Source organism: Citrus sinensis, chromosome 3, assembly GCF_022201045.2.
Source record: "Citrus sinensis cultivar Valencia sweet orange chromosome 3, DVS_A1.0, whole genome shotgun sequence".
NCBI classification, from domain to species: Eukaryota; Viridiplantae; Streptophyta; class Magnoliopsida; order Sapindales; family Rutaceae; genus Citrus; species Citrus sinensis.
The window spans coordinates 11,749,990-12,030,838 of NC_068558.1; the positions used below are offsets into that span (position 1 = coordinate 11,749,990).

The 280,849-nt window shown below is 33.8% G+C and overlaps 14 protein-coding genes, 4 long non-coding RNA genes and 4 pseudogenes across 49 annotated transcripts; 8 read left to right on the forward strand and 14 right to left on the reverse strand.

Moving 5' to 3' along the window:
* Positions 1-5,969: 5,969 nt before the first annotated feature.
* LOC102625352 (protein SHOOT GRAVITROPISM 6) lies at positions 5,970-37,051 on the forward strand. 8 transcript variants are annotated; one of them, XM_025099309.2, is made up of 52 exons: positions 5,970-6,100; positions 6,225-6,250; positions 6,342-6,432; positions 6,516-6,570; positions 6,666-6,797; positions 7,333-7,404; positions 8,095-8,185; positions 8,307-8,402; positions 9,125-9,203; positions 9,302-9,365; positions 10,033-10,136; positions 10,354-10,459; positions 16,051-16,140; positions 16,280-16,357; positions 16,462-16,529; positions 16,610-16,709; positions 16,809-16,931; positions 17,248-17,337; positions 17,484-17,549; positions 18,009-18,107; positions 18,202-18,276; positions 19,577-19,636; positions 20,029-20,118; positions 20,412-20,533; positions 21,659-21,788; positions 21,893-21,972; positions 22,294-22,429; positions 23,089-23,170; positions 24,800-24,945; positions 25,048-25,128; positions 25,222-25,322; positions 26,658-26,896; positions 27,029-27,138; positions 27,279-27,407; positions 27,536-27,610; positions 27,693-27,826; positions 27,928-28,000; positions 28,156-28,287; positions 28,939-29,120; positions 29,195-29,317; positions 29,428-29,488; positions 29,590-29,685; positions 32,136-32,236; positions 33,033-33,138; positions 33,434-33,547; positions 33,766-33,840; positions 34,549-34,647; positions 35,610-35,681; positions 35,767-35,849; positions 35,937-36,030; positions 36,292-36,399; positions 36,479-37,051. In XM_025099309.2, exons 3-52 carry the CDS (start codon positions 6,404-6,406, stop codon positions 36,656-36,658), a joined length of 5,031 nt encoding a protein of 1,676 aa, XP_024955077.2. In that variant the 5' UTR covers positions 5,970-6,100; positions 6,225-6,250; positions 6,342-6,403; the 3' UTR covers positions 36,659-37,051. The 8 variants fall into 8 exon arrangements, with proteins under 8 accessions (XP_024955077.2, XP_024955078.2, XP_024955080.2 ...); XM_025099310.2 differs by having other exon boundaries at positions 6,558-6,570; XM_006477694.4 differs by having other exon boundaries at positions 5,989-6,250.
* A 10,094-nt stretch (positions 37,052-47,145) lies between these two features.
* Positions 47,146-49,090, reverse strand: LOC102628240 (protein DOG1-like 4). Of its 2 annotated transcripts, none has more exons than XM_025099275.2 (2): positions 48,496-49,090; positions 47,146-48,319 (listed from the first exon to the last, which is right to left on the reverse strand). In XM_025099275.2, the coding sequence occupies exons 1-2, from the start codon at positions 48,882-48,884 to the stop codon at positions 48,010-48,012; spliced, it is 699 nt and encodes a 232-aa protein (XP_024955043.2). In that variant the 5' UTR covers positions 48,885-49,090; the 3' UTR covers positions 47,146-48,009. The 2 variants fall into 2 exon arrangements, with proteins under 2 accessions (XP_024955043.2, XP_024955044.2); XM_025099276.2 differs by having other exon boundaries at positions 47,664-48,316; positions 48,496-49,075.
* Positions 49,091-66,963: 17,873 nt separating this feature from the next.
* Positions 66,964-67,452, reverse strand: LOC102626014 (hypothetical protein). Its single transcript, XR_001508125.3, has 2 exons — positions 67,288-67,452; positions 66,964-67,162 (listed from the first exon to the last, which is right to left on the reverse strand). It is a non-coding gene; the product is annotated as a hypothetical protein (long non-coding RNA).
* Positions 67,453-67,589: 137 nt separating this feature from the next.
* On the forward strand, positions 67,590-71,547 carry LOC102626306 (uncharacterized). 2 transcript variants are annotated; one of them, XM_006477698.4, is made up of 8 exons: positions 67,590-67,791; positions 68,073-68,189; positions 68,878-69,071; positions 69,149-69,254; positions 69,370-69,517; positions 69,650-69,789; positions 70,631-70,797; positions 70,888-71,547. In XM_006477698.4, the coding sequence occupies exons 1-8, from the start codon at positions 67,731-67,733 to the stop codon at positions 71,179-71,181; spliced, it is 1,227 nt and encodes a 408-aa protein (XP_006477761.2). In that variant the 5' UTR covers positions 67,590-67,730; the 3' UTR covers positions 71,182-71,547. The 2 variants fall into 2 exon arrangements, with proteins under 2 accessions (XP_006477761.2, XP_052294125.1); XM_052438165.1 differs by lacking the exons at positions 68,878-69,071; positions 69,149-69,254.
* Positions 71,548-72,377: 830 nt separating this feature from the next.
* Positions 72,378-74,705, forward strand: LOC102628534 (pathogen-related protein-like). Of its 2 annotated transcripts, none has more exons than XM_006477705.4 (4): positions 72,378-72,579; positions 72,699-72,831; positions 73,118-73,416; positions 73,732-74,681. In XM_006477705.4, the coding sequence occupies exons 1-4, from the start codon at positions 72,433-72,435 to the stop codon at positions 73,888-73,890; spliced, it is 738 nt and encodes a 245-aa protein (XP_006477768.3). In that variant the 5' UTR covers positions 72,378-72,432; the 3' UTR covers positions 73,891-74,681. The 2 variants fall into 2 exon arrangements, with proteins under 2 accessions (XP_006477768.3, XP_024954725.2); XM_025098957.2 differs by having other exon boundaries at positions 72,441-72,579; positions 72,675-72,831; positions 73,732-74,705.
* Positions 74,706-78,750: 4,045 nt separating this feature from the next.
* On the forward strand, positions 78,751-122,746 carry LOC102626600 (pathogen-related protein-like). 5 transcript variants are annotated; one of them, XM_052436860.1, is made up of 5 exons: positions 78,751-79,006; positions 79,134-79,266; positions 79,559-79,857; positions 80,805-80,956; positions 122,633-122,746. In XM_052436860.1, exons 1-4 carry the CDS (start codon positions 78,851-78,853, stop codon positions 80,937-80,939), a joined length of 723 nt encoding a protein of 240 aa, XP_052292820.1. In that variant the 5' UTR covers positions 78,751-78,850; the 3' UTR covers positions 80,940-80,956; positions 122,633-122,746. The 5 variants fall into 5 exon arrangements, with proteins under 5 accessions (XP_052292820.1, XP_052292823.1, XP_052292819.1 ...); XM_052436863.1 differs by having other exon boundaries at positions 80,805-80,941; XM_052436859.1 differs by lacking the exon at positions 122,633-122,746 and adding an exon at positions 81,160-81,528.
* Positions 81,919-127,646, reverse strand: LOC102627266 (ankyrin repeat-containing protein BDA1-like). 3 transcript variants are annotated; one of them, XR_008053007.1, is made up of 5 exons: positions 126,833-127,646; positions 125,455-125,645; positions 124,733-125,309; positions 123,711-124,647; positions 81,919-82,238 (listed from the first exon to the last, which is right to left on the reverse strand). XR_008053007.1 is itself a non-coding variant. In XM_052436853.1 (5 exons), exons 1-5 carry the CDS (start codon positions 127,421-127,423, stop codon positions 82,369-82,371), a joined length of 2,151 nt encoding a protein of 716 aa, XP_052292813.1. In that variant the 5' UTR covers positions 127,424-127,646; the 3' UTR covers positions 81,924-82,368. The 3 variants fall into 3 exon arrangements, 2 of the variants coding, with proteins under 2 accessions (XP_052292813.1, XP_052292814.1); XM_052436853.1 differs by lacking the exon at positions 123,711-124,647 and adding an exon at positions 83,246-83,419 and having other exon boundaries at positions 81,924-83,160; positions 124,907-125,309; XM_052436854.1 differs by lacking the exon at positions 81,919-82,238 and having other exon boundaries at positions 123,529-124,647.
* Positions 84,044-86,143, reverse strand: LOC102620893 (ankyrin repeat-containing protein BDA1-like). The gene has a single exon (XM_052436864.1). The coding sequence runs from the start codon at positions 85,933-85,935 to the stop codon at positions 85,330-85,332; it is 606 nt and encodes a 201-aa protein (XP_052292824.1). The 5' UTR covers positions 85,936-86,143; the 3' UTR covers positions 84,044-85,329.
* Positions 90,584-93,056, reverse strand: LOC112495931 (uncharacterized). The gene is made up of 2 exons (XR_003062345.2): positions 92,712-93,056; positions 90,584-90,975 (listed from the first exon to the last, which is right to left on the reverse strand). It is a non-coding gene; the product is annotated as an uncharacterized LOC112495931 (long non-coding RNA).
* Positions 94,338-98,294, forward strand: LOC127901189 (uncharacterized; annotated as a pseudogene).
* On the forward strand, positions 120,222-122,746 carry LOC112498313 (pathogen-related protein-like). Of its 3 annotated transcripts, none has more exons than XM_052436856.1 (5): positions 120,222-120,472; positions 120,600-120,732; positions 121,020-121,318; positions 122,278-122,414; positions 122,519-122,606. In XM_052436856.1, the coding sequence occupies exons 1-4, from the start codon at positions 120,317-120,319 to the stop codon at positions 122,410-122,412; spliced, it is 723 nt and encodes a 240-aa protein (XP_052292816.1). In that variant the 5' UTR covers positions 120,222-120,316; the 3' UTR covers positions 122,413-122,414; positions 122,519-122,606. The 3 variants fall into 3 exon arrangements, with proteins under 3 accessions (XP_052292816.1, XP_052292815.1, XP_052292817.1); XM_052436857.1 differs by lacking the exon at positions 122,519-122,606 and adding an exon at positions 122,633-122,746 and having other exon boundaries at positions 120,279-120,472; XM_052436855.1 differs by having other exon boundaries at positions 120,224-120,472; positions 122,278-122,606.
* A 5,674-nt stretch (positions 127,647-133,320) lies between the features above and the next one.
* On the reverse strand, positions 133,321-135,563 carry LOC127900564 (ankyrin repeat-containing protein BDA1-like). Its single transcript, XM_052435716.1, has 3 exons — positions 135,318-135,563; positions 133,812-134,002; positions 133,321-133,666 (listed from the first exon to the last, which is right to left on the reverse strand). The coding sequence occupies exons 1-3, from the start codon at positions 135,561-135,563 to the stop codon at positions 133,321-133,323; spliced, it is 783 nt and encodes a 260-aa protein (XP_052291676.1).
* Positions 135,564-148,992: 13,429 nt separating this feature from the next.
* On the forward strand, positions 148,993-149,793 carry LOC127901033 (uncharacterized). The gene is made up of 2 exons (XR_008053009.1): positions 148,993-149,378; positions 149,529-149,793. It is a non-coding gene; the product is annotated as an uncharacterized LOC127901033 (long non-coding RNA).
* A 78-nt stretch (positions 149,794-149,871) lies between these two features.
* On the reverse strand, positions 149,872-198,419 carry LOC102622244 (uncharacterized). Of its 3 annotated transcripts, none has more exons than XM_052436852.1 (4): positions 197,808-198,419; positions 151,851-152,041; positions 151,156-151,735; positions 149,872-151,068 (listed from the first exon to the last, which is right to left on the reverse strand). In XM_052436852.1, exons 1-4 carry the CDS (start codon positions 198,396-198,398, stop codon positions 150,172-150,174), a joined length of 2,259 nt encoding a protein of 752 aa, XP_052292812.1. In that variant the 5' UTR covers positions 198,399-198,419; the 3' UTR covers positions 149,872-150,171. The 3 variants fall into 3 exon arrangements, with proteins under 3 accessions (XP_052292812.1, XP_024949880.2, XP_006494671.2); XM_025094112.2 differs by lacking the exon at positions 197,808-198,419 and adding an exon at positions 152,488-153,322 and having other exon boundaries at positions 151,156-151,732; XM_006494608.4 differs by lacking the exon at positions 197,808-198,419 and adding an exon at positions 152,488-153,322.
* Positions 169,484-182,047, reverse strand: LOC102623327 (anaphase-promoting complex subunit 6-like). 12 transcript variants are annotated; one of them, XM_052436874.1, is made up of 8 exons: positions 181,630-182,044; positions 181,191-181,254; positions 180,945-181,018; positions 179,991-180,109; positions 179,743-179,782; positions 179,320-179,365; positions 178,960-179,039; positions 178,468-178,807 (listed from the first exon to the last, which is right to left on the reverse strand). In XM_052436874.1, exons 4-8 carry the CDS (start codon positions 180,047-180,049, stop codon positions 178,556-178,558), a joined length of 477 nt encoding a protein of 158 aa, XP_052292834.1. In that variant the 5' UTR covers positions 180,050-180,109; positions 180,945-181,018; positions 181,191-181,254; positions 181,630-182,044; the 3' UTR covers positions 178,468-178,555. The 12 variants fall into 12 exon arrangements, with proteins under 12 accessions (XP_052292836.1, XP_052292835.1, XP_052292834.1 ...); XM_052436873.1 differs by having other exon boundaries at positions 181,120-181,254; XM_052436870.1 differs by having other exon boundaries at positions 179,991-180,182; positions 181,630-182,043.
* Positions 198,420-204,960: 6,541 nt separating the features above from the next.
* LOC127898716 (anaphase-promoting complex subunit 6-like) lies at positions 204,961-210,997 on the reverse strand (annotated as a pseudogene).
* Positions 210,998-219,392: 8,395 nt separating this feature from the next.
* Positions 219,393-220,140, forward strand: LOC127901032 (uncharacterized). Its single transcript, XR_008053008.1, has 2 exons — positions 219,393-219,725; positions 219,876-220,140. It is a non-coding gene; the product is annotated as an uncharacterized LOC127901032 (long non-coding RNA).
* A 2,647-nt stretch (positions 220,141-222,787) lies between these two features.
* LOC127900565 (ankyrin repeat-containing protein BDA1-like) lies at positions 222,788-223,500 on the reverse strand. The gene is made up of 2 exons (XM_052435717.1): positions 222,910-223,500; positions 222,788-222,799 (listed from the first exon to the last, which is right to left on the reverse strand). The coding sequence occupies exons 1-2, from the start codon at positions 223,498-223,500 to the stop codon at positions 222,788-222,790; spliced, it is 603 nt and encodes a 200-aa protein (XP_052291677.1).
* Positions 223,501-228,209: 4,709 nt separating this feature from the next.
* LOC127898650 (anaphase-promoting complex subunit 6-like) lies at positions 228,210-236,782 on the reverse strand (annotated as a pseudogene).
* Positions 236,783-244,433: 7,651 nt separating this feature from the next.
* LOC102622838 (uncharacterized) lies at positions 244,434-247,963 on the reverse strand. Its single transcript, XM_006494610.4, has 4 exons — positions 247,130-247,963; positions 246,447-246,637; positions 245,710-246,331; positions 244,434-245,622 (listed from the first exon to the last, which is right to left on the reverse strand). Exons 1-4 carry the CDS (start codon positions 247,718-247,720, stop codon positions 244,732-244,734), a joined length of 2,295 nt encoding a protein of 764 aa, XP_006494673.2. The 5' UTR covers positions 247,721-247,963; the 3' UTR covers positions 244,434-244,731.
* A 5,634-nt stretch (positions 247,964-253,597) lies between these two features.
* On the reverse strand, positions 253,598-264,866 carry LOC102622544 (anaphase-promoting complex subunit 6-like; annotated as a pseudogene).
* A 7,981-nt stretch (positions 264,867-272,847) lies between these two features.
* Positions 272,848-273,895, reverse strand: LOC112498371 (probable disease resistance protein At5g66910). Its single transcript, XM_052438534.1, has 2 exons — positions 273,704-273,895; positions 272,848-273,376 (listed from the first exon to the last, which is right to left on the reverse strand). Exons 1-2 carry the CDS (start codon positions 273,811-273,813, stop codon positions 272,953-272,955), a joined length of 534 nt encoding a protein of 177 aa, XP_052294494.1. The 5' UTR covers positions 273,814-273,895; the 3' UTR covers positions 272,848-272,952.
* Between the last annotated feature and the right edge of the window lie 6,954 nt (positions 273,896-280,849).

Sequence of the window (280,849 nt, forward strand, 5' to 3'; positions counted from 1 at the left end):
GGCTTTAACACAAAAGTATATTGTGGATTAAAAAAACTACTAAAATTTAATCTAAAGGATGAAGACAAGGACTGTTTTGTATAAATTTATTCTTCTTTGGGAGGCGACCATTATTACCATTTAGATTATTTTAATTTTTTTTTAATTTCAAGTGGGAGATTTTTAATATGGGTGGCCACAACCTCTTCTAATTTTTCTGTATAACCACCCTATTTTTTATTTTTATTTTTATTTGTAATTACCATGTTATCTTTTGGTTAAATATGTGTTCTTATATCTAATACTTTAGGTACTTAATTTTATAACTTATAAATAACTTATAATCTAACTTTCTAAATGAAGTCTAACAATTTTCAATATTTTACATATAAATGACATAAATTTGACAGATTAATAATTTATATAAGTATTGGCTCATAAAAACTTTGTGTTAGTCTAAATAAAGGTTAATAATCATATAAATAAAGTTGAATTGACTATTTAGAAATAATAAATTTTGTATAAAATAAAAAAAAATTGAAGTTAAAGTAAATTTTTGGTGCTTTTACATTTTAAGGATCAAAAAGTCAATTTAAATTTAGGCTAAAGCAATCTTGGTTCTTAAATATAATTAAAAAAACTAAGTTATAAAAAATAAATTAAGATATTACAAAAAAATAAATTAAGAATTTAAGAAAGATTAATTGATTAATTCTTCATATTTCTTCTTTATTTCAAATTTTTAAAAATAATATGAAATTTTTATCATTATTTTTTACAAGTGGGGTGGATTTACAGATTTTGTGGGATAGAAATATTGCCACCCAATCTCTAAATATTTTATTTTTATTTTTTTAAAGAATAATTATTGTAATTACTTGTTAAAATTGCTGTGGGTTTAAAAAATATATAGGGTGGAATATATCCCCTAACCCTTTAATTCCTTTTGGTGAAAATCTAATTGCCTAATTGGGTGTGCGTAATTTACTTCAAAGTCCATGACATTTAATAATAATTCTAAATATACCATAAATATTTTAAATTTTTCAAAAGGATCCTTCGTGAATAGAGATGGCAAAATCCGGGTCTGGATCCGGGTTTAGCCTTCCCGGTTCTGGACCCGGACGTCATTTTCTTTTTCCCAGACCCGGATTAAAACCCGATTTTTTTCATCCGGGTCCGGGTCCGGGTTCAACCCGGAAAAATCCGGGTTCCTGGATTCCGGGTTTTGAACCCGGATCAATAATGAAATTTCAAATTTCACTTTCATTATTAGTGATAGAACCAAAACACAAACTAATGTAACTAAAGGAAATATTAACAGAAACAAAAAGATGAGATTTACACACACTGGACAGCCCCTGCAACATAGAGTAAAAGATTGGAGAATGTCCCCAAGCTTTTCTCTACCACATACCAACATCATCAAGATAACCATACAGTCCATACTTTGCACGATATTTCAACATCATCTCTACCACATGAAGTTTCTAAACCTATCTCAAATTCTCAATGTTTCAAATGCCATCCTAGCACTTAATAATTAAGACTTAAACAACAAATCACAATTAATGGCATAATAATCCAGTGCTCACAAATCACAATTAATCAACTCTCTGCAAACTCTACAATTCAAACAGCTAGTGTGCAAACTCTACAATTCAAACGGCCGTTTCAAGTAATAAAATTCAAACAGCCACAAATATAAATCCATAACACAATTACACAAGTCTACAATTCAAAGTTCAAATTAAAAACCACAAATCCAAAGTTTAAACTTTTCTCCATCATTTTATATTCTTCTTCACTTGATTCATTGTTGTTCACAACTCACTCATCAAACTTTCATCAATAAGTTGTTCTGTAGAAAGTATTGCTTCCTCTGGAATTCCATCTAAAAAACATGAATAAATCATAAAAATAAGAAACAAAACAGCTAGTTAGTAATAAATTGATACTATAACAAATTAATTTATTTTATGTAATAAATAAAATTTCCATACCTTTTAGGTTGTGGTCAAGCCAAAACCAATTTTGAGTACACACCAACGCTTCCACTGTAGATAGCCGAAGTCTACTGCAATGAGGACTCAAATGTCTACCTTCAGTGCTAAAGGCGGACTCGGAAGCAACTGTTGATACAGGAATGGCCAAAAAGTCTCTCGTAATCTTTGCAAGTATAGGATATTTGCCTTGATTATTCTTCCACCATGACAAAATATCAAATTGACTAGTTTAAGGCAAAGTACTTTCCTCAAGATAAAGCTCAAATTCTGTTTTGAAATGATTATATTGTGAGTTCTGATTTCTAAATGATTCCCACTCATCAGCCATCTCATCTAAGTCTAAGTCCACCATAATAGAATCATCTGCTGCAGCACCTTCAGAACTAGCCGAACCATTAACCCCCCAATTTGCATTTGATGAATATTTGACTTCATACTCATGCACTAAATCAACAAATAATTTGTGCACCCTTTCAATTTCAAATTCAGCTCTTTCTCCATAGATTTTGGGAAATAGAAAGTTAATTAACAACATTTTACGCCTAGGATCTAACAAAGTACCCACAGCAAGAACTCCATGAATAACATCCCAATATTTGTCATACTTCGCAATCATCTTAGTGGCCATATTTTTTACGCCCTCAATTGGTGATTGTAACCATGCATTCATTGACAATCTAATTTCACAAATCTTGCTAAAAAATAAATTAGATGTCGGATATCGTGTCCCCGAAAAAAGTTCTGTTAACTTATAAAAACTCTTCAAATAATCACAGATAAGTTTTGAAAAATTCCACTCCAACTTACTAGGCAAAGATGTATAATTTTTATCACGTTTAAACGAATAAATACATCTTTATACAACAAAGCTGTACTAAGCATCAAATAAGTGGAATTCCACCTAGTTTTACAATCAAGTGCTAAGTTTTTAGTTTCTTTAACACCTAATTGTTTTTTGGCAGCCTCAAATTTTTCAAATCTAGAAGGTGTTGCTGTCCAGTAATTGACACTCTCTCTAATCTTTTCAACTTCTTTTTGGATCACAGATAAACCATCCTTAACTACCAAATTTTAATATATGTGCACAACAGCGCATGTGAAGGAATTTCCCACCCATAATCATTGAACTAGCTGAAAATGTAAAAAAATAATCAAAATATTAAGTAATGCAAACATTCATTTATGTTGAAATGAAAAAAAAAAGTCTCGAGAATATTACCTCATAATACGACTTCGCAACACCCACGAGTTATCAATATAATGTGCCGTAACAATCATATACCCTTTCTTTTGGTTACCAGCAGTCCACATATCCGTAGTCACTGCAATTCTACTGTCACAAGCTTCCAAAACACTCATTGCCTTCATCTTCTCAATATCGTAAAGTTTCAAAATTTCAGCCTTGATAGTGTTTCTACTAATAGCCTCAATTGAAGGTTGGAGAAGCTTTAACAGTTCGTAAAACCCAATATACTCAACAAATGATAGCGGAAGCTCATGCATTACAATCATTCTAGCTATAAAAACCCTCACTGTTGCCATATCCCACTTTGGTTCAGTACTATAATTACTAAGAACAGTAGTTTCATCTGCTTTAGAAGAAAAAGAAAGGTGCATTTGCTGCACATTCTTGATTGACTTTCTAGGACAACGTTTCGCATGATTAATCAAGTGATTAGTGCCCTGAGAATAATGCCCTTGCATAATTAACCCACAATAATTACAAATCGCTTGAACTTCCTTGCCTAATTTAACTTTTTAAAATGATTCCAAGCATCAGAAACTAATCTACCTGAACTACTCCCTTCGCTGCCAGCGCCTCATTTTTTTGAAGCGCCAGCAGTAGTATCACCCCTACCCCTACGGCCACGGCCACTCCCACTCCCACTCCCACCCCCTTGCTCTACTGTTGTTGAATCAGGTTCTAATTCAACAGTTGTATCATTATTTTCTGCTGTCATATCCATGCCAACCCTCACACCCACACTTTCATCAGTCTCGGAAACGTCTAAATCAACTCTTTGTTCATTTTCCATTACGAATTTAACACCCTACAAGAATTATGTCAAAACAAATTAAACTAACCCATCATTCCTCCAATTTCTTCCATTTTATATTTATTTTTTTACTGTAACAATGTTCTAAGTTCTAACATTTCAAAAATACATTTTCGAATCTATTAACGGCAACAAATCCATTAACAACAACAATTTATTTTTAACTGTAACAGCTTTCTAACATTTGAAATATACAATTTCGAATCTATTAACACCAACAATCAACAACATTTCAAGCATAAATCAGTGGTATAACAGCACAACATTTCAAGCACAATCAACAATTTATTTTTAACTGTAACAGCAACAACAACATTTCAAACATTTCAAACATAAAACAAAGTATAACAGCAACTCACGCTGGTGAATCAAACGAATTGAGGAACTGCACTGCTGCAAGCATGCGACGGTGGTGATCAAAGTGCTATCCTTGTAGGACTCCTCACCCAGGATATCCAACTTAGCAATTGCCTCGTCAAAAGCCTGGTAAATGGAACAACAGAACACAACAAAGCAAGCAAACTTATTAATTTGAAAACAGTAAATCATACACTATTTAATTGCTTTGTAGAGAATGCTAGAACTTATTAAACAAAGGCTATATCTGGTAAGAATTTTAATATCCGCAAACAGTACGAAGATCAGAATTCAATAACTAAAAGAGTATTAACCGAATACAATAAAATCAACTTGCCATTCTTCTTACACTTATAACTATTTTTTAGTGGTGTTCATAGGAATCACAACAGTATAACACAAGTACACAACACAAATCAATGGTGTTCACAGCAGTATAACACAAGTACACAACACAAATCACATAGCACAAATCACACAACACAAATCACATATCAATTCTGTTAATTAATTCATATTCAACATGCGAATTCGAGCTTGGAGAGTCTGATTTGATGGCAATAATCTCTCTTGTCAGTAAAAATGCAAAGGAAACAGGCTTAGTTACAAAAGCAAGACTCGAATAAATTAAATATAATTAGTTTAATTAATTCATATTCATCATGCAAATTCGAGCTTGGAGAGTCAGATCTGATGGCAATAATCTCTCTCGTCAGTAAAAATGCAAAGGAAATATGCTCAGTTACAAAACCAAGACGCTTAGCTAGAGGAATGATCCCCAACATTCTTAGAAGAAAACCCAACCCAGAAAATTCACACAAGGAAATCAAAATCAACAGTAAAAGGAAATGTAATTTTCACAAGTTTCTTGAACCCAACCTTGCGACGACGGTGAACCCAACCTTGCGACGGTGGCGAACCCAACCGAGAGTTGTTTGACTTGCTTGCAAGACAGCGGAAGGCTTGGCAGCAGCAGCAGCGACGGCACAACTAGGGTTTGTCTTGTTTGGGTAAATCGCAATTTGTGTGTTTGAGTTGTGAAATAGAATTAGGTTTTTTTTTTATGTTTGTATTTATATTTACTAATAAATATAATTAAAAATAATATAAAAAATGAATCCGGGTTCGGGTTCCGGATACACGGGTTATCCCAAACCCGGACCCAGACCCGGATTCATCTGGGTTATTAAAATCCATTCCGGATCTCGATTTTTTTCGTCTCCAGTACGAGTTCAACCCGGTCCGAATTATCCAGGTTTGTCCGAATCCAGACCGAATCCGGGTTATTTTGACATCCCTATTTGTGAATGGTGATTCAATTACGTGACATACGTGCTTTGACCAATTTTGACTCTACGCAAAACGTTAACAAAAATTCACATATGCACTATATTTGATTTTTTTAATATTATTATATAAGATTATTATCGATATTACATCAAATATTATAATTAATATTTATAAATATATTATATAATTAGAACCTTCGTCGTGACACGTAATTCCATAAAACACGGCCCAAATTCTTAAAATTCTTCCAAAGAGAAGTGTCCACTCCATCTATATTTCATAAAAAAATAAATTAATTCTACTCAATTATTTGGAGGCTCGAAAGTGCAAGGTTCTTCCCGGTGACCAAAGGCCATTGGTCACTATACTTGATTCTTGAAGCCCCAGCGCGTCACTCAATAACTCCAGCCTGTCTGTGTCTCTTTCCTTCGCGATCATCTTCGTCTTCCTCTCTTTCTTTTCATTTTTTTTCCCTTCTCTTATTTATTTATTTATTTATTTTTTTAAATTAATCGATGCATATGGCTTCTTCAAGTTCTGGAATCTCAATCCCCGCTCCAGGTATCGCCAATTTCACCATTCAATTTGATTGTGTACTAAATATTTAATTAATTTTTTATACTCAATTTTTGTATACGTGTCATTGTTGCAGAAGCGGTTCAGTTCTTGGTCTCGTCGCTCGCAGATGAATCTCCTATCGTCAGAGAAGCATCAATGGCCTCTCTCAAAGACATCGCCGCTCTGTATTCTCTTTATCTTTTTTTCTTTCTTTCTTTATTTTTAAATTGGTGATTCTTTAATTTTTTCAAATGAATTTGAATTGTAGGAATCCACTTTTAGTTCTTGATTGTTGTTTGGCTGTTTCAAGAGGAGGACGTCGGGTAATTATTTTACCATTATTGTTCTTTCTTGATCTTGAATTAAGGAGAGAGATTTTTATTTTAATTTTTCTAATGAAATGGATGAAATGTTTCAGCGGTTTGGTAACATGGCTGGGATTTTCCAAGTGATGGCATTTGCAGTTCGTGCACTTGATGAAAAAGATATTGATCCAGCTTTCATGTCTAAGCTCTCGAGGATTGCGACTGCAGAAATGATCTCCTCCAAGGTTCTCTACATCATCCATGCATTTTTAGTTACTTTTCCATCCTCAACTTAGTTTAGATTGCTTTTAGTTGATCTTGGACTCCAATACGTAAGTTTAGTTATAGAGGGTTTCTTGGATTGTAAGTCTTGATTATAGTGTCTGTTTGGGACTGAGATGCCGGCTGTTGCTGCGGAATAAAATTACTAGCTGTCAAGTTTAAGTGGTTGGTTAGTAAATGCTATTTGTTAGCTCAACTACTTTCAAAATTAAGCAGAAGCATGGTGGTTCCAATCGTAACCTGAGGCAAGTTTATCAGCCAAACTTCATGATTATTAGTGATTAAGACATTTTAGCTTTATTGTTATTTCATCTTTTTGGCAATGAGAAGAATTTTATAAGCGATTTCATATTATTGATTTAGTTTCTGTCATCTGAATTTCAGTTGGGATTTCTGTTTCATGGATTTATCTGAGTCATGCATCTTCTGTTGTCTAGTCTCTTCCTGGATGACCTCTTTGAATCCAACTTTTTATTTTTTCGGTTCATTTTCATGTAGGAGCTTAACACAGATTGGCAAAGAGCTGCATCAGCGCTACTTGTTTCGATTGGCTCACATTTGCCTGACCTTGTATGTCTTTTGCCATTTTTGCTTATTTATAATAGCTTAAGTAGTAGGAACAAATGCATACATACATCTACATGTGTGCATGTATGCCTTCATATGTGCATGCATGTATACGTACTTCTCTTTTCCAAGGTTCTATGCACATAATGACAACTTTGAGGTTGCTCTACTTGCTTTGACCTGATTAGGAAGCATTGGTTTCGGTCTCTTATTATCCTAATACTAAGGAATAAGAATTTCTTTTGTTAGGCTACATTGGATGACAGGATCTTTTTTATTTTTTAATGATTTTCTATTGGTTGAGAGGTTCCCTGGACTTGTTGAAAATTGAAAAAAGCCTATGAGGTGCTTTTAAACGGTCCAAATTTGCCAGTGTTGGACTTCTTGTTCTCCACAATTCTTACTGTATTCCCATGAGAAATTAGTGTAACCTGACTCATTCTTTATTGGACAATCTGATGAAGCACCAAAGTAAAATTTGTTGCAACCTGGCGGATAGAATGGTCTGCTTAGTGTTTAGTAGTTCTGTTAGCGGTTGATGATGTATATCATTGCTAAATTATGAGTAACATTCATGAATCATTAATAGCAGGTCTTGACTCGGTTTCTCGCTCTCTCTCTCTCCCTCTCTCTTCTACTTATGGTGAATCGCTCTTTCTTCGGCTTAATTACTCCTGCTTATTGCTTTGACAGATGATGGAAGAAATATTTCTTTATCTGTCTGGAACAAATTCTGCTTTACCAGCTATGGTTCAAATACTTGCAGACTTTGCTTCTGCTGATGGTTAATCATTTATTTCCTTTTATTTATTTATTTATTTAAGTAGTTTGGGGTGCTTAAGGGTGAACTTTATTTGCTAAAACTAAAGTGTCCATTGTCCTTTTCTTTTTCAATTCAATCAAAGCATTGCAGTTCACTCCACGACTAAAGGGTGTACTTGTACGTGTTCTACCTATACTCGGAAACATACGAGATGTCCACCGGCCAATATTTGCAAATGGTATGGTTGATGATCTTTCGGCTTTTTGCGAGAAAAGATATAATTTGAATTTAGGTGTATGAAATGACCTTGTATAACTATTCTGTAATCTTGTTAAGTTGTTCAGGTCCAGTTAATTTTCTTGTATTCTGAATTGTTATGCACAGAGCCTAACTTTGAGGAGATTTTACTCTGGTTTTGTTTACGTGGTTTATACTGCCCACATTTAAAGAACTGTTGCGGTGTGGCTAATATGTGTTGGCCAACTTGTTTGAATTACCTTGAATTTGGTGTTCAATTTTCATTTTATCTTTTCCTAGAAAAGATGATGTAAGACTAACCTCTATATCTGTTTGGTCATTTCCTCAAGATAATCATTTATAGCGGTTGGTTGTAGCTTTTCTTGAAGAAATGAGGTGATTGCTTTGGAGTCATAATGTTTGATAAAACTGATCATATGTGAAACAAAGTAATCTGCATTGATTTGTTTTTTCTGTTACGTTGGTGTAGCTACTGACTTGTTTTGAGGTTATAGAGGCTGCTTCGAATTTGTGGTTCTTGTTATTTTGGATTTTATTTAGTTTTTTTGACCTCCAAATATATATTCTGCATTTGATAATGATTTCAGTTTAATATTCTGCAAAGCTTTCAATTGTAGTGATTTTCTCACATGTATTAACTATTTATTCTGTTAAATATTCAGCCAACTTATGAAATAATGACAAATTGTTATGGTTTTCTAGCATTTAAATGTTGGTGTCAGGCTGCATGGCAATATAGTGTGGATTTCCCCTCTCACTCTGTTCTCGATGGTGATATCATGTGAGCTTAATATTTTAATTTCTTTTACTTCTCAAGTACCACATTCTATATCCGCATAACACCATGCCTGAAAAAAAGAAAATGTCTAATGAGCGCAGGTCATTTTTAAATTCTGCTTTTGAGCTTCTATTAAGAGTTTGGGCAACATCACGGGACCTTAAGGTTTGTGAGAAAACTATATTATTCCTTTTCTCTATGCCCTTTCTCTTGAACATAAAGTTTTTGTTCTTATTTTATTTTATTTTTTAATAAAAATTTTTCTTGCTTTTGGCCTTTTTTCCTGTATGTTTTAATTCATTTGTCTTTCTTGGCAGTTTCCTTAAACTAAATATATGGTGTTGTTAATATCTTAGGATAGGTTAGGTGTGTCCACGTGATTAATGAAGATGTGAATCCAGGTTATTGGAAGAACATAATTTATGTAACACATCTTGGTTCTCAAAATCTGTGTACTTGGATGGGTTTGTGTAGTTTATGCCATGGTATTGATCTTTGTATGTATATTTGGATGAATGGCTTATATTGACACGAATATAAACGTGACTATGAAAAACGGAGAATTTCACTTATATGCATATAACATTGCCTAAGAATAGAAAGGTAAAATCTCTTACATAGAATATCAATGAAAATTCTCTGTCTATGTTGCTGATAATTAGTTTTGAATATCAATGAAAATTTTATATCTATGTTGCTGATAATTAGATTTGAATTTGTCAATAATATCATGTTTAGTATGTTTATCTGCTGAGTGTATGTTTGTGCAAAAGTTTTTGGCATTTGAAGTAAATTTCTCTTTGTTGTTAAAATGGAATCATATTTGTGATAGGTTCGCGTATCAACTGTGGATGCGCTGGGACAGATGGTTGGACTTATCACACGGTCACAGTTAAAGGGTGCTTTACCAAAACTTGTTCCCTCTATATTGGAATTGTAAGATCTTTTGTGCTTCAAGCTTATAATCCGCCACTGATATGGATGTTTTGTTTGTTTAATTTATTTTTCAGAGCTTGAACCGTAATGGTATTCTAGACTTGCTGTTACACCATATATTTTCTACTACAACTTGCACTCGTCATATCTTTTGTTACATTTTTAGGCATCAACTAGAAATCACACTGCTTTTTCTTTTCTCTTTTCTGTTAATTAGGTATAAAAAAGATCAAGATACTGCACTTGTTGCGACATGCAGTCTCCACAACTTGTTGAATGCCTCATTACTTTCAGAAACAGGTCCCCCGTTGCTTGATGTTGAGGTACTGCTCCTATTTTTTTTTTTTAATTCTCCTCAAATATCCATACATTTCTTTTCCCGTTTTAGTTTTGACGTTTTGGTTTTAATTTTAGTTGTTTTTAATCAATTGCAAATTTGTTAAACTGAAGTCAGTTTTTATTGCAATCTAGTCTAACATAAACTCCTCTTTTTCCCCACCCCCACCCCTCAAGGGGAGGACACTGGAGCTTATTTTCTTATTTGTGCCATTTTGGTTTATGATCAAATTAGGTTTTCTTTTCAATAACATCAATGATATTGTTTGATTCAGTCATTTGGAAGTTCCATGGACCAAAGATTACGAATGAATTGACACAGTTATATTAAAATAACGAAATTGCTTATTCTTATTTCTTGTCCGACTAAGTACCAATTTATAAGCATATCTTGCGATAGGGAGCATCAATATTCTTATTCATTAGTGAAGATGAAAACCTATCTCACAAGGGTATGTTCTTTTCTCCCTCATGTGGAGTTGGAAACGAGTAGTGAAGATGAAAACCTATCTCACAAGGGTATGTTCTTTTCTCCCTCATGTGGAGTTGGAAACGAGTAGTGAAGAAAGAATTCATTTTTGGGAGGATGTGTGAATTTGGATTTCCTCATGTTCTTCATTCCTCGCCTTTACAGATTTGCCCTCTGATAAGGTTTCTATCAAAAGCATGCTTGCTCTTCTCCATTGGGTTGGAATTGGAAATTCAACTTCTTGGAGAACTAAATGAGAACATCAGGAAGCTTCAGCTCTTTTGGCATTGTTAGAAAGTGTTTTTAATTAATGATCTGGTTGATGTGAGTAGAATTTAGAGGCTTCGCCGTTAAGGAATTTTTCTTGAAATCTTTTCTCAATTGGTTGATTGATGATCAATTCCCCTTCAATTTTCAGCTTGCTTTTGATCTGGAAAGTCAAATCCCATAGTAACTTGAATATATTGCTTATTTTTTCACTTTAAGAGAAGTATATACTGGTGATTTTATCCAAAAATGTAATCCTAACGTGTGTTTGTCTCTTGATCTGTTATGTCTAAGCTAAACAGGGAAAATGTGGATCATTTTCTTTCCATTCTAGCATTGTTGTTTACTTGTGGAATAGATTGTTCGAAGGAACTAAATTTTCATGTGTAATTCCAACATCTAGCACTTGCTTTCAAAGGATCTTCATGCTTTTAAGATAGGTGAAATAGCTAAAGCACTGTGGAATTGTGCAGTTCTGGCCGTTCTATGATTTTTTGTAATGAAAGAAATAGACAGATCTTCGAAGATTATGAGGAAGACATCAACTTTTTGTGGGATAGAGCGTGATTACTAGTCCGTATAGAACCTTTAAGGTTTCTTTTACGTTTGACTGCTAGTTAACATTTTTGTACCATCTTTTCTAATATATATATATTTGCCGCTTACAATACCAAAGGGTTTTCTTTTATAGGCTCTAATGGAATCTCTTAATGGTTACGTATCATTATCACATTACTATTATAGGATGCTTCCTTATCTTTAAAGAATCTCTTTTACAACTCACAATATTATTTACACTATGACTCATCACACATTATTCTTTATGTCAGATCATATACTCAACACTCTATTGTTAAAATATGTTTTACACAATAACTGTAATTCACTATTGCTATTGCTGCGGGTCCAATGTTGCTTTCGTTTTAATTTGCACTAATACCATCACTTTGCTACACCTTATTCTGTTCATGTGTTTGATTTCTTCTCTTAAGCTGACATCTCTCACGCGGATAGAGAGGTGTCATTTCTTTGGGAAAAGAAACAGTACCAAATATTAAATCTTCACCAATTTGGTCAAAAGCAAAAAATGTATGTTGTTTTCCAAAAGGTAAGATTTCATTAGGCTTGGTACATTTGTGATTGTAAAAGTAATCACCACTGGTTGAGGGAAAAGCTACCGCTGTAGGAATATGGTAACTCTTCGGCAAACATCTACCATGGATGATAGATGAAATTGCTCTAGTATTAATTAGTGCAATAAGTGGAATTTGTTAAGCATCTCCAAGACTGAAATTTACCTTAATATAAGGTTGAAATGATGATCCAAATTCATTGTGAGATTTACACGATAAGTATCTGCAATATTTAGAACAATTTCATGTGTAGAAGTGTTGGATTCATCATATTCGTCTGGTCGGAAATCCAATGCTATAAAAGCATTCTCTGGATTATCAGACCAGGTTTAATAGTAGTTATCAAATTGTAGATCTTCAATCATTCATAATAACTTAGGATGGAATTTTCTTCTTGGACTTGCGCTGTTTGCAAAGTGTCAGGCAAGCTATGGATTTGCCAAAATCATATCTATTTTTTGTAAAAGAGATCTGGAGTAGCTACTATGTTTAGAGATAATGGGCTATAGGTGTTGTACATAGGTTTCATTTGATAAACTTCTGCAAATATTTTTTTTGTGTGAAGCCATCCCACATAGCCATATTTGATCATGCATGTGGTCATTGTTTATCACTCTAATAAGAGATTGCCTTGGTTGATCATATATTCTCTTTCCCATATATCTCGTAATTGGATAATGGCAACAGTAATATGAAAAATCTAGTATCATCCTTTTTAGAGTGAGAGTAAGGATATCGTTTAATATTGGAGTGAAGAGTCGGTCAATCACCATCCTTTACCATATCTTCTGCCTCTGTGAATGAGGGCTGGTTTAGATAGGATTGTAACTTATAGGCCGAGCAGCCTAATTTAGGTAATGACTTTAATTTGTTTCTTCATGCATGACATGAAAGAAACTTGGATGAACTCTAACGACATATTCATCTATTATGGATATAGGAATGGATTGAAAAGCTGGTAAGTGCCTTGAGCTTGCGTTAGAGTCATTTTGAGCAAACTCGGAGTTGACCATAGGTGTCTTCTGACATATTGAGATAGTGACAATCCTATTAAGATATCAGTCTTGATTTCTAGGGGAAGTGCAACACAAAAATCTGTAAAATCTGGAATTGGTTTTGTGATTTTTTTCCCATCTTTCCCATTAATGTATGTAAGAGCTAGAAGCTGTTGCTATAACTTTTATTGGTCTTGAGAGGAAATCAACAACCATATTGGACTCCTTTTATATGCTTGACAGAAAATAAAAATTTTGAAAAGAGACTCAGATGACATTGCATGTTGAAGATCTGGAATTTCTCCTTTGCATCTTAATAATTCTTGGAGATATTTGTCGTGTGTTTTTCAAAGTGTAAATAGTATTATGAGTTGTGTAGAATATTCCTTAAAGACAAGGAAGTATCTTGTAATAATCATGTGATAATGATATGTAACTATTGAGGGATTCCCTTGAAGCCTATAAAAAGGAATCGTCTAGTATTGTAAAAGGCAAAACGAAATAAGCAATAAAATTCCCTTTGTTCGTTATGAAAGAAATATTAGGAGAACTTCTTGCTGGTAAATGGTTTGTCCATAAGACCAACCTTATAGATTCGGTCCAAATATATCCTCCTAGATACTAAGACCTGGTTAAGAACAATTTAGGACCATGTATAGCCAAGATATACCATGATTTGGGATACAAACATTTGATTTAGAAGCTTTATCCTCAAACTCTTCCTCTATCATTAACTTTCACTTTTAAACTCAAGATAACCAAGACCAAAAATCCATACAGCCCTTCTATTTTGATCCTTTAGATCCATACAAATTCTACAGGGTAAATACTGTCTTATCATCTCTAAAAGTCATAGTCCTTACTAAACAACCTAAATTAAATTCTGTATATAAGTCTTAAGAAGTACTTGTACAAACTTGTTTAGTCTATGTCTTTAAGCTCTAAGGAAATATATCTTTCTCTGGACGAGATATACGAAGATGTAGGAGTGAAGGATATAGAGGAGTCCATCTCATTGCAATCACTCTAAGTTTGATATGAAGAAAGGATTTTGGCAGATAGGGTACGAGATGGGGATAGACATAAGACAACTTTAGTAATGCCACATGGCCACTATGAGGAATGTCATGCCATTTAGTTTAAAGATTGCCCCGTCAATGTTTCAGCATAGGATGGATGAAGAATATAGGCCCATTTTAGATTTTTGCCTAGTATCATGATGCCTTAGTCTTTTGTTAGAATGATGAAGATCATGCTAAGAATCCTTAATAATTCAAAGATTTGTCATACAATCATGGTCCGACGTTATCTGAATCAAAGATGAAAATTAGTCTTGAAGAAGTTAATTTCTTAGGCCTATACTTTACATATAGGCACATCATTCTTCAACCATACACTGCTGGGAAAAAAGTCCGAATTCCCTGATGAGTTGTCAAGCAGAAAGCAAATTCATCTATTGTCGAGAATCATCAATTATGGATTGGACCGCATTTAGACTATCATAAAGCTAACAAGTCTTATCTCAAAGCACTTGAAAAAGATATCAACTGTGCCACGATCGGCATAAGCAACCAAAGTTGTGAAAGAATTAACAAAGAAGTGTAAATCACTCCCTTTTTTAAAGATTCATGACAAAGGACAGCTTATCCCTTAAATAGATGCAAGTGATAATTGCTTGGGGTGCCATATTGATTGAAGAAGTAAGTGATAACAGAAAAATCTGTGGCTATAAATTAAGGCACTTCAGTAGTGCTTAGCAACACTACCCATCATCAAAGAAAAAGGTCCTTACAGTAGTTGAAGGGATAAAAATGCTTTAATGTTTTTCCATCTTTCCCATGGAGGTATCCAAGAGCTAGAAGCCATTGCTATAACTTGTATTGGCCTTGAGGCTGTATGGATTTTTGCTTTTGGTTATATTGAGTTTTGAAGTGAAAGTTAATGATAAAGGAAGATTTTGATGTTTGTATCTAAATCAGATGTTTGCATCCTAGGTCGTGTTATCTTTTTGCTATCCATGGTCCTAAATTGCCCTGAATTGGGTCTTAGTATCTAGGAGCATATATATAAAAAAGATACATTTTTGACTTCTTTCTAACTCAAGGGGACTTATTATAATTTTTGATGTGCAAGATCCATCCACAACCATAGAGCAATACTCAATCATAAACAAGAAAGAAGAGAAGATGGGGGATATTGCTTTTGGGAGTATGGCTTTGATACCAAAAACGAGATAATGAACAAAACAAGGGAAAATGGACCATGACACATCAGAACAAGCAAGAGATCCAAGATTATTGGATCTTAAGCTTATCAGGCCCTCTATGTCTAGTTAGGCCATCTAGCATTTTATGTGAACAAGCATTCAGACAAGTTTTTGGAAAAAAGAGATTGGTAATAGAGTGCTGAGACATAGTATGCAATGTGGCATAAAGAATGTGTGTGATAAGTCATAGTGTAAAGAGTATTGTGAGCTTTAAAGGAGATTCCTTAGAAATAACACACACACACACAATTAACATCCTACAAATTCCAATATTTCTTTTTCTTTGATCACTTGCTTCTAATTTTAATTAATTTTATCTTTACTCTTCAAAGTTAAAATTTTCATTTTACAGTTGTTTTTTGATTATGGAAATATATAAGCATAATCAATTGCTAAGATACATTCTTCGGATTATGCAACTTTCTTTTTTGTTTATTTTCTCTTGAAGGACCTCACGGTTATTTTATCAACACTTCTTCCTGTGGTCTGCATTTATAATGACAGTAAAGAGCATTCGTCTTTTTCAGTGAGACTAAAGGTAAATATCATTATTGTTATTTATTATTATTATTTTTTATTTTATTCGTTAGTTGGATATTAAAATTCTGTTTTGTTATTTGTGCAAGAAGCCCTTTTTTCTAACTCTTTTATTATTTTTGTTTTTGTGTGTGATGCAGACCTACAATGAAGTTCAGCGCTGTTTTCTGACTGTAGGCTTGGTATACCCTGATGATTTATTTATGTTCCTTCTGAATGTGAGTATGGTTTCCTTCCTTGCAAACTTGATATCGATGGACTAAAGTTACTCATTGTTTCTATTTCTTTGTCATAATTGTGGATTTGTATATGTTTCTACCAGAAATGCAGGCTAAAGGAAGAACACTTGAGTGTTGGTGCGCTCTATGTTCTAAAGCACCTACTGCCCAGGTTTCTTCCTCATTCCTTCACTTTATAATCTCACTTTTGATTTGCTTGCATGACCTGATTTGCTTGCATTTTCATTGGAGGTCGTCTGAAGCTTGGCACAGCAAACGGCCTTTGCTTCTTGAGGCAGTTAAGTCCTTGCTAGATGAGCAAAATTTAGCTGTCCAAAAGGCTATTTCTGAGGTATATTATTATTAAATGATTTGCCCGTAGTCTCTGCACTCTTAATAGGGTACTACTGATTTTTTCTCCTCAATTTGACATTTATTGCTTTGGTGGCAGTTGATTGTGGTCATGGCTTCACACTGCTACTTGATTGGTCCTTCTGGAGAGTTGTTTGTTGAGTATCTTGTACGCCATTGTGCTCTGTCAGATCAGAAGAAATATGTTAATGAGAGCTCCAAGGTAGGCTTTGATACAGTTCTGTCCTGTACAAAGAATCCATCTTATCATCCTTAGGGTAAAAGAAATAGTATGTTGAACATTGATTCTTAGGGTGAGTTGTCAGAAGAAATTCAGGTTGTCCAAACGATGGAATCATATTTGCTGAAAGAAAATGAAAAGACTTCGATTTTAGGTTTAATAATCTGTCAATTGGCATACATCAACATTCAAGGATTGAATTTGGTGCTGACCTGTATTACCTTGAAATATATAATCATCTATTAAATTTATTCATTTCAGAGTGATTAAGCAATTTAATACCAAGCTGTGTTTCCAGGTGAAGATAGGGGCATTTTGTCCAACAGAGCTAAGAGCAATATGTGAAAAAGGCCTTCTTTTGCTAACTATTACAATTCCTGAAATGCAGGTATACCTTATTGTTATATGTGCATTCAATCTCTAATGACGATTTTAGTCTTTTGGGTTTAGAGCTCACCTCAGTCTCATCCACGTTAATTTTTTAAATTGATTACTCATAAAATCACATTTTATTGATATCTTAATCTTTCGCAGCATATTCTTTGGCCTTTTCTGTTAAAGATGATTATTCCACGGGCTTATACCAGTGCAGCAGCCACTGTAAGACCTTCATATATTACATCTTTTATCTTTTAACTTTTAGGCAAATGAATTATATGATAATTTGTACCTGGGTCTTTGTTGTTTATTGAAAAGTAATTAAAATCCAGGGTTTAATAATTTCATTGGTTATCACCTTGATTTTCAAAATCAATCTGTCAGGTGCATTGAGTGAGTTGACTGTTAACTCATTTTGACAGTGCAAGGTAGTTATCCTCATTTAATGTATAAATGTTTTAGGGAGTCTGCCTTTGGACTTGTTTCCCATATTTTTTTTTCTCCCGGTGCATGCCTATTGTTGTTATCTGTGTTTTTCTCGGATCTAATGCTGCTGCCATAATTCGTTTGGGTGGTTATTGGTGCACAACTTTCCTGAATTTTTTTTTTTTTTTTTAATGTGAAAGGCTGTGGTTCTTACAATTACTGAAACTTCCTTTACATTTATGCTGTCTTTTTTAGGTTTGCAGATGCATCTCAGAATTATGCAGACATAGATCTTCGAGTAGTAATGTCATGCTTAGTGAGTGTAAAGCTCGTGATGATATTCCAAATCCTGAGGTAGAATTTCTTTTGATATGTAGGATGTGTTTTAACTTATTTCCTTGCCTATCACATGAACAACTATCGGTAATCTAATCTGATATGAATTCAGGAGCTGTTTGCCCGCTTAGTAGTGCTTTTGCATGATCCTCTTGCAAGGGAGCAACAGGCAACTCAGATTTTGATGGTAGGTATCTCTTGTCTCCTTGATTAGGTTGGTATTTGTTTATACAATGCTAAATTGCAAAACATCATTACCAAAAATTGATTTTGGAAAATGAAAAAGTGCATTATCATCTTGTTTGACTAGTGATATCAGAGCTATTGGCTATGGACTGGATGACTTTACTTTGAAAGATAAAAGATTGTTTAGTCCTTATATTTTGAGGTTAGTGTCCATTTAGTCCCTATATTTTAAAGAGTACCTCAAAATATCCTTGTCGTTAAATTATTGACATGCCTACGATTATTTTTGTTCCTTTTGGCTTGCTTTTATAGTATTACCCACTTACAATAATATTTCTTTTTTTGGAACATCAATAAAAAGAAAAAAATTAAATTACCAATTTAATCCCAAAAAATAAAATAGAAACAAAGAATATATATTAATTTTTGTAGAACAATCTGCTAAGTAGTTAATATATTAATTTTTTATCAATGTCCAAAAAGAATTGGTAATTTAATTTTTTTTACAAAATTAATTTTTTGGGTATATGTGAACTTCCACAAAAATTAATATAGATATACTTATTTTATTTTATTTTTTAGGGTTAAATTGGTAATTTAATTTTTTTATTATTGTCTTGCCTAAAAAAAAAGAAACATTATTGTAAGAAGGTAATATTGTAAAAGCAAGCCAAAAGGAACAAAAAAAATGGCAGGGGTGTTAATAGCTTAACGGCAGGAATGTTTTGAGATATTTTTAAAAATACAGAGATTAAACTGGCGTACTCATGAAATAGGGACTAAACTTGTTTTTACCCTTTGAATATCTCCTTGATTTTATATTTGTTTATTAGATTGGGCCTATTTCTTCCCCTTCAATTATCCTTAAGAGTAATATTAAAAAAAAAATTACCCTTAGAGTAGTGCCTCTTTTTCACATTAGAGGTATACTTCTGTTACTTATTTTTTTCATTTAAAATTGTGACCATTAATAAAAAGAATTCTGTGTTGTTATTGCATCTGACATTGCATGAATAAAGTAGAGACTGCAGAGTAAAATAGTCTTTGCATGAATTAAATAGAGATTACAGGGTTGATTTTTCTTCCCTAAATTCTTTAATATGATCCTCTTCCTTTTGATTTTTCTACTTTTTATCTCTCTAGGTTTTCTGTTTATATCGTTTCCTGTTTCTCGAAACAAAAATTTGATGAGCAATCGTTCAAGTTATTGGTTAAATTCCTTATTGCTTAGGTTGTAGCAGTTTCATTTCTATAGAAGTATAATTTTTTTAATAAAAAACTGGATGTCATTTTTGGTGCAGGTGCTTTATTATTTGTCACCTCTCTTTCCAACGAATATCGACTTATTTTGGCAAGATGAGGTATGCCATTGTTTATGTATCAGGTGAACATGAACAGATTGTGAGAAATGGAGATTCATGTTTGAGTCGGTGTTTCTGTTGAAAACTAATAGTTATGGTCATTGGTCATTTATGGATTACCGTTGAGCAACCATGAAAGTAGTTTGTAATTGTTGTATGCCTAATTTCATTGTAAGTTCCTATGGACACCGGTTGGAAGTAGGAATAACTCAGTTAATTTAGTTGCCAGATTGATGTCTTCAAGAATATTATAACAATTATTTTTTTACTTCTACCATTAATGCTGAAGCTGCTATTTCAGTTTCTATTCGTATCTCCTGATCATGATTTACATATGAAGAAAATGATTGTACTTTTGAATTTAATTGGTTGTCATCTTTGGTAAGCTCTAGATTCCAAAAATGAAGGCGTATGTTAGTGACACAGAAGACCTAAAGCTGGATCCTTCGTACCAGGAGACTTGGGATGACATGATCATCAATGTAAGACACTATTTAAAGCATTGTTGGACTCCTGTTTTGAGTTTCTGGTGGAGATCATATAATCTGTATTTAAACTCCTATGATTTTGTTCATTACTTCGTTTATTAATTATTAGTAATTTCAACATTTGAATGGGGAGCGGGTTGGGGAATTTGCAGAAGTCTTCATTAAATTCCATTTATCGCCTATTAATAAATTCTCTCCTTTTGTAAAATATAAGCAAGCAAAATTAAATCAATGGCCCTCTGCTATGGTAATTATTGCTGATTTGTCTCATTGATGTTTGTTCACAGTTTCTTGCAGAATCTTTAGACGTGGTTCAAGAAACTGATTGGTTGATTTCTCTTGGAAATGCTTTCACTGAACAATATGTACTTTATACGCCTGACGATGATCATTCAGCTCTTCTTCATCGGTATAAGTTCCTTGAATTTGCCTTCTTAAATTATTCAAAAGCAGTATAGTATATAGAGCTGCTTGTTCCAGAAAGAAATTATTTCTTCTTTCCATTAAAGTTGCAGTTGTGTTTTGAATGATGTGATATCTTGTGTATTTTTGATTCATGAAAGATCAGGTTTATACAAATTTGCTAAAATTGTGTGTTAAATAATTCCTGAAAAAAATTTGGCTGTTATCATAATTATCGTTATACTAAATAAGCAGGAATTGTGATTTTTCATATATGTGTGTGTGTTTTTGTATACCAAGGGTACAGTTGGCTTGGCTTCTTGTACTGGAAGCAAGAGGTCAATGGTTCAATCCCTTATGCATCAATCTTGGAGGGGGGTAAATTTAACTTGGGGTGAGTGGGTATGGGTGCCTGTTCTGTCAACCTGTTTCTGTCTCCTCTAAAATCATTGGAATACACTATTGAGCATTTCATTTTCATGCTCTTCTGGGAATAGGCTGGAATAGCTGTTTGACTTTTAATGATTCTTTATGTCATTGCCGTTAAGATTCCTTCATTTTTTGCTCCTGTTTGGATGTTGCTTGAAATCTGACTGTAAAGGGCTTGTAGACATGCTAACTTGTCATGTACATACAGAAATTAAGAATTTGGAAATAATATTCTAGATTAACAAAATTATCCCGTATTCTTTTATGCACCTTTAAACATATCGAAGACACCTTTAAGGATTGGATACAAACCTCTTTGCTATATAGGATCGAGGTAGAAATGTGACACAAAAAATTAGGATGTCATGAAGATTTCGTCTCTTCTAGTATGCATGGTGCCCTTCAATTTAATGAACCAATTAGGGATGCTTGCTTCTTATAGCGTCACCTATTACAGTTGTTCTGGTATGTGTCTGTTTATGATATATTGATATGTACCCTTAGTTATATGTGTGTGTAGTTAGTATTCAACTGGAAGTGTAAACTTATGTTACCGCAGGCACGTTGGTTTCCTGTTCCTATTTTCTTTGCTGTTGTAACTCTGTCTATCTGCAAATATCTATATACTTCCCTTGCTGTTGTCAATCCAAATTCATAGAATAGAATGCTCATATCGTATTGCCATTTATATTTTCTGTTTCAGATGCTTGGGTATTCTTCTTCAGAAAGTAGCTGACAGGAATTATGTCTGTGATAAGATTGATTGGATGTACAAACAAGCCAATATTTCTATTCCAGCAAACAGGCTGGGTTTGGCAAAAGCTATGGGATTGGTAAGTTTGAATTTCAATAACTACACTGTATCTTTTTCCTCACACACCCCCCCCCGCCCCAAACACACTTCCACGTTTATGATTAGTTCTTGGGTTCCTTCCAGGTTGCAGCATCCCACTTGGATGCTGTGTTGGAAATGCTCAAAGGCATTCTGGATAACATTGGGCAAAGTCTTTTCCAGAGGTGGGTGTGGCAGATTTCTTTGATATTGTATGCATGGACTGATCTGGCTCCTCCCTTCCCCTGCAATTTGCTTTTGGGTTTAGAAAGATTCTTTCTATCTGAGCTCTCGCTTCTCTTTTAGGTTCAATCTTGATATTGGAACCTCTTAAGCTCATAATATATAGTCTATGTTTATTGGATGCCATACAGTGTCTGGTAAAGAACCTGCTTATAATGCATATTTTTTATATGTTTGCTGGATGCCATACAGTTATTCTACATTTTGCAATTCATTGCACATATGACATCATTTTGAAAACTTTGGTTCTTCACATATTGCAGATTGTTATCTTTCTTCTCCGACAGTTATAGAATGGAAGAATCTGATGATATACATGCTGCTTTGGCTCTAATGTATGGATATGCTGCAAAATATGCTCCATCAACGGTTATTGAAGCCAGAATTGATGCCCTTGTTGTACGTCACTTTTCATTTCAGTTCTTTATGAGTTGACCAAGATATTCATATGAATTAATGTGTTGAGGAGTCCCACGGTGATTGGAGATAGGGATCAACACAACCTTAGTTAATTAAGTTTCCTTACCTGAGCACCATCTTTCAGTTTGCTCAACTTACTGTTATCTGAGGTGTTCTTTTGTCTCCATTATCAATTGAGACAAGAAATAGAGATATGTTAATTGGACACATTTTGGTTAAATTATTTTGGAGCTCCTGCTATCTCTGATTATTAGTAGTTCGTGCATTTTTTTTTTCTGATTGTCATTGCTGGAAAGGTCTTATTGCTCTTTTCTTGGGTGAAACATACTCAAGAGGTCTATTCACAACCTGTAATTGATTCTGTTATGCAAAGGTTTTTTCACGGCCATATAAAATAATTTGAAGAAAAGTATGAGAAGTTTTTTGACAGCTATATAAAATATTTTGGGAAAAAAAAAATATGCGTAATGAAGAAAGTTATTTTAGTCAGTTGGATTCTTCATGCCTTAAATATCTAAGAACTGAATGCCATCCATGTAGCTTATGGTTTAACATCCTGCACTGCTGTTTCCACTTGACTAGTTGTGCGGCCGCTTCATATGATAGATGGAACAGTTATGTATTTCTCTTGCTTACAGGGCACAAACATGCTTTCAAGGCTTCTTCACGTACGCCACCATACAGCAAAGCAGGCTGTTATCACTGCCATTGATCTTCTAGGTTTGTGTTCTGTTTGCTACTGTCTTTTATTTGCATTTGGTGTGATAGAGTAAGAATTTTCATATATTTGTCTTCTAACTCATACTGCAATGCCCCATTATTTGACAATTGACTTTTCAGTGCTATTATTTTCTCGAATGCTTGATATTTTCTCTTAAGAGTCATCACTTTACAAGCACACTAATGGTATTATGGAGCAGTTAAAAATGTTGTATGTGGTCACTCTTAGTTTATGATTTTGAGTAGATTAGATTTCAGCTAGCCTTGAGATTTTATTTTTGGAAGTACCTGGTGACTGAATGGGTGTGTAGTCACGGATTGGGTGCATGTAAATATGAGGAAGTGAAAGAGTAGTTTTGGGCTATACAAGTTTTGCACTAGACACGTATGCAACAAATTGAAAGGCAATTGCCCAGAAGTTGAAGAAAGGTTCTGCGTATGCTGGAGCAATTTTAGTATCAGACTAATACAGTTCAATGTCACATAATTATGTGCCTCCAATGTGGTTGGTGATGGTTAATCTGTTTCATTATCTTCCTTCTCTCATCCGAGTTTAGTTTTTCCTCATTGCTGGTAGGATATCTCAATGCATGAACTAAAAAGTCAACTGCTGAAGATCGGCAGCAACTTTCGTCACAAAACTTAGAATAGTAATAGAGTTGAACAAAGTGCAATCCAAACGTATAAATTAGATATTCTGCCAATAAAACTATGCATTAATGTGCTCTGTGGTGAAGTTAAAGGTTTGCTTTGCATTGCATGTGAAGTACTGTGAAGAAAAGAAGTCTTCTATAGGTTAACTGTAGGGTAAAGTGGAAAAGGAAAACCCCTGAAACTCCTTAATGGTTCTGAGGTGGCGTTTGAAGAAAGGAAAATATACAGGAATGGAAACATAAATGTAATGGGGAATGGAAAGAAAATTTGATTCCACTGTTTGGTTTGTAAAAGGAATTGCAGTGGGAAAAGAATAAACTATAATTTGGTTGGACACAAATACCCTTCATGATTTATTTTTTATCTTTGGTTAACAATACACGATTTAATTAATCTAATCTGAGATTGCTAATATTATGATAATTTTCATGTTTCTTTAGTTGATCAATTGAAGTGAATGTTTCCCATCTTTAACACCTTTTTCATTTATATGTTAATTTTATAACACATATTTTATTATCTGTTAATTTTACCTTTAAATTCGATTTAATTCTTTTTAAAATTTACAATATAGATCATCAACATATTTAATAATTTGATGTTCAATATTAGCAGCTACTGATAAAAATAAAATGTTATTAAAATAAATGGAAAATTAGCAATGAATGAAAAACTGGAAACTGTGAGAAGCTGCTTTTTCGAGGGAGAGACAGAGAGAGAGAGAGATTAGGGACAAGCAGAATGGAACGTTCATTGGAATCCAAATTTCGTTCCTTTTTCCCTGTGGATTCCGTCCAACCAATGATCACCTAGGGGAAAAGCAAGGGAACTGCATTTACGTTGTCTTGGGCAAATGCTTGCTGGCTCAATAATTTTATTTATATTATCATTAATTTTAGTTGTATTATTTGTTGTACTCAATATTGTGAAAATGATACATAAGATATCATACAGTTTGGAATGGTGCTTGTGCAGGCCGTGCTGTTATTAATGCTGCTGAAAATGGTGCGTCATTCCCTCTGAAAAAAAGAGACCAGTTACTGGACTATATATTAACTTTGATGGGTCGAGAAGAAAATGATAGTTTTGCTGATTCAAGTATTGAACTTCTACATACTCAGGTATGTTAAGTTTTGGGAAATTGTTGCATATTGAAGTGGCAATATGCTTTCAAATTAACTGTAATTTTTTTTTTTTTTGGTTTTTTGTGGTTACTCCTTAAGGCCCTTGCTCTCAGTGCCTGTACTACCTTGGTTACCGTGGAGCCAAAACTGACTATTGAAACAAGAAATCATGTGATGAAGGTATATCTTTTGGGTATTTATTGTTTGCATGCTTGATGTACATATATGTATGCATTTACCTTGTTCTGAGTTTTACAATGAAAATTTTGGCAGGCCACCTTAGGGTTCTTTGCTTTACCAAATGATCCAATAGATGTTGTCAATCCTCTAATAGACAACCTTATCACTCTCTTATGTGCGATTCTTCTAACAAGGTATTCTTGAACTGGAAGATATATGTTTTCTGAATTACTTTTTTTGAATTGCTTACTATTTGGGAAAACATCACATATTAGTTTGATTTATATGCGTGATTTAACTACATCCGTTTTTAGAGATATAAGCTGTGTTCTATTTGATAGATTTATGATGTTAAATTTCTAAGATATTACTACCTCAAGCATGCTTTAGTTTCACCATGTGATAATTTAGTATTATTATGATTGGAGAGAGGGCAGTTTTAAGCTTTCTGAAGAAAAGGAGGCTGTATGGTGAATAGATGGAGCAAGATCTTTAAATAGGAATATTTCTATAGAATGCTAGGAATCCCTTAGCCATCCAAGTGTGACCCTCTTTTCTCAATTCAAGACTGACAATATGGCATAGAAGATGGAATAAATGGAAGAGGAAATTGTGGTTCCAGTTTATGTCTTGTCTCACCATACATTCTTCTAAAGGCCCAAAAATAGTATTTATGTGTACATCTTGTCTGGTTTACAGAGGATATGAGCTGTTTTCGGGGCTGTTTAGTGTATAAGAATACTTCCAAATTTTTTTGTGTACTTCTGTACAACTCTACTTACCCTCTTGTGAGGTTGTTTTTTTGCTTTCCTCGCAGACCTTGGTTTGTGATTATACTCTCTTTTCTTTCTATTAATGTTTCTGTTCAAATAAATAAAGGCGGCAGAGCACATGTACAAAACACAAAGACATAATCGCAATTTATTGTATTTGATTAATGTGATAGGGCGATTTGCGAACAAGACTTTTTGGTACAATTGACTTTCATACCATGTTAAGTAACTTGTATGCAAAATCCAGTGATAATATTGAACCCTTAACTGACAAAATGGTAGTTTTGTTCTAAATGAGAGTAAGGGTATTGACTGGATATCTATTTCCTACTTTTCATAATCTCTCTCTGTCTTTGACATGATCTCCACTTTCTTTTTGTTATTTCATTTGACAGCATAATTTCTCTCTTTATTTTATGTGTGGTATAATCTCTCTTGCTTCTCATGGATAGATTTTCTGGGTGTATTTTTATATAGAATTGTTTTTCCTCTGTTTTCTGTTCTGGTGGATTGGTGCACAGATATTCTGTACAATTTTATTTGTTTCCTATCCAAAATAAGTGAGTGAAAACTTTTATTTTAATTTTCCTTAGTTGCTTTTATTCTTTACTTTTCTCAACTTTTCACCTCCATAGAACTAATACATGCATAGCCATAGAAGTGCATCTTTATAGAAATATTTTTGCATAGCTATGTTCATTTATTATATAGGACTATGTGATCCCTCTTCTAACTGGCAAAACATATGACATTTAGTGGAGAGGATGGCAGGAGTCGAGCAGACCAGCTATTACACATTTTGAGACAAATTGACCAGTATGTTTCTTCACCTGTTGAGTATCAGAGGAGGAGGAGTTGTCTTGCGGTTTATGAGATGCTTCTTAAGTTTCGGACACTCTGTGTTATTGGCTATTGTGCGTTGGGTTGCCATGGAAGTTGCACGCACATAAAGCAAATTGACCGTGCTGTACTGGGGAATTTTTCAAACTTACCATGTAATTGTTCTTTGTTTTTTAATAACAACTTACCTCTTTAATGCTTTCTGCCAACTGTCCAACTATACTTCATTTGTTGTTCTTTTACTGACGCCATTCTTTTTATTTATTTATTTATTTTCAATCATTCAGCGGCATATGTATTGCCAAGTCGTGAAGCCCTGTGTCTGGGGAATAGGGTCATAATGTATCTTCCTCGTTGTGCAGACACTGATTCTGAAGTTAGAAAAATTTCTGCTCAGGTATGGAAATTTGTCGGCAGTTATCATGGTCTATGAAGTAAATACTGTATGGCTAAGCATGTGCAATCATTTTTATGTGAAGTTTATGAGCTTTACAAGTATTTTATACAAAACTTAAATTCTTCCTATTCTTTGGACAGATTCTTGATCAACTCTTTAGCATCTCTCTTTCACTCCCAAGGCCTGTTGGTTCCAGTTCTGGTATAGATTTAGAATTGTCCTATGGCGCTTTGTCCTCCCTTGAGGATGTTATTGCTATCTTGAGAAGTGTAAGTACATCACGATCATGTTTGTTTTAACAAAGTCTTGTTTTCTTATATTTGCTGTTTTAAAGTATTGGAGAGTGAAAATGTGACATATTGGTAATTTTTGAGTTCCTTTTTTTCTGTATATTCAGGATGCTTCTATTGATCCATCTGAGGTGTTTAACAGAATTGTTTCCTCTGTCTGTATTTTATTGACGAAGGATGAGGTATGTTTTATTTTTCTTAAACATGGTTTACAAATTTGCAGAAGAATGTGGCATCTTCATGTTGTTTTTTAATTTCTTGAAGCTTGTCGCCACCTTGCATAGTTGTACCACAGCTATATGTGATAGGACCAAACAGTCAGCTGAAGGGGCTATTCAAGCTGTCGTTGAGTTTGTTACAAAGAGAGGAAACGAGCTGAGTGAAACTGATGTTTCAAGGTTTCTAGTTTATAAATTTAGTAGAAATAGTTCTAGACTCAAGCTTTTAACTGTGATCTGTAAGTATTTCTTGGTACGGGTGATTATCTCTGTGTCTTCAGGACGACCCAGTCTTTACTCTCTGCTGCAGTGCATATAACTGACAAACATTTGCGGTTGGAAACTCTTGGGGCTGTATCTTTTTTTGCTTAAAAACTTGAATCTGTTGTACTTCACAAGTGCAAGTTTTAATTTCTGTTTGTTTTTATCTTACTTAGCTTGTTGATTCAGCTGTGGGTCCTTTTGTCTACTGCTGAATCTTTGACATGTATATCCTTAACTGTAAATAGATTTCTTGTCTAGCGGAGAACACCAATTCAAAAATTGTTTTCAATGAAGTATTAGCTACTGCTGGAAAGGATATAGTCACAAAGGACATATCTAGACTACGAGGTGGCTGGCCAATGCAGGATGCCTTCCATGTGAGTCCACTTTGATTTTGGGGTTGAAGATCATTGCTCTATTCTTGAGTAGCTTCTTATTCTTAATCTCATTTTTATTTTAATTCAAGTGTAAAGCAATTGAACAAGTTTTTAATGATACTTGTTCAATTTGCTGCCACCTTAAATCTGAAGATATTACATTGCATGGTAAATCATTATGACTGCTGATCGCTCAAAGTTCTTCTTCTTTGTGGAATGAAAGAAGAATTTAGAGTAGCTGAAGAATTTCACTGTCACACTCAATAGCTTACCATTCTCTCTTTCTGTCTCTCAAGAAAAACCTTTAAATTGTTTGGAAAGATTTTAGGCACTAGAGCACAGATACAGTTTCTTTGGTAACGTTTGACCAACGAGAAAAATTGCATCCAAGAATTGATTTGTTTAAGAAATTGAAAAAAAAATTACTTATTAAAATATTTTTTTTGGCTTCGCTACAAAATTTGTAACGATCTGTTTAATGTCTAAGCAAGCTGGCCTATAGTTTAAAAATACTTAAAAGTCTCTTTTATCTTTTTAATTTCCTCTCTTTGTTATTTTTCCATTTTTTAAGAAAAATCTCAATATCAATTTACACAACCTATACCAACTAATATTAACATTATATTTATTTACATCCTGCTTTTCATATAGGCCTTCTCCCAACATGCTGTTCTTTCTTTTTTGTTCTTGGAGCATCTCATATCTGCCCTTAACCAGACTCCTTTCGTTAAGGGTGATATGGAGAAAGGAGACTATTCAAGTCATTCTGCTGATACTTGGATAGATGATGACATTTTGCAAGCTGCTATTCTAGCTCTCACTGCCTTTTTCAGGTTTCATTTTGCATTCAGTAATTTTACATGATCTGACTTTTTAAAGCATTTTTATTTAAAATTTTAAGTTGTAGGGGCGGTGGTAAAGTCGGTAAGAAAGCTGTTGAAAAAAGTTATGCTCCTGTACTTGCTGCACTCACACTCCAATTGGGAAGTTGTCATGGTCTAGCCAGTTCTGGTCAGCATGAACCATTACGGTTAGTGCTATAACTTCTTTTTGTTTCTAGAAATATCTTCGTTAAATATTCAAATCTTATTCTCAGAAAAAGATTTCCTTCAAATAAATACCTTTGCCCAACCTATGCAGAGCTATATTAACTTCATTTCAGTCTTTTTGTGAATGTGTTGGGGACCTTGAAATGAGAAAGGTACATGACTTATAGATACTGCTTCTATTTGCCTTCAAGTATTTTGTTTATTAAAAAAAAAAAAAACTGACGTTGAAATAAGATTGAACTTTTATCTGCAGATTTTGGCTAGAGATGGGGAGCAAAATGATAAAGAGAAGTGGATTAATCTTATTGGAGATGTAGCTGGCTGCGTCTCCATAAAGAGACCAAAAGAGGTAATGTGAGACAACTCGGATATTGTGCATTTTGTTCAACATCTTTTTTGCTTTCTATTTTTTTGGGTGGTGTCTGCTTGAGAATGACAACTTTTAAATGTTAATGGCCAAGAACTGTACTTGAGCTCCAATTTGTGTTCTCCTTCATGTGCAAGGAACTCATGTCATGTTAAGTCTTGGTTAGCCTGAAAGATCATGCTGACTTGGCCATATGAGCTCTATATCAACAATAGTTGTAAAGCTCAAATAGAAAGAAAATAACGTATGAGCTCACTTGGACCAAGTACGAAGGCTTCCTGCATGCTTTACTAAAAGTTTGTGAATTAGTTTCAATTCAAAGCCAATTTTTGACAAAAATTCATGAAACTCTTTGCTTTTGTGGAGTTTTACAACTTAACATAAGAGCTACTTCCTTTTCAATGTGATTCTGTTTAATACAAATTTAATGTGTAAATGTATAAAGGTTGGTTAGACAAAAGGAAGAATTCAAAAGAGAGAGAAAAGTGGGAGGAGATAGAAAATAGTGAGAAAGGAAAGAACTGTGGTAGAAAGAATGTAGGTCATTGTTGGGTTTTTTTTTTGGTTGGGGGGGTGGGGTGTGAAGAGATAGGAAAATATTAGAGATGAAAGAGAAGGAAAAGGGAACAGAAAAGAGATGGGGAGATAGCAATCATATTCATAAACAAATCATAATTTCAATCCATTTAGATGTGGGTAATGGCAACGTAATGCGCTTTTCTCTGTTGAGCGATTGGTTCTCTTCTATAGGCCATGCTCAACAAGGAATGCCTCAGTTTCTTCTTTCACCCCCGGTCATTTGCAGTTGGAATTTCCACTTTAAAAGGAGAGTGAAATTCAGGAGTTTTCAGATCTTATGGAGATGGTTGACGGCCGTTATAATTGATGAAATGAAGGGAGATAGAAGACCTTGGAAACTTGAGGCTGTCGGGTAGTATTCTTGTAACCCTTTATCTGGAAGTTGTCAGATAAGAATTCAAATGTGATCTTCAACCAATGCAATAATCAATATGTTATGGAGGTAAAATCCTTCGAAGATTCAATTTTTTTCTTGTGCATTAGCTCCTGGAAAATATGAATACAGCTGATTTTTTGCAAAGAAATTTCCCAAGCAGAAGCCTTTTCCATCTTTCCATCCGCTGTGTCCTTTATAGGAGTGATGATAAATGACAGCTCATGTCATTCTGCACTGCGCAATTGCATCTTCTTTGTGGTCAAATCTTTATGGCAAAGCTAAGATTTTCTTGGCTATTCCAAGAACTTGTAAAGATTTTCTAATGGAAATTTGTATGTTTCGGTTAGGGAAAGAAAACCAAATGGTTGGAAATCTGCTGTCTCAGACTCTTAGGCTTATCATGAATGACATGATGATATAGAAACGAACGCATCCTTTAAGATAAGATGGGGGAAGAAGACAGTCCTTAATCGGACAAGATTCAATTTTTTGCTTCCCTTTGGGTCTACACTTGAAAGGACTTTCAAGACATATCCTCATTATATTTTATTATTTCTGTGCAGTTCTTTTAGTTCAGTTCAGTTGGGAGGCTGTTGCAAAATGAAAAAATGCTACATACCCAAAAAAATTTCCCAAAATGCCCATCCCGAATGAGGTTGCATTGATCCTATATATGATGGAATGGTGCGCTATATTACATTGAAATTTATGAAAATTCATCGACAACTTGATGAATGCCACATCACATCACACTTCATTCCAGATGAAACTTATGGAATAACATTTTGGATATGTAGCCTGACTCAAATATTCTTGTTAGGTTTCTTTCAATTCCTTGTCCAGGTTATAGATCTTCTGAGTTCTTGGGAGTTTAAGTTGCAGGAGCTGGAGCTTGTCCATGGCTAGTTTAGACGAGTGTACCCAATTGTCTAGTTTTGTTCCCCTTGTAAAGTTGTTTTTGGCTTCTTCTGGACATTTGGACCACCTTTCTAGTTCCCTTCACATATTCATTTATTCTAATGATTTTAATGAAAAAAGAAATGAAAAACATAAGCTCTGAAAAGAGATCAGGATAGTACAGGCAAAAGAACCAAATCTACTTCAAATAAATAATATAAATCTTACTTAGGTAAGAAAACCAAAGTAGAAAAACTTATCTAAACCCAACAATTGATAATGTGACTGAAATACATAAAACCATGAATTCCTACAATATCATACATTCCAAATAATTATTAAAATTATTGTTTGCTACAAAAGTTTTAGTCTGGAACAATTTTTTCCCCCCAAATTGGAATTGTTTGGTATGAAGCTCATAAAGAAATATTATTGTAACACCGACATCGAACTTCTTTGACATGTTGGTGCAACCATTCCTTAGTTGTGGAATCATCACATAACTACTTAACAATCACGTGATGGTGTTGGAAAACTTTTTGAAATTTCATATTTGTTCTCTTATGGTTGATGCTTCCAGGTTCAAACTATATGCCTAATTTTGACTAAATCCATAAACCGACAACAAAGATTTCAAAGGGAAGCAGCAGCTGCAGCACTATCAGAGTTTGTCCGCTATAGGTTTGTATAGAATGATCTACTCTTGAAATATTTTCTGTCAACTTGCTTCATTTAATTTTATTCTTTTGTACTTGTATAGAATATCTATTTAAATTAACTGGCTCCATATTGCTACCATGTTGTTATTCTACATGAAGTCTTTTTCTCCATTTTCCATCCTCTCCTCATTTGATTTCTATTTTTCTTCTAATCCTTGTCAATCAGTTTCATATTAGTAAGAATCTACTAAATTAGAATGATCTCTATGTTGAGCTGGGGTGTTGAACTTCCTAAGTTGATATTTTATGTCCTTAACAGCAAGGCATCAATGCTCTTCCCTGTTTGGAGATTGATGCTGTTGAGAATATATTTTGTGTTTTGACATTGGGCATGAAATAGCTCAATTTGTTTGTTCAGTTAACTGGGTTTATATCTATTAAGCTTAGGCTTTTAGATTTTGTGTGTGTGTGTTTTCTATTGCAGACTGATGTACTTTTTGAAGATGTAACTTTCTTAACTTGTGGGCATGTAGTTCTTTTTTATTTGAGTTATTCACTCTTTTTCTTTGAGGTAATTTTACTTTGATGTCTCTCTGTGATCTTTGCATTTTCAACTTTTAAACTAGCCATACTAGTTTGGCATTGGAGATGACATCATGTTTTGTTTTCACATGTATGTGAACTCTGCCCAATACCTGCTCATTGGTTGATGGGCAAGCACCGCATGGATGCTTGTCTCTCTAATTTTTCTAGTTTCATGTTCTAGATTTTACCCATGTTTTCAATTACTTATTTGCTTAGCTTTTTTGATGGTCCAGTGGTGGGTTTGATTCCCTATTAGAACAGATGGTTGAAGCATTGTGTCGGCATGTATCAGATGAATCTCCTACTGTCAGAGGCCTTTGTTTAAGAGGACTTGTGCAGGTGCAATATATTGAGAAACTCACTCTTTATATTCGTTTTTGTTTGTAGTGGCTGATGATATTGGGTCTTTTCTGCTAGAAAGTTCATTTGAGGTTTGTAAATATAGACATGCATGCACATACATACTGTCACATCAGAAGCAGGGAAACTGGCAGTTTCTGGGTGAATTTTATGTTTCATTTGGTGCTGTGACTGATAGACATGTTTAATTCTCAATATTAAGTATTAACCTGTCTGTTGTTATGCTGTCTCTATGCCTTACGAAAAATGGATTTCCATTATATGTCTTCTGCAGATACCATCAATCCACATTCATCAGTATGCAACTCAAGTCCTTAGTGTGATATTGGCTTTGCTTGATGATTTAGATGAATCAGTGCAGCTAACTGCAGTTTCATGCTTGCTGACGGTGATTCTCTCTCTCTCTTTCCGTCATTTGCTCTCTCTCTAGTGTGTATGCGCTGCATGCCCTTACATGCAGGCATGCTTAATTTTTTTTTTTTTTAAATAATAGGAGACAAAATATATTATCCGTGTGTTTCTCTTCGTTTTTAAGTTCTTATGTTTCTTATCCTGTTATCTAGATTCATTTGGTTACTGTTCTTTATATTTTTCTTTTGGTCTTAGATTCTCAAGTCATCATCCAAAGATGCCGTGGAACCAATTTTGCTAAACCTTTCTGTGCGGCTCCGCAATCTTCAAGTATGTTTCCTTTGATAATGTTTCTATGAAATATATTGTATTTAGGTTTTTATCATTGTAGTTGGATTTCATTAATAATCTGCTCCTAGATGCATGGATTGAACAGGAAATTATCTCATTAAACTTGTAGTTGTAGTCAATTTGGGGGATCCAGTCTTGACCGAAGCTTAAGCTGTTAGCTCAGGGTCCAAGAGTTGTAATTAAACTGTAGTAATGAAACTTAATTCTCAAGAACATCAAACAATGAATATGGTGTTGACTTAATATCTTGTGCTGAATCACAACATTGTAACTGCACCACCAAATGATTATCACAGAAGAAAATTTCCTCCAACATAAAGACTTAATGGGAAAGTATAGATCATTAATAAGTGTAATAGAAAGTATAAATACCACATTTTGAACATGATCCAATCATATAGCATGCTGAAAGATTGATTTTTGTGCTGTTAATACTTACATTTATTCCAATGATGGTAGAATCCAAATATTATCAGATGAAACTATAGTTGTCTTTTAGCTTTTCATATGCATCCACCTCAGGACCTAAAGTCAGTGTCTGCCTGGGTCAGCTGTCACATGATGTGGATTTATGAAAACATGAGATTGGTTGATTACTTTTCATGAATATAATGCTGCATGTTGTTTTGAATGGTGCTGATTTTATTTATCTAATCAAATGATTAATGGACCTGTTATCTGCAAAAGGTAAGCATGAATGTTAAGATGCGACGAAACGCCTTTGCAGCATTTGGGGCGCTGAGCAACTTTGGAGTTGGGTCGCAGCAGGAGGCATTTCTCGAGCAGGTTTCTTGCGTTTTCCAATATTTTTCTCAAAGAATAATCTAATGCATTACTTCCTCTCTTTGTATTATATAGGTTTCAGATTTAGGAATCCATGGTAGAAGATTATTGCTTATGTAGGATATATATATACATATATATTGAGAATTTTTATATCAGGTATTAGAGTTTAGATACCATTATTCAGGCTTTTTCAGTTTTTCTATAAGGTGAAGTGGACAAGACTGATTGTTATTCAGCATGGTTTGAAAACTTATTTCACCAAGACGTGTTGTTTCGGAATCTTGAAAAAGCCCTCCACTCTATTAACTAAACTGCAATAGAGATTATGATGTCCTGTGTGGGATCCATACAAGCCTGTTGACTAAATTCAGCTATATACAGTATGTGAGGGAGTCTGCCTTTTAGGCTCATTCTAATTTGCTTATAAATTTTAAGAGGTGAGCCGGCCATTATTAGTGCTCTTTTATATATTATTCAAAGAGTATTTTCTGTCAATATTGTCGTTTGAATTAGATGAACAAGTTTAGCAGCACTGGATTGAATGGCTTTTTTTGGAGTGAATAAATTGTTTACATATATAACAATGGCGTTTCAATTGTTGAATTGATAATGCTGGAGGATCATTCTTGATAAATCAAGAATTACATATTCCACGTCTGTTAGAGTTGTTGTTAGTGACGACCAATGAACATAAGACAACTCAACTGCGAAATATACTCTATCAGCACTTATATTTAAAAAAAAATACTCTTATTAGAATAAAATGTTAAAATAATGAATCTATATTTATTTGGTAAACTTTGTTTTTCCTCCCTCTTTATCCTTTTCTTATCACTAGTAGAATATCATAATTTACATGCTTTGATTTCTTTTCTCTAGTTACATATGATAAAGCTAATGTAACTGGATACATGTCTTTTTCTCATTTAACTTTTCAGCTAATCTAACTTAATTATTTGCAGATACATGCTATGCTGCCACGCTTGATTTTGCATATATATGACGATGATCTTAGTGTTAGACAGGCTTGCCGAGTAAGTGACTATCAGCATTTTCTACTTTTTGTACAACACTTATTGGGAAAAGCTTTGACACAATACTTGTTTGTTTAATGAATAGAATACTCTTAAACAAGTTGCTCCCTTTATGGAAATAGGAGTGTATGGTATCTTCAACTCACATTGTTTTAATTCTGATCATAGGTATGTACAATCTTAAATGAGAAGATATGTTCAAAATTTATCTCTTGTGCTCCATTTTAATTATCCTTTTGTTTTTCATTTCTTCAGAAGCGACTATGAAACTTTTGTAAGAGATCTCACCAGGCAGTTTGTGCAGCACTTTCCATCCCGAATTGATAGTTATATGGGATCAACAATACAGGTTTGCATTTTTCTGATAACGGATTTTTTTTTTCTTTTTTTTTTTAACTTACTGATTGCAATGCCTACTTCCTCTATTTTATCTTTACATTATGTTAGACAAAGGAGGATCTGTCTCCTCAATATTTGTTGGATTTTTTGTCTTTGCAATCGCTCCTCAACCACCTCTCTCTCTCTCTCTCTCTCACTCCCTACACTGCTATTATAATAATAATTTCTATTATTTTGCAAGTGTAATGACATAAGAATGACAATGATTCAGGCTTTTGAAGCACCATGGCCCATCATTCAGGCGAATGCAATTTACTTCTCCAGTAGCATTCTCTGTCTTTGTGATGATCAACACATCTTATCTCTTTTCTATACTCAGGTCATTCTCAGATATTTTTACCTTCGATTGTGAGTTATAGTGAAAAGAATCATACTTAATGAAAAATATCTTTATTCAGGTGTTTGGATTGTTGGTGGTGAAGCTGAGTCGGTCAGCAGATGCAATTGTTAGAGCAACGTGCTCTTCATCACTTGGCTGGTTACTTAAATCAATTAACTCCCATTCTTGGAGATCAACTCGACTTGAGCGTGTGGAATCATTTCGGTGGGGTTACGAGTCCGAGTCTACTAAAAAGTAGCTGTGTACAAGATTATAAGTGAAAATGACACTGTTGATATTGACTCTGATCGGAATGGAATGAGAAGACAGTGCCGGCATTGTTGTATCAGGTGAAACTAAAAGCAATGCACTTTGGCAAAGCGTGGGAAGATAATTGCATTGATCTACCCTTGCATAAAATGTTGTAAATCTCTACAGTTGTGGAGTCGTTTGTTGTAAAGCTTTGTAAGTAATGGCTTTGTATATTAATAGTCATTGTTGTAATTGGTTGTTTGCACTTTCAGGGTGTTTGTTGTTATAGTTGAGTGTGTGTATTTATATTGTTGTAGAGTGGAGAGGCTTAACACCTTTGTCTTCACACGATTAAAGTAAGTTTCATGGAGAGCTTATTAGTGAATTACTTATTCATTTATTTGCCTCTTTTTTTGTTTGGAAAAGAAAGTAAGCTTTTCATTCAACTAAAACCAACAGTATCCAATACTATATGTATGTCTGCCGGAATTGTATCTTTCCAGACTGCAGATGTATCATTCTCTAAAGAGAATTTTGCTACAGAATGGGCATGAGCATTACAGTTTCTAGGGACAAAAAGAAATTTAACATTTTGAAATTCCCTTTTGAGATACTGGATACTTGAAACGATCCAGTGAATTGTTGCTTTGCAGTCTTTTGTGTTGTTTACAAGCTCCACCAACTCTCTGCAATCTAATTCAATGATCAAGGAAGATGAGACTACTATTTTGGCCACCTGTAAGCCTCATTCAATAGCTTCAGCTTCTGCAATACTAACACTTTCCTTTAAATGAGACTGATTTATGCCCGCAGCTACTACCTTGCCTTCTAAATCAGTTATAACTGCTGCCAATCGTACCTTCTGATCTGGACTACTACTGGTTGCATCTACGTTGATTTTAAAAACATCTTTTGGGGGAGGAGTACACTTCTACTGTTTTTCCTTTCTAGGATTGTCAATATGAGTTGTTCTTGTTTGTCTCACTCCATGATATGCTTACAAAACCGATTCAGCCTTGGCTGTTGAGATCTTAGGATAAATTCTTTTGTCTTTAAATATAAACTTGTTTCTTGAAAACAAAATCACCCAGCAATAAACCACCATAAGCTGAATGTCAACTTTCCTCCAGTTTTTGCACGTCTTGGATAGAGCTGAAAATGCCTAGATTAGGAGCATTGAGATATTGAAAAGAAAAAGGATCTAGATTCCAGATCTTTTTTGCTGCTTTGCACTCCTGCAGAGCATGGCTTACAAATTCCACAAACTTGTTGCATCTTTGACGTATTGGATCTTGTAAACACTTCCTTTTGCAGAGGTCTTTCAGCTGTTGGCAAAATGTTTTTTTGATGCTTTCCACCTGAATATCTTTATCTTCTCAGCCCTCAGGCAAATCAAGAGCCCAAAGAGATTTCCACTTGCTGGAATTGCTTTCTGAACTACTCGGATCATCTGGAAACTTGAGTTTGAGGGCCAGCTGATATCCACTTTTCACAGTGTACTCTCCTATTTTATTAAATCCCCACATCATCTCATCTTCTTTTTGTCTTCTAGGGAGAGGAATTCTAGAGATTGCCTGTACATCGACAGGCATAAAAATGTTGCTTCAGCTTTTCTAAATCCCATCTATTTTCAGCATCCAGAAGATCAGCTACCACAGCTTCAACTGGCAACGATGGTGGGATATTGGTTTAAAGGTATCTGGTCTTGGAATCCATCTATCCTTATAAAACCATGATGTTTCTACCACTTCCTACTCTCCATCTGATGCCTTTTTTTAGCAGATGCCTTCCCCACAGAATACTTTTCTAGATAAAAGATGGATTGGATCCTGCAGTTGCCTTCAAGAAAATTGAATTTTTGAAGTGTTTTGCTTATAGAACTTTGGACATTAAAGAATTGGAAAATTGGATAATTCTCCATCCCTGCTTGGCCACCAGAGCTTGGTTAGAGCTAGTGAGATCTCTAAGGCTCCGTTTAATATAACTTTTCAAGTATAGTTTTTTCAAGTAGAGTTTTTGTTAGTAGAGCTTTTACCATTAAAATTTTAGTTATTTGATTGTCAATAAGTGTTTATTATTAAAAATTTATGAAATTACTTTAATACGCAAGTTTTTTTAAAGTTATGTTATGAAAAGAATAAAATACGATTGTCAAATAAGTAGAGGATATTTTAAATATTTTAATATTTTAAAAAAATCAACATTTATTCCTAAAAACCCAAAATTTGAGTTTTTTTCTAGTGGAGACAAAATAACTTATTTAAACTTCAAAAGCTCTATTAGAAAAACAATCAAACAACAACAAAAATTATGATAACATCTTATGAGATTAAATAAACATTTATGGTCATTAAATAAGTCATACCAAACAGGCACTAAATCTCATCCCACCCCTACTCTTTGCACAGATAAGCTTATTCCACTTAGACCAATGAATTCCATTCTTGTGTTCTTTCGAACTACACCAGAACTTCACCATAGATCTTTGAATATCATCGCATAATCCATTTGGAAGCCTAAAAACACTTATTGCGTAGGTTGGAACAGGTTAGGCTATTGCTTTGATGAGGATTTCCTTTCCACCACTTGAGAATCATGTGTGCTGCCAACTCGAAATCTTAATATCACCTTGAGCTTGATGTCACTGAAGAAGCTCGATTTCTTTATGATTATCATGGAAGGGAGGCCTAGGTATTTTTCATGCTTGGAAAACCACATTAAGATTGAAAATGCTCTTGATTTCTGAGATGAGGCCAGTTGGAACCTTGCTGCTGAAAAACATTGAGGATTTCTCAAAATAAAAAACCTATCCTGAAGCCCGTGTATAACAGTAAAAAATCCCCTTCAAATGCTTGCAATCTGTCACTGAAGCTCTAGTGAAAACTAGGCTATCATCTGCAAAGAGAATGTGGGAAATTGTGACCTCCTTGGAAAATCTCAGGCCTCTGATTATCTGCTTCCTTTCTGCCTGCTCCAAAAGAATTGCGAAAGCCTCTGAAATATGATGAATAGGTATGGAGACAAGGGGTAGCGTTGTCTAATACCTCTTTCAAGCATAATTAAGTTCTTTGGAACACCATTGATAATTATAGAAAAGGAAATTGTAGACATGCAGTTTATGATTAGCTTGATCCATTTAATTGAGAAGCCAAGCTTTGCCATAGTTTGATCTAAGAAACTCCATTCTAATCTATCATAGGTCTTACTAATGTCTAACTTTAGAGCTACTAAGCCATTTCTTTTCCCTCTACTATGTCTAATCTTATGGAGGCATTCGTAACCAATAATAACATTATCGGTAATGAGTCTATTGGGTATGAATGCATTCTGTGTTGGGTATATGATTTAGGATAGAATTGGTTACAATTTATTGGCTATAGCTTTGGCTATAATTCTGTAAATTACGTTACACAAACTAATCGGCTTGAATTCAGAAACTTTCCTAGGTTTTTCTATCTCATGAATGAGGGCAATATAAGTATGGTTGAGGGGAGCGAGATTACCTTGCTTGTTTAGGACGTGTAAGCAAGTGTTGATCACCCCACCTCGAACTGAAAGCCAATGTTTTTGGAAGAATGCAGCAGGCAAACCATCTTGCCCTGGGGCCTTTGTTAGGCACATATGAGATAGAGCATTCTCTATGTCTTCTAGAGTGAATGGTTCTTCCAACTGAGCATTCATATTTGGAGTTACCTGTGGTAGCAATTTTTTTAAAGCTTCTTCAATTTGGTTCTGACTTGGGCTGGAAGAAGTGAACAAGTTCTGAAAAAATTCACAAAACTCCTTATCTACATCCTCCTGACTACCCATGTATTGCCCTTAAGCATCTTCAATTCCCCAGATCTTATTCTTCCTCTTCCAAGCAAAAGCTTTGGAATGAAAAAATTTTGGTATTTTTACGCCCTCTCTTAGCGAATTAGCTCTCGATCTCTGCTTCCAATACACCTCTTGATCCATCAACATATTATTGATCTGGTTCTCAATTTTCCTGATCTCTTCTCTATTCATGCCATGAGCACAATTTTATTTTATGTTCTACAGATGCTCCATCAATTTATCCAGCTTCCTCTTCCTGCCCCTAAATTCCTCTTTGCTCCAAATTTTTAACTGAACTAGAGATCTTTTAGCCGCTCTTTGGAATTGCTGCATAGGATTCTCCCAATCTCTAGCACCATAAATTTCCCAATCATCCTTTATTATGTTTTTACATGCCTTGCAGCTACTCCACATGTCTTCATAGTGAACTCTAGAAAATGATTTGTTCATGTATTTTTCTTTTTTGTATCTCTCTTTAACCTCTAGCATAATTGGGCAATGATCTGAGGTCTAATTTTCCAAATTTCTTGCTGAGAGCTCCTAAAAATTGTTTCTCCAATCCTTACTACAAAGGAATCTATCTAGTCTTTCTTCTATGAGATGTGGCCTAAATCTCTTATTTGACCACGTGAATTGACTTCCCTTATAACCCATATCGATCAAGTTACATGCTTGAATACTCTTTCTAAACTCAGTCATCATGCTTAGGTTTCTATCGTTCCCCCTAGACTTCTCATGGCAGTGTAAGATTTCATTAAAATCACCAAAATAACACCAAGGATAAGAGGATAAGTCTGCTAACCTTTTCAAGAGGGTCCAAGTATGATGTTTCTTCTTAGCTTCTAGATGACCATAAACACCAGTACATCTCCACAGCATGTCACTTTTATTTTGTATCACTGCATCTATATAATGAGAGCTATAGGATTTTATATTAACATTTACATCTGAATTCCAGAACAAAGCTAACCCTCCTCCCATTCATTCTCTATCAACCACAAAACGATTTACAAAATTAAAATTCCTACATATTAAATTTATCTATTGAGCCATCATCTTCATTTCACAGCAAAAGAAGATTTTAGGCCAGTGCAGCTGGAAATTTTCTTTACTGCTAGGCGCATTCAAGGCTTCCCCAAACCTTGAACGTTCCAAATTAATATTTTCATGCTGCCAATGGGGTTGACATTCAGCTCCCGCCGATGTATCTTCCACCGTTGCTTCAGCTTCCACTCATTCATCTTGTTCTATATCTGTCAGTCTCAGCTGGAGTTTTACTTGAGAGGAAATAAGTTGGTTGCTATTGTTTGATGATTTCAATGGGCTTATTAGTCTTTTTTTTTTCTTGCTTTCAAAACCCGACCACAAAAGCTCACTACTAGGCCTTTTGGAACTAATTAGCCCATTGTTGTTTCTTTTTTCAGTTTTTGATTTCTTGCTTGCAACTTCCACTTTCAAATCTGGGGCTTCACCTTGGCTTTATCAAACCCATTGTCTACTTCTTCCTCGTCTAATTTAGCTAACCCATCATCAAGTTTTTTTTAGTTTCCCTCTCTTGCTTCCATTTCCCTTCAATTATCATTTCCCGCTCCTAAATTTTTGTTTTTAGGATAGCTGCCATTGTCAGCCCTCCTAGTCTGCTCCTTGTTGATCTCTCTATCTACACCTTGATCTTATGGCTATAGATTTTTCGGCTTTTCAGTACTCAGCATTAATGACATATCATCACTCGCCTGTTCATTGCTTGTACCTCATAGTTCATTAGTATTACTCAACTTATTACTTGCTTTGTCTGGGTTTGATCCATTAAGGTCAATCGGGTTGTGTTGAGTTAAGTAAGTTTTGGTTGAATTGGCTACAATAATACTTGTTCTGAATTGGGTATGAGCATGGATTCCTATCTCCTTCCTTCAACTCTATTTCGTCCTTTCAGCATGCATGATTGCTCTCATCCATCCTCCATATGGCAATTGTTCCTTCGGCTGACCTTTCTATTTCAAGCATTCCTTGTACTAATGGCCAATATGCGCACAACAAAAACAAAAGTTTGGCAACTTTTCATATAAGACTGGCATTGGTATTTTGGTTCCCCTTGCTGTAAAAACACCACCTTTTTTAAAGGTCGTGTTATGTTGATGGAGATTCTGACCCGAGCAAATTGGGCCATGCATTCGCCTGGTTCATCTGTTTCAATGTCCTCCACCTTGCCAATCTTCTCTCCTAGCTTTTGAATGACCTCTTTCTCCATACACATTATGGGTATGTTGTGAATCTGCACGCAAAATGATGCATGTGTGAAGGCTTATTTTTTTATGTCTCTGATTAGTGTTAAAAAATGTATATTTATTAACGGATAAAAATATTATTTTGTGCTTATAATGTAATTTACATTTGTAATTATGTAACATATTATGAATACTTTTTTAATAATTGTTTTAATTTTAATAATTTCCTTTATTTCAAATATGTTTAGCTAAATACTAATAGTTAGGGGAAGGTGAAACTCTTAGTAAAAAATATGATTTAATCAAATTTTATTTTTAATTATATAAATTAAATTATTTTCCATCTAATTTTATCCATATTTTATATTTTGAAATTTTGATTTATTGTAGATAAACATGAGGCTTAGCACAATAAATTTTTAATATCTTAGTATAAAATATGGTAAAATAGTATTTTGACTTATTGCAGACAAGTTAAATTTTGACACACTAAGTACTTATTCTATAATAAAATTATTGGGAAAGTAATTGTAATTTATACAATTAATCATTTGGGCAATAGAATAAAATAAAAAGAATTTATTAAATGATAAGTTTTATTAAATAATAATAACGATACTTAATGTCTTGTTGTTCATCAAAATCAAGGCTAAGCCCTCTATCTCAAGTGCAGTACGGACAGAGGGCTTAGCCTCGATTTTGATGAACAACAAGACAGTAAGTATCGTTATTATTATTTAATAAATTCTTAGAGAAAACAAATTTTTTTCGCTACATGATTAGAGAAAACAATTTTACTAAGGACAGACTATTGATTTTGGATGTGGCTTCTTTTACTCGAGTCTCAATAGTCATAAACAGACAACTAATTTTATTTATTAAAAATATATTACAAAGAGAGATGAGAAGAAGAATTTGAGGAGAAAGAAATGTGTAGAGAGGTGTGTTCCCTCTTCTCTATTTATATTAATACATGATTAATCCACATCACACAAATAAATAAAGCTAATTATATCTTAGTCATACATTTGTCCCACTAACAAAATATAAACATAACTTAATCTACTCAAGCACATTCAACACATTCCACTAACAATTACCACATCTAACATAGTAAAAACTTATAATTTCATAATTACCACATTTACCGGGGTAAAAGCTCATAAATTTACAACAAAAGTCACGGATCCTCCTCGACAATGACTTAATTTCTCAGACTTCCAGAATCTAAATTTGACATCTGTACATTTATTTGGAGTCTCAAATTACGTGAAATTATTATTTTTATCTAATAAACACACAAAATCAAATATTTAAAAAATAATTAAAAATTCATAATATATTACATAATTACAAATGTAAATTTTATTATAAACATAAAATAATATTTTACCCCTTAATAAACATATAATTTTTAACACTAATCAATCTCCAATGCCAATCGATTCAGCCAGCACTAGTAAGGATATGTCAAAGTGCCATGGACCCCCCAGAAGGACTCTTTTCTTTTTCCCTTCAGACGCAAACTTGAACAGAAAAATATTGTCCCCATCTTTCAATTTTCACTTCCTTTACCGTTCTCCAAGCCTGCTGCGTTGCTGCTTTTAGTCCCTCTCTGCTAACTCCTCTTGTGAGTAAGACCTTTCCCACCAAGCTGTTTGCTGCAATTTTCTCTCCTGTTATCTTCATTCTTGCCGTAAAAGTTACAATGTCTTCCTCCTCCCCTTTTAGAGCAACTGCTTGGCATTTTCTAATTAACTCCTCCGTATCCATCTTCCACAATATGCTTATTCCCCGTACCGACAGCTACCACTCACTTTTCAGCACTAAATATATATCAAGGACTATTAAGAGAAACTTTTCAGAGCTTTTAATAGAGCCCTGGGTATTAAACTACCCGAAATAAAAAAAGAAAAAGCACCCAACCCTTAGCCGTAGGTGATTGCACTAAGCCATAAAGGCTTCGATCTACTTCCATTCTAATGCTTTTTTCAGAGAAAAAAGCACTGTAGAAGGAAGACGGGGAGAGTTGAGTATTTGAGTGCTTGGAAACCTTCCATTTATTTGCCTCTTGTTGTCGAGGTTTTACTTGGAAAAAAGAAAAATGTTACCGCTATATTTTCATGTTTGCAATGAGAATCTAGTTGTCATATGAGAATCTAGTTTTATATGCAAAGTCTTTTTTTCTCCCGTTTCGTCATTAATAACGAAAAAGCAATTAAATATTGCATTTGACAAAACCTGGGTATACAATATTATTATTCATTGATATTTCTTGTAGTCGTTTATGATTATGGCAAAATTGAGTAGTCATCTCCGCATGAATAACTCGGATTACTATTGTCTGCATATGGAAAATTAACGTTTTCGAGAACCAAACTCCGGCCAAAAAGAAGCTCATTTAAAACGATGTTGCTACGGATGAGTTTCAAAAGAAAAATTAAATTCAACTAAAATATAATTATTGTAGATAAACTTAAAAAAAAAAATTGACCTGAAATTTCATTAAACTGAATTTATAAAAAATATATATATATATCTTAATGATAGATAGTCCATCTACTAATTCGGGCGATAGGTCATCGCCTAAAGATAATTGATGGACGATAATCCATTCACCAATTTCAGTTTAATTTTAATGACAAACATAAATTTTTGATAATTTAGTTGACAAAATTTCGAAACAAATATTATGTTAGTAGATTTTATCTTTGGTACATATATAGGCCCTTCTCCGTACAAAATGCATGCTTAGGCCGGGTTTTCTTTTCAAGCTGATGCCCAAGCTCATTGTAGAGTAAGCATAAAGGCTACGATGGAGCTGAGCTTGAACTTTCACTATTTTTTATTTTTTAAATTATTGTAAACATTAGATAAATTATTATGATTCATAATGAATTAAATAAATGAATATTTTAAAATAAAATAATAAATAAAAAAATGAAACAAGTGGAAGCTTAGAAATTTAATTTTTTAATATATTAGAATCTTTAATTTTAAACAACCTCTTTACTAATTAATTAATATTATAATTTTAAGTTTTTTAAATTATTATTAATTTATAAATTGAGAATATAAGTTTTTATTTTTTAAAATTTTAATTTATTATTTAAATTTATAAATTTATTTTTTAAAAGAATAAAAATTGGGTCAAACTCAAATTTTTTTATTAAGCCTTTGTTTAGGCCCTCGTATAAAAGGATGGGCCAAAAACCCGAAGGTCTAAGCTAGGTCGGGCTAAACTTTTTTGCCCACCGTATCTACAAGTACAAAGAAAATTATGTTATCTTTTTCATAAGAGTTCTGCTATTTATCCCGGGTCAAATCCCGAAAACTAAAACAAAATGACGCCGTTTCCTCTTCTTCATGAAACGCAGCCATTTCACCCTAGCAAAAGCAAACGTTCCTCTCCTCTTCGTTTTCTCTAGGGAACGACATATAACCCACTTCAATCCTCTTCGTCTCCTCTTCATTTTGTTCGTTTTGTTTAAGATCCAAATCGAGGAAATTTGTATACTCAAATATTCTCAGCAGGGGTTAAATTATCTTCTCGATTGAATATAGAGAAGAGAACATTTGTATACTCAAATATCTTCGTAATCGAAAATGAGACAAAAATTCGAAAACAAAGTTTAGTACAAACTTGACAACAAAAATGAGACAGAAATTCGTAATCGAAACTGAAACTTCAAAAATTTGAAGATTCGAAAACAAAATGTTGGCCAACGAAAACAATACCTTAGCTTGTACAAATGCCGAAACTTAGTCTTATGTCAGAAAAATTTAACAGCTACTGCTAATACCGATGAGGTTAGGAATCGAAGAGGAAGAGCTTAAAGATTCTGCGTTTTTCTCAGTTCATAAAGCTTCGTTTTCTCTGCATTTTTTATGCTTGAGTTGGTTTTGTTTTTACTAAGCTGAAATGACTACGTTTCATGGAAGAAAAAATGAAAACAAAAAAAAAACTAAAATAGCGTCGTTTTGGTTGAATTCGGGATTTAACTCGAAAAAAGTAACATTTTCCTTTTCATAAATAAAAATAAAAATAGTCAAAAAAATCATTGTCCAAACCAAAGAGCTGTCATAAATGGCAACCTCTCATGTGTCATGCACGCCGTGTACGGTTCCGAGAAATGGCGGGCATGCAGCTGCATGACCTTCTTATGCTAACACGTATAAAAATATATCTTCTCCCATGACGTATTTTATCTTCACATGTAATCCATCACTGCAACTCCTTTATTTATTTATTTATTTTTTAAACAATCTCTTTATAGGACAAATATGTGGTACCACTGTTGTATGGTACCACAGATGGATCCAACCATTGGATCTAGCCCACAGTTGTCACCAGAGCTAGATCCAATGGTTGGATCCAGCTGTGGTACCATACAACTGTGGCACCATAGCTGGATCCCTCTTTATAACTTAAAATAAAATAAACGAAATCCTCGGGATTATAAAAAATTTAATTGATGGGCAAAAAGTAATTAATAGAAATAAAATCCAAATTTTCTCATGGCAGCAAATGAAATAAACATTCTTCAGATTTGAGAATAGAGAAACAAATAAATATAAACAAAAAAAAAAATTCCTCGATGTCAATATGTCATTACAACCGTTGAATCATCATCATAAATGTTGATTCCGGAAATAGCTGAGCCACGAAAAGAAGAAAACCGTCATGGAAGACATTACATAAGGAATAAACATGCATGCCCATCTAATGTCTACCATAGTTTAGTTAACATTATAATCATCCCTAATTTAGATAGAAATAGCATCATCTCGATTTAGCCAGCGTGTTTAATCGATCCAGTGATTTTTAAGTAACTATTTATTTGGTCACCCAACTCACCCAACTCCTCGCGGGAGAGAAGGATTTGAGGGTGCATTTAGAAGTAAGGTGCTTATAGTTTTTAAATTATAACTGTTGTAGAGTAAAAATTATAATTATAAATAAAATTAAAAAAAATAACTTTTAAGCTACCAAACCCCAACTATAAGACTTCACCAAACACCTCAAGTGCTGAATTTTGACAATCCAACTGCCACACGTCACTCTCAAACGTGCCTAAAAAGAAAACATTTGATACCTTAAAAAAAGAAAACAACATCCGGAATCGCCAACGTTCCTAGATGTCTAAAATAAGTACATAATTCATCCATTTCAATCAAACAAGTCCCAGACCATGACCAGTGACCGCTACTGAATACTGAAAATACCAAATATCGGATACCGATTCGATGAAACAAGTGAACACACTACAATGGTTATCTGAGAAAAGATTTAAAAAACGGTTACGAGGATGTTAATTTACCCAAAACGGCCACGTCGACGGTCCTGATCGAGGCCCCACTTGCGGACCCCAAACTGTAATTCGGCGGCGGCAATCAAGAACTCAACAGCCTGTTGCGTGGTCAGTAAGTCGACAACTCGCCTCACCGTTCGTAGCCTCAAATCGTCGGCCTTCTGCACGATGCTGACGAGAAGCCGTATTTTCTCGTCGACGCTCGCGCTGCAGTCGCCCACCAACTCACTGGCCCCATCTTGCCACTCCGATAACTCGTCCGTGATTGCATTCTCTTCTTTCACCGTTTCGCATTGCAACTCGCTCACTCGTCTGCTGCACACATATGCAAACCCTATTCTTTAAGTAAATGCCGGCAGCTCGTAATTAACCGCACATATCATTTCACAACAAAATGTACTTACGTATTTTTATCAATTATATATATATATAATAAAATATAAATGCTAGCTTCATGGTCAAGAAAGAAAATAGAAAAGAAAATTACTGGCCTGAACTGGCTGGGGGAGAGGTCACCAAGGTCACCGGTTCTGAGGCCACGAAGGATATCAACAATATGAGACTCAAAGAGGGTGCTTGACTCCGTGTACACCAAATGAAACACAGTTGTGGGCCGCCACCCTGCGATCCAATGGAGTGACCGTTCGAGGGAAGAAGCCCAGGGAGCTGCGAACACGTTGAACACGTCGCGTTGGGCCTCGGCGGACTTGACCTTGTAGTACTCGGTGTAGTGGGTCAGGGTCTTGGCGACCAGCTTCTCCAGGTCCTGGTGCTGGTCGTGGGTCGTTGGCGGTCGAGGAGCCGCCGAGAGTTGCTGGACCAGCTGGTTCAGCTGCTCGAACCACGTGCTGTAGAAGCTGCTGAAGCTTGACGACGACATTTTTTAATTATTTGGGTCCCTACTCTCTCCCTTGAGAGTGACAGTGAGAGTGGGAGATAAAAAGAGAAAAAAAAGAGAATGGCTATTTTATAATTAAGTTAAATTTGGGGGGTTTGTTTCTTTTTTCTTTGTTGTGTGGTGTTTGTGTTGACCGTTGAATGCTCATGGAAGTGCAAGACAAGAATTAATAGAAAGGGAAAAAGACAAAATTTGGAAATGTAGGTGGCAGCAACTGGCAAGCGTGTGAAAGGCGCGTGCTAACTACGTGGAGGAAGATGATGAAACATGTCATGGCGGGCCGCTCATTTCATTTGTAATTTTCTCACCTGTTTTTTGTTTAATATATATTTTCTCTTCTTTTGCTTTCATTTTGGGTTTGTTTTTGGATGGGATGATTGATAGTTTGATGTACAAAAACAAATAACAATAATAATAACAACAAGGATTTAAAGATGAGTTAGTGAAATAAAAAGATAAAAATAAAAAATATGTATGAATCATAGATTTAGTAAGTGAAATAATTGATAAGTAAGTGAAATAAAAAGATAAAAATAAAAAGAGTTATGCTATTTGAACTCCACGACGACAGAAAAATTGGCACGTCAATGTCTGTTGCTTCAACTGCACTCACCAGCTTTTGTCTATTACTTTTTTCATTTAAAAAATAAAATAATCAAAAGAAAGAAAGAAAAGTAACGAAAAGATATTACTTTTTTACAGCCATCTTTAGTCTCTCTCTATCTCTCACCTCTCATTTACTCAACGTGAGCTATCTGCATTTAGGAAGGAAAAACCAGTTCCGTCTCTGCATCTCACCAGTGCCGTCTCTGCATCTCGCTTATCACAAGGAAGAAGTTAGATCTAGATCTACAAAAAGAGGTATTGATAAAATTGGTACTGATTAATTGGTAAGTTGGTGACTCTCACTACGTTCAAATAAAATTTTTATTGTGTTCTATATATTTAAATGGTTAGAATATTTAATTTAAATTGTAAAAATTCGTAGATTTTTGCTTTTTATATATTTAAATTGTTATGATTTTTTTAAATTTAAATGGCTGGAAATAATGGAATAAATTATAATAATTTTCTGAATGTGTTTTATATATGTTAGGATTTTTCTTAATTTAAATGGCTGGAAATAATGGAATAAATTATAACAATTTCTAAATGTGTTTTATATATGTTAGGATTTTTTTTTAATTTAAATTGCTGAAAATAATGGAATAAATTACAATTTCCGGATGTGTTTTATATATTTAAGTTGTTAGGATTTTATAATTTAAATTGTTGGAGATAATGGAATAAATTATAAAAATTTGTGGATGTGTTTTATATATTTAAATTGTTAGGAATTTTCGTTACTGGACAAAATGTTATATAAGTTTCTTAATACAAATGTTAATTATTTTGTAGAAATTGAGTATTTGGAAAATGAGCATGCATTTGAAGAGTTGCAAGAAACAAGAGCTAACGATGTAAATGAAATTGTGGAACCGAACAAATGTGAGCGAACTCTTGAAATGTTATTTGATAATCATGAAGAAATGTTTGCATTTTACAAAGCTTATGGTAAACAAGAGGGGTTTCCTGTGAAGGTTCGAAGTACTAAGAAGGGGACCGATGGAATTGTAAAATATGCGACATTTGCATGTGGGCATAGCGGCAAGTCAGAAAGTAAATCTGCTAATGCATTGAAGCCGAAACCGAATGTGAAAAATAGTTGTGATGCAAAAATTGGAGGTTGTCTAAATGAAGATGGAAAATGGGTTCTTCAAACTTTAAATTTTCAACACAACCATGGATTGAGTCCAGACAAAGCTAGGTATTTCCCATGCAATCGCAGAATTAGTGCAAGCGCTAAAATGCGAATTGAAATGAATGATTGTGCAGGAATTAGAATTGCCCAAAATTTCAATTCTATTGTTGTTGAAGCTGGTGGGTATGAAAATGTGTCATTCTTAGAAAAAGATTGTAGAAATTTTGTTGACAAAACAAGGTGATTACAGCTTGAGGAAGGAGATGCTATGGCGCTTTTAAAGTACTTCCAGAAAAAGCAAGCAGAATGTAATGGATTTTTTTTTAGCATTGATTTGGATGAAGAGGATCGATTAAAGAATGTGTTTTGGGCAGATTCGCGGAGTACGGCAGCTTACAAATATTTTGGAGATGTCATCACATTTGACACTACATATCTGACCAACAAGTATGACATGCCATTCGCTCCCTTTGTTGGAGTTAATTACCATAGACAATCTATTTTGTTGGGATGCGGATTGATTTCACGCGAGGATACGGAGACATTTACGTGGTTATTTGAGGCGTGGTTATCATGCATGTCTGATTCTCCTCCCCTTGGTATCATTACAGATCAAGACAGGGATATGCAAAAGGCAATTGAAAACGTTTTTCCTATTACTAGGCATCGATGGTGTTTATGGCACATAATGAAGAAGGTGCCTAAGAAGTTAGGGGCTTTTAAAGAACATGAAGGTATTATATCTTCCCTGCTTTCTGCTGTTTATGATTCACTGAGTTCTAATGCGTTTGAGGAAGCTTGGCATTGCATGATTACAGAATATGATTATGGGATAATGATTGGTTAAATGGTTTGTACGAGGAAAGGCATCGTTGGGTCCCATGCTATTTAAAAGGCTATTTTTGGGCAGAAATGTCAACAACTCAGCGAAGTGAAAGTATGAATGCATTTTTTGATGGATTTGTTAACTCAAAAACAAATCTGAAACAGTTTGTAAAGCAATATGAAAATGCATTGAAGAGGAAAGCTGAATTAGAATGGCAAGCAGATGCCAAGTGTTTCAGTAAAATGACACCATGCGTATCAAGATATGAGATGGAGAGGCAAGTTGAAGAAGTGTACACCATTCCCAAGTTTAAAGAATTTCAAGAAGAATTGATTGCTCTTATGTATTGTGATATCTCGGATTCTGTGGGATCAATATATCAAATAATTGAATCATTTGGGCAAGGTCGGAGAGGCTTCTTTGAGGTTTTTTTTGAAGAAGCTGAGTGTGAAGTTAATTGTATATGTTCAAAATTCCAGTTTAGGGGGATTCTTTGCAGGCATGCCCTTGCAGTGCTGATACGTAACTCAATTGAATTACTTCCAGAAAGATACATTTTATCAAGATGGAGGAAAGATGTGAGGAGACGTTATAGTAAGCTGAAAGTTTGTTATGGTGTGCAGAATTTGACCATCCAACAAGAAAGATATGAAAAAATGTGTAACGCTTTCAATGAGGTTGCAGACATAGCCTCTGATGATGAAAATAGCTATAAAACGGTGTTGGATTGGATTGAGAAAGCAATGAAGGATCTGGCCAAGCAAATTCACTGTGAAAGTGTGGGAAAAACTAATACTGGTGGAGCAAGTTGTAGCAACAACAAACAAATTAACAATGAGAGTGTGGAAAGAACTGTTATTGGCGAAGTAAGTTGTAGCAGCAACAATGTTCAACTTGCACTGAATGATCCAGTAGTGACACGTCGTAAAGGCCGTCCACCTTGCCTAAGGAAAGAATCTTCGATTCGTAAGAAATCCGTTCAAAAGAACAAGTCCGCACAAAAAAAATAAGGTATGATTAAAAACAAAGATCTATTTTCTAATTAATTTGGTCTTAGTTTAATTGTCTTTAATAATCTTGTAGGATTTACAAGAAAATGCCCCATCATCTTATCATGTGCCTAATGAAATCTCCACACAAGGGAGCAACATAGCCACGGTAAATTTTGTGAATTTTTTCTTTTAAAATTTTCTTTTATTTCGAGGATATGTAATTAAGTATAAGATTGCGCATATGTAGACGCTACAAGAAGGAAGCACTATTTACAAAAATCTCAACCAATGCGGCACTTTGGGCTATTATAATATAAGAATTAAATTATTTAAATTTTAGTTTTAAGATTTTTATATGTATTTTACATATATTTTATTATTTGATTAGGTACCTATGTACCAATCCCAATTCGGTGGAAGCAACATTTATCAGCCATTTCCTTATAATTGGCACACAGTAAGTTGTTGTTTACAAGTCGTTAATGAATACATATATTTTAATATTTTTGTAATGTAATATGATGTTTATTTTTATGTATTATAGCAACTAGTCTCATCGTATACTTCGCAGTTGCATTATGGACTTTGTTGATTTCCCTGCCCTGCACTTACATCTCTATTATAACCAAATTTTTATCTAACAATGGCTTCAAACAGTCAATCAAAATAAATGTAATAAGTCACGTAACTTAGGATTGAAATTGAACTGATTATTATGTTCTTCCCAATGTACTCCAATATGATTTTTTTTTTCCAGAAAAAAAAGTGACTACTCTTCAACTCTCAATATATTGTATATTAAGAAAAGAAATTCATAATTCGAATATAACAATAGAAATTTAAGTTGTGCTACAATAGAATTGACCACAAGAATTCCACAGACAAAATAATTTTAATGAGAATGATTTAAAGCATATATTATTCAAAGCTTGTCAGAAGAAACAAGTCTATTCGTAGCAGGAAAAAGAAAAACCAAAGGTAACAACAAATGCAAGAAATACAGCTCCCAGAAGTAGAAAAACAATTTGGGAAATTATTTAAGGCAAAATAAATTATATATGGAAATTCTAGTTGCTAAATTATTCTTGCATCAAATAGTAACAAAAGGTAACAACAATTTAAGGGTTAATTTTATGGGGACAGGAGAATAAAGATTTTCGGGAATAATTACCTTTTCATAGCAAAAATGAAAATTAATTAGAGATAATTTTCTTTTATATCAAAAGTGCAGCTTTTTATTTTTTTAATATATCATCAGTGTGACAAATCACAGTAAAAGATTAATAGAATTCCTCAAAGATTAATTAGAAAAAGGATTATCTGTTCAACACCCATTACTAGTTGATACACAAAGATGATCTCAAACTGTCAATCGGTAGCACTGAGAATTGAAATAAGCTTAAATTGAACATGCTTATGGAAGAAATGCTCAAATTGTCAATCTCAAAATTTCATCATCCACAAGATAAAATTAAAAAAAATAAAAAGAAATGCTTGCGGATGGGTCACTACAACTGCAGCAGCAAGCAACAACTAGAAGTCTCCAAAGTAGCGACGTCGTAGATGAAGAAGAGTCAATCGTGTCTGTTGTAGATCTGGGCTGGGCGAGAACAAGAAGCGGTCGTCATCCGATAACAAGAAGCGGACGTCGTCCGGTAATGAAGCAAGTGGGGCTGGGTGAGAAAAAAAAAAGAAGGGGCTCGGCGAGAACAAGAAGCGGCTGTTGTCCAGGGGGAGTCTGATAACGAAGCAAATGGAGGGGGAGTAAAATGAGTGGCGGACGTCGTCCGGTAACGAAGCAAATGGGGCTGGGCGAGAAAAAAAAAAAGAAGGGGCTCGGTGAGAACAAGAAGCAGCTGTTGTCCAAGGGGAGTCCGGTAACGAAGCAAATGGAGGGGAGTAAAATGAGTGGAGGGGGAGTAAACTAAGGAAAGGAAAAATGAGTGGTTGGGGAGGGGGGAGAAATGACCAGCTTTCCATTTTTTTTTTATTTCTTGTGGGTCCACGCAAGACTAAAAGAAGCAGAACTCAACGCGTGAAACATCAATTGAGCGCTGCGTTTCTGTCGTCCTTTTGTCTTCTTTGAGTTCGTTTATCATTTTCCAAATAAAAAATATGTATGAATCATAGATGTAGTATTTTATAAACCAGAGGTAGTTGTAGATGCCATAACAAAACTTGGTAATTTTTGTTACTAATCACAAGTTTCGTGTTATATGATATTATAATAGATGATTATCTTATCAATTAAGGGAAGTGGTAAAGTGAGCACCGTCACTCACCTTATTAAAGCCCATCAATTATTATTTATATTAGCAATCCCACCCAAAACTTTTTTCAAAAATAAAAAAAATTAGGATCTATCCTAAATTCATTAAATAGTATAGGTATTCGTCGATCAAATTTTGTGGAAGACACCAATTCATATCCCATCCAAAATTTTGCAGATTATAAATTTTTAATCCAACTGAATCTACATATTAGTAAAATTTTATTCAAATTCAATCTATACGTCTACAGATTAAATGCAAATTTGACACAATCCACATCTAATTTGCCATTTTGAGGATTGGTTGCGGATAAAAATTTAAAATTACAATACAAAAAAAAAAAACTCACTTGTTAAGACTAATATATGAAAAATAACTAAAATAATGGAATCAAATCAATATAAAAGTTGAAACTTAAAACCTTGGATGATGTGTTAAAATGTCCATCTCCAATTCGTATTTCATACCTTTAAGTTTTAACTCAAACAAAGATTGACATAATTAAAATAAATAGCAAATAAAAATATTTTGTTCTAATATTACTGTTTAGATAGTTATATTTTTTTTATTTAATCATCTAAATTTTTAATTATTTTTCATTTTATATTATTATAGTAAGGTATAATGTGGTGTTATTGTAATTACTTTTCAATTGATTTATTTACTAATAATGTCATATTTGCAAGTTTTAATATATATATAAAATTCCTTTTCTAGCTCTTCTTCCGGGAAGACTGGTGATTCAAAGCATGTTGTGAGTTCAGAAGAATTCGTTATTGAGAACTTTGATAAAGCAATTGATTGTTGGGAACTTCCAAAAGTTTCTAAAGAAAAGATTTATAAAACAAAAAAGCTTGATTTTTTCAAAAATGATTATGTCATTAAAGACTGAAGAACGTGACATAACTCTTTCAAAGCCATTTGAAACAATCTAATTGTTTTCAGAACATTCATTAAAGAAATTAAAAGAAAAGAATTTTAATTATGTTCATATAGGATTGATCCAAGTAGGCATAAAACCATTAACCAAAGAAGGCTTGGATACTTCTATCCTCGCTGTCCTTCGAGATGGCCGATTCATCTTTTTTGATGATTCTTTACTAAGTAGTATTGAATCGAGTCTCTGTAAAGGTCCCATATCTTTTGATTGTTATCCAAACATAACAATTTCTCTTAAAAATAAAAACATTTTGAAAAGCATGATTTTACAAATCAAAACCCACAATTATAATATGATTGAGGGATCTGTTCCAGTAGCATTAATTTTTAAAATTTCTTATAAAGCCATGATTTCTACTTTTAGTACGCAACACAAATTTCAGTCAAAAAGAGATGAGACTCTTCTCTTGCAGACTGATTTGTCCAAAGCCAACACTATCATTCCAAAACCAATCCAATGGAAAGACGTCAATCTTCCAGAAGAATGGATTCTTGAAGGAGCCGCTCCTCCAGCGATTCCGAAACAACTTGAGCCTAATACAGAGTTGCAAAATGTGACTCAGTATGCAGATGGTAGAGTAAAACTGTCTTTCAGAAGGTCTGCTTCATCCAGATTTTCTGATAAAGAGTCGAGCTCAAGCATTCCTTCATTAGAAAGGAAATTTACAAAAGTCCCTTCTGTTATAAATCTCCCTTACCAAACAGTAAAGAGTCAACCTAGGTTTTCCACCTCGGATGTACCTAGTTCTTCCATACATTCTGTTGACTATACTACTAATGTCCCACACCCAATCTATACTAGCAGTCAACATGAACAAAGGCAGGACGAGAAGGAACCTTTTCCTCCAACTTCTCCAACATTTTCTGCTATCACTGAAAATGTTATTAATGTCATAAAAAAGGATTTTGAATTGGATAAAACCCTCTTACATAATGATTTTTATTCGGAAAATAATAAATAAAAAAGAAATTGGTTTTTCAAACATTTTTTAAATCAAAGAAAAGAAATCCAACAAGTTTACTATGAATTTGTTAACTTGCATCAAGTTCATATATTGTTTTTTGATTGGTTCGAAATATATTCTTCTGAGAACAACATTTCCTATCCTTTTAAAGAGACGAACCCTATTACTATTAGGAAGAAGATTCCTGAGTGGAAACTTTCTGATAGTGATAGAATCACAGAATCTGAGCATCCACCTCTTCGGAGTTTAACCGTTGATCACGGTGAACCTCCCGTCCAAATTAGGGCTTCACCTTATAAAATCCCAAAGCCAAATGATACAGATGCAAATTTAAGTAGTATTATCCAACAGAATAATTTCTGTAATACTAACTTAAATACTATCGGAAAACAATTGACCCGTATAGAAAACCAATTCCAAAAGTCAACCATAGCCATGTCTTCCATTTCTCCTGTTCCATCAAAATCGGATTCTGACAAAAGGATTAAGGAACCTATTTTCAAACCTTTTCAGGTTTCGAAAACTAGTCAAAAGCTCATCCAAGAGTCAAAATCAGATTTTGCTAAAGCCATTAGAGAACAACTAGATAGGATAGAAGCTACTTCTTTCTTATCTAACAAAGTTCAAATAGCCCCTGATACTCCCCAATCTAGCAAGATTGGAGTATTAGAACAAGACCAGATGTCTATAGCCTCTTCTGATATAGAAGCCTTCACAGAAGAACCTGTTCCTAAAGCTAATAAAATCCATTGGGAATTAGCCCTTCCCACTGTCAAGTCTCCACCTGATTTGACCATAGACAACAGGCCTAGTGCATTAAATCAGTCTCGATATAATGCATCCTCTGTCTATGAGTGGAATATAGATGGAATGTCAGAGTACAACATCTTAGGATTGTTGCAACAAATGACTATGGCAGCTAATGCCTATAAAACCCAATCAGGAACTTCTGACAAAGCCATTGCAGAAATCCTCATTGCAGGCTTTACTGGTCAACTTAAAGGTTGGTGGGATCATCTCCTCACTAATCAGCCGCAATCAGATATCTTTAATGCCATCCAAATAGACGAGAATGGAGCCCTCATTCTTGACGAGTTTAATAACCCTATTCAGGATGCCGTAGCTGCCCTGATTCTAACCATATCCCTCCATTTCATAGGTGACCATTCTCACCTTAGAGACAAAAATGCTGAGTTACTACATAATTTAAGATGTAGGAAACTTAGTGAATTCCAAGATTACAAAACCACCTTCTTCACCAGACTCTTTCTAAGAGATGATGCAAATCATATAACTTGGAAAGAAAAATTCATAGCAGGTTTACCTACCCTTTTAGGAGAAAAGGTTAGGAATTCCATAAAGGCCCTTTATGACAATCGCATTCCCTATGACGAACTTACTTATGGTGAGTTAGTCAGTTTTGTCAACAAGGAAGGTTTAAAGATCTGTCAAGATTTGAAATTAAAAAGACGACTTAAATGGGAGCTTAGGAAATCTAAGCAAGAATTAGGAAGTTTCTGTAAACAATTCAATTATAACCCCTTTAAAACTTCCATTTCCAAAGGATGTAATGGTGACTGTTCTTCCAAACCTCACAGGAGACATTACAAATCCAAGAGCTATAGAAAGCCATTCCAGAAGTTTAGAGAATCTTCTTATAAGAAACCCCAGAGGCCCTATAAGAAGCCCAACTTCTCTTAGAAAAAGGAATTTAAACCTAAACACAAAGCCCATTTCAACTACAAAGAAGCCATATGCCATAAGTGCGGAATAAAAGGCCATACTGCAAAGTATTGCAGAATGAACAGAAAGCTCCAGGAGCTTGACCTTGATGAAGAAATCCTTTCCAAAGTTGCCCCTCTTCTTGTAGAGTCCTCTGACTCTTAGTCTTCCATGTCGGGAGATAGTGACCCCCTTCAGGTCGATGAGCTTTTTGACTCAGATACCTCTGCATCTAGCAGTAGTGATTCTGAAATAGATTCTTATTTAAAGAAAATCAATGTTTTGACTAAAGACCAAGAAACTTTTCTTGAACTCGTAAAGCATATTTCTGATCCAAATCTTCAAAAAGAGTATCTTGATAAGTTTTTGAAAACTCTGGATTTTAATAAAACAGAGACTTCCAAAATTCCAATTGTTAAAAAAAGTTCTTATGATCTTACTAAAATTTTGGATAAAAAGAAAACAAAAAAGACAATCCCCAATATCCAAGATCTTCAGAAAGAAATCAAAGACATCAAACTTGAGATAAGAGAGTTAAAGGAAAAGCAAAAGAATGATTCTCAAACCATCCAACTTTTTTTACAAAAGCAATTACAAGACAATTCGGATAATGAATCCAATTATGATAACGAGGATAAAAATGATCAAAATCTAGAAAACATTGAGTCTGTACCTAATGATTTTCTATTTGTTTTAAAACAAATCACTATGAGAAAATATTTTATTAAAGTTACCCTAATTTTTTCAGATGATTTTGCAATTGATGACATTGCCCTTTTCGACACTGGTGCCGATTTGAATTGTATAAGAGAGGACATTGTCCCCAAAAGATTTCATGAAAAGACTAGAGAAAGGCTTTCTGCCGCCAACAATTCAAAACTTAATGTTAATTCTAAAGTCGAAGCTTCAATTTATAATAATGATTTTGATTTTAAAACTTCTTTTGTTCTTACAAATGACATACATCATGCTGTCATTTTAGGAACCCCTTTTATAAATCTTATCACTCCTTATACTGTCAATTACGATAGTATATCTTTCAAAGCAAAAAACAAGAGATTTTTTTTTCCGTTTATTGAAAAACCGAAAACAAGGAATTTGAATATTGTTAAAGCTTGTTCTGTTTATCAGAATCAAATCAACAACCTTATCAGATCAAGACAAAATGATTTAATGTTTTTATAAAAGGACCTAAGTCTACAAAGAATAGAAAGCCAATTACAAAATAATTTCATACAAAAGAAAATTTCTGATTTCAAAGCCCTCATTGAAAAAGAAATCTGTGCTGATTTGCCATATACTTTTTGGAATAGAAAACAACACATGGTAGATCTACCCTATGAAAATTCTTTTGATGAAAAACAGATTCCCACTAAAGCCCGTCCAATCCAGATGAACATGGAATTGGAACAACACTGTAAAGCTGAAATAAGTGACTTAGAATCCAAAGGACTTATTGTTAAATCTCGGTCTCCTTGGTCTTGCGCCGCGTTTTATGTTAATAAGAATTCTGAGATTGAAAGAGGAACACCTCGATTAGTTATAAATTATAAGCCCCTGAATAAAGCATTAAAATGGATTAGGTACCCGATACCTAATAAAAAGGATTTGCTTCAAAAACTGCATTCTGTTTTCATATTTTCAAAATTTGACATGAAGTCGGGTTTTTGGCAAATTCAAATTCATCCTAAAGACCGTTATAAAACCGCTTTTACTGTTCCATTCGGACAATATGAATGGACGGTTATGCCATTTGGTTTAAAAAATGCACCTTCGGAATTTTAAAGAATTATGAATGACATTTATAACCCTTATTCTGAGTTTTGCATTGTTTATATAGATGATGTTTTGATTTTCTCTCAAACCATCGACCAACATTTCAAACATTTAAAGACCTTTTACTTTGCCACTAGGAAAGCTGGTCTAGCAATTTCTAGTACTAAAGTCTCTTTGTTCCAAACAAAGATCAGGTTCCTAGGTCACCATATCTCCAAAGGAACCATTACCCCTATTGAGCGTTCTCTTGTCTTTGCAAACAAATTCCCGGACAAAATCCTAGACAAAACTCAATTACAGAAGTTTCTAGGAAGTTTAAATTATGTTCTTGACTTTTGTCATAATATCAATAGGATGTCTAAACCTTTACATGATCGATTAAAAAAGAATCACGTTGCATGGACTGATGAACATACTAGAACTGTTAAACTCATAAAGCATTCTGTTAAAAGCATTCCATGTTTATATCTTGCTAATCCTACATTACCTAAAGTAGTTGAAACTGATGCATCTGATTTAGGCTATGGAGGTATATTAAAACAGGTTAACAACAATAAAGAACAGATAGTCCAATATGTTTCTACACATTGGAATGAATGCCAGAAAAACTATTCTACTATAAAAAAAGAAATTCTTTCAATTGTTTTATGCATTTCTAAATTTCAAAGCGATTTGTTAAATCAAAAATTTTTACTTAGAATTGATTGCAAAGCTGCAAAACATGTTTTAAAAAAAGATGTTCAAAATATTACATCTAAACAGATTTTTGCACGTTGGCAAACTATTTTAAGTGTTTTTTGTTTTGATATTGAGTTTATTAAAGGAGATACAAATTCTATTCCTGATTTTGTGACCAGAGAATTTCTCTAAAACAGATAATGCCGCCAAGAAAGAAGGATAAAGGTAAAGCAGTTCTTAAAGACACTGAATCTCAAGCAACCTCTAAAGAACCACAACCAACTCCTTCTAAAGAAAAATTACTTTCTTCTGCCATGCCTATCAAATCCTGGATTGAAATGGTTGAAGAACATGAAGCCCAATACAAAACCATTTCCTCTGATGACCAAGTAAAGCAATGGATGAGTTCTATTACAAAATCCCCTGAGCTTATGCTCGCTCTACAAAGCCTCTCTTAAAGCCAAACCTCCACTAAAGATGAGAAACCTATTTCCAAAGAAATTTCAAAACCCTCTTCTCAAAATATTGTTGTTTCTGGTGAAAGCTCATCTTCTCAAATTGTGCTTTCTCAGCCAACACCTTCAAAGAAAACTTCAGATTTGTTTGATAAAACCCATTTTCAAAAAATTTTGTCTATGGAAGATGGATTTTACCATACTGATCTTTTTCAAGCAATTTCAAAGTTTTTTCCTAAAGGCTGGTTTTTCAAACCATGGGATTTAACAAAACCCCAGCCTTACTATCAAAGCATTTTAGAAGCTACTGAGTCAGTTAAATTCAAACATTTCTTTCTCAGTGAAACCCACTCAGAACCAGCCTATTCCACGGCTACCATACTAAAAGTTTTGAGCCCAAACCAGTAGGGTGATCAACTTCACAAGTTTAAACACTTCCCTCCAAATTTCCAAATGCGTTTACCACATTGTTTATCCTATACTTACTGGGATTACCAACAAGCCTGGTATAACACTTTCCTCTTACAAAACCCAAAGAAATCCCATTCATGGTTATTTTTCTTTAATTCAAAAATAACCGTTCAAAGCCTCCCAAATTGGTTTCAACATTGGTGGAACTTCTTTGGCCCAATACCACAAATCCTAACTCCAAACGCCACAAATTGTCTAAACCTCTTCAAAGCTCATTATATACCCTCTGACTCAGAAAAAAGATTTCCCCCCTTTCTATGTTTTTGCACAAATTTCTTCCTTCCTTGGGTATGGATGTGGAACCTCCGTTATCACACCCATGATGCCCAACTTATCCTACAAAGAACCTTTAAAGTAAAATGGTGGTCAAAATTCGATGAACAGTCAAAATTGACTGACACCTTAATCCGAAATTGGCTCTCTGCCAAAGGATTACTCGAACCAACCATTCAGCACTCCAAAGCCCAACAAACTTTTCTAACCCAGAAATCCAAATCCCAATCTCTTTTAGCCAATGCCAAAACTGAAGAAGAGTATTTTAAAGTTATGCAACAGCTTCTCGCCACAAGATCTGAAACATCTGTTGCAAGTTCCTCCTCAAGCACCTCCGGAGATGAAGAGCCTTTTATTTCCCTTGGTGATGAAAATGAAGATGATTGCTTCGGCATATTCTCCCCATTAAAGCATTCCAAATAATTATTGTACATGTGAAAAAAAAAAGTATTTATTTCCCTTGTAATTTTATTTTCTTTGGGTAGTCCTCTGGACACAAGTGAGAGCGCACATGTCTCTTCACCCGTATTGTATTTCTACAAAGTCACTATTTCAACATACGCTCCAAAGATCACTGTTACATACGATCCAAAGCTTACTGTTTGCTTCAAACTCCGCTACAGTGAACAGTGCAGAGTTCCAAAGATTACTGTATGCTACAGCTCCGCTACAGTCTACAGTGTAAAAGCTCATTTTGTATATAAATCTGAAGGAAGACTTAGACTCCTCAGATTTTTTTAGTTTTAAGTTCTCTCCTCTCTCTCTAGAGCTTCTGTCTCCTCTTTCTCTCTCTCTCTCCCTGGGAATAAGGAATCCGAAGGGTTCAAGGAAATTTTTCTGTTTACAAAATAGTTCCTTACCTTCACGATTAATTTCCCTTTTCTTCTCTACAAAGAAAAATCAGTCAATGTAAGCACTTTACTTCCAGTTTTATTTAAAGCATTTGTAAATTTTATTTAAAGCCTTTCATGTACGTTTAAATTTCTGCAATTTAAATTCAAGTATTTAAATTTTATGCATCCTTAGCAGACTGATCTGTATCAGATCTGCCATAAAGCTGTTACGTTCCTCTGAGGCAACGAGACCAGATCTCAATCCTCAGTTGTACTTCTTCTTTTCTTCCCCCATTCCTTCAGAGCACCATTTCTGGGATCCAGATCTGGTACTGTGTATGCACCCTAGCGTTTAGATGTATGTTTGTTGCTAGGCTTGCTTAAAGAACTTAATAAAGATTTGGTAAACAAGTTTGGTATATCGGCTGGAAACTAGAACGTGCGGAATATTGATCTGTTCTAAGTCAGATCTGGTTCCAAAGGCAGACCTGGCTCTGCATCGATCTAGATACAACGCCGCGTACCTTTCATAAAACCTGACCAACCACGTTCCAAAGCAAATCTATTATTTCTAAAGTTGGTACTTTATTTTAAAATTTTGATAAAGCCGACCCAAACCAAGCATTGCATTATTTGAGTTCTAAATTTTGATTTCCTACGAAAACACATCCTTCTGGGATTTAACAAAACCACAGCCTTACTATCAAAGCATTTTAGAAGCTACTGAGTCAGTTAAATTCAAACATTTCTTTCTCAGTGAAACCCACTCAGAACTAGCCTATTCCACGGCTACCATACTAAAAGTTTTGAGTCCAAACCAGTGGGGTGATCAACTTCACAAGTTTAAACATTTCCCTCCTATATATATATATATATATATATATATATATATATATATATTGCAGATTTATGAACTTTTATCTACCGATATTTTAAAAATTTTCAATTCAAAACAATCTACCAATCTATGGATTAAACTTTTATGAATCATATTTTTGCAGATCGAATTGAGCAAATTAAATTGGATTCTAAACACCCGTATTAATTAGGCAAGAAGATTAATTTGTATAAAATAAGAAAGAGCGAATTGATCTTAATAAATTCAAAAAATTCATCAAGTACGAAATATTTATAGAAATCAAAATGTAGGAAGGAGAAAAAAAAATGCAGGTTAGGACTTTAGAGTCCGAGAAATAAGAGAAATTATTACTAATAAAAATTAACACTAATGTAAGGAAAAAATGATCAAACTGCTTTATTGTTTCATTATATTAATCATTTTTCCCTCGTGTTGATTTTCAAAATTTCAGTAACTTTTTTAATTCACATTTGTAGTAGCCTCCAATGCAGCAACGTGACTCACGTCAACTGACCTATCATATAAGAAAAATGATGAAGAAAACAAAGGTATGTCAACACAATCACAAAAATTTGTCATTGAATAAAACCGAAAAGGATTAAAAAAAGGGGAAGTATAAATAAATATTCTACTAAAATACCCTCTCCACCCCCACCACCACTATCTTCACCTCTGTCCTCGCCCCTACCTCCGCCTCCGGGTCCCTTGCCATCATTATGGCAAAATGATGCTCAAAGGCACAAAAAAGCCAAATATCGAAGCAAAACCAATGATTATTTTCATAAATGTATCCATCATCTTCATAAATCTAGCAACTAAAGTACCTCCTACACCTGACTCTACTCTTATGATAATAAGTATTTACTTGTGGCTGAAGCTGATGCATACTGCAGATGCCACATTTCTCAATGAAATTGCTGACAGTTGATCTTGACTTTTAATGTACAAGAATGAAGAGCCCAGCAAACTCGTCCGTTATGGTAGCTATGAAATAAGCACATTTGGAAAATAGGATTTCTGGCCACCTGTCACCTGAGTTCATAATTTTCACTCGGCATCAAATTCTCAAGTATCTATGTATTTCAGAACAGTCATAACCAAGAAACCCAGTTTTTACGAGTTAAGTCCTAACCAAGAAACCCAGTATTTATGAGTAAGGTTTTCTAAGTTTCTGTCTTCACTACTACCAACAAACACCCAGCTACATAAAGAAAGATACTTATCATAACCGACTAAGAAGGTGAGGCGAAAAGACAAATGATCACTTTAAAGAAACTGCAAGTGATATTTGGGACCATGAAGTGCACAAAACCTAGTACTTATAGACAGCTGCATGATCTTGTGGTCCTGAGATTATGCGCCTAACTTTTTGCTTCCAACTTTCATACTTCATACTAAGTTCATGAACATGGGATTTACTTTATTTATGCTGGCTTTTGTAACAGTGAAGTTTTCTTTGACTCACACGAAGAGAGAAATAATGAAATTGTTTAACAATAATATTACATTAGTTTGGCATTGTGGATGGGATGCAGAAACTTGCTATGACACTAAAGTGTTTGGTAAACACTTATTGTTGTGGTTGGAAGCTAAGTTGATTTTATCCCACAATTATACGATGAAAAACTTATAACATCTTTACTATTTTTTTCAACATTATTATCTAAAAAGTCATATTTACCATATACTATCAACTTTTATTTCTTAACTACAGCTCTTTTATACTGCAACTGCAGCTTTTAATCTACAGCACTTCTACATCAGATGAGGCCTTAGTCTATCATAAACATAGCCCCAACCAACCTCAGCCACCAAAAGGGGAAAAAAGGAAGGAAAGAAAAAGAGGGAAAGAGGGAAGAAAAATAAAATAAAAAAGAAAAAGTAAAAACAACCAATTTCAATAAGTTATCTCATAACATTCACTAATAACTCCAACTGATTGACTGTCTTCCATTACAGCAAATGACATAAAAAATGCACCATAAGTACTACTATCAAGATTTTCCTCTTCACTACTGCCAAAAAATGCAATACTAGCTGTCCTCAAATGGGATGACCAAAGCTTAATTAGCATAGCTAAAAGGAAAGATGGTTTACTCAAATGAAGTACGGTTTATTTTCCAGTGCCAGCTGTCATATGATAAGGCCATTTGACTAACACAGTGATATTATTATCATGATTTTTCATGAATTATTCTCACTAACAATTCCATATCTCCACATTTTTTTCTAATTTTACCTTTCTATATGATACAATTTACAAAGACTAGTGTATTTCATGTACCATTACTTATGGAATGTCTTGAATACCAATAAAACAGAACAGTCTGTAAGGTGGCGTTTTAGCTAATAGTATCAATAAATCAATTCAATATTAATAAAACTGTAACATAAGTTTGCTACTTAAACTATAATACTCAATCTACGCATAACAACCTATATAGTCATCACTTGTGTCTCAAAAAGAGGGAAAAAAATAAAAAGTCACTTGCACATCGGTTCACTTCAACTGGTCATTGCACGAACATAGAAACACATAAATATTGGGATGAGACTTCTACTCCAATCCAGAAATTGGAATTAATAAATGACAAAGGAGTCTAGAATGCTGAGGTTGAACAAGTCTGAAATCCTACTTCTTTAGGTTAACGAGACTTCATTTACTAACTTTGGCATTTGGAATCCCAATTTAATTCTTAAATTCTTATTCCTAATATAAAGATAGCACATCTAATTAGTTTTATTTTTACTTTTTTTTTTATAGCGCATCTAGTTAGTTTTATTTTTACTTTTTTTTTTTCTAATAATTGAAAATTAGCAAACCAACCATCATAATTTTTTAAAACTATTTTAGTTCTTATTGGAGTAGCACTCTAGAATTATAGTTAGGAGAAATAACCAAAAAAAAAAAAGCGTCAAAAAAACTGTTCTGAAGCCATGGCACATACATTTATGCAGTGAATTTATCCCTTGAAATTTCGATTCAGTTCTACAAGTAAGCACCCTTATGTTGCCAAACAATAGGGTTGAGATTTGAGGGTCCAATTCCTCCTTTCAGGTTCCAAGAATAAATTAGAATTCCTAGTGCATGCATCCAAACAGACCAAAACAAGAAAAATCTATATCTGCCATAAAAATTCAATAGCTATCTTATCAAACTGAGGAGGGTGTTGTCATAAATTTCTTACATCACAACAATAACATATCAAAGCTAAAATACAAATTCCAAAATCCAATACTAATGACTCAAACAACAGGCCATTGAAATGAAAAATTGAGAGACATTTTTATTAACAAAACTTCTGAAAATCCATCAAAGGCAAGTAAAAAGATCATTTGACAACTTTTTGTACCGCAGTTGCCGAGTTATCATCGGTCAATAGATCGCTCTCTTGCTGTTTCTTCTGCAATGACTTGCGCTCGAGTTCCCGCCACTTGTTGATTGCAGCTGTGCAGATAACTGTATCACCGATGATTCAGTTTTTATTCTTCTTAAAAAATTGGACATTTTTTGTAATTAAAAATATTAAAAGCCACAGAGATGATTAATCGTAAGCTTTGTGTTTAAAATAAAATGTCACTTACATCCGGCGCCGACGAAATAGAGAAATCGAAGGACCTTTGTGCCGGCGGGGCCTGAAGCCATCTCTTCTCCCGTCATCTTTCGCTGCGTTGTGTGTGTTAGTTACTCCTCACTTCGTCATTTTCTTAGAGATTGTTTGGCAGCCGAGAAATGTGATGAGAGAATGAAAAGAGTGATGAGTTTTGCGGGAATTTATACTAGAAATACGAAAAGACAAAATTACCCTTCACCGGTACTTGGCACTTTGGCAGTTGGCCTTTTCCAAATTTTCCAATTTTTCAAAAACAACGTAATGGAAGGGCAAAACAAGTGAACCCGATCAAATTCGGGTTTCAATCCTAAATCGACCCGCCCCGTGAATGAAATAAAAAACGAAAATAACATATGATCTTAGCAATTAGCAATTTCAGAGTTGAAGCTGCAGCCAAAAAAAAAAAGATAAAAAATGGAACAGAGAAGAAGTTCAAAGCTTAACGTAGCCATAATACATCCAGATCTTGGAATAGGTAATTTAATCTGTCTGTTAATTCTCTCAAAATTCTTTTCTTCCAATTTATCAATTTAGGTTTTAATTTCAAATGTTTGTGTGCTAAATTGGATTTAGCCTCTGTTTGGGTGACGATTCAACTGTGCTAAACTGGATTTAGCCTCTGTTTGGGTGCCGATTTAACTGAAAATTCTGTTGAACTGAAGTGAAAATAATGAATTATAGAAACATGCCGTGTATTATTCATTGGATTTTAAAGCTTTTGCGTTGATTATTCGGATACTGTGCAATGATTGATAGGTGGAGCTGAAAGACTAATTGTTGATGCGGCTGTTGAACTCGTGTCCCACGGGCATAATGTTCATGTTTTTACTGCTCACCATGATAAACGCCGCTGTTTTGAGGAAACCGTTAATGGTGAGTTACTTTTTACATAATTTGTAAGTCATCTTTAAGTTGTAGAATTAGAAGTTGGTAGAATTTGGAGAGAGAGAGAGAGAGTGTGTGTGTGTGTGTGTGTATGTATATGTGTGTGTATATATATATGTATGGATGTATATATATTTGTTAGTTTTTATATATGTAGCACTTTCAGATCTTGTTTTACATTGCCAATGCATTTAGAAATGTCATTTGATGTTCTGAGTTTTGGTCCAGATTAAAGGTTCGTGTATTAGCTTTTATAGACTTAGTGAAAGTGATCTGGCTGCTTTTGAACTAAACTTGGAAGGCAGGAGGTGATTGAATACGAATAATTATCAGTTTTTTGAGATGAAGGGTATGTTGCAGCTCTAATCATGCCTGAAATTTGTCTGCTAGGCATCTCTGTTGGCATCTGAGAAGCCAAAGCGGAAATAAGCTATTAATTCAAGGACTGAATGTTAGCTTAGATTTAAGATTCTAACCTTTGGCTTTGGATGAGTGTTGCACACCTCAAGAGAAAGGAAACAAAAGGTTTCCAGTGGAGTCAAGGGCATTCTCTGGAACTTTAGAAGCGCTTGATTGTCATGCTCTCTTTTTTCTGCTCCTATGCATTCATTCTTGTTTTCTAGTGTTCAAATTAAAGTTTTTTGACATACAATGTTCATTTAAATTAATTGACTAGGCACTTTTCCGGTTACGGTTTATGGAGACTTCCTACCTCGTCATTTTTTCTACCGTCTTCATGCACTATGTGCATATCTGCGATGCCTTTTTGTTGCTCTTTGTGTGCTACTTCGGTCGTCATCATATGATGTTATAATAGCAGATCAAGTCTCTGTTGTGATCCCGGTGTTAAAACTTAGAAGCTCAACAAAGGTATTTATGCTGAATATCGCCCGTTACATGCAAATCCTTGAACTATTGTTGTTTGAAGTACTATTCTTCTTGGCCAGGTATTATTCTACTGTCATTTTCCGGATCTGTTACTGGCTCAACACACAACTTTTCTTAGGAGGTTATATAGGAAGCCTATAGACTTTGTCGAAGAATTAACAACTGGTTTGATTCTGGTTATGTTTTGCTTATGCAAAATAAATTGTCATCCTTATTTTTTAATTATTTTTTTTGCAATGCCAAATTGCTATATCAATACTAGTTGCATTTTGGATTGCAGGAATGGCAGATATGATACTTGTTAATAGTAAATTTACAGCTAATACCTTTGCAAATACATTCAAGAAACTTCATGCTCGAGGAATTCGTCCAGCTGTTCTTTATCCAGCAGTCAATGTGGATCAGTTTGATAAACCCCATTCTTATAAGTTATAGACGTGACAATCTTCTAGTACTTCTTTTTATTCAACCCAGAATACTTTGTAAACATTTCTGTGATTATGTATCCTCTACTAGTCAAAGCTCAAAGCCTTAACTTTTAAATATCCGCTTTGATGTAGGTTGAATTTTCTCTCCATCAACCGCTTTGAAAGAAAGAAGAATATTGATCTAGCACTTTCAGCATTTGCCATGCTTCAGAACCTTGAAGAAGATGTCTTTAAGAATCACAATACAGCTGATGTAACCTTGACCATTGCAGGTAAGCCTCTACCTATTTCTGATTTGACAGATAGCTTTTACTGACTCTTAGGCGTGTCAATACACTGAGGTTTTGTCTATGAGTTGAGTTTGTTCATTGATTTTGTATATCTGTCGCAAAAAGAAAAGTACCTTCATCCAGTTAGTTATATTGCTTACTTGTCAGAAGTATGTGCAGATGGTTTGCTGGCAATGAAGTTCCTAGTGGTCTGTATGTGACCCATCATAATGCATTTGATCTGTCATTTAGATGACATCAGATGGAAATCCAGTTTTCGTTTAGCATTCTTTCCTGAAGATAGTTTATCATTAACTTTGACTGTCAGTTGGGTTAGCAGATATTTGATGGTTACCATTTACTTCATTAAACTGGATCCATAAAATCATATGCTACAATGTACCCAAAACAAATCAAGAGGTTGGCTTAATCATGTTATCTGTAAAGAGTGAGAGGCAGTTTAGTTGACCAAATTGGTTAGAGATCAGTGTAAAGTTTTTTTGGATGCAGTCTAACTCACTCTGTTTTTCATTGCCAAAAAATTGGTAAAATACTGAAGCATAGTCAATAATCTAGAACTAGACTAATCATTGCACATACAGCTGAACTTAGTAAAGATATAGCTGATGATAAGAGAATGAAAGAAAGTTGCTTGCTGAAACTCAAAAAACTGGTCTTTAACTCGCAATCAGAGGAACTTACACTATCTGCAGCAGGGAAAGCAAAATTGAGTTTTATATACTATGCCTGCACAAACATGAAAGCTTTATTACTAATATGCAATCTAGAAAGCCTACTTGCTTTTGGATTTATTGAAGGAAAATGTAAATCTCTCTGGCTGCAGGTGGGTATGATAAACGCCTGAGGGAGAATGTTGAGTATTTGGAGGAGCTTAAAAGCCTGGCAGAAAGAAATGGAGTGTCTGATCGGGTCAACTTCATAACATCTTGTTCAACAACTGAAAGAAATGCTCTTCTTTCTGAATGCCTGTGTGTCCTTTATACACCAAAGGTGTGGTTGCTTCTAGTATTATCATTGGAGTTGATTCCTAAAAGAGAAAATGATGAACTATAACTTGAATTGGTTGTACAATTAATGTAGGATGAACACTTTGGTATTGTTCCATTGGAAGCAATGGCAGCTTATAAACCTGTTATTGCATGCGATAGTGGGGGCCCTGTGGAGACAATTAAGAATGAGGTGACAGGATTTCTTTGCAACCCTACCCCCCATGAATTCTCTTTGGCTATGGCTAAATTAATTCAGGAGCCCCAGATGGCCAAAAAAATGGGTGAAAACGCCCGACAGCATGTTATGGAGTCGTTCTCAACAAAGATTTTTGGCCAGCATTTGAATCGACTGCTGGCTTATGTTGCCAGGAGTAAGGAGGACTGAAAATGGTGAACACAACATGATGATTATAGGTCTCTATGCATTGGTCTCAAACAAGATATTTGGAGCTGATAACAAGCTGCGTTGTTGTATATTATGAGCTAAAGAGACTGCCATTTATTTGATCGGTACTAGAATTATCTTGATACTGCTCTGTAACCAAGCCTTATCGTTTCTGTAGAGAGCTCTAGCCCTGTGTATGCTTGAATGCGCACATCAAGTAGTTCAAGAGCTAGAGGTAATATGACACAGAATTCCCTTTCTGTGAGATTTCACTAACCTATTCTGAAACTGAAAAGACTGAAACTGTAATGCGATGTCATTTCTAAGAACTCATTTATTGTGGGAAAAACCCTCCTTTTTTTCTTCCTTCTGAGTTTCAAGATTCTGCGTACTTCCCATATTTACATTTTATTTGTTTCGTTTATTACTTTTTTGTGCTTTGTCCATTAACACTTTTGCCCTGAAGGTCGAATTTCTTAACATCATCAGGTTGCCATCATAGGCATTGCCTTTCGGTTGAGATAATGTTATTTTAGTACGGATGTGACCAAATGACATCTCAACACTCATCTCTAATCAGTGTTGCATAGTGTGCAGTACTTAATAAAGAAGGTGACGTCTTCATTTTCAGAAAAATCTCCTCTGGAAAATCTGAAAACGTCCAATAAACCTATAGATAAACTTTCAGAATAATTTCAAAATAAAACTAGCAGATTCTTTGTCAGCGGCTCAATGCAGACTTTGCGGGTGGCATCAGAATTTATTCATGTGAAATCATACTTGTGTCCTTATTCGGCAGCACAAGATAAGGCTCAGCAAACCATCATTCTCAGCAACCCTTCTACTCCGTTCATCATCATCATTGTTGTTATTGTTATTATTATGTATGGAGTGTTGATCAAGTGTGGACTTGAGCTACGGGTCATGGATCACTTGATTATTGACTGGCATCCCACAGCCCGATCAATGATCAGATGACATGTGGCTCAGCTCACAATAACATATGCAACCGTGTGTACCTGATCAGATTTCTACATACATATACATACATACATATATATATATATATATATATAGAAATGTTTCAGTCCGGAATTTTAAAGTACGGGAAAATGCGAGAAAACTTTAAAACCGCATGGTTTTAACATATATATATATATATATATATATATATATATAGACATATACTGATATACATATACATACGCATACACACACACACACTAGGCTTTGCAACAATAATATTGAAATATGGATAAAGTAAAAGAAGATATGGAAGTGGCAGGGGATAAGTATCGTTCAATCTTGAATGAAGAAGCAAAGAGCACGCAGTGGAGGCACGGTGGCCCTCCGATTTTCGACAAAGTAAACAAGCTCTTCGAGGAAGGCCGGACCAAGGTGGCTATCAAGCTAGCTAGATAAATAACAAGTTAATTTTCATTATTAATTATTCCATTGATATTTCTCTTAATTAGTTCATAACAAGTATTCAGGGTTAATTTTGTATGCAATCGCAGGAGTGGCCTAAAGGATCAATAGAAGAAACAGTTCAGAATGCTGTAAAGTCTTGGGAAATGGAGCTTTCTCAGAAGACTAGCTCAAATGATTTCAAGACCATTAACCCTGAGAAATTCAAGCTCATTGTTAATGGTACGTACTAGAATAAAACCTGAATCCTTTTTGTGTAATTTTAGGATTTTCCAACATGTATTAAATTGTCTTTAAATCATCGAGTAGTGATTTCAGTTTTAATTTTTTACTAACTGATATTATAACTGCATTGGTTAAAACCCTAACGCCGTTGTGGGTGGATGAACGTAGCTCTTACATAGAGAGTTGCCACTACAAACCTGTCTGTCCTACGAAGGATTAGGGGTTGAATCTACAGCAATAAGATCCTGACACATTGATAGACTTTGGATTGTATCTTATGCAGGAAGAAAGGGCCTGTCGGGAGAAGAGACTCTACAGCTTGGAAGCTACAATGCCTTGCTGAAGAATTCACTACCAATGGAGTTTCAGTATTGCAGAGCAGATGAAGAGACTTTTAAATCATCCCATGATGCATTTCGATCAGCTTTTCCCCGCGGATTCGCCTGGGAAGTGATCAGTGTTTATTCAGGACCGCTAGTGGTTGCCTACAAATTCAGGCATTGGGGTTACTTTGAAGGACCTTTCCAGGGCCACGCTCCTACTGGAGAAATGGTGGAGTTTTATGGGATTGGGATTATGAAGGTATGATTTTAATTAGTTAGTCTTTTATTAATTATTCCTCATTTAGTCGGTTAGTAAAATTTTTTTGGTTTAAAAACAAAGGATTTGAGGTTCGAACCTCATTTATATGGGTGGAGAATAGATTTGGTCGTTGTTAAATTAAATTTGTACATACACACACATATACATTGTTGATCTAGTTCAAAATCCCAAACTTGATTAAAGTTTGAGAAAATTATTAAACTGTGCGGTTTAATAACTTTTTTAAATTTTAACAAATACAAGATCCTTGATATAATATAAGATAATAAAAAATTTAAACAAAACCTTTTTTAGGTGGATGAATTCATGAGGGCAGAAGATGTTGAAATATACTATGATCCAGCAGAGTTATTTGCAGGCCTCCTTAAAGGGCCAGTACTCAACGCAATTGCTGAAACCCAACAAAACAAGTCTGCTGATACTTCCTCTTCTCATCACTGCCCATTCACTTAGTAACTAACTAGAAATAAAATTTGTCTTTTTATTAATTTTTTTCATTTGTATATTATTTAGCTTATTAGTCCCCAATAAGATGCTAAGATATGTATCACATGCATGCACTTGAAGTAGGGAATTTCGCTTCTTGTTGAGAGTTTTCTTTGTCTCTTTCTCATGAAATGCATCCGTGGATGAATATATGCCAATTCTCAATCTCATAAGGGTTTGTGAGCGTGTGTGTATATATATGCACACATATTGATGGTATGATGTAGGATGATTTAATTGTTTTATAACTTTTTTGAAATTTTCATTTTAATTAGCGTGATATGTGTTTAGGTCTTTTATTTTTATTTTCATTGTTATTTAGTTTTTTTTTTATTTAACTTAATTTATTGGGGAAGTAGGATTATCTTGTTATAAATAGGAAGGTCTTGTCGTTATTTTTCATAGGCTATTTTGATTAATAAAAGTCCCCTTTAGTTTTATCTTATGTATTCTTTATTCTTTTTTTTTAAAATTATTATAAGAGGTTCTTTATTAGGGATGGCAATGGGGAGGGGAGGGGAGGGGACCGATCTCCCCGTACCCATCCCCGATATTTTACGTATGTCCCCATCCCTTCCCCGTCCCCGTCAGAATTACTTTAGAGAATCCTCATCCCCTCCCCGAATAATAACAGGGGATCCCCGAGGGTCCCCGAGGGTCCCCGATCCCCGAATAACTAATACATTTTTTTTTCGATTTTGAGTTAATCATATTAAAATAAAAAATTCAAATAAAAGTAAAGTTTGAAATATATCTTACATTAATATCTATTACAAAAGTTACATACATTAAATTAGTAAGTAACGCAACATGCAAGGGATACAAACTTATTTTACAAACTATCATGAACAAATTAATAGTCTAATACAAAATTGTTACAAATAAAATCGAATTTAGATTCAAAATTAACTTTTTCAATGGTGGCGTGGACACTTTATAAATGTGGACTATTCCCTTTACAACACAATAGTTAAATCGGAGCAAATCAAAAGTAAATATTAGATTAGATTAGATTAGATATTAAAATTGTGATTCGCTGTGGGCAATTATAACATCTAAAATTAAATAAAAAATAGATTTAAGTTTAAAATATTTAAAGAATATCAAAATTAAAAAAAATGTTTGGCTAATAGAATCTATTCGGTCTTTTTAATGTCCTAAATAAAAATTTAGAACTTTAATTAGCTAATTAGGCCTAAAAGTTTAATAATATAAATATTTTGATATTTTTTATTTTTACCAATATTTATAATTTTATAATTTATTTACTAGTAATTTTAAAAAATTAAAATTAAATTAAAAATTAAAATAGGGAAATGGGTAGGGGATGGGGATTCCACCTCATCCCCGTCCCCTCCCCGAATAAGAAATTAGGTAAAAAATTTCTCCGTCCCCTCCCCGAATAAGAAATTGGGTATGAAATTATCCTCATACCCTCCCCGAATGAGGAAAATCCCCGAGAATACCCGTCCCCGTGGGGATTTTTGCCATCCCTATTCTTTATCCTTAACCTCATGTGTGGAGTGTTTTATTGTAAAAAATCTCATAGTGGCTAGTTGTTTTGAATAATACATGATGACACAATCTATTATGTCACGAAGTTGGAGTACAACCGAGTGATCATAACCACTACATTTAACTTAAAACCATGTCCAGTGAGTGAGTTTTATTTCATATCTTTTTAACTTCTATATCCTGCTACGTCATGGTATATTTAAATTAAGAGAATACTTGAACTTCTCAAATTGTTTTCATTGAGGAAAACAATGTTCAAAATTTCCTTGTTAGTTGCCAAAATTATTCTATTTTTTTATCTTTCAATATTTTATTCTTAGATTTTTTTTAAAATCAATGTGGGGCTTTACCATATATTGTAAAAATAAAAAATTAATAAAGTTAATAAAATATTTTAATTGCATTGAGGTCTGATGACTTTTAAATGACTGGCTTACTGAATTAGAATTGAAATGGGGAAATGGAAATTAGAATCAGTTGTTTACTTGAGCCCTAAAATCAAAATTTGAATCAACAATATTTCCATTGATATTTTTATTTTATCTTATAATTTGAAATTAATTATTGCTGGTTACAAAAATGTTCTTAGTTAAAACTATTATTGCAAGTTATAAAAATGTCCTTAATTAAAATCAAGTAATTTTTCACTAATAAAATCAATAGGTAAAGATTTAAAGAGAAATATATGCATGTTTATATAATATTGAGCATAATTCTATGATTTACTATACCAGTTGGGGGTTTTTGATTGTTTTCCCTTTCAATCAAAAGTTAACTGGAGAGCATAAAAAATGACTTCACGTAAGTTTTGTTGGCAAAATATGGACAACTTATTCTTTTCTTTTCTTTTCTTTTTTCAATAGTGAAAATGGACAACAATTTAATGTTAAAAGATGATGACTAAACTATATACACGTATAACCAATTAGAATGATGGCGTAGGCTTGTAATGCGTTGATTGTAAATGAGGCCTATATTATGCCATTTGCGATCAAGTTCGCTTCACATATTTCATCACCAAATCAAGCGAAAGGGACGGCCATTGAAAGTTTGGGCCAAATAAATGAAATCTCAATTGTGTATTAGGTGAGGTGGCCCTTCAATGATGATAATCAATGTTCTCAGCGAGTAAAGAGGAAGCAATCAAAGCTTGCTTCATTCGAATTTGTTTCATATTTTTCGTGGCCGAAATTTCTTCCTTAATGAATGATTTATACGTTGATAGTGAATTATAAGAAGATATTCTAATTAACTAATCCTTCTTATCCTTTTAACCACTACATCAAGGTTGAATTATTAAAAAATTATACGTTGATAGTGAATTATAAGAAGATATTCTAATTAACTAATCCTTCTTATCCTTTTAACCACTACATCAAGGTTGAATTATTCAAAAAGGTGCGAACAATCATATCATATTATATGATGTTATGGTGCTCTTTGATCGTCTTGCTATTTTAGGGTTTAATTTTGGATTAGTAGTAGTAGTAGTAGTAGTAGTCCCAATCTTGGTGTGAGTAAGAATTGAATCTCAGAGTTTTAGGCCTCTTACAACACCTTCAATTAGTATTACATGCATGCAACATTATAAAACTTAAATGAGCAGAATTGATATTAATGTACATGAGGAAAATTTATTTTTTATATATTTTTTAAAAAAATTTAAAATCTATGACCATAATTATCACTGCACAAATACAAAAATATTAGTTTTCATGTATTTTTATTTTTTTAAAAAAACGATTGGATATTTATATTCAAATATTAAACAAAATAAAACAAAAACATGTTATATTCGCACTGAAACTTTCAATTTCAGTTTTTTAAGAAAGACAAAGAGAAAAAGAAATGCAAACAAACTAACTAACTTAATGCCACCTAAATAGACTGATCAAATGCAGTCGATTGTAAAATTTTACAAGATTTACAATGAAGGATATATACAATTCTAAAACTTCAAAAATGAACAATTAGTATACACATTCATAACGCACTTTTGATTAATAATGCTTTAATTTCCTATGTCATTTTTGTAATGGGTTTTCTGACCTTGATCTATTAGACTATAAATTATAAAAGTCTAGAAAAGCTCTTATAGTGCTTAGAAAAGCTTAAATTGTGCATTTATATTTGCACGAAATCACGGATTTTTTTTTTCATCTTTTTTGGCAAATAATCTTTCATATAAATGAACAAAGTGCGTACCAAATACCAACTATTAAAATTTTCAAATACAATATTGATAAACCATTAGGAAGGGCACATGGTTGGGCAAGACATTGCCACTATAACTTAATAATTTCAAAGGCAATTGGGCAGAAGCTGGTCATTTCATTGATAATTCTTTTTTTTGGTCTTATCCACGAGGTATTCTGGGGAGGGCCCCAACTGTGGGAGACACCTTTAAGCCCGTACCACAACCCAGACTAGAAGTCTCCGCTCGAACCGGGAGGCACAAGTTCTCCCAACAAAGGCGACTTCCCTGCGACTCGAACTGGGGAGCAAACCTATTAAGTGTTTGGCCATTGTTATGACAATTGCATTGTTGACTAGCAATTAATTCTTTTTTTTTTTTGAAATTAAGAGACATGTAATTCCTTGAAGGTACAAAGGTTTGATAAAGTATTAAACGCAAAAAAATTACATGAATGTAGTATTTATATCAGTATCTGTCTGCTCAATAATAAACCCGTGTGTGTGTATTTTAAAGGTAGGGGTGAGTAAAGATTAAATAAATTTTTAACCTCTGATCTTTCTCAAGATTTAAATTTAGGTGATCAATAAAATAAATTTAAATAAATTTGTTTGAAAATCACATGTTATCCATTTACCTAGTGAATAAGCTATGATTTTCCATTAAGAGATTGATACCTCCCCGTACAATTTTTGGATTTCATCACTTACCTCTTACAGTTTCCATATATCTCAATAGCTCTTGATGCCAATTTCATTGAAAATTTTGATGTCGAAAAATAACAGAGCAATATAAAAATTATAAGATAGTAATTGGTATAACCCAAAAATAACAGTAAGAGAGAAATTGAGTGCCATTATATATAGACACACGTACATACATATATCAATTCGAGTTTAATATTAATTAAAAAAATTTAGTTTGATATTTTGAAAAAAGAAAACAATAAAAATAAAAAAACTTATTATTGTATCAACTGTCAGACTTACCATGCATGCATGACAAAATAGTTTTATACTTACCACATATAAGAATCTAAGATAATTAATGAGAAATGCTATATTGGGTCAAAGTCTACAGAACTCACTTTCCAACTATAATCTATCATTAATAAATTTTCTTTTGCATTTAATATCCCCCCTAGAACCTGTTCTTCACACATAATAATAGGAAGCTTTCAATTAACTTTTTGTGAAAAAAAGAAAAGCGCTGTTAAACATGTCAACTGCTGAAGCAGCTGAAGCTTCAATGGCAGCAGCAAGAGATAAGTACAGATCCTTCTTGCACGACGAAGCCGAGAAAATCCAATGGAGACATGGCAAGCCTCCCACTTATGATACTGTCAATCAACTGTTTGAAGAAGGCAGAACTAAGGTGCTTGTGTGCAAGAAAATCGGATCATGAGCTAGCATCTCCTCTTGTATTTTTTTTTTCAATCTCTTTTTTTTTTTTAAATTTTTTTCTCCGTATTAATATTATTTAGTTTTTTTCAATTGTGCAGGAGTGGCCAAAAGGATCCTTAGAAGAAACAGTGCAAAATGCTATTAAATCATGGGAGATGGAGCTCACACACAAGACTCGCTTGCAAGACGTCAAGAGCATCAACCCTGACAAATTTAAGCTCATCGTCAATGGTACATATACATATACACAATAATTACAAATCCAATCTCTCCCGAATCTTGATGTTAGCGAAATTAAAATTTTTGTATGAGATTAGTCAGCAATTTAATTGGTTTAACTAGAGTTAGAGTGAAGAAATTGCAACCTTATTATGCAGGTGAAATTATACAATTTTCCCAACAAAAAAAAAAAGGATAAATCTTAATTTGAGTCTCATTTTTAGGGTCGGGGTCTCCTAGGCCACAACATAGGTCCGCTCCTGTCTGTTATGCTAACCATGGAAACACGCTGTCTATGCAACAGGAAGAGAAGGATTATCAGCGGAGGAGACGCTTAAAGCTGGAAGTTACAATGCTTTGTTGAAAAATTCATTGCCAGAAGAATTTAAATTTTATAAGGCTGAAGAAGAGAGCTTTGAGTCATCGCACGAAGCATTCAGATCAGCTTTTCCCAGAGGGTTTGCATGGGAAGTGCTGAGTGTATATTCAGGACCGCCGTTGATTGCTTTCAAGTTCAGGCATTGGGGTTTCTTTGAAGGACCTTTTAAAGGGCATGCTCCTACTGGAGAGAAAGTTGAATTTTGTGGATTGGGAACCCTCAAGGTATGTTCAAAAATATAATATAACTAATTACTTAATCATAGTGAAATTTGAAGATTTTACCTAAATATAGTTTTGCTTCTATTGGATGAATCTATAGGAAAATGATTAAAATCTCCCTGTTGTCTGTTAAAATTAATCATTTTCTCTTTTCATGTTCTAAAATTTATCATAATCGCTCTTTTGTTAGAGCAGTAAAAGATAAAAAAAGCAAAAAATTGAAAGTCATCAAAATCTTTCTACTAGCAAGGGGTTTTAATGAGTTTTGAAACATGAGGGAGCCAGAAATGATTAGTATATTGAAACAACAAGGAGGTTTGATTATGTTCTCGTGACATAAATATTAAGCCTTTAAAAATTTGGTTGAGTTGCTTTTCGTAGTTTTATTTATCTTGCCATCAAGAAATTTGAATTATGAAAAGATAGGAACTAAACACGAATTGGGGATTTGCTAACAATTAAAAAAAAAAAAGTAAACAAAATTGTCGATTTCTTTTGAAAGATTGAAAATGAAGTAAAATGTATTTTTTTAACAAACACTTTTAAAGAGGAAGAGAATTTTGAAATCATTCGTCCTGATGACATGGATTGGCCAACCTTTTTCTCTATACAATAAATATAAGATTTGATGACTTGAGCTCTTGAAGCTCGGGCTAGGTGAGCTGCATATCATCTGCAAGAGCTTCTTTAATACTATCTTTTCTATGTGATCCATTCAGATTGATTGGCCCAACTTCAACTTTTGCCCATAACATGTGACATTGAAAGTCGAACCAACTAAATAAATATATCTATTTTTCATTCGACTTACTTTTAATGTCAAATTGTTATATTATGTTTTAAATTGCAAATCTGAGTTTCATCAAGAGCTTAATATAATGAAATTCGAGTTTTTATTGTTTAGATCAATTGAAACTCCGTGCTGATGAATGAAAAAAATTGATAAATAGGTTGATGAATCACTTAGAGCAGAGGATGTTGAGATTTATTATGATCCAGCTGAGCTTTTTGGAGGCCTGTTGAAGGGTTCATCAATTGAAGATTCAACAGCAGCTCAAGGCTGTCCCTTCTCCAAGAAAACATAAATGTATATGCTCTATGGGTCAGTTTTTTAATCCCTTTAAAACACAGTCCTTGTCTGTTTTCATTGCTCTGTTTCTGTTTTTGTTGTTTGTTTTTCTTCATCTGTGGGCTTCCGCTCTATTGCTAGAGTCAGCCTCATTATTATATATTGCCAGAGTCAGACTCATTATTATATATTGCCGTGAGTGTTTTGGAATTTTGAATCAGTATTTCTTGTAGCAGACTTATGCCATTGCGAACTTTTAAGCACTGGCCCTCTCCTCAAGCGAAGCAAAGGAAGTTGCATTAGTGATGTTGACAGAATCAAGAACATATAAAAAAGAATATTTTGATCAATATTATTTCTCAGTAAAATAACGATCAATACACACCTTGATGCTTGATGCTTAAGGGCTTAGTTGAGTGGTTTTCAAACAATCTTATTTAGTTGGCAGTTGGCCATCTGAACTCCAAGATAAGGAAAGTAGGGAAGAAATATAGATTTTGACTTTCTCTACCCTCTATTTTTACTTGTATTTTCAATGAATCTTTTTTTCCAAAATGCCTTTTAATCTGTCTAATTATAAGTAATATTCTAAGTTTTTCATTATAGTTTTTTCTGTTTTGTGGATTCTATATTTTCAATCCATGAAAATGGAAGAGCGTTTTGCTCCGGGTTGCAGCATTTTACACATATACAACTGTAGGTTATTATAATAAAATACTGCTTGGAGATCTAGTTGCCTAACATTAATTTTTCTTCCCAACATTTGGAATAATATTGTGAACGGATTAATCATGGCAATGGAGCTATGGTGCAACTTTTTATATGTAGCTGAGTTAGCATGCTTTTGTTTCATTTCAAGCGGGTAAATGGCAATCCCAATACAAAAGGAACAACGATAATGATATTTAGATAGAAAAAATTGGCAGAATGCTGACAGAAATAACGGTACACCTTGTCCGATATACTTTGTTAATTGAAAAATACTCAATAAACACAAATACGTGACCCCAGTCGCGTATTCAGGTTATGTCTGTCGGTGCTCTATGTCGGTATTCAGTTTCTTTATCGTTTTTCCTTTACAAAACAAGACGTCCAAAACTTAGTTAACAGAAAATCTCTAACACAAGATTGTAGCCACTACCCAACGATTTGATTTGACCATACAAGTTAACATCATTCAGAGTCATGAAGATGAACAATACAATTATCAGACACAGCAAGAATAATTAATACTGAACCATGCAAGACCTTTAGAAAACGAAGCAAAAGCAAACGAATATAACTCATAATTAAAATACAGAACAGAGAAACACACCTTGTCACACAAAACGAAGCCAGCAATATATATAACTCAACAGGGAATGTCAAACTAACTAGATACGGCCAGCAGTGAAAATCATCAACAACCCAGTGGATAGATATATTTGATTTGTCCATGGCATTAGCTAGGGATCAGCTGCTTTTATCTCATTGCGAAAGCTTCGGTAATGTTGCAAAACGGGACCCAAAACTTCTGAAATCCAGATGCTGCGTCTGAATCGAATCTTGGAGGAGTCCAGTTGTATATATAAAAGACGCTGAAGTAGGAAAAGACATGTAGATGAGGCAAGTAGCATTACCGGGCTTGTACCCGTCACTAACAAGAAAAAACAGACGGCTAGAGGATACACCAGAGTGATCGCGAAGCCATTCGGGAGGTGATGATTAATCACTTGCATGGCTATAGAAAAGGCTATAATATTTGATATTGAAAAAAGTGCAGAAATCACATTGATGATTCGGTAAGAAAAGTCAAATGATGACACTGGATAGTGCTGGTGGGTTTGATTGTTATTAATGCTGGTGGCAGTGACGTTTGTGGCTGAGTCGATGTCGCTGCTGCTGTTTCCCCACAAATCCTGAGAAGGGGTAAGCGCTGCTTGGAATGTGGCTGTCGCGATTAGTACAGCAACCACAAGCAGTGCATTTCGACTTTCATCCGTAATGGACAGTGATGAGCGATAAAAGAACAAAAGCATCTTTCGACGCCATGTCAAACCTCGTTTTAAGTAATCTGCAATCTCCACAGTAGCAAGGGAGGACCCTTCTCGACCGCCAGCATTGCGCACCATGCTCTTCAGTTCTTGAAATTCAGGTTTCGTTTGCAAATGAAATTTTACCATGTCCATGGCTGTCTTATCTTTTGAGTTTCGGGCATTTATTTGATCACGTGCTCTGTTGACTATTAGCCTCACGATCTGCGTTATGGAAGCAAAAGAATCAAAAATTAAATTCAGGGAATAACTGGACAATTAGCTCAAAATTAAATTAAAATTTTCGTGCCTGGATATGACTTCGGGAGATTGAGATGTGCAACAATGTGTTGCCTTCATCATCCTTCCAGTTAAGGATATCATCCTTGTTGACAAATCGAAGCCATCCTAGCATGACTTCAAGGACTTCCAACTTGTCATTTTTTGCAGCAACATGCAGAGCAGTTTCTTTTCGAATTGTCACCTGCAGGATAGACTCTGGGCAACTGCTAGAAATTTACATAGAAGATCGACATTTCCTTTCTCAGCAACATAGTGTAGAGGCGTCACACCCTCCCTTCCTTGGACACGAACCAGATTTCTATCAACATCTATGAGCCGAAGCACCATTTGAGTATGTGTTTTCTGCAAAGCAAGATGCAAAGGGCAAAATCCATATTGGTTTTGTTTTCTGGCAAATGATGGCTTTAATCTCATAATCTCCAAGGCAAAGTTGATATGCCCCATTGATGCTGCTGTATGTAAAGGAGTATCCACAAACGGTACTTGGTCTATCTGATCTAACAGATATGCGTCCTCCCATATTAATTCATACAAGGCATCAACATTTCCTGCTTGAGCAGCCTCGTTCAACCTCGGATCCGTTCTGAAGGACATTAATTGATTGATTTAAGCAATATTTTTAGCAAGTAATTACGATGTGCATAACATGAAAATGCAAATCAATGAAATATATTATTTAAAATTATTATCTATATATTAACCATACTTTAGCAAAAGAGCTGTTTTACCTCAATAAATTTGTGGAGTTGGCCTTAATAGGAAGTGAAGTTGCTTCTAATGCTCCAGCGCTGCGTAGCATATCCTCAATCTCCTGGTTTCTTGATTGAGTTTGATCAAGTAATGTAATATCTAAAGGTGTCAAGCCATCAGAGTTCAAAGAATTTATTTCAACTTTGCAGTTCAACAAACACCTTACAATCTGCTAGGACATGTGTATACAAATTCGTCAGGTAGTTTTGAAGTTAAAAGAGCAGGTGTTTGATCTTTTGAATAAGTTGTTTGGTGAAATGCTTCAGTTATCGAGTAATGATTGAAGTTAAAAGAGAAGCATTTGATTTGAATTCTACAAGTTATCAAGTAATGATTGAATCTTCGTGTCAAAATCAAGGGCTATGATTTCATCTAGTATATAACTTGCAGAGCAAGAACACTCTCGGTTGATTATAATAATTAAGGTTGCAATGTCATGTGTAAATACTGTAATAAGACAAATATCATGTGATATCTTTTACAATATTTTGTAATGTAAAGTAATTGATTGTGAGCCTTTGATATTAGGTCTAGATGATGAAGGAATGTAACAACATAGTACGAAACTAGAATAACGCAATGAGAAATGTTTAATATATAAAAATGAGTTCTTTATTTGCTTGTGGATTTGTGTCCAAGCTATAATATGTAGTAGGAAATTGACATCAATATCCATGAATTCAGTAAATTGATCATATAGAGATTGATTATTTTCAGAAATGATCCAATATTACCCCTTTTGGGGACATGTAAATCATTTTCACATTTAGAAATAGTCACATAGGGCCTTAAAGTTTGTCAAAAAAAATTGAGTTTATATATTCTAAAAGGTTTCCATATGATTATTTTTAAAAATAATTAGGTTTCATAACTATTTCATTAAACCACAGGAATTTTTTGTCCTTTTTCCTATTGTCACACTCTTAATGTAGCATCACGCCAAAGAAAGAGAGAACAGGGGAACTCAAGGAGCTAATTAATTACAGCTTAGATCGTGTTGTATTATATGCTTACAAAGAGGTCTTTATATTCAAGTTTAAGTAATATTGCTACTATAAGGTATCCTAATCTAATGAGGAGAAACCATGCTTAAAAGGGAAAACATAATAATATGTGCATGATTATCTTTAGAAAACTTACTCCTGATCTAATTAATTAGGAATCATCTACTCCCTAAATACTTAGAAAATTGTCCTAAGTAAGTTAGGTGTGAGTGAGAGCTCTACAACTCACAACAATAAGGGGGCGCGACACTATTTAATATACAAACTCCGAAACTTTAAAACAAAAAACAGGTGGGAATATCAACAATGTAATCGCTCAACCGAATTTTTTAGCATATTAATTCAAGCTTGCCTGGACTTGATTTTTTGATGTTGCAATGTGTAGCAGAGTGCTGCCATCCCTATTTTTCGAGTTGAGGATTCTTTTGTTGTAGCATTGATCAGCTTCTTTAAGGCCAATGACCGACGGAGGGCATCTTGTTAGGACTTGAAAAGCTTCAACCTTATCGTTTTTCAAAGCAATATGAAGAGCAGTATCGCCTTTATTTGTCACATCTTCAAGAGATTTCGGACAAACAGACAAAAACTTCTCCAAGAGATACAGGTCTCCATCTTCAGACGCATGATGCAGAGGAGTGATGCCTTCTCTTCCTCTAACACGAACGAGTTCCGGATCAGTATCTATCAGCTGAAGCACTGTTTGAGTTTGACCATTTTGCAAAGCCAAGTGCATGGGAGAGAAGCCATCTTGGTTGGGCTTCTTGGCAAATGAAGGCTTTAGCCTAATAATCTCCATTGCCAATTCAACATTTCCACTCCTTGCAGCAGCATGTAAGGGAGTTTCAATAAAAGGTATCCTATCGAAGTTGTCCAAAATATAAGGATCTTTTCGAATCAGAGAATACAAAGCATTGGTATCCCTCAGTTGAGCGGCAGCCTCCATCTTCGAAATTAATTAATACAAAGAAAGTTGCAACTCCAAATGTACACTGCAGAGAGGAAAGTTTCAACAACTTAAAGAAGACGATCAGCTTAAAGAAACAGAGAGGAAAGCTCCAACATAAGTTCAACGAACATTTCCCTGTACAGTACAACAAAGGGAACAAAAATTTCTTCGTCAACATGATTGACTTTGACTCTTGGAGATTGATTTTTTTCAAGTTGGAGATAGATTTTTTTCAAGGAGGTGTATATGTTACAGATTCTGTAACACACACCCCCCACTCCACGCACTCCACGTGTCCTTGCATGTGGAAACAAAGCACGCAAATGACACCCTCGGGGGAGCTGGCTAAGCTGGTCTGTAAGGTACAGAAGCTGTACCTTAGCCAGCTCCTTTTTTTTTTTTAAATGAGAAACGAACCTTACTTTTGGGGATTTTGCTACCTTATAATCAAGGTAAGTAGCAGTCACTCACAATTTGAACCGTGAGTTCTACTTAGACCCACAATTATCAGAGACTTCCTGACAATGTCATAGTCAGGACAATGCGCAATGTTTTAGAGTATTTTTAAAAAATTCTTTTATTATTTATTTAAAGAATTACATTAGTATTTAAAATTTTAAAAAATATTTTAATTAAGATTATTTAAATAAAAAATTATTATATCTCTTTAAATTTGGAGAGTTACTTTCTCATTCTTCAATTTATATTTTATTATTTTTTGTTGGAAAAAGAGAGAAAGGTGCTTTAATTACTATTTACTTTTATTTTAAAAAATTAGTTATTTAATTAAAATAATATTAACTCATTTTTATTTAAAGAGTATTTTGAAAAATAATATATTTTTTCACTCTTCTATTTGTCACATAAGTAAGCAAATAAATATTTAAAGAGTAAAATTTATAAAAAATTTTGGAGAGGCTCTTACACCTAACTTTTTTGACTCTTTTTTTTTCCTCTCCCGTTCTCTCTTTAACAATCAGCTCCATTTCTTATTGAATTAACTAATCCACGTGCTATCGAAGATTTTTCGAATGCGATTAAGTTCCAAAAAAAAAATGACATATTTCACTTTATTATTATGGGAATAAATGCTACTACTTGGTTTTCCGCCATCACCAAATCTAAGGCATAAATTTCGGTGAAACCGTGAAACCAATAATATGTGCTTTCTTTTGAAAAATTAAAAATAAAAATCGAATAAGCTGTGCTCAATATCATATACAATCATGTATAGGGTGTTCACATATAATCCTATCCCATTCAATTTGTCATATACATTCAAAATCGATCCATTTTTTTGCAAATCAACAAAATTCCATTTTGAAAAAAGTAATATAATTATATTTTGAAATTTTAAATTAATTTCAAAGAATTAAAAATAAAAAATTTTACATGCGGCACTATATTAGTGATTGTTACATTAAGCTAAAATTAACGTTATGGAATGTAACTAAAACAAAAACCTCTATATAACTATAATGTTGACACCAAATTAATATTATTAATATAAAGAGATTATAGCTTAATGAAAGTGTAGTTATAGAAATCATACATTCATATCTCTAAATGATAAGAGGCACTGAAAATTTTTTCGTTATTAATCCTTCGTTACTCAAATCAGTTTATACATTTCTAAAAGTTAGAAATTATATTCCAAAAGTTATAAAATATATAATTTCTGTTTAAACAACAAAAGCAAAGTGTTTGGGAGATCAAAGGCTGAAAAAAGAAGACCAGGTACCAATTAATGGGTTTGAATCCACGTGCCTTTGACAGAAGCCATTTATTAACTTGGAAAAAGATATAAGAGGAGAGCCATGAGCCACTCTGCCTCCTCATTCCTCATTCCTTCTTCTCATCACCTTTTTTTTTTTATACCCCTTTCACGCATGGCCCCCTCCACTTTCCTTCTGCGTTTTACCCATCAAACATCCTTAGTGCAAAGGATGTAAAGATAAAGCGTACACTGTATTAATAATTAATTAATAGAATATGTACAATTTAATATACAGGTATGAATAAAATAAACAGACATAATTTCAAAAACAGCACTGATATTTCACCTGGAATTCCGTCTAACTACCAAATTAAAATTTGCTGTTAAAATCAAATCAAATTTGAGCAATGGCCCACTGACCACCAACTATTTTTGAGTGAAGGCCCATCTTCAGGAATTGGAGATGGATCATTCCCCAAAATAACAAAAATTCAAAAAAATTCAGAAATTCGATTTATTGGAATCTCGAGCCAACTATCATTTTTTATTTCAGAAAAACTAATAAATTACATATATATTATAACAGTGAGGAAAAGAATATTCTCAGAATCATTAAATGTTAACAACAGATAAGCGAAATTTGATTTTAGGGTCAATGCCAATATGCCATGGCGACCTTCATCAACAAGAGCCAAACTCAACATTTCCTGTTTCTTTGTATCTTTATCAACTTCGTTCTTCTCTTCTTCATTGCTTGCTTATTCTTTTCCTTGTTTAGTCTTTTCTATTGCTCCGCATCTTCAATGTCTTTTGCTATTCACCCCTTTGCATAGATTTTGAACTTTGAAACTCAACATTTCCTATTTCTTTGTATCTTTATCAACTTTGATATATTGACGACACGTACAGCTCTTTGTACCATGTGTATGCCATATTTATTTTAGCCCATACAAGAATACCGAACTTCGAATTCGTTTGTAATTGCTTTTGCATGGTTCATAAGTGATTTAATTAAAAGGTAATTTCGACATTTGATAAATTTTTTAAAATTAATTTTGGTAAAATCACTTCATCGTGCAATATATTTTTTTAAAAAGGAAAGAGTAGCTTTTTTAAAATCTAATTTTGAGAATCAAGTTTTTACTTAATCAAATTTCACATATATCCCATGTACATTATAAAAATCTAAAATTATCCTTATTAATTAGAAAATAGAATCATTAACTTTAAAGAGATTATTTTATTATTATTATTATTATTATTATTATTATTATTATTATTACTACTAATTGTATTGCGATAACAAAATAAAAATAAAATTAATAATATAAAATATTTATTTTAGTTTTAAATTATTAATTATACAAAATAATTTTTTTAAAAAATATATTTATAAATATATGAATAAATTTTATTCAACATTATATTCAATTCAGTCATTTATATTATTACAGAAGTTTAACAGTAAAGTTTTTTAAACACATACGACTGCTTTTAAAATTTATAGCACTTTTAAAAATAAATTTTATCAAACTTTAATTGATTCTCTTTATAAATGATTATTTTTACAGTGTAGTTAACAACAATTATTTTAAAAACTACAATATTACCAAACTAGCCCTTATTTAGAATTGAAGAGAAACAAATGAATGATTCTTAAAAGTTAAATTGCAGTGAGATCGGATTTGCCCTTTTGACAGTGTACCATTGTGACAGATATTGGCCTTGTTTGGGATTGAGAATGGACAGTTGCACAACACTACGTATTTGGTAATTACTAGTTGCTGACTTGCTGTAGCTTGAAAGCCAAATTGATTTGGCTATAAACTTGGATGATGAAAAATTTATTTTATCTTTACTAGTTTTGTCAAAGTTATTATTTAAAAATTATATTTACTATATGCTGTTAACTTTTATTTCTAATTATAGCTTTTTTTTTACAATAACTGTCACTTAAAAGCTACAATAACTTAATGTCAAATAGGGCTGTAAAACTTATTTCACATAAAGGAAACAACATGAATACTTTTAGTTTACCTTGTATTGTGATAATAAACTAGTATTTGCTACCAAATGGCACTTAGGCCATGTATGGTTTGAAGGAAATGGAGGAGAGGAAAAGAGCGGAATGGAGGGGAAAAGAGAATAAAAAAGTGGAGGAGAATAATAAAATTAAATTTCATAAGAGAATAATAAAATTAAATTTCATTATTTGGTTTGATATAAAATTCGATCGGAAGAAAAACTATAACTTTTTCTTTGCATAAATTTATTCTTTGCTTTAAATACTAAATTATTATATTCGTAAGGAAATATAATCGATATTAATACCAAACTTTTTTAATGTCAAAAAGTCCTAAAACAATTCATAATTTATTAGAATTATCTCTCTCTCTCTCTATACACACACACACACGCGCGATTCGGTGGAGTTCCAACGACGGTCCGCGGAGTTCCGGCGATGGTTAATTTATATTTCTATATTTTCATATTAAATAAATTTATTTTGTTAAGTTTCTTAAATCATTCATTAAATTTAATTAATATAAAATTATTTATAATATTAAATTGATAAAATAAAAATTATTAATGACATTAAACAAGTTAAAAAGTTGAAGGATAATTTTTGAGGAATTAATTCCTAACATAAGAGGAATTAAAATTTTTTACTCTTTGGTGTGGAATTCAAATTTCACATCATGATGGATATTAAATTCTAATGGAAATTAAATTCTAATATTTTTTGTCCAACCAAACAATGAAAATAAAAATAGAATTTAAATTAGTTTCCGAGTAATTTTAAGGGACCTCCCCTGAGGTTTAGTCTATTGACAGTCGGATAAAAAATATTCATGTAATTACAGGTACATCCCCTGATGTTAGTATTTCGTTAAGTAGATCATCAGTTGACTGTTGAAATTCTAAAAATACCCTTACCGCCAAAATATATTTTCTTCATATGATAAACTTATGGGTAATAGAATTCACACCAAAATATCCAATGGATAAAAAAAAAATTGCATACCTAAAAAAAATTAATATTGTGCTGCCAATATTTCCGTTGTAAATAAACCGTAACATTTTCAGCAGTAGAGCCTATAAATGGAGCCTTTTGCAGGCTTAATAAATCACCATAACACACTTTCTTCTTCTTCTACATCTTTTTAAAAATTCTTAAAAACTATGGTGCTGTAATTTTTCAAACTTATCACCCATTCACATCCTCCCACAACTTCTTCTATGTGTATTGCTCTGGAATTACGTGTGCAATATTAACCATTTTACCACCCACAACAGCCTCTATGTCCATGTAAATTAAGCTGTAAAGTTAACGCCATTACATATGGTCAGTATAAAATAATAAATGAAAAAGAAAACAATGTGAAATGATTTCATTTAAAATTCATTAATATACTCCATGTTACAGCTTCTTTAATGCTAATACCACAACATAATCGTTTATGAGAGTAAAACTCAACAACCAAAATACATATGCATTCAATACACCAACATGTGGGGCAAGTAACAATTAAAAGCATTTAAACACCTCAACTACCAATCATTTAAACAATCATGCGAGATCAAGAGAATATGACGAAATCAAATTCTTGACATCAATCTATCCTCAATATGCAATTCCATCTTTAATTTAACTACAACTTACATGACAACACATTAATGCTAATCATGAGGTTAAAACAATTTCTATGTCCTAAATCAATCTACTTTTTCACACTCAATAACCATTGCATTATCGTTTCAGAGCATGAACTAGTGAGACGTTTATGTATCTTCTCTGTTGAGGCTTATTTTGCTTGAATTATAATAGATACCCAACTAAAATGAAGCACTCAAGCACACCCCATTGTTTAACTCACTGCTCCAGCAAGAAAGAATGCAGCAAACCATGACAATTTCTTCAACCCAATACATATAAATACCATGATCAAAATAAAAAATAAAATCAAGTATCCTCAACAGATCTAAAGGTAAAAACATCATGAAGGGACTAAATTGTGCATCTGCTGTAGCTGGGATTCTTGATGAGACTGGGCAACATTATGTAAGACTGTAAATTCCATATTTTCAGTTCATTGTATGTTATTTGGTTTAACTATTTTATAAATTTACTGGAACTTCATAATACTTCCCTTATTGCTTGCACTACAAATACTTTTTCTCTTCCATTTTAACTCGCTGTTTATTACAATTTAACTCCCTACTGGCCTGCAACTAGCTTAGTATCCTTGTTGATAAATTTTTGAAAGTGTGAGGAAGAACAATCACATCAGTGCACAGTTGGTTTAGTATAGCATATGAAAAAACTAGGCTAGTGACTGAACACACCTTCTTATCTCAGTTCTATACACCTCTATAGTGCAGAGAAAGACAAGGCCAATGACCCAAACACCTTATCTCAGTTTCTACAGACCTTTTAAAAGTAGCTTATGTCCTCCAATCCATAAATGACTGATCTCAATATTTGGAAGCTACATTACTAGAAGATTTGACTAAAGTATTACTATTTTCCAGGAGTGAGGATAACATTTGATTGACAGATCACACTATTTGAGACCACAATCAGGTTGCATCTACAACCAATTTTCTAAAATCCCATCGATCTCTACCCCAGTACATTGCCTAATCAATATTCCTGACTAATATAGGCAGCAATGACCATATAAGCAATTATCTCCGCCCAAGTAGGCATGCCAGAAGCCAAATCTATTGCGGAGAAGGTTTTGCAAGTCTCCTAAAAAACAATCCCATCTTTAATTTAACAAAAATTAGCAGAATCCACGCTCAATAATCAGTAGAAGTACCTTAAACAAATAAAAAAAATTCAAATTCATTTTCAATCAACCATACGACAATATAAAAAATCATAAGTGAACATGCATTTGCAGCAATCATTCACCTATCACTAATCGATGGAAAAAAGTGGAAGCAACAGAAACATTGTCAAAAAATTTTCGAGACCCATTATTCTTTTTCTACCAAATCTCCTAATTTCAGCTAATCAATTTGACATGCAAGGAAATACTCTGATTCATACCTCATCGCAACTCAAAAACACTGGGATTGTTTGTGGGTCAACGGCGAAAGTCACTAGTCGGTATTCTTCCACATCACCGTCGTGAATCAGTCATCTCTGTTTTTGGCGTGTCCGGATTCAGTGTCATGGTCTCTTGTTCGTGGGCAAGGCTTTTAATCAAAGCATTGGAGAAGATGAAAGGGATGTTGTGCTTCATGCTTCGATTTGAATGGAGGAAAGAGATGACCATTTTTCCTCTTTTTTTGTGGGTGTTAAAGTTTGTGGTTTAATGCTTGTTTTTGTCCTTTAGCCACTGCACATTTACAAAGTCGAGACCAATTACAGAACCCAACGTGAAAATTTAAAGCTAACTTGAATTTTTTTCATAATTGAAGGCAGCTTTTACGATTTTATCCTCACCGCCCTAATTAATACAAAACGGTATACTAACGTTAGGGAAAGTATTTGAGAATACGTCAATACAATCTATCAGACTGAGAATCACCAAATCTCAGGAGAGGTTTTTGATAATTACCTATTACTTTTCTCTCCTCTATTCTCTCTTCCCAACCAAAAACCACCTTAGATTAATTTGCTAACTATTCGTCTCAAGATGTTAAATTTTGAGGATGTATCACAACACGATAGCTGATTATTCATATGTACACAAGTTTTTATTGAAAATGGAAATAATAAATAATGATGATCCAGTCAGGAACAGTTTTATACAAATAACATTGTACAAACCGGTGTGACTTAATATCATTAGACCTGCAAATTGTAACTGAAAGCAAGCCCTGCAAAGGTGCCCAAGCTTCTATTTGACAATGTCATCGCTCGCTTGTGACAGGATATTGCGTATTGCCTTGTGATACTTCCTAAATTATGATAGATTCTAAAATCAGGTTTACCAATTACCAATGTTTAACTTTGGCTTATGAATTGAAGACGCAGTCACATTTTAATTGATTAAATTCGACTTATGAATGTTTATCAAAAGAGGGAACGCATTCATAGTAAATGGGCAGCATATGAAGTACCCAGTACAAAATAGACCAATCTATAATCTAGCATATCCTTATCCAAAAACTATTTTGCCCAATTTTCAGAGCAATTACTACTTTAGCAGATCTGTGTATATATAGAGTATATAAATTTACTCAGGGAGGAAAGTCCAGGCTGTATTTACTCTCCACGTGATGACAGCTGACTTTGCTGCCAAGTAAGCTCCAGCTGGCACTCCAACGTGACTTGATCCAAGATCAGCTTCATCAGTGATTCCAACAAGGGGCTTTAATTATCTCATTATCGGAGAGTCGATAGTGTTGCAAAATGGAGCCCGAAACTTGTGAAATCCAGCGGCCTCTGGTATGAAGGATATCTAGCGGCTTGAGTAAGAAACACTGAACCCCATAAAGAAATTACAGCAACCACAAATATTGCACTGTGACTTTCATTTGTTATGCACTTTGATGAGCGGTAAAGTGATAAAATGCAACTTTCCAGACAAAGACAAATTTTTTCTTAAGGATTCTGCAATGCTCACAGTAGGAAGGGGGAACCAATTACGAGCGCCAGACTTGGGCAGCATAAGCTTTGGTTCTACAGATTGAGGTTTCCTTTGCAATAACATTTTGATGTTCTAAGATGTCCATGGCTGTCTTACTCGCTAAATTACAGGTATTTATTCAAGGTACTCTTTAAACTACTAGCCTCACCATCCGTATTATGTGCTCATGGAATAACAATAATAGCCCTAAGAGAATGAAACAACTAAATAATTTTTAGAATCGGTTCTTAAAATACTAGTGCATGAATCAATACCGAATCTATAACATGAAATTCACTCAACAAGGAAACAAGGAAATCAAAAGCTTGCCTGGATAAGACTTCGGGATATTGCAATGAGAAATAAAATCGTCCATCATGAAAATTGCTCTGTTTCTGTATTTGTTGTTTGTTTTCTTAATCAGTAGCCTCCCACTCCTTTGTTAGACTTCAATGCAAACCTTAGCACTTGGATTTATTTTGACAAATTTTCAAGTCATTATTGTTACGCTTTGTATTGAGTTTAAAGTTGGTGATTAGATAAATCCATGCACATGTTGAATTTAGTTTATGGCACTTTCTTTTTAAGCATGTCCCTAGAATTCCTGTCACTATTAATCTTCAATAATCTGATATAACCCTTCAAAATTTAAAAGCTAATAAAAAAGCAACTTGATATCTCTGTGTTTTGTATTTTCATGTTGAGCTTTAGAGTGGGACTATTGGCATCCCACCTTCGTATTTGACCTGGAACCACTTCACTGCATCTTCCTTGGTGACACATTCCAGAACAACTGGTTCTCTAGGCTGTTTTATTTATTTTTTTTAAATTAATTGTTACATTCTTGTTTAGCTCGTAATTTTGTTGATCTCTTAATTGTGGATTTTGAGACAACTAATCATTCATTAAATGAAAGAGAGAGAGAGAGAGACATAGAGACAGAGAGACAGAGAAGGAAAAGAAATTATTGCTGCACAAAGCTTCTACTTTGAAGTGGTAAATCATTGAAAAAATACGTGGAAAACACTTTGCTCCAATGCATGACAATTCATTCTAATTGACGATGACGCTTAGCAAACACTTAGCTATCATGCATGCAGTTCGAAGGCCAAATGTTATCTAGTTTACCGGTGGATATGTTGAGCACAAACTTATGAAACTTAATTTCCCTCATGGGGTTAGAAAGTTTCTTCTCTGAAGCCATCTGGGTTTGATTGTGATGAAAGTTTGATCTTTTATTCATTCATTCGTTTCATCCGTTTGCATGGTGGTTGTCTCCTAAATTTGAAAATTTTAAATTAGGGTTTGAGAAAGAAAAGAGATTTTATATTAGATGCCGTATAAAGAATTTAAAACTCTTAAAAAAATATTTTGGCTTAAGAGTGGAGGTTTAATTAAAAATTATCCTATTAGGTAATTTTAATAAAAGTTTAAATTATAAAATAATTAAAGGGGTGTTAAGAGATATTTAGAGGATGCCAATAGTCCCACTCCTTTAATCCAAATTCAACATCAGTAATTCCAATCAAAAGTCATTATTGTTATGATTGTGTTGATCTTCCAAATTGACTTTTTAGCACTATCGATTCTAATTGTATAGGTCTTTAAATAATATTATGTCATAAATGCATTTATAATATTATATGGTTAAGATTTAATTACCTATATTGTTTCATTAATATTGTTTATGGGACTGTCTATAACACTGTTTGTTAAACCAGTTCACAAGCACTATTCAACGTTGTTTTAATTTTTATGTTTGCTATTACTAATTTGGCTGATTTGGATTTTTAAAAAGTTGTTTTTGAATAATATTTCTAATAGATTCAGAGTCTGTTTAGAGCAGCTACACTGTAAACCCAATATTTTCTGAGAAATATTGAGTTATTGGCTCAACACACAACTTTTCTTAGGAGGTTATATAAGAAGCCTATAGACTTTGTCGAAGAATTAATAACTGGTTTGATTCTGGTTATTTTCTCCTTATGCAAAATAAATTGTCATCCTTATTTTGTAATTAATTTTTTTGCAATGCCAAATTGCTATATCAATACTGGTTGCACTTTGGATTGCAGGAATGGCAGATGTGATACTTGTTGATAGTAAATTTACAGCTAATACCTTTGCAGATACATTCAAGAAACTTCACGCTCGAGGAATTCGTCTAGTTGTTCTTTATCTAGCAGTCAATGTGTATCAGTTTGATAAACCCCATTCTTGTAAGTTATAGACGTGACAATCTTCTATTACTTCTTTTTATTCAACCCAGAATACTTTGTAAACATTTCTGTGATTATGTTTCCTCCACTAGTCAAAGCTCAAAGCCTTAACTTTTAAATATCCGCTTTGATGTAGGTTGAATTTTCTCTCCATCAACCGCTTTGAAAGAAAAAGAATATTGATCTAGCACTTTCAGCAATTACCATGCTTCGGAACCTTGAAGAAGGTGTCTTTAAGAATCGTGATACAACTGATGTAACCTTGACCATTGCGGCAAGACTCTGCCTATTTCTGATTTGACATATATCTTTTATTGACTCTTAGGCATGTCAATACACTGAGGTTTTGTCTATGAGTTGAGTTTGTTCATTGATTTTGTATATCTGTCGCAAAAAGAAAAGTACCTTCATCCAATTAGTTATTTTGCTTACTTATCATAAGTATGTGCAGATGGTTTGCTGGCAATGAAGTTCCTGGTGGTCTGTATGTGACCCATCATAATGCATTTGATCTGTCATTTAGATGACATCAAATGGAAATCCAATTTTCGTTTAGCATACTTTCCTGAAGATAGTTTATCATTAACTTTGATTGTCGGAACAGATTTTTTATGGTTACCATTTGCTTCATTAAACTGGATCTATAAAATCATATGTTACAATGTACCCAAAATAAATCAAGAGATTGGCTTAATGATGTTATCTGTAAAGAGTAAGAGGCAGTTTAGTTGACCAAATTGGTTAGAGATCAGTGTAAAATTTTGCTGGATGCAGACTAACTCACTCTATTTTTCATAGCCAAAAAATTGGTAGGTTGAATACTAATAATCTAGAACTAGACTAATCATTGCACATACAGCTGAACTTAGTAAAGATATAGCTGATGATAAGAGAATAAAAGAAAGTTGCTTGATGAAACTCAAAAAACTAGTCTTTAACTTGCAAGCGGAGGAACTTACACTATCTGCAGCAGGGAAAGCAAAATTGAGTTTTATATACTATGCTTGCATAAACATCAAAGCGTTATTACTAATATGTAATCTAGAAAGCCTACTTGCTTTTGGATTTACTGAAGGAAAATGTACATCTCTCTGGTTGCAGGTGGGTGTGATAAACTCCTGAGGGAGAATGTTGAGTATTTGGAGGAGCTTAAAAGCCTGGCAGAAAGAAATGGAATGTCTGATCGGGTTAACTTCATAACATCTTGTTCAACAACTGAAAGAAATGCTCTTCTTTTTGAATGCCTGTGTGTCTTTTATACACCAAAGGTGTGGTTGCTTCTAGCATTATTATTGGAGTTGATTCCTAAAAGAGAAAATGATGAAATATAACTCGAATTGGTTGTACAATTAATGTAGGATGAACACTTTGGCATCGTTCCATTGGAAGCAATGGCAGCTTATAAACCTGTTAGTGCATGCGACAGTGGGGGCCCTGTGGAGACAATTAAGAATGAGGTGACAGGATTTCTTTGCAACCCTACCCCCTAGGAATTCTCTTTGTCTATGGCTAAATTAATTCAGGAGCCCCAGATGGCCAAAAATATGGGTGAAAATGCCTGACAGCATGTTATGGAGTCATTCTCGACAAAGAGGTTTTGCCAGCATTTGAATCGATTGCTTCCTTATGTTGCTAGGGGTAAGGAGGACTGAAAATGGTGAACATAACATGATGATTAAGTCTGTATGCATGGGTCCCAATCGAGATATTTGGAGCTGATAACAAGTTGCGTTTTTGCATATTATAAGCTAAAGAGACTGCCATATATTTCATCGGCACTAGAATTATCTTGATACTGCTCTGTAACCAAGCCTTATTGTTTATGTAGATAGCTCTAGCCCTATTTACGCTTGAATGCGCACGTCAAGTAGTTCTAGGGCTAGAGGTACTGTGTAATGTGACACATAATTCCCTTTCTGTGAGAATTCCCTTTCTGTGTAATGTGACACCAATCATCATCCCCAAAGTGGTTGCATCTCTATGACTGCCTACGTACCTAAAATTTGGGATCAAGTTAACCGTAGTTCAAAATTCCCGAAGGACTTAACTTAACATAATCGAAGGATTTAAATTAGTTTCAAGCAATGTTGAAACTTAACTCTAGAAACTACCTTTGTCAACATATCTGATGGATTATCTTTGGTATCGATCTTTCTCAACAACACAACACTGCTCTCGATAATCTCTCTCACATAATGATATTTCACATCTATATGTTTCGTCCGAGTGTGATATGTTTGATTCTTCGCAAGGAATATCACACAATAAGTGGTATCAGAGCCGACGGTTCGTACTTGGGGGGATACGGTACTGTTCACGTATACGGTACTATTTCTGTATACGGTATTGTTTACATACGGTACTGTTCACGAATACGGTGGAGACAGTCATTTGTACTTGGGAGATAGTCTATTGTAAGTAGTGTGTATTTTTGCATGTCTTGGAAAGTTCTGTCAACAAAGGCGATAAGAGTCTAAGGATTTTGGTTTTTAATTGGGACCGAGTTCCCGTCCAGTCTCCTGGGAACTTTCCTGGTGCATTTATTCACGCGAAATTGGGGAGAGATCTGCTGAGACTATTTCAGGAGACACTTTAGGTGGGAGGCGAGATTTGTCAAATCGCTATTTAGCACCTGTTATAAGAGGCTAGAAGATCGATGTTGAAAAGTTTGATGAAAAAATTAACTTCGGCATGTGGAGGCGCGAAGTTATGGATGCCCTTATTCAAATCGATCTCGATGTTGTTCTGAAAAATAAAATACACTTGTATGATGAAGAAATTTGGGATCGTATGAATGAAAAAGCTTGTGGTCAGATTAGATCTTATTTGACCAAGGAGGTGAAATACTTGGTGAAGGATGAGGAGTGTGCGATGACTTTGTGGCGTACATTGGAGGAGAAGTACTTTCTAAAAAGTCTTGAAAATCGCCTTCATGCAATGAGCCAAGTATATGGCTTTCGAATGAAGCATGAGGTATCAATGCACGATTATATCTCAAGATTTGAAAAGTTACTTGTTGATTTGAAGAATCTTGATGAAGATATTAAGGATGAAGTCAAGGCTATGATTATGTTACACTTACTACCAGAGGAATATAGCCATTTTGTGACTACCTTGATATATGGGAAAAACGTGATCATCTTCAAAGATGTTTGCACAACATTGACTAACTTTGAGATTCAGAATAATAATAAAAATTCTGAACGAGCATCGTCTGAAGCTTTGGTGAGCAGAGATTGTGCGATGGAGAAAAAGAAAAAGCGTGGTGGAAAGAATTCTCGATCCAAATCGAGAAGCAGAAATATAGCTCGAGACGAGTGTGCCTTTTGTCATGAAAAGGGCCATTGGAGGAAAGATTGTCCAAAGGCTCAAAAGAGAGATGAGAAGAAGCCAGCATCAGCAAACATGGTATGAAAAGATGAAGACTCTGATTATTCACTAAGTATTACTCCTGCAGCATACGTGGCTAGTTCGAACGAGTATATACTTGATACTGGAGTAACCTATCATTTGTGTCTCATTAAGGAATAGTTTACAGATTTCAACGAATTGGAATCTGGTGCAGTTATGATGGGGAATGATCAACATTGTCGCACAATGGGGATAAAAACAATTCGACTCAAAATGTTTGATGGAATGATCAGAGAACTCAAAAAAGTTAGATTTGTTCCAGCTTTAAAGAAAAATTTAATTTCTGTGGGTGCTTTGGAAGTTAAAGGCTACAAGGTTACCATTGAAGATGTCACAATGAAGTTTACACATAGGGCTATGGTGATTCTGCAAGGGGTTTGGCGTCACAATCTGTACTATTTGAAGGGAGGTACAACTGATGAAGCAACTGTTGTTGAGGCGCACAGTGACACCACCAAGCTATGGCATGTACGACTGGGACATGCTGGAGAGAAGTATTTGCAAACTCTGATGAGGCATGAACTCTTAAAAGGTACAAAAACCTGTAAATTAAATTTCTGTGAGCATTGTGTAGTAGGCAAGAAAACAAGGGTCAAGTTTGGTACAGCTAATTATGATACTCGTGAGATCCTTGAATATGTTCATAGTGATGTATGGGGACCAACCAAGATTGCATCAATTGGTGGAAGCCATTATTTTGTTATATTTGTTGATGATTTCTCTAGACGTGTGTGGGTGTACACTATGCAAGCAAAGGATGAGGTTCTAGAGATTTTCGTGAAATGGAAGAAATTGGTGGAGACTCAAACTAGCAGAAAGATCAAAGTATTACGATTTGATAATGGGGGTGAATATACTTCTAATCTATTCTTGCAAGTATGCCAGAACGAGGGTATTAAAAGATATTTCACGGTGAGACATACTCCGCAATAGAACGGTGTGGCTGAGCGTATGAATCGTACTTTACTAGAGAAGGTACGGTGTATGTTATCTAATGCTGGTTTAGATTAAACCGGTTATCGTCTGCTGCAATTGGAGGTAAAACTCCTATGGAAATGTGGTCTGGAAAGCATGCACAAGACTATGATTCCCTTCGTATATTCGGGTGTCCAGCTTATTATCATGTCAAAGATGGTAAACTAGATCCTCGTGTTAGAAAAGCTATCTTTGTGGGATTCAAAGGTGGAGTAAAGGGCTTCAAGCTTTGGGATCTCGAAGACAAAAAGTTTGTGTGTAGTAGAGATGTCACATTTGATGAAGTTTCAATGATGAAAGCTTCAAGTTCTCAACAGGTGGAGAACAAGACCAAAGAGGTATTGCAGCGGGTGGAATTTGATGCAACTCCATATGTACCAATTAGTTCTACATCAAAGAAGGGTTCAACTATGGAGGTGACAGCTAGAGTTGAAGAAGATGTTGTTTCTTCTGATATCCCACAAAATGAAGAAACAATTGATGATGTAGATAATGATGATTTTATAGCAACAATGAGGCTAAGAAGAGAGATAAAGAAACCCGGATTGCTTACTAAAGATATGGTGGTAGTCTATGCACTTCCAGTTATTGATGATGACATCTCCAACACTTTCGATGAAGCATTACGCAGCAGTGAAAGTGATCAGTGGAAGTTAGCCATGGAGGAAGAGATGAAATCTCTCCATCAAAACCAGACTTGGGACCTTGTAAAGTTACCAAAGGGGAAAAGGACTATTGGCAATAAATGAGTCTACACCAAGAAGCAAGGATCTCTGAATCAATCAACTCCTCGATATAAGGCAAGGCTCGTGGCAAAAGGTTTTGCTCAAAAGGAAGGTATTGACTACAATGATGTTTTTTCTCCAGTCGTAAAACATACTTCCATTCGTATCCTACTTGTCTTAGTAACTGAATATAATTTAGAGTTGACTCAATTGGATGTTAAGACAGCGTTCTTACATGGAGATTTGAAGGAGGAAATTTATATAATTCAGCCTTGTGGTTTCAAAGTTGCTGGAAAGGAGAATCATGTGTGTAAGTTGATTAAATCTTTGTACGGACTGAAGCAATCGCCAAGGCAGTGGTATAAAAGATTTGATCAATTTATACAAGGGCAGAAATTCACCATAAGTGAACACGCTCATTGTGTTTACTTTAGAAGACTACTAGATGAAGCTTTCATCTATTTGTTACTTTATGTTGACGATATGCTTCTAGCTTTGAAGAATAGAGATGAGATCGAAAGATTAAAGAAGCATCTGGCTTCTGAGTTCGAGATGAAAGATTTGAGTGATGCACATAGAATACTTGGGATGGAGATTCGTAGAGACAAGAAGAATGTGAGCGTATGGTTGACTCAAAAGTCTTATTTGAAGAAAGTGCTAGAAAGATTCGGTATGGATGACAAAACTAAATTAGTATGTACACCTCTAGCTCCTCATTTCAAATTAAGCTCTTCTTCATGTCCTAGATCTCAAGAGGAGCGCGATTACATGGCTCGTGTTTCATATGCTAGTGCTGTGGGTAGTCTTATGTATGTTATGGTATGCACAAGGCCCGATATATCTCAAGCAGTGAGCATTGTTAGTAGATACATGCACAATCCGGGTAAAAATCAATAGCTTGCGGTAAAGTGGATTCTCCGATATCTGTATGGGACAGTTGATGTTGGGTTATTGTTCAAGAAGGATTGTGGTCAACAATGTGTTGGGTATTGTGATTCTGATTTCGCCGGAGACCTAGATAAGCGAAGATCAACAACGAGCTATGTATTTACATTAAGTGGACGTCCGATTAGCTGGAGGTCGATTCTACAATCGAAAATTGCTCTGTCCACTACGGAAGCAGAGTACATGGCAGCAATTGAAGCTGTAAAAGAAGCTATCTGGTTGAAAGACTTGTTAGGTGATTTAGGGGTAATCCAGAAGAACATTGCGGTCTTTTGTGATAACCAAAGTGCGATATTCCTTGCAAAGAATCAAACATATCACGCTCGGACGAAGCACATAGATGTGAAATATCATTATGTGAGAGAGATTATCGAGAGCGGTGTTGTGTTGTTGAGAAAGATCGATACCAAAGATAATCCATCAGATATGCTGAAAAAGGTAGTTTCTGGAGTTAAGTTTCAACATTGCTTGAAACTAATTCAAATCCTTCGGGAATTTTGAACTACGGTTGGTTTGATCCCAAATTTTGGGTACGTAGACAGTCATAGAGATACAGCCACTTTAGATAATGATGATTGGTTGGTAGTCGGCTCAGATTTGGATAAATTTTCGCCAAGGTGGAGAATTGTTGAAAAGTTGACAAAACTTGGTGACAAATTGGCCAAAGTTGGCACCGACCTTGGAAATTTGACACATGCATGTGGCTAAGTATGCAAATCTTGAAACGTTGGCAGCCAAATTGTCAAAATTGTTGTGAATTTGTCAAACTGTCACATGCTTCACCAACTCCTTTGGCTTCAATTTCCACGATTCCAACCACATGCTTCATCCAAATTTCTAAGGGTCTGTGCCAACTTTTCAAGTTTTGCATGCTTAGCCACATGCATGTGTCAAATTTGCAAGGTCAGTGCCAACTTTGACAAATTGGCCAATTTTTCACCAAGTTTTGTCAACTTTTCAACAACATGTAGATATACATATGCATGTACACACACATGTACATATATATATATATCCTACGGTCCCTAGGCTTTGCAGCAATAATATTGAAATATGGATAAAATAAAAGAAGATATGGAAGTGGCGGGGGATAAGTACCGTTCAATCTTAAATGATGAAGCAAAAAGCATGCAGTGGAGGCACAGTGGCCCTCTGATTTTCGACAAAGTAAACAAGCTCTTCGAGGAAGGCCGGACCAAGGTGGATATCAAGCTAGCTAGATAAATAACAGGTTAATTTTCATTATTGATTATTCTGTTGATATTTCTCTTAATTAGTCCATAACAAGTTCATCGTTGATTTTGTATGCAATCGCAGGAGTGGCCTGGAGGATCAATAGAAGAAACAATTCATAATGTTGTAAGGTCATGGGAAATGGAGCTTTCTCACAAGACTAGCTTAAATGATTTCAAGACAACTAACCCTGAGAAATTCAAGCTCATTGTTAATGGTACGTACTAGAATAAAACCAGAATCCTTTTTGTATAATTTTAGGATTTTCTGACATGTATTAAATTGTCTTTAAATCATCGAGTAGTGATTGAGTCTTAATTGTTTTACTAACTGATGTGGCATAACTGCATTGTTACACAAAGAGTTACCACTATACACTTGTGTGTCCTACGAAGGATTAGGGGTTGAATCTACAACAATAAGATCCTGACACATTGATAAACTTTGGATTGTGTCTTACGTAGGAAGAAAGGGCTTGTCACTACCAAAGGAGTTTTAGTATTACAAAGCATATGAAGAGACCTTTAAATCATCCCATGATGCATTTATTCAGGACCGCCAATGGTTGCCTACAAATTTAGGCATTGGGGTTACTTTGAAGGACCTTTCCAAGGCCATGCTCCTTCGGGAGAAATGGTGGAGTTTTATGTGATTGGGATTATGAAGGTATGATTTTAATTAGTTAGTACTCTTTTATTAATTATGTCCTCATTTAGTCTGTGAGTAAAATTTTTTTAGTTAAAAACAAAAGATTTGAGGTTGGGACCTCATTTATATGGGTAGAGAGTAGATTTAGTTGCTATTAAATTAAATTTACACACACACACACATCATTAAATTTAAGAGAAGTTATTAAATTGTATGGTTTAATAGCTTTTTCAAACTTTAATAAATACAAGATCCTTGACCGGTATATATATATATATATATATAGCTTTTTCAGGTTGATGAATTCATGAGGGCCGAAGATGTTGAAATATATTATGATCCAGTAGAGTTATTTGCAGGCCTCTTTAAAAGGCCAGTACTTACCCCGATTGCTGAAACCCAACAAAACAAGTCTGCTGATACTTCAACTTCTCATCACTGCCCATGCTACGAGTAACTAGAAAAAAATTTGTCTTTTTATTAATTTTTTCATTTATATATTATTTAGCTTATTAGTCCCCAATAAGCTGGTAGGATATGTATCACATGCACGGACTTGAAGTAGGGAATTTCGCTCCTTGTTGAGAGTTTTCTTTGCCTCTTGCTCATGAAATGCATCCATGGATGAATATATGTCAATTCTCAATCTCATATGGGTTTGTGTGTGTCTACACACACACACATTGATGTTATGATATGGGACGATTTAATTGTTTAAAATTTTTTGATATTTTTATTTTAATTAGCGTGGTATTGTTTAGGTCTTTTATTTCTATTTTTATTGTAATTTTTATTTTATATTTGAGTTAACTTATTAGGAAAGTAGGATTATCTTATTATAAATACGGAGGTGTTGTCATTATTTTTCATTATCTATTTTGATTACTAAAAGTCCCCCTTATTTTTATCTTATGGGTTCTTTTATCTTCTTCTTTTTAATTAATATAAGCAGGTCTTTATCCTTAACCTTATGTTGATGATTGTTTTATTGAAAAAAATCTCATAGTGGTTAGTTGTTTCGAATAATGCACGGCCTATTATGTCATGAAGTTGGAGTAGGATCGAATGATAACAACCACCACATTTAACTTAAAACCATGTCCAGTGAGTGAGTTTTATTCTACAGTTTTTCCACCTCTGTTATCCTGCTACATCATGGTATATTTAAATTAAGAGAATACCTGAACTCCTCAAATTGTTTTCACTGAGGAAAGCAATATTCAAAATTTCCCTGTTGGTTGCCAATTTTTTTTTCTATCTTTTAGTATTTTATTCTTGGAATTTTTTTGAATCAATGTGTGATTTTATCATATTAAAAATTAATAAAGCTAATAAAATCTTTTAACTGCAATGAGGTTTGATGACTTTTAAACGATTGGTTCATTGAATTAGAATTGAAATAGGGAATGAAAATTAGAATTAGTTGTTTAATTGAGTCGTAAAATCAGAATCAGAATCAACATTATTCGTATTGATATGTTTATTTTATCTTGTAATTTGAAATTAATTATTGCAAGTTACAAAGATGTTCTTAGTTAAAACTATTGTTACAAGTTATAAAAATGTCCTTAATTAAAATTAAGTAATTTTTCACTAATAAAATAAATAGGTAAAGATTTAAAAAGAAATATATGCATGTTTATTATAATATTGAGCATCATGCTATGATTTACTAAACCAACTGCGGGTTTTTGATTGTTTTCCCTTTCAATCAGAAGTTAACTGGAAAGCATAAAAAATGGCTTCAAGTAAGTTTTGTTGGCAAAATATGGACAACTTATTCTTTTCTTTTTTATTTTTTTTTATTTTTTCATTCAATAGTGAAAATGGACAACAATTTAATCTTAAAAGATGATGACTAAACTATATACACATATAACCAATTAGAATGATGGCGTAGGCTCGTAATGCTTTGATTGTAAATGAGGCCTATATTATGCCATTTGTGATCAAGTTCGCTTCACATATTTCATCACCTAATCAAGAGACAGGGACGGCCGTTGAAAGTTTGATCCAAATAAATAAAATCTCAATTGTGTATTAGGCGAGGTGGCCCTTCAATGATCATAATCAATGGTTTCAGCGAGTAAAGAGGAAGGAATCAAAGCTTGTTTCATTCGAATTTGTTTATATTTTTCGTGGCCGAAATTTCTTCCTTAATGAATGATTTATTCGTTGATAGTGAATTAGACAACGAATAAATCTCAATTGTCTAATTAACTAATCCTTCTTTATCTTTTCAGCCACTACACCAAGGTTGAATTATTCAAAAAGGTACGTACAACACATATTGTTTAATTGCTTCGATTTTACACAGAGACAGATAAGAATCATTTTGCCCCTTGTTTGATTTTATTGTTTGCTTCTGCTAGTTTAATAAATTCTCTTGCTTTTAATTTGCAGGACTCATTCAAAACGGTAAAATAATAATAATAATAATAATACTATTAGATATGCATAAGTGTAAATTAGGATATGAATTTAACCTAGTATGAGAAAATAGAGTTTGCAGCACCATGAGCTTAATATAACTTATAGATTATGCATCATATTATGTACGATATCTGTTGTAAATAAAATATGAAATTTGGCACACTCTATATGTCCAGCAACTTTTTAAAAAATATTTTTAAATATAAAATGAGTATAAACTAAGCTCCTAATCTTGGCGTGAATAAGAATTGCACCTGAGAGTCTGAGACCTCTTGTAACCCCTTCAAAATAGTATTATATATATGCAACATTATAAAACTTCAACGAGCATAATTGATATTCATGTTACATGAGGAAAAATTATTTTTTATATATTTTTTATGACGTTATAACATTTAAAATCTATTACCATAGTTACCGCGACACAAATATATATAAAAAAAAATTAGTTTTCATATATTTTTATTTAAAAAAACAAATGATTGGATATTTATATTCAAATATTAAAAAAAAGTGAAACAAAAACATGTTATACTCACACTGAAACTTTCAATTTCAGTTATTTAAGAAAAGAAAAGAGAAAAAGAAATCCAAACAAACAAACAAACATAATGCAACTTAAATAGACGGATCAAATGCAATTGGTTGTAAAATTCTACAAGATTTACGATGAAGGATACATACAACTGCAAAATTTTAAAAAAATGAACAATTAATATACATATTCACAACGCACTTTTGATTAATAATGCTTTAATTTTCCTATGTCATTTTTGTAATAGGTTTTCTGACCTTGATCTAGTACACTATAAATTATAAAAGTATAGAAAAGCTCTTATATTGCTTAGAAAAGCTAATTGTGTATTTATATTTGCATGAAATCACTGATATTTTTTTTTTCATCTTTTTTGGGAAATAGTCTTTCATATAAATGAACAAAGTACGTATCAAATACCAATTATTAAAATTTTCAAACACAATATTGATAAACGAGTAGGAAGGGAACATGGTTAACCAGTAGGAAGGGCACATGGTTGGGCATAGACATTGCCTCTATAAATTAATAATTTCAAAGGCAATTGGGCAGGAGTTTGGTCATTTCTTTAATAACTCTTGATGTGAAACAAAGGGAAATTAGGAAGTATTAATAGCATGGGGTAATTTTTAGGGATTTCTCCTTAAGTTTGGCGTATTAACACTCAGAGAGAATGTATCTATGTAATTACAAATACCTTCCCTGCCGTTAGTATCTAAATACGTATGAGATTTGTATATAAGAATAAATGTATAAAAAAATTTAAAATTCAAAAGAATTCAAAAGTGAAGCTTTGTGTTCATTGATATCTGATAAATATATAAGAATTTACTCCATTAACCAGTATTCTGTAATAATCACTGGATAAAAGAAGACAAAATCATTTCAATCTACTATCTCTTTCACGTGAACAACACTCAACACCATCTTCATCTTTATGTACTTAAAATTAATTAACCATACAAAACACAAATAACTCCAATCATGTTGGTCAAAACCTCCCCAAAATCATTCAGTTTTTTCTTCATCGGGGTAACCTCTTCGTTCGGCGAAGCAACATAAATTTGCTTATGCACTTTCCCAATCTCAGTCTCCACTCGAATCTGGGTAACCAAACACACACAGTTCCCATTCACAATAGTGGTCTCAGCAAAAAGCATACATTTTTTTCCCTTGAATATCTGTATCTAAAAGGGATGATCTTGTTTGTTTTGTTAATTGCCTCACTCTCTCCGGTCAATGAGCCTTGTTCCACTCTCAAAGTCGAACTAATCAACTTTGCAACTTGCATATCAGCCGACACTCTTATCACCAACCTTAAGCGCAACGATATCTCCTGGCACAAGCTCCTTCGCAGGCAATTTCGAAACTTTACTCCCGTCGCGAATCTCTGTGGCGTGCTCTGACTAGATCTCTTTCAAAGCTTCTAGAGTCTTCTCGACATTGTTCTCTTGCCAAATGCCGATGATAGCATTGAGGATTAGAATCATGAAAATCACTAACGGCTCCACGAACACCGTTATCTCCTTCTCCCTGCCTTCCTTGTCGTCCTACCATTCTAAGACGAACAAGATAATGGCCACGTTGAGTAAAATCCGAATGAGTGTGTCCTTTCTCACTCCATAATGCTTTTTGCATTCATCAATTGATTTTGCCCAAGTCGGGAAGATCTCGCGATCCTCGTTCGTTTTTGTTTCACTTATAATTTTTCGTACTCGTAATCTTCGCCTCCTTTCCCCATTACAAAATCAAACAAAAATCAAATATGTTTTTTTTGGAGGTCAAGAAAAAAATGAGAGGAAGTGAGAGAAAATTTCAATGGAAATGGAGAATCAGCCTAAAAATAATTTATTATTTTGAGGGGAAGGGTAATTTTGTAATTTTAACAGTTAAACTAACTGAATATTAACGGCAGAGGAAGTGCTTGTAATTACGTGGATACATTATCTCTGAGTGTTAATATGCCAACCTCAAGGGAGGTCCCTAAAAATTACCCAATGGGAGAACTAGGACGTGGCGGTCCAGTAAATGCGTCTGCGATGTTTATGTGAAATCGGAGAAAAAAATATGAAATGAAGTGAATTAAAAAAAAAAAAAGAGGCAACCCCTGTTCTCGTGATGGCCCATGCAAAAATTAAAAAACAAAAATCTTAACAAGAATATGCATGCCATTGATTGACAATGAATTTTTGTGTATAATATTTTATAGGGTGGTGATATTTTCACTACAGAAATTATGTAAATTCATCTCATTTCTAAAAATTAAGTATAGGGTGGTGATATTTTCACCACATAAATTATGTAAATTCATATCACTTTTTAAAATTAAGTATAGGGTGGTGATATTTGTACGACAGAAATTATGTAAATCCATCTCACTTCTAAAAATTAAGTCTAGGGTAGTGATAATTTCACTACAGAAATTATGTAAATCCATTTCTCTTCTAAAAATTAAGTATAGGGTGGTAATATTTTCACCCCAGAAGTTCTGTAAATCCAACTCACTTCTAAAAATTATGTATAAAAGATTCACATTATTTTAAAAAATTTTAAATAAAGAAAAGTTCTAAAGAATTAATCATTTAAATCTATCTTAATATTTTTTGAGATTTTAATTTTTTTTATTACATTTGACTAGTAACATTGCTTTATTCTAAATTTAAATTGATTCTTTTACCCTTAAAGGGTAAACACACCAAAATTAAACTTTAACATTCTTTTTGTTCTATATAAAACTCATTATTTCTAAATGGTCAATTTACTTTATTAGTATGATTATTAACTTTTAATTAAACTAATATAATGTGTTTATTATCAATACTCATGTAAATTATTAGACTATTAAATTTATGTTATATACATGTAAAAAATTGAAAATCATTAGACTTCAATTGAAAAGTTAGAATATATGTCACAAAATTAAGTACCTAAAGTATTAGATGGAAGAACACATATTTCTTTGGACAATTATATCACTTTCTGTCATAGAGTAAAATAATTAAATAGAACTTATATTAAAGCAACTTTAATAGTAAAAAATAATAATAGTAAAAAATAAACCTAAGCAAGAAAAAAAATCAGAATGATTTAATAGATTAATTATAGAAATATTTTTATTGATTTGTATTTATTAGAAATAAAGTGAATTTATTGTAAATATTTTTTATAAGTGGGGTGGATTTACACAAATAATGGGTGAAAATATCCCCAACCTATTTTATAAAAGATTGGGTTGAACACCCCTATACTTAACGCATTTATTTTATATCGTTTATGCAATATCACCATATATATTACAGTGAATCAAGCCTCGCCTAATCTAAATTCATCGGTATATTAGTGAAATTATCAAAACAATTTTTTTTTGAACCCATTCCGTGAAAAAAAAATCAAAAATCAAAAATATAAATTTAATCGTATTAAGGTTCAACTGTTCAATGGCCATTTAATTAATAAATAATATTCATGCCTAACACTAACTAAGAGGTTAACATTTTTATGCCACCTTCAGAACAGTTTCGTTAACATCACTTTAATTTTCTTCATCAAGTTTCACAATACCAACTCCAAGCCTCTTGCATCCGAATCCCACTCTACAATCTCACGCTCCACGTAGTCCAATTTGTTTCTCTCCATTTATTTCAATTCAGCTACCATCCACTAAAAAAAAGTTATATCAGTATAGATTGCGACTTGAAATATATTACTTCAAAAATAGAAAAACAAATATGTTGGAATTTTATCGTTAAATAATTTAGAACCACATAAAAGAGTTGATTCTATTTGCCTTTGCAATGTTATTATACTCATTTGTAAATAACAATATATTTAAGAAAAGATTTGGACTATTGGCACCCCTCTCATCTCCTCATAAAACTCCTTTTTTAGTTATATTCATTTTATTTTCGAAAATACCCTTTTTTTTTAGATACACTTTTCTAAGTCCTCAATTTTCATTTGATTTATTTTATTGTTAAAACTTAAAGTATTATTGTGCTTTTTTTTAATTATTTTCAATTTTATTATTAGTCTGCACACAAATTAAAAAGTTATATGGGTGATAAGGTTTTTAGTGTTAATCATTGGCTGAAATAACACATATTTTAAATTATAATTTCAAAACAATTTTAAGTATAAAAATATTTAATCAATAAGAAATCAAAAGAGAACAATATATTATTCTAAATTTGTACAATTAATTTTAGTTAAATAGAAAGTAACATATATAAGTTTTTTTTGAAAATGAATGATTATGAATTAAGTAATTTGCTGGAAAAAATCTATTTGTGTTTAATTTTCAATTGTTCTTAATTATAATTTTATTTAAAGTGAGATTTTGTAAGAATAATGCAGGGGTGCCAATAGCTCCACTCTTAAGAAAATCATGTTAATACACTATATTCATTTTCAGTTAAATATATATATCAAGTACAAATGTGAGGAACATTTCTTAATAAATTTGTGACTTTATGTTTGGTATTTGAGACAAGAAGAGACCAAAAAAAAGTACCTGTGACATGGAAAATAACACTATGAAACATTAATAAGCAACAGTTTTGACAGAACTTGTGACAGAGTGCAAATAACTTTGAACACTAACACACAAACAAGGACTATTGTGAATTCAACCGGAATAACCGGTTACTTTACAATCATTATGGCATATGTGTAACAATTGAGCTGGTTAGATGTCATGTCAAAATGAACCATACATACACCAGATGCATGGTAGGCAGACCCTAATAGCATGCAAATAAATGTGAAAAATAAAAATAAAAAGAAACTCTATAGAGGAACAGATTATGAGGCTCGATATAACACACACACACACAATGTGCCGGTGTGTATATGAGTGAATAGGCCTGTGTGTCTAGAATTAATGACATATAAGAGAGAATCAAAATGATAATGCTTGTGGTGGGAAGTGTGTAGGAACCCAACTTTTTTGATGGGGAGTGCTCGTCTCTTCCATTCTCATGCCATCAACAATAAAAGACGTGACACTAAGCGCTGTCCTGCTGAATCGCTGGCTGGTGGCTGCCTTTGCCCCCATTTAATTTTACTAAAATCTAATCTCTCTCTCTTTCTCTTTGTCATGTGCGAGCTCTCGTGCTTAGATTCCTGAATTAGACGTACTCGTAAGATAATTTGAGTTAGGAAAATTATAACCGCACCACTTTTTTTTTTGTCTTATACTCATCTAATCATTAAAAAATTTTAATATGTTCTCTGTACCATTTTTTTTTATTTATATCAATTAGTTACTTTTTAACTAACACCGTTAAATAATTTAAATGAAATGAAAATTTTACCCCTAAATAAATTAAAAGATCATTTTATTTTATCAAAACTTTGAAAAATAAAAAAATTATAATTATAAAATACCCCTAAATTTAATAAAAAATAAATCACAAACAAAGGTGCTCAGCTGATTTTTATTTAATTTAGATTTTATAAAATTTTAATAATTATTTTTATTAAAAAATTATAATTTAGCAAAATTTTAATAAAAATGATTGAATTTATTTATTAAAAATTATAATTTTACAAAATTTTATTAAAATAATTGAATTTATTTATTAAAAAATAAATCCCAAAATTTTAATAATTTAGGGGATTTTTATTAAATCCCAAAATTTTGTAATTATTTTTATAATTATAATTTTTATTTAGATTTTTATTAAAAATAAAAATTCTAATTTTGGAATTTATTTTTTATTAAACTCAAGGGTATTTTTATAATTATAATTTTCTTATTTTTTTAAGTTTTTGTAAAATAAAATGATCTTTTAATTAATTTAAGAGTAAAATTATCATTTCATTTAAATTATTTAACGGTGTTAGTTAAAAAGTAACTAATTAATACAAAAGACAAAAAAAAAATAGTGCAGTGATAATTTTCAGTTATTAATAAATATCAAGCACAGCTGTAAAGTCACGAGGCAGGCATTATGCGTGGACCGACTCTGTATGTATGCGTGCATAAAAAGGTCATCAAGTAAAACCAAATCCTATTCTCCACGACATCACGTGATGTCTCATATTTCATTTTTTTTTTAAATCAAAAGCATTAATTGGGGATTCTTACATAATTAAGTAAAATAAATGGTGCCTGATTCGGTGGGTCTCAAATAAATCTTGAATTTTATCATTGCATTTGCATTTTGATATGTTATTTGCAAATGGACATGATTTATAATAACTAATAATGTAAGATTCCATAGTACAATTGTACAAATGCACATAATGTCATAGGTCACACAATCGTGTAATGAGTGGGGATATTGAGCAGGTTAACATATTGTCTAGTCGATAATGGTATATTTAATTTGATTTAGATCTGAATCTGAATAAGCATAAAGGTTCTGTTTTGGTTATGAATTTTTGAGATCCATATATGTTCTGATCCAACACTGTTGAACAAGGGCTGCTGCTGCCAGGCGCCAGCCTCCTCTTAGGTATTTTATTCCTTTTTAAAAGAATTTGTAGATTTTTATTTTTGTTTTTAAAAGGGTGGTTTTGGACTTTAAACCAATGCCAGTATGCTCTTTTAACTATGTCTAATAATGACCTGCCAAGGCGAGTAACCGTTTGGGTCAAATTTCTAGATCCCAAATTTTGGACTTAATCCTATTAGTTATAAATTAACCAGACAGACTCACCCAAATCCTGTCAAGACAAAGCCCCTTTAGATTCCTCAACGCTAATTGGCCAAACAAGGTGCAACTAGCAACACCAATACAGTGCCATTAAGCAAATAATTTAGAGCAATTCCTTTTTGTTTCTTATGTAAAATCCAAGAGAAAACGCAAGAAAAATTTTGAGCAACAAGGCCATATATGTAAAAGAGATAAAAAGGTGGATACTAAAAAAAATACAGACGAAAGTCACTTAACCTGCTCAGACACTCACCTCATCTCTCTGTCTCTCACTCTCTCACTCTCTCACTCTCTTTCCTCTTCTCATTCAAATTTAAAAAACAGTTATACGCTCCTTTCCCCCACCATTCCATAAACAAATAAACAAATGTTAAAAAAGTTAAAAACACCCCATCTAATATTCCATTTCTCCCTCCACAAACATTATGGCCTAGCTCTTTCTTGGATACGGAGATTCTGGGTTTCTTTGGTATTAATTATGTTACATCCATTATTTATAGAGTTGGTATCTTATAGTAATTTTAGTTAAATTATAATTTTATTTATTGCATATTTTGTAATAGAAATTACGTAACACCCCAAAAATTTACCTTGAAAATATAAGGATAAAATTAGAATGAAACCTCACATCGTTTATTCTTATTATTAAACCTCAAGATAAACAATCATTATTCATACTCCAACTGAATTCTTACGTAAAATATCTAAAATAAAGTTTCCAAAGAAAAGTCTCTAATCCAAAATAAAAAGTTTAACCAAATTTAATCTTTAAAGCAACTCCAAAGATCCACAAAAAAAAAAAAAAATCTTCATCTAAGTACCCAAGCCACATCTCTAATCAATCTACAAAATATTGGAGACGAGGGGTGAGCCATCAACTCGGTAAGCAAATCCATGCACAATATTTGAAAACCTTTGTCATTATACCTTTAAACATTTTATATCATCTTATAATAATATATTCATTTAGGATAAGGGATGGATTTATGTAAAATCATTAAAAACATTAAAACATTCATTAAAACATTAAAACATAAACATTTGGTAGTTCATGCCTCGTAGTCATCATCATTCATCATTCGGGGTACTATACCCCACATTGTTCTTTGTTCAGGGTACTATACCCCGCATTGTTCATAACATCATTGTGCACAAGATCAACATCATACCAGCAAGCTGGCTATAACATTACATAACATCATAACATTTGCATCTTATACATTACTACGGATTATGAGCCAAAACATTTTTCAATCCACGTTACATCCTTTCATAAATGGCATTTAAAGTCTTCTAAAACATTTAAGAACCTTTCTTTGATCATTTAATTCTTTTAGAAAATTCTTCAAGAAAACATTTTGTTTAAGAAACTAACTTCTTAAGAAAAAATCATTTTAAAATATATTTATATAAATTCATTTAAAAGTGTTTTTATTTTACAAAATTCATTTAAATATTTTAGAAATCAGTTTTGTAAAAATTTCCATTTAAACATAATTCTTATAATATAAACTGCATTTATTATAAAGCACATCATGCATGAATCTACTTCTCTCGATCCGCAGCAATCAACTCAATACCTCAATAACAAACCAACAAGCTCACCCACTTCCTATAATCATCATAAAATTATTCTTTTCAATATTATCTCTAACCTTAAACATAATCTCAATCATCCTTAAATCATAGGCACTTATACTCGCTTAACACTTATACATATTCTAGACTTAAACATGAGTATCCTACACATGCTGATTTTTTTATAACCTATACACAAGTCGAAAGAACATGAAAATTTACAGAGGTACTTTAAACATGCATAGAATTGCTTACAAAATTTCACAAAAATAAGCACAAGTAAAATTTTTAGTCAGAATATTGACCTTTTACCAAAGTAACAAAATTGTCTAGCATTGACCACAATAGACCTTTACCAATTAGGAAATTCATAACATATTCTCTAGTACTCCAAATAATCCGTTTCTTTTTTCTAATTATCGAAGACACATTCAGAAAACATATAATTAAAATTTATAATTTTTGGACGCCTGAAAATATTTTTAAACCATTTTATTTCCGAGAACATCTAACATGTTCAGAAAATTTCAAGACAGAATTTCAAAAATTCTTATCTTTTTTTCTACATGCATAAAAATAGCGATTCCAGTTTTTAAGGACAGAGAAAAGATTGAAATTTTGTTATAAAATCCTAACACTGTTACATGTTTTCAACTTCTATAATTATGGAAAATAGTTTCCAGATCTGCAGCAGCCGCATGCTATGATTTTTTTATAATTTAACCATAATGAATAAAATCACGAAATTAAATATGCAATCATACCAGACATAGATCTGTTGATAAAAGAATCTCCATAATGTTTAAAGATGTGTAACCTTATGGAAAATTTTCCAGAATTGAGAACCGCTATTGAAAATCAAATTTTCCAGCACCAATAACCCACCTTCGAAAAATCATAACAATTTGCATACTCAGAGGATTTCAACACAAAACCTATCAATGGAAAGCTTAGGATGTCTAGTTTCATGATTTGTAAATGTATTCGGTGGCGGATCTACAGATGGGCTACACTAGGCTGTAGCCCGGTCTGATTAGGGAAAAATCATTATATCCCTTATATTTTCATCAATTTTATATAATAATATAGTTTTTTTTTCATATATGTCCCTAACTCAATTACCCTTATTTTTTCATCAATTGTATAATATAGTAAAGTTTTTATTTTATTTTCAAATATGACCTTAATCCAATTATATTAATTTCCATTTGAAATTGGTTACTAATTTATAAAATGATTAAATTATACATTTATTGAATAAATTGAAAACATTAGGGGGCTGAAATGTTGCTGCTACTTTATTTTAAAAAATTCTAATTGAAAAAAATTATGTCAATCTAACATAAAATTTTCACTAATATTAAAAGTGCTTACAAAAACAACATGTAATAGCAATTATCAACATTTTCATAAACTTTTTATGTGAATTTTGAGATTTCATTTAATAGTAAGTTAGAAAATAAAATTTGAGCATTTGGAGGAGCTTTTCATAAAAGAATCATCAGCATATGATTCTTCAAAGAGAGTCAGAGCGCCTGCCAAAGAAACAACGGCACTCAAATACATTTTTATTGGTCAGTTTAGTTTATTATTGAAACTTTTGACTAACAATATATTCATAATTTTAAAAGATGAATAAATTTTTTAGTTTAATTTATTTAAGCCTAGTAGTTAAGTACTTGACTTCAAACATTAAAGTTTTACTTGTGAGTTTTAATTGATTGTAATTACATGTATTGATTTAATTTTAGCTTAAAATTCTTAATTGATTTATTAATCCTTATATAATTATGTTTTATTAAAGGTTACAATGTCGGATTCCATAATTGAAAAATAAGGTTTTTATATTTGAATTGTCTTTTGTTTTCTACTCTTTTTTATAACTATTTTTATTTCGAGCATGTATTTATAAGGATAAGGTTCTTCATGTCCCTCTTATTTGATGCACTTCTTCCTACTTATGAATTTTTATGATCACTTTAAAATACAAATTTTTTTTTTAGCCCGGGATAATATAAATTCTTGGATCCGCCCCTGAATGTATTCATGTGATTCTAAATAGAGAGAACAATTTGAAGCAAAGAATTGAGATTGTTCATATCATCACAACATTACAAACACACATATACTACCCAAATCATACTACAAGTAATTAAAGGCAATCAATTAAAAAAAATAAATCACATAAATCAAAGAAATACTTAGTACCTTAAGGCAAACACCAAGCAAAGAAGTTATAAAACTTTCTTTTCCTTTTCCAAAGACTTATGTTTCTTTCTTTTTATTTTCCTAGGATTTTGTAACAGTGTAGAAAATAAAAGAAGATTTCCTCTTAAAAAGATGGCTTCCTCTTAAATACTTGTGGTAATTAATAAATACTTTTAAAAAACATAGAAAGCAAGAAAACATGAGTTTTAAGAAAATTCCTTTTTAAAAAAATTAAAGCTAATAACTTACGCAACTTATTCAAAACAAATTGATAAGTTTTACTTACACAGAAACACTCAATATTAACTATTCTAACCAATTTAATAAGGGTAAAAGAGGAAAGCTAATAACGGGTGTTATAGATTAATTCATTAATTTCCTAATTTAGTGAGATTCCAATTTATTAGGAATATTTGTTTCCTAATTTAATTAAATGTCTAATTTAATAAGTCAATTAATGATGAGATTCTATAATTGGCGCATGAGATCTATTTAGATTAAGAAGTTGGTTCAAACACAAAAATTATTAAATGCTCTAGATATTTCTTTGGAGACAAGTAAGGCAAGAAAATCATATTTATTCTTATTCAGATCCATAGGAATTATAAAGGGAAAGAAACTCTTATTTGGAAAGAATCCAAATCTTTCAAGACTTGCTATTTTTGTGAAACCCTATTGCCTATTGAAAGAGAGATATTTCATAATTGAAGGTACATAACACAGAGCATAAAACAAAGAAGTAAAATTTAGCCTCCTCTTTAGAGAATTCGGATTTGGCACATAAGTTTTGTGTTGATTTATTTACTTATCTTCTTTCAGTCTCTCTATAGAGTTTATGTGGATCTTGGATCACTAGACATTGAAGAATTGCTATTGATCACTTTGAGAAGTGTCTTGAGGATCGTGGATCAAGAGAGATAGCAATTATTCAAGAGAAGCATATTCAGTCTAAGGTTGAGTAAACTGTATGGTGATAAATTGTAAGTGAGAGTTTTAAGTTTAGGTTGTAACATCTCAACTTAGTGAATTGTTTTTCATCTGGGCATTGCCTCGTAGATGTAGGATTAATTAATCCGAACCTCGTAAAAATCTCCGTGTCATTTATTTTTTGTAATTTATTGTGTTTTTGAAAAATTAATATTTTTTTATGTTGATAAACAGTGAACAATAAAATATTTCTAAAAATTAATTAAGTTGTTAATTTTAAGTTTTTAATTACCTATATCTATTTACAATAGATCTAAATTCCTTTCAAATTAGTTAATTTTATATACAATTAAAAAGAAAAAGAAAGACATAGCCCTCAAGACATGATTTGGTTTATATTCCTTCAATTGTTATTGTACCTCCTCCCTAGACTGGAACCCTCCCATTATGTTGGTGTTTTGTTGTTTCTCTCATTGGAGTTTGTAGCAGCAGCATAATAGCTGTAATGCCTGTATATTATCCATGGACCCTCTATTCTCTAATACTTTCTTTCGTCGTTTGCAATTATAATCCTCTTCCCTCAATACACCTTACGCCGTTAACCGACAAGGTGAAGCTCTTCTTTCACGGAAGAGAAACTGGAAAGGATCAGATGATGGGTTAAGTAATTGGAGTCCTAGTGATGAGACTCCATGTAAGTGGTTCGGTGTGTCCTGCGACTTAAACAATCAAGTAGTGGGTTTGGACTTGAGGTATGTTGATTTGCTAGGACATGTCCCCACTAATTTCACCTCATTATTGTTCTTAAACAAGCTGGTTCGATCAGGAACCAACCCCGCCGGCTAGATCCCAAAAGAGATTGCCTCTCTCAACCAATTGAACTACCTCGACTTGAGTGAAAATTCCTTAACTGGTGAAATCCCAAGAGAGCTTTGCAGCTTGCTCAGCCTTGAACAACTCCGTCTCAACTCCAATCAGCTCGAGGGCGCCATCCCAATCCAAATTGGGAACCTCTCCAGCTTGACACAGCTAATTTTTACGACAATCAACTCAGCGATGCAATTCCTGCAACGATAGGAAAGAGAATTTGTTAAAAATTAATAATTTCAAAGGTAATTGGTATAACCCAAAAATAACGGTGGGAGAGAGAAATTGAGTGTCATTCTTCCTTTTTATTTTTACTAAATATTTTAGTTTTAATAATTGAAATTGAGTTTACACACAAACACGTAAGAAATCGAGTTTAATATTAATTAAAAAAATTTAGTTTGATATTTTGAAAAAAGAAAACAATAAAAATAAAAAAAACTTATTATTGTATCAACTGTCAGACTTACCATGAATGCACGACAGAATAGTTTTGTAGTTGTCACATAAAAAAATCTAAGATAATTAATGAGAAATACTATATTGGGTCAAAGTCTACAGAACTTTCCAGCTATAATCTATCATTAATCAATTTTGCAATTAATATCCCCACTATAACCTGTTCGCCACCTTATGCTCATTGCTCTTCACACATAATAATAGGAAGCTTTTGATTAACTTCTGTGAAAAAAAAATAAAAAAAAGCTGTTAATCATGTCAACTGCTGAAGCAGCTGAAGCTTCAACGGCAGCAGCAAGAGATAAGTACAGATCCTTCTTGCACGACGAAGCCGAGAAAATCCAATGGAGACATGGCAGGCCTCCCACTTATGATACTGTCAATCAACTCTTTGAAGAAGGCAGGACTAAGGTGCTTGAATGCAAGCAAATCAGATCATGAGCTAGCATCTCCTCTTGTATTTTATTTTTCAATCTCTCTTTTTTAAAAAAAAAAAAATTCTCGGTATTAATATTATTTAGTTTTTTCAATTGTGCAGGAGTGGCCAAAAGGATCCTTAGAAGGAACAGTACAAAATGCTATTAAATCATGGGAGATGGAGCTCACACACAAGACTCGCTTACAAGACTTCAAGAGCATCAACCCTGACAAATTTAAGCTCATCGTCAATGGTACATATACATATACACAATAGTTACAAATCCAATCTCTCCGGAATCTTGATGTGAGCGAAATTAAAATTTTTGTATCAGATGAGTCAGGAATTTAATTGGTTTAACTAGAGTTCGAGTGAAGAAATTGCAAACTTATTATGTAGGTGAAATTATAAAATTTTCCCAAAAAAAAAAGGATAAATCTTAATTTGAGTCTCATTTTTAGGGTCAGGGTCTCCTAGGCCACAACATAGGTCCGCTCCTGTCTGTTATGCTAACCATGGAAACACGCTGTCTTGCAACAGGAAGAGAAGGATTATCAGCGGAGGAGACGCTTAAAGCTGGAAGTTACAATGCTTTGTTGAAAAATTCATTGCCAGAAGAATTTAAATTTTACAAGGCTGAAGAAGAGAGCTTTGAGTCATCGCACGAAGCATTCAGATCAGCTTTTCCCAGAGGGTTTGCATGGGAAGTGTTGAGTGTATATTCGGGACCGCCGTTGATTGCTTTCAAGTTCAGGCATTGGGGTTTCTTTGAAGGACCTTTTAAAGGGCATGCTCCTACTGGAGAGAAAGTTGAATTTTGTGGATTGGGAACCCTCAAGGTATGTTAAAAAATAAAATATAACTAATTACCTAATCATAGTGAAATTTGAAGATTTTACATAAATATAGTTTGGCTTCTATCGGATGAACCTATAGGAAAATGATTAAAATCTACCTGTTGTCTGTTAAAATTAATCATTTTCTCTTTTCATGTTCTAAAATTTATCATAATCTCTCTCTTGTTAGAGCAGTAAAAGATACAAAAAGCAAAAAATTGAAAGTCAACAAAATCTTTCTAATAGCAAGGGGTTTTAATGAGTTTTGAAACATGAGGGAGCCAGAAATGATTAGTATATTGAAACAACAAAGAGGTTTGATTGTGTTCTCATGATATAAATATTAAGCCTTTAAAAATTTAGTCGAGTTACTTTTAGTAGTTTTATTTATCTTGCCATCAAGAAATTTGAATTATGAAAAGATAGGAACTAAACACGAAATGGGGATTTGCTCACAATAAAAAAAAAAAAAAGTAAACAAGAAAATCGATTTCTTTTGAAAGATTGAAAATGAAGTAAAAGGAATTTTTTTAACAAACACTTTTAAAGAGGAAGAGAAATTCGAAATCACTCGTCCTGATGACATGGATTGGCCAACCTTTTTCTCTATACAATAAATATAAGATTTGATGACTTGAGCTCTTGAAGCTCGGGCTAGGTGAGCTGCATATCATCTGCAAGAGCTTCTTTAATACTATCTTTTCTATGTGATCCATTCAGATTGATTGGCCCAACTTCAACTTTTGCCCATAACATGTGACATTGAAAGTCGAACCAACTAAATAAATATATCTATTTTTCATTCGACTTACTTTTAATGTCAAATTGTTATATTATGTTTTAAATTGCAAATCTGAGTTTCATCAAGAGCTTAATATAATGAAATTCGAGTGTCAAAAGCAATTTTTATTTTTTAGATCAATTGAAACTCCGTGCTGATGAATGAAAAAATTGATATATAGGTTGATGAATCACTTAGAGCAGAGGATGTTGAGATTTATTATGATCCAGCTGAGCTTTTTGGAGGCCTGTTGAAGGGTTCATCAATTGAAGATTCAACAGCAGCTCAAGGCTGTCCCTTCCCCAAGAAAACATAAATGTATATGCTCTATGTATCGGTTTTTTAATCCCATTAAAACACAGTCCTTGTCTGTTTTCATTGCTCTGTTTCTGTTTTTGTTGATTGTTTTTCTTCATCTGTAGGCTTCCACTCTATTGCTAGAGTCAGCCTCATTATTATATATTGCCAGAGTCAGACTCATTATTATATATTGCCGTGAGTGTTTTGGAATTTTGAATCAGTATTTCTTGTAGCAGACTTATGCCATTGCCAACTTTTAAGCACTGGCCCTCTCCTCAAGCGAAGCAAAGGAAGTTGCATTAGTGATGTTGACAGAATCAAGAACATATAAAAAAGAATATTTTGATCAATATTATTTCTCAGTAAAATAACGATCAATACACACCTTGATGCTTGATGCTTAAGGGCTTAGATGAGTGGTTTTCAAACAATCTTATTTAGTTGGCAGTTGGCCATCTGAACTCCAAGATAAGGAAAGTAAGGAAGAAATATAGATTTTGTCTACCCTCTATTTTTACTTGTATTTTCAATGAATCATTTTTCCAAAATGCCTTTTAATCTGTCTAATTATAAGTAATATTCTAAGTTTTTCATTATAGTTTTTTCTGTTTTGTGGATTCTATATTTTCAATCCATGAAAATGGAAGAGCGTTTTGCTCCGGGTTGCAGCATTTTATACATATAAAACTGTAGGTTATTATAATAAAATACTGCTTGGAGATCTAGTTGCCTAACATTAATTTTTCTTCCCAACATTTGAAATAATATTGTGAACGGATTAATCATGGCAATGGAGCTTTAGTGCAACTTTTTATGAGTAAATGAGTTAGCATGCTTTTGTTTCATTTCAAGCGGGTAAATGGCAATCCCAACACAAAAGGAACAACGATAATGATTTTTAGATAGAAAAAATTGGCAGAATGCTGACAGAAATACTTTGTTAATTGAAAAATACTCAATAAACACAAATACAGTGACCCCAGTCGGTTATTCAGGTTACGTCTGTCATCGCTCTATGTTGGTATTCAGTTTCTTTATCGTTTTTCATTTACAAGACAAGACGTCCAAAACTTAACTAGCAGAAAATCTCTAGCACAAGATTGTAGCTACTACCCTTAAGTCTGCGTGAGCATAAAAAACCCGACGATTTGATTTGACCATACAAGTTAACATCATTCAGAGTCATGAAGATGAACAATACAATTATCAGATACAGCAAGAATAATTAATACTGAACCATGCAAGACCTTTAGAAAACGAAGCAAAAGCAAACGAATATAACTCATAATTAAAATACGGTACAGAGAAACACACCTTGTCACACAAAACAAAGCCAGCAATATATATAACTCAACAGGGAATGTCAAACTAACTAGATACGGCCAGCAGTGAAAATCATCAACAACCCAGTGGATAGATATATTTGATTTGTCCATGGCATTAGCTAGGGATCAGCTGCTTTTATCTCACTGCGAAAGCTTCGGTAATGTTGCAAAACGGGACCCAAAACTTCTGAAATCCAGATGCTGCGTCTGAATCGAATCTTGTAGAAGGCCAGTTGTATATCTAAAAGACGCGGAGGTAAGAAAATAATTGTAAAAAAGGCCAATAGCAATACCGGGTTTGTACCTGTCACTAACAAGAAAAAACAGACGGCTAGAGGATACACCAGAGTGGTCGCGAAGCCATTCGGGAGGTGATGATTAATCACTTGCATGGCTATAGAAAAGGCTATAATATTTGATAATGAGAAAAGTCCAGAAATCACAAAGATGAATGGTTTATAAAAGTCTCCTGATGAAGACAGTGGATAGCGCTGGCTATCTTGGATGACGGTTCGATTGTTATTAATGCTGGTTGCGGTGACGTTTGTGGCAGAGTCGGTGTCGCTGCTGCTGTTTCCCCACAAATCCTGAGGAGGGGTAAGCGCTGCTTGGAATGTGGCTGTCGCGATTAGTACGGCAACCACAAGCAGTGCATTTCAACTTTCATCCGTAATGGACAGTGATGAGCGATAAAAGAACAAAAGCATCTTTCGACGCCATGTCAAACCTCGTTTTAAGTAATCTGCAATCTCCACAGTAGCAAGGGAGGACCCTTCTCGACCGCCAGCATTGCGCACCATGCTCTTCAGTTCTTGAAATTCAGGTTTCGTTTGCAAATGAAATTTTACCATGTCCATGGCTGTCTTATCTTTTGAGTTTCGGGCATTTATTTGATCACGTGCTCTGTTGACTATTAGCCTCACCATCTGCGTTATGGAAGCAAAAGAATCAAAAATTAAATTCAGGGAATAATTGGACAATTAGCTCAAAATTAAATTAAAATTTTCGTGCCTGGATATGACTTCGGGAGATTGAGATGTGCAACAATGTGTTGCCTTCATCATCCTTCCAGTTAAGGATATCATCTTTGTTGACAAATCGAAGCCATCCTAGCATGACTTCAAGGACTTCCAACTTGCCATTTTTTGCAGCAACATGCAGAGCAGTTTCTTTTCGAATTGTCACCTGCAGGATAGACTCTGGGCAAGCTGCTAGAAATTTACATAGAAGATCGACATTTCCTTTCTCAGCAACATAGTGTAGAGGCGTCACACCCTCCCTTCCTTGGACACGAACCAGATTTCTATCAACATCTATGAGCCGAAGCACCATTTGAGTATGTGTTTTCTGCAAAGCAAGATGCAAAGGGCAAAATCCATATTGGTTTTGTTTTCTGGCAAATGATGGCTTTAATCTCATAATCTCCAAGGCAAAGTTGATATGCCCCATTGATGCTGCTGTATGTAAAGGAGTATCCACAAATGGTACTTGGTCTATATGATCTAACAGATATACGTCCTCCCATATTAATTCATACAAGCCATCAACATTTCCTGCTTGAGCAGCCTCATTCAACCTCTGATCCGTTCTGAAGGACATTAATTGATTGATTTAAGCAATATTTTTAGCAAGTAATTACGATGTGCATAACATGAAAATGCAAATCAATGAAATATATTATTTAAAATTATTATCTATATATTGACCATACTTTAGCAAAAGAGCTGTTTTACCTCAATAAATTTGTGGAGTTGGCCCTAATAGGAAGTGAAGTTGCTTCTAATGCTCCAGCGCTGCGTAGCATATCCTCAATCTCCTGGTTTCTTGATTGCGTTTGATCAAGTAATGTAATATCTAAAGGTGTCAAGCCATCAGAGTTCAAAGAATTTATTTCAACTTTGCAGTTCAACAAACACCTTACAATCTGCTGGGACATGTGAATACAAATTCGTCAGGTAGTTTTGAAGTTAAAAGAGCAGGTGTTTGATCTTTTGAATAAGTTGTTTGATGAAATGCTTCAGTTATCGAGTAATGATTGAAGTTAAAAGAGAAGCATTTGATTTGAATTCTACAAGTTATCAAGTAATGATTGAATCTTCGTGTCAAAATCAAGGGCTATGATTTCATCTAGTGTATAACTTGTAGAGCAAGAACACTCTAGGTTGATTATAATAATTAAGGTTGTAATGTCATGTGTAATACAGTAATAAGACAAATATCATGTGATATCTTCTACAATATTTTGTAATGTAATGTAATTGATTGTGAGCCTTTGAAATTAGGTCTAGATGATGAAGGAATGTAACAACGTAGTACAAAATTAGAATAACGTAATGACGAATGTTTAATATGGAAAAATAAGTTCTTTATTTGCTTGTGAGTTTGTGCCCAAGCTATTATAAATAGTAGGAAAAAGGACATCAACACGCACGAATTCGGTAAATTGATCATATAGAGTTTGATTATTTTCAGAAATGATTCGATATTACCCCTTTTGGGGACATGTAAATCATTTTCACATTCAGAAATAGTCACATAGACCCACAAAGTTTGTCAAAAAATTGGATTTGTGTATCCTGAAAGGTGTCTATATAATTAGTTCTAAAACTAATTAGGTTTCATAACTATTTCACCAAACCACAGGGGTGTTTTTTCCTTTTTTTCCTATTGTCACACTCTTAATGTAGCATCACGCGAAAGAAAGAGAGAATGGGGGAACTCAGGGAGCTAATTAATCACAGCTTAGATCGTGTTGTATTATATGCTTACAAAGAGGTCTTTATATACAAGTTTAAGTAATATTGCTACTATAAGGTATCCTAATCTAATGGGGAGAAACCATGCTTAAACGGGAAAACATAATAATATGTGCATGATTATCTTTAGAAAAACTTACTCTTGATCTAATTAATTAGGAATCATCTACTCCCTAAATACTTAGAAAACTGTCCTAAGTAAGTTAGGTGTGAGTGAGAGCTCTACAGCTCACAACAATAGGGGGCACGACACTATGTAATATACAAACTCCGAAACTTTAAAACAAAAAACAGGTGGGAATATCAACAATGTAATCACTCAACCGAATTTTTTAGCATATTAATTCAAGCTTGCCTGGACTTGATTTTTTGATGTTGCAATGTGTAGTAGAGTGCTGCCATCCCTATTTTGCGAGTTGAGGATTCTTTTGTTGTAGCATTGATCAGCTTCTTTAAGGCCAATGACCGACGGAGGGCATCTTGTTAGGACTTGAAAAGCTTCAACCTTATCGTTTTTCAAAGCAATATGAAGAGCAGTATCGCCTTTATTTGTCACATCTTCAAGAGATTTCGGACAAACAGACAAAAACTTCTCCAAGAGATACAGGTCTCCATCTTCAGACGCATGATGCAGAGGAGTGATGCCTTCTCTTCCTTTAACACGAACGAGTTCCGGATCAGTATCTATCAGCTGAAGCACTGTTTGAGTTTGACCATTTTGCAAAGCCAAGTGCATGGGAGAGAAGCCATCTTGGTTGGGTTTCTTGGCAAATGAAGGCTTTAGCCGAATAATCTCCGTTGCCAATTCAACATTTCCACTCCTTGCAGCATCATGTAAGGGAGTTTCAATAAAAGGTATCGTATCGAATTTGTCCAAAATATACGGATCTTGTCGAACTAGAGAATACAAAGCATTGGTATCCCTCAGTTGAGCGGCAGCCTCCATCCCCGAAATTAATTAACACAAAGAAAGTTGCAACTCCAAATGTACCCTGCAGAGAGGAAAGTTTCAACAACTTAAAGAAGATGATCAGCTTAAAGAAACAGGGAGGAAAGCATCAAGATAAGTTCAACGAACATTCCTTTGTATAGTACGACAAAGGGAACAAAATTTCTTCATCAACATGTCTGCTTTTGATTCTTGGAGATTGATTTTTTCCAAAGGAGAAACAAACCTTACTTTGGTCATACCCAGGACAATGCGCAATATTTGACTAGGTCATACCCAGGACAAACCTTACTTTGGTAAATGATTTTTTACTCTCTTTTTTTTTTCCTTCTCCCGTTCTCTCTTTAACAATCAGCTCCATTTCTTATTGAATTAACCGATCCACGTGCTATCGAAGATTTTTTTGGATGCGATCAAGTTCGAAAAAAAAAAAAAATTGACATCTTTCACTTTATTATTATGAGAATAAATCCTACTACTTGGGTTTCCGCCATCGCCAAATCTAAGGCATAAATTTCGGTGAAACCAATAATATGTGCTTTCTTTTGACAAATTAAAAATAAAAATCGAATAAGTTATGCTCAAGATCATATGCAATCATGTATAGGGTGTTCACACATAATCCTATCCCATTCAATTTGTTATATACATTCAAAATCGATCCATTTTTATGCAAATCAACGAAAATCCATTTTGAAAAAAGTAATATAATTATCTTTTGAAATTTTGAATTAATTTCAAAGAATAAAAACAAAAATTTGTACATGCGGCACTATAATAGTGATTGTTACATTAAGCTAAAATTAACGTTATGGAATGTAACTCAAACAAAAATCCCTCCATAACTATATTGTTGAGACCAAATTAATCTTATTAATATGAGGATATTATAGTGTAATGAAAGTGTAGTTCATCTCTAAATGGTAAGAGGCACTGAAATTTTTTTCGTTATTAACCGCCTGACACTCAAAATCAATTTATACATTTCCAGAAGTTATAAAATATATATTTTCAGTTTAAACAACAAAAGCAAAGTGTTTGGGAGATCAAAGGCTGAAAAAAGAAGAGCAGGTACCAATTAATGGGTTTGACCCATGTGCCTTTTAGTCTTTGACAGAAGCCATTTATGAACTTGGAAAAAGATGTGAGAGGAGAGCCATGTGTCTCTCTGCCTCCTCGTTCCTCTCCCCCTCTTTCTTTTGTAATGCTCCCAGCCGCCCCCGCTTTCCTTCTTCTCACTTTTTTTTTCCCCTTTCATGCATGGCCCCTCCACTTTCCTTCTGCTTTTCACCCAACAAACATCCTTAGTGCAAAGGATGTAAAGATAAAGCGTACATTGTATTAATAATTAATTAATAGAATATGTACAATTTAATATACATGTATTAATAAAATAAACAGACATAATTTCAAAAACAGCACTGATATTTGACCTTAAATTCCATCTTAACTATGATATTAAAATTTGCTGTTAAAATCAAATCAAATTTGAGCAATAGCCCACTGCCCACCAACTAGTTTTGAGTGAAGGCCCATCTTCAGGAATTGGAGATGGACCATTACCCAAAATAACAAAAAAGAAATTCGATTTATAGAAATCTCGAGCCAACTATCATTTTTATTTCAGAAAAGCTAATAAATTACATATATATTATAACAGTGAGGAAAAGAATATTCTCAGAATCATTAAATTTTAAAAACAGATAAGCGAAATTCGATTTTAGGATCAATGCCAATATGCCCTAGCGACCTTCATCAACAAGAGCCAAACTTAACATTTCCTGTTTCTTTGTATCTTTATCAACTTCGTTCTTCTCTTCTTCATTGCTTGCTTATTCTTTTCCTCATTTAGTCTTTTCTATTGCTCTGCATCTTCAATGTCTTTTGCTATTCACCCCTTTACATAGGTTTTAGGATCAATGCCAATATGCCCTAGCGACCTTCATCAACAAGAGCCAAACTTAACATTTCCTGTTTCTTTGTATCTTTATCAACTTCGTTCTTCTCTTCTTCATTGCTTGCTTATTCTTTTCCTCATTTAGTCTTTTCTATTGCTCTGCATCTTCAATGTCTTTTGCTATTCACCCCTTTACATAGGTTTTGAACTTTGAAACTCAACATTTCCAGTTTCTTTGTATCTTTATCAACTTTGATATAAATAATGATGATCCAGTCAGGAACAGTTTTATACAAATACATTGTACAAAATGGTGTGACTTAATATCATTAGACCTGCAAATTGTAACTGAAAGCAAGACCTGCATTGGTGCTCAAGCTTCTATTTGACAATGTCATCGCTCGCTTGTGTCGGGATATTGCCTCGTGATACTTCCTAAATTATGATAGATTCTTAAATCAGGCTTAACAATTACCACTGTTTAACTTTGGCTTATGAATTGAAGACGCAGTCACATTTTAATTGATTAAATTCGACTTGTGAATGTTTCTCAAAAGAGGGAACACATTCATAGTAAATGGGCAGCATATGAAGTACCCAGTACAAAGTAGACCAATCTATAATCTGCCGTATCCTTATCCAAAAACTATTTTGTCCAAATTTTTAGAGCAATTACTACTTTAGCAGATCTCTGTATTTATAGAGTCAGTAAATTTACTCAGGTTGGAAAGTTCAGGCTGTATTTACTCTCCATGTGATGACAGCTAACTTTGCTGCCAAGTAAGCTCCAGCTAGCACTCCGATTTGATCCAAGTTCAGCTTCATCAGTGATTCCAACGGAGGGCATTAATCATCTCATTATGAGAGAGTCGGTAGTGTTGCAAAATGGAGCCCAAAACTTCTGAAATCTAGCGGCCTCTGTAATGAGGGATATCCAGCGACTTGAGTAAGAAACACCGAATCCCATAAACAAATTACAGCAACCACTAGTATTGCATTGTGACTTTCATTTGTTATGCACTTTGATGAGCGGTAAAGTGATAAATGCAACTTTCGAGACAAAGACAAATTATTTCTTGAGGGTTCTACAATGTTCACAGTAGGAAGGGGGAACCACTTACGGGCACGAGACTTGGGTAGCATAATGTTACGGGCCGCCCAAGTTGCTAGCCCAATTTGTCCACCAAGAGCCCAAGACAAGGCCAAGAGTGTTACCTTGGCCCAATTCTAGAAAATTCTAGGGCATTTAGCATTTGAGAAACAAGCTTAGAACAAACAACTCAAACACTTGTAAGCTCTTTTGTAATCTTTCTTGTAAGCAATACAAGTTTCCTTATTCGGCTCCATTGCTCTCTTCTCTCTAACTCTTCGAAAACCGTTAGGCTTAGCTGGTCAAGAAACTCAAGGCTTACTTAGCAACATTCGGCAAAGTTGTCTAAGTGTCGCAACGGTTTGCTAAGCAAAACACTCATCCCGTGACAAGTAGTATCAGAGCAAGGTTTGCACCCACGCAAGTGAGTTCACGAGCAATGACCAACCCTTCAAATCCATCGCAAGAGGGTGTTGTTGGTTTGGATGTTCCACTGGAACCAAGCAGCGGCCGTGAGGGAGAGCGCCCCCAAAGCAAGACTCGCGGCAAGTCCAAGGCCCCATCCATGGATGCATTGGAGCCTCGTGTAACCACTCTCGAAATCGCATTGTCCGCCGCTCAAGACAACCTCGAGGGACTAGAGGAATGAGTGGACGGTCTCGAGGGAGAATACGCCGAGTTCACAGTGGCAACAAAATCCATCATCCAAGAGCAAGCGAACATTCTTCGAGGTGAGTTTCGATCTTTCCATGATGAGTTGCTAAAACTTCGTACCTTTGTTCAAGATGAACTATGAGCTGTCCGTGCGGAAGTGGATGAAGTCCGCTCGGATTGGGCTTGGCATAAGCGCACACTCTCCGCTAGTCCAGCTTCCGCAAGCACGAGTGATGCGCAACGCATTGACGTGCCAAAGCCTGACACCTACGATGGCACACGCAACGCCACAATCATGGACAACTTCCTATTTGGGCTTAATCAATACTTCGATGCCATGGGCGTACGAGATGAGGCATTAAAAGTGGGCACAACACCCACCTATCTTCGAGGCGCTGCACAACTATGGTGGCGTTGCAAGCATGGCGAGATGGGCAAGGGCATTTGCACCATCGACACTTGGGTCGACTTCAAGTAAGAACTCTGAAAGCAGTTCGCCCCAAGCAACACGAAGAAAGAAGCGCGAGCGCGCCTACGCCGCCTCAAGCAATCAGGTAGTATTCGGGACTACATCAACGGGTTCACTACCCTTATGTTGGAGATAAGCGACATGTTTGACAAGGATTCGCTCTTCTACTTCCAAGATGGCCTTAAGGATTGGGCCAAGACCGAGCTTGATAGGTGTGGTGTTCAAACACTTGATGACGCCATCGCTATTGCAGAATCACTCACCGAATACTCCACTCAATCCAAAGACAAAAAGGCCAACCAAGGCAAAGGTGGAGGGGAGAGTCGCAAGGACAAGGGCAACAACCGCAAAGATTAGGGGCAGAAAAAGCCGCCTAGCAACAAAAGCGGGTAAAGAAAGTCGGAGAGCAAGAAGGAGGTAAATAACAATGTCGGGGTTGTACCTGTCGCTAGCAAGAAAAAATAGACAGCTAGAGGATACACCAGAGTGGCTGCAAAGCAATTCGGGAGGTGATGATGAATCACTTGCATGGCTATAGAAAAGACTATAATATTTGAAAATGAGAAAAGTATAGAAATCGCAATGATGAATGGTTTATAAAAGTCTCATGATTAAGACAGTGGATCGTGCTGGCTGTCTTGGATGACGGTTCAATTGTTATTAATGCTAGTTGCGGCTACGTTTGTGGCAAAGTCGGTGTTGTTACTGTTGTTTCCCCACAAATCCTGAGGAGGGGTAAGCGCTGCTTGGAATGTGGCTGTCGTGATTAGTATAGCAACCACAAGCGGTGCATTTCGATTTTCATCTGTAATGCTCAGTGATGAGCGATAAAAGAACAAAAGCACCTTTTGACGCCATATCAAACCTCTTTTTAAGTAATCTGCAATCTCTACGGTAGCAAGGGAGGACCCTTCTCGACCGCCAAAGTTGCGCACCGTGCTCTCCAGTTCTTCAAATTCAAGTTTCGTTTGCAAATGAAATTTTACCATGTCCACGGCTGTCTTTATATTTTGAGTTCCGAGCATTTATTTGATCACGTGCTCTGTTAGCTATTAGCCCCCACCATCTGCGTTATGGAAGCAAAACAATAAAAAATTAAATTCAAGGAATAACTAGACGATTAGCTCAAAATTAAATTAAATTTTTCGTGCCTGGATATGACTTCGGGAGATTGAGATATGCAACAAAATGCTGCCTTCAGATTAGCTCAAAATTAAATTAAATTTTTCGTGCCTGGATATGACTTCGGGAGATTGAGATATGCAACAAAATGCTGCCTTCATCATCCTTCCGGTTAATGATATCATCCTTATTGACATATCGAAGCCATCCTAGCATGACTTTAAGGACTTTCAACTTGTCATTTTTTGCAGCAACATACAGAGCAGTTTCTTTTCGAATTGTCACCTGTAGGATAGACTTTGGGCAAGCTGTTAGAAATTTATATAGAAGATCGACATTTCTCTTCTCAGTGTTAAGGAAGCACATTATGCAGAGCATGAGAAAACAAAGCTTGGGTCAACTCAAGTCAAACTATCAGAAGATGTTAAGCAACGCAGCAGTCCAGACTGCTAGCTCAGCATAATTAGTTAAAGTTTGTTATTACTCACAGTGTGTACTAAAAAAATGATTAGCTGGAGCTGATTCTTAGTTAGTTATTGTTTAGTTAGTATAAATAGAAATGATGTAATCATTCTTTATATGAAAATAAAAGTTCTGGAAAATCAAAAGATTATTTTCTCTGTTATTTTCTTTTAAACCAAACACTTCGTTTCATATTTTCTTCACTCAGCAACATAGTGTAGAGGCGTTACACCCTCCCTTCCTTGGACACGAACAAGATTTCTATCGACATCTATGAGCCGAAGCACCATTTGAGTGTGTGAATTCTGCAAAGCAAGATGCAAAGGGCTACACCCATATTGGTTTTGCTTTCTTGCAAATGATGGCTTCAATCTCATAATCTCCAAGGCAAAGTTGACATGCCCCATCGATGCTGCTATATGTAAATGTGTATCCACAAATGGTACTTGGTCTATCTGATCTATAAGATATGCGTCCTCCCATATTAATTCATACAAGGCATCAACATTTCCTGCTTGAGCAGCCTCGTTTAACCTCTGATCCGTTCTGAAGGACATTAATTAATTGATTTAAGCAATATTCTTAGTAAGTAATTACGATGTGCATAACATGAAAATGCAAATTAATGAAATATATTATTTAAAATTATTATCCATATATGGACCATAGTTTAGCAAAAGAGTTGTTTTACCTCAATACATTTGTGTAGTTGGCCATAATAGGAAGTGAAGTTGCTCCTACTGCTCCAGCGCTGCATAGCATATCCTCAATCTCCTGGTTTCTTGACTGAGTTTGATCAAGTAATGTAATATCTAAAGGTGTCAAGCCATCAGAATTCAGAGAATTTATTTCAACTTTGTAGTTCAATAAACTCGTTACAATCTGCTAGGACATGTGAATACAAAGTCGTCATGTAGTTTTGAAGTTAAAAGAGTGGGTGTTTGATATTTGGAATAAGTTGTTTGATGAAATGTTTCAGATAAGCATTTGATTTGAATTCTACAAGTTATCAAGTAATGTTTGAATCTTCATCAAATGTCAAAATCAAGGGCTATGATTTCACCTAGTGTATAACTTGTAGAGCAAGAAAACTCTAGGTTGATTATATTAATTAAGGTTGCAATGTCATGTGTAATACTGTAATAAGACAAATATCATATGATATCTTCTACATCATTTTGTAATGTAATGTAATTGATTGAAAGCCTTTGATATTAGGTCTAGATGATGAAGGAATGTAACAATATGGTACAAAACTAGAATAACGTAATGAGACATGTTTAATATGGAAAAAATCAATTCTTTATTTGCTTGTGAGTCTGTGTTTAAGCTATAAGATGTAGTAGGAAAAAGGACATCAACACTCATAAATTCAGTAAATTGATCATATAGAGACTGATTGTTTTCAGAAATAGTCCGACATTACCTCTTTTAGGGACATGTAAATCATTTTCACATTTAGAAAAGTCATATAGACCCCTAAAGTTTGTCAAATAAATTGGGTTTGTGTATCCTAAAAGGTGTCTATATGATTATTTCTAAAAATAAGTAGGTTTCATAACCATTTCACTAAACCACGGGGGTCTTTTGTCCTTTTTCCAATTTTCACACTCTTAATGTAGCATCACGCCAAAGAAAGAGAGAATGAGGAAACTCAGAGAGCTAATTAATTACGGCTTAGATCTTGTTGTATTATATGCTTGCAAAAAGGTCTTTATATACAAGTCTTAAGTAATACTGCTACTATAAGGTATCTTAATCGAATGAGAAGAAACCATACTTAAAAGGGAAAACATAATAATATGTGCAGGATTATCTTTAGAAATTCTTACTCCTAATCTAATTAATTAGGAATCATCTACTCCCTAAATACCTAGAAAATTGTCCTAAGTAAGTTAGGTGTGAGTGAGAGCTCTACAGCTCACAACAATAGAGGTGCGACAGTATGTAATATACAAACTCCGAAACTTTCAAACAAAAAACAAGTGGGAATAGCTACAATGTAATCATTCAACTGAATTTTTTAGCATATTAATTCAAGCTTGCCTGGACTTGATTTTTTGATGTTGCAATGTGTAGCAGAGTGCTGCCATCCCTATTTCTTGAGTTGAGGATTCTTTTGTTGTAGCATTGATCAACTTCTTTAAGGCCAATAACTGACGGAGGGCGTCTTGTTAAGACTTGAAAAAGCTTTAACCTTATCGTTTTTGAAAGTAATATGAAGAGCAGTGTCGCTTTTATTTGTCACATCTTCAAGAGATTTCAGGCAAACAGACAAAAATTTCTCCAAGAGATACAGGTCTCCATCTTCAGACGCATGATGCAGAGGAGTGATGCCTTCCCTTCCTTTAACACGAACGAGTTCCGGATCAGTATCTATCAACTGAAGCACTGTTTGAGTTTGACCATTTTTGCAAAGCCAAGTGCATGGGAGAGAAGCCATCTTGGTTGGGCTTCTTGGAAAATGAAGGCTTTAGCCTAATAATCTCCATTGCCAATTCATTATTGTTAAGATTAAATGATGAGTCAGATCATTGTTGCTTAGGTGGAGTGCTTAGTCAAGTGCTGAGCTGGAATTCTGTTGTGTAAAGTTGTTGAATTCCCACTAAGAGTTTGTTATGCTTTAGCTTTGTTTCTAGCTCATGCTTTGCATGCTTTAGAAGATTCTAGGCTTCACTATAAATATCATTGTATCAATTCAGATTAATAAGATTTACAGAACATCTTTTTAGTTTTCCAGAATTCGCTCTCGTTTATACTTTCCTTTATTTTCCTGCTAACCAAATAGAGCTTATACATTTAACATGGTATCAGAGCTTATTTTCATATCAATCTAATGGCCTTAACAAGTTCAAGTTCACAGCTAAATACTTCTTTTACCTTCACCATTCCAATTAAGCTAGATCGCACTAATTACACGATCTGGAAGCAGTAAGTGCTTTCTTCAATTCGTGAAAATGGATTGGAGAGCTATATTGATGGATCTAAACTCTGTCATACTCAATATCTATTTTCTGAGTCTGGAATAGCTAGTTCTTCGAATACTGATGCTCAAGCACAAGAAAATCCAGAATATGGAGAATGGAAGTGTCAAGATCAACTACTGCTGAGCTGGATCATGTCCTCCATAAGTGTCGATATACTAAGCCTTGTGGTAAACTCTCAAACCTCTTTTGAACTTTGGAAAAGTCTAGAAAAGCAATTTGGATCTGAATCCATGGCAAAGAAGGTTCATTTGAAAATGCTTCTTAATAGTTTGAGAAAAGGCTCTCTGTCAATGACTGAGTATTTTATTAAACTCAAAACAGTTACCGATGGTCTTGCATTAGCTGGTAGTCCTGTTAGTGATATTGACTTCATAACTCATCTCATTACTGGATTAGATCATTCTTATTATCCGGTTGTTATTTATGTCGGGTCAATATGTTGAACATGGATCTGAGTGAAGCATATTCTATGTTGCTAACACATGAAGCTAGGCTTGAGAATAATAAACTTAGTGAGAATAAGGAAATGAAAAGCAATTATGCAGCAAATATAGCTCAATCTAGAAATTTTCAGAAGAAAAGGGTTAGTTCTAATAACTCTCACGGGAACTGGAATTCTAATAACTCTCAAGGGAACTGGAATCAAGGCAGGGGTAATAACTGGAATTCTAATGGTGGAAGGAGTGGTTTTACTGGAAATAGAAGAGGAAATAACCAAGGACAAGGCAGGGGTAATAACTGGAATAGTAACTTCAGGGGGTAATTCTGGTGGTTTTAACAATGGATATGGAAGAGGTGGTTTTGGTCCTGCTGGATATGGAAGAGGTAGTTATAGCTCTGCAGCTGTTGTCTGTCAGATTTTCTTTCGATACAATCACATTGCTGCTGAGTGCAGAGATCGATTCAACAAGAACTTCATTCCAAACTATCCACCTCAAAACTTTTTTCTAGGACAGCAGCAGGGACCAAGAGCAGCCTATATGGCCACTTTTGAGGGAGTAGCAGATTAGAGTTGGTACCTTAACAGTGGAGCTACTCATCATCTCACCAACTCAGGGCAGCATCTGAATGATGGTAAACTCTACTCTGGTTCTAATTCCTTACTCATAGGAAATGGTCAGGGCTTACAAATCACACACATTGGCTATACCTGCTTTTACACCTCTTGTGGTTCATATATTCATCTTCAAGACATATTATGTGTTCCTAAAATCACCAAAAATTTAATAAGTGTTTCAAAACTTCTTGCTGATAATAACATCACTATTGAATTCATTTCTGATGCATGTTTTGTTAAGGATAAGGTGAATGGAACACTACTTGCTCAGGGGATTGCTAAAGGTGGCTTATACAAGCTATTGTCATGTGAAGATTCTGTGCTATCTTCCAATATCTCAACTCTCAGTCCAAGTTCTATGATGTCAGTCTTATTTTCCAGTCCAAATAAAGAATGTCTTCCTTCTGTTGCTTTCAATAAAGAGTCTGTTAAAAGTGTAAACTCTGCAAACTTGTTACATAATAGACTTGGTCATCCAAGCAAGCATGTTATTCAAGTCATTTTGAAGAATTCTTGTATGTCTTCCAGTTATAATAATCAACACTCATTTGAATTTTGCAATGCTTGTCAACAAGGAAAGTTGTATAGGTTTCATTTCTCAACCTCTGAAATTAGAACCAAACAAGCATTAGAACTAATCCATACAGACCTTTGGGGACCTGCCTCAGAAATGTTTATGAATGGTTACAAGTACTATGTTTCATTTGTTGATGACTATACTCGGTATAGTTGGATTTTTTCCTCTTGTTCTTAAATCTGATGCTTTAGAAACTTTCAAAACCTTCAAACGATTGGTTAAAAAACAGTTCAATATGCCCATCAAAACCTTGCAGTCAGATATGGGAGGAGAGTTTAGAAATTTTCATTCTTTTCTTCAGCAAGAGGGCATTCAATCTAGGTTCAGCTGTCCTCATTCACATCACCAAAATGGTGTTGTTGAAAGAAAACATAGACATATTATTGAGACTGGTTTAACCCTTCTTGCACAAGCCAACATGCCCTTATCATTCTGGTGGGAAGCTTTCCATACTGCATCCTTTCTTATCAATAGAATGCCCACATCAGTTCTGAATAATGTGTCACCTGTTCAAAAGTTACACCATCAGTTACCAGATTATCAGTTTCTTAAAGTGTTTGGATGTGCCTATTATCACATTCTCAAGCCTTATAATTCACATAAGCTTGATTTCCATTCTAAAAAATGCTTATTTCTAGGGTACAGCCCTCTTCACAAGGGTTATAAGTGTTTAGATAAATCAGGGAGAGTATATATAGCTATTCATGTTCAGTTCAATGAGTCTGAATTTCCTTATTCAGAAATGTTTTCTTCATCCTTTTTTTCTCAGTCCTCTGTTGATCAATCAGTCTTTTCTTCACCACTTTGTACTCTTCATGACAATAGCTCGTATCAGTCCCCTGCTATATCACCTTGTTCAGCTGTGCTACCAACACCAGGTTCTTCAGTTTCAAGTCAGCATCATGAACCTTCCTCTCCATCAACATCAGTCCCTCACCAAACACCTCACATACTTCCTTTGTCTCAACCACCAATTAATCAACATTCCATGACCACAAGAGCCAAATTAGGCATTTTCAAACCAAAATCTTTCCTCACTGTCACACAAAGTTATGAACCAAAGAGTGTTAAAAAGGCTTTAGCTGATCTCAAATGGCACATGGCCATGAAAGAAGAGTTTACTGCCCTGGAGAAGTGTTAGAGTGCAATTTATGCACTAGTTTTGCATTATTTACTTCCCTTAATATCAATGTTTTTCACTTAATAATAGTGATTTACTTGTGTTTTACTTTTGTAGGTGCAATTCTATTGATTGATGATAAAATTGAGCTATAAGATGATGTTTAAGGATGATTGTTCTCTTGAAGAAATTATGAGCGTCAGAAGAACTTTGTTGATAAGGCGTGGGCGCGTGCTGTCAACTGCGGACCTGCAGTTTTTTTTAGTTTAACGTGTTTTGTATTTTTGGTTATTTTTGTAATTACGAATTTAATATTTCAGATATTAGTATTTTATTTTAAATAGAATTTTAAAAGAGAAGAGAGAGAGAGTATTTAAGGGAGGAATCTATTGTGAAAAAGGGGGATTTTGGATTGGAGAAAAAGAAACCCTAGATCTAATTTTTCTCTTCTCTCTATGAAGAGCTAAACCTATTTTTCTGGTTGAAGGATAATGAAGCTTTGATTCATCACTACTGTGAGATCTTTCTTATGCTTTAATTGTTTTATTACTTTTTGGGTATTTGTTTATTCTCTGAATTAGTTTCATGATTATGTTTGTTAATTAGGTAATTGGCCACTATTTAATTATCAACTTAATCTATTGTCAATTAAAGGATTCATCGTATGAAGAATTTAATGTTTGTGACAAATAACATAGCAGAGAGTTGTGTTGTGAGAATAAACAATCTAATTTAAATGAATCATCATATGTGTTGATTAGGATTTGGGTCTCTCTGGTTTTTCAGGCTGTCAATTGATTAAATCCTATGATCGTATCTAGGGTTGTCTATTGATTAGGGAAATATCCAACGGTCGTACCTTGGTTATCGACTAATTAAGGAGAGATTGGCTATTAGAGGGTCTCAGTAGCTATAACCGGTCTATTCATAAGTAATAATAATATATATTTGAATCAATGATCAGTAGTCGAATCAAGCTGAGTTAATTCCTTCAACCAGAGCTTTCTCCAATTTGAATTACAACTTTAATTTGCATTCTTGTTATTTTAATTTGATTTTTATTATTGTCAACAATTCCCCCATTTTACGTTTTACGTTTCAAAAGGATTTAAATAATTACCGATCTCTGTGGACACGACCCTGCTCAATCACTATACACAATTTATTTAGAGTAGGAATTTATTTTTGTTGGCTTCGACACCCATCAAATTTTGGCGCCGTTGCCGGGGATTGGTGTCATTTATTTAATCCTTTTTACGTTTTACTTGGTGTATGGTTCGTTCTTCTCGTACAGGTACACTTTCGTTTGATCCTGAAATTGAGAAGACAGCTCGTCAGCTGAGACAGCAGACAAAGCGAGCTAAGCAACGATCCTCGTCGCCTTTGCTTTCTGAAACAGATACGGTGCCTGATTTAGTTGAATCATCTAGCGATTCAGAAGAACAAGTGATGGATAGACCTGCACCTGTAGAAAGAACTCTTAGAGAGTTAGCTGAACCAGACTTGAATCAACAACCACTCTGCATTCAATATGTAGACTTGGAGGTAAATTTTGAATTAAAGTCTGGTCTTATTCATTTATTACCCAAGTTTCATGGTTTTGCAGGTGAAGATCCTCATAAACATCTTAAGGAGTTTCATGTTGTGTGTTCAAGTATGAGACCACAAGGTGTGACTGAAGAGCAGATTAAGCTGCGTGCTTTTCCGTTCTCTGTAGATGGGCTAGCTAAAGATTGGTTGTACTACTTGCCTCCTGGATCAATTACAACGTGGAATGGTTTGAAGAAGCAGTTCCTTGAGAAGTACTTTCCGGCTTCAAGAGCTGCCAACATCAGAAAAGATATTTGTGGGATCAGACAACTTCCTGGGGAGACTTTATATGAGTATTGGGAGCGATTCAAACAATTGTGTGCCAGCTGTCCTCAGCATCAAATTTCTGATCAACTTCTTATTCAATATTTTTACGAAGGACTGTCATTGATGGATAGGAGTATGATAGATGCTGCTAGTGGAGACGTGTTGGTGAACAAGACCCCTACTCAAGCAAGGGAGTTGATATCAAATATGGCTGCCAATGCACAACAATTTAGCAGCAGGCAAGAGCTCACTTCAAGGAAGGTGAATGAGGTAAATATTTCTTCTGTTGAACAACGTTTAGATAAACTTACTTCTCTTGTGGAAAAGTTTGTTGTAGGTAATGTGCAGCAGGTGAAGACTTGTGGTATATGTTACAATATGGGTCATTCAACTGATATGTGTCTTACACTTCAAGAAGAACCCATTGAACAAGCCAATGCAGTTGGAGGATTTCCAGGCATGCCTCAGAGGAGGTATGATCCTTATGCACAAACATACAATCTGGGATGGAAGGATCATCCCAACTTCAGCTATGGAGTTAGGCCGTCAGGATTCCCACAACAGTATCCACCAAGATATCCAGCACCTCCACAGTCAAACTCCAAGTCAGGTATATCTCTTGAAGAAATTGTTAAATCACTTGCGACTAACACTCAACAATTTCAGCAGGCAACTACAGCAAGCATTCAGAACTTGGAGAACCAAATGAGTCAATTGGCGACTACAGTGAGCCGTCTGGAGTCTCAAGTATTAGGGAGATTGCCTTCACAATCTGAGGTGAATCCAAAGCAAAACGTTAGTGCTGTCATCCTTAGAAGTGGGAAAGAGTTGCAAGAGCCTAGTAAGAAAGTGACAAAGCATGTAGAAGATGAGCTTGAGAAGAATGAATTGATGCCTCAATCTCAAGATACGGAACCCACCAGAGCGAAACCCCTACCTATTGTGATACCTCCTCCTTTTCCAAGCCGGTTTGCAAAATCCAAGAAGGAGGAACAAGAGAAAGACATCCTTGAGACATTTCGCAAGGTTGAGGTAAATATTCCTTTATTAGATGCTATAAAACAAATACCTCGATATGCTAAAGTCCTTAAGGAACTGTGCACCTCTAAGAGAAAATTAAGAGGAGATGAAAAAGTTCACATGGGGGAGAATGTTTCAGCAGTTCTTCAAAAGAAACTACCTCCTAAGTGCAAGGATCCAGGTATGTTTACTATCCCTTGTAAAATTGGTAGTGTTAAAATTGAAAAGGCTTTGTTAGATCTAGGAGCTTCTATTAATGTCATGCCTCGTTCCATTTATTTATCCTTGAATGTTGGTCCATTAAAAGAAACTGGCGTAATAATTCAACTAGCTGATAGGTCTAATGCATATCCTGATGGGGTATTAGAAGATGTCTTAGTACAAGTTAATGAGTTGGTTTTTCCTGCTGATTTTTATGTACTTGATATGGAAGATGATAACTCCTCTAATTCTGTCCCAATTTTGCTAGGAAGACCTTTTCTTAAGACTGCTATGACTAAAATGGATGTACATAAAGGAACTCTCACTATGGAGTTTGATGGAGAGGTTATAGAATTCAATATGAATGATGCCATGAAATATCCTAGTGAGGAACATTCAGTATTTTCTGTGGATGTTATTAACCCTATAGTGCAGGAAATTTTTTACAAGAAAAAGACGAAGACATTTCATGATAGAATGATTTTGAGAAACGAGTTCTCTGTTGGTCAAAAAGTTCTTTTTTTTCATTCTAAACTTAAACTTTTTCCGGGTAAATTACGTTCTTGCTGGGTTGGACCTTTTATTGTTACTAATGTTTTTCCTCATGGTGCAGTTGAGATTCGGAGTCCGACCTCTGACAAAGTTTTTAAGGTTAATGGTCATCGCTTAAAACCTTTTTATGAAGGTTTTTCGGTGAATATTGTGGAGGATGTGGCTCTCGAGAGTCCCAATTATGGAGATTGATGCATAAATGTGTCTAGCCAAAGACATAAAACAAAGGCGCTTTTTTGGGAGGCAACCCAAATGATTTGTTTGTTTTGGTTTTTGTTATATCTTCTTTTAATTTTGATTCAAAAAAAAAAAAAATTTGCTTATTTTGGTCAGAAGAAAATTTTTGATAAGGCGTGCCCACGTCTTAGCTAATAAGTACTTCTGTAATTTTTAAAGTAACATAGTTTTAAGGCGTGCCCACGTACTTAATAGAAAAGTACTTCTGAAATTTAATGTGTTTGCTTATTTTGGTCAGAAGAAAATTTTTTATAAGGCGTGCCCATGTACTTATTAGAAAAGTACTTCTGAAATTTTTAGTGTCTCAAAGTGATTCATCACTATAAAAAAAAAAAATTTATTTATTATTTTTTTTTCTTTTTCTTTTTTCGTTCCTTTCTTTCTTTTTATTTATTTATTTATTAAAAAAAAACCAAAAATCGAAAATCACTGTTCACTATTCACTGTTCACAAAATCCCTAATTTTCCAGAACTTGTTTTCTTCTCCAGCCGCTTGCAGCACACCAGCAGCAAACCAGCCCGCCGAAAAACGCACCATCCCGTGAGCGCAAGCACCAGCATCCCGTGTCTCGCAGCCCAGCAGCGCGCAACGAAGTCCCACCAGCGAAACCAGCCGCGCACAACACAGCAAGCTCCAGCCATCACCATCACGCAGCGCATCAGTCCCGCGCGCGCAACGCAACGCAGCACCAGCGTCAGCCCAGCTCTCGCGCACAACACAGCCCACGCAGCGCGCAGATCCAGCAGCCCCAGCGCGCGCGCGCAACACAATCAGTGCCATCCCGCGTCCATCAAGCAAGCTCCAGCCGAGCAGCAATCGCAACGCAACCAGCCTACGACCTGCATTCCAGGCCCGTGAATCGAAATCCGTGACAAGATGGAGCAGAATTTGGCCGCATACTTCAAGAGTGTGGGATTTATCCCACCATTCCCGCCAAGCCCATAGACGTTATGAGGATCAAAGCTCACAATTCAGGGAAGTTTTTGCCCTTAATCTTTTATCCTTACGCTTTAATTTTATGTGAGCTTTGATTATCTTACATTGGGGACAATGTCAGTTCTTAGTGTGGGGGAGGGATTTTTGCATTATTGATGTCTGGAATTATTGTTTTCACTCTACTCATCCTTAAATGATTTTGGAGTTAGTATGCTTTATATATTATTAGTTTTCTTTTCCTTTATCTCTCACTATTCTTTTCCCATCTATCTCACATTATTTACATCTATTTTTATTCTATCATACTCTTTCATCACTCACATTTTATCTTTCACTTTTCATATTACTACATACGTCTTTCTCACTTCTTATCATTTTTACCTTTTCTTTTATATATCACTCATACCTTCTTCTCATTCTACACCATTATTGATGGTTGATTCATTTGAAGAGTGTACATGATTTGATGGCAAATTTACCAACTTTGTGAGGATTTGAGCCTATAAGCAACCACTTTGCTCTAATATTTTTGTTGTGTGAATATCAATCTTAGTTTGTTTATTCTAGAACTTGCTTTGTTATGCATGTTGAAGCCGCATTACGGGATTTTATGCATTAAAATGATAAGGGCAAACCCTTTTCCATTTTTCTATTCTCGCATTTTTTTTTTCTCTACCCGAATACCTGTATTTGCTATCTTTGTTTGAGCCTTAACCATTACCCATCTAATTTTCTCCGTCTACTTAACCATTTTTCTTCTTTTTGAGCCTTAATTTAAGGAGATTTTTGGACTCATTGTGTGGATATATTTTGTTGCTTTTTCTACCTTGTAATAAAGTTTCTCAATTAGATCAACAAGCATTATGCTTGAATTAAATTGTGCAAGGTTCGTTTCTTTTGTTTGATTCAAAAAAAAAAAAGAAAAAAAAACAACAAAAAAAAAGAAAAAAAAAGAAAAAGAAAAATCGAAAAAAAAAAAGAAAAAAAATGTTTACATTCTTGGTGACTTGAGTAGAAATAAGCATTTTGATATCATAAGTTCATTCAATGAGTTCATTCTTCTCGTTTTGATCTCTTTTTCTTTCGTAAACCTTTCTTTTTCATTTAACCCCATTACAACCCTTTTAAGACCCTTAGATTTTTGCATTTTATTCATGTTTTGTGGATTGAGATGTGATATATAAGCAAGCTTATGGTAATAGCATTCTTTGATTTGATTTGAGTGCATAAATGACACCCTAAACACATTGAGTGCATGGAGTGAAGTTAATGAGAGGGTTATTAAATCTTGTTGCACTTGAATTTTGAATGGATCTTCTTGGTGGTTGAATGTTCTTATTCTATCTTATGAGATTCTATGCTTTAAAAATCCTTGTCTCTCGAATGTTGATCGACTTAATTTCTTGAGGTATGCTTGCTTAAAATTGTTTTTGGATGAGTTGAGATGAGAATTTAGTGGAGATTTGAGATTAGTCTTGAGTTATATGCTTGAGGACAAGCATCAGCTTGGTGTGGGGGAATTTGTTAGAGTGCAATTTATGCACTAGTTTTGCATTATTTACTTCCCTTAATATCAATGTTTTTCACTTAATAATAGTGATTTACTTGTGTTTTACTTTTGTAGGTGCAATTCTATTGATTGATGATAAAATTGAGCTATAAGATGATGTTTAAGGATGATTGTTCTCTTGAAGAAATTATGAGCGTCAGAAGAACTTTGTTGATAAGGCGTGGGCGCGTGCTGTCAACTGCGGACCTGCAGTTTTTTTTAGTTTAACGTGTTTTGTATTTTTGGTTATTTTTGTAATTACGAATTTAATATTTCAGATATTAGTATTTTATTTTAAATAGAATTTTAAAAGAGAAGAGAGAGAGAGTATTTAAGGGAGGAATCTATTGTGAAAAAGGGGGATTTTGGATTGGAGAAAAAGAAACCCTAGATCTAATTTTTCTCTTCTCTCTATGAAGAGCTAAACCTATTTTTCTGGTTGAAGGATAATGAAGCTTTGATTCATCACTACTGTGAGATCTTTCTTATGCTTTAATTGTTTTATTACTTTTTGGGTATTTGTTTATTCTCTGAATTAGTTTCATGATTATGTTTGTTAATTAGGTAATTGGCCACTATTTAATTATCAACTTAATCTATTGTCAATTAAAGGATTCATCGTATGAAGAATTTAATGTTTGTGACAAATAACATAGCAGAGAGTTGTGTTGTGAGAATAAACAATCTAATTTAAATGAATCATCATATGTGTTGATTAGGATTTGGGTCTCTCTGGTTTTTCAGGCTGTCAATTGATTAAATCCTATGATCGTATCTAGGGTTGTCTATTGATTAGGGAAATATCCAACGGTCGTACCTTGGTTATCGACTAATTAAGGAGAGATTGGCTATTAGAGGGTCTCAGTAGCTATAACCGGTCTATTCATAAGTAATAATAATATATATTTGAATCAATGATCAGTAGTCGAATCAAGCTGAGTTAATTCCTTCAACCAGAGCTTTCTCCAATTTGAATTACAACTTTAATTTGCATTCTTGTTATTTTAATTTGATTTTTATTATTGTCAACAATTCCCCCATTTTACGTTTTACGTTTCAAAAGGATTTAAATAATTACCGATCTCTGTGGACACGACCCTGCTCAATCACTATACACAATTTATTTAGAGTAGGAATTTATTTTTGTTGGCTTCGACACCCATCAAGAAGAATCAAACCTGGACATTAGTACTAGCAGACACAGCAACAAAAATTGTTGGTAACAAATGGGTATTTCGGGTGAAGTACAATCCAGATGGGAGTGTTTCAAAGTTTAAAGCCAGGTTAGTTGCAAAAGGATTTCATCAAACTTATGGCATAGACTTCTTTGAAATCTTTAGCCCTATTGTTAAGCCTTGTATTGTCAGAATTATCTTAAGCCTTGCTGTCATGCATCACTGGCCAGTTAGACAATTAGATATCAACAATGCATTTCTAAATGGAGAGCTAACAGAGGATGTATATATGCATCAGCCTGAGGGATTCATTAATTCACAATATCCTTTTCATGTGTGCAAGTTAAACAAAGCCTTATATGGTCTCAAACAAGCTCCAAGAGCCTGGTATGACAGACTCAAAAACTCTCTGTTACAATGGGGTTTTCAAGCTTCAAAGTCTAATACTTCATTATTTTTTCAACACAATGAGAGGGATATAGTAATGGTTCTCATTTATGTAGATGATATACTTGTTACGGGCTCAAATACAGTTTTTATAGAGAATGTTATCAAGCAACTTGGTTCTGAATTTGCACTCAAAGATCTGGGGGATTTCAGCTATTTTCTTGGTCTGGAAGTTACACTATCAGCTGAAGGGTTGCATCTATCTCAGAAAAAATACATTTGTGATATTCTAAGCAAAACTAATATGCTTGGTAGTAAAAGCTGCAATACTCCTATAAGTGTTTCTGAGAAGCTTCAAAAAGACTTAGGCAATCCATTTGAGAATCCATCTCTTTACAGAAGTGTTATTGGTTCACTTCAATATGTAACTTTAACAAGACCTGAGATAACATTTACAGTTAGTAAACTTAGTCAGTTCTTAGCAGCTCCTACTGTTCTGCATTGGCAAGCCTGCAAAAGATTGCTCCGGTATCTTCAAGGCACAACTCATTTTGGCCTCCAGTTTCATCATTCAGGTTCACTTAACTTGACAGCTTACTCAGATGCAGATTGGGGTTCTGATCCAGACGACAGAAGGTCAATGGGAGGTTATTGTATGTTGCTTGGCTCAAACCTTGTAAGCTGGTCATCAAAGAAGCAAACACTTGTTTCTCGATCTACTGCTGAATCAGAGTATCGAGCACTTACTTCAGCCACCTCTGAAATGTTGTGGATAACCTATCTGCTGAGAGAGTTGAAAGTGCAGCTGGACACATCTCCTCTTTTATATTGTGACAATAAGAGTGCCAAGGCTTTAGCTAGTAATCCAAAATACCATACAAGAACTAAGCATATCGAGCTGGATCTCCACTTCATATGAGAGCATGTGGCTAAGAAAGAATTCACAATTCAGCATGTATCAAGCTCAGACCAACTTGCTGATATCTTTACTAAGCCATTGTCATTTGATCATTTTGCTTACATGAGATCTAAGCTCAATGTCTCTCCAAGACCTTGAGCGTAAGGGGGAATGTTAAGATTAAATGATGAGTCAGATCATTGTTGCTTAGGTGGAGTGCTTAGTCAAGTGCTGAGCTGGAATTCTGTTGTGTAAAGTTGTTGAATTCCCGCTAAGAGTTTGTTACGTTTTAGCTTTGTTTCTAGCTCATGCTTTGCATGCTTTAGAAGATTCTAGGCTTTACTATAAATATCATTGTATCAGTTCAAATTAATAAGATTTACAGAGCATCTTTTCAGTTTTCCATAATTCCCTCTCATTTATACTTTCCTTTATTTTCCTGCTAACCAAACAGAGCTTATACATTTAACAATTATTGTCTAAGTATTAATGGCTTTGTAATTAAATTCATACAATACAAATTGTTATAAGATTTTATGAAATATCTTTAAATAAAGTATTGTTGAAATAATATTACTGGTTAATTACATTTATTTTAATGCTATTACATATATTTTTAATGCTAAATGTAAAAGCAAAAAAAAAATGTAAAATTGTAAAGTGATAGAACCAGTACATAACAATTTTAATTCCAAAATTAATTATTTGTATTTATCAGTTGATTAGATAAAAAATAATTTAAAGTATGAAGAAACATCACAACTTGCAAATTATTTGTTACATAATTACTTAACTATTAAAATTAAATTAAGGGTAAAGATTATAATATTAAATCAAATGATCCCACCATCGAATGTGGGGTTTTTATCCAACATAATATAAATTTTCTTAAAAAAAAAATCCACATTTACTTGCAACCTGAAGGTTACCTGTTATTATTTAAATAATTAATTTTTTTTATCCACTATATCAAATGAATGGTAGAGATTAAAACATTAAAATTCAAGAATCTACAACAATTCGACTATTAATACTATAAAAACTCATACAACATTATAAAGAAATCTTCATTATTAATTTGTTAGATGATTTTAGAGAGAAATATTATATTTTAACAGGCTTCTGTTCCAATAGAAAGCTAAAGCCATTTTCATATTAGAACTCCATGACTTCGATAATAAGGTTATCTTTTTACAATTTGTCCTCAATTAAATAATTTAAGGGTTCAGCTACCGCGCTCCTGTATATGCATGGTACCCTCAACTTTTTGTGCATTTACAATAAGATCTCATGGAGAAGTGGTTTCACTGGTGGAAGTTTAATTGGGCTATTATTACTGCAATCTCTTGGAAATCGAAATTTGAAAAAGAAAATTAAAAAATTTTAAATTTTGACGTATAAATCACTAAATCTAAATTGCTTCAAATTTAGAAATAACTAGACAATTATATAGAGAGAGAGAGAGAGGATAGTAATCCGATGCGGGACATCAAAGGTCCACCACGCGCAGCCTGCAAAATTAAAAAAAAAAAAAAGGACGATAAAGGGCGCTCCCACCACGTGCAGCCTGCAAAATAAAAAGAAAAAAAAGAAAAAGGGCACCATGAGCCGCTGGATTTATTATGACCCAGCAGAGCCTTTTGGAGGCCTGTTGAAGGGTTCATCAATGAAGATCCAACAGCGGTTTCCTCTCTCCAAGAAAACGTAAATATATATGCTACATGTGTCAGCTTTTTAATCTCATCAAACATTGCCTTGTCTTCTTTTATTGCTATGTTTGTGTGTTTGCTGTTTGTTGTTTGTTTTTCTTCATAAATTGCCGTAAGTATTTTGAATCATCTTTTCTTCTAACAGACTTTTATAGGTACAATTTTAAGTAGCCTGTGGGTGGGAGCATCAAAAGCCCAATGATATTGATATTTCATATGTTCATAAAAATTTGTTAAGAATAAGTTGAGTCAGCTAATTGATGTCAGATGCCAAGCTGGACAAGCTGCTGGAACCTACTGGAAGATTGTAATGCAAGTTGTTAAAAGTTTTTTATTTCCCACCAAATTGTTATGGTGAATATCAGAGAGTGTGTATATGATTCTGTTACACTTGGAAAGTTCCAGATGCATATAGTTTCAATCTCTGTTTTTCCTCTCTAAGTCAATAAATTTTCCTTCATTTTCTTATCAAACAAACAAGCATATAGTTTTAATTAAATTAACATCATTATATTCACAGTCACGAAGGTGAACAGTACAACTATCAGATACAACAAGAGTAATTAATATTACATTGAAACATGCGAAGACCTTACAAAATGAAGCAAAAGCAAACGAACATAATTCAGAAAATACAGTACACAAAAGCACACCTTCTTACGCAAAATAAAACCAGCAATATTACTTGAGAGGAAGTGTCACACTAAGTAGATAAAGCCAAGCCAGCAGAGAACATCAACAGACCAACGGACATGTGTTTTATCCATGGCAGCATATTGGCATTATAGCTATTTTTCAGCATCTTTCATTATCTTATTGAGGAAGCTTCTATAATGTTTGAAAACGGAGCCCAAAACTTGTGTAATCCAGAAGCTTCGTCTAAATCGAATCTTGGAGAAGTCCAGTTGTACAAATAAACAAATCCGAAAGACGATAAGCATTGAAAGTGAGGCAAGTAGCATCACCGGGGTTCTGCCAACCACTAACAGGCAAAAGCAAATAACTAGAGGATATACCAGAGTAGCTGCGGAGCCATACGGGAGGTGATAATTAATCACCAGCATAGATATAAAAAATGCTGTAATATTTGAAAATGCGAAAAGTATGGAGATCATATCACTGATGGCTTCGCCATATAATTGCCCCGCAGCGAATAGAATCTTGTCACTTCTTGGGATGCTGCTGCTGGTTCCATTGCTCAGAGTAGTGGCGGTTGCATTTGCTGTTCCTGATCGTGTTACTGATGCCCATACTGATGTCCACGTCGATGCCGATGTCGATGGTGAGTGTGATCCATTAGTGGCAATATAGTTGGGGGTTCCAGTTGACTTATTTCCCTCAAGATCGTCAGACGGGGTAAGCGCTGCTTGGAATGTGGCTGTCGCGATTAGTATAGCAACCACAAGTAGTGCGCTTCGATTTTCATCCGTAATGCGCTGTGATGAGCGGTAAAAGAACAAAAGCACCTTTCGACGACATGTCAAACCTTGTTTTAAGTAACCTGCAATATCCCCATCAGGACGGGAGGACCCTTGTCTACCGCCAGCTTTACGCACCATGCGTGTTACTTCTTTAAATTCAGGTTTCCCTCCCAAATGTTCTTCTACCATGTCCATGGGTGTCTTATTGTCTAAGTTCCGGGCATTTATTTGATCACGTGCTCTTTTAACTAGTAGCCTCACCAACTGCAAGTATATATTTATATATGCATGCAATTAATAATCATGAAAATATAGGGACTAACTGAAGTAAAATTTAAAAACTTTTCATGCCTTTATTTGACTTTTGGAGATTGTGATATGCAATAAAGTGTTGCCTTCATCGTCCGTCCAGTTAAGGATATCCTCCATGTCGACATATCGAAGCCATCCTAGCATGCACTCAACGGCCTCCAACTGGTCATTTTTTGCAGCAACATGCAAAGCAGTCTCTTTACGGATTGTCACCTCTGTGATGGACTCAGGGCAAGCCTCTAGAAGTTTGCATAGAAGATCGACATTTCCTTTCTCAGCAACATAGTGTAGAGGCGTTACACCCTCCCTCCCTTGGACACGAACAAGATTTCTGTCCACATCTATGAGCCGACGCACCATTTGGGTATCTTTCTTCTGCAAAGCAAGATGCAGGGGACTAAATCCATATTGGTTTTGCTTTCTTGCAAATGATGGCTTTAACCGCATTATCTCCAGGGCAAAGTTGACATGCCCCATTGATGCTGCTATATGTAAAGGAGTATCCATGAATGGTACTCGGTCTATCTGATCTAAAAGATATGCGTCCTCCCATATTAATTCATACAAGGCATCAACATTTCCTGCTTGAGCAGCCTCGTTCAGCCTCTGATCCTTACTTCTGAAGGACATTAAACATTTTTTGAGATGTACATAATATGAAAATGCCATATTGTTTTTAAAAAGATAATCGATAAATGGACTTTAATTTAGTAAAAGAGCAGTGTTCCTGTTACCTCGATAAATGTCTATCGCTGTTGGTAATAGGAAGTGAAGTTGCCTCTAGTGCTCCAGCTTCGCGCAGCATTGCCGCAACTATATGGTTTTCTGATTTAGTTTGATCAAGTAATGAAATATCTAAAGGTGTCAAACCTTCCGAATTCCGGGCATTTGTATCAACTTTCCAATTCACTAAACACCTTACAACCTGCTTTGGATAAACAAATTCATCAATTTAGACATCATTCAACTGAATTTTATTTGTGACTATATACATATAATCCTTCCCTAACGAGAAACTTTAATAAAGTAAGAATGCAAATTAAAAAAAAAACATATTTTAATATATTGAAAATTGTTTTTTTTTTTTGTTAGTGAAAAAAATACATATTTTACACATACATATTTTATGTTAAAAGGATATATATATATATAGTCATTTTCTAATGTGAATACCCTCAATTTTTTTCCTCATATGGACACGCTATTAATCTATATGCAGGCATGCTATTAAAATACATGGTTTTATAATGAATTAAAAACTAATTCTATTTAACCACATAATTTAATAGCGTGTCTACATTAAAAAAAGAAAAAATGGGATGCCTGCACTCATTGAAAATTTTCTATATATGTGTGTGGATTCGAGCTTGCCTGGACTTGACTTTTGGATGTTGCTATGTGTAACAAAGTGTTGCCATCCCTATCCTTCAGGTTGAGGATTCTTTGATTGTATTGTTGAGCTTCTTCAGGGCCAAGCCACGGTGGTCGTACTGTTGTTAAGGCTTGATCAAAAGCTTCGACCTTATCGTTTTTCAAAGCAATATGAAGAGCAGTCTCGCCTTTATTCGTCACATCTTCAAGAGATTTCGGACAAGCAGACAAAAATTCCCTCAACAGATGGATGTCTCCTTTTTCAGACACGAAATGCAAAGGAGTGATGCCTTCTCTTCCTTGGACACGAACAAGGTCCGGATCAATATCTATCAGCTGAAGCACTAAATGAGTTTGATCATTTTGCAAAGCTAAATGCACCGGAGAGAAGCCATCTTGGTTTAGCTTCCTGGCAAATGATGGCTTTAGTCTGATAATCTCCATGGACCATTCAACATTTCCATCCCTTGCAGCAGCATGCAAAGGAGTATCGACAAAAGGTTTCTCGTCGAAGTTGTCCAAAAAATATCGATCATGTCGAATTAGCTCATACAAAGCATCGACATCCCTCACTTGAGCAGCGGACTCCATCACCGAAATTAACACTACGAAGGTGGCACTTCAATGATCAAATATTCTTTGTACTACAGAGAGGAAACTGGAAAGTTTTAACAACTGAACAAGAAGAGCAATTGAAGAAACCCAGCAAGAAATCATTTGCTCAGGAAGCAATTTTTCAATTTTTTTCAAAAGATTCAATATATATATATATATAGCTTCAACGAAAATTCTCTTTAGATAGTGAGGACTAGGAACAAAATTAATTTTCTTCATGTTCTGTGATTGCCTCTATGAGGTTTGCCTTAAATAAGAGTGAGAGACATCATATTTTGGAGAATTCGTGACGTAGAAATCATGACGTAGACTCCTCGTAAAGAAAATTGATTCAGATGTATGAACATCAATATCAGTGGTCCTTCATATAGAGGTGTTCAGAATCCAAACCGATCCGCTCAATCCGTCTAATCCGTAGAAATCCGATCCGTGGATTGAATTGGATTGAAAATTTGATAATCCGCAATCGATGGATTGGATATGGATCTACTTCTGTAAATTCAAAAAAATCCGCGAATCCGCAAAAAAAATAAAAAGTATTTATTTAATTAAAAAAATAAAACTTGTAAATATGACATTAGTATTTACTAGTAAATAAATAAGTTAAAATATAGTTACATTAACACTATATTATATTTTATCCAATAATAATATAAAATAAAAACAACTAAATAAACAAATATAACTTCTTAAATAGTTAATTTCCATGTACTGATCTAATTGCTAATATCAACTACATGTCTCCCCCTTCCCCCTTCAAAAGCCTTAAACGGCCTTAATGGCCTCTCCGGCCGTCGATGATGGCAACCGGCCATCACCAGTCTACACCCTCTCTGCAAAAGAACAAATTATCAGGAGTTTGAACCCTCCTAAGAAATCATTTAGACGACCCCCAAAATTCACCAATGAACCGCCACCAGACGTCCAGTTGCCATCACCGCGAATCAAACCAAACCACTCTCATGCAGACCCTCCATCTCAAATCCAACCCCATGCAAACCAACCACCATTGTCCACTGCCGCTATCCTCTCGAAACTTCAACAACCTTCAATCACACCTAATGCCATAAGTGAGCAAAAAGAAATGGCAATCAATGGTGGCATTAATGACTATGAATGCTGCCGTGAGGTAGCAAAATCACCCCTCCATTCACTAGAAGAAGGGGAAGAAACCAATACTGGAGACAAGTCGATTCTTATCTCGTCGGTTGACGATAATGGCAGCCAACCACCACCGGCTCCTCCCCTCACTTCCAGAAATGAACCTCCTTTTCTTAGGAGATCCCAAAGGCAAACTCGCTCAAAATATAGGAGTCAAACGCCAGCTCAACCCCAACAGCCCTTAACTTCTGCAAACACACCGCCATCGTCGTCCCTTCAACAACCATCTCCAACCGCCATCGTCACTGTTAGGAAATTGAGTTTCCTCCCAAGATCTCTCCAAGCAATTTATCAAGCAACAAATTAATAAGAAAAATTAAATGGAGAATATACCAATCACACAACACAAGATTTACGTGGAAAACTCCAAATCCGGAGAAAAACCACGGCCGTTGTCAAAAAGACAACCAGAGAAAAAATATTCACTATGTGAAAAATTATTACAACCACACTCTCATAAATTTTCTCTCACCCAAGCCCCAGATACACCCAAAATACTAAAATTTCCTAATACTCACTTAATGCTTAACTTGCATTAGATTTTACAACTTTGAATGTTTCTCTCTGGGATGATTAGAATGAAGGAAGGGCATCTCCTATTTATAGGCAAAAAACTCGCCTAAAAGTCTTCAAGTTTGATCAAATTTGGTGGCTTACCCATCAAATTTGATCAACAAATTTGGTCATGTTCAACCATGGCTTCAACCATGGCTGCTCCCATGGTTCAAGAATGGAGGCTAAAGTCTTTACTTTGACATTCTCCCACTTGGAGATTTGATTGAGAATCAATCAATCTCCACACCACCCTTGTTGTCTTCACCTTTAGTCATAATTCTCAACATAGAGAATTATCATACTCCACCATAAAGAGTATACCACTTAGAATTAATTACCAATTCCAAGAATTTTACATCAGCACATGTCGAAATATCCTGCTGAAATTTATGGTGCAGCTTCCATGTTGGCTTTCTTGGAAATTCATCAGCCATCGACATAAATTCCACCACACACCCTGCATCAATGCCAACCATGCCTTATGTGTAAATCTTGTGGACCCGCTAGTAGTAAAGCATCCCCTTTCATGGTACTAGCGGTATACCATGAGGATGTCATCATCATCTATTTTACAAGGGATCATCGTCTCCCACGATGATGAGAGACTTACTACTAGCAATACTATCAGTATCTAATCTGGAGCCACTTGCCGATCCTGCTCCATTTCTACTATGACAATCTCTTTTTAAGTGCCCTGATTGTCCACAACCCCAGCAGACTCCTTTCTTCTTAGATTTATCTTTCTGCCAATTCCCTACAACTGCCAAAGCTGAGGCATCTGTAGTTTTAGTACTTTCACCACTCAGTCTTCTTTCTTTTGAGAGTAAAGTACTAGTAACTTCTTCAAGATCTACTATCTCCTTCCTGTACATCAAAGTAGGTAACAAGTGTTTGTAGGAAGTTGGAAGTGACCATAGTAACCTAAGCGCCTTGTCCTCATCTTCAATTTTAACTCCAATGGCTTCTAGTTCTGACACAATACCAGCCCCTATACACCATCAAAACCAGCCCGTACTCCATGGCCATTTGTCTCAAGATTCGGTCCAAGATAGAACCACTAGCCAGCCACAATCACCACCTACACAAACAACTCCCACACGACAAAAAACCCCATGCAAATCACAAGCTCACGGCCAGCTGCAGCTGTCAACAGAAAGTCAGCTGCAAGCAACCACCACAAAACCTAGCCAAGGTCAGTAAACATCCACCCAACACCAGCTTAAAAGTCTGCACGCATGTAATTCCCATGCTCATAAGACACTTTCGATAGCACATGAATTGTGTTCCTTATGTGTGTCTCCCACTAGCTCTTCCCATGCCCCATTAACCTTTCCCACTAGTCAAACCCAAGCCCAATCCGTTTTCGAAATAAGCCCCAACACCCAGCCCTCCCGAATGCCCTCTCCATTCTTATTAAATAACCCCCAAAATAATCTGCTAATCTAAAATACCACTCAGCCCACATCCGCACATTCTCATGCATCGGTTTTGAAATCCATCCCCAATCTGAATCAAAATAAACCCACTAAAAAATCTTTGGTGGATATTATGAACGGCCCAACTAGCTTGTCGATTCCAATCAAGATTGTCACTTCGTTCGAGGGAGAGCCTAAAGTGCAATTTTCCACTGCGGAAATTCAAGCGATGGCTATTCCTTTCAAGCTGACATTGGTAGGTAAATTTTCCTACAATAGACCTAGTATGGAATTAATTTGAATTTTTTTAATACTATGAGATTGAAAGGAACTTCCAAGGTGTCCTTTTTAGATAATCGACATGTGTTAATTCAATTGGATGTTGAGGAGGACTACTCCCGCCTACGGGTTAGATAGACATGGTACATCAATGGGAGTGCCATGAGAATTTTTAAATAGACCATCGATTTTCGATGTTCCGAGGAGTCCCCTATAGTCCCAGTATGGATTTTATTTCCTTACTTGCTTGCCCACTTTATGCACTGTAAGGAAGCATTATTTTCTATTACATCAGCTATTGGCAAGCCATTACGAATTGACCAAGCTACTGCCTCTTTAGCTCGCCCTTCTGTAACTAGGGTGTTAGTGGAGTATGATGTCACTCAACCTTCGTTGCCACGAATACGAATCGGTGTGAGAGATTCTGGATTTTGGCAGAGTGTAATTTTTTAGAAAATCCCTCTCTACTGTGCTTCCTGCAAGTTCCTTGGCCATACCATTGAGACGTGTTTCGTGGCCAATCCAGGGGTCCTTCCCCAGCGACCCAGTGGGAATTGGCAGACCAGAGTAAATAATAACAAGTCAGAAGTTCTGCCGTCAGATACTCCACAACCCTTGGATACTCCACGACTTGAGCCTTCCATCACTAAGCAAATTGCAGATGTGGGGTCTCCGATTGTACCTACGGAGAACCGAGTTAACGCTACAAACTCTACTTCCATTCAGGAGCCGACTGGCCAGGATGTCACGACTCATGATTCTAGGATCCGAGAACCAAGTGAGTATAATATATAGCTTCATCGAGCATCCAACACATATTTTAGGCATTACAATTCTCATACTGATAATGATGATAGTTCTGACGAACATTTGGCGAATAATGACTATTTTCTGTCTGCTCCTGAGAATTCTGAGAGAATTGACTCTAGCCCTGATTTTAGCGTTGTCGGTCACTCGAAAAATGACATTAAATTACTTGCCGGCCGCAAGTATCGTAAGAGATATTGTCACCGTCGGCATTACTCTTTTTCTTCTTATGTTAGGCTATGCCTAAGTCATTTCTTTTACTGTTATATTTATTTCTCTAGATTGGAGGTTTTAGTTTATGTCCCCCTCCACATGTATTTTTCATTATCTGTTCTAAATGCCAAGTAGGGGTCCCACCTAACCCCCCACCAATAGAGTGGTATTCGCATAAAAAAAAATGTACCGATCTAAACAAATAAGATTTTTTTCGTTTTAGTGTGTTATATTTTGAAACTTTAAATATATTTTCTAGCTTTATTTAAACAATTAATTTATTGAAATCTTATTTAATTTTAAATTTGATCGGTAGTAAAATTATTTTTATATTAAATTTTTTTTATTTAGTTAGTTTGTGGATTTGACAGAATTAAAAATTTTCAGCCTGCAAACTAATCCGCAAAATGATGGATTGGATATGGATTTGGTCAAATCCGTATCTGATCTGCAAATGTATGGATTGTATTTGGATTTGAATTGAATTTTACCAATCCATGAATTGGATTGAATTAAAAATTTATAATCCGTAAAATCATAGATCGGATATGGATTGATGTCCAATCCATAAAATTCGATCCGCGATCACCCCTATCTTCGTGTGTATTATGCTATTTATTAATAAAACGTAGAAATCATGACGTAGACTCCTCATAAAAGGTAGAAATCAAGATATACATCATATTTTGGAGAATTCGTGACATAGAAATCATGACGTAGACTCCTCATAAAGAAAATTGATTTGGATGTATGAACATCAATATCAGTGGTCTTTCGTGTGTATTATACTATTTATTAATAAAAGGTACTTTAAGAAATAATAAATTGATGGATATTTTAAAATACATTTCACGTACTAATATTTAAATACTTGTAAAAAACTGAGATCCAAGTTCGTATAAAAAAAGAAAAAGGACAATGACATTTCCCAAATTTGAGAAAATAGTTATAAAAACTCTCAAGTTTTAAAAAAAAAGATACAAAAACTCTTTTTTACCCATAATACCCTTTGATTATAGTAATTAAAAAATTGATTTTAAAAGTTTTTAATTAACACAAATTTAATATAAATAATATAAATCTATTTGGTAGACTAATAATAATAATTTTTTTACATTTAAAATAATATTAAAATTTTAAATTATTATATTTATTTTAATAATATAATTGTAATATTAAAAAGATTTTAAATAAATCTTTGGGTTAAATAGATTTTACAATCAAAAAAATCCCCCTATTAATAATATTTAAATTAACTTTTACATAATAGCCAAAATAATTTTAATTTTAATATTTTGTTTCTATTTATTATTAAAAATTGCTTTAATATAATAAAAGAGGTCTAATAGATTAAAAATATTAAAATATTTTTAAATATATATATATATTATTACATTTATTTTAATGCCATATTTCTATTTATTATAAAATTTTAGAGTTATTTTTTTAGAAATTTATAGAGTCAAAGGGTATTATAGTCATAAATGAATTTCGGTGTCCTTTATTAAAAACTCAAGAGTTTTTGTGATTATTTTCCTAAACCTTGTAATGTAAATATCATTTTTCTATATATATATATATATATTGGTTAAAAATTAAACGTTAAGACCGGCTTAGTTTATGCGCTGATTTTTTAAATAAATTTTTGTGGCAGATGGAAAATGAGAAGGTCATTCGCTTTATGTCCTTCCAGTTCAACGGTAAGTCAACTTGAGTCATTTAAAATTAAGAGCGATCGTCTTATGCCGTCTCGTGGAAAACAAGGTAGCAGCTCCCTTTTCATAAAGCTTTGGTGGAGGTAATAAGGGGATTGTCACTTTTCTCCTTAAAGTAATTAAAATATACTATGTATTTTTTTGTTATTTTTATAATTATCGAAAACTCCTCTAACACCATAAATTTATATTTTTTGTTATTTTTTGTTATTTTTTATTTATATTTATTATAAATTACATGAATAAAAATTAAATAAGAAATATATGTTTTGATATGAGCAAAAAAATAATAATAAAATTTTTTTCTTATAATTATTTATTTTGTGAAAATTTTCTTATAATAAACATTTTGTAATATTTTAAAATTAAATGTAAAAAGAATAGGTAAAATATTTTATTATTTATCTTATAATAAATTTTTATTTGTCATTCAAGTTTTCTTATAATAATTTTTTTATCATTTTATAATAATTTTCTTATATATTTATTATAAGAAAATTTTCACAAAATAAATAAGTACAAAAAAAATTTTATTATTAATTTTTTTGCTCATATCAAAACATATATTTCTTATTTTTCATATTTAATTTTTTATTTAGTTTCTATTCATGTGATTTATTTAATTTATAATAAATATAAATAAAGAAATAATTAAAAATAAAGGTAATATTATAAACTTATGCTGTCAGGAGAGTTTTTGACTATTATAAAAATAATAAAAAAAAAATAATATATATTGATTATTATCGGGAGGAAATTAGCAACCTCCCAAAGTAATAATCAATTACTGTCTCATTTAAAAAAAAATAAATAAATAAATAAAACTTCAATTATTGCTGGCTTTAAATAATTTAAACGATCAGTCCCCACTTCACAGCTTCCAAGAATCTGATTCACGTTCACGTAAAAGCAAAAGTTGTGGGTCCGGTATGTTTTCTCACCCAATTATTCACAGCTAATAATTTGATATGATACCATTAAAATGTTGACACGTGGTCAACTAAAGTTCGAGTGGTGTTATCCAAATGGAGAAAATAATCCCAAAAAAATTAAACTTAAGGCTTTTCGCTAAGATAAAGCATCAGTAGTAACTTGTAGCCCGGATCCACTCTTATAATTATTCATATTTACACAAAATAGTTGGGTCATAAATTACTCACCCGGTAATTTAGCACGACTCTAGATTTAATTATAAAATTATATAACTTAAAAGAAAGTTACAATATAACCTATATTTAATATTCAACTCAATTTTTACTGAACAATATATTAATGATAAGAATTTATTTTACAATTTTATCCTTTTATTCTTTTATTTGATAAATATTAATTCAATACTCAATAAAAACTCAACTCAACTCCTAAATTAACAACTACCTCGCGTGCATCTCGTGTTTCCACTGAAAACGAAAAGTCTTAAGGAAAAATATTAAAAGTTGCTAAAAGAATAAATGACAAAAAAATTCATTACTTATCGGGATCTACACTACAAAGTGACCTAAACAAACGACGACCACAATAATAATAATAATAATAATGAAATAGAAAATGATCCAATGAAATAGAATCACATCAATCAATCACCAAAGAAAGCAATTATTTTCATGTTTCATTGTTCTCAAAATTATGAGAACTAGAAGTTGAAAAACAATTCAAATGGTAGCAATTAGGAATCTTGGTATAAACCAATAATTTTTGGATGAGACTCAGAAGCTTAGCCGATGCTTTCTTTAGTCGTTCAACAAAGTTCACATAATAGGAATGGCGGGAGGCCAAAAAAACTTAATAATAATAATAATAATAGCTGTCTTACTCGACTTGCTTATTAGCTGCCTTTCTAACTAATATCATAATAATAATATAAACCTAATTAGACTTGTGAATTTAGAATTCTAAACTGAGTACACGAGGCTCGACGAAATTTAACTCTTTTGATTTCGGCCTTGCTCCTCTTTTATTTATTTATTTTTAAAAAAAAAATCTTTTTTCATTTAATAAAAGATTGCATGTGTTAAATAGGAAACAAAAATACTCAATAAAAGATATTTTACTTTGCTGCTTAACAAAGGATTACAAGGTTGTAAACTAATATAATTAATTCCTAAGAGGAATGTTATCTCTTTATAGCCTAACTACGTCTAATATATCACTTTATTAGTAAATTTTTTTAATAATTATATTTTTACAGTTTCATATTCCAACTATTACATTTTACTTGCTAAAATAACCAAATTTTAATAGAATTTATACTAAAAGTCTGGTTTACCCCTAAATTGTGAAAATAAGTTAAATCTTCCAAATCAATAAAAAAAATAAAGTTAATCATACACAAAGAGATAATACTTTTATCAATTGGTTGTTTTATTTATCCAAATTGATCAATTGATAAAATTGTAAATATTATAATACTTCCAGCTTAATAAACTAAAATTCCTGAGATATCCATGTGACATCATTAATTTCTTAATGGACTTAACTGTTTGGTGGTAAATAATAAAAACTGTGAAGAAAATGGTTCCATGAAAGAAAGCAATATAGTTTGATGATGAAGACAACTTTGAGGTCTAGTAACACAATATATAGTGCATGTTCACTACCTATGGACATATTTAATGATGAAATGGTTAATGTTGTACTGCACATGGCCTCTGATGTGGTCAATTATGGATGTCTCCCTATATTTGTCACCACATATCCTCGAGTTCCGGCCGAAAATCCTAAGCCACTTGTGGAAAGTGAAACTTCGTTTAGAGCAAACTAGTCTGTCCCCGATATTTAGGAAGATGTGTTACCACAACACATGTCGTTCCAGCAACGTTACTCACCAGTCAACGAAAACAATGACACTATTGATGATAATGGCATTATGTTAGCGGATGTTGAAGAAAATGTGTTACCATTAGGGACATCGTTAGGGCAACATTACTCTCCATTTCACAATAATGAGTTCCGCAGTTATGATGATCTTGGTTATCACACCAAAAACACAGAAGCTGATAATGCTTGTTTGGAACCGTTCAATAGTGTGCAAGGCATGAACTCCAATACTGAAGTTGATGATATAGGCATTGGTCATTCCGATATTCCTATCAATGATGAGGATGAGCATCAGTATGATATTCCTATTAACAATAGAGACAACCGACCTATTCCTCTGATGGCCCGTTCGAGGAGGAGGACAACAGTTAATCCCCTGGTGAGTCTTGCTCCAGTTTTGCCTTTAAATTTGGTTGCTCCAGACTTAGTTAGAAGCTGTAATTCTGCTGACATTGGTGTGGGAAAGTTATTCGCTGAGTAGAATGAGTTAATACTGGAATTGCACAAAGTGTCCTTGCGGGAAAAGTTTGATTTCAAGATTGCACGGTCCATAACGACACGCTTTAAGGCTAACTGTTCTTCGGAATCATGTAATTGGCATCTTTGCGCAACGAAAGATTCGAATGAGCAGAATGTTCCTTGGGTAGTGAGAAGAGTTGACAATGTTCATACGTACTCTAATGAGGTTTTGCCTAGTGGCCTCTGTCAAGTTAAGAGTCGGGTTGTTGGCCATCTTATTGCAAATAAATTTATTCAAGCTAAACGGATATACACACCGAATGACATTAGAGCAGACATGCAGTAAGAATACGGGGTCCAGTTAACATATCAGCAAGCATATCGGGCTAAAGAAGTCGGTCTTGAAATAGTACGAGGGAACCCTGCAAAGTCATACAACTTACTTCCCAAATACTCTCACGTTTTGACCAAAGCGAATGAGGGCACAGTGACATACCTCCAGCTGGATGGAGATGATAATTTCTTATATTACTTTGTTGCGCTTGGATCTTCCATCAAGGGCTTCACGCAGTACATTAGGCCTGTGATCGCTGTAGATGACACTCATTTAAAGGGGCTATATCGTGGAAGCATGTTTATAGCAGCATGTCTGGATGGTAATAATCAATTGTATTCGCTAGCTATTGGGGTCATGGATTCAGAAAACAATGATGCTTAGTAATGGTTTATAACGAAGTTACACGGAGTGATTGGCGATAGAACAGAGTTAGTATTTATCTCTGATCGATGCACTGCCATCAAGAGAGCCATTTTAAAAGCATTTCACACTGTTGCTTATGGAGTTTTTTTTTTACCATGTCAAAGGAAACATTAAGTCTAAATTTAGGATGTCCAAAGCTATTTGGGATCAATTCGAGCCAGGCTTTATTAATGCAGCAAATGCATATGGACACGAAGAATTTAAAAGACAACTTGAAGGGTTGTGGATGCTCCACTCGGGCGTGGCTGATTACTTAGAGAATAATATGGGTACGTGTAATTGGCAAGGTTTGAATTTAAAGGTAGGAGATACAATATACTTACCACCAACATTGCGGAAAGCGTGAATTCTTTAATTAGGGAACCACATAAATTCCTTGTAACTCATCTTGTTAATCACTTTAGAAAAATATTACAGCAATGGTTTTATGATAGGAAAATTGTGGCTGAATCGATGAGCACTCGTCTAACGACGTAGGCAGATGAGATAGTCGGGGAAAGGAGAATTTTGGCCGAAAGAATGACCATCCGGCCTGTGTCTCAGCATCGATTTCATGTTTTGGGTGAAGGTACGAAGGAAGGGATAGTTGACATTCATGAAAGAACTAGCTCCTGTAGAGTATTCCAACTCGATCAGCTTGTTTGTGCGCATGCAATTGCTGCTTGTCTGACCGTCCGTGTGGATTACATAAGTCTTTGCTCTGATTATTACTTTAAATATTCATTGGTCATGGCATATGTAGAACCAGTGGAGCTGGTTGGTGACGTGACAGATTGGGACATTCCAGAAGAATCCAGGAAATCAGAGTTAACCCACCGATCGAAGCACCACCACCTGGTCGTCGTCCAGAGTTAAGAATTCCTTCTATTGGTGAGAATGTTAACCGAAGAACTATGAGATGCGGTCGATGCAACCAACCAGGTCATAACCGCAAGAGATGTAAAAATCTCATTGTGTCGAATCCAAACTGACTGTATCATTGTAACTAATTATGAATTCTGAACTCTTATTATAATTTATTTTACAATTATATGTAATGAGGTATATTATTTTATGTTCATTTGCATAATGAGTATTAAAGTAGATCAACAATTACTTATAGCTAAATATATGAATATATCAAAAGTTTATATCTATTAGAAAAATAATCTACATCCATATATCAAGTCTAAACACAATACAATGCCTTACAAGGCAATATCGCCCGTGAATATATCTACAACAATTTTCTTCCTAAAGTAATGCCCGTGGCTACTATCAAAATCAAGTTTTAGCCTGAACATCAAATACATTGTAAACATCAACATAAATACGCCACAATCACCACTTCCAGGTTCTTGTTGGGGCACATCCTTAACGATTCTTATTTTCCAAGGGTTGGCATTCTGCAGCCCAGGTCAGATGTTGTAGAATCCAACATCTTGTAGCCATTGAGGGAAGACGACCTAAAGAGGTTTGAATTTACGCAAATATGTTTTGTCATCGCGAAAGGTAACCAACGAGTCGTAAATCCGCACCCTCTTCGTGTGAAGGTCTGCTTGAGCTAGTACCCAATGATCGCCGCCCAAATTCACAGGGATGAATATCTACATAAAAAAATACTAAATTAGTATATTTTATACACAATTACCATAAGCTTGAGTGACAATTCTTACCATATCAACGTCCGTAAACGGTTTGGACATAATATCTTTCCGTCCATCCATATATCAGTTTAAGTTGCTGCCATATTGTAATGAATGGACATCACAACTACCATTGTTCCATAATTGCTTCAAGAACACCTATTATATGATGAGTAGAAAATTAATAACATTTCGAGATATTTAAAATATCAAAATTATAGTTAATGATTATAGAGTTCGTAAACATGCCCAAAAGTATGTATCTGTATGCGTGACGCGCTGCGGTAGTGCATTTGAAAACCGACGTTGCTTCTCGCTGATCAAGCGGTAATATGTGTGAATATGTTGTGAAGGGATTAAACCAAGTAAATTTAGAATATAATTCATGCTAGCGGAAATATGAACAATATTGTAATGTATTGACCATTAAACACACTTACCTCGTCACCAAGCCACCCCATCAAAGCATTGCCCATGAGTATTTCAAAGAAATTTCGGGACTGTTGGACGGGCTGATCCACGGAAAATTTACCGGCAAACCACTGATCAAACTTCTCACATAGCCTTGAATCTTCTAATCCCCTAAGTGGATTCATATCCACACTCGATCTTTTATCAATTTCATAGTCTGTAATGTTCATCAATTTCATAGGCCTGACATTCCTAACTCTCTTGAAAGGAGGATTGAAGTAAGGATTGCCAATGATATACGACGGTCAGTACGGACGGCCAAATTACTAACGCCGGGAGGTGCCTCCGTGAATATCTGTACACTGTCGCCACTTATGTCCCCATATAAACTGTACAACGACATAGGGGTGTGCTCATCGTCATTACCAGCATCAGTATGCGTACCGTAGCTAGCATCAACATTTGGACCATAGACATCTGGGGCTTGTTGTTTCGAGGAGATGAACATATTAAAATAATTTCGGGTTTGAAATTATAATAACATAACAAAAGCATATGAAACTTGCTCACCGTGTGCGAGGGGCCAAACGGAGAATCAACGTACGCGCCCTTTGAAGAACCCGCGCCAAACGAAGCCATAAACCCATGACCGCTTCTCTGTATTGTTGTGCTTCTCTGCGTTCTGCCAGAAGTTCTGACCTCAGTTCGTTAATGGAACTGTGTCCAGTCTGAAATTCCGACCTCAACTTATGAATGGAAGACTCTATTTTGTCCAGTCGTTGAACGAAATAATCATTGCGGAACTTAGTCCTTACTTATTATTACAAAATAAGAAAGTAATGACAAAGTGCTGAAATTAGGTATATGTGATTAAACAAAATGTTCAAGATGACAAAAGTTATCTCCGGCTCATTTCTATCATCTGAATCATGTGCGGATTCATAATGGTCGTCGGCAGCACAGTCATCCTCAACATGACTCTGCTGTAGTCCTATTTGGCTCGTGGTGTCATGATCCGCCTCGTTGATTGAAGGCTGGTGCTGCACCAAGTAAAACAGAAAACAGTAAATACAAAAAAAAAACATATAAATGACTTTGCATCCGGTTTTCAATGATACTATAAAGGATACCCACATTACGGACCTAACTTGGCAAATATGGCACGTAATCCTCGACGGTCTTCCAATAATTTGTGGCTTTCTCATTTGCATCCGGTTTGAGGGTTTGGAAAATGGTGCCATCCTGTCGTAAAGAATACCAAATTTTCAATTAGTATAACCATCTATTATTTAACAGTTATATACATACATACATATAAATGACTTCAAGACGCTCGTTGAGGTATATATAGACTTCGCCGAAGTTTATATTTGAAGAAGCCACGGGCTTCCATCGCACGATTTGAGGACCCTTCCTCCTAATTTTCACCACCCACTATGATGGTAGTCCTCCAATCGCTTCAAAAATCCATGCCTTCAACAAGGAAAAATATGAAGTAAAAAAACGTGTCATTAAATAATTATTATAACAAAACTAAGTTATAAAAAAAATTCTTCACTCACATGCACTGCAGACGTAAAGTCGTAAAAATTGTATTTCTTAATTCTATGCAAGGGATTTTCTGCGCTTGCTCTCTTAAATTTATTGGCTTTGCCGTTCAATGCATTATTAATGCTTTTATATATTGTTTCCTATGACAAACGACCCCACGAACAACTTCGAAAGTGATTTATGTCATCTACCTCATTAAGCAACTTGAAATTGATTTGACAATGATCTTTTCTTCCGTTTAGTGGTCTATCAGCAAAGTAAAACATAGCAATTTTTAGCGCATCGGTGTCATCCATAGTCTTAAAGTCTAAGTTCATAAATCTTTCCTCGAACTGGCCAAGATTTATATCGATTCCTACCTCCAAAGTACTTCTTAAGTAACCTATGCATTGTTTTATACTTCGTCAGGACGACATTTTTGCCATAGCAAAGTCCCGTTACAAGGCACCACTCTCCAATCGATAGCCATATCAAATGGTCGCCAACTTGAAACCATAACTCATTCTATTCATTTCCAGCGCCATGGGACACTTGCCGAAGCAATATATTGTGCACAATTGCGCCACTGAACGGATATCTTCGGCACTGTAGGAAATGCCCAAATATATTATCTTTGAACAGTTGCAACTGTTGCTTTGTTAATTTTTCCCGGATGACATTAACAACGACATCTAATTTACACATACTCGTGATACGCCCGGGAAAGTGATCAGCATAAGGTATCTTCATCATTCCTCGTTCTTTCGTCGGTCCAGGTGAGTTATGCAATGCTATTTTTTATTTTCCCATTTATCTAGTACAAGTTAAAAGTATTATATGTTAATAAATTATGAACAAAAGCAAAAAAAAAAAAAGGCAGCACCAAACAATGAGCTGTCTTGTGGTGCGACGGGGATGCGACAGGCACCAAGAGCTGCGCCAAGCGCGCAGGCTAGCACGCGTCTCGCGCGCGGCATGCGCATCTCGTGGGCGAGGCCGCGCCTGTCGCCCGCGAGATGCGCGCGGCACGCTCATCCGAAATGCGCGTGGCATACCCATCCGTGCGCGCTGGATGAGCGTGTCGTGTGCATCTCGCTTGCGACAAGCGCGGCCTCACGTGAGGGGGATGCGCATCTCGCGTGCGTCAGGCGCAGCCTCGCGCGCACGAGATGAGCATCTCGAGTGCGCGAGATGAGCATCTCGCGTGCGACAGCCGCGGCCTCGCGCTCCCCTTCACTTCCCTTTCCCTTCCCTTTCTCTTCCCTTCCCTTTCCCACATACATCTCACCCACCACTGCCATTAAACACCAACAACAACAACAACAACCCAAATAACAACAACAACAACAACCCAAATAACAACAACAACAACAACAAGAACAACAACAGCCCAAACAACAACAACAACAACAACATCAACAACAACAACAACAACAACGATAATAACAACTCACCTAGGGTTTCCAATTTTTGTCTTTGATTTTGGAGATCTCCGAAGATTTTCAACGTGATTTAGCTTGTTTCAGCCGCCGACAACTTCCTCCGCTGCCGATCTATGCCGCCGACGATGTATACAGGATTCCGGTGATGAGATTTTGGTGAAAAGGGGAGGAATTTGCTTGAGGGAAACGTGAGAATGCTGAGGGCAATTTCGTCCACAATTTGGTGATTTGACTAATGTTCATAGAAAAAAATTGAGGGGGTTAAAGTTGAAAAATGCTTAATTTTTTTTGCTCTTTTTGTAAATTTCCCTGGACTTAACTGTTTGGTGGTAAATAATAAAAACTATGAAGAAAATGGTTCCATGAAAGAAAGCAATTTAAATCACTTCTAAGCCAAGTAGATTTCAACAAATGAGGAAATAAATTAATAATGTAAAAGGTAGAATATAGATGAAGATGACGCCCCTGAGCTTATACAATAAAAGCCCTTCACCAATACCAAAATAATTAAACTGTTATAGGTATGAATAACAAATTACACTCAAATTCGATTTTGGGGTCAATGCCATGGCGACCTTCATCAACAAGAGCCAAACTTAACATTTCGGTACAAAACAGATCATCTGGCTTCAGCCACAATGCCTGATTTGCAGATTAGAATGAAAAAGCAAATCAATGATCCATATAATGTAGCGAGATTAGAGTTGTCTCTTCAACAGTGGATGACTACGATAGACAGTAAGCTTATTGCACATAAAGGAAACAGCAAGAGCACTTTTTAGTTTACCTTGTGATAATATGTAATGGCCGCAGAGAAGTTATCCTGCACAAGAGACCCAAAAGAAACAAATTCGCCACCATAGACTCTAGCAGTTTTTTTAACGCAACGGTGAAGATCTGACAATAGTTTTTTAAACCCTAAGCTACAAATATTAGATGCATCCAATAAACTAGTATTTGCTAACAAATACTACTTAGATCAATTTGCTAACTACTCCTCACATCAGCAGAATATTCATAGGCACACAAGTTTTCATTGAAAAATGAATTAATAATAAATCCACCATACCTGCAAATGGTAAGTGTAAGCAAGACCTGCATAGGTGCTCAAACTTATATTGTGCTCAAACTTCTATTCGACAACGTCAGCGCTCGCTCGTAACTGGATATTGCCTCGTGATATATCCTGAAACATGATAGATTCTAGAATCAGGTTCAATAAACAATAAGTCAAATGTATGTTTATAGATTAGCAATACTAGAAATAAACCTAAATCCACCGCCTACTAAGAAGGAAAAAAGCAAAAACATGAAAAAAAAAGTACTCTTCCATAAAGAGAAAAATATATAAACGGGTAGCATATGAAGTAGCCAGTAGAGAGTAGACCAATCCATAATCCGGCATATCCTTATTTAAACTATTTGCATCAAGTCCTTTTAGGAAGTGCTACAGACAACTTCTACGGCTCCTAGTAGTCTCTCGAGCTTATTGGGCAAAGCTGATCATAAGCAGCCATGACGGTATAAGGAAGGTTATACTTCTTTCTTATATCTTCATGCTGCTCACAATCTCAGACGATGCAAACTGAAAAATCTTACATTATTACCCTATGCTGGAATCCCTAAAATAAAATGCATTTATCAAGATAAAGATGATCCTCTACTTGAAAATTTAGCCAAAAAAAAAAAAAACAAATCTAGATATCTGAATGATATTTCATGTAAAATTCAACAAAAACACAATAAAATAAAGGATAAATATCTTGAGTAGGCAATAGAACAAGAAAATGCAAGTGAGACAACCTATTCCAATAAATTTAAACATACTTTAACTTTCTGTAAGCATGTGCAAGATTCACCACGGTTGGTTTCCACATTTCACTTAAAGAGGACGGAATGTGCGCCAAGGTCTTTTCAAACCACCACACATTTCAAATAATTGCTGGTCAAACTGATGATTGGGAACTCATACAAAAGCCATAACATATAACAATAAAAAGAGCACAATTCCTGAAAGGCACCGTTTGGGATTGAATTGGACAACTATAGCTTAAAAACTAAAGCACTAAAATATTTGGTAAACACCAGCTGTTGTAGTTTGAAAGTTAACTTGATTTGATTTTACACTTGTATGATGAAAACTTTATTATATCTTTACTAATTTTGTCAAAATTATTATTTAAAAATTATATTTACTACAAGCTATTAACTTTTATTTAATAGTTGCAGCTTTTTTCCACAACACCTGTAGCTTAAAAGCTATAACACCTCAACACCAAACAAGACCTAAGTTTAAATCAACTAGAATTTCATATACTTAAGTAATAATATTATTAAAAATGAAACACTAATAAGGTAAATGGATCAACAGAAAACAGCAACTCAAGTGAACCAAACATCTTTCATGTGGTAAGCAACAACACCAAGTTCATTATATACAAGTGGATCTGATGGGCATATGGTCTTTGCCTGCATGAAAAACTGGAGAAAGGGCAGCTAATCAGAAATTCAACAATATATTCAAAGAATTATGACTAAGAGATTTGGGTAAAGAAGACATTATTTTGACAACAAAGGAAAATGGACGATATGACCAAAATTCTAATTACACAGGTCTCAGAATCATGAATAAAGATTGTGATTAGCATCTATTAGAAGTTGTCACAATTAAACAAAGAGGAAAGAAGTCGTATTCACATTAAATCCAAAGAGGAAAATGAAACCCCCAAGACAACATCAACTAGCAAATCGTATAGACCAACATCTGAATATCCAACAATCAGACTTCATATTGCAAACAAACAACCTCTTAAGAGTTCTCATTGAAATCTAAAGAGAAAAATGAAAGGCAGCCTATATTTAGAAGAAAGTAATACACCTGTTCGGCAAGCTTAAAGCTGTGAGTTCGCATGTACTCCATTCCAATATACAAAGTTGGTAAATGGCACCTGGAATAAGAGACCATCAAGATTCAACCTGTAAAAAGACAATTCATAGTGATAAGAGTACTCCCACAACACAATGCATACCATCACTAAACAATAAACAATGAAATTCATTGATCTTTACGACCATAAAACTACTATGACAGTGTGGTTTATTATCACAATAGAAAGACATTACAACAATGCCTTGGGTTGATTTAAGACTATGTTTAATCAACTTACAACATTTCTCAGGAAGAAATATGGAGATCAAATGCAAAGCATTCATCAAAAGTTTATATTGGTAAAACAGTTTATTAATATTAAATCAAAGGAGAAAAAAAAATCTTGGTTGATAACCCATGAAACCCAATTTTTTTAGTGGTAGCGCACTTGAAACAGATTAAGCTGAAGCAACAGAAATTTCATGGATTACATGAAACCTAATAGAAACTTGAGGGACCAAAAAAATTTTTTACCCACATGATTATACACCCAAAGCACACTGTTCTTCAAATTAAACAAGAATTGAATAATATCAAGATGAGCAAAATCAACCAAACCCTACCCTTAAGATATCTTTCAGAGACCAAGAAAGTAAAAAAAAAAAGCCAAAAATGAAATTCTAAAAGTGTTCTGAAACTTGCTCAAAAGCAAGTTAGTGGCTTTGTCCTTGTCCTCATTGCATGAATATGCTGATCCAAGGAAAAGAAAATCAGGAAGGTATAGAAATGAATAAATAATGCTAAAAATTACCCTGGAAACAAACAAGCAGCAGTGCGATAACCCAACATTGCTTGGTCACCCTCTTCTTGAGCAGCAAAAGCATTTCCATAACCTATCCAAGCGGGGGCGAATGTCCCATCAAGATTTGTAGCCTTGCTGTGGTGAATAGAGCCAACAAGAAATTAAATTTCACTAAATAACATTTCAAACCTCATATGAAATCCACAAAGGATATATTTAACAACAGCGACAAATTAACAATGCGTTTACTTGTTTTGAGTATTGTTAAAAAATGAGTCTTGTCTTTTGACAAGTGTGTGTGTCTTGTCTTTTGACAAGTAAATTCTGGTCTCCTTTTGTTATTTCTCTACTGTCTACGGATTCGATCCTTTTCTTTCTTTAATCCATGGCCAACACAAGTAATACTTCGAAATCTGAGATGAGCAACATCTGTGCGCGCCTGCAACTTGACGAGGAGGAGGAGGGTGGTTTGATTGTGGCTGGAGAGGAGATTGATGATCCTGGGGATATCCGTCTTGATTCCAAATTCTGCCTTGTGGGAAGATTTCTCACGAACAAAGTAGTGAACTTTATTGCCATGAAAAATACTATGGCTTCGTTATGGCGTCCTGGGCGTGGTGTTTGTATTAAGGATTTATCTCCCACGCTTTTTCTCTTCCAGTTCTTTCATGAAATTGATGTGAGGAGGGTTCTTGAATCTGGTCCCTGGACCTTTGATCAGCATATTCTTATAATTCGGAGACTTGGGGTAGACGAACAACCGCAGAATATCCCTCTTTTCCACACATATTTCTGGGTTCAAGTGTATAATCTGCCTCTTGGATTTCAGTCCGAGAAAATATTACAGAGTATTGGCAACTTTATTGGTGAATTTTTGGCATCTGATGAACATAATCTTACAGGAGTATGGCGTAATTACATGAGGCTGAGGGTTTCGATTGATGTTAGGAAACCCCTTAAACGACGAATGCGCCTCAAAAGAGCGGGTGGGGAGTGGTTATGGGTAGACTTCAAGTATGAGCGACTGCACAATTTTTGTTTTATCTGTGGCATTTTAGGACACACTAATAAAAATTGCCCCTCAATATATGAAACTGATGCTACCCCTGTTATTAAACCTTATGGCCCTTGGATGAAGGCTCCCAATCGGAGAAGCTCGATGAACACCGGTGACCGTTGGCTCAGATCAGGAGTGTTAGAGATAGATGAGGTGAAATTTGGTAATCCCTCAACTTACGCTGTTGAAATGGCAGTTGACTTGGAAAATGGCGTGAATCATGGGACAGCTGGTCACGGAGACCTTGGGAAGGAAAGTGCTCAAGTCACAATGAATTCTAATATTCTTGTAACAGGCTGTAAGTCAATGCGTGTAGATGGAATTGACGAGGAACTAATAGCTAATCATTCGATGCTTGTGAAGGAAACTGATGTGGAGTATAATTCTGCATTAATTTTAGTTGATGCAAAACGGAGAAGATCAGGAGGTGGGCCTCCTATCAACTTGAATTTAGAAGAGCATGCTGATACTGAGATAATGGAGATGAGTGAGCACTCAAAAAATAGACCAGCGGTGGGCCCTGTATTCTAGGCCCACCGACACCAATGAGTTGTTTAAGTTGGAACTGTCGTAGGTTGGGCCAACCACGGTCAGTTCAAGCTCTTGTTGAGTTGGTCCAGAATAAAAGACCGGATTTTATTTTCTTGATTGAGACATTGTGTTACAGAGATAAGTTAGAAAGCATCAAAATTAGATTAGGTTTTGAGGGTCTGTTTGTGGTGGATAGAAAGGGCCGTAGTGGTGGGCTTGCTATGTTCTGGAAAAATAGTTTTAAAGTTAATTTATTGAAGTTTGGGTGTAATTTTATAGACTTTGCAGTTGAGGATAGTGAAAGGGGCAACTAGAGACTTACTGGTTTCTACGGGTTTCCCGAGTCATTTCGCAGACATGATTCTTGGAATCTTTTCCGGTATTTAGCTTCTACTTCGTCGTTACCATGGGTCTGTCTAGGGGACTTCAATGACCTCCTCAATTTCTCAGAGAAGCACGGCTCTCATGCTCACCCGCAGTGGAAGATAAATGGTTTCAGGGCTGCACTTTCTGATTCGGGCCTCATTGATTTGGGTATGGATGGTTACCAGTTCACGTGGGAAAGGTCACGGGGCACTGAAGCTTGGGTTGAAGAACAGTTAGATCGAGCCCTTGCAAATTCCGCTTGGGTGAATCTTTTCCCGCAAGTGAAGGTTCTGTGTCTTGAAGCTTCGAGTTCAGATCACCTCCCTATCTTTTTGGATGTGTCTCCTGTGGTTTTGAGACGACGGTCTATGAAGTTTCGTTTTGAGAACTCATGGTTTAGAGATCCAGATTGTGCTAATATTGTTGAGAAGAGTTGGTCTATGGTGGGTGGGCTTCCTATTCTCAGTAAAATCTCGGCTTGCAGCTTAGATTTAGTTCGGTGGGGCTATCATCGTACTCGGGATTTCAAAGCTCAAATTAAGGAGTGTAAGGATAAAATGCATCAGCTTAGGGGCAAGCGTGATGCAGTTAGCTTGGCTGATTTTATTGAAGCTCGAGATAGATACAATGAGCTCTTGCATAGCCACGAAGTTTATTGGAAGCAGCGTTCGAAGACGTTTTGGCTTCGAGATGGGGATTCAAATTCAAAGTATTTCCATGCCATGGCCTCGTCAAGGAAGCGTAAGAATACCTTAATCAAGCTTCGCAATCAAGAGGGGCAATGGTGTACTAATCCTGCGGATGTAAATAATTTAATTTGTGAGTATTTCACAACTTTATTTACTGCTAGGATTTGTTCCTATGATGATGTGCTTAATTGTGTGGAATCTAAAATTACTGATGCACAAAATCAATCTCTTTTGGAACCTTTTACTGCTGAAGATGTTCAATCTGCCGTGTTTGATATGCACCCTGATAAATCCCCTGGTCCTGATGGAATGAACCCAACATTTTACCAAAAGTTTTGGAATGTAGTGGGTACTGATATTACTGAGGCGTGTCTTAGGTTCATTCGGGATTGTTCTTTCCCTGAGGGTCTTAATGAGACTTCTATTGTCTTTATTCCTAAGAAGAAACAGATAGAATTTTTAACTGATGTTCGACCAATTTCCTTATGCAATGTCCTCTATAAAATTGTAGCCAAGATGCTTGCTAACCGTATGAAGATGGTTTTAGGATCGATAATTTCCGATTCACAGAGTGCTTTTGTTCCAGGCAGAGCTATTGCTGATAATGTTTTAATCTCGGCTGAGATAATGCACTTTCTCAAACGGAAACGTCAAGGAAAAGAGGGGATTGCTGCATTAAAGATTGACATGTCCAAGGCTTATGATCGGATTGAGTGGGGGTTTTTTAAATCGATTTTACTGAAGTTGGGCTTTGATGTTGTTTGGGTGAATCTTATTATGCTCTGTGTCACTACAGTTACCTATAAGATTACCCGGGGAGAGTTGGAGCTAGGCCCTATCGTGCCAAGTCGAGGTCTTAGACAAGGAGAACTGCTATAGCCATATCTGTTTATCATCTGTGCAGAGGGGCTGAGTTTGCTGATAAATCACTATGAGAGGGCCGGGATGATCCATGGGGCTCGAGTTGCTAGAGGTGCTCCTTTGGTTTCTCACTTCTTTTTTGCTGATGACTGTTTTCTTTTCTTTAAAGCTACTGTCCAGGAGGCTCATCTGGTAAAAAAGGTTTTGGCAACTTATGAAGCAGCTTCGGGGCAGCAAGTGAACTACAATAAATCCTTAATTTCTTTCAGTAGGAATGTGGCAGACGATACTGTTCATAATATATGTCAACAGCTTGGAGTTGTAGCTACTACAGACCATGGTACCTATCTTGGATTACCATCTTATGTTGGGCGCAAGAAGATAGACATTTTCCGATATATAAAGGATAAAGTTTGGCAGAGAATTCAAGGGTGGTCAGAAACTCCTCTCTAGAGCTGGAAAGGAAATCTTAATTAAAACTGTGGCACATGCCATACCTAATTATGCTATGCAAGTTTACCTCCTCCCTCTCGACCTATGCCGGGAACTTGAAAGGATGCTGAATTCTTTTTGGTGGGGCAGTAAAAGATATGGTAGTGGTGGAATTAGGTGGATGCAGTGGGGCAGACTTTGTAAGCCCAAATCTTATGGTGGTATTGGATTTAAACACATCCACAACTTTAATGTTGCTATGCTAGGGAGACAAGGCTGGAGGTTAATTACAAATCCATCTTCGCTGGTGGGCAGATTGTTTAAAGCACGGTATTATCCTAATGCAGACTTCACTCAAGCAAAGATGGGAAGTAATCCGAGTTTTGTATGGAGATCGATTTTGGCTGCTCAGAAGATTTTAATCCAAGGGAGTCGTGTCCAAGTTGGAAGTGGACAGAGCATTACTATTGGCTCGGTTCCTTGGTTGCCTGATCAGGAGAGTGGCTTTATTACAACTAATCTTCCAGCGACGTTAGCATCAGCTCCTGTGAGTAGTCTTATGATTCCTGATCACCGAAGGTGGGATTATGACCTTGTAAAGGATGTGTGTAATAGAAGAGATCGAGACTGCATTCTCCAAATTCCTCTTAGCTCTCGGAGGGATTGTGATACTTGGTATTGGTTCCCCGACGCAAAAGGAGTTTACACTGTTCGGAGTTGTTATAAGTGGATGGATATTATATCGGAACCGCCTGACAGTGGAGTTTGGAATAAGATTTGGAAGCTGGCTGTGCCCGCCAAAATCAAGAATTTTCTTTGGAGAGCTGTGGCAAATGTGGTTCCTACTGCTGATAACCTTCTCAGTCGTCGAGTTGAGGTACACCCTTATTGTTCTATCTGTAATGCATCTCTTGAGACAATTTATCATGTCTTAGTTGATTGTCCTTTTGCCAAACAATGCTGGATGGTTTCTTTGGTTGGTTTTGCTGGAAATTTTGTTACTTTTGGAGCTTGGTTGGATGCTCTATTTACTCGGTGTAGTATTGAGGATAGTTGTCTTGCTGCAATGGTTTGTTGGGGTCTTTGGCAAAATCGGAATACTAAAGTTTGGAGGCATGTAGTAGGCAGAGTGCCTCAAGTGCTCAATAAAGCTGGTCAAGACTTGTTCCAGTGGCAAAGGGCTCGTCAACTGAGTCACTTTACTCAGATGCCAGCAGATTTAACTCTTGGCTCTTTTTGTTGGAAACACCCTCGCGTTGGATGGTTTAAATGCAATGTGGACGCTGCCACTTCCCGTGCTACTACTAGGATTAGCTACGGCACAGTTATCCGGTCTTCTGAGGGTCAATTTCTTGCTGCAAAATGTGGATCTTTGGTTGGCAATTTTGCAGCCCGTGAGGCAGAGGCTTTGGGTGTGCGGGAGGTCTTGAGTTGGCTTAAGAACACCCAGTTTTTTCCTATTATTATTGAGACTGATTGTTTACAAGTGTTTAATGTGTTGATTGATTCCAAGGACTATCAGAATGGATTTGGCCTTATTATTTCGGATTGTAGAGCCTTGGCTCATAGCTTAAAAGAGGTGACTTTCTCTTTTGTAAGGAGATCTGTGAATACCGCTGCCCATGTTGTGGCTAAGGTGGGGTGTTCTTTGTCAGGTCCGGGTGAATGGAGACATGTTCCACCACCCTGGTTATTTTCTCATTTGTCTGTTTAATGAATTTCTTCCTTTCTTCAAAAAATAAAAACAATGCGTTTACTTCCCATGAATCAAAATGAGCAGGAGTTGAAATGGGATGGAATTTGGAACCAAAATAAGAAATGAGAATCATAATAAATTGTTTACTATCGAATTAGCTGAATTTCATTTATGCATTTATTTTATTTCGTAGTCAGATTAGATTATTGAAAGTTATCATGATGCCCTTAGTTAAAATTATATATATTTCACTAACAAAATAAATAAATATATACATGTTTATTATAATATTGAGCGTAATACTATAATTTTCATTATTATTATTATTATTATTATTATTATTAATACTACTACTATTGTTATCATTAAATTTTGTTATTATTATTATTACTACTATTACTATTATTATTAGTTATTTATTTACATAAGGTAAAAAAGAAATATTTATTATTATTATTATTATTACTACTACTAATGTTATCATTAAATTTTTTTTATTATTATTATAACTATTACTACTACTACTACTACTATTATTAATTATTTATTTATATAAGATAAAAAAAATATTTAATTTTCTTTAAGAATAAAAGTGTTAATTTTCCCATTTTCATTCCCACCTCTCTCATGGCAATGGGATTCCAGTACCTCATTTCCAAACTTGTGGGCTCCACCCAAAATCAATCCTCATTTCTTCATGTTTTTAGCAAGTAAACACAATCAATCATTCCCATTCTCCATTCCAATTCTCCAATTCGAGAATTAAATGCGCTCTAAAACTTTTGCGAGGTGGAGCAAGTTCCAATTTTTTCCTTGTGAAAGGGAAATAGTAACAATAATAATAATAAAGAAGAAGAATCAAGCCAAAAAAAGAAAAAGACAAAAATCTTCCCTAACCCAAAAACCATACAATTGAAAATATTATAATCAAGGTAATCAATATTATTGAAGTCCACAAATATTAAACTGCATATATACAATGCATCAGACAGAAAAAAGGCTTTTCAACTTTTTGACAATTACAGAGCCAAGAACACTGTGTGAAGAGAATATTTCTGAAATCTAGTATCGCTGGTTGACAGAATAATAAGCCCTCTAAAAGATCAGTATTGTTTTTCAGACTGTGTGAGAAGGATGGGCTCGAATGGACACTGTCACATCTTTCTTTTTCAATTTCTCTGAATTTGGCTTCTACAACATTCTCTTTGTCATACTGCATAAAACAAAGGGAGACAGGAAAGAAGGAAAGAAATTGTTCACTGCACTCGAACACAGCAAAAAGAATCAACATCACGAAAACATATGGGAAACTTATTATTGAAATGGTTACATTTGGAAGAGCATATGAATTTGCACACAGTTCACCTTTTTTATCAAACATGAGTAGAATGAACAAAGCCATCCATCTTCAAAACCAAATTCCAATGATGAAAGTAAACTTGTTTCTGAAATTCAACAGCAAATCCAATAATTTAAAGTATTAGCCTATTATAACATGTTCCATGAAAAATCCAATGCTAGTTGAACACAGCCAAAGAAATTTTTACCAAAATTAAATTTATATCAACATGTTTGTGTGTGACTATAATTTCATTTATGTGTGTGTGTGTGCGCGTGTGCGCGTGCACACTTATGTAAGAACTATAATTCAAAATGTAAACATTTTCATAATCCACTTCTCTCAGATGAAAGAAACAGATGACTAGGAAAAAACTACATCATTACCTTGCTCGCATGTTAGCATGTGATTTTCTATAAGGCATTCCAAAGCCTGAAAAAGAAATCAAGGTACAGCCATAAAAAAAATCATAAAGAATGAGAATCGATATATCTTATAAGGAACATCCAAATGAGACATCTATGTGATCAGCAGAGGTCAAATTAAAGAAAAGGATTAAAATTCTATTTACAAAAAAAAAAAAGGGACAAGCCTAGCTCAAAAAATCTAGCCCTCTTTTGAGTAATTTTCTAATCCTTGAGAAGGCAACAGTTTCCACAGGTTGTAATATTTTGCATAGAAAGTCATGTCTGAAATTTATGCAGCCACAAAATTCAAGGTAAGGAGTTTTTGAGAACGGGACGCTCCCCCCACCAGCTTATCCCTAGGGGGAAAGGAAAAAAAAAACATTGATAGCGTGTCATGCATACCTCACAGCACAAAGGATCAGCTATGATTGCTGCTTTGTACCTTAAATCATTATGAAAAAATATAGTAAGCCTTTGTATGAACTATAGCGTTTTAGTTCAACATAACTGAGAGAATAGAGAAAAAGGAATTGAACAGAATAGAGCAGATATACTGACAAATGAAAAACCAAAGAGAAGCTAATTAAGGTTATAAAACAATACCATAATAGTTACTAAAGAAAAAGAGTTGAGGGAAGAACCTAACTTACTGAAATACATGCAAGCTTTCAATCAGATAACAAAATGAGGCCACTAATTCAGACAGCATACAACTCTAAAACAAATATCCAGGTGTGTAGGTAACCACATGGAGTGAAGCATAGCTGATCTGTCAATTGAATCTTGTTACATTTGATTTAAAACCACCTTTCTGTACTATTAGTTTTAACCTTCTAAAAATGCTGCACATGAAAGTTAGTAATGGAACAAGATAAAGAGGAAGCAAATAAGTTCCTCTGTTGTTAGAGCTGAATTTAGTAATGAGGTATTGCAGCTAAAATCATCGAGATACAAGTAGGAAGTGTGAACCAATAGAAGACCAGAATTGTGGTTGGAAGCAAAAACAATTCAGGATACAAAAAAAAAAAAAAAGACAATCTCCTTCATGTGGCTGTTAATTTGGCAATCAACCTCTTTGAAAAAGCAGATCAGAACTAATAGCCTTATTGAACTAAACCATCCCAGCATATACTACCATTCCTCTGTCACCAAATGGACTCCAGAAGACATGGGATGTTAACATTTTAAACTGTCTTATCAAAATTATACATTGATTTAATCAAGGAGAGTTTTCTAGACTACCCAATCTATATATAGATAATTCTTAAAGTAGTATCTAAACAAACTCCTTGGCTATTAAACACATATATCAAACATTCATGCATTCAAACAAAATCTGCTCAGTAATGAAATTGAAGATAAATTTACTTATGCCCAACTTAAACAAGTTTATAACAATGTTCAAAATTCTCCCATTAAAACAATAAAGTCATTTCCTTTCTTTAACAGTACGTTAAATTACTACACCTAAGTTACTATAACAGAAGACCGTTAGACAGTATAAGTTGGTATCATTTTGACTGAAAAACTAAGGGAAAATAACCATAAAGCATTTTACAATTAAGCAGAGTGATTTTCATGTAAATTCATTGCAAGAAACTAACCACAGCCGAGCTTGGGCACAATTTCCCAAGGCTTCATATGCTTTGCCTCTCAAAAAGCATATAGCTGAAGAGATCTGTAATAGAAAAAAGAAATATTGGGTCAAGTATACAACAAATGTGCAACAAATTAAAAAATAAAAGGCCAGATAAAATGAGATTACAAACAAAAACTTACATTGATTTCTCCGTCTTCCCCATCTTTATCTAAGTACATGACATTGATATCCTTTGTGTCATAAACATTACCATCTTCATCAACCTTAGCATCACCGAGCATCGACAAACACTAGTCCCACTCCTTCAGTTCCTCCTAATTATACAAAGGACAGACCAGAAATAAATAAGTAAAAGAAAAACTACCCAGTTGTATAAACAAATAAACATTCAAGAAAAAATTGATCAAAATCATTCAGCTCAAAGTCGATAATTTCTCCTTAATTGCTCAAAATCTAGTTTTCATTTTCTTAAAACACACAACACATGCAAATTTGCTAGAGCAATTCAATTTCCAAATATTTTTCATTGAAATTCTTTTGTTCTAAAATAAAACGAACACGAATTTCAAGTTAAAATTTTCAAAATTTCCCTTTTTCATAACATTAAAAAAAAACTAAAAACGCAAAAAGCACAAATCCCAAAATCTGAAAGTCAAATTTTCTAATGCAATCAAAAAACAGAACTTTACCTGACACTTACCAGCCAAGTAACGAAATCGGAGGTCACGGGGCACAATTTTTGAGGCGTTAAGGAGGTGAAATGGACGGCGGTAGTGGCGGCCAAGGAACAGAGCCTGAGCCTGCATGTACACGCCAGTAGGGTCATTGGTCAAAGCGGCGATTTTATCGGCGAAGAAAATGGCCGACGAGTACAAATGCTTACTCACACAGTCGCGAACCAATCCTCGAAGTTTCTCTATTTCTTCTTTTTTTTCATTATGAAATTGGAGATCTAAGGGAATGTTTGGTTCTCGAGAAAGTGACTTCGTTAAGAGGGAAAAATGAGGGTTTTGTTTGGAATGGGGGGTTTTGGAGAGTGAAGGGAACGACCGAGAGAGTGTGATTGAGCGGGAGCTGGTTTTGTTGAATTTATATTTGGGCTAGGCCCATGGACCGTTTTTTATTTTTTTTTTATAGATTAGAGGGTTTTAAATAAAACTAACAAAATAGGTCATTAAGCCACTCATATTGTGTCAATTTTGTGTTAAATTTATGTTGGTTAAAACACGACTTATTTAATAGTCATGTTAAAATATTAAAACTTGAACTTGATACGAAAAATAAAATGTTAAAATATTAAAACTTGAACTCGATACGAAAAATAAAATAGTAACTTGATACGCTCTTTTAATAATTAGGTAGTTGTGTCATCTAACATGATATAACCTAAAAATTCACTGAATACCTATTTAAATTCTAACACGATTTACATCAAATACTACACACTCATTTGATGCAAATACAACATGTATGAACCATTGAAGTTTTAAATCTATCAAGAATTTTACAAAATAGAACATCAAATATATGTTCATCTAGAATCATGACCAAATTTTGAGTTTTAATGATAAGATTCAATAAATTAATTTAGAATTGAAAATATAAGTATATTTTAATGCAAATATGAATTAGTTTGGGTTAACTATTTAATAATCACGTCATTGACCAAGTAAATGCATTGAAAAATTGAATTCTAGCCTGACACGGGAAACAATTGGGTTGACTTAGACCAAATTCATTTAATAATCATGTCAATTTTCATGATAGATACATATTTATTCATGTTGTATTTGTATAGAGTAAACCAGTCATGTTAAATTTTTTCAGCTTTAATTTTATTTCATCAGAAAATGACTACTTATTATTAGACCAGTGTTTAACAAACATTGTTATGATTCGACCAAATACCCTTATTTATTAAGCATTTCATCATTATCAAATTTTCATGGATTTTTGTAATTAAATGTACCACTTAGAAAAATAGTAAAATATTAGTACATGGAGTGAGCTAAGTAAAGTATCGTCGAGTAAGTCGAATAAATTGTTTTAGTAGTCAATTAAGTATAACTAAATCACCTACGCTCAAGTAAGTCGAGTATTGTTGAATACTCAAGTAAATCTAGTGGTGAAGTTAGAGCATCTCCAAAAAAATCTTCAAATAAGATTTTATTACTTATTTGAAGAGTTACATCAGTATTTAAGACTTCAAAAGATACTCTAATTAAGATTTTTCAAATAAGAAATAATTCTCTCTCTTTAATTTGTAGAGTTACTTTCTCTCTCTTCAATTTATATTTTATTACTTTTTATTGGAGAGAGAGAGAGAGAGAAATGCTTTAATTACCATTTATTTTTCCTTTGAAAAAATATTTATTTGATTAAAATAATATTAACTTATTTCTATTTAAAGAGTCTTTTGGAGAATAACATATTTTTTCACTCTCCTTTTTACCACATAGGTAAGCAAATAAATATTTGAAGAGTAAAATTAATAGAACTTTTTGGAGATACTCTTAGGATTTTGGTTTTGGGGCCTAATGAAGAAACTATATACTTGAGTAGGCTACAGTGTTAGCCTAAAGGGCTACCCATAATGTAATTTTGATGATAACAAACATGTGTTAAGTGATTTAATAAATATTGTATTTCACATTTTTACTAGTTTTTTAAGGATAATATTTATGCAAGTGAATCAAGTTCAAGACACTCAACGGACAACGGCAAAATCAAGAATAAAGTTTAGAGCTCAACGGACAAATTATTGTGACAAATTCTTGTAAAATCGGTATGATTTAATTGATATATGATTTAGCATTTGAGAAACTCAAGAGTTTATTTAAATAATTACCTTTCATAAACTAAAAGGTTTTATATTTATAAGATAAAGTATTTTGTGGATTTGAGTAATTTGGACTAAAATGAAAAAGTTTTGCAATCTTTTATTTTATTAAGTATTGTTTTGAATTTCGAATTTAGATTTATTTGTAAATATTTGAAATATTTTGGGTCATATTACAATTTAAGAAAGTTTGAGGACCAAAACGTAATCCAAACAATTGAAATAAAAAATTGGACAGAGAGTGAGCGGCTAACCGCTTGAGGAAAGTCTCATATTTTCAAATTTTGGACTAAATTGAAAAGATTTGAGAACTTTAAAATTTATGGGTATTATTTTAAATTTTGAAAAGGACCTTTTTTAAAAATGTTATTATATACTAGGTCATATCATAATTACAATAAGATTTAGGAATGACATGTATTATTTAGAAATTCTGAAATTAGACTTATTTGCAAAGTTTTATGACATGTTAGGCTATAATATAATTATAGAAAGTTTTGGTCACAAATGTAATTTAATGAACAATGATACTGTAGCAAAATTCAAATTTAATGGTAACATCATTGTTCTGGAGCGGCTAGTTGGATAAATCAAGCGGCTAACCGCTTGAGCGCTGGAATTTGCCTATAACGGTTAGTTTTCGGGCTTTAGTTATAAAACCTTAACTCCATCTTCATTTTCAAGACTAATGTAAGCATAAATAAGATCATATAACACATATTGAGGTTCTATTTCGTAAATCATCATTTATTGAATCATTATTATGCTATTATTTGCAAATCCACTCTTAAAGAGAGTTTTTGTTGTAATTGTTCATTTCTCATCAAATTGTAAGTGTACAAGTGTGAGAAACACTTAGGGTGAATAGATTGGGGAGATAATCTCTTGATTGTAAAGGTTCATTGACACATTGGAAGTTAATTGTAAGAACTTAAGGATTTGGGAGGCTTTGATAGTGAAATCCTCGAGTTTGGTTGGCTTGGAGGCGTGGACGTAAGCGGGGATTGCCGAACCACGTAAAAATTGTTGTGTTTGCTTTCTTTTCCCTTACTCTTTTATTATTGTACTTACTCTTTTAGTATTGTGCTTTAATGAATTTATTGTTTTTGCATTTGATTAAGGCAATACATTAAATTGTTGTGCGAATTATTTAGCGTAAGTTTTAAAATCTCAATTCACCCCCCTCTTGGGTTGCATAACTTACATTTCATACAGTATAGAATCACTAAAATTGAGAGGGCCAAACACAATGACCAAAACCATAAATTTGAGTAGGCGGTAACATAAAATCAACTTGTAAAATTATAGGGGTCAAAACATAAAATACAAATAACATTGCTAATGTTACTACTTATTATTATGTGTCTTTTTTCTTGATTTCTTTCTTTATTATTATTATTGGTATGTTGCCTCAAGGCACCCTAGGCTTTAGATGCGGTGCCATTTTAGCAGGGGCTAAAACCCTTTTTCAATTTTTTAATTTTTTTAAAATTTGTTTTAATATTTGTCCTATTTTTATTTGATTTACCATAATGCCCTTGTTAAAATTTAAAAACAAGTAAAATATTAAATATTCTTTTTAACACTTTGAACCCATAAAGAAAGATTGTTGCATTATGGCACTTGAAATTCAACTTGATGATTATATTATGAATGTGGGTTTTGACAACATTTTTAAGATTAAAAGAGACTAGTGAGTTAGCAAGAAAAATGGTTGAGATAATGGATAGTTGGATTCATTAATTTATATGTTGGTAATATTAGCAATGATTTTATCAGGTAACACAACTAAATTAGAAAGGGTATTTTCAGCTATGAATTTTCTGAAAAATCTTCCACAAAATCATATGGGAAACCAATTGTTGAATGATAGTTTTATTGTATACGTAGAAAAAAATATGTTTGTAGTAATGATAATGAGGTTATTCTTCAATATTTTTAACATATGAAAATACATGAGAACAATTATAATTGTATTGAATTAATGGCCTATTTGGGATTGCTTTTGAGAGACTTAAAAGTGATTTTAAAAGCTAAACTTTAATTTTACTGTTTGGTAGATTTTTTTTTTTTTAAATCACTTTCGGTAAAATCACTCTATCTTATTAACAGCATATTTTGGAAAGCAAAAAAGAAGTAGGCTTTCAAAATCTAATTTTCAGGATAAGTTTTCTAATTAATAAAATTCCATATATATCCTTACATATATTATAAAAATCTAAAATTATCCTTATTCAATTAGGAAATAAAATTATTAAATCTAGAGATTATTATTATTACTAATTATATTGAGATAAAAAATAATTAATAAAACAAAGATAATTATTTTAGTTTTCAATTACTAATATACATAATAAAAAATATTATATGTATGTATTTATATCTATATAATATATTTTATTTAATATTATGTCCATTTTAATCATTTAAACTCTTATAATAGTTCAACAATGAGATTTACAAAAGCACTTTTAAGAAGAAATTTTGTCAAACGTTTAACTAATTCCATTCACAACTTATTATTTTTACAGCGCAAGTAACAACAATTATTTTAAAAGTTATAAGATTGCCAAACTAGCCCTAAATATTTTAATATTTGTTATTTATTGACCATTTTTTTAATTATGTTAGTGTTTGAACTTAGGCACCCCTGTTAAATTAAATTCCTGACACCTCGGCTGCCAGGCGTATACATAGTTCGCCACTGACTATGGTCAAGTAATTATAATCAAGGGTACTATTACAGTTTTTCGATATGTGTTGCAATTGTAAACCTATTGGGACACAAATATTTGCTGCAAGTTTTTGCAAATTCATGGTAATTATTACATTTGTAAAAGTTAGAACTCACGGATCTTAGGTTGATAGTTTGTTTGGCTAGCAGGAAAGTGACGGAAAGAAGAAAGAAAAGTAACTAAATCGGAGAAAATTTTATTGATATGAATTATATGAATTACATTTAGCTCGTAGCAAACTTATATTGTTGATCAACAGTAATAACAACCTTTTGTACAACTGTAATACATCTATTGGCTAAACTAAAACTAATTACAACAACTTAACTAATTTGTCCAGCTCAGCAATCCTTGTCGCACAAATCTCAGCCACTGGTCTACTGCTGTTGATTAAGCATCTTAACACTCCTCCTCAAGCTTAACGGTCATGAAACAACATTAAGCTTGTCCTACAGTAATTAAAAAAGCAGTAAGCCATAGGCTTTGTAAGCACATCTGCAATATTCCATTCACTAGGCACATACTTGATTTCCACTTGTTTATTTGTCACATTCTCTCTTATGAAATGTACATATAATTCTATGTGCTTGGTTTTAGCATGATATACTGGATTTGTTGCCAATGCAGCAGTACCATTGTTGTCACACCAGATTATTGGTGTTTGATTATATTAAGTTCACCAAGCAAAGCCTGAACCCAAACGATTTCTGCACATGTTGTTGATAATGCTCTATATTTTGATTATGTGCTAGATCTAGCTATTGTTTGTTGCTTCTCAGAAGACCATGAAATAAGATTTTGCCCAAGATAAACACAATATGCTCCAACTGATTTCCTGTCATCAACATCACATGCCCAATCTGCATCAGTATATGCAGTTAAGACAACACCACCACCTGGTTTAAATAGCAAGCCATAATCCTCAGTTGCCTTTAAGTATCTTAGAATTCTCTTACAAGCAGTCCAGTACTTCTCTGTAGATGCAGCAAGAAATTGACTCAACTTGTTTACTGAGAAAGCAAGTTCTGGCCTTGTGAGTACCAAATACTACAATGCACCTATTATGCTTTTATATTCAGTAACATTAACAATCAAATTATCTTCATTTCTTGCTCTTCTTAGTTTCTGTCCTGTACTCATTGGAGTACCACTTTCTCTGCAGTTTTTGTGAGCAAATCTCTTACATATTTGGCCTGTGAGAGATGTAAGTTGTCCTTTGTACCTTGAGTAACTTCAATACCAAGGAAGTAATTGAATTCTCCAAGGTCTTTTAAAGCAAAAGTATCTCCAAGATATTTGATGAACCTTTCAATCACTGTATTATTATCTACAGTAATAAGAATTTCATCCACATATACCAACACAACTACAATACCTCCAAGTTCATGTTTAAAGAATAAAGATGAATCTGTTCTTGAGTTCTGAAACCCCCACTTCAACAATGCTTTCCTTAACCGATCAAACCAGGCTCTAGGAGCCTGTTTTAGACCATAAAGAGCCTTAAGCAATTACAAACATGACCAGATGAAGGCTAGACAAATCCCTCAGGTTGAAACATGTAAACATCTTCATTGAGCTGCCCATTAAGGAAAGCATTGTTGATGTCTATCTGCCTTATTTTCCAGCTCTTCATAACAGCAAGACTAAGTACAATTCTCATAGTAGATTGCTTAACCACTAGACTAAAATTCCCAAAGTAATCAATACCAGGGGTTTGATGAAACCCATTTGCAACCAAACGAGCTTTGTACTCAGAGATAGAGCCATCTGCATTATACTTAATGCGAAACACCCATTTACAACCAACAACTTTAGTAGCTTGAGAGGCTGGAACAAGAACCCAAGTTTCATTTTTCATGAGTGCATCATACTCAGCCTGCATTGCTGCTTTCCATTTAGGATTGGAGAGAGCTTGAGAAATTGTAGCAGGTTCATGTTCTTCAAGAACAGAAGAATATGCAAGAAACTTTGGCTTAAATATTCCTGCTTTTGCTCTTGTAACCATTGGATGAGTTGGCAGTGGTACATGAGCAGGGACAGAAGGCTGTGGAATAGGCACAATAGATGTAGAAGAAGAAGAGTGTTGGGAATTATGGGACATATTGTGATAAGGATCAGGGAAATATGGATTTGGAGGTAAAGGTGATGATGATGAAGAACTAGAGGAAGAAGAGGAAGCTGGAACTGCATGGAGCTAAAGCTGTTGTACAGTGTTGTCACTTGAGCCTGAAGGATCATGTATCAGAACTAACACAGAAGAAGTTTTAAACATAGGATGTCTATACTCGGAAACAGAGGTAGAAGATTGCTTAGAGAATTGAGGATCAGTAGAGAAAAGAAATTTTGATTCGTAAAACACCACATGCCTAGCAACAAAGATAACCCCTTTTGAGAACAGGATGAAGGAAAAAAAATGATTATTTTGTTTTAGGGTTTGGTTTTGACTATAATAGTTGATTTATTGACTTATTGGTATTGGAAAATCAGAAGAATTTTTAATTCTAATTCTAGATTTGCAATGTTGTAAATGCGAATGATTAAATGGAGAAAATCGGGCTGAATTTTGAAGAGAAGGGAAGAAGAATGGGAAAATAAATTTACAATTGTACTTGTAAATAGGGAAAAAGACTAACACACTCACAACGTTTAGACAGATGGATAAAAGTCCCTCTAATATTTCGAAAAAAACATCCACACCCTCGTTCATCAACGGAAACTGTTACTTTTAACAGAAATTATAATTTTAATATATAATTACCGTTATACCCTTCTAGCACATAAAAAAATAGTTGTTAATTGTCCAATTTGTCCATATATTGTTAATAAAATTATAAATATATTCTCATTGCCCAATTTCTTTATTTAAATTTTTATCAAATTCTCTCTTCAAGCTAAATAAATTTAATTTATAGAGGTCGAAATCAACACGTAAGGAACCGAAGAATTTTGATTGAGCTTGTCAAAATACAGGCTTTCTCAATTGGTTGCCCGCACTTGGATTTCGTGAACAAATGACGAAGGAACGTGACTGAATTTGAGAACAGGATGAAGGAAAAAAAATGATAATTTTAGTGTCAATCAGGTAACTTTAAAGCACTCAGTGGATTTCAACAAATGAGGAAACAAAGTACTAAAATAAATTAACAATGTAAACCGTATAATATAGATGAAGAGGAAGCAGCACCTGTACTTGTACAATAAAGCCGTTTGCTGTTTGTTGTTTGTTTTTCTTCATGTGTAGGCTTTCACCCTATTGCCGGAAGCATACTTATATATTGCCGTAAGTATTTTGAATCAGCTTTTCTTCTAACAGACTTTTATAGGTACAATTTTAAGTAGCCTGTGGGAGCATCAAAAGCCCAATGATATTGATATTTCATATGTTCATACAAATTTGTTAAGAATATGTTGAGTCAGCTAATTGATGTCAGAAAATTGTTAAGTAGAGTAATGAATCAGATGCCACGCTGGACAAGATGCTGGAAGCTACTGGAAGATTGTTATGCAAGCTGTTCAAAGTTTGTTATTAGTTTGTTATTTCCCACCAAAATGTTATGGTGAATATCAGAGACTTTGTATATGATTCTGTTACACTTGGAAAGTTCCAGATGCTACTATATATATATAGTGTATTGTAATCTCATTTCACTGTATCAATCATAACGAATTCAATTTCTGTTTTTCCTCTCTAAGTCAATAAATTTTCCTTCATTTTCTTATCAGCCAAACAAGCATATAGTTTTAATTAAATTAACATCATTATATTCACAGTCACGAACGTGAACAATACAACTATCAGATACAACAAGAGTAATTAATGTTACATTGAAACATGCAAGACCTTACAAAATGAAGCAAAAGCAAACGAACATAATTCAGAAAATACAGTACAGAAAAGCACATCTTCTTACACAAAACAAAACCAGCAATATTACTTCAGAGGAAGTGTTTAACTAAAACACTTGTCCATGGCAGAGAACATCAACAGACCAACGGACATGTGTTTTGTCCTTGGCAGCATATTGGCATTATAGCTATTTTTCATCTTCGTTCATCTTATTGCGGAAGCTTCCGTAATGTTTGAAAACGGAGCCCAAAACTTGTGTAATCCAGAAGCTTCGTCTAAATCGAACCTTGGAGAAGTCCAGTTGTACAAATAAAAAAATCCGAAAGACGATAAGCATTAAGAATGAGGCAAGTAGCGACAACGGGGTTCTGCCAACCACTAACAGGCAAAAGCAAATAACTAGAGGATATACCAGAGTAGCTGCGGAGCCATACGGAAGGTGATAATTAATCACCAGCATAGATATACAAAATGCTGTAATATTTGAAAATGCAAAAAGTGAGGAGATCGTATCACTGACGGCATCGCCATAAAATTTCCCGTGAGCGAATCAAATCTTGTCACTTGTTGGGATGCTGCTGCTGGTTCCATTGCTCCGATAAATGGCGGTTGCATTTGCTCTTCCTGATGGTGTTACATATGCCCATGCTGATGCCGATGTCGATGTCGGCGCTGATTGTGATCCAAAATTGGCAACAGAGTTGCTGGTTCCAGTTGACTTATTTCCCTGAAGATCGTCAGCCAGGGTAAGCGCTGCTTGGAATGTGGCTGTCGCGATTAGTACAGCAACCACAAGTAGTGCGTTTCGATTTTCATCCGTAGTGCCATGTGATGAGCGGAGTTAGAAAAGAGTCCAAGTCAGATGCCACATAATCGTGTGAAGCTGTCAAGCAATAACCTTGGACACAAAGCAAGAATCTGTATTCAAGGAAGGAGATCAACGAAATTGTAAATATGAGGAGATTGAAAATATTGTATAATTAAATGGTGATTCTTGCCATGTAAACACTTACCATGTAAAGTATCTAGCCCTGCATATAAATAGTAGAGCTCTGTACAAAGAACACATACCGCAATAAAAAGCTATTCCTTTAAGAAATTTATCTTAGTATCAGAGCGGGTAAGTCGAAATAATGGCTTCATCTAGTTTTGTTAATACCACCAATTCCGCCACCCATACAATACCACAAACCAATCCCACCACCTTCAATTTCACCGTCCCAATCAAGCTAGATAGACAAAATTACCTGATGTGGAAATCTCAAGTCCTGCCCTCAATCCGTGGCAATGAACTTGAAGGCTTCATAAACAGCACAAAACCTTGCCCAAACAAATTTCTGGTAGTTGCTGTAGATGACCAAACTGCAGAAACGACTGTAAATCCAGAATATGCACTTTGGAAGAAACAGGACCAACTTCTTCTTAGTTGGCTGCTGTCTTCAATGAATGAAAGTGTCTTAAGTTCAGTCATCAGTTGCACCACTTCTTATGAAGTTTGGAATGCACTGGAAAGGCTTTTCTCCTCTCAGTCAAAAGCTCGAATCCTACAACTTAGGATGCAGCTTCAAACTCAGAAAAAGGGGTCTATGACTGTTAGTGATTTTTATTCCAAAATGAAAAACTTTGCTGACAATCTCACCGCCTCAGGAAATCCCATCACAGAAGAAGACTTAGTTCTCTATATTCTTGCAGGCTTGGGATCAGAATATGACCCTGTAGTGGTTAATATAACAGCAAGATCAGACACACTACCTCTTCAAGAAGTGTATTCACTTCTCTTGAACCATGAAAGCAGACTTGATCAGCTGCATACTGCTGCCAACATAGCTTCTGATGGGAACATATCAGCAAACTATGCTCAATCTACTCAAAACCAAAGAAAATACAATAGTGGAAGAGGAAACAATCCAAGAGGTAGAGGCAGAGCAAAAACACCACAAACATCTGGCAGAGGAAAATCAAAGCCAACTTGCCAAATTTGTGGAAAGGTAGGACACACTGCATTCGATTGCTGGCATCGCTTTAAAGAAGACTACGAGCCACAAAGCAATGAGAAAAACCAGAGTCAAGCCACGGCTAATGTTGCAAAGATTGATTCGGAAAATGATCAAGGTTGGTACCTGGATAGTGGTGCTACAAACCATGTCACATATCAGATTGAAAACCTTGAAACGAAATTTGAATACAAGGGAAGTGACAAACTTATGGTTGGTAATGGTCATAAGTTAAAAATAAATTATATTGGTAGATCCTCATTACATGTCCCATGTCAGAAGCCAATTATTTTAAAAGATGTTTTGCATGTCCCTCATATTACAAAAAATCTCCTTAGCATCTCTAAATTATTATCTGACAATGACTTGTTTGTTGTTTTCAAGAAAAATACTTGCCTTATACAGGACAAGATGAGGAAGAAAGTCTTGCTTCAAGGAACGGCTGATGGAGGATTGTATCTGTTGGAAACATCCTGCAAGACACCTGAATCTAGAGTCAAAAGTCCCCTTGCAACTTCTCTTTTTGCTGCTTTAAATAAGCCTGTGTTGTCACACAGCGAATCAGAGTCTTCTAAGAGTCGAAGTCTAGAATCAACTTGTAATGGAGTCAATAAAATAGATACATTACATCAAAGATTTGGTCACCCTAGTGTTCAAACATTAAATGACATATTAATGTCATGTGATGTATCTAGTAACATCAATAAAATTTCCGTTCCTCAATTTTGTGTAGCATGCCAATATGGAAAAAGTCATAGACTAAGCCATACAAACTCAGCAACAAAAACAAATGAACCACTGGAATTATTGCATCTTGACCTCTGGGGACCATCACCAATAGCCTCTGGAAACAACTATAGGTACTACCTAAGCATTGTAGATGACTATTCCAGATTTACATGGATTTATCCATTGGCTGCCCAATCAGAAACCTTTTCCACCTTCCAAGTATTTAAGAAAATGATTGAAACCCAACTTGAAAAGAAAATTAAAACCTTGCAAACAGATTGGGGGGGTGAATTCAGATCCTTCGTACCATTTCTCAAAGAAAATGGAATTTTATTTAGGCATTCATGTCCTCACTCTCATCACCAAAATGGAAGGGTGGAAAGAAAACATAGGCATATAGTAGAAATCGGCCTAACCTTACTACCACAAGCCTCAATACCTACAAAGTATTGGTGGCAAGCCTTTGAAACAGCCACATTCTTAATAAATAGGATGCCGACATTAGTACTCAATCGAAAATCCCCATATGAGATAATCTATCATCAAAAGCCTGATTACAAATTCATGAAGGATTTCGGTTGTGCATGTTTTCCCCACTTAAGGCCATACAATTCACATAAATTAGATTTTCGCACTGCTAAATGTGTGTTTATAGGATATAGCTCTCAACACAAAGGATACTTGTGCTTACACAGTAGTGGGAGAGTTTATATAGCAATAAATGTGGTCTTTAATGAGTTTGAATTTCCATTTCAAAATGACAAAGCTTTTCAACCTACTGAGAAAAATACAGCTGTGTGTCCATATTATACTCAAATCCTAACAGTGCCACAGGTTTCTACTTCAGGATGTGTCTCAGCTACATCTCCACCAGCAGTCGTTCAAGAAGCAGGCTCCAACCTTCACTGTCCAACAGACAGAGAGCTCCACATCCTTTCACCAAACCAAGAGACCAACACTACAGAACCTAAAACACCAGAACCAGTCATGACAAACTCAGAAACAACAGCAAAAAAGTACCCAAAACACTGTAGCTACAGAGTCAACAAGCCAGCCACAAACACTTCCCCCCAGTCACCCTATGATCACAAGAGCCAAGTCTGGGATATATAAACCCAAAATTTACACAGCAAAAAGATTAGCAAGAGAGAAAATTGACACTCCAGCAAGTGTAGAAGAGGCGTTGAAAAATAAAAAATGGGAGACAACCATGAGGGAAGAGTTTGAAGCACTTCAGAAAAACAGAACCTGGGAATTGGTTCCACCCTTTCAGGATCAAAAGGTAATAGGAAATAAATGGGTTTACAAGGTGAAGTATAATTCAGATGGCACTATAGCAAGGTATAAAGCGAGACTTGTGGCTAAAGGGTTTCATCAAACAGCGGGCATCGATTTTAACGAAACTTTCAGTCCAGTGGCCAAATCACCAACTATTAGAATTGTGTTGAACCTAGCTATTATGAACAACTGGGATATCAAACAAGTGGACGTGAATAATGCATTCTTGCATGGTGAACTATGTGAAAAAGTTTTTATAAGACAACCGCAAGGCTTCGAGGACAAAAGAAAGCCACAATATGTTTGCAAGTTAAAAAAGGCACTCTATGGTCTCAAACAGGCTCCAAGGGCCTGGTATAATAAGCTCAGTTCAGCCTTTAAAGACTGGGGGTTCAAAAACTCAATATCAGACACCTCACTATTCTTTATGAACAAAGATGGAGATACAGTGCTGCTACTTGTGTATGTAGATGACATACTACTCACAGGAAGTAATAGCAGGATAATTGACGACGTGATTCAGAAGCTGAACAAAAGCTTCTCTCTGAAGGATCTTGGCTCGCTAAAATACTTCTTGGGAATTGAAGTAGAAAGGACTGCTGAGGGAATGCATCTATCGCAAGGGAAATACATCACTGACCTCCTACAACGAATAGGAATGGAAAATTGCAAAAGCTTGCCTACACCAATGAGCACAAGTACCAAGCTGAGAAAGGAAGGAGGGAAAGCCTTCAGTGACAATACCTTGTACAGGAGTGTAATTGGAGGCCTACAATATGCTACCTTAACAAGGCCTGAAATAACATATGCAGTGAACACACTAAGCCAATATTTAGAAGCACCTAAACAAACTCATTGGGAGGGGTGTAAGAGAATTCTCAGATACTTGAAAGGAACCTTAAATTATGGCCTACACTTCACACCAAAAGGAAAACCAGGACTGATGTGTTTCACTGATGCAGATTAGGCAAGTGATCAAGATGACAGACGGTCTACTGGTGGTTACTGCACCTTCCTTGGTGGGAATCTAGTCTCATGGAGATCGAAAAAACAGAAGGTGGTGGCACGCTCAAGCACCGAATCAGAATATAGGTCCCTTGCCGATACAAGTGCTGAAATCACGTGGATATGTTCTTTGCTAGGAGAACTTGGAATGAAGCCAAAACAAAGACCAGTAATCTGGTGTGATAACACAAGTGCAGCATCCCTTGCCAGCAATCCAATATTTCATGCCCGAACTAAACACATAGAAATTGATGTACATTTCGTCAGAGAAAAAATTGCAAATGGTGAACAAGAAGTGAGATATGTACCGACAAAGGAACAAGTGGCAGATGTTTTGACAAAACCCTTGAGCTGTGATCGTTTCAGATTTTTAAGAGACAAGCTTAAAGTCTCAAACAGACAGTTAAGCTTGAAGGGGGGAGTTAGAAAAGAGTCCAAGTCAGATGCCACATAATCGTGTGAAGCTGTCAAGCAATAACCTTGGACACAAAGCAAGAATCTGTATTCAAGGAAGGAGATCAACGAGATTGTAAATATGAGGAGATTGAAAATATTGTATAATTAAACGGTGATTCTTGCCATGTAAACACTTACCATGTAAAGTATCTAGCCCTGCATATAAATAGCAGAGCTCTGTACAAAGGACACATACCGCAATAAAAAGCTATTCCTTTAAGAAATTTATCTAGCGGTAAAAGAGCAAAAGCACCTTTCGACGCCATGTTAAACCTTGTTTTAAGTAATATGCAACGTCCCTACGAGGAGGAAGGAAGGACCCTTGTCTACCGCCAGCTTTGCGCACCATGCGTCTTACTTCTTTAAATTCAGGTTTCCCTCCCAAATGTTCTTCTACCATGTCCAAGGGTGTCTTATTGTCTAAGTTCCGGGCATTTATTTGATCACGTGCTCTTTTAACTAGTAGCCTCACCAACTGCAAGTATATATTTATATATGCATGCAATTAATAATCATGAAAATATAGGGACTAACTGAAGTAAAATTTAAAAACGTTTCATGTCTTTATTTGACTTTTGGAGATTGTGATATGCAATAAAGTGTTGCCTTCATCGTCCGTCCAGTTAAGGATATCCTCCATGCCCACATATCGAAGCCATCCTAGCATGCACTCAACGGCCTCCAACTGGTCATTTTTTGCAGCAACATGCAAAGCAGTCTCTTAACGGATTGTCACCTCTGTGATGGACTCAGGGCAAGCCTCTAGAAGTTTGCATAGAAGATCGACATTTCCTTTCTCAGCAATATAGTGTAGAGGCGTTACACCCTCCCTTCCTTGGACACGAACAAGATTTCTGTCCACATCTATGAGCCGACGCACCATTTGGGTCTGTTTCTTTTCCTTAAGATGCTCGTGATCAAGTACATATTGGTTTTGCTTCTGCAAAGCAAGATGCAGAGAACTAAATCCATATTGGTTTTGCTTTCTCGCAAATGATGGCTTTAACCTCATTATCTCCAGGGCAAAGTTGACGTGCCCCATTGATGCTGCTATATGTAAAGGAGTATCCACGAATGGTACTTGGTCTATCTGATCTAAAAGATATGCGTCCTCCCATATTAATTCATACAAGGCATCAACATTTCCTGTTTTAGCAGCCTCGTTCAGCCTCTGATCCTTACTTCTGAAGGACATTAAACAATTTTTGAGATGTACATAATATGAAAATGCCATATTGTTTTTAAAAAGATAATCGATAAATGGACTGTAATTTAGTAAAAGAGCAGTGTTCCTGTTACCTCGATAAATGTCTATCCTTGTCGGTAATAGGAAGTGAAGTTGCCTCTAGTGCTCCAGCTTCCCGCAGCATTGCCGCAATCTCTTGGTTTTCTGATTTAGTTTGATCAAGTAATGAAATATCTAAAGGTGTCAAACCTTCCGAATTCCGGGCATTTGTATCAACTTTGCAATTCAATAAACACCTGACAATCTGCTTTGGATAAACAAATTCATCAATTTAGACATCATTCAACTGAATTTTATTTGTGACCAGATAGATATAGTCCTTCCCTAATAAAAAATTTTAATAAAATAAGAATGCAAATAAAATTAAAAAAAACACATATTTCAATATATTGAAAATTGCTTTTTTTTTTTAGTGATATCCTTACTTTGTTAAACTACTTTTTTTTTTAATTTATTAGTGATATCTTTACTTTGTTAAAATGAAGATAAGGTCATTAATTAGATACTATATATATAAATATAGTTATTCTCTAATGTGAATACTCTCTTTTTTTTTTCTCATACGAACACTCTATTAACTTATATGCAGGCATGCTATTAAAATACACGGCTTTATAATGAATTAAACATTGACTCTATTAAATCACATAATTTAATAGCATGTCTGCATTAAAAATAATGAAGTGCCTGCACCTCATTGAAAAATTTCTATATATATGTGTGTGGATTCGAGCTTGCCTGGACTTGACTTTTGGATGTTGCTATGTGTAACAAAGTGTTGCCATCCCTATCCTTCAAGTTGAGGATTCTTTGATTGTATTGTTGAGCTTCTTCAGGGCCAAGCCACGGTGGTCGTACTGTTGTTAAGGCTTGATCAAAAGCTTCGACCTTATCGTTTTTCAAAGCAATATGAAGAGCAGTCTCGCCTTTATTCGTCACATCTTCAAGAGATTTCGGACAAGCAGACAAAAATTCCCTCAGCAGATGGATGTCTCCTTTTTCAGACACGAAATGCAAAGGAGTGATGCCTTCTCTTCCTTGGACACGAACAAGGTCCAGATCAATATCTATCAGCTGAAGCACTAACTGAGTTTGATCATTTTGCAAAGCTAAATGCACCGGAGAGAAGCCATCTTGGTTTAGCTTCCTGGCAAATGATGGCTTTAGTCTGATAATCTCCATGGACCATTCAACATTTCCATCCCTTGCAGCAGCATGCAAAGGAGTATCGACAAAAGGTTTCTCGTCGAAGTTGTCCAAAAAATATCGATCATGTTGAATTAGCTCATACAAAGCATCGACATCCCTCACTTGAGCAGCGGACTCCATCACCGAAATTAACACTACGAAGGTGACACTTCAATGATCAAATATTCTTTGAACGACAGAGAGGAAACTGGAAAGCTTTAACAACTGAACAAGAAGAGCAATTGAAGAAACCCAGCAAGAAATCATATGCTCAGGAAGCAATTTTTTTCAAAAGATTCAATATATATATATATATAGCTTCAACGAAAATTCTTTTTAGAAAGTGAGGACTAGGAACAAAATCAATTTTCTTCATGTTTTGTGATTGACTCTATGAGGTTTGCCTTAAATAAGAGTGAGATATGTTTACCAAAAGGGGAAAGAATAGATATACATCATAATTTGGAGAATTCGTGACGTAGAAATCATGACGTAGACTCGAAAATTGATTCGGATGTATGAACATCAATATCAATGGTCCTTCGTGTGTATTATGCTATTTATTAATAAAAGGTACTTTAAGAAATAATAAATTGATGGATATTTTAAAATATATTTCACGTGCTAATATTTGAATACTTGTAAAAAAACTGAGATGGGATAAAAAAAGAAAAAGAATAACGACATTCTAAGATTTGAGAAAATAGTTATAAAAAACTCTTTAAATCCTAAAAAAAAGTTACAAAAACTTTTTTTTGCCCACAATAACTTTTGATTATATTAATTAAAAATTTGATTTTAAAATTTTTTTAACTAACACAAATTTTATATAAATAATATAAATCTATTTGGTAGACTAATAATATTAAATTATTTTTTACATTTAAAATAATATTAAAATTTTAAATTATTATATTTATTTTAATAATATAATTGTAATATTAAAAAGATTTTAAATAATCTTTGGGTTAAATAGATTTTACAATTTAAAAAATCTCTCTATTAATAATATTAAAATTAACTTTTATATAATAGTCAAAATAATTTTTATTTTAAAATTAACCAGCAAGAAATCATATGCTCAGGAAGCAATTTTTTTCAAAAGATTCAATATATATATATATATAGCTTCAACGAAAATTCTTTTTAGATAGTGAGGACTAGGAACAAAATTAATTTTCTTCATGTTCTGTATTTGCCTCTATGAGGTTTGCCTTAAATAAGAGTGAGAGATAAGAGTGAGAGACATCATATTTTGGAGAATTCGTGACGTAGAAATCATGACGTAGACTCCTCGTAAAGAAAATTTATTCGGATGTATGGACATCAATATCAGGGGTCCTTCGTACGGGGGTGTTCACAATCCGATCCGCTCAATCCGTTTGATCCGTAAAAATCCGATTCGTGGATTGATGGATTGGATTGGATTGAAAATTTGATAATCCGAAATCGATGGATTGGATATGGATCTATTTCTATAAATCCGCAAATTCGTAAAAAAATAAAAAGTATTTATTTAATTAAAAAATAAAACTTGTAAATATAATATTAGTACTTACTAGTAAATAAATAAGTTAAAATATAGTTATATTAACACTATATTATATCTTATCCAATAATAATATAAAATAAAAATAACTAAATAAACAAATATAACTTCTAAAATAGTTAAGTTCCATGCACTAATCTAATTGCTAATATCAACTACATGTCTCCCCCTTCCCCCCTCAAAAGCCTTAAACGGCCTTAATGGCCTCTCCGGCCGCCGATGATGGCAACCGGCCATCACCGGTCTACACCCTCTCTGCAGAAGAACAAATTATCAGGAGTTTGAACCCTCCTAAAAAATCATTTAGACGACCCCCAAAATTCACCAATGAACTGCCACCGGACGTCCAGTTGCCACCACCGCGAATCCAACCAAACCACTCTCATGCAGACCCTCCATCTCAAATCCAACCCCATGCAAACCAACCACCATTGTCCATTGCCGCTATCCTCTCGAAACTTCAACAACCTTCAATCACACCTAATGCCGCAAGTGAGCAAAAAGAAATGGTAATCAATGGTGGCATCAATGACTATGAATGCTGCCGTGAGGTAGCAAAATCACCCCTCCATTCACTAGAAGAAGGGGAAGAAACCAATGCTCGAGACAAGTCGATTCTTATCTCGCCGGCTGACGATAATGGCAGCCAGCCACCATCTGCTCCTCCCCTTACTTCCATAAATGAACATTCTTTTCTTAGGAGATCCCAAAGGCAAACTCGCTCAAAATACAGGAGTCAAACGCCAGCCCAACCCCAACAACCCTCAACTTCCGCAAACACACCGCCATCGTCGTCCCTTCAACAACCATCTCCAACTGCCATCGTCACCCCTTCAACAGCCAACTCCAAGCTTTCACCACCAAACTTGGTGAATGGGTTTTCATCTCAAACCAACCAACCACCAGCCTCTAGCCCGTAGCCAACACAAACCACACACTATTCGAGAGTTCATCCTGCTGTCACAGCCCCTATACACCATCAAAACCAGCCCGTACTCCATGGCCATTTGTCTCAAGATTCGGTCCAAGATACAACCACCAGCCAGCCACAATCACTACCTACACAAATAACTCCCACACAACAAAAAAAACCCCATGCAAATCACAAGCTCACGTCCAGCTGCAGCTGTCAACCGAAAGTCAGCTGCAAGCAACCACCACAGAACCCAGCCAAGGTCAGCAAACATCCACCCAACATCAGCTCAAAAGTCTGCACGCGTGTAATTCCCATGCTCATAAGACACTTTCGGTAGCACATGAATTGTGTTCCTCATGTGTGTCTACCACTAGCTCTTCCCATGCCCCATTAACCTTTCCCACTAGTCAAACCCAAGCCCAATCCATTTTCGAAATAAACCCCAACACCCAGCCCTCCCGAATGCCCTCTCCAATCTTATTAAATAACCCCCAAAATGATCCGTTAATCCAAAATACCACTCAGCCCACATACGTACCTTCTTATACCTCGGTTTTGAAATCCATCCCCAATCTGAATCAAAATAAACCCACTAAAAAATCTTTGGTGGATATTATGAACGACCCAACTAGCTTGTCTATTCCAATCAAGATCGTCACTTTATTCGAGGGAGAGCCTAAAGTACAATTTTCCACTGCGGACATTGGTAGGTAAATTTTCCTACAATAGACCTAGTATGGAATTAATTTGTAAATTTTTTAATACTATGAGATTGAAGGGAATTTCCAAGATGTCCTTTTTAGATAATCGACATGTGTTAATTCAATTGGATGTTGAGGAGGACTACTCCCGCCTACGGGTTAGACAGACATGGTACATCAATGAGAGTGCAATGAGAATTTTTAAATAAACCACCGATTTTTGATTTTCCAAGGAGTCCTTTATAGTCCCAGTATGGATTTCAATTCCTTACTTGCTTGTCCATTTTATGCACTGTAAGGAAGCATTATTTTCTATTACATCATCTATTGGTAAGCCATTACGAATTGACCAAGCTACTGCCTTTTTAGCTCGCCCTTCTGTAAGTAGGGTGTTAGTGAAGAATAATGTCACTCAACTCTGTTGTCACGAATCTAAATCGGTGTGAGAGATTCTGGATTTTGGCAGAGTATAATTTTTTAGAAAATCCCACTCTACTGTGCTTCCTACAAGTGCCTTGGCCATACCATTGAGACGTGTTCCGTGGCCAATCCAGGGGTCCTTCCCCAGCGGCCTAGTGGGAATTGGCAAACTAGAGTAGATAATAAGAAGTTAGAAGTTTTGCCGTCAGATACTCCACAACCCTTGGATACTCCACGACTTTAGCCTTCCATCATTAAGCAAATTGCATATGTGGGGTCTCCGATTGTACCTAAGAGAACCGAGTTAACGCTACAAACTCTACTTCCATTCAGGAGCCGACTGGCCAGGATGTCACGACTCCTGATTCTAGGATCCGAGAACTAGGTGAATATAATACATAGCTTCATCGAGCATCCAGCACATATTTTAGGCATTACAGTTCTTATACTGATAATGATCATAGTTCTAACAAACATTTGGCGAATAATGACTATTTTCTGTCTGCTCCTGAGAATTCTGAGAGAATTGACTCTAGCCTTGATTTTAGTGTTGTCAGTCACTCGAAAAAGGGCATTAAATTACTTGCCGGCCGCAAGTATCGTAAGAGATATTGTCACCGTCTGCATTACTCTTTTTCTTCTTATGTTAGGCTATGCCTAAATCATTTCTTTTACTGTTATATTTATTTCTCTAGATTGGAGGTTTGGTTTATGTCCCCCTCCACATGTAATCTTCATTATCTGTTCTAAATGAAAAGTAGGGGTCCCACCTAAGCCCCCCACCAATAGAGTGGTATTCGCATAAAAAAAATGTACTGATCTAAACGAATAAGATTTTTTTCATTTTGGTGTGTTATATTTTAAAACTATAAATGTATTTTCTAGCTTTATTTAAATAATTAATTATTTAAATCTTATTTAATTTTAAATTTGATCGGTAGTAAAATTATTTTTATATTTAGTTAGTTCGTGGATTTGACAGAATTAAAAATTTTCAGCCCGCAAACCAATCCGCAAAATGATAGATTGGATATGGATTTGATCAAATCCGCATCCGATCTGCAGATGTATGAATTGAATTTGGATTTGAATTGAATTTCATCAATCCGTGGATTGAATTGGATTGAAAATTTATAATCCGTAAAATCGTAGATTGGATATGGATTGGACATCAATTAAACAAAGAGGAAAGAAGTCGTATTCACATTAAATCCAAAGAGGAAAATGAAACCCCCAAGACAACATCAACTAGCAAATCGTATAGACCAACATCTGAATATCCAACAATCAGACTTCATATTGCAAACAAACAACCTCTTAAGAGTTCTCACTGAAATCTAAAGAGAAATGAAAGGCAGCCTATATTTAGAAGAAGGTAATACACCTGCTCGGCAAGCTTAAAGCTGTGAGTTCGCATGTACTCCATTCCAATATACAAAGTTGGTAAATGGCACCTGGAATAAGAGAACATCAAGATTCAACCTGTAAAAAGACAATTCATAGTGATAAGAGTACTCCCACAACACAATGCATACCATCACTAAACAATAAACAATGAAATTCATTGATCTTTACGACCATAAAACTACTATGACAGTGTGGTTTATTATCAAAATAGAAAGACATTACAACAATGCCTTGGGTCGATTTAAGACTATGTTTAATCAACTTACAACATTTCTCAGGAAGAAATATGGAAATCAAATGCGAAGCATTCATCAAAAGTCTATATTGGTAAAACAGTTTATTAATATTAAATCAAAGGAGAAAAAAAAAATCTTGGTTGATAACCCATGACACCCAAGTTTTTTAGTGTAGCGCACTTGAAACAGATTAAGCTGAAGCAACTGAAATTTCATGGATTACATGAAACCTAATAGAAACTTGAGGGACCAAAAAATTTTTTTACCCACATGATTATACACCCAAAGCACACTGTTCTTCAAATTGAACAAGAATTGAATAATATCAAGATGAGCAAAAACAACCAAACCCTACCCTTAAGATATCTTTCAGAGACCAAAATTTTTTTTAAAAAAAGCCAAAAATGAAATTCTAAAAGTGTCCTGAAACTTGCTCAAAAGCAAGTTAGTGGCTTTGTCCTTGTCCTCATTGCATGAATATGCTGATCCAAGGAAAAGAAAATCAGGAAGGTACAGAAATGAATAAATAATGCTAAAAATTACCCTGGAAACAAACAAGCAGCAGTGCGATAACCCAACATTGCTTGGTCACCCTCTTCTTGAGCAGCAAAAGCATTTCCATAACCTATCCAAGCGGGGGCGAATGTCCCATCAAGATTTGTAGCCGTGCTGTGGTGAATAGAGCCAACAAGAAATTAAATTTCACTAGATAACATTTCAAACCTCATATGAAATCCACAAAGGATATATTTAACAAGAGCGACAAATTAACGGTGCGTTTACTTCCCATGAATCAAAATGACTAGGAATTGAAATGGGATGGAATCTGGAATCGGAATAAGAAATGAGAACCATAATAAATTATTTACTTGAAATATAAGAATCGAATGAGCTGAATTTCATTTATCCATTTATTTTATTTCATAATCAAAATGGATTATTGAAAGTTATCATGATGCCCTTAGTTAAAATTGTATATTTTTCACTAACAAAATAAATAAATAAATATATGCATGTTTATTATAATATTGAGCATAATACTATAATTTTCATTATTATTATTATTATTATTATTATTATTATTATAACTATTATTACTACTACTACTATTATTATTAGTTATTTATTTATATAAGGTAAAAAATAAATATTTAATTTTCTTTAAGGATAAAAGTGTTAATTTTCCCATTTTCATTCCCACCTCTCTTATTGCAATGGGATTCCAATACCTCATTCCCAAACTTGTGAGCTCCACCCAAAATCGATCGTCATTATTTCATGTTTTTAGCAAGTAAACACAATCAATCATTCCCATTCTCCATTCCAATTCCCCAATTCGAGAATTAAATGCGCTCTAAAACTTTTGCGAGGTGGAGCAAGTTCCAATTTTTTCCTTGTGAATGGGAAACAGTAACAATAATAATAATAAAGAAGAAGAATCAAGCCAAAAAAAGAAAAAGACAAAAATCTTCCCTACCAAGAAGAAACCCAAAAACCATACAATTGAAAATATTATAATCAAGGTAATCAATATTATTGAAGTCCACAAATATTAAACTGCATATATATGATGCATCAGACAGAAAAAGGCTGTTCAACTTTTTGACAATTAGAGAGCCAAGAACACTGTGTGAAGAGAAGATTTCTGAAATCTAGTATCGCAGGTCGACAGAATAATAAGCCCTCTAAAAGATCAGTATTGTTTTTCACACTGTGTGAGAAGGATGGGCTCGAATGGACACTATCACATCTTTCTTTTTCAATTTCTCCAAATTTGGCTTCTACAACATTCTCCTTGTCATACTGCATAAAACAAAGGGAGACAGGAAAGAAGGAAAGAAATTGTTCACTGCACTCAAACACAGCAAAAAGAATCAACATCACGAAAACATATGGGAAACTTATTATTGAAATGTTTACATTTGGAAGAGCATATAATGAATTTGCACACAGTTCACCTTTTTTATCAAACATGAGTAGAATGAAGAAAGCCATCCATCTTCAAAACCAAATTCCAATGATGAAAGTAAACTTGTTTCTGAAATTCAACAGCAAATCCAAAAATTTAAAGTATTAGCCTATTATAACATGTTCCATGAAAGATCCAATGCTAGTTGAACACAGCCAAAGAAATTTTTGCCAAATTAAATTTATATCAACATGTTTGTGTGTGACTATAATTTCATTTATGTGTGTGTGTGTGCGTGCGCACTTATGTAAGAACTATAATTCAAACTGTAAACATTTTCATAATCCACTTCTCTCAGATGAAAGAAACAGATGACTAGGAAAAAACTACATCATTACCTTGCTCGCATGTTAGCATGTGATTTCCTATAAGGCATTCCAAAGCCTGAAAAAGAAATCAAGGTACAGCCATAAAAAAAATCATAAAGAATGAGAATCGATATATCTTATAAGGAACATCCAAATGAGACATCTATGTGATCAGCAGAGGTCAAATTAAAGAAAAGGATTAAAATTCTATTTACAAAAAAAAAAAAAGGGACAAGCCTAGCTCAAAAAATCTAGCCCTCTTTTGAGTAATTTTCTAATCCTTGAGAAGGCAACAGTTTCCACAGGTTGTAATATTTTGCATAGAAAGTCATGTCTGAAATTTATGCAGCCACAAAATTCAAGGTAAGGAGTTTTTGAGAACGGGACGCTCCCCCCACCAGCTTATCCCTACGGGGAAAGGAAAAAAAAAAACATTGATAGCGTGTCATGCATACCTCATAGCACAAAGGATCAGCTATGATTGCTGCTTTGTACCTTAAATCATTATGAAAAAATATAGTAAGCCTTTGTATGAACTATAGCGTTTTAGTTCAACATAACTGAGAGAATAGAGAAAAAGGAATTGAACAGAATAGAGCAGATATACTGACAAATGAAAAACCAAAGAGAAGCTAATTAAGGTTATAAAACAATACCATAATAGTTACTAAAGAAAAAGAGTTGAGGGAAGAACCTAACTTACTGAAATACATGCAAGCTTTCAATCAGATAACAAAATGAGGCCACTAATTCAGACAGCATAAAACTCTAAAACAAATATCCAGGTGTGTAGGTAACCACATGGAGTGAAGCATAGCTGATCTGTCAATTGAATCTTGTTACATTTGATTTAAAACCACCTTTCTGTACTATTAGTTTTAACCTTCTAAAAATGCTGCACATGAAAGTTAGTAATGGAACAAGATAAAGAGGAAGCAAATAAGTTCCTCTGTTGTTAGAGCTAAATTTAGTAATGAGGTATTGCAGCTAAAATCATCGAGATACAAGTAGGAAGTGTGAACCAATAGAAGACCAGAATTGTGGTTGGAAGCAAAAACAATTCAGGATACAAAAAAAAAAAAAAGACAATCTCCTTCATGTGGCTGTTAATTTGGCAATCAACCTCTTTGAAAAAGCAGATCAGAACTAATAGCCTTATTGAACTAAACCATCCCAGCATATACTACCATTCCTCTGTCACCAAATGGACTCCAGAAGACATGGGATGTTAACATTTTAAACTGTCTTATCAAAATTATACATTGATTTAATCAAGGAGAGTTTTCTAGACTACCCAATCTATATATAGATAATTCTTAAAGTAGTATCTAAACAATCTCCTTGGCTATTAAACACATATATCAAACATTCATGCATTCAAACAAAATCTGCTCAGTAATGAAATTGAAGATAAATTTACTTATGCCCAACTTAAACAAGTTTATAACAATGTTCAAAATTCTCCCATTAAAACAATAAAGTCATTTCCTTTCTTTAACAGTACGTTAAATTACTACACCTAAGTTACTATAACAGAAGACCGTTAGACAGTATAAGTTGGTATCATTTTGACTGAAAAACTAAGGGAAAATAACCATAAAGCATTTTACAATTAAGCAGAGTGATTTTCATGTAAATTCATCGCAAGAAACTAACCACAGCCGAGCTTGGGCACAATTTCCCAAGGCTTCATATGCTTTGCCTCTCAAAAAGCATATTGCTGAAGAGATCTGTAATAGAAAAAAGAAATATTGGGTCAAGTATACAACAAATGTGCAACAAATTAAAAAATAAAAGGCCAGATAAAATGAGATTACAAACAAAAACTTACATTGATTTCTCCGTCTTCCCCATCTTTATCTAAGTACATGACATTGATATCCTTTGTGTCATAAACATTACCATCTTCATCAACCTTAGCATCACCGAGCATCGACAAACACTAGTCCCACTCCTTCAGTTCCTCCTAATTATACAAAGGACAGACCAGAAATAAATAAGTAAAAGAAAAACTACCCAGTTGTATAAACAAATAAACATTCAAGAAAAAATCGATCAAAATCATTCAGCTCAAAGTCGATAATTTCTCCTTAATTGCTCAAAATCTAGTTTTCATTTTCTTAAAACACACAACACATGCAAATTTGCTAGAGCAATTCAATTTCCAAATATTTTTCATTGAAATTCTTTTGTTCTAAAATAAAAAGAACACGAATTTCAAGTTAAAATTTTCAAAATTTCCCTTTTTCATAACATAAAAAAAAAACTAAAAACGCAAAAAGCACAAATCCCAAAATCTGAAAGTCAAATTTTCTAATGCAATCAAAAAACAGAACTTTACCTGACACTTACCAGCCAAGTAACGAAATCGGAGGTCACGGGGCACAATTTTTGAGGTGTTAAGGAGGTGAAATGGACGGCGGTAGTGGCGGCCAAGGAACAGAGCCTGAGCCTGCATGTACACGCCAGTAGGGTCATTGGTCAAAGCGGCGATTTTATCGGCGAAGAAAATGGCCGACGAGTACAAATGCTTACTCACACAGTCGCGAACCAATCCTCGAAGTTTCTCTATTTCTTCTTTTTTTTCATTATGAAATTGGAGATCTAAGGGAATGTTTGGTTCTCGAGAAAGTGACTTCGTTAAGAGGGAAAAATGAGGGTTTTGTTTGGAATGGGGGGTTTTGGAGAGTGAAGGGAACGACCGAGAGAGTGTGATTGAGCGGGAGCTGGTTTTGTTGAATTTATATTTGGGCTAGGCCCATGGACCTTTTTTTATTTTTTTTTATAGATTAGAGGGTTTTAAATAAAACTAACAAAATAGGTCATTAAGCCACTCATATTGTGTCAATTTTGTGTTGTTTTAAATTTATGTTGGTTAAAACACGACTTATTTAATAATTGTGTTAAAATATTAAAACTTAAACTTGATACGAAAAATAAAATGTTAAAATATTAAAACTTGAACTCGATACGAAAAATAAAATAGTGACTTGATACGCTCTTTTAATAACTAGGTAGTTGTGTCATCTAACATGATTTAACCTAAAAATTCACTGAATACCTATTTAAATTCTAACATGATTTACATCAAATACTACACACTCATTTGATGCAAATACAACATGTATGAACCATTGAAGTTTTAAATCTATCAAGAATTTTACAAAATAGAACATCAAATATATGTTCACTAGAATCATGACCAAATTTTGAGTTTTAATGATAAGATTCTATAAATTAATTTAGAATTGAAAATATAAGTATATTTTAATGCAAATATGAATTAGTTTTGGTTAACTAATTAATAATCACGTCATTGACCAAGTAAATGCATTGAAAAATTGAATTCTAGCCTGACACGGGAAACAATTGGGTTGACTTAGACCAAATTCATTTAATAATCATGTCAATTTTCATGATAGATACATATTTATTCATGTTGTATTTGTATAGAGTAAACCAGTCATGTTAAATTTTTTCAGCTTTAATTTTATTTCATCAGAAAATGACTACTTATTATTAGACCAGTGTTTAACAAACATTGTTATGATTCGACCAAATACCCTTATTTATTAAGCATTTCATCATTATCAAATTTTCATGGATTTTTGTAATTAAATGTACCACTTAGAAAAATAGTAAAATATTAGTACATGGAGTGAGCTAAGTAAAGTATCGTCGAGTAAGTTGAATAAATTGTTTTAGTAGTCAATTAAGTATAACTAAATCACCTACGCTCAAGTAAGTCGGGTATTGTTGAATACTCAAGTAAATCTAGTGGTGAAGTTAGAGCATATCCAAAAAAATCTTCAAATAAGATTTTATTACTTATTTGAAGAGTTACATCAGTATTTAAGACTTCAAAATATACTCTAATTAAGATTTTTCAAATAAGAAATAATTCTCTCTCTTCAATTTGTAGAGTTACTTTCTCTCTCTTCAATTTATATTTTATTATTTTTTATTGGGGAGAAAGAGAGAGAGAAATGCTTTAATTACCATTTATTTTTCCTTTGAAAAAATATTTATTTGATTAAAATAATATTAACTTATTTCTATTTAAAGAGTCTTTTGGAGAATAATATATTTTTTCACTCTCCTTTTTACCACATAGATAAGCAAATAAATATTTGAAGAGTAAAATTAATAGAACTTTTTGGAGATACTCTTAGGATTTTGGTTTTGGGGCCGAATGAAGAAACTATATACTTGAGTAAGCCACAATGTTACCCTAAAGGGCTATCCATAATATAATTTTGATGATAACAAATATGTGTCTTAAGTGATTTAATAAATATTGTATTTCACATTTTTACTAGTTTTTTAAGGATAATATTTATGCAAGTGAATCAAGTTCAAGACACTCAACGGACAACGGCAAAATCAAGAATAAGTTTAGAGCTCAACAGACAAATTATTGTGACAAATTCTTGTAAAGTCGGTATGATTTAATTGATGCATGATTTAGCATTTGAGAAACTCAAGAGTTTATTTAAATAATTACCTTTCATAAACTAAAAGGTTTTATATTTATAACATAAAGTATTTTGTGGATTTGAGTAATTTGGACTAAAATGAAAAAGTTTTGCAATCTTTTATTTTATTAAATATTGTTTTGAATTTTGAATTTTGAATTTAGATTTATTTGCAAATATTTGAAATATTTTGGGTCATATTACAATTTAAGAAAGTTTGAGGACCCAAACGTAATACAAACAATTGAAATAAAAAATTGGACAGAGAGTGAGCAGCTAACCACCTGAGGAAAGTCTCATATTTTCAAATTTTGGACTAAATTGAAAAGATTTGAGAACTTTAAAATTTATGGGTATTATTTTAAATTTTGAAAAGGACCTTTTTGAAAAATGTTATTATATACTAGGTCATATCATAATTACAATAAGATTTAGGAATGACAGGTATTATTTAGAAATTCTGAAATTAGACTTATTTGCAAAGTTTTATGACATGTTGGGCTATAATATAATTATACAAAGTTTTGGTCACAAATGTAATTTAATGAACAATGATATTGTAGCAAAATTCAAATTTAATGGTAACATCATTGTTCTGGAGCGGCTAGCTGGATAAATCAAGCGGCTAACCGCTTGAGGGCTGGAATTTGCCTATAACGGTTAGTTTTCGGGCTTTAGCTATAAAACCTTAACTCCATTTTCATTTTCAAGACTAATGCAAGCATAAATAAGATCATATAACACATATTGAGGTTCCATTTCGTAAATCATCATTTATTGAATTATTATTATGCTATTATTTGAAAATCCACTCTTAAAGAGAGTTTTTGTTGTAATTGTTCATTTCTCATCAAATTGTAAGTGTACAAGTGTGAGAAACACTTCGGGTGAATAGATTGGGGAGATAATCTCTTCATTGTAAAGGTTCATTGACACCTTAGAAGTTAATTGTAAGAACTTAAAGCTTTGGGAGGCTTTGATAGTGAAATCCTCGAGTTTGGTTGGCTTGGAGGCGTGGACGTAAGCGGGGATTGCCGAACCACGTAAAAATTGTTGTGTTTGCTTTCTTTTCCCTTACTCTTTTATTATTGTACTTACTCTTTTAGTATTGTGCTTTACTGAATTTATTGTTTTTACATTTGATTAAGGCAATACATTAAATTGTTGTGCGAATTGTTTAGCGTAAGTTTTAAAATCTCAATTCACCCCCCTCTTGGGTTGCATAACTTACATTTCATACAGTATAGAATCACTAAAATTGAGAGGGCCAAACACAATGACCAAAACCATAAATTTGAGTAGGCGGTAACATAAAATCAACTTGTAAAATTATAGGGGTCAAAACATAAAATATAATTAACATTGCTAATGTTACTACTTATTATTATGTCTCTTTTTTCTTGATTTCTTTCTTTATTATTATTATTGGTATGTTGCCTCAAGGCACCCTAGGCTTTAGATGTGGTGCCATTTTAACAGGGGCTGAAACCCTTTTTCAATTTTTTAATTTTTTAAAATTTATTTTAATATTTGTCCTATTTTTATTTGATTTACCATAACGCCCTTGTTAAAATTTAAAAACAAGTAAAATATTAAATATTCTTTTTAACACTTTGAACCCATAAAGAAAGATTGTTGCATTATGGCACTTGAAATTCAACTTGATGATTATATTATGAATGTGGGTTTTGACAACATTTTTAAGATTAAAAGAGACTGGTGAGTTAGCAAGAAAAATGGTGGAGATAATGGATAGTTGTATTCATTAATTTATATGTTGGTAACATTAGCAATGATTTTATCAAGTAACACAACTAAATTAGAAAGGGTATTTTCAGCTATGAATTTTCTAAAAAAGCTTCCACAAAATCATATGGGAAACCAATTGTTGAATGATAGTTTTATTGTATACGTAGAAGAAAATATGTTTGTAGTAATGATAATGAGGTTATTCTTCAATATTTTTAACATATGAAAATACATGAGAACAATTATAATTGTATTGAATTAAGGGCCTATTTGGGATTAGTTTTGAGAGACTTAAAAGTGATTTTAAAAGTTAAACTTTAATTTTACTGTTTGGTAGATTTTTTTTTTTTAAATCACTTTCGGTAAAATCACTCTATCTTATATACAGTATATTTTGGAAAGCAAAAAAGAAGTAGGCTTTCAAAATCTAATTTTTAGGATAAGTTTTCTAATTAATAAAATTCCATATATATCCTTACATATATTATAAAAATCTAAAATTATTCTTATTCAATTAGGAAATAAAATTATTAAATCTAGAGATTATTATTATTATTATTATTAATTATATTGAGATAAAAAATAATTAATAAAATAAAGATAATTATTTAGTTATCAATTACTAATATACATAATAAAAAATATTATATGTATGTATTTATATCTATATAATATATTTTATTTAATATTATGTCCATTTTAATCATTTAAACTCTTATAATAGTTCAACAATGAGATTTACAAAAGCACTTTTAAGAAGAAATTTTGTCAAACGTTTAACTAATTCTATTCACAACTTATTATTTTTACAGCGCAAGTAACAACAATTATTTTAAAAGTTATAAGATTACCAAACTAGCCCTAAATATTTTAATATTTGTTATTTATTGACCATTTTTTAAATTATGTTAGTGTTTGAACTTAGGCACCCCTGTTAAATTAAATTCTCGACACCTCGGCTGCCAGGCGTATACATAGTTCGCCACTGACTATGGTCAAGTAATTATAATGAAGGGTACTATTACAGTTTTTCGATATGTGTTGCAATTGTCAACCTATTGGGACACAAATATTTGCTGCAAGTTTTTGTAAATTCATGGTAATTATTACATTTGTAAAAGTTAGAACTCACGGATCTTAGGTTGATAGTTTGTTTGGTTAGTAGGAAAGTGACGGAAAGAAGAAAGAAAAGTAACTAAATCAGAGAAAATTTTATTGATATGAATTATATGAATTACATTTAGCTCGTAGCAAACTTATATTGTTGATCAACAGTAATAACAACCTTTTGTACAACTGTAATACATCTATTGGCTAAACTAAAACTAATTACAACAACTTAACTAATTTGTCCAGCTCAGCAATCCTTGTCGCACAAATCTCAGCCACTGGTCTATTGCTGTTGATTAAGCATCTTAACACTCCTCCTCAAGCTTAACGGTCATGAAACAACATTAAGCTTGTCCTACAGTAATTAAAAAAGTAGTAAGCCATAGGCTTTGTAAGCACATCTGCAATATTCCATTCACTAGGCACATACTTGATTTCCACTTGTTTATTTGTCACATTCTCTCTTATGAAATGTACATATAATTCTATGTGCTTGGTTTTAGCATGATATACTGGATTTGTTGTCAATGCAGCAGTACCATTGTTGTCACACCAGATTATTGGTGTTTGATTGCACTTAATATTAAGTTCACCAAGCAAAGCCTGAACCTAAACGATTTCTGCACATGATGTTGATAATGCTCTATATTTTGATTATGTGCTAGATCTAGCTATTGTTTGTTGCTTCTTAGAAGACCATGAAATAAGATTTTGCCCAAGATAAACACAATATGCTCCAACTGATTTCCTATCATCAACATCACATGCCCAATCTGCATCAGTATATGCAGTTAAGACAACACCACCACCTGGTTTAAATAGCAAGCCATAATCCTCAGTTGTCTTTAAGTATCTTAGAATTCTCTTACAAGCAGTCCAATGCTTCTCTGTAGATGCAGCAAGAAATTGACTCAACTTGTTTACTGAGAAAGCAAGCTCTGGCCTTGTGAGTACCAAATACTACAATGCACCTATTATGCTTCTATATTCAGTAACATTAACAATCAAATTATCTTCATTTCTTGCTCTTCTTAGTTTCTGTCTTGTACTCATTGGAGTATCACTTTCTCTGCAGTTTTTGTGAGCAAATCTCTTACATATTTGGCTTGTGAGAGATGTAAGTTGTCCTCTGTACCTTGAGTAACTTCAATACCAAGGAAGTAATTGAATTCACCAAGGTCTTTTAAAGCAAAAGTATCTCCAAGATATTTGATGAACCTTTCAATCACTGTATTATTATCTACAGTAATAAGAATGTCATCAACATATATCAACACAACAACAATACCTCCAAGTTCATGTTTAAAGAATAAAGATGAATCTGTTCTTGAGCTCTGAAACCCCCACTTCAACAATGCTTTCCTTAACCAATCAAACCAGGCTCTAGGAGCCTGTTTTAGACCATAAAGAGCCTTAAGCAATTTACAAACATGACCAGATGAAAGCTAGACAAATCCCTCAGGTTGAAACATGTAAACATTGAGCTGCCCATTAAGGAAAACATTGTTGATGTCTATCTGCCTTATTTTCCAGCTCTTCATAACAGCAAGACTAAGTACAATTCTCATAGTAGATTGCTTAACCACTGGACTAAAAGTCTCAAAGTAATCAATACCAGGGGTTTGATGAAACCCATTTGCAACCAAACGAGCTTTGTACTCAGATATAGAGCCATCTGCATTATACTTAATGCGAAACACCCATTTACAACCAACAACTTTAGTAGCTTGAGAGGTTGGAACAAGAACCCAAGTTTCATTTTTCATGAGTGCATCATACTTAGCCTGCATTGCTGCTTTCCGTTTAGGATTTGAGAGAGCTCGAGAAATTGTAGCAGGTTCATGTTCTTCAAGAACAAAAGAATATGCAAGAAACTTTGGCTTAAATATTCCTGCTTTTGCTCTTGTAACCATTGGATGAGTTGCCAATGGTACATGAGCAGGGACAGAAGGCTGTGGAATAGGCACAATAAATGTAAAAGAAGAAGAGTGTTGGGAATTATGGGACATATTGTGATAAGGATTAGGGAAATATGGATTTGGAGGTAAAGGTGATGATGATGAAGAACTAGAGGAAGAAGAGGAAGCTGGAACTGCATGGAGCTGAAGCTGTTGTACAGTGTTGTCACTTGAGCCTGAAGGATCATGTAGTAGAACTAACACAGAAGAAGTTTTAAACATAAGATGTCTATACTCGGAAACAGAGGTAGAAGATTGCTTAGAGAATTGAGGATCCGTAGAGAAAGGAAATTCTGATTCGTTAAACACCACATGCCTAGCAACAAAGATAACCCCTTTTGAGAACAGGATGAAGGAAAAAAATGATAATTTTATTTTAGGGTTTGGTTTTGACTATAATAGTTGATTTACTGACTTATTGGTATTGAAAAATCATAAGAATTTTTAATTCTAATTCTAGATTTGCAATGTTGTAGATGCGAATGATTAAATGGAGAAAATCGGGCTGAATTTTGAAGAGAAGGGAAGAAGAATGGGAAAATAAATTGTCACCTGCAGGATAGACTCTGGGCAAGCTGCTAGAAATTTATATAGAAGATCGACATTTCCCTTCTCAGTGTTAAGGAAGCACATTATGCAGAGCATGAGAAAACAAAGCTTGGGTCAACTCAAGTCAAACTATCAGAAGCTGTTAAGCAACGCAACAGTCCAGACTGCTAGCTCAGCATAATTAGTTAAAGTTTGTTATTACTCACAGTGTGTACTGAAAAAATGATTAGCTGGAGTTGATTCTTAATTAGTTATTGTTTAGTTAGTATAAATAGAAGTGATGTAATCATTCTTTATATGAAAATAAAAGTTCTGGAAAATCAGAAGATTATTTTCTCTGTTATTTTCTTTTAAGCCAAACACTTCGTTTCATATTTTCTTCACTCAGCCACATAGTGTAGAGGCGTTACACCCTCCCTTCCTTGGACACGAACAAGATTTCTATCGACATCTATGAGCCGAAGCACCATTTGAGTGTGTGAATTCTGCAAAGCAAGATGCAAAGGGCTAAACCCATATTGGTTTTGCTTTCTTGCAAATGATGGCTTCAATCTCATAATCTCCAAGGCAAAGTTGACATGCCCCATCGATGCTGCTATATGTAAAGGTGTATCCACAAATGGTACCCGGTCTATCTGATCTAAAAGATATGCGTCCTCCCATATTAATTCATACAAGGCATCAACATTTCCTGCTTGAGCAGCCTCGTTCAACCTTTGATCCGTTCTGAAGGACATTAATTAATTGATTTAAGCAATATTCTTAGCAAGTAATTACAATGTGCATAACATGAAAATGCAAATTAATGAAATATATTATTTAAAATTATTATCCATATATGGACCATAGTTTAGCAAAAGAGTTGTTTTACCTCAATACATTTGTGCAGTTGGCCATAATAGGAAGTGAAGTTGCTTCTAATGCTCCAGCGCTGCATAGCATATCCTTAATCTCCTGATTTCTTGACTGAGTTTGATCAAGTAATGTAATATCTAAAGGTGTCAAGCCATCAGAATTCAAAGAATTTATTTCAACTTTGCAGTTCAATAAACTCGTTACAATCTGCTGGGACATGTGAATACAAAGTCGTTAGGTAGTTTTGAAGTTAAAAGAGTGGGTGTTTGATATTTGGAATAAGTTGTTTGATGAAATGCTTCAGAGAAGCATTTGATTTGAATTCTACAAGTTATCAAGTAATGATTGAATCTTCATCAAGTGTCAAAATCAAGGGCTATGATTTCACCTAGTGTATAACTTGTAGAGCAAGAACACTCTAGGTTGATTATATTAATTAAGGTTGCAATGTCATGTGTAATACTGTAATAAGACAAATATCATATGATATCTTCTACATCATTTTGTAATGTAATGTAATTGATTGAAAGCCATTGATATTAGGTCTAGATGATGAAGGAATGTAACAATATGGTACAAAACTAGAATAACGTAATGAGACATGTTTAATATGGAAAAAATCAATTCTTTATTTGCTTGTGAGTCTGTGTTTAAGCTATAAGATGTAGTAGGAAAAAAGACATCAACACTCATAAATTCAGTAAATTGATCATATAGAGACTGATTGTTTTCAGAAATAGTCCGACATTACCCCTTTTGGGGACATGTAAATCATTTTCACATTTAGAAAAGTCATATAGACCCCTAAAGTTTGGCAAATAAATTGGGTTTGTGTATCCTAAAAGGTGTCTGTATGATTATTTCTAAAAATAAGTAGGTTTCATAACTATTTCACTAAACCACAGGGGTCTTTTGTCCTTTTTCTGATTTTCACACTCTTAATGTAGCATCACGGCAAAGAAAGAGAGAATGTGGGAACTTAGAGAGCAAATTAATTATGGCTTAGATCTTGTTGTATTATATGCTTGCAAAGAGGTCTTTATATACAAGTCTTAAGTAATATTGCTACTATAAGGTATCCTAATCGAATGAGAAGAAACCATACTTAAAAGGGAAAACATAATAATATGTGCATGATTATCTTTAGAAAAACTTACTCCTAATCTAATTAATTAGGAATCATCTACTCCCTAAATACTTAGAAAACGGTCCTAAGTAAGTTAGGTGTGAGTGAGAGCTCTACAGCTCACAAAAATAGGAGGCGCGACACTATGTAATATACAAACTCTGAAACTTTAAAACAAAAAACAGGTGGCAATATCAATAATGTAATCACTCAACCGATTTTTTTAGCATATTAATTCAAGCTTGCCTGGACTTGATTTTTTGATGTTGCAATGTGTAGCAGAGTGCTGCCATCCCTATTTTTCGAGTTGAGGATTCTTTTGTTGTAGCATTGATCAGCTTCTTTAAGGCCAATGACCGACGGAGGGCATCTTGTTAGGACTTGAAAAGCTTCAACCTTATCGTTTTTCAAAGCAATATGAAGAGCAGTGTCGCTTTTATTTGTCACATCTTCAAGAGATTTCAGACAAACAGACAAAAATTTCTCCAAGAGATACAGGTCTCCATCTTCAGACGCATGATGCAGAGGAGTGATGCCTTCCCTTCCTTTAACACGAACGAGTTCCGGATCAGTATCTATCAACTGAAGCACTGTTTGAGTTTGACCATTTTTGCAAAGCCAAGTGCATGGGAGAGAAGCCATCTTGGTTGGGCTTCTTGGCAAATGAAGGCTTTAGCCTAATAATCTCCATTGCCAATTCATTATTGTCTAAGTATTAATGGCTTTGTAATTAAATTCATACAATACAAATTGTTATAAGATTTTATGAAATATCTTTAAATAAAGTATTGTTGAAATAATATTACTGGTTAATTACATTTATTTTAATGCTATTGCATATATTTTTAATGCTAAATGTAAAAGCAAAAAAAAAATGTAAAATTGTAAAGTGATAGAACCAGTACATAACAATTTTAATTCCAAAATTAATTATTTGTATTTATCAGTTGATTAGATAAAAAATAATTTAAAGTATGAAGAAATATCACAACTTGCAAATTATTTGCTACATAATTACTTAACTATTAAAATTAAATTAAGGGTAAAGATTATAATATTAAATCAAATGATCCCACCATTGAATGTGGGGTTTTTATCCAACATAATATAAATTTTCTTTAAAAAAAAAAATCCACATTTACTTGCAACCTGAAGGTTACCTGTTATTATTTAAATAATTAATTTTTTTTATCCACTATATCAAATGAATGGTAGAGATTAAAACATTAAAATTCAAGAATCTACAACAATTCGACTATTAATACTATAAAAACTCATACAACATTATAAAGAAATCTTCATTATTAATTTGTTAGATGATTTTAGAGAGAAATATTATATTTTAACAGGCTTCTGTTCCAATAGAAAGCTAAAGCCATTTTCATATTAGAACTCCATGACTTCGATAATAAGGTTATCTTTTTACAATTTGTCCTCAATTAAATAATTTGAGGGTTCAGCTACGGCGCTCCTGTATATGCATGGTACCCTCAACTTTTTGTGCATTTACAATAAGATCTCATGGAGAAGTGGTTTCACTGGTGGAAGTTTAATTGGGTTATTATTACTGCAATCTCTTGGATATCGAAATTTCAAAAAGAAAAATAAAAATTTTAAATTTTGACATTTAAATCATCACTAAATCTAAATTGCTTAAAATTTAGAAATAACTGGACAATTATATAGAGAGAGAGAGAGAGGATAGTAATCCGATGCGGGACATCAAAGGTCCACCACGCGCAGCCTGCAAAATTAAAAAAAAAAAAGAGGAGGATAAAGGGCGCTCCCACCACGTGCAGCCTGCAAAATAAAAAGAAAAAAAGAAAAAGGGCTCCATGAGCCGCTGGATATATATACATATACATATGTATGTATGTTCTACTACAGTATTTTAGATCTGCTAATGTCTGGAAAAGACACACACACACACATATATATATAGAGTGTCAAAAGCAGTCTTTATTTTTTAGATCAATTGCTGAAACTCTTTGCTGATGAATGAAAAACCTGATACATAGGTTGATGAATCAATTAGGCCAGGGGATGTTGCGATTTATTATGACCCAGCAGAGCCTTTTGGAGGCCTGTTGAAGGGTTCATCAATGAAGATCCAACAGCGGTTTCCTCTCTCCAAGAAAACGTAAATATATATGCTACATGTGTCAGCTTTTTAATCTCATCAAACATTGCCTTGTCTTCTTTTATTGCTATGTTTGTGTGTTTGCTGTTTGTTGATTGTTTTTCTTCATATATTGCCGTAAGTATTTTGAATCAGCTTTTCTTCTAACAGACTTTTATAGGTACAATTTTAAGTAGCCTGTGGGTGGGAGCATCAAAAGCCCAATGATATTGATATTTCATATGTTCATAAAAATTTGTTAAGAATAAGTTGAGTCAGCTAATTGATGTCAGATGCCAAGCTGGACAAGCTGCTGGAACCTACTGGAAGATTGTAATGCAAGTTGTTAAAAGTTTTTTATTTCCCACCAAATTGTTATGGTGAATATCAGAGAGTGTGTATATGATTCTGTTACACTTGGAAAGTTCCAGATGCATATAGTTTCAATCTCTGTTTTTCCTCTCTAAGTCAATAAATTTTCCTTCATTTTCTTATCAAACAAACAAGCATATAGTTTTAATTAAATTAACATCATTATATTCACAGTCACGAAGGTGAACAGTACAACTATCAGATACAACAAGAGTAATTAATATTACATTGAAACATGCGAAGACCTTACAAAATGAAGCAAAAGCAAACGAACATAATTCAGAAAATACAGTACACAAAAGCACACCTTCTTACGCAAAATAAAACCAGCAATATTACTTGAGAGGAAGTGTCACACTAAGTAGATAAAGCCAAGCCAGCAGAGAACATCAACAGACCAACGGACATGTGTTTTATCCATGGCAGCATATTGGCATTATAGCTATTTTTCAGCATCTTTCATTATCTTATTGAGGAAGCTTCTATAATGTTTGAAAACGGAGCCCAAAACTTGTGTAATCCAGAAGCTTCGTCTAAATCGAATCTTGGAGAAGTCCAGTTGTACAAATAAACAAATCCGAAAGACGATAAGCATTGAAAGTGAGGCAAGTAGCGACACCGGGGTTCTGCCAACCACTAACAGGCAAAAGCAAATAACTAGAGGATATACCAGAGTAGCTGCGGAGCCATACGGGAGGTGATAATTAATCACCAGCATAGATATAAAAAATGCTGTAATATTTGAAAATGCGAAAAGTGTGGAGATCGTATCACTAATGGCTTCAGGATATAATTGCCCCGGAGCGAATAGAATCTTGTCACTTGTTGGGATGCTGCTGCTGGTTCCATTGCTCACACCAAAGGCCGTTGCATTTGCTGTTCCTGATTGGTTTACTGATGCCCATACTGATGCCCACGTCGATGCCGATGTCGATGATGAGTGTGATCCATTAGTGGCAATAGAGTTGGGGGTTCCAGTTGACTTATTTCCCTCAAGATCGTCAGACGGGGTAAGCGCTGCTTGGAATGTGGCTGTCGCGATTAGTATAGCAACCACAAGTAGTGCGCTTCGATTTTCATCCGTAATGCGCTGTGATGAGCGGTAAAAGAACAAAAGCACCTTTCGACGACATGTCAAACCTTGTTTTAAGTAACCTGCAACGTCCCTACGAGGAGGAGGGGAGGACTCTTGTCGGCCGCCAGCTTTGCGCACCATGCGTGTTACTTCTTTAAATTCAGGTTTCCCTCGCAAATGTTCTTCTACCATGTCCATGGGTGTCTTATCGCCTAAGTTCCGAGCATTTATTTGATCACGTGCTCTTTTAACTAGTAGCCTCACCAACTGCAAGGATATATTTATATATGCATGCAATTAATAATCATGAAAATATAGGGACTAACTGAAGTAAAATTTAAAAAAATTTCATGCCTTTATTTGACTTTTGGAGATTGTGATATGCAATAAAGTGTTGCCTTCATCGTCCGTCCAGTTAAGGATATCCTCCATATCGACATATCGAAGCCATCCTAGCATGCACTCAACGGCCTCCAACTGGTCATTTTTTGCAGCAACATGCAAAGCAGTCTCTTTACGGATTGTCACCTCTGTGATGGACTCAGGGCAAGCCTCTAGAAGTTGGCATAGAATATCGACATTTCCTTTCTCAGCAACATAGTGTAGAGGCGTTACACCCTCCCTTCCTTGGACACGAACAAGATTTCTGTCCACATCTATGAGCCGACGCACCATTTGGGTATCTTTCTTCTGCAAAGCAAGATGCAGGGGACTAAATCCATATTGGTTTTGCTTTCTTGCAAATGATGGCTTTAACCTCATTATCTCCAGGGCAAAGTTGACATGCCCCATTGATGCTGCTATATGTAAAGGAGTATCCACGAATGGTACTTCGTCTATCTGATCTAAAAGATATGCGTCCTCACATATTAATTCATACAAGGCATCAACATTTCCTGTTTTAGCAGCCTCGTTCAGCCTCTGATCCTTACTTCTGAAGGACATTAAACAATTTTTGAGATGTACATAGTATGAAAATGCCATATTGTTTTTAAAAAGATAATCGATAAATGGACTGTAATTTAGTAAAAGAGCAGTGTTCCTGTTACCTCGATAAATGTCTATCCTTGTCGGTAGTAGGAAGTGAAGTTGCCTCTAGTGCTCCAGCTTCCCGCAGCTTTGCCGCAATCTCTTGGTTTTCTGATTTAGTTTGATCAAGTAATGAAATATCTAAAGGTGTCAAACCTTCCGAATTCTGGGCATTTGTATCAACTTTGCAATTCAATAAACGCCTTACAATCTGCTTTGGATGAGCAAATTCATCAATTTAGACATCATCAGGAAGTGGAAATAGCAATAATCTGTCTAATCATCATTCAACTGAATTTTATTTGTGACCGTATATGAGAGAAACTTTAATGAAGTAAAGATGTAAATAAAATACAAAAGAACACATATTTTAATTTATTCAAGATTTTCTTTTTATATTTATTAATGGCATCCTTACTTTGTTGAAATAAAGATAAGTTCATTAGATACTATATATATATATATATATATTTATATAGTCCTTTTTTTCATGCAAACACTTTCATTTTTTTCTCATGCGGATACGTTATTAAACTATATACAGGTATGCTATTAAAATATATGGCTTTATAATGAATTAAGAATTATCTATATTAAAGCACGTGATTTAACGGCATGTCTATATTAAAAAAGAAAAGACAGCATGTCTATATTAAAAAGGAAAAAATGAGGGTGCCTGCACCTCATTGGAAAATTTCTATATATGTGTGTGTGTGAATTCGAGCTTGCCTGGACTTGACTTTTGGATGTTGCTATGTGTAACAAAGTGTTGCCATCCCTATCCTTCAAGTTGAGGATTCCTGGATTGTATTGTTGAGCTTCTTCAAGGTCAAACCACGGTGGTTGTACTGTTGTTAAGGCTTGATCAAAAGCTTCGACGTTATTGTTTTTCAAAGCAATATGAAGAGCAGTCTCGCCTTTATTGGTCACATCTTCAAGAGATTTCGGACAAGCAGACAAAAATTCCCTCAACAGATGGATGTCTCCTTTTTCAGACACGAAATGCAAAGGAGTGATGCCTTCTCTTCCTTGGACACGAACAAGGTCCGGATCAATATCTATCAGCTGAAGCACTAACTGAGTTTGATCATTTTGCAAAGCTAAATGCACCGGAGAGAAGCCATCTTGGTTTAGCTTCCTGGCAAATGATGGCTTTAGTCTGATAATCTCCATGGACCATTCAACATTTCCATCCCTTGCAGCAGCATGCAAAGGAGTATCGACAAAAGGTTTCTCGTCAAAGTTGTCCAAAAAATATTGATCATGTCGAATTAGCTCATACAAAGCATCGATATCCCTCACTTGAGCAGCGGACTCCATCACCGAAATTAACACTACGAAGGTGGCACTTCAATGATCAAATATTCTTTGTACTACAGAGAGGAAACTGGAAAGTTTTAACAACTGAACAAGAAGAGCAATTGAAGAAACCCAGCAAGAAATCATATGCTCAGGAAGCAATTTTTTTCAAAAGATTCAATATATATATATATATATAGCTTCAACAAAAATTCTTTTTAGAAAGTGAGGACTAGGAACAAAATCAATTTTCTTCATGTTTTGTGATTGCCTCTATGAGGTTTGCCTTAAATAAGAGAATTCGTGACGTAGAAATCATGACGTAGACTCGAAAATTGATTCAGATGTATGAACATCAATATCAATGGTGCTTCGTGTGTATTATGCTATTTATTAATAAAAGGTACTTTAAGAAATAATAAATTGATGGATATTTTAAAATATATTTCATGTACTAATATTTGAATACTTGTAAAAAAACTGAGATGGGATAAAAAAAGAAAAAGAATAACTACATTCCAAGATTTGGGAAAATAGTTACAAAAAACTCTTTAAGTCTTAAAAAAAAGATACAAAAACTTTTTTTTGCCCACAATTACTTTTGATTATATTAATTAAAAAATTGATTTTAAAAATTTTTAACTAACACAAATTTTATATAAATAATATAAATCTATTTGGTAGACTAATAATATTAAATTATTTTTAACATTTAAAATAATATTAAAATTTTAGATTATTATATTTATTTTAATAATATAATTGTAATATTAAAAAGATTTTAAATAATCTTTGGGTTAAATAGATTTTACAATTTAAAAAATCTCTCTATTAATAATATTAAAATTAACTTTTACATAATAGTCAAAATAATTTTTATTTTAATATTTTGTTTCTATTTATTATTAAAAATTGCTTTAATATAATAAAAGAGGTCTAATAGATTAAAAATATAAAAATATTTTTAGATATTAAAATTATTTTGAAATGTATATCTTATTACATTTATTTTAATGTCATATTTCTATTCATTATAAAATTTTAGAGTTTTTTTTTTTTTAGATTTATAGAGTCAAAAGACATTATGGTCAAAAAGAGTTTTGGTGTCCGTTATAAAAAACTCAAGAATTTTTGTGACTATTTTCCTAAATCTTGGGATGTAAATATCATTTTCTATAATATATATATATATATTGGTTAAAAATAAAACGTTAAGCCCGGCTTAGTTTATGCACTTATTTTTTAAATAAATTTTTATGACAGATGGAAAATGAGAAGGTCATTCTCCTTATGTCCTTCCAGTTCAACGGTAAGTCAACTGGAGTTATTTAAAATTAAGAGCGATCGTCTTATGTCGTTTCGAGGAAAACAAAAAAAAAAAAAAATTTCTTAATCTGTTTTTTCAGAAAGCTTTGGTGGAGGTAATAATCAATAACAATCCTAAGGCTTCAATTATTGCCGGCTTTAAATTTAAATAACTTAAACGATCGCTCCCCACTTCACAGCTTTTCAAGAATCTGATTCACTATATCAAAAAAAAAAAAAAAAAAAAAAAAAAGAGGATCTGATTCATGTTCACGTAAAAGCAAAAGTCGGGGGTCCGGTATGTTTTCTCACTCAATAATTCACAGCTAATAATTTGATATGAAACCATTGAAATGTTGACACGTGGTCAACTAAAGTTCGAGTGATGTTATCCAAATGGAGAAAATAAGGAGATTGTGAATTTCTCCCAACAGTAATGAACATTTATTATTTTTTCTTATTATTTTTATAATGGATAAAAATTCCTCTGATAGTATAAATTTATAATATTATTTTTATTTTTAATTATTTTTTATTTATATTTATTATAAATTAAATAAATCACATAAATATAAATTAAATAAAAAATTAGCATTAAAAATAAGAAATATATATTTTAATATAAAAAATTAATAATGAATTTTTTTCTTGTACTTATTTATTTTGTAAAAATTTTCTTATAATAAATATATAAGAAAGTTATTATAAAATGATAAAAAAATTATTATAAGAAAACTTGAATGACAAATAAAAATTTATTATAAGATAAATAATAAAATATTTTGCCTATACTTTTTACATTTACTTTTAAAATATTACAAAATGTTTATTATAAGAAAATGTTTGCAAAATAAATAATTACAAGAAAAAAATTTTATTATTAATTTTTTTGCTCATATCAAAACATATATTTCTTATTTTTAATACTTAATTTTTTTATTTAGTTTATATTCATGTAATTTATTTAATTTATAATAAATATAAATAAAAGAGTAGTTACAAATAAAGATAATATTGTAACTTATACTGTCAATGAGATTTTTATCATTTTCAAAATAACAAAGGGATAAATGGTATATATTAATTACTGTAAAGGAGAAAGTGGCAATCTCCAAGAAAATAATCCCAAAAAAGATAGACTTAAGGTTTTTCGCTAAGTTAAAGCATTAGTAGTAACTTGCAGCCCAGACCCCTCTTATAAATATTCATATTTGTACAAAGTGGTTGGGTTGTAAATTACTCACCCTGTAATTTAACTGGACTCTAAATTTACTTATAAAATCATATAACTTAAAAAGAAAGTGACAAGATAACGTATTCATATTATAACGTCATATGGTTTAATAGTTTATTATGTTTTCTTTTTATTTTTTCCATTTTTTATTTTTTTTCAAAATTATAGGTTAAACAACGAATTAGAGAATTCAATATTGAACTTAATTTTTACGAACAATATATTAATAGAATTTATTTTACATTTTTATCTTTTTATTCTTTTATTTAATAAATATTAATTTAATGTTCAGTAAAAAACTCAACTCAACTCCTAAATTAACAACCACCTCACGTGCATCTCGTGTTTCCACTGAGAACAAAAAGTCTTAAAAAAAAAATTAAAGTTGCTAAAAGAATAAATGACAAAAAAAATCATTAAAAAATGATAAAAAAGAAAAAGAAAAAGAATTCACCTCCCTATCAACATATGTTGACTCATCTATTCTGTACTTATCGGCATCTACACTATAAATTGACCTAAACACCCTCAAAGACGACGACGACGACAAAAATAATAATAATAAACTAGAAAAATTCAAGATACCAAATGCCCATGTTTTAAGAGATTCATGTTCCATTCTCATTTTAATCCTCCATTTTCTTAGCTAGTTCATATTGATTTCTTCCTTATATCCCAATCATAAATCCGTACCATTGATCTCGTGATTCATTTAACCAATAATAATAAAAAAAAAAGAAATGTGATAATTAATTATAAATAATGTACATGAAACAAACTATTGTACCACTTTTCTTAAACATAGTAATATTGGTAACTACTTATGCACGTGAACATGATTAAAATCTAAATCTCTTAGTTTAGTATAAAGATTTATTAATTAAACTAATTAGAACTCACTAATTTCATAGTAGTTCACTCTTATTCTTAATTTCTTTTTTTTAAAAAAAAAGAGATCCCTATTCTCAAAGTTATTTTTTGTTTATGAAATCCTAAATTGGGGAGGATCGAGATTTGATAAACCCCTTTTGATTCTAACTTCAAAAAGATTAAAGGTTGTGTAGCAGAAAAGCCTACAATTAATGTTCAAGAAGGAACAGGGCGATTAGAGTACTTCTAGAAACTAGAAAGAGATCCCATTAGCATTTTTGTTGTAGCAATGAAAAAATAGATTCAATAAAATGATCCAATGAAATAGAATCACATCAATCAATCACCAAAGAAAGCAATTATTTTCATGTTTCATTGTTCTCAAAATTATGAGAACTAGAAGTTGAAAAACAATTCAAATGGTAGCAATTAGGAATCTTGGTATAAACCAATAATTTTTGGATGAGACTCAGAAGCTTAGCCGATGCTTTCTTTAGTCGTTCAACAAAGTTCACATAATAGGAATGGCGGGAGGCCAAAAAAACTTAATAATAATAATAATAATAGCTGTCTTACTCGACTTGCTTATTAGCTGCCTTTCTAACTAATATCATAATAATAATATAAACCTAATTAGACTTGTGAATTTAGAATTCTAAACTGAGTACACGAGGCTCGACGAAATTTAACTCTTTTGATTTCGGCCTTGCTCCTCTTTTATTTATTTATTTTTAAAAAAAAATCTTTTTTCATTTAATAAAAGATTGCATGTGTTAAATAGGAAACAAAAATACTCAATAAAAGATATTTTACTTTGCTGCTTAACAAAGGATTACAAGGTTGTAAACTAATATAATTAATTCCTAAGAGGAATGTTATCTCTTTATAGCCTAACTACGTCTAATATATCACTTTATTAGTAAATTTTTTTAATAATTATATTTTTACAGTTTCATATTCCAACTATTACATTTTACTTGCTAAAATAACCAAATTTTAATAGAATTTATACTAAAAGTCTGGTTTACCCCTAAATTGTGAAAATAAGTTAAATCTTCCAAATCAATAAAAAAAATAAAGTTAATCATACACAAAGAGATAATACTTTTATCAATTGGTTGTTTTATTTATCCAAATTGATCAATTGATAAAATTGTAAATATTATAATACTTCCAGCTTAATAAACTAAAATTCCTGAGATATCCATGTGACATCATTAATTTCTTAATGGACTTAACTGTTTGGTGGTAAATAATAAAAACTGTGAAGAAAATGGTTCCATGAAAGAAAGCAATTTAAATCACTTCTAAGCCAAGTAGATTTCAACAAATGAGGAAATAAATTAATAATGTAAAAGGTAGAATATAGATGAAGATGACACCGCTGCGCTTATACAATAAAAGCCCTTCACCGATACCAAAATAATTAAACTGTTATAAGTATGAATAACAAATTACATATACATTACAACAGTGGGGAAAAGAATATTATCACTCAAATTCGATTTTGGGGTCAATGCCATGGCGACCTTCATCAACAAGAGCCAAACTTAACATTTCGGTACAAAACTGATCATCTGGCTTCGGCCACAATGCCTGATTTGCAGATTAGAATGAAAAAGCAAATCAATGATCCATATAATGTAGCGAGATTAGAGTTGTCCCTTCGCCAGTGGATGACTACAATAGACAGTACGCTTATTGCACATAAAGGAAACAGCAAGAGTACTTTTTAGTTTACCTTGTGATAATATGTAATGGCAGCAGAGAAGTTATCCTCCACAAGAGACCCAAAAGAAACAAATTCGCCACCATAGACTCTAGCAGTTTTTTGAACGCAACGGTGAAGATCTGACAATAGTTTTTTAAACCCTAAGCTGCAAATATTAGATGCATCCAATAAACTAGTATTTGCTAACAAATACCACTTAGATCAATTTGCTAACTACTCCTCACATCAGCAGAATATTCATAGGCACACAAGTTTTTATTGAAAAATGAATTAATAATAAATCCACCATACCTGCAAATGGTAAGTGTAAGCAAGACCTGCATAGGTGCTCAAACTTCTATTCGACAACGTCAGCGCTCGCTCGTAACTGGATATTGCCTCGTGATATATCCTGAAACATGATAGATTCTAGAAGCAGGTTCAATAAACAATAAGTCAAATGTATGTTTATAGATTAGCAATACTAGAAATAAACCTAAATCCACCGCCTACTAAGAAGGAAAAAGCAAAAACATGAAAAAAAAAGTACTATTCCATAAAGAGAAAAATATATAAACGGGTAGCATATGAAGTAGCCAGTAGAGAGTAGACCAATCCATAATCCGGCATATCCTTATTTAAACTATTTGCATCAAGTCCTTTTAGGAAGTGCTACAGACAACTTCTACGGCTCCTAGTAGTCTCTCTAGTTTATTGGGCAAAGCTGATCATAAGCAGCCATGATGGTATAAGGAAGGTTATACTTCTTTCTTATATCTTCATGCTGCTCACAATCTCAGACGATGCAAACTGAAAAATCTTACATTATTACCCTATGCTGGAATCCCTAAAATAAAATGCATTTATCAAGATAAAGATGATCCTCTATTTGAAAATTTAGCCAAAAAAAAAAAACAAAATCTAGATATCTGAATGATATTTCATGTAAAATTCAACAAAAACACAATAAAATAAAGGATAAATATCTTGAGTAGGCAATAGAACAAGAAAATGCAAGTGAGACAGCCTATTCCAATAAATTTAAACATACTTTAACTTTCTGTAAGCATGTGCAAGATTCACCACAGTTGGTTCCCACATTTCACTTAAAGAGGACGGAATGTGCGCCAAGGTCTTTTCAAACCACCACACATTTTAAATAATTGCTGGTCAAACTGGTGATTGGGAACTCATACAAAAGCCATAACATATAACAATAAAAAGAGCACAATTCCTGAAAGGCACCGTTTGGGATTGAGTTGGACAACTATAGCTTAAAAACTAAAGCACTAAAGTATTTGGTAAACACTAGCTGTTGTAGCTTGAAAGTTAACTTGATTTGATTTTACGCTTGTATGATGAAAACTTTATTATATCTTTACTAATTTTGTCAAAATTATTATTTAAAAATTATATTTACTACAAGTTATTAACTTTTATTTAATAGTTGCAGCTTTTTTCCACAACACTTGTAGTTTAAAAGATACAAAACCTCAACACCAAACAAGACCTAAGTTTAAATCAACTAGAATTTCATATACTTAAGTAATAATATTATTAAAAATGAAACACTAATAAGGTAAACGGATCAACAGAAAACAGCAACTCAAGTGAACCAAACATCCTTCATGTGGTAAGCAACAACACCAAGTTCATTATATACAAGTGGATCTGATGGGCATATGGTCTTTGCCTGCATGAAAAACTGGAGAAAGGACAGCTAATCAGAAATTCAACAATATATTCAAAGAATTATGACTAAGAGATTTGGATAAAGAAGACATTATTTTGACAACAAAGGAAAATAGACGATATGACCAAAATTCTAATTACACAGGTCTCAGAATCATGAATAAAGATTGTGATTAGCATCTGTTAGAAGTTGTCACAATTAAACAAAGAGGAAAGAAGTCGTATTCACATTAAATCCAAAGAGGAAAATGAAACCCCCAAGACAACATCAACTAGCAAATCGTATAGACCAACATCTGAATATCCAACAATCAGACTTCATATTGCAAACAAACAACCTCTTAAGAGTTCTCACTGAAATCTAAAGAGAAAAATGAAAGGCAGCCTATATTTAGAAGAAGGTAATACACCTGTTCGGCAAGCTTAAAGCTGTGAGTTCGCATGTACTCCATTCCAATATACAAAGTTAGTAAATGGCACCTGGAATAAGAGAACATCAAGATTCAACCTGTAAAAAGACAATTCATAGTGATAAGAGTACTCCCACAACACAATGCATACCATCACTAAACAATAAACAATGAAATTCATTGATCTTTACGACCATAAAACTACTATGACAGTGTGGTTTATTATCAAAATAGAAAGACATTACAACAATGCCTTGGGTCGATTTAAGACTATGTTTAATCAACTTACAACATTTCTCAGGAAGAAATATGGAAATCAAATGCGAAGCATTCATCAAAAGTTTATATTGGTAAAACAGTTTATTAATATTAAATCAAAGGAGAAAAAAAAATCTTGGCTGATAACCCATGACACCCAAGTTTTTTAGTGTAGCGCACTTGAAACAGATTAAGCTGAAGCAACTGAAATTTCATAGATTACATGAAACCTAATAGAAACTTGAGGGACCAAAAAAATTTTTTACCCACATGATTATACACCCAAAGCACACTGTTCTTCAAATTGAACAAGAATTGAATAATATCAAGATGAGCAAAAACAACCAAACCCTACCCTTAAGATATCTTTCAGAGACCAAAAAATTTTAAAAAAAAGCCAAAAATGAAATTCTAAAAGTGTTCTGAAACTTGCTCAAAAGCAAGTTAGTGGCTTTGTCCTTGTCCTCATTGCATGAATATGCTGATCCAAGGAAAAGAAAATCAGGAAGGTACAGAAATGAATAAATAATGCTAAAAATTACCCTGGAAACAAACAAGCAGCAGTGCGATAATCCAACATTGCTTGGTCACCCTCTTCTTGAGCAGCAAAAGCATTTCCATAACCTATCCAAGCGGGGGCGAATGTCCCATCAAGATTTGTAGCCTTGCTGTGGTGAATAGAGCCAACAAGAAATTAAATTTCACTAAATAACATTTCAAACCTCATATGTAATCCACAAAGGATATATTTAACAAGAGCGGGGAGAATTGTGGGGGATGTACCCCATTCCCTTCAAAATACCCAATATATATCTAAAATTATAACACTCTTAAATTTTACACATATATACTCTAAAAAACTAGAGAAAGTATAAAAATAACCATAACTAAATCCTCATAAAATTAAACCCAACTCCTCGAAGTCGGGTAAATGGTCGAGAATACTCGACTTCAACCAAACCATACACAATTAATAATTCAGCATAAATTCTCGACTTTTTCATGTTAGTCTGGTAAATAGTCGAGAATACTCGACTTCAATTGAAATAAAAAATTATCTGAAAAATTCTCAATTTTTTCAAGTAAGTTGAGTAAAGAGTCAAGAATACCCGACTTTAATTTAACCTTACCCAATATTCATTCAGCAAAAATTCTTGACTTTTCATTGAAGTTCGGTAATTGATTGAGAATACTCGACTTAAATTGAAATGAAAATTTTCTTTGAATTAAGTCAGGTAAAAAGTCGAGTATACTCGACTTTGGTTGTGTTCATGAGAGAGGAAGTAAACGTAAATAAATGATTTTTTAAGGTTATTTTTGACTTTTTACACTTTTAAGAGGTATATGTATATAATGGGGTATAGATTTGGCATTTAAGGACAAATGGGGTATATTTAAATAAAAAACCCACGAGAGCGACAAATTAACAGTGCGTTTACTTCCCATGAATCAAAATGAGTAGGAATTGAAATGGGATGGAATTTGGAATCGGAATAAGAAATGAGAACCATACTAAATTGTTTATTTGAGATATAGGAATCGAATGAGCTGAATTTTATTTATGTATTTATTTTATTTTGTAATCAGAATGGATTATTGAAAGTTATCATGATGCCCTTAGTTAAAATTGTATATTTTTCACTAACAAAATAAATAAATAAATACATGTTTATTATAATATTGAGCGTAATACTATAATTTTCATTTTATTATTATTATTATTATTAATACTACTACTATTGTTATCATTAATTTTTTTTATTATTACTACTACTATTATTATTAATTATTTATTTACATAAGGTAAAAAAAGAATATTTATTATTATTATTATTATTACTACTACTAATGTTATCATTAAATTATTATTATTATTATTATAACTATTACCACTATTATTATTATTAGTTATTTATTTATATAAGGTAAAAAAAATTTTAATTTTCTTTGTGAATAAAAGTGTTAATTTTCTTATTTTCATTCCCACCTCTCTCATGCCAACGGGATTTCAGTACCTCATTTCCAAACTTATGGGCTCCACCCAAAATCGATTCTCATTCTTTTCTGTTTTTAACATGTAAACACAATCAATCATTCCCATTCTCCATTCGGATTCCCTAATTCGAGAATTAAATGCGCTCTAAAACTTTTGCGAGGTGGAGCAAGTTCCAATTTTTTCCTTGTGAATGGGAAACAGGAACAATAATAATAATAAAGAAGAAGAATCAAGCCAAAAAAAGAAAAAGACAAAAATCTTCCCTACCAAGAAGAAACCCAAAAACCATACAATTGAAAATATTATAATCAAGGTAATCAGTATTATTGAAGTCCTCAAATATTAAACTGCATATATATAATGCATCAGACAGAAAAAAGGCTTTTCAACTTTTTGACAATTACAGAGCCAAGAACACTGTGGAGAGAAGATTTCTGAAATCTAGTATCGCAGGTTGACAGAATAATAAGCCCTCTAAAAGATCAGTATTGTTTTTCAGACTGTGAGAAGGATGGGCTCGAATGGACACTATCACATCTTTCCTTTTCAATTTCTCTGAATTTGGCTTCTACAACATTCTCCTTGTCATACTGCATAAAACAAAGGGAGACAGGAAAGGAGGAAAGAAATTGTTCACTGCACTCAAACACAGCAAAAAGAATCAACATCACGAAAACATATGGGAAACTTATTATTGAAATGTTTACATTTGGAAGAGCGCATATAATGAATTTGCACACAGTTCACCTTTTTTATCAAACATGAGTAGAATGAAGAAAGGCATCCATCTTCAAAACCAAATTCCAATGATGAAAGTAAACTTGTTTCTGAAATTCAACAGCAAATCCAATAATTTAAAGTATTAGCCTATTATAACATGTTCCATGAAAAATCCAATGCTAGTTGAACACAGCCAAAGAAATTTTTACCAAATTAAATTTATATCACCATGTTTGTGTGTGACTATAATTTCATTTATGTGTGTGTGTGTGCGCGTGCGCACTTATGTAAGAACTATAATTCAAACTGTAAACATTTTCATAATCCACTTCTCTCAGATGAAAGAAACAGATGACTAGGAAAAAAACTACATCATTACCTTGCTCGCATGTTAGCATGTGATTTTCTATAAGGCATTCCAAAGCCTGAAAAAGAAATCAAGGTACAGCCATAAAAAAAATCATAAAGAATGAGAATAGATATATCTTATAAGTAACATCCAAATGAGACATCTATGTGATCAGCAGAGGTCAAATTAAAGAAAAGGATTAAAATTCTATTTACAAAAAAAAAAAAAAAGGGACAAGCCTAGCTCAAAAAATCTAGCCCTCTTTTGAGTAATTTTCTAATCCTTGAGAAGGCAACAGTTTCCACAGGTTGTAATATTTTGCATAGAAAGTCATGTCTGAAATTTATACAGCCACAAAATTCAAGGTAAGGAGTTTTTGAGAACGGGACGCTCCCCCCACCAGCTTATCCCTAGGGGGAAAGGAAAAAAAAAAAACATTGATAGCGTGTCATGCATACCTCATAGCACAAAGGATCAGCTATGATTGCTGCTTTGTACCTTAAATCATTATGAAAAAATATAGTAAGCCTTTGTATGAACTATAGCGTTTTAGTTCAACATAACTGAGAGAATAGAGCAAAAGGAATTGAACAGAATAGAGCAGATATACTGACAAATGAAAAACCAAAGAGAAGCTAATTAAGGTTATAAAACAATACCATAATAGTTACTAAAGAAAAAGAGTTGAGGGAAGAACCTAACTTACTGAAATACATGCAAGCTTTCAATCAGATAACAAAATGAGGCCACTAATTCAGACAGCATAAAACTCTAAAACAAATATCCAGGTGTGTAGGTAACCACATGGAGTGAAGCATAGCTGATCTGTCAATTGAATCTTGTTACATTTGATTTAAAACCACCTTTCTGTCTATTAGTTTTTAACATTCTAAAAATGCTGCACATGAAAGTTAGTAATGAAACAAGATAAAGAGGAAGCAAATAAGTTCCTCTGTTGTTAGAGCTGAATTTAGTAATGAGGTATTGCAGCTAAAATTTCATCGAGATAGAAGTAGGAAGTGTGAACCAATAGAAGACCAGAATTGTGGTTGGAAGTAAAAACAATTCAGGATACAAAAAAAAAAAAGACAATCTCCTTCACGTGGCTGTTAATTTGGCAATCAACCTCTGTGAAAAAGCAGAACAGAACTAATAGCCTTATTGAACTAAACCATCCCAGCATATACTACCATTCCTCTGTCACCAAATGGACTCCAGAAGACATGGGATGTTAACATTTTAAACTGTCTTATCAAAATTATACATTGATTTAATCAAGGAGAGTTTTCTAGACTACCCAATCTATATATAGATAATTCTTAAAGTAGTATCTAAACAAACTCCTTGGTTATTAAACACATATATCAAACATTCATGCATTCAAACAAAATCTGCTCAGTAATGAAATTGAAGATAAATTTACTTATGCCCAACTTAAACAAGTTTATAACAATGTTCAAAATTCTCCCATTAAAACAATAAAGTCATTTCCTTTCTTTAACAGTACGTTAAATTACTACACCTAAGTTACTATAACAGAAGACCGTTAGACAGTATAAGTTGGTATCATTTTGACTGAAAAACTAAGGGAAAATAACCATAAAGCATTTTACAATTAAGCAGAGTGATTTTCATGTAAATTCATCGCAAGAAACTAACCACAGCCGAGCTTGGGCACAATTTCCCAAGGCTTCATATGCTTTGCCTCTCAAAAAGCATATAGCTGAAGAGATCTGTAATAGAAAAAAGAAATATTGGGTCAAGTATACAACAAATGTGCAACAAATTAAAAAATAAAAGGCCAGATAAAATGAGATTACAAACAAAAGCTTACATTGATTTCTCTGTCCTCCCCATCTTTATCTAAGTACATGACATTGCTATCCTTTGTGTCATAAACATTACCATCTTCATCGACCTTAGCATCACCGAGCATCGACAAACACTAGTCCCACTCCTTCAGTTCCTCCTAATTATACAAAGGACAGACCAGAAATAAATAAGTAAAAGAAAAACTACCCAGTTGTATAAACAAATAAACATTCAAGAAAAAATTGATCAAAATCATTCAGCTCAAAGTCGATAATTTTTCCTTAATTGCTTAAAATCTAGTTTTCATTTTCTTAAAACACACAACACGTGCAAATTTGCTAGCGCAATTCAATTTCCACATATTTTTCATTGAAATTCTTTTGTTCTAAAATAAAAAGAACACCAATTTCAAGTTAAAATTTTCAAAATTTCCCTTTTTCATAACATAAAAAAAAAAAACTAAAAACGCAAAAAGCACAAATCCCAAAATCTGATATTCAAATTTTCTAATGCAATCAAAAAACAGAACTTTACCAGACACTTAGCAGCCAAGTAACGAAATCGGAGGTCACGGAGCACAATTTTTGAGGCGTTAAGGAGGTGAAATGGACGGCGGTAGTGGCGGCCAAGGAACAGAGCCTGAGCCTGCATGTACACGCCAGTAGGGTCATTGGTCAAAGCGGCGATTTTATCGGCGAAGAAAATGGCAGACGAGTACAAATGCTTACTCACACAGTCGCGAACCAATCCTCGAAGTTTATTTATTTCTTCTTCTCTCATTATGAAATTGGAGATCTAAGGGAATGTTTGGTTCTCGAGAAAGTGACTTTGTTAAGAGGGAAAAATGAGGGTTTTGCTTGGAATGGGGGGTTTTGGAGAGTGAAGGGAACGACCGAGAGAGTGTGATTGAGCGGGAGCTGGTTTTGTTGAATTTATATTTGGGCTAGGCCCATGGACCCTTTTTTTTTTTTTTTTTTTTTTTATAGATTAGAGGGCTTTAAATAAAACTAACAAAATAGATCATTCAGCCGCTCATATTGTGTCAATTTTGTGTTGTTTTAAATTTATGTTGGTCAAAACACGATTTATTTAATAATTGTATTAAAATATTAAAACTTGAACTTGATATGAAAAATAAAATATTAAAATATTAAAACTTGAACTCGGTACGAAAAATAAAATAGTGACTTGATACGCTCTTTTAATAACTAGGTAGTTGTGTCATCTAACATGATATAACCTAAAAATTCACTGAATACCTATTTAAATTCTAACATGATTTACATCAAATACTACACACTCATTTGATGTAAATACAACATGTATGAACCATTGAACATGACCAAATATATGTTCATCTAGAATCATGACCAAATTTTGAGTTTTGATGATAAGATTCTATAAATTAATTTAAAATTGAAAATATAAGTATATTTTAATGCAAATATGAAATAGTTTTGGTTAACTATTTAATAATCACGTTATTGACGAAGTAAATGCATTGAAAAATTGAATTCTAGCTTGACACGGGAAACAATTGGGTTGACTTAGACCAAATTCATTTAATAATCATGTCAATTTTCATGATGGATACATATTTATTCATATTGTCTTTGTATAGAGTAAACCAGTCACATTAAATTTTGTCAGCTTTAATTTTATTTCATCAGAAAATGACTACTTATTATTAGACCAGTGTTTAACAAACATTGTTATGATTCGACCAAATACCCTTATTTATTAAGCATTTGATCATTATCAAATTTTCATGGATTTTTGTAATTAAATGTACCACTTAGAAAAATAGTAAAATATTAGTACATGGAGTGAGCTAAGTAAAGTATCGTCAAGTAAGTCGAATAAATTGTTTTAGTAGTCAATTAAGTATAACTAAATCACCTACGCTCGAGTAAGTCGAGTATTGTTGAATACTCAAGTAAATCTAGTGGTAAAGTTAGAGCATCTCCAAAAAAATCTTCAAATAAGATTTTATTACTTATTTGAAGAGTTACATCAGTATTTAAGACTTCAAAAGATACTCTAATTAAGATTTTTCAAATAAGAAATAATTCTCTCTCTTTAATTTGTAGAGTTACTTTCTCTCTCTTCAATTTATATTTTATTACTTTTTATTGGGAGAAAGAGAGAGAGAAATGCTTTAATTACCATTTATTTTTCCTTTGAAAAAATATTTATTTGATTAAAATAATATTAACTTATTTCTATTTAAAGAGCCTTTTGGAGAATAACATATTTTTTCACTCTCCTTTTTACCACATAGGTAAGCAAATAAATATTTGAAGAGTAAAATTAATAGAACTTTTTGGAGATACTCTTAAGATTTTGGTTTTGGGGCCTAATGAAGAAACTATATACTTGAGTAGGCTACATTGTTAGCCTAAAGGGCTATCCATAATGTAATTTTGATGATAACAAATATGTGTCTTAAGTGATTTAATAAATATTGTATTTCACATTTTTACTAGTTTTTTAAGGATAATATTTATGCAAGTGAATCAAGTTCAAGACACTCAACGGACAACGGCAAAATCAAGAATAAAGTTTAGAGCTCAACGGATAAATTATTGTGACAAATTCTTGTAAAGTCGGTATGATTTAATTGATGCATGATTTAGCATTTGAGAAGCTTAAGAGTTTATTTAAATAATTACCTTTCATAAACTAAAAGGTTTTATATTTATAAGATAAAGTATTTTGTGGATTTGAGTAATTTGGACTAAAATGAAAAAGTTTTGCAATCTTTTATTTTATTAAGTATTGTTTTGAATTTCGAATTTAGATTTATTTACAAATATTTGAAATATTTTGGGTCATATTATAATTTAAGAAAGTTTGAGGACCCAAACATAATCCAAACAATTGAAATAAAAATTGGACAGAGAGTGAGCAGCTAACCGCCTGAGGAAAGTCTCATATTTTCAAATTTTGGACTAAATTGAAAAGATTTGAGAACTTTGAAATTTATGGGTATTATTTTAAATTTTGAAAAGGACCTTTTTGAAAAATATTATTATATACTAGGTCATATCATAATTACAATAAGATTTAGGAATGACGGGTATTATTTAGAAATTCTGAAATTGGACTTATTTGTAAAGTTTTATGACATGTTGGGCTATAATATAATTATCGAACGTTTTGGTCACAAATGTAATTTAATGAACAATGGTACTGTAGCAAAATTCAAATTTAATGGTAACATCATTGTTCTGGAGCGGCTAGCCAGATAATCAAGCGGCTAACAGTTTGAGCACTGAAATTTACCTATAACGGTTAGTTTTCGGGCTTTAGCTATAAAACCTCAATTCCATCTTCATTTTCAAGACTAATGCAGGTATAAATAAAATCATATAACACATATTGAGATTCCATTTCGTAAATCATCATTTATTGAATCATTATTATACTATTATTTGCAAATCCACTCTTAAAGAGAGTTTTTGTTGTAATTGTTCATTTCTCATCAAATTGTGAGTGTACAAGTGTGAGAAACACTTGAGGTGAATAGATTGAGGAGATAATCTCTTGATTGTAAATGTTTATTGACACCTTAGAAGTTAATTGTAAGAACTTCAAGTTTTGGGAGGCTTTGATAGTGAAATCCTCGAGTTTGGTTGGTTTTGAGGCGTGGACGTAGGCGGGAATTGCCGAACCACGTAAAAATTATTGTGTTTGCTTTCTTTTCCCTTACTCTTTTATTATTGTACTTACTATTTTATTATTGTACTTTACTGAATTTATTGTTTTTGCATTTGATTAAGGCAATACATTAAATTATTGTGCGAATTGTTTAGCTAAGTTTTAAAATCTCAATTCACCCCCCTCTTAAGTTGCATAACTTACATTTCATACAGTATAGAATCACTAAAATTGAGAGGGCCAAACACAATGACCAAAACCATAAATTTGAGTAGGCGGTAACATAAAATCAACTTGTAAAATTATAGGGGTCAAAACATAAAATACAAATAACATTGCCAATGTTACTGCTTATTATTATGTCTCTTTTTTCTTGATTTCTTTCTTTATTATTATTATTATTATTATTATTGGTATGTTGCCTCAAGGCACCCTAGGCTTTAGATGCGGTGCCATTTTAGCAGGGGCTGAAACCCTTTTTCAATTTTTTAATTTTTTAAAAATTTATTTTAATATTTGTCCTATTTTTATTTGATTTACCATAACGCCCTTGTTAAAATTTAAAAACAAGTAAAATATTAAATATTCGTTTTAACACTTTGAACCCATAAAGAAAGATTGTTGCATTATGGCACTTGAAATTCAACTTGATGATTATATTATGAATGTGGGTTTTGACAACATTTTTAAGATTAAAAGAGACTGGTGAGTTAGCAAGAAAAATGGTTGAGATAATGGATAGTTGTATTCATTAATTTATCTGTTGGTAACATTAGCAATGATTTTATCAAGTAACACAACTAAATTAGAAATGGTATTTTCAGCTATGAATTTTCTGAAAAATCTTCCACAAAATCATATGGGAAACCAATTGTTGAATGACAGTTTTATTGTATACGTAGAAGAAAATATGTTTGTAGTAATGATAATGAGGTTCTTCTTCAATATTTTTAACATATGAAAATACATGAGAACAATTATAGCTGCATTGAATTAAGGGCCTATTTGGGATTGCTTTTGAGAGACTTAAAAGTGATTTTAAAAGCTAAACTTTAATTTTACTGTTTGGTATATTTTTTTTTTAAATCACTTTCGGTAAAATCACTCTATCGTATATACAACATATTTTGGAAAACAAAAAAGAAGTAGGCTTTCAAAATCTAATTTTCAGGATAAGTTTTCTAATTAATAAAATTCCATATATATCCTTACATATATTATAAAAATCTAAAATTATCGTTATTCAATTAGGAAATAAAATTATTAAATCTAGAGATTATTATTATTACTAATTATATTGAGATAAAAAATAATTAATAAAATAAAGATAATTATTTTAGTTATCAATTACTAATATACATAATAAAAAATAATATATGTATGTATTTATATCTATATAATATATTTTATTTAATATTATGTCCATTTTAATCATTTAAACTCTTGTAATAGTTCAACAATGAGATTTACAAAAGCACTTTTAAGAAGTAATTTTGCCAAATGTTTAACTAATTCTATTCACAACTTATTATTTTTACAGCGCAAGTAACAACAATTATTTTAAAAGTTATAAGATTACCAAACTAGCCCTAAATATTTTAATAAATTTTTATTTTAATATTTGTTATTTATTGACCATTTTTTAAATTATGTTAGTGTTTGAACTTAGGCACCCCTGTTAAATTAAGTTCCTAACACCTCGGCTGCCAGGCGTATACATAGTTCGCCACTGACTATGGTCAAGTAATTATAATCAAGGGTACTATTACAGTTTTTCGATATGTGTTGCAATTGTCAACCTATTGGGACACAAATATTTGCTGCAAGTTTTTGTAAATTCATGGTAATTATTACATTTGTAAAAGTTAGAACTCCCGGATCTTAGGTTGATAGTTTGTTTGGCTAGCAGGAAAGTGACGGAAAGAAGAAAGAAAAGTAACTAAATCAGAGAAAATTTTATTGATATGAATTATATGAATTACATTTAGCTCGTAGCAAACTTATATTGTTGATCAACAGTAATAACAACCTTTTGTATAGCTGTAATACATCTATTGGCTAAACTAAAACTAATTACAACAACTTAACTAATTTGTCCAGCTCAGCAATCCTTGTCACACAAATCTCAACCACTGATCTGTTGTTGTTGATTAAGCATCTCAACACCCCTCCTCAAGCTTAACGGTCGTGAAACAACATTAAGCTTGTCTCTATAGTAATTAAAAAAGCAGTAAGCCATAGGCTTTGTAAGCACATCTGCAATATTCCATTCACTAGGCACATACTTGATTTCCACTTGTTTATTTGTCACATTCTCTCTTATGAAATGTACATATAATTCTATGTGCTTGGTTTTAACATGATATACTGGATTTGTTGCCAATGCAGCAGTACCATTGTTGTCACACCAGATTATTGGTGTTTGATTGCACTTAATATTAAGTTCACCAAGCAAAGCCTGAACCCAAACGATTTCTGCACATGCTGTTGATAATGCTCTATATTTTGATTATGTGCTAGATCTAGCTATTGTTTGTTGCTTCTCAGAAGACCATGAAATAAGATTTTGCCCAAGATAAACACAATATGCTCCAACTGATTTCCTGTCATCAACATCACATGCCCAATCTGCATCAGCATATGCAGTTAAGACAACACCACCACCTGGTTTAAATAGCAAGCCATAATCCTCAGTTGCCTTTAAGTATCTTAGAATTCTCTTACAAGCAGTCCAGTGCTTCTCTGTAGATGCAACAAGAAATTGACTCAACTTGTTTATTGAGAAAGCAAGCTCTGGCCTTGTGAGTACCAAATACTACAATGCACCTATTATGCTTCTATATTCAGTAACATTAACAATCAAATTATCTTCATTTCCTGCTCTTTTTAGTTTCTGTCCTGTACTCATTGGAGTATCACTTTCTCTGCAGTTTTTCATGTCAGTTTTTGTGAGCAAATCTCTTACATATTTGGCCTGTGAGAGATGTAAGCTGCCCTCTGTACTTTGAGTAACTTCAATACCAAGGAAGTAATTGAATTCACCCAGGTCTTTTAAAGCAAAAGTATCTCCAAGATATTTGATGAACTTTTCAATCACTGTATTATTATCTACAGTAATAAGAATATCATCTACATATACCAACACAACTACAATACCTCCAAGTTCATGTTTAAAGAATAAAGATGAATCTGTTCTTGAGTTCTGAAACCCCCACTTCAACAATGCTTTCCTTAACCGATCAAACCAGGCTCTAAGAGCCTGTTTTAAACCATAAAGAGCCTTAAGCAATTTACAAACATGACCAGATGAAGGCTGGACAAATCCCTCAGGTTGAAACATGTAAACATCTTCATTGAGCTGCCCATTAAGGAAAGCATTATTGATGTCTATCTGCCTTATTTTCCAGCTCTTCATAATAGCAAGACTAAGTACAATTCTCATAGTAGATTGGTTAACCACTGGACTAAAAGTCTCAAAGTAATCAATACCAGGGGTTTGATGAAACCCATTTGAACCCAAACGAGCTTTATACTCAGAGATAGAGCCATCTGCATTATACTTAATGCGAAACACCCATTTACAACCAACAACTTTAGTGGCTTGAGAGGCTGGGACAAGAACCCAAGTTTCATTTTTCACGAGTGCATCAAACTCAGCCTGCATTGCTGCTTTCCATTTAGGATTTGAGAGAGCTTGAGAAATTGTAATTCTAGATTTGCAATGTTGTAGATGCGAATGATTAAATGGAGAAAATCGGGCTGAATTTTGAAGAGAAGGGTAGAAGAATGGGAAAATAAACTTACAATTGTACTTGTAAATAGAGAAAAAGACTAACACACTCACAACGTTTAGACAGATGGATAAAAGTCCCTCCAATATTTCAAAAAAGACATCCACACCCTCATTCATCAACGGAAACCGTTACTTTTAATAGAAATTATAATTTTAATATATAATTACCATTATACCATTCTAGCACGTAAAAAAAAAGTTGTTAATTGTCCAATTTATCCATATATTGTTAATAAAATTATAAATATATTCTCATTGCCCAATTTCTTTATTTAAATTTTTATCAAATTCTCTCTTCAAGCTAAATAAATTTAATTTATAGAGGTCGAAATCAACACGTAAGGAACCGAAGAATTTTGATTGAGCTTGTCAAAATACAGGCTTTCTCAATTGGTTGCCCGCACTTGGATTTCGTGAACAAATGACGAAGGAACGTGACTGAATTTGAGAACAGGATGAAGGAAAAAAAATGATAATTTTAGTGTCAATCAGGTAACTTTAAAGCACTCAGTGGATTTCAACAAATGAGGAAACAAAGTACTAAAATAAATTAACAATGTAAACCGTATAATATAGATGAAGAGGAAGCAGCACCTGTACTTGTACAATAAAGCCGTTTGCTGTTTGTTGTTTGTTTTTCTTCATGTGTAGGCTTTCACCCTATTGCCGGAAGCATACTTATATATTGCCGTAAGTATTTTGAATCAGCTTTTCTTCTAACAGACTTTTATAGGTACAATTTTAAGTAGCCTGTGGGAGCATCAAAAGCCCAATGATATTGATATTTCATATGTTCATACAAATTTGTTAAGAATATGTTGAGTCAGCTAATTGATGTCAGAAAATTGTTAAGTAGAGTAATGAATCAGATGCCACGCTGGACAAGATGCTGGAAGCTACTGGAAGATTGTTATGCAAGCTGTTAAAACTTTGTTATTAGTTTGTTATTTCCCACCAAAATGTTATGGTGAATATCAGAGAATGTGTACATGATTCTGTTACACTTGGAAAGTTCCAGATGCTACTATATATATAGTGTATTGTAATCTCATTTCATTGTATCAATCATAATGGATTCAATTTCTGTTTTTCCTCTCTAAGTCAATAAATTTTCCTTCATTTTCTTATCAGCCAAACAAGCATATAGTTTTAACTAAATTAACATCATTATATTCACAGTCACAAAGGTGAACAATACAACTATCAGATACAACAAGAGCAATTTTACATTGAAACATGCAAGACCTTACAAAATGGAGCAAAAGCAAACGAACATAATTCAGAAAATACAATACAGAAAAGCACACCTTCTTACACAAAAAAAAACCAGCAATATTACTTGAGAGGAAGTGTCACACTAAGTAGATATAGCCAAGCCAGCAGAGAACATCAACAAACCAACGGACATGTGTTTTGCCCATGGCAGCTTATTGGCATTATAGCTATTTTTCAGCTTCTTTCATCATCTTATTGCGGAAGCTTCCGTAATGTTTAAAAACGGAGCCCAAAACTTGTGTAATCCAGAAGCTTCGTCTGAATCGAATCTTGGAGAAGTCCAGTTGTACAAATAAAAAAATCCGAAAGACGATAAGCATTAAGAATGAGGCAAGTAGCGACAACGGGGTTCTGCCAACCACTAACAGGCAAAAGCAAATAACTAGAGGATATACCAGAGTAGCTGCGGAGCCATACGGAAGGTGATAATTAATCACCAGCATAGATATACAAAATGCTGTAATATTTGAAAATGCGTAAAGTGTGGAGATCATATCACTGATGGCATCGCCATATAATTGCCCCGCAGCGAATAGAATCTTGTCACTTCTTGGGATGCTGCTGCTGGTTCCATTGCTCCGAGAAAAGGCGGTTGCATTTGCTATTCCTGATGGTGTTACATATGCCCATGCTGATGCCGATGTCGATGTCGATGCTGATTGTGATCCAAAAGTGGCAACAGAGTTGCCGGTTTCAGTTGACTTATTTCCCTGAAGATCGTCAGCCGGGGTAAGCGCTGCTTGGAATGTGGCTGTCGCGATTAATACAGCAACCACAAGTAGTGCACTTCGATTTTCATCCGTAATGCGCTGTGATGAGCGGTAAAAGAACAAAAGCACCTTTCGACGCCATGTCAAACCTTGTTTTAAGTAACCTGCAATGTTCCCATCAGGAAGGGAGGACCCTTGTCTACCGCCAGCTTTGCGCACCAAGCGTGTTACTTCTTTAAATCCAGGTTTCCCTTGCAAATGTTCTTCTACCATGTCCATGGGTGTCTTACCTTGTAAGTTCAGGGCATTTATTTGATCACGTGCTCTTTTAACTATTAGCCTCACCAACTGCAAGTATATATTTATATATGCATGCAATTAATAATCATGAAAATATAGGGACTAACCGAAGTAAAATTTAAAAACTTTTCATGCCTTTATTTGACTTTTGGAGATTGCGATATGCAATAAAGTGTTGCCTTCATCGTCCGTCCAGTTAAGGATATCCTCCATGTCCACATATCGAAGCCATACTAGCATGCACTCAACGGCCTCCAACTGGTCATTTTTTGCAGCAACATGCAAAGCAGTCTCTTTACGGATTGTCACCTCTGTGATGGACTCAGGGCAAGCCGCTAGAAGTTTGCATAGAAGGTCGACATTTCCTTTCTCAGCAACATAGTGTAGAGGCGTTACACCCTCCCTTCCTTGGACACGAACCAGATTTCTGTCCACGTCTATGAGCCGAAGCACCATTTGGGTCTGTTTCTTCTGCAAAAGATCCTCGCCACTAAGTACATATTGGTTTTGCTTCTGCAAAGCAAGATGCAGGGGACTAAATCCATATTGGTTTTGCTTTCTCGCAAATGATGGCTTTAACCTCATTATCTCCAGGGCAAAGTTGATATGCCCCATTGATGCTGCTATATGTAAAGGAGTATCCACGAATGGTACTTGGTCTATCTGATCTAAAAGATATGCGTCCTCCCATATTAATTCATACAAGGCATCAACATTTCCTGCTTGAGCAGCCTCGTTCAGCCTCTGATCCTTACTTCTGAAGGACATTGAACATTTTTTGAGATGTACATAGTATGAAAATGCCATATTGTTTTTAAAAAGATGATCGACAAATGGACTGTAATTTAGTAAAAGGGCAGTGTTCCTGTTACCTCGATAAATGTCTATCCTTGTCGGTAATAGGAAGTGAAGTTGCCTCTAGTGCTCCAGCTTCCCGCAGTATTGCCGCAATCTCTTGGTTTTCTGATTTAGTTTTATCAAGTAATGAAATATCTAAAGGTGTCAAACCTTCCGAATTCCGGGCATTTGTATCAACTTTGCAATTCAATAAACACCTTACAATCTGCTTTGGATAAACAAATTCATCAATTTAGACATCATTCAACTGAATTTTATTTGTGACCATATACATATAGTCCTTCCCTAACGAGAAATTAATAAAATAAGAATGCAAATAAAATTAAAAAAAACACATATTTCAATATATTGAAAACTGCTTTTTTTTGTTAATGATATCCTTACTTTGTTAAACTACTTTTTATTTATTTATTTGTGATATCTTTACTTTGTTAAAATGAAGATAAGGTCATTAATTAGATACTATATATATAAATATAGTCATTCTCTAATGTGAACACTCTCATTTTTTTTTTCTCATACGAACACTCTATTAACCTATATGCAGGCATGCTATTAAAATACACGGCTTTATAATGAATTAAAAATTGACTCTATTAAATCACATAATTTAATAGCATGTCTGCATTAAAAAAAATGAGGGTGCCTGCACCTCATTGAAAAATTTCTATATATGTGTGTGTGGATTCGAGCTTGCCTGGACTTGACTTTTGGATGTTGCTATGTGTAACAAAGTGTTGCCATCCCTATCCTTCAAGTTGAGGATTCTTTGATTGTATTGTTGAGCTTCTTCAGGGCCAAGCCACGGTGGTCGTACTGTTGTTAAGGCTTGATCAAAAGCTTCGACCTTATCGTTTTTCAAAGCAATATGAAGAGCAGTCTCGCCTTTATTCGTCACATCTTCAAGAGATTTCGGACAAGAAGACAAAAATTCCCTCAACAGATGGATGTCTCCTTTTTCAGACACGAAATGCAAAGGAGTGATGCCTTCTCTTCCTTGGACACGAACAAGGTCCGGATCAATATCTATCAGCTGAAGTACTAACTGAGTTTGATCATTTTGCAAAGCTAAATGCACCGGAGAGAAGCCATCTTGGTTTAGCTTCCTGGCAAATGATGGCTTTAGTCTGATAATCTCCATGGACCATTCAACATTTCCATCCCTTGCAGCAGCATGCAAAGGAGTATCGACAAAAGGTTTCTCGTCAAAGTTGTCCAAAAAATATTGATCATGTCGAATTAGCTCATACAAAGCATCGATATCCCTCACTTGAGCAGCGGACTCCATCACCGAAATTAACACTACGAAGGTGGCACTTCAATGATCAAATATTCTTTGTACTACAGAGAGGAAACTGGAAAGTTTTAACAACTGAACAAGAAGAGCAATTGAAGAAAACCAGCAAGAAATCATATGCTCAGGAAGCAATTTTTTTCAAAAGATTCAATATATATATATATAGCTTCAAAGAAAATTCTTTTTAGAAAGTGAGGACTAGGAACAAAATCAATTTTCTTCATGTTTTGTGATTGCCTCTATGAGGTTTGCCTTAAATAAGAGTGAGATATGTTTACCAAAAGGGGAAAGAATAGATATACATCATAATTTGGAGAATTCGTGACGTAGAAATCATGACGTAGACTCGAAAATTGATTCGGATGTATGAACATCAATATCAATGGTCCTTCGTGTGTATTATGCTATTTATTAATAAAAGGTACTTTAAGAAATAATAAATTGATGGATATTTTAAAATATATTTCACGTACTAATATTTGAATACTTGTAAAAAAACTGAGATGGGATAAAAAAAGAAAAAGAATAACGACATTCCAAGATTTGGGAAAATAGTTACAAAAAACTCTTTAAGTCTTAAAAAAAAGATACAAAAACTCTTTTTTGCCCACAATAACTTTTGATTATATTAATTAAAAAATTGATTTAAAAAATTTTTTAACTAACACAAATGTTTTATAAATAATATAAATCTATCTGGTAGACTAATAATATTAAATTATTTTTGACATTTAAAATAATATTAAAATTTTAGATTATTATATTTATTTTAATAATATAATTGTAATATTAAAAAGATTTTAAATAATCTTTGGGTTAAATAGATTTTACAATTTAAAAAATCTCTCTATTAATAATATTAAAATTAACTTTTACATAATAGTCAAAATAATTTTTATTTTAATATTTTGTTTCTATTTATTATTAAAAATTGCTTTAATATAATAAAAGAGGTCTAATAGATTAAAAATATTAAAATATTTTTAAATATTAAAATTATTTTGAAATGTATATCTTATTACATTTATTTTAATGTCATATTTCTATTCATTATAAAATTTTAGAGTTTTTTTTTTTTAGATTTATAGAGTCAAAAGACATTATGGTCAAAAAGAGTTTTGGTGTCCTTTATTAAAAACTCAAGAGTTTTTGTGACTATTTTCCTAAATCTTGGGATGTAAATATCATTTTCTATAATATATATATATATATTGGTTAAAAATAAAACGTTAAGCCCGGCTTAGTTTATGCACTTATTTTTTAAATAAATTTTTATGACAGATGGAAAATGAGAAGGTCATTCTCCTTATGTCCTTCCAGTTCAACGGTAAGTCAACTTGAGTCATTTAAAATTAAGAGCGATCGTCTTATGTCGTTTCGAGGAAAACAAAAAAAAAAAAACAAATTTCTTAATCTGTTTTTTCAGAAAGCTTTGGTGGAGGTAATAATCAATAACAATCCTAAGGCTTCAATTATTACCTCATTTAAAACAAAAAAGAACAAATAAAACTTCAATTATTGCTGGCTTTAAATTTAAATAACTTAAACGATCGGTCCCCACTCCCCACTTCACAGGTTCCAAGAATCTGATTCACTATATAAAAAGACAAAAAAGGATGTGATTCACGTTCACGTACAAGCAAAAGTTGTGGGTCCGGTATGTTTTCTCACTCAATGATTCACAGCTAATAATTTGATATGATACCATTGAAATGTTGACACGTGGTCAACTAAAGTTCGAGCGGTGTTATTCAAATGGAGAAAATAAAGGAGACCGCAAATTTCTCAACCACAATAATCAACGTATACTATTTTTTTTTATTACTTTTATAATGGTTAAAATTTTTTTTGATAGCATAAGTTTATAATATTATCCTTATTTTTAACTACTCTTTTATTTATATTTATTATAAATTAAATAAATTATATGAATAAAAAATAAATAAAAAATTAACATTAAAAATAAGAAATATATATTTTGATATGAGAAAAAAATTAATAATAATTTTTTTTGTACTTATTTATTTTGTAAAAAGTTTCTTATAATAAATATATAAGAAATTTATTATAAAATGATAGAAAAAATTATTATAAGAAAACTTGAATGACAAATAAAAATTTATTATAAGATAAATAATAAAATATTTTGCTTATACTTTTTACATTTAATTTTTAAATATTACAAAATGTTTATTATAAGAAAATGTTCACAAAATAAATAATTACAAGAAAAAAATTTTATTATTAATTTTTTTGCTCATATCAAAACATATATTTCTTATTTTTAATACTTAATTTTTTATTTAGTTTCTATTCATGTAATTTATTTAATTTATAATAAATGTAAATAAAAGAATAGTTACAAATAAGGATAATATTGTAAACTTATACTGTTAACGAGATTTTTGCCATTTTAAAAATAATAAGGAGATAAATGATATATGTTAATTACTGTAGGGGAGAAAGTGACAATTCCCCAGAAAATAATCCTAAAAAGGATAGACTTAAGGTTTTTCGCTAAGTTAAAGCATCAGTAGTAACTTGCAGCCTAGACCCCACTCTTATAAATATTCATATTTGCACAAAATGGTTGGGTCGTAAATTACTCACCCTGTAATTTAACTTGACTCTAGATTTACTTATAAAATCATATAACTTAAAAAGAAAGTGACAATATAACGTATTAATATTATAACATCATATGGTTAATAGTTTATTATGTTTTCTTTTTATTTTTACAATTTTTTATTTTTTTTCAAAATTATAGGTTAAACGACGAATTAGAAAATTCAATATTAAACTTAATTTTGACGAACAATATATTAATAGAATTTATTTTACATTTTTATCTTTTTATTCTTTTATTTAATAAATATTAATTTAATATTTACTAAAAACTCAACTCAACTCCTAAATTAACAACCACCTCACGTGCATCTCGTGTTTCCACTGAGAACGAAAAGTCTTAAAAAAAAATTAAAGTTGCTAAAAGAATAAATGACAAAAAAAATCATAAAAAAAATGACAAAAAAGGAAAAAGAATTCACCTCCCCATCAACATATGTTGACTCATCTATTCTGTACTTATCGGCATCTACACTATAAATTGACCTAAACACCCTCAAAGACGACGACGACGACGACAATAATAATAATAATAATAAACTAGAAAAATTCAAGATGCCAAATGCCCATGTCTTAAGAGATTCATGTTCCATTCTCATTTTAATCCCCCATTTTCTTAGCTAGTTCATATTGATTTCTTCCTTATATCCCAATCATAAATCCGTACCATTGATCTCGTGATTCATTTAACCAATAATAATAAAAAAAAAGAAATGTGATAATTAATTATAAATAATGTACATGAAACAAACTATTGTACCACTTTTCTTAAACATAGTAATATTGGTAACTACTTATGCACGTGAACATGATTAAAATCTAAATCTCTTAGTTTAGTATAAAGATTTATTAATTAAACTAATTAGAACTCACTAATTTCATAGTAGTTCACTCTTATTCTTAATTTCTTTTTTTTTAAAAAAAAGAGATCCCTATTCTCAAAGTTATTTTTTGTTTTATGAAATCCTAAATTGGGGAGGATCGAGATTTGATAAACCCCTTTTGATTCTAACTTTAAAAAGATTAAAGGTTGTGTAGCAGAAAAGCCTACAATTAATGTTCAAGAAGGAACAGGGCGATTAGAGTACTTCTAGAAACTAGAAAGAGATCCCACTAGCATTTTTGGTTGTAGCAATGAAAAAATAGATTCAATAAAATGATCCAATGAAATAGAATCACATCAATCAATCAAGGAAAATAATTCTTTTCATTAGAGCTGGTAAAATTTGACACGGCCCGATTACCCGACACGAACACGACATAAATAAATGGGTATGAGTCGTCAAATTTAACACGATTATTAAATGGGTCGGGTCCGGGTCAACACGATTTTTTTCGTGTCGGGTTAGGGTTAAAGTTCTTGACCCATTTACCCGATCAATGACCCGATTATATTTTCTATTTTAAAATAATTTACATATTCTTATCATTAAAACTCAAATATTAGAGATGCTTTTCTTTTTTTTTTTAATTCTTTAAAAGGGTGAATATAAACACAGTGTTTTATTTATAAAATTTTAAATACATTTAGAGCTTTAATAGTGTAAAGATGTAAAAATTGATAGACATATATATTTTATAATATTGATAAATAATATTATATATATATATATATATATATAATTATGTCAGTACCAATATATTACACATTTACACTATTGAGGTATATATATATATATATATATATAATTATGTCAGTACCAATATATTACACATTTACACTATTGAGGTATATATATATATATAATATTATTTATTAATATTATAAAATATATATGTCTATCAATTTTTACATATTTACACTATTGAAGCTCTAAATGTATTTAAAATTTTATAAATAAAACACTGTGTTTATATTCACCCTTTTAAAGAATTAAAAAAAAAGAAAATTATCTCTAATATTTGAGTTTTAATGATAAGAATATGTAAATTATTTTAAAATAGAAAATATAATCGGGTCATTGATCGGGTAAATGGGTCAAGAACTTTAACCCTAACCCGACACGAAAAAAATCGTATTGACCTGGACCCGACCCATTTAATAATCGTGTTAAATTTGACGACTCATACCCATTTATTTATATCATGTTCGTGTCGGGTAATCGGGCCGTGTTAAATTTTACCAGCTCTAATGAAAAGAATTATTTTCCTTGATGATTGATTGATGTGATTCTATTTCATTGGATCATTTTATTGAATCTATTTTTTCATTGCTACAACCAAAAATGCTAGTGGGATCTCTTTCTAGTTTCTAGAAGTACTCTAATCGCCCTGTTCCTTCTTGAACATTAATTGTAGGCTTTTCTGCTAGACAACCTTTAATCTTTTTAAAGTTAGATTAAAACAAAAAATAACTTTGAGAATAGGGATCTCTTTTTTTTTTAAAAAAAGAAATTAAGAATAAGAGTGAACTACTATGAAATTAGTGAGTTCTAATTAGTTTAATTAATAAATCTTTATACTAAACTAAGAGATTTAGATTTTAATCATGTTCACGTGCATAAGTAGTTACTCGACTTGCTTCCTTGTTGCCTTTCTAACTAATATCATAATAATAACATAAACCTGATTAGACTTGTGAATTTAGAATTCTAAACTGAGTACACTAGGCTCGACGAAGTTGAACTCGATTGATTTCGGCTTTGCTCCTCTTTTATTTATTTATTTTTTAAAAAATCTTTTTTCATTTAATAAAAGATTGCATGTGTTAAATAGGAAACAAAAATACTCAATAAAAGATATTTAACTATGCTGCTTAACAAAAGACTACAAGGTTGTAAACCAATATAATTAATTCCTAAGAGGGATATTATCTCTTTATCACCTAACTTCTTCTAATATATCACTTTATTAGTAAATTTTTTTAATAATTACATTTTTGCAGTTTAATATTCTAACTTTTATCATTTTACTTGCTAAAAATAACTAAATTTTTCGTAAAATTTATACTAAAAGTCTATTTTACCCCTAAATTGTGAAAATAAGTTCAATCTTCTAAATCAATAAAAAATAAAGTTACTTACACACAAAGTGATAATACTTTTATCAATTGATAAAATTGTAAATATTATAATACTTCTAGCTTAATAAACTAAAATTCTTGAAATATCCATGGGACATCATTAATTTCTTAATGGACTTAACTTTGATGATAAAGTGATCATCAAATGATTATATCCCTTCTTAAAATAAAATGGTTCCATGAAAGAAAGCAATTTAAATAACTTCTAAGCTAAGTAGATCTCAGCAAATGAGGAAATAAATTAATAATGTAAAAGTTAGAATATAGATGAAGATGACACCCCTGCGCTTATACAATAAAAGCCCTTCGCCAATACTTCGGATGAATCAGAAACCAAAATAATTAAACTGTTATAGGCATGAATAACAAATTACATATACATTACAACCCCCGCGCGGCGGGGGGAGAATATTATCACTGAAATTCGATTTTGGGGTCAATGCCATGGCGACCTTCATCAACAAGAGCCAAACTTAACATTTCGGTACAAAACTGATCATCTGGCTTCAGCCACAGTGCCTGATTTGCAGATTAGAATGAAAAAGCAAATCAATGACCCATAAAATGCAGAGAGATTAGAGTTGTCCTTTCAACAGTGGATGACTACGATAGACAGTAAGCTTATTCCACATGAAGGAAACAGCAAGAGTACTTTTTAGTTTACCTTGTGATAATATGTAATGGCAGCAGAAAAGTTATCCTGCACAAGAGAGCCAGAAGAAACGAATTCATTATCATAGACTCTAGCAGTTTTCTGAATGCAAGGGAAACGAATTCATTATCATAGACTCTAGCAGTTTTCTGAATGCAAGGGTGAAGATCTGACAATAGTTTTTTAAACTCTAAACAGTAGACACTAGATGCATCCAATAAACTAGTATTTGGTAACAAATACCACTTGATTAATTGGCTAACTACTCCTCACAACAGCAGAATATTCATAGGTACACAAGTTTTCATTGAAAAATGAATTAATAACAAATTCACCATACCTGCAAATGGTAAGTGTAAGCAAGACCTGCATAGGTGCTCAAGCTTCTATTCGACAACGTCAGCGCTCGCTCATAACAGGATATTGCCTCGTGATACATCCTGAAACATGATAGATTCTAAAATCAGGTTCAATAAATAGTAAGTCAAATGTATGTTTATAGATTAGTAATACCAGAAGTGAACATAAATCCACCACCTACTAAGACGGAAAAAAGCACAAACATTAAAAAAATTACTATTCCATCAAGAGATAATATATAAACTAATAGCATATGAACTACCCCGTAGAGAGTAGACCAATCCATAATCTGGCATATCCTTATTTAACTATTTGCATCAAGTCCTTTTCGGAAGTGCTATAGATACAACTACTAGGGCTCCTAGTAGTCTCTCGAGCTTATTGGGCAAAGCTGATCATAAGCAGCCATGTTATAAGGAACATTATACTTCTGTCTTATATCTTCATGCTGCTCATGATCTCATATGATGCAAACTGAAAAATCTTACATTATTATACTATACTCGAATCCCTAAAATAAAATGCATTTATCAAGATAAAGGTGATCTTCCATTTGAAAATTTAGCCAAAAAAAAAAAAATCTAGATAGCTGAATGATATTTCATGTACAATTCAACAAAAACACAATAAAATAAAGGAAAAATATCTTGAATAGGCAATAGAGCAAGAAGACACAAGAGAGACAGCCTATTCCACAAAAATTAAACTTACTTTAATTTCCTGTAAGCATGTGCAAGATTCACCACAGTTGGTTCCCACATTTCACTTCAAGAGGAAGGAATGTGTGCCAAGGTCTTCTCAAACCACCACACAGCTTTGTTATACCTACAAGTGCTTCAATTACTTGCTGGTCAAACCAGTGATTGGAAACTCATACAAAAGCCATAACATATAACAATAAAAAGAGCACAATTCCTGTAAGGCATGGTTTGGGATTGAGTTGGACAACTGTATCTTAAAAGTTAAAGCACTAAAGTGTTTGATAAACACTAGTTGAAGTAGCTTGGAAGTTAAGTTGATTTGATTTTCCACTTGTATGATGAAAAATCTATTATATCATTACTAATTTTGTCAAAATTATTATTTAAAAATTATTTTACTACATACTACTAACTTCTATTTAATATTATTAACTTTTATTCAAAAGTTACAGCTTTTTTCCTACAGCAGCTGTAGCCTAAAAGCTACATCATCTCAATACCAAACAACGCCTAAGTTTAACTCGGCTAGAATTTCATATACCCAAGTAATAATCTTATTAAAAAAGAAACACTAATAAGGTAAACAGATCATCGGAAAAAAGTAACTCAAGTGAACCAAACATCCTTACTCCTTCATGTGGTAAGCAACAACCCTGAGTTCATTGTACACAAGCGGATCTGATGGGCATATGGTCTTTGCCTGCATGAAACACTGGAGAAAGGACAGCTATTCAGAATTTCAACAAGATATTCAAAGAATTATCACTAAGAGATTCAGATGAAGGAGACCCTGTTTTAACAACAAAGGAAAATGGACGATATGACCAAAATTATAATTACACAGGTCTCAGAATCATGAATAAATATTGTGATTAGCATCAGTTAAAAGTTGTCACAATTAAACAAAGAGGAAAGAAGTTGTATTCACATTAAATCCAAAGATCCAGAGAGAAAAAAGAAACCGGCGAGATAACATCAACTAGCAAATCACATAGACCAACATCTGAATATCCAACAATCAGACTCCATATTGCAAAACAAACAACCTCTTAAGAGTTCTCACTGAAATCTAAAGAAAAAAAATGAAAAGCAGCCTATATTTAGGAGAAGGCAATACACCTGTTCGGCAAGCTTAAAGCTGTGAGTTCGCATGTACTCCATTCCAATGTACAATGTTGGTAAATGGCACCTGGAATAAGAGAACGTCAAGATTCAACCTGTAAAAAGACGGTTCATAGTGATAAGAGTACTCCCACAACACAATGCATACCATCACTAAACAATAAACAATGAAATTCGTTGATCTTTACGACCATATAACTACTCATGACAGTGTGGTTTATCACCAAAATAGAAAGACATTACATTTAAGACTAATTTTAGTCAACTTACAACGTTTCTCAGGAAGAAATATGGAATTCAAATGTGAATCATTCATAAAAAGTTCATATTGGTAAAACAGTTTATTAAACATGTAGGGCATAATCTGAGTAAAAAACTTTTACTAAATCAAAAGGGAAAAAAAAAATATCTTGGTTGACGACCCATGAAACCCAATTTTTTTAGCGGCAGTGCTCTTGAAACATATTAAGCTGAAGCAATTGAAATTTCAAGGATTACATGAAACCTAATAGAAATGTGGGGGACCAAAAAAATATTTTATCCACACGATTATACACCCAAAGCACACTGTTCTTCAATTGAACGAGAATTGAGTGATATCAAGATAAGCACAATTAACCAAACCCAACCCTTAGGATATCTTTCAGAGACCAAAAAAGGAAAAAGAAAGGCAAAAATTAAATTCCAAAAGTGTTCTGGAACTTGCTCAAAAGCAAGTTAGTGGCTTTGTCCTTGTCCTCATTGCATGAATATGCTGATCCAAGGAAAGAAGAATCAGAAAGGTACAGAAATGAATATATAATGCTTAAAATTACCCTGGAAACAAACGAGCAGCTGTGCGATAACCCAACATTGCTTGATCACCCTCTTCTTGAGCAGCAAAAGCATTTCCATAACCTATCCAAGCAGGGGCGAATGTCCCATCAAGATTTGTAGCCTTGCTGTAGTGAATGGAGCCAACAAGCAATTAGATATCTCTAGATAACATTTCAAACCTTGTATCAAAGCCATAAATGATATATTTAATAAGAGCAACAGACAAATGATGCATTTACTTTCCATGAATTAAAATGGACAGAAATCGAAATAGGCTGGAATGTGGAATCTGAATAGGGAATGGGAATTAGAATACATTGTTTACTTGAGCTATATGAATTGAAATTGGAATCGGAATCGGAATGAGCTGCATTCCCATTTACTATTTACTTTACCTTGTAATCAGAATGCATTATTGCAAGTTACCATAATGCCCTTAGTTAAAATTGTATATTTTTCACTAATAAAACAAATAAATAAACATTTCTAAGAAAAATATATACATGTTTATTACAATAGAGCATAATACTATAAATTTTAGAATAAATTAGTTGTTGTTGTTATTATTATTACTACTACTACTGTTATTATTACATTCATTATTATTATTAATTATTATTAATATTACTACTATTATTAATATTATTTATTGGTAAAAAAGGAATATTTAATTTCTTTAAGGATAAAAGTGTCAATTCATTTCCCATTCTGTTAGACCCATGAAAATTTATGTTAGGCGCAAATATAAAGGGGCAGGGGCTGTTTAGCAATTTTAGGGGCAGGGGCAATTTAGTAACTTTATTATTAATTAGGGTTTAGCTATAAATAAGAGATTATGGAGTCATTTAGGGTTTATGTTGAGTTTTGTCTGGTATTAGGAACTATTAGGAGCTTTGGGAGAGATTGACCTACCTCTCGAATTGTAGGTCAGGATTGATTGTTTGTTTTCTTTTGATTTAATCAATAAAAGTCAGCCCTAATTTAGCCCTAAGTCCTATCAAAGTGGTATCAGAGCAAGAATCCTGAGACAATGGCAGCAAAGAAAGTGGACGTGCTTGAAGAAAAATTAGAAGCGGAGATTGGATTGCTCAAGGCCACCATTGACGAGCGATTTAATAGCGTTCAACAAAAATTTTCATCCCTTGAAGCCATGTTGCTGAAATTAATAGAACTCCACCTCAACCCACCACTGGCAATATCAACAGGCCAAGGCAGTGTGGCGGGAGAAGGATCTGGCGACACGAAACCCGTGCTCTGTGACGGCACAAAGGGTGGAGGGCCGAAAACCACCAGTCTTACTCAGCTAAGGGCAAGAGTTCACGGCGAATTTGGTGGCAAGGAGGTCAGCCTAGGGGACTTACGGCCTAGGGGAGCCTTTCCTGACGTTGGGTGTGGCGAAGAAGGCTGGGTTGCGGCTGGGGGCGGTGGATCTGAGGGTTACGCAGTTGGAGGAGGCAGTTTAGGGTTGGGAATCGGTGTTTCAACATCGGAATGGGGCGCGCGGGAGTCGGAGGTGGCCGGGGTTGGCGACTCGGCGGCGTTTGGGGGTGACTCAGGGCCTGGGCAGGCCAAATTTTGGGCTGGGCAGGGCCGTTTTGGGCCAAGGCAGGCCGGGCAGGGCTGTTGTGGACCGGGGCAGGCTGGATTTAGGCCTGTGCAAGGCGGTTTTGGGTCTGGACAGGTCGGATTTAGGGGCGGATGGCTAGGAGGAGGGGTTACCGGTGAGAAAGAGAGCGGTTATGACTAGAATGCAGTTGGGCGAGGGATTTCAGCCCAATATGGGGCTGGGCAAGGACCGAGGAGAATTTTGGGCTGGGTCTTCGGGATTTGCGGAAAATAGAGTAGACTCAAGAGGTTGGAGACCTTCAATGGCGCGAAATTGGGCGGGGCTGACTCAATTTGGAGCCGATTTTGGGGTAAGGAAACTAAAAATGCTCATTTTTGAAGGTGAGGATGCCTATGGATGGGTGTATAGGGAAGAGCGCTATTTCGCCATCAATGGACTCTCAGAAGGGGAAAAACTGATGGCGGCTGCATTATGTCTGGAGGGAAAGACCCTTATGTGGTTTCAGTGGCGGGAACAACAACCATTGAGGCCGTGGGGTGAATTTAAGGACCGGCTGTTGGAGAGGTTTCGGGCCACTCAAGAGGGAGATTTGCACGAACAATTTTTTGTCTTGATCCAAGAGAAAACAGTCATGGAGTATAGAAAAAAGTTTGAGCTGCTGTCGGGACGTCTAGGGGACATCTCAGAGGCAGTGTTGGAAGGGAATTTTATGAAGGGACCAAAGCCAGAAATCCGAGCTGTGCTACGCTTGCTAAGGCCAAGAGGGTTAGGGGACTCAATGGAGTTGGCACAAAGAATTGCGGATAAGAACACAGCAACAGTTTCTTGGATTCCACCTTGAGGACAAGGTGTCTTTTTGGGAGGGAGTAATGTTAGACCCATGAAAATTTATGTTAGGCGCAAATATAAAGGGGCAGGGGCTGTTTAGTAATTTTAGGGGCAGGGGCAATTTAGTAACCTTATTATTAATTAGGGTTTAGCTATAAATAAGAGATTATGGAGTCATTTAGGGTTTATGTTGAGTTTTGTCTGATATTAGGAACTATTAGGAGCTTTGGGAGAGATTGACCTACCTCTCGAATTGTAGGTCAGGATTGATTGTTTGTTTTCTTTTGATTTAATCAATAAAAGTCAGCCCTAATTTAGCCCTAAGTCCTATCACATTCCTACCTCTCCCATGGCAATGGGATTCCAATACTACGGTCCCAAATTTGTAGGCCCCACCCAAAATCAATTCTAATTCCTTCATGTTTGTAGCAAGTAAATACAATCAATCATCCCCATTCCCCATTCCGATTCCCCAATTCAAGAATGAAATGCACCCTAAAACTTTTGCAGGGTGGAGCAAGCTCAATTTTTTTTTTTTTTTGGTTAATTGGAAACGGTAACAACAATAATAATAATAATGAAGACGAATCAAACCCAAAAAGAAAAAGACAAAAATCTTCCCTACCAAGAAGAAACCCAAAAACTATACAATTGAAAATATTATAATAAAGGTAATCAATATTACTGAACTCCACAAATATTAAACTGCATATATAATGCATCACACAAAAGAGGCTTTTCAACATTTTGACAATTAAAGAGCCAAGAACACTGTGTGAAGAGAAGATTTCCGAAATCTAGCATCACAGGTTGACAGAATAACAAGGCCCCTAAAATGCAAAGAAAACAGACATAATAGAATCTCATAATATAAGGATCTCTCGGGATATAATATAAAAGCTTTCCCTCTTTCATAATATCACATATGAAAAAAACCAATACCTACAAGCTTCAATATTGAAATCAGCAGAGGCAATAAAAGATGGATAGATTAATTATAGGGCCTCAGTTTACCCAATAATGCATAATCCTTACCTGAAATAACGTCGTGATTGATCATATTTCTTTATACAATAGTAGTAGCAACCAACTGCAAACCATGACAAAGCCCTAAAAAATGAAAAGTCTTCATAAGCTAACAATATAATACTCAAAGAGTACTTTAAATTAGAAGTTCATATTAATATAAAAAACAGTCAATCTAATAGCAAAAATGCTTTCATTATTTGACACTTCCAAAGTTTTCTAGAAAGAGAAGAAGAAAAAAGAGGAAATGCTTACTTTTGAGGATAATCCTTCACTAAATTGCATGCCATCAGATATAGTTCATTTGAATGTCCAAGTTCCATAGCAGCAGCTAAGTGCACGAAGGTACATTTCAGATGGAAAGGGTCTTTCTCAAGTAATCTGGAGAAACAAAAACAAAAGGAAAGAAAAAGGTCATACAGCATCTCAAGAACAATGCAGCCATATTTTCTTCATTTCTTCACCAACTTACACAGAAGTTAGTTCAAAGCATTTTTGGTATTCTCCACACTGATGATAGTACTCAGCTTTGCAGGCTAAAAGATCAGTATTGTTTTTTAGACTGTGTGAGAAGGACGAGCTCGAATGGACACTATCGCATTTTTCTTTCTCAATCTCTCTAAATTTGGCTTCTATAAATTCTCCTTGTCATACTGATAAAACAAAGGGAGACAGGAAAGAAGAAAGAAAGAAATTGTTCAGTGCACTCAAACACAGCAAAAAGAATCAATATCAGAAAACAGAAGGGACGTTTACATTTGGAAGAGCATATAATGAGCTTGCATACAGTTCACCTTTTTTATCAAGCATGAGTAAAATGAAGAAAGCCATCCATCTTCAGAGCCAAATTCCAATGATGAAAGTAAACTTGTTTCTGAAATTCAACAGTAAATCCAATAATTTAAAGCATTAGCCTGTCGTAACATGTTCCATGAAAAATCAAATGCTAGTAGAACACAGCCAAAGAAAGTTTTACCAAATTAAATTTCTATCAACATGTTCGTGTGTGATTATAATTTTCTTTATGTGTGTGCGCATGCGCACGTGGCCGTGTAAGAACTAGAATTCAAACTGTAAACATTGTCATAATCCACTTCTCAGATGAAATAAACAGATGACTAGGAGAAAACTAAATCATTACCTAGCTCGCATGTTAGCATGTGATTTTCAATAAGGCATTCCAAAGCCTGCAAAAGAAATCAAGGTACAGCCATAAAGAAAAAAATCATAAAGAATGACAAAACAGCGTATCTTATACAGAACATCCAAATGAGACATCTATGTGATCAGCAGAGGTCAAATTAAAGAAAAGATTAACATTTTAATAAGAAACGGATTAAAATTTTATTAAGAAAAGGATTAAAATTTTATTAAAAAAAGAAAAAAGACAAGCCTAGCTCAAAAAATCTAGGCCCTCTTTTGAGTAATTTTCTAATCCTTGAGAAGGCAAAATAGTTTCAAGAGGTTGTAATATTTTGCTTAGAACGTCATTTCTGAGCTTTATGCAGCCACAAAATTCAAGGGAAGGAGTTTCAAGAAGAGGACGCTTCCCCCAACAGCTTATCCCCAAGGAGGGCAAAAAAAAAACAATAACATTGATAACATGTCATGCATACCTCATAACACAAAGGATCAGCTTTGATTGCTGCTTTATACCTTAAATCATTATGTAAAAATATAGTAAGCCTTTGTATGAACCATAGTGTTTTAATTCAACAAAACTGAGAGAATAGAGCAAAATGAATTGAACAGAATAGAGCAGATATACTGACAAACGAAACACCAAAGAAAAGCTAATTAAGGCTATAAAACGATACCATAATAGTTACTAAAGAAAAAGAGTTGAGGAAAGCACCCAACTTACTGAAATACATGCAAGCTTTCAATCAGATAATAAAATGAGGCCACTAATTCAGACAGCATAAAACTCTAAAACAAACATCCAGGTGTAGGTAACCACATGGAGTGAAGCATAGCTGATCTGCCAATTGAATCTTGTTACATTTGATTTAAAACCACCTTTCTATACTATTACTCCTTAATGTTCTAAAAATGCTGCATATGAAAGTTGGTAATGAAACAAGATGAAAGAGGAAGCAAATAAGTTCCTCTGTCATTAGAGCTGAATTTAGTAATGAGGTATTGCAGCCAAAAGTTCATCTGAGTTCAGGAGTAGGAAAGAGTGAACCAATGGAAGACCAGAATTGTGGTTGGAAACAAAAACCATTCAGGATACCAAAAAAAAAAAAATGTAGAAAATCTCATTCATGTGGCAGTTAATTTGGCAATCAACCTCTTTGAAAAAGCAAATTCGGCAATCAACCTCTTTGAGAAAGCAGAACAGAACCAATAGCCTTATTGAACTAAATCATCCCAGCATATACTACTATTCGTCTGTCACCAAAGCAACTCCAGAAGACATGGGATGTTAACATTTTAAACTGTCTTATCAAACTTTTGCATTGATTTATATCAAGGAAAGTTGTCTAGACTAACCAATCTATATATAGATATTTCTTCAAGTAGTATCTAAACAAACTCCTTGGTTATTAACCACATATATCAAACATTCATGCATTCAGAAAAAATCTGCTCAGTAATGAAATCAAAGATAAATTTACTTATGCCCAACTTACACAAGTTTATAACAATGTTCAATTTTTTTCATTAAATCAATGAAGTCATTTCCTTTCTTTAACAGTACGTTAAATTACTGCACCTAATTTACTATAACATAAGACAGTTAGACAGTATAAGCTAGTATCATTTTGACTGAAAAACTAAGGGAAAATAACATAAAGCACTATACAATTAAGCAGAACGATTTTCAGTAAATTGATCGCAAAAAACTAACAACAGCCGAGCTTGGGCACGATTTTCCAAGGCTTCATATGCTTTGCCTCTCAAAAAGCATATAGCTGAAGAGATCTGTAATAGAAAAAAGAAATGTTGGGCAAAGAATACAACAAATGTGCAACAAATTAAAAAATAAAAGGCCAAATAAAATGAGATTGCAAAGAAAAACTTACATTGATTTCTCTGTCTTCCCCATCTTTATCTAAGTACATGACATTGCTATCCTTTGTGTCATAAACATTCCCATCTTCATCAGCCTTAGCATCACCGAGCATCGACAAACACTGTTCCCACTCCTTCAGTTCCTCCTAATTATACAAAGGACAGACCAGAAATAAATAAGAAAAAGAAAAACTACCCAGCTGTATAAACAAATAGACATTCAAGAAAAAATTGATCAAACTTATTCAGCTCAAAGTGGATAATTTCGTCTTAATTGCTTAAAATCTAGTTTTCATTTTCTTAAAACACTCACGACACGCAAATTTGCTAGAGCAATTCAATTTCCACATATTTCTCATTGAAATTCTTTTGTCATGTAATATAAAGAACACAAATTTCAAGCTGAAATTTTCAAAATTTCCCTTTTTCATAACACAATAAAACCCAGAAACGCAAAAAGCATGAACCCCAAATCCGAAATTCAAATTTTCTAATGCAATCAAAAAAACAGAATTTTACCAGACACTTAGCAGCCAAGTAACGAAAGCGGAGGTCACGGAGCACAATTTTCGAGGCGTTAAGGAGGTGAAATGCACGGCGGTAGTGGCGACCAAGGAACAGAGCCTGAGCCTGCATGTACACGTCAGCAGGGTCATTGGTTAAAGCGGCGACTTTATCGGCGAAAAATATGGCCGACGAGTACAAATGCTTGCTCACACAGTCGCGAACCACTCCTCGAAGCTTCTCTATTTCTTCTTCTCTCATTATGAAATTGGAGATCTAAGGGTATGTTTGGTTCTCGGGAAAGTGGCTTTTAGTCTTGTTTCTTTGTTAAGAGGGAAAAATGAGGGTTTTGTTTGAGATGGGGGGTTTTGCACAGTGAAGGAAACGACTACGACTACTTACAACTACTGTTTCCAGGTTGCATCAAACCACTAAAAAATCATCTGACGTTCACTGGAAAGCTAACCCCCCAAAAATAATCATCCCATCCTAAAACAAGAACAAAAGTTTAATAATGAATACATCACTGTTTCACAAGCTTGCAAAAATAATTTTTATGTGTAGAAGACATCACCGTTTCCCAAGCTTGCAAAAATAATGTTTACGTTTCCCAAGCTTGCAACCGGGCAAAGCTGCGTGCCAAGGCTAGCGACTCAGCAACCGAGAACAAATCGCCACCACCCACCGTCGGCAACTCGTCATCATCTCTTCTCGGTGATTTCAATTTGGGTATTTGGGCAACTCGGCAATTTCGATTGGGATTTGGCGATTTCGATTTGGGTATTTGGGTTTTGAAAATGGCATTTATATATATTTATTTTTAATTTATTAAGAAACCGGGTCCGGGTTCCGGTTATTTGGTGCTACGCCCGGACCTGCCGGCGTCCTGTCCGGGCGGGTTCTTTTGACACCCCGAAGATAGGATTTTTGTTTTGGTGGCTAATGAAGAAACTATATACCTGAGTAGGCTATACTATAAAATCACTAAAATTGAGAGGGCCAACACAATAACCATAAAAAAGAAATCATAAATTTGAGTACGAGGTAACATAAAATTATAGGGGTCAAAATATAAAGAGTAATGATATAATAACAAATTTTTATATAAATTTATTTTGTATAACTGATGTGACGTTAATTCATTGGTTGAATTAAATATCTCTTGACCCATATAATTTATTTTTATTATTTTATATTTCCATTCAACCAATGAATTAATACCACATCAATTTGTATAAGAATTTGTGAATATATCATTACTTAAATATAAAATACGCATAACATTACTAATGTTACTATTATGTCTCTTTTTCTTGGTTTCTTTCTTTATTATTGTTTTTTTTATTGCTATGTTTCCTCAAGGTTAGTGATGGCGATGGGACAGGTTGAGGGTGGAATTATGATCCTTGAATCCGAACTTGATTTAGAAGCAATCCTCGAACCCACCCTATATCCAAAAAAAAAAAAAATTAATTGGGGATAGTTTGGGTATGTCCCAAAAATCTCCAAATTGAGTGGGGATTAAAATAGGGACTTGATCCCCATTTAATTTTTATTTTAAAAAATGACTACTTTTTAAAGAAAAAATGAATAAGATTATTCATAAACCTATGACAAGATAAACAAAGAAAATAAAAAAAATATTTTAACAATTTTAACTAAATGCATAAAAATTTATCTTGTCAACCATGGACATAACCCACAAACTCTTTTAAAACAAGGACTTTTTAATATTATTCCGATGAATATAACCAGCCATCTAATTGTATTCATTAGTTTATTTGTTGGTAACATTGGCAATGATTTTATCAACTACCACAACTAAATTAGAAAGGATATTTTTAGCTATCATATGGGAAATCAATTGTTGAACGATAGACTTATTGTATACACAAAATATATTTACAGCCATGATAATGAGGTCATTCTTAAATGTCTTCATCATATGAAAATACTTGAGAATAATTATACTGTATTAAATTAAAGGTCTGTTTGGGATTGCTTTTGAAAAACTCAAAAGTGACTAAAATTTAATTTTACTATTTGGTATTTTTTTAAAATCACTTTTGGCAAAATCAACACAGCTTATAGCAGATTTTGAAAAGAAAAAAAGAAGTAAGCTTTCAAAAATCTAATTTTTAGGATAAGTTTCTACATAATACAATTCCATATATATCCTTACATATATTATAAAAATTTAAAATTATATTTATTCAATTAGGAAATAAAATTACTAAATTTAGAGAGATGATTATTAGTAATTATATTGAGATAACAAAATAAATTAATAAAAATAATTATTTTAGTTATTAAATACTAATATACACAATAAAAAATATTTATATAATATATTTTATTTAATATTATGTCCATGTTAATCATTTTAATTCTTATAATAGTTCAACAATGAGATTTACAAAAGCACTTTTAAGAAGAAATTTTGTCAAATGTTTAATTAATTCTATTCACAACTGATTATTTTTACAGCGCAAGTAACAATAATTATTTTAAAAGTTATACAATTATCAAACTAGCCCTAAATATTGTAATAAATTTTTATTTTAATATTTATTATTTGCTGACCATGTTTTTAAATTATGTTACTGTTTGAACTTAGGCGTCCCTGGTAAATTCCTGACACCTCGGCCGCCAAGCATATACATAGTTCGCTACTGAGTATGGTCAAGTAATTATAATCAAGGGTACTATTACAGTTTTTCGATATGTGTTGCAATTGTCAACCTATTGGGACACAAATATTTGCTTCAAGTTTATGTAAATTCATGGTAATTATTACATTTGTAAAGTTATATTATTGTATGAAATTAGCTTTCCTACAATCATGACCGTTGTGACACAAGACTATAGATCAAAAGCTTACTGCACATTTTCCAGATAAGCTTATAATCATAATGCCTGCTGGTACCACTTTTTGAACATGGTGCTTTTCAATATTAGACAGCAGTTTCAATTATAGTGTCTATGAGCTACTTAATAGAATCTATGCTTGTGTTTGCGAGTGATTCCTGGGAAATTTTTGTGTTCTCTCTAGTGCTTTTTTTGGCATAGAATATCGTGTACCGCTTTTGGAAGAAGAGTGTATTAATTAGCAAATTAAAAAGCACTTCACATTCTTTTATTTTTAGTTGAAATAATTTAAATATGTATTTTTTCTGAAAGTACACATAATCTTACATAAAGCAAAAAAGAAACTATTGGAGCGTGAATGTGTGATTTACAAATTGAAATCTTCTCACAAGTAGGGTTTATAATTAATTAAATAAAATGTATAGACTCACGATTATGAGCTATCAAGAATTAAGGCTTGAGCTTACACTAGGATTCATTTTTATGTTCGTAAAAATATTTTTTTTAAGGATTAAAATTTAAAAGTACCCCTATAACCTAGCACATTCTAACACATGACTCCAATATGTCTCTTTTATGAGTCTTCCTATTAGTTGCTTAAATGCTTAGCATGGCTGCATGGGCAAATATTTATTCAAAAATGAAAATTATACATCACATTTATTTTAAAATTAATGTTCGATATTCTAGATTCAAATTAAGCTCTTAGAACTTCCAAATTTGATACTAATTTCGAAGTCCTCGCCTCTTTCGTTCATTTTGAATCGTATATAATCACAAAAACATTTTGCCCCATCAGCACCATGCACCTGAGCTCTACCAGATAACCCTCTGGCCAATTCAAAATTTAAAAAACACAGCTTGTTCTAAAAGGACTTCGAACTCGCTAGCTATCTCAATCTCATATCTACCTCCATATATATTAAGCACAGCACTTGTGCTGCAAGCCTGCCACTTTCCACCTGCATGCATATACATAATACAGACACTCATCATCAAAGCATGGATTGCAAAAGAATTTATCATTGCTATTCATAAAAACTTATATACTATATATATACATATCGGTTACCAAGGTCCCATAGGAGATGATTTGTCTCAAATTTCAGCGGCCAAATCTTTATGCCTTTTCTTTTCCCTTGTTAAAAAATAAATTAAACTTCCCCAAATAAAGTAACTAAATTAACCTAATCGTAGAACCCACCACCATGATTTAGATCATTCCATTTTTCGTGTTTTCCTTTATCTTCTTCTGAGCTTTTATCTATTTTCTCTGAATACATATATTTACACATACATATATTTTTCTTTCCCTCAAAATCTAAATGGCCCTTAATGAAGCCTCGCTAGAAAAAATTAACAGCTGCTGCAGCTGTGAGAGTACTTCTTCATTGCCAACATTCAGTACTACCGGCAGTAGTACTACTGTTCAAATGGTTTCGAAATCGGTATCGGATCGGCTTCTGGGGAAATTCTTTGATGCATTGCAGTATGATTTTGATTATGAGCAGAGCGGCTTGTGGTCTCCTCCGGTTCCTAGAAAGGTTTATTTGAACTCGCCGGGTAAAATGTGCTCAGATGATGAGATGTTCTCCAAGCTTAAGAGAGCAAAGAAGGCTTGTAGATGTCGATTCTTCTGCTTTAATATTGTAATTAAGCATTAATTCTAGTTACCAATTCACAATCAAATTCATTCTTAAATTTACTTTTGTTTTGTGAGAGCGATATATTATTACTATCCAGATGGGCATGTTTTAAAACTTGTTTATTTTTATGGTTTTAGCTAAATTTGCACAATTTTGTAATTTTTCATTGCTTATAAATTATTAAGTTTCTTTGGCAATTATATAAGATGAAATTACGTTAGAATGTTTGTTATACAAAAGAAGAAGGGAAAATTACTTTTTCAAAATATTCATTTAATTTCAAAACTCTTTGTTGTTCTAAAATGACAGAATCTCTCTCTTTTCTTTTGGAATTAAATAACATCCGTAATGAGAATTTTTTCTTTCCTTGTTTAATAAAAATATATTTTTTTCAAAAAAATACTTTTTTTCCTAAGCTTAATAGTGATATTTTCATTTTTTTTTCCTTTTAAAGATGATATTTGCAGTTTTCTCATCTAGTGTGAGCTATTTGCTTTTGCTTCTTTTTGCAGGGCTTTTGATGCTTCTGAAGCTTAAAGCTTTTCTTGCTGGTCTGGTGATTAATTGGCTCATCAACTTCATCCCCATGGTCCATCAGAAAGCTTGATGATTACAACAATCTTAGCACTTGGGTCAAAAGTTTCGGGTCAAAAAAGAAACTCTCAAGTTCAAGTATGCATGTTCTTGTACGTACAACCATATATATAATTTAATAGTTTCATCTACTGCTACACTGATTTTTTCTTCGTTTATGTATATTTTAATTTTATCACATTAAATTCTTCTTTAGTCATTAGTGTTTGGGATAATTATTCAGTTATTAAAGTACTCTTCTTTATACATTTGTATTTTCAAATGGATAAATTTAAATTTTCGCCTTCATAAATCGATATATGTACTTTAATTTACCTTCAATCTACTGAAAATATTATAGATCAGTCCGTCCCTATTTAATTAGCTGCAAGAAAACAAAAAAGTTTGATCAAAATTAAAGTTTTATCGATGCAACCTCCATTTTCCATAATTTGTTGAACGGCAGATTAGAGTAAATTGAATTATGTCAATTTTATTTAGAGTAAAACATAATAAAATAATTTATTTATTTATTTATTTTCATAAAAACAGGTGTAACAACAGAGATTTTAAGTAATTTTTTAAATATGAAGACCAACCGAGCATTTTATCCAAGCCCTGGACCTCAAGAGGCATTTATCCAATTATCCCACATGTACTTACATTATGGAAAATTAATTAAGTACTATATTTTTTGATATTATTTGATCTAAGATCCTAAATTTTATTACGGCCTGGAAAAATTATTAAGTCGCTATTATACTATCAAACTATATAAGTTAATAATTTATCTGATCATTACAATATTAAATCATATGTCTTAATATTTTTTCAGAATTAATAAATTCGGAATCTTAGATTGGATCATTTTTAAAAGTACTTAAATACCGTAAGTTCTTTTCTGGGTATTCACAAATATATTCTCCAAGATTCTGAACAAAGTAATGCCGCAGTTCAGATTTTGAATGATAATAAAAATGACCCATCAGCAGACATAATCTGCAATCTGCATGTGAGCAAAAGGGAATTTCAGACTGAGGTTTTACTGCTAAAGCCTGAGATCTTAAATTACTGATTTTTAAATGTAATTACACTCTCTAACGGTTCGTCCGAGATCCAAAGGAGATGCCAACTTTATATATGATTATATGTACATCATCTTTGTCTTTAATGACTTGAATTTGATTCCTTTCCCTTACTTTTACCTAAATCGAAGCTGAGGCTTCAATTTGAGATAGATATATTTTTAGTTTTAATTTTAGTTATTAATTAATTGTACTCTACATGAGCATGATCACTACTTGCTTGACGCTTTGCCACCAAAAATGAATGCACGTAAACTGGTTTTTTTGTAATTTTGTGCCTTTGAAAATAATAATAATACTGTTTCAGTAATCTCAATCACCTCAGCATATTGTGATCCGCACAAGCAATTTTTTGAAGATCATTTCAGTGTGCGCGCGCAAATAAAATTTAATTTCAGTGTATTCTTTGATTCATTGTAAATTCTCTCTTTCTATTATCATTAACATAATAATTAATAGAAATAAAATATTAAAATCTATTTAATAATGAATTTCAAGTAATATACAAAATTCAATTAATGAACCAAAAGGAACGCAGATAATTTTTTTTATACAACAATTGCATGGCCAACAGAGTAACATTTCAAGTATATGGTTTACCAAAATTTTTAAAACCGAGTATTTTTAATTATTTAGAATCAAATTAAAACTCCCTCAAAGTTTTTTTTTTAGTTTTTTATTTCTTAAAAATAAATGAAAAAACTACTCAATTTTACCCAACGGTCATAAATTTAATTGTTTTCTTTAAAAAAAAATTACGATGAGAAGAAATATAACAGAGCTATATCTGGATAATCAAAATCTAAACTGCAGAGAAACCGAGATCTATCAAAGGCATCAATGGTGGTTAGAGAGGAGGAAATGGTGATTCAAGCTGAAGACTATATATGGGAAATTGTATAGAGTGATTTGGGATTGGGATGAATTTTATTCACATATAATTAGTTTCTTGGAAGGAAAGCAACTAAAAGACAGACAGGATAGGGCTGAAAAAGAAAAAAAAAACCTTATTAATCAGGAAAGCAAATTTTGTTAAGAGTCTGCAGATTATATTCTCAAAGATATAGCAAGAAATTTGCTTTTATTATTATTAACAGTTATAATGGGAAGGTGTTTAATGCATTTGCCGGAGTGTTCGACGAAATGCCTCAGTGAGGCGTTCTTTTGGAAATGGTTACGGAGATCCCTTGATGTTAAAAATGATCAATTTTGGACAATTATGCTCTTCAACTATAGTGACCCAACTGCATTTGCTATAAAAAGGGATTTGTAATCATTTCTAAAAATACATAAAAGTGTCTCTATGAACTTTATTTCATCAAATAATTAGATTGTTGTTGTCCTTTTCCTTTTAAAACATAATTTGAGTTTTAAAAGATGTTTAAAGAACTGAGTGCACTGTCTCAACATAAGATGTATATTGTATAGCTAGAGTCTGTTAAGAATAGCTTGGAAATCGACACCAACTAAAGGTGATATCTCTACGGCTCTATCCTCACACTCAATGAGATATATCTATCCTTCTACTAATTTTTGAGGAGATATATCCATCTCACCCATATTAAATATGAGATTAAAATTCAATCAATGAAGAATTGAATGGGTGTTCTCAAAAATATTGCTGAAAGCACCTCCCCAAAGTCTCTCATTATTGGACTAAAAACCCTGGTACCCTTAACTATATTATCTGATGTTCAATACTAATTGGTCAGGCACACATAAATGGGATGAAACGGAGTTATAAGGAGAGAATTGAGTTAAATATTTCGAATCTTCTTGTCAAACAAGTTAAAGAACAAGAAGAGGTTTGAAAAGAAGCCAAAACAATTATGTGCCTGGTGAACACATAAGAACTGATCTTCACCTTTTATTTTTCAATATTAAAGATTAGTGCTACGTGTACGCGACGTAGATAGATTATAAAATTTAACGTTACTTTCAAGGTTTCCACCCCTTCGTTTGCTATGTAACTAGTCATGATTCAATTGGCCGGCAAGGTTAACTTAATTTCCAAGATTATGCAATGATCAAATCACTAAACCTAGCTCTTCACTACCTGTATCATTGCCAATTTAAAGTTTGAGATGCTTTATTAACTAATAACCGAAAAAAAAAATTCCAGATTTTGGCAAATGCACAAGCTAATAACTGATGTTTGAATAGCCAATGGCAGATATAATTTTTAAAGAATCCTACCAATTAAGCGCATGCATGTGTAAGAATTAATTTAGGTTTTATTTGATATTGATATGATATGGTTTTTAAACTACAACTGTTATGCAATAAAAACTATAGCTGTCAAGGAAAAGTTCATGAGTGTTTAGATGGAAACATAGATGAAATTTTACAAAATAAATTGAAAAACCACCTACTAAAGACTAAAAGCTCATAAAACGATAACAAAATAAGCTATAATACAGTGTGGTATTAGACTGATTATCTTGTCTTTTTCTTCTAACATCGTAAGGTGTTATTATAGTTTCAGTGCTCACACACCCCAATAGCTGGGCTGTGGCGGCAAGCGCATTTGCTCAGCAAAACAAGAACAAATGCGCCCGGCGCTCTCCATTAATTAGCGGTTGCTATATTCGAATTAGTATTAGCTAGCTTTCTTAGATCTACCTTTTGTGTAATTAGGAAAGAAAAGTAGCTAATTAATTTTTTCAAGTTCGTTTGAGGGAGCCTGAACCTCCAAACTACAAGTAGTTCTTTTTTTTTTCCTTTCAAAATCAGAGTTGCCCCTGAAGTATTATTTCATCAACTTAAATAATGGAAAATACAACTGCCTTTCCATAACACGTGCCAACAATTTAGCTACCTATCTTATTCAACAGCTGGCAAAACTTACACATAGCATAACAGAAACAAATAAAATAAACTATCTCTAACAAAGTATCGAACATGCAACGGCGGTACGTATCTTCTGTCACATGTTGATCTTCTGTCACACGTTGAAGTCGCTGGGTCTCAAGCGCTTGTCCGAACTGAAGCACTCCGGAACGCTCACGAAGAGAAGATTCCATATTCCGAAGCCTTTTTTCGTATTTTCTCTTCTTGTACAAGTTCCAGCGACGGATGCTTGAGCACTTTGAAACCAGAGCTTCCCCTTCCTCCAGTTGTTGAAGAAACAAACGAATGATCTCTTGGTTTAACCTATTCATTTCTTTGATGAAAGGACTTAACAAGCTGATGGTGTTTTCAAGGCTATTTAGGGCGTATCTGAAGTTGCTCCACCTTTTTTTTTTGAATATTGTTTATACAGGACTGTAGGTATTACAATTAATATTTATACACAGATTCTACAATTGGGACCTTCATCGTGGCATGTACTCTTCTGAAGCGCTGCCCAAATTCTTCAAACCCTCTCAAATATTCGAGGGCTGTCCACTCTACTCACATTTCGTGAGAAATAGACTGGCTTCACTCAATTATGTGATAATTGAGGAAGGATTGTAAATAAGCCCCATAAATGCTTTTATGGAGGCTCGAACCCTTGCACTCATTATTCTAAGTGCAAGGACTCTCCCACTAGACCAAAGGCCCATTGGTAAGTTGCTCCACCTTGACTTTGATTCTTTAATCGCCACCGTTATCTCTTGAAATACAACACCTAGAAAGGCCCCCGCTACGAGACCCACTGCCGTTGCCGTTATCGTTGCCGGTTCTGGCATTGCCCGCCGTTATCTGCTTCCTAGCTTTGACAAAAATTAATACAAAACAATAATGCAAGAAATCAAGTTGGTCGTGCACAGCTAGAACTACTCTTTTATATAGCAAATTAAGGCTACAAAGACAACAAGTTCACTGAAAAGGACCCAGGACTTTTAATTAGTCCGCATTAATTTATATATTTATTTTAAGTATTTATGTGAGTGCCGGCATATGTAGAGGAGTAAAAAATAAACACATATATCAAGAAACACAGCATTAAAGCTCTTAGCAAAGTATATATGCTTAATAAAATAACAACAACATTAATACAACAATAAGCTTATAATAATATAAATTATTAAAATTGTACGATGAAAAATTATTTATGCGATTCTTGTTTATTTTATTAATAGAGAATGTGACATATTTAAATAATTTGATGTAATAAATGGAAAAAGAGAAAATATGACTGTAAAGAAAATAAATCATAAAATTATGAAAATGTTGTTAAATTAATTGTTACTACATGCCATTTTAACTTTGTAATACTAGCGACGATCGATGTTTCAATATAGGAGAAGGATCATCTCTTGGTCTTTTTCTTCTATCATTCCTATCCTTATTTAGTGAGTGGTTAAGATTGAGTTTTTTTGTTTGTCCTTTTCACTTTATTTAAATCAAGCTAGCTTTTTGTACTAGATTATGAAGGCAAGGAGAAGCAATAAGAGGGAAGGAAAAAAAAAAAAGAAAAGGAGAGGATCATAATTCTATAATGCATTGACGTATTTGTCTTTCAATTAGACTAGACAATAACTTTTTTTTAATAAGTTAAAGAAATAATAACATTTTAGCCCCCAACAATTTTAATCTATTCAATATATTCTAACTTCAATTGATTAAAAAACAAAAAAAGATTGGATTTGGGACATACATGAAAATAAAATAAAACTATATTATTATATAAAAATTGGAAAAAATTAGGGGTATTAATAAAATTTTCCAAGCAATTTGTTTTTACTCTTATTTATGTGGTTCAATCAATTATATAATGTTGTTGCGGAAGCGCGAGGTTGAGCAATTACTAATGCTGCGACTTCTGGAGAAATATAAATGTGGTGATAAACAAATGCAAAGAAAATAAAATACAATAATTTACGTGGTTCGGCGTAATGCCTACGTCCACGGGCGAAAATTGGAAGATAATTTTACTAATAATGAGAATTTACACAAGTGAAAGAAAAACTTACAAAACCCACAACCCCAATACACCCAAATGGAACTATTGAGTGTTAGAAAATGCATATTTATAAAGGAGAAAACCGTCATTTTACATTTCAAGTCTTACTAACAACCCTTACTTTTATGTATTTAACCTTCTTGTGATTTAATTACATGTGTTTTATTTTAATTAAGTATTTTATATATTTTAGGGGCATTATAGTCATTTCACAATAAAGGAGAGATCAGACGGTAAAACGGACATCACTTTTGAACTCAGGACGGTCGAAAACCTTAGGAGAAGTATAAAAGGAAAAATGGCACTATTCATATGTACGGTACTATTCACGTGTACGGTACTAACTACGTTACTGTTCACAACACTGTTCACATAGACGGATCGATGACGTGGCATTGACCGATGATGTGGCATTGACTGATGAGGTGTTACGATCCTGTTGGGCTAAAATTCTTATGTACTGTTGATGGTGACGTGGCAACATATCAGTGGATGAAAAATCTCGCGTACGGTACATGCATCACACAGGATTATTTTCAACCAAACCGCGTTACTGTTCATCCGAGTCAAACCGCATTACTGTTCATCCACGTGGTCAAACCGTGGACTGTTGACTGATGACGTGGCGCAATCCTGAGCGTCCAAACTGTTTTTAATCCGATGGCCATGATTTACTCCATGTATCTATAAAAAAGGGGGCCTCCCCCCCCTAATTTGATATCTCTGAATCCATTTTTGGGATTCATTTTCTGTAATTCCTTCTCCATCTTGTATTTTCTTCGTATTTTAATAAATTCCCATTTTGCCCCTAGTTCAATTATGAGTGGCTAATTTTCTTTTAAGCTTGGGTTGAAGGTGAAGTCTCAACATGTGTCATGGGCTTTATTTGGTAAATTTATTTTCTCTTCCCCTCTAATTTTTGTAGATGATTTGACTTTTCATCGACAAATAATAATAGTCTTGTCTAGATACCGCCTTGGTTACACTGGCTCTATAGTATAAGGTTATTATTATTTGACACGATAAGCCCTTAGCACCATATTGATTAGAGCGTGGTTCATGAGGTGTGGATTCCCCCCTCATGATTTAATTGGCATTAATACAGATTATTTAGCCCATGATGCATGTTGATACGGATCCAGGTACCCAAGTATGTCATTTCAATAGATTTTGCTTCAATTTATTCTCGCCATTGCAATTCCAATTTTAGAATTTATTATCGCCATCTCAATTCCAATTTTAGGATAATTTAAATAACTTCCACCACAATTTCAACCACCCATTTACAAAATTAATTCTACATATAATTAAAATCCACCTCCTCGTGGGATCGACACTCGTCACCATTGATCTATACTACAATAGATTCGTGCGCTTGCGAGTACATTAAAATTTGCACAACAGGAACCTCACTAGAACACTCAAGTGGAAGCTCTCTCAAATTCTCTCAAAGAACTCATTTGCAATTGCTCTCTACTTCTCTCAAATTGGGATGCTATCAAATGAATAAATAGCTTGGTATTTATAGCCAAATATCATGCATGCATTTAATCCTTGTTCCCAAAAAGTCTTTAAAAAATGGTAACCAAAATCAACAAATTTGAAAAAAATGATTGGCTTCTAGAAAACCATCAAATTTTTCTCCATGCAATTTCAACAAAAACCGTGCCACCAACCTTGCTTTTTGAAATTGGCAAACCTACCAATGTTTCTTTTTGAATTTGGCAAGCCGATCAACTTTGTTTTTTTTTTTTTAAATTGGCTTTGAAATTGGCAAGCCATTATTTGACTTTTCAACAATTCTCCATCTCGACGAAGATTTAGTAAATCTGAGCCGATTATCAACAAATCATCCTCCAGTTTCTGCCTTCTCCGACTGCTTTTAAACTTGTAGGATATTGATCAAGTTTAGACAATGCTCAAACTTGATTGCCGTCACTACCTTAGTCAACATATTTGCGGGATTATCTGCAGTCTTAATTTTCTGAAGAAGAATCTTCCCTTCATCAAGAATTTTTCGCACAAAGTGAAATCGTACATCAATGTGCTTCATACGTGTAGAGCTGGCAAAACGGGTCATCGGGTCATGTTCGTTTCGTGTCAGCTTCGTGTCGTGTCAAATTTAGGTCGACCCAAACCCGACCCATTTAATAATCGTGTCAAAATATTGAGACCCAAACCCGACACGAAAAAATAATCGGGTTACCCAATAACCCGTTTAATATCTATATATTGAACAAAAGTTACATCAAATATTTACACACTATCATACATACGTATGTACATAAATACATACATAATTTATCAATATTATAAAATATACATATTTACCAATATATTACACATGTACACTATTGAGGTTTTAATTATATATATATATATATATATATATATATATATATATATCAATATTATAAAATATACATGTCTATCAATTTTTACACATTTACACTATTGAAGCTCTAAATGTATGTAAAATTTTATAAATAAAACATTGTGTTTATATTTACCCTTTTAAAGAATAAAAAAAAGAAAATCATCTCTAATATTTGAGTTTTAATTATAAGAATATGTAAATTATTTTAAAATAGAAAATATAATCGGGTCATTGATCGGGTAAATGGGTCAAGAATTTTAACCCAAACCCGACACAGAAAAAAATCGTGTTGACCCAGACCCGACCCATTTAATAATCGTGTTAAATTTGACGACCCATACCCATTTATTTATGTCGTGTTCGTGTCGGGTAATCGGGTCGTGTCAAATTTTGCCAGCTCTACATACGTGCATGATAAACTTGGTTTTTGGTTAAATGAATAGCACTCTGACTATCGCAATACACATTAATGTGCTCCTGTGCCAATCCCAAATTTTCAAGCAAGCCTTGTAACCAAATAGCCTCTTTAACAGCCTCTGTAATTGCCATGTACTCAGCCTCTATGGTCGACTGTGCAATTGTAGACTATAGTGTAGACTTCCAACTAATTGGCCCTCCAGAAAAAGTAAATACATATCTGATGGTTGACCGTCGTTTCTCCAAATCACCAGCATAATCAGAATCAACGTACCCGATCACACCTTGACCAAGTGTATCGTCTCTCTCAAACAGTAAACCAACATCCACAGTCTTCTGAATGTACCGTAAAATCCATTGCATAGCTTGCCAATGTCCTTTACCATGATTATGCATATACTTGCTCATTATACCAACTGCATGTGAAATGTCAGGCCTTGTACACACCATTGCGTACATCAAGCTACCCACTGCATTTGAATACGGAACTTGTAACATGTATTCTCGTTCTGCATCTGTCAAAGGAGATAGTTATTCAGAAAGCTTGAAATGAGAAGCCAATGGGGTACTCACAAGTTTTGTCTGCTCAGTCATTCCAAACTACTGTAGTACCTTCTTCAAATATTGCTTCTGAGACAAGCTTACTTTGCCACGAGCTCTATCTCTGCATATCTCCATGCCAAGAATCTTCTTAGTTTCACCTAGATCTTTCATTTCAAATTCTTGATTGAGTTGAGTCTTTAACTTTTCAATCTCATATTTGATCTTTGATGCTATTAGCATATCATCGACATACAATAGCAAATAAATGAAAAATCATTCTTGTAGCTTGCGAAAATACACACAATGATAAAATTTGTTTCTTGTGTACCTTTGCCCTTTCATTCAAATCGCTTATACCACTGCCTCGAAGATTGTTTTAATCCATAAAACGACTTTGTCAATTCGAAAACCCAATTTTCTTTTTCAGTAACCTTGAATCCATCTGGCTGAGTCATGTAGATTTCCTCTTCCAAATCACTGTGTAAAAATACAGTTTTTACATCAAGTTGAACTAGTTCAAGGTCAAATTGCACAACCATGGCTATCAAAATTCGAATAGATGAGTATTTCACAACTGGAGAAAATACCTCATTGTAGTTTATTCCTTCCTTCTGAGTGTAACCCTTCGCTACCAATCTAGTCTTGTATCGAATTTCATTTTTATGAGGAAATCCTTTCTTTTTTGCATATACCCATTTGCACCCAATTGCCTTCTTTTCCTTGTGCAGTGTAACTAACTCCCAAGTTTCATTTTTGTGAAGAGACTGCATTTCTTCGTTCATTGCTTTCTTTCACTGTATACTTTTCGGGTTACTTATTGCTTCTCTGTAAGTGGAAGGAACATCATCATCTACAATTAGAAGTGCATAGGCCACCATATCAACAAAGCGAGCAAGTCTGTGAATCTCTCTGCGTGGCCTTCTATATGCAATTGAATCTTGTTGCTGTGAAGGTTCCTGGGTCAGAACCTCTTCATCATCTTCGGTCGATGGAGAATCACTATTCGTCTCATCAACACCAACTAGATCAGCTTTAACTTTTTCAAATTCCACATGCTGCAAAGTGCTACTGGTTTTGTCATCCTCTTGAAAAATCTTTTTGTTTCAACATGGCTGATTCATCAAAAGTTATATCTCCACTGAAAATAATCTTTTTTGTAACAGGACACCAAAGAGTGTATCCTTTTACTCCACCAGTTATACCCATGAACAATGATTTCTTTGCTCTTGGGTCTAACTTAGATTCCTTTACATGATAATAAGCAGTGGAACTAAAAATATGTAAAGAATCATAATCAGTAGCAGATTTACCAACCCACATCTCCATGGGTGTTCTGCCCTCAATTACAGTTGATGGCAAACAGTTGATCAGATGGCATGCATATACAACTGCCTCAACCCAAAACTCTTTGTTCAGTCCAGCATTAGACAACATACATCGAACTTTCTCCAATATAGTCTGGTTCATGCGTTTTGCCACCCTATTTTGTTGTGGTGTATCTCGAATAGTGAAGTGTCGCACAATACCCTCATCTTGGCATATTTGCAAAAATGGATCATTCTTGTACTCACCATCATTGTCTAAGCGAAATCTTTGGCCTTTCGACCAGTCTGAGTCTCGATCATTTTCTTCTATTTCAAAAATATTGCCAAAACTTCATTTTATTCTTCATCAAATACACCCATACTTTTCTTGAATAATCATCAACAAAAGTAACAAAATAGTGCTTACCTCCCAAAGAAGCTGTTTTGGTAGGTCCCCACACATCATTGTGAACATAGTCCATAATTTCTTTTGTATCATGAATTGCTAAACCAAACTTTACCTTTGTCTACTTGACCAGAACACAATGTTCACAAAACTCTAATTTGTAAGAATTTATACCTTTCAATAAGCCTTGCTTCGCCAAAGTCTGCAAAGCTTTTTCACCAGTATGTCCCAAACGCGTATGCCACAACTTAATTGCTTCTGAATTTGCATCTTTTCCAGAAACTGTTGATGCTGATCCAATAACTGTACTTCCTTGGAAATAGTACAAGTTATTTCTTTTTGTGTCTTTCATCACGGTCAGCGCCCCAGCCACTACCTTCAATAATTCATCTCTCAAAGTGATTGTACGCCCTTTAGATTCTAGGACTCCTAATGAGATAAGATTTTTCTTCAAACTTGGTACATAGCGAACATCTGTCAAGACTTGGATTGAGCCATCATGATTCTTTAATTGGATTGTACCTATTCCCATGGTTTTACAAGCATTGTCATTGCCCATAAAAACAACTCCACCGTCTAGCTCCTTGAAGCTAGAAGACCAGCCCTTGTTAGGACACATATGATAAGTACAACCCGAATCCAAAATCCACTCATCTGAGTGACATATCAATGTCATGCCAACCAGACTAAAGTCTGACTCCTCATCATGCTCTGCTACACATGCATCAGAAGTAGCCTTGCCCTTTTGTAACTTAGGACAATTCTTTTTTCA

What these genes read in the sequence shown, in the direction of transcription:
- LOC102622838 (XM_006494610.4), bottom strand. Translation starts at nt 247,720, where the DNA reads ATGGAGTCCGCTGCTCAAGTGAGGGATATCGATGCTTTGTATGAGCTA. An exon ending in CATCCAAAAGTCAAGTCCAG is followed by an intron (nt 246,638 to 247,129) that starts GCAAGCTCGAAT and finishes TATCCAAAGCAG; the next exon opens with ATTGTAAGGTGTTTATTGAA. An exon ending in TCTCCAAAAGTCAAATAAAG is followed by an intron (nt 245,623 to 245,709) that starts GCATGAAAAGTT and finishes ATATACTTGCAG; the next exon opens with TTGGTGAGGCTAATAGTTAA.
- LOC112498371 (XM_052438534.1), bottom strand. Translation starts at nt 273,813, where the DNA reads ATGCCAGAACCGGCAACGATAACGGCAACGGCAGTGGGTCTCGTAGCG. An exon ending in ATTAAAGAATCAAAGTCAAG is followed by an intron (nt 273,377 to 273,703) that starts GTGGAGCAACTT and finishes CAAAAAAAAAAG; the next exon opens with GTGGAGCAACTTCAGATACG.
- LOC102623327 (XM_052436868.1), bottom strand. Translation starts at nt 181,221, where the DNA reads ATGCTCGGTGATGCTAAGGTTGATGAAGATGGTAATGTTTATGACACA. An exon ending in TGTGCCCAAGCTCGGCTGTG is followed by an intron (nt 179,783 to 180,944) that starts GTTAGTTTCTTG and finishes TAATGATTTAAG; the next exon opens with GTACAAAGCAGCAATCATAG. An exon ending in CTGATCCTTTGTGCTGTGAG is followed by an intron (nt 179,366 to 179,742) that starts GTATGCATGACA and finishes TTTCTTTTTCAG; the next exon opens with GCTTTGGAATGCCTTATAGA.
- LOC102625352 (XM_006477694.4), top strand. Translation starts at nt 6,205, where the DNA reads ATGCATATGGCTTCTTCAAGTTCTGGAATCTCAATCCCCGCTCCAG. An exon ending in GGGATGACATGATCATCAAT is followed by an intron (nt 20,119 to 20,411) that starts GTAAGACACTAT and finishes GTTTGTTCACAG; the next exon opens with TTTCTTGCAGAATCTTTAGA. An exon ending in TTATTGCTATCTTGAGAAGT is followed by an intron (nt 27,408 to 27,535) that starts GTAAGTACATCA and finishes CTGTATATTCAG; the next exon opens with GATGCTTCTATTGATCCATC.
- LOC102622244 (XM_052436852.1), bottom strand. Translation starts at nt 198,398, where the DNA reads ATGGAGTCCGCTGCTCAAGTGAGGGATGTCGATGCTTTGTATGAGCTA. An exon ending in AGCGATAGACATTTATCGAG is followed by an intron (nt 151,736 to 151,850) that starts GTAACAGGAACA and finishes AATGTCCTTCAG; the next exon opens with AAGTAAGGATCAGAGGCTGA. An exon ending in TCTCCAAAAGTCAAATAAAG is followed by an intron (nt 151,069 to 151,155) that starts GCATGAAAAGTT and finishes ATATACTTGCAG; the next exon opens with TTGGTGAGGCTACTAGTTAA.
- LOC102628534 (XM_006477705.4), top strand. Translation starts at nt 72,433, where the DNA reads ATGGATAAAGTAAAAGAAGATATGGAAGTGGCAGGGGATAAGTATCGT. An exon ending in ATTCAAGCTCATTGTTAATG is followed by an intron (nt 72,832 to 73,117) that starts GTACGTACTAGA and finishes TATCTTATGCAG; the next exon opens with GAAGAAAGGGCCTGTCGGGA. An exon ending in ATGGGATTGGGATTATGAAG is followed by an intron (nt 73,417 to 73,731) that starts GTATGATTTTAA and finishes AACCTTTTTTAG; the next exon opens with GTGGATGAATTCATGAGGGC.
- LOC102628240 (XM_025099275.2), bottom strand. Translation starts at nt 48,884, where the DNA reads ATGTCGTCGTCAAGCTTCAGCAGCTTCTACAGCACGTGGTTCGAGCAG. An exon ending in CTCTCCCCCAGCCAGTTCAG is followed by an intron (nt 48,320 to 48,495) that starts GCCAGTAATTTT and finishes ATATGTGTGCAG; the next exon opens with CAGACGAGTGAGCGAGTTGC.
- LOC102620893 (XM_052436864.1), bottom strand. Translation starts at nt 85,935, where the DNA reads ATGGAGGCTGCCGCTCAACTGAGGGATACCAATGCTTTGTATTCTCTG.
- LOC127900564 (XM_052435716.1), bottom strand. Translation starts at nt 135,563, where the DNA reads ATGGCTTCTCTCCCATGCACTTGGCTTTGCAAAAATGGTCAAACTCAA. An exon ending in TTACTTTCAAAAACGATAAG is followed by an intron (nt 134,003 to 135,317) that starts GTTAAAGCTTTT and finishes ATGTCCTAGCAG; the next exon opens with ATTGTAACGAGTTTATTGAA. An exon ending in AACTACACAAATGTATTGAG is followed by an intron (nt 133,667 to 133,811) that starts GTAAAACAACTC and finishes AATGTCCTTCAG; the next exon opens with AACGGATCAGAGGTTAAACG.
- LOC127900565 (XM_052435717.1), bottom strand. Translation starts at nt 223,500, where the DNA reads ATGGAGTCCGCTGCTCAAGTGAGGGATATCGATGCTTTGTATGAGCTA.
- LOC102626306 (XM_006477698.4), top strand. Translation starts at nt 67,731, where the DNA reads ATGGAACAGAGAAGAAGTTCAAAGCTTAACGTAGCCATAATACATCCA. An exon ending in ACATCCAGATCTTGGAATAG is followed by an intron (nt 67,792 to 68,072) that starts GTAATTTAATCT and finishes AATGATTGATAG; the next exon opens with GTGGAGCTGAAAGACTAATT. An exon ending in GTGTCCTTTATACACCAAAG is followed by an intron (nt 70,798 to 70,887) that starts GTGTGGTTGCTT and finishes CAATTAATGTAG; the next exon opens with GATGAACACTTTGGTATTGT.
- LOC112498313 (XM_052436856.1), top strand. Translation starts at nt 120,317, where the DNA reads ATGTCAACTGCTGAAGCAGCTGAAGCTTCAACGGCAGCAGCAAGAGAT. An exon ending in TTGAAGAAGGCAGGACTAAG is followed by an intron (nt 120,473 to 120,599) that starts GTGCTTGAATGC and finishes TCAATTGTGCAG; the next exon opens with GAGTGGCCAAAAGGATCCTT. An exon ending in GTGGATTGGGAACCCTCAAG is followed by an intron (nt 121,319 to 122,277) that starts GTATGTTAAAAA and finishes ATTGATATATAG; the next exon opens with GTTGATGAATCACTTAGAGC.
- LOC102626600 (XM_052436860.1), top strand. Translation starts at nt 78,851, where the DNA reads ATGTCAACTGCTGAAGCAGCTGAAGCTTCAATGGCAGCAGCAAGAGAT. An exon ending in TTGAAGAAGGCAGAACTAAG is followed by an intron (nt 79,007 to 79,133) that starts GTGCTTGTGTGC and finishes TCAATTGTGCAG; the next exon opens with GAGTGGCCAAAAGGATCCTT. An exon ending in GTGGATTGGGAACCCTCAAG is followed by an intron (nt 79,858 to 80,804) that starts GTATGTTCAAAA and finishes ATTGATAAATAG; the next exon opens with GTTGATGAATCACTTAGAGC.
- LOC102627266 (XM_052436853.1), bottom strand. Translation starts at nt 127,423, where the DNA reads ATGGAGGCTGCCGCTCAACTGAGGGATACCAATGCTTTGTATTCTCTA. An exon ending in AACTCCACAAATTTATTGAG is followed by an intron (nt 125,310 to 125,454) that starts GTAAAACAGCTC and finishes AATGTCCTTCAG; the next exon opens with AACGGATCAGAGGTTGAATG. An exon ending in TCTCCCGAAGTCATATCCAG is followed by an intron (nt 83,161 to 83,245) that starts GCACGAAAATTT and finishes TCCATAACGCAG; the next exon opens with ATCGTGAGGCTAATAGTCAA.